General features: G+C 39.0%; 7 protein-coding genes across 10 annotated transcripts; 4 read left to right on the forward strand and 3 right to left on the reverse strand.

Annotated features, from left to right (window-relative positions):
- Positions 1-9488: 9488 nt before the first annotated feature.
- hrh1 (histamine receptor H1) lies at positions 9489-13339 on the forward strand. Its single transcript, XM_072383119.1, has 2 exons — positions 9489-9509; positions 11305-13339. Exon 2 carries the CDS (start codon positions 11538-11540, stop codon positions 13182-13184), a length of 1647 nt encoding a protein of 548 aa, XP_072239220.1. The 5' UTR covers positions 9489-9509; positions 11305-11537; the 3' UTR covers positions 13185-13339.
- Positions 13340-18484: 5145 nt separating this feature from the next.
- Positions 18485-92019, forward strand: atg7 (ATG7 autophagy related 7 homolog (S. cerevisiae)). The gene is made up of 19 exons (XM_072381897.1): positions 18485-18952; positions 21116-21327; positions 21431-21485; positions 24109-24226; positions 24357-24434; positions 24555-24671; positions 25351-25497; positions 25816-25904; positions 28799-28920; positions 29879-29969; positions 30092-30236; positions 30556-30714; positions 36983-37177; positions 38697-38942; positions 40422-40537; positions 43964-44039; positions 49071-49151; positions 55081-55203; positions 90028-92019. The coding sequence occupies exons 2-19, from the start codon at positions 21156-21158 to the stop codon at positions 90058-90060; spliced, it is 2163 nt and encodes a 720-aa protein (XP_072237998.1). The 5' UTR covers positions 18485-18952; positions 21116-21155; the 3' UTR covers positions 90061-92019.
- Positions 91340-126280, reverse strand: vgll4b (vestigial-like family member 4b). Of its 2 annotated transcripts, XM_072381899.1 has the most exons (6): positions 126074-126280; positions 123648-123721; positions 105082-105307; positions 97267-97522; positions 96675-96792; positions 91340-96180 (listed from the first exon to the last, which is right to left on the reverse strand). In XM_072381899.1, exons 2-6 carry the CDS (start codon positions 123709-123711, stop codon positions 95924-95926), a joined length of 921 nt encoding a protein of 306 aa, XP_072238000.1. In that variant the 5' UTR covers positions 123712-123721; positions 126074-126280; the 3' UTR covers positions 91340-95923. The 2 variants fall into 2 exon arrangements, with proteins under 2 accessions (XP_072238000.1, XP_072237999.1); XM_072381898.1 differs by lacking the exons at positions 123648-123721; positions 126074-126280 and adding an exon at positions 110448-110855.
- Positions 126281-127748: 1468 nt separating this feature from the next.
- Positions 127749-134437, reverse strand: tamm41 (TAM41 mitochondrial translocator assembly and maintenance homolog). The gene is made up of 8 exons (XM_072381900.1): positions 134071-134437; positions 133053-133235; positions 132700-132792; positions 132408-132558; positions 131528-131673; positions 129638-129803; positions 129195-129257; positions 127749-128595 (listed from the first exon to the last, which is right to left on the reverse strand). Exons 1-8 carry the CDS (start codon positions 134206-134208, stop codon positions 128504-128506), a joined length of 1032 nt encoding a protein of 343 aa, XP_072238001.1. The 5' UTR covers positions 134209-134437; the 3' UTR covers positions 127749-128503.
- Positions 134438-145299: 10862 nt separating this feature from the next.
- Positions 145300-222890, forward strand: syn2b (synapsin IIb). The gene is made up of 13 exons (XM_072381902.1): positions 145300-146271; positions 189205-189262; positions 191640-191731; positions 197380-197536; positions 197780-197869; positions 209712-209774; positions 210663-210805; positions 211625-211699; positions 212788-212890; positions 215647-215823; positions 216044-216110; positions 219841-220753; positions 221057-222890. The coding sequence occupies exons 1-13, from the start codon at positions 145832-145834 to the stop codon at positions 221208-221210; spliced, it is 2532 nt and encodes an 843-aa protein (XP_072238003.1). The 5' UTR covers positions 145300-145831; the 3' UTR covers positions 221211-222890.
- Positions 198489-208795, reverse strand: LOC140303223 (metalloproteinase inhibitor 4-like). Its single transcript, XM_072381901.1, has 5 exons — positions 208480-208795; positions 201592-201689; positions 201088-201202; positions 200709-200833; positions 198489-200433 (listed from the first exon to the last, which is right to left on the reverse strand). Exons 1-5 carry the CDS (start codon positions 208616-208618, stop codon positions 200236-200238), a joined length of 675 nt encoding a protein of 224 aa, XP_072238002.1. The 5' UTR covers positions 208619-208795; the 3' UTR covers positions 198489-200235.
- A 5498-nt stretch (positions 222891-228388) lies between the features above and the next one.
- pparg (peroxisome proliferator-activated receptor gamma) lies at positions 228389-262602 on the forward strand. 3 transcript variants are annotated; one of them, XM_072381904.1, is made up of 9 exons: positions 228389-228617; positions 245416-245709; positions 246020-246186; positions 249705-249843; positions 255110-255309; positions 257345-257462; positions 258961-259154; positions 259591-259834; positions 261239-262602. In XM_072381904.1, the coding sequence occupies exons 2-9, from the start codon at positions 245418-245420 to the stop codon at positions 261484-261486; spliced, it is 1602 nt and encodes a 533-aa protein (XP_072238005.1). In that variant the 5' UTR covers positions 228389-228617; positions 245416-245417; the 3' UTR covers positions 261487-262602. The 3 variants fall into 3 exon arrangements, with proteins under 3 accessions (XP_072238005.1, XP_072238004.1, XP_072238006.1); XM_072381903.1 differs by lacking the exon at positions 228389-228617 and adding an exon at positions 229074-229155; XM_072381905.1 differs by lacking the exon at positions 228389-228617 and adding an exon at positions 240236-240344.
- The last annotated feature ends 551 nt before the right edge of the window (positions 262603-263153 follow it).

The raw sequence follows: 263153 nt of genomic DNA on the forward strand, positions 1-263153 counted from the left end.
ATAAAGCATCCGCTTCTCATATGTGGGAAACTGATCCTTTCTTTGACAAAAATTACAATAAAGCGAACATTTTGAAAGTTTGGACAATAACTTTGACAAATAAATTAATTTGATGTTGCATTTAGGCTTTGAGTAATTTTTTGTGGGTATTTTTTGCTTCATCCTGGACAATTTTTATTCATTTAGGTTTTTCCTTGTCTATCCTTGTTTCAAACAGCAGAGGTCTCCACTGTATTTTCCTTCTGCGTCTTTCCTTCACCTTACCTGCTTTTTTTTTTCACAGGACGGTTTTATTTATGGAGACTTGCTTAGCCTTTGTTCTCTGTCACCTGCTTCTGTGTTTTTGTATTATGCCTGAGGTGCCACATTCAACTGCCTGGTTGTTTGCATTATGTGATTTAATATATACTAATTATTATTTTGCCTTGCTGTGTGTGAACATTTTGGCCTTGTTTTTTCATTTTTAAGATATATATTACATACTTATGAACTCAAACCACAACAGTAAGAAGCTGCTCAGCCCTTGATATTCAACCATAATTGTCACTTGGACCCTTTTCTACCAGGAGTTCTTTTGTATAATTGCCCAAAACTATTTTAACATTTACAGCAAGTGATTTTTCAGATCTTCTGTGAGGAGTTTGCTTGTTCCAATTGACCTTTTTGGGTTTTCTCCAAGTGACATGGTTTCCTCCCACACATTACAAAAGCATGTGTTAGGTGATTTTGGGATTGAATTGACAGTATTAGTGTGAGCATGTATAGTTGTGTTTCTCTGTTTTAACCTTGCGATGGACTTACACCATGCTCAGGATATACTCTACCTCTTGATGTGAAAAGTCCTCAAATTCTTGGTGACTTTTTAAAAAAAATGACATTGAAAACAGCCTTTCCAGCCAAGAGGAATAAAGCTCACAGAATACTCTTTTCGGCCATAAAAATATCCAGTCATGCTCCAGAGGGGCTGTGTGTGAGAATGTAAATGACAAATCATAAAGTGAGTAACAACAGGAAGAATTCTCCTGCAGCTATCCAAAATTCTCGTTCCAGATATCAAGAATATTTAAATTTGTTTAAGTAACACCTTTTCTTATTTTGATTTTTAAAAAAGTATCCATACAAGTGTGTAATTTAGTTTTTTCTATATAATTTATTATTATATTCAAAACTTTGGGCAAATTCACACATAAATCAATATAATAATCATTAGTGAAGGAACATATTCTTATTTGAGTGACACAATAACAGAACAACTCACTAATACTTTCAGTCAGCGCAGTTGTTCAGTGTGAAAAGATTCAGCTGTACAAAAATATATGAATTTTAGTTATTTTGTATTGATGTATTTAGATTGTTTTCTCCACAATGAAGGCACCTCTGATCTTTCTTCTTAGGGGTGGGATTCGCTGGAAAAAAGGGTTTCAATTGGAATAAATTCCTGTGATTCCGCAGCGATCTTGACCCCATCTTGTTCTGGTTTGTGTGACACTTCTTCTGTGGCATGTAAGTGGTCTGATGGTTGATCTGCGTGTTTAGAGGCTGGTTCCATTTCGATGTCAATGACAATAATTTCTTGAATCTTCTGTGGAAGTATTTCTGTTTCTTTGTCCTCTGCGGGTACAGAAATCTTTCCTCAGCGTGTTGAGGTTCCTGGATGATCAGGCTGGTCGTTTTTTGCCATGGGCTCCTCCGTCTTTTCGGAAGAAATGTTTTCTTTTGGTGGCTCAGAGACATCTTTTTGTTCTTGGACTAATTCCATTCCGATATAACTCAGCAGTTCTGGGACCATGTCTGGTTGTGGCACTCAAATCTGTTGAGCCAAGTCTGATGAAATAAATTCCTGTGTGTCTTCAGAATCCATTTTCATTTCATGTCCTCTACTGATTCAGAAATCTTCTCTGGTTCCTGGACAATAATAGGTGGATAAACTTCCTCAGTGTCTTGAGGTTCCTGGATGACTTCAGGCTGGTCGTTTGATGGAAATGAAGCCTTCATAAGATCTACCACCTTCTTTTCCAGTTCCTTTGTTGCCTCCTTCTGTGCTGTTAGTTTGGAGGCAAGTTCGCTATTGGCGGCAGTCTTTTCTTTAAGTTCTAGCTCTTTGATAACTGACTCATGTTCAGTTTCTGCTCCGGCTGCATTGGTTGACTCACACCAATGCTTGAGCTCCTGCTCACACTCGAGGCATATAGCGGAAAAGTTACACTCTAATCTATCTAGTGCATCAAGCACAAACTCCAAATTTGACGTCATCATTCTCTATTATAGAGAATGATGATATTATTCTGTAATGATATTACAGAATAATATGGTGAGCTCCATTACAATTCTTGACGTTAGACACTGCCCAGTTTTGAGTGACACATCTGAGTAAAAACCTTGGTTATTGTGATGGTTTGGGGTAGTATGCAACAGCACGTGTGCAGCTTAACAATAGGGAATGATTGTCCACCAACTGTCGTGAAAATTGACCAGACAGTTTTTGAGTAGTCCTACAAACAGAAAAAGCAGAGACCATCTTGCTGAAAGAGAAGCTGCAGTGGAGGTTAACGTTATTAAAACTGGAAGGTGAAAACAGAGAAGGAGACGAAGGGCAGAATATATGAGGAAGAGGGAAAGGGGATAAGGACAGGGTGAAAAGGAATTAATAAGAGGAAGGAATAAATAAAGGTCAACCACACTTCCTGCTGCAGATTACAGAGGTGCCTTTTCTGAATTTTGGCAGTCTGACATTTGCCTCTGAATTTTTTGAGTGACATCTTGCATTTGATGTGTTTTTGAGAGGTAACAAAGGTAAGTGTCAGTGAAGGAAATTAAATCCTGCACATGATTTGTGTCACACCATGGTTTCCATACCATACCATACCGTTTCACTTCTAAAGCATTTCAAAAACAACATAACAGCTGACCAAAATACAATACAAGTATGAGAGGGAAAAAAAAGATAAAACTGAAAACACAGCACAAATAGAGAGCAGGAATTGAAATGCAGATTGAGATCAAATAGATAGAAATTGTTTACTCTTATTCTTTTCATTGGTAGGTGTGGACAATAGTGGAGATTAACTCCCTGGTCTTGGGTTTATCAGTGCATTATGGAAAATCATACTGATTCTAGCCAACAAAGAGGCTCTAATGTTTGTTGAGACCTTAATGATGTCCAAAGATGACACGTTTACTACACTGTCAGACTTGCCTTAGTAGGTACAAACCTGACCAGCAGATGTCACTGTTGACCTATAAAACAGACCTGATTACATGGATTTTCAATCATGTTGTAAGACAAAAGGCTAAAGAGGAAAACAATGATGACATCCCTGAAGAATATTTAGGGTCAGATGTTGTAATTTTAACATAAGACAGAGTATGCTGTTTTAGATAATAATTAAAGAAAAAGCTTGGCTTAAATTATGAGTCTGATGTATACAATGAGCGATTTTCATTAAGGGCATCTGGCTCAATTTTACAAATGTAATCAAACCCTTCCTCAATACACAGGGGCTGTCCAGTTTATTTTTCCACATCAGCAATTACAGAACATTATGATTCCCAAAGCACAGACTGGGCAAAATCAAATTAGGAAGATCTCTGACGTCCTCATTCACCAACATACAAATCAGAACACACTTATTGTTCCATCCACAGAGTGTGCAGGAACACTACAAATAGATTAACATTAACACAAAACAAATCTGGTTACCCTCACAAAACTTTGGTACAAAAACATTGGCCCTGCTTTACATTAGAATCACAGTTTGTCAGTTTAAAATTTTCTTTAAATTTTTCTTCAAAGTGGTGAACGATTCAGTGGATTATGTAAAGCAAAACTATAAAAACCATAAAACCTTGATGGCTCATTTAAGACCTTGTTCTTCTCTTTATGGAAAGCTGCTTGTTTTTCCCCTGCATCCAAAAAATATGAACTAAGAATTCAAACTTACAAACTAAGTTTCTGTAAAAAATCATTTACAGACTTCTAAAATTATTATTTTTTTTTTTACCGATTTTCTCTTTTTGAGAATACATTTAAAAAGTCAATAGAGCACCTTTACTCCAGTATAAATTCTTACGAGTTGGGATTTCCCAAAGGGGTCAAAGAGTTTCATATCCTGAAACAATTTCTGGCTTATACAGACAGTTCTGTCACCACCTATTTATTCTTTCCTCTCAAACTTTTCAGTTTATTGTTTCTTTGTTGCCTAATCCTCTTCAGCATCCACACCAACAACATTCTGGTTTCTTCAAACTGTCCTTCCCCTTTTCGTCTCATCCTTTTGTTCTCCCTCTAACTCAGTTTTCCTTCCTCCATCTTGCTTTTCTTTCCCTCCTATAAAAGCTGACTTTGTTGACTGATTCAAAACAGATATTAACCATAACAGTTCATAATTAACAGGGGTAGATGCAGCACATTATAAACTATACCTAAAGACTAAAAGCTCTTTTGCATCTTAATCAGACAGTCACTTTCCATAATACAACAGCAACTGTGCATTTAGATTTAACTTATGAATGTAGCTGTCTGCACTAGATGTGTGACAGTTCACACTTCACGTCGTGTTTTATGCACAGTGACCCCAAACATTTATCCAAGCATGTATTAATGTTTCAAATCAGTAACTTTTATGGTGTTGGCATGCAGCCTTCGCTGCAGACATATAAAGAAAAGGTGTTGTACTGTCTGATTTTGTGTTGGACAGAGAGATGAAGTGTTTGCAAAGGTCACCAAACTCTAGACACCAGAAGGAGTAATTTGTCTAACCCTGACAGGTGTAGCAAACAGAGTTGGATTGATACAGTGTATCCATGCCCACACAGCCATGGACGACATGTCCAACTGGCCCAAAATAACAAAATCCACCACTGTTGGACAAGACAGGTACAACGACTTAAAATTACTCTTTTAAATTTACTTTTTTTTGTTTGTTTTGTTTGACGGACACATCTGTATCGCTGTAAATGTTCCCATGTTAGCTGCAACCCGTTAATGTCTTCACTAAAAAGGAATGCTAAATGTTTTTTTGTGTTTTTCTCATTTCTTGAGACAATACTAAAAAGGATCAATAGTCTTCACAAATGGTGAGATGTCATGATCTTCGTGGTTAAATCATAAAAATTAGAATATGCAATAGTATAACATAAACTAACTTTTAGCACTACACACCAAAACCAAGTGGTAGAGAATGCTTAGCCAGGTTTACTTCCACAACTTCTTTTAATGACATACAGTATGGTAACAGACTTATTAATAGATAATACATTTTCAACTTTTCAGTTGGCATGGTGAGCTATTGTTAGAAATAATTAAATATTACATCAGATACAGATACAACTTCATGAAAAAATGTAATGTTCCAGGAGTAAAACAATTAGATGGTTCAACGTGAGTCATTAGAACACGATAATGTCGTGCAGACAATCATCTCAAACATTTAAATATGACATCATATTATCACGTTACACAACATGAGCGTGATCTGTGATGGGCATTCATAACATAATTATCTGAGCTGAAATGAAAATTTAGTATTTTGTTGCTTCCAACTTCATTGAAAGGTTTTCTTCAGCCTGTGGAACAAGATCATAATCACAACCATGCACACTTGTAGCAAACTCATCTCCAATGATACCAATTTGTGTGTCTTTGCTGTCTGGCAGGAAACTATTATCCCTGCAGGCATCTAGGGATCATGCAAACTGCACAGAGAGTTGAAATAATAAATTATAGTAAATTAATGTAAATTCTACTTTACATTCTTTCTACCAGTTATGATGCATAGCTCAGCAAAACCACATTTGTTATCTTAATACTGTGTAATAGAAGTGCTCACGCTCATGGGCAATGACAGAATTATGATGAATAATTGCTCTCAGCTTCTATTGCCCTGCCTGCAGCATTTGCTTTGTAAATAATAGTTGTTAAATATTCATTAAAAGATCAAATGTTTTTGTTCCAGCGTGTTTTGCATTCCATTCTGATTCTGACCCTATTCTGATGAAAGCAACTATGTAAGTTCATGAATTGATTTATTACTTTAAAAGCAACATAATCATCTTTGCACAGTCTCTGTATGTTTCAACAAATCTTTCAGCCATTCATTTCAAGAACAGAGGCGCAATAATCTTTATTTCAGTCACAGCCAGGGAGTTGAGGCTTGTTTGTGGTCATATTTCACAAACTTTGGCCTTGAAAAAAGCACTGTACATTCCCCATTCACATTTCAAGAAGAAAAATGTATGGACTTCAGCCATTCTCTTTCTCTATTATTTTGGTCACACCACCATTTAGCCAGATATTTTATTTTCAAATGTTCCTGATAAACGTTACCCATGCTGCCATCGGTTCACACATGCATTCGACCTCTATTTGGCTGAATTACCGTTTCACAGCCCAGAGGAGTCTGAGATCAATCCCAGACTAATTCTCAGAATCAGTGTTTTGACAGGGTCATTGGGAGCTTCGTCACCCCCCTACTGCATGATGAACTAAATGTTATTAATCATGGTTGTATTTTTGTCAATACTATTGAGGTCTGTCAGTCAGCGCCTCCAGGAGTTTGGATTGTTCCAACTGAAACTACAATACTGAAAACTGACTACATTATTGGCAAATGTCTTAAGACTTGCTCCAGTAGGCCTTTAATTCTCTGGAAACTGTTTTGTCATTTGCTTAGTGCCATGTTGCATGTTGCTTGTAACAGGAATGGGTCAGCTTTTGTCAAATGAGTATTTATTTGAGGAGCAACGGGAGTGATGATTTGGCTTCTTTGCTTTCCAGCTAGCTGTTGGCAATTGGCATTGTAATTTATCTAAATTCAACTCAACACTGTGTGAAGAGTAATTAGGCAAGCTAACATTCTGACCTTATTTTGATATCAATACCAATTACCAGATAAACTTTAATGCTTGTCAGATTTTTTTTATTTTCAAGTGATATCCAGTGTTTGTGTTCTGGGGGAGAGTGTGGCCAGAGGCAATTAACACCTCGTACAAGAGTGTGAATAATTATCTTCAGCTCAATTAAAATGTGTCAAAAAAAGGAGATTTAACTTACTCCGAAAGGTCAGGATATGTCTCTCTGCATGCATCTCTCGAGAAGAAGCAAAAGTAATGAGACGTTACCACAAAGAAATCAAACAATATGCTGCAAAGGTTGTGAAAATGGCAGAATTCTGGTGCAAAAATTAAATATGAGGGTCAACAGAATCCTCTAGCATCATATTCCAACACCACAACTTACCTGGAATGTCCAGAAGAACAGAGTGTTAAGCATTTGGGAACACTCAAAAACAAACATCACTGCATAAGATTAACAAGTTGGAGTTGGGAAATCACGCCAGTGCTGCATCACAATGGAGCAAAGCACATCATAAATTAAGTTACGAATACCTGGGTCAGAAAGAGTTGTAATAAAACTTTAGGGACATATGAGCATAACCTTTTACATCATCTTTTATAAACAACATATTTTACAACCCTCAGTACTATTCAGTGAACATGTTAAAGAGACATTTCTGTCTCTGTGGATTCTTCCAAAGAACGTGCATGGAATTTATTCCTCAACTTGAATGCTGTACGGTACAGACTGATTAGACTAACAAGTCATTCCTTTATTCATTTTTAAAGCAACACAAAAGCAGTGGTGAAACGCACACTGGTGTGGGTGGACATGAGAACATAACTTCACAGGTATGGAAACGAGTGAAACAAATATGCAAAAGATTGCTCAAACTGGCGTAGAAATTATATTTTTCTAAATCATTTCTTTTAAAAGTGTTGTTAATCAGGGGCCATTTCTTCCCCAGAGCCATCAGCACCATAAAACACACTGACTTAAAATCTGCTAAATAAATCGATGTGCAATCACCATGCCCCTCCACCTCTATGTGCAATACACTTGGCTAGTGCAATTATGTTATTCTATTGTTGTTTTTCTTTTGTACATATGTGGCACCAAACCTAATTTCATTGTATGCAAGTCATTCAATGACAATAAAGGCTTTCTATTCTATTCTATACAGAGAGGCCAAAAAATTTAAAATGGCTCATGCTCTACAGGTCCTCACAAATTACTTCTTTGTTGCACAATGAGACGTTTGAAGTAACACAGCTCTTTTTTAGATAGAGTTACATTGCACAACACAGTACAAAGAAGCAAGAAGTGGAGCTGTGCAGTGTATAAGCTCATGTGTGGAGAATACATCTATGTGTATTATTTCACCTATGTCCAACATGCATTCACAAACTAAATCCAGTAAGTTTTTTGTACATTTTGAAAGTCCATTGATGTCTTTTTGATGATGTCTTTACAATGAAGATTTTATATTCATTACACTTGAAGAATTCTGTTCCTTGTCTATTGTACAGGGGTGGACAGAAAACTGTTTGTTAATAATCAGATCACAAAATTAATGCACAGTTCAAGAAATAAGACAGAATCTATGCTGTTCTACTTTGCTGGTGGGATGCTTGACTCCCTTTATGACTTCACAGTTTGGTTTAGAGAAAGGAGTTTGCACCACCAGTCACTGAGTCAAGTACTAGCAGACACTAGATGTCTTAAAACCTCATGGTAATCTTCAACTGCCTCTTCTCAATCCCATCTCAAGTTATATCGTACATCTTGCATATCTTATTTCATCCAAAGTCTCCCACATAACCTCAAATAAATGCCCCACATTGCTCCAGTGTATCAATCAATGATGATAGGATGTGAAGCCATGCAGGTCAACCACATAAGTTCATCTAAGCTTGCTCATTACTGGGTGTCTTGAACTCTACTTATTAAAAGCAGCAGGAGGCCAAACGACCTGCTTGGCACAAGTGTATAATTAGGTCATTTTCACCTCTGTGTTGCGACTAGAAGAATTTATGTTACCCTCTTCTCCTATTACTGCTGCCTGTAGTCTCCCAGGATCTAAATATCTCCCTTTGACACCTAATTCCTATAATGTGGCTTAATAGCCAAAATGTCTATCAACAGTTGATATCACAATGATTTGTGACCCATTTAACTTAATGTTGTTAAGCCATTACTATAAAGCATTTTTTCTCCCTAATCTTGTGCGCGCACGACTGGCCAAATAATTTACGCAGTCTTGGAGACGTGTGGCCAATTACGTTGTGCGTAAATTCCTTGGTTATAATTTGCCAAACTGTAACAGTATTTATTTATCCATTTACAATAGTACAGACTACGTGACACGGAGGAAGTTGCTCATAGTTTGCGAGTAAGTAGTGAATCATCCTCTGAAATCATGGCACTGCAAACCACAATTCACCACAAGCCGAAAACCCCGCGCCAGTAACAAGCTCGTTGTATGGCAGCAGCAGTCCAGTTTATCGTGTTAACTCCAAAGTTCAGTCCACAGAGCGAGAACGAAACCGGGAAAATGACGTGAGGGAGGAAGACCGGATGAAGACTATTTCTTTGCTACTCCAACCTCTATACCTCACTCTTTTTCTGATTTTCTCCCGGAATACAATCTGGAGCAGATCCACAGTCATCAGCGGTGAGTCTGAAACAGTTTTTTTTTTTTCCACCGGTACTCGCGAGCAACAGAAGCTCAAGTAATTTTAGACCTTTCCACTTTTCTTGACAGGTGCTAAAGTCATGTCATCGTCCTACTATTGTTTGAAAAGATTCATCATTATGGATGTGCCCGAATCTAAAAGTTTTTGTTGTTCTTCCCTTCTCTGCGCTCAGACTTGTAATATTTCACCTGATTACAACCTAATTTTGTTAGAAGCGCTCCATTATGTCGCAACAAAACAAAAGATAACACGATTATTATGTGTTGCCTCTATTTTGTAATGACATCACTCAGGCTGTGGTCATTACAGATAATTATATAGTTGCAATTATAGTGGATAAGTGCCTTGTCCTCTTGTGCAGTAAAAGCCTCCGTTCAGTGCACAACAGGTTGTGCTATCCACCCTCCTCACTCTGTTACGGCTGTGATATGGTGAGTAATATGGGTCCATAATATTTGTGTTGCGGAGGCAAAAAATCTTTGTTTGCTTTTTAAAGCTTTTTAAAGTGTGATGTTTTTTTTCTCGCGTTTCCTCCATTTGACTGGTAAAACATTCAGTTTTGTTTTAAAATATGCTATATATAAATATACACATATATATACATTTCATGAAGCTGCTGGAATTTTTCCCAACCTTACTTTCCACTTGAGAAAAGCTACTTGAATCCTGAGGCTGGTTTCATTAAACACCTGTGGACTGTCCACCACTCAGTATCCATTCATAAGTGCGGTGTCCATTCCCATTCCCTTGGTCTCTCTGTTGAATTCTACATTTTAACATGGTGGAGGTGGTGTCTGGATGGGGTGGGGGTCTGAGTGTAAGCTCTATTTCCTCAAGCTTACTCAATTTGATCTGAAACCTTGATAAAATGAGTCACTTCCTGAGGATGCACCACTAAAACCTCTCATCCTCCACCAATGGTAGTCTTTCTCAACAGACTAAATGATTATTGTTGTTCTTTTTTTGTTCTCCTCCTGAGTTAGTTAGTAATCACTCACATACACTCAAAAAGAAACAGACAGACAGACAGACAGATAGATAGATAGATAGATAGATAGATAGATAGATAGATAGATAGATAGATAGATAGATAGATAGATAGATAGATAGATAGATAGATAGATAGATAGATAGATAGATAGATAGATAGATAGATGGCACATAATGATCCTACAATAGTTAAAATGACATAGTTAAATTCAAATATCAATACAAGCTATGTACAAAAAACATCACCTGTCACAAAAGAATCAATCATTTTCTAGCAGCATAGTGATGTATCTTAATATTAGAGGTCTTGTGGCGCTTTTCGCATTCAAACATGGTGTTGTGTAGACTTTTATCAATCCTAGAACAGGATTGCCATCATACTTCTCCGGTCACATGTTAGTGACTCCTTTTCGCCAATGACACAGATTGACTACGGCTGTGTTGACTACGGCCGCCCTCCCCCTGTTTAGGTGCTAGAGAAAGCCAGCTGGACAGTGAAAGAGAGGGAAGAATCAAAATTGTAGGTTATTTGGACTTTTAGAGAGGCAAGAAAATACTGACCTGTATGTTGACTTGTATTTTAGGCTTATTCTCTTAATAGTGGCACTTGTGGTCTGATTGCATCTTCTCTTTTTTTGTTTTATCTCTCTGCAGTTTATTTTATTCAGAGTATTTGAAGGACAATTTTCAACTTTGACTCTGATTATTTTCCAAAACGGAAGTGTTGCCAAAAAAACAAATGCATTTGTAGAATACTCATTTGTCACATTTTGTGTTTTCCAGATGTGTGAATTTCAACTGAATGAACTGCAGACCAAGAAAACAATGATCAACGCTAAGGAAGGAGTACCTTATTTCTACATAATGGTCCATTCATCATCATACTCCAACCATCATACCCAAACTGAGTAACCACCTTAAGAAACAAGCTTATTGAAACCTACCGATCCATATACACACCAGCCAACAGCTGTCAAATGTGACTGGATTTAGAGGTTTCCATAAAACCTAAAATTATGGAAGCTGTTCTGTTATCTCCCACAGACCCCCTACACCTCAACACCAACAGCATTATCAACTACCATAATAAGAGCTGGAGTGGCGTCCCTGATGGTGACACTCTGAGGCACAATAACACCCTGACTCTCCATGACCACTTCCATAACGCCCTGCTGGGAGTTTTTCTGGGATTTCTATCTCTCCTCACCATCATAATGAACCTGCTTGTGCTCTACGCTGTGAAGAGCGAGAAGAGCCTCCACACTGTTGGGAACCTCTACATTGTTAGTCTGTCTGTGGCAGATCTGATTGTAGGGACCACAGTCATGCCTCTGAACCTGGTGTATCTGTTGGAGGACGAGTGGAAACTGGGACGGGCTGTGTGCCAGTTTTGGCTGATTATGGACTATGTGGCCAGCACAGCCTCAATTTTCAGCTTGTTTATCCTGTGTTTGGATCGGTACCGCTCAGTAAGACAGCCGCTTAAATACCTGAAATATCGAACACGGGGAAAAGCCAGCGTAATGATCTCCGGAGCCTGGCTACTGTCAATGATGTGGATCATCCCTATTCTCGGGTGGAGATCTTTCACACATGTAGACCTTAAACCTGAGGAGGAGAACAAGTGTGACACAGACTTCCGTTTTGTCACATGGTTTAAGGTCATCACTGCAGTTTTCAACTTCTACGTACCCTCGATTTTGATGTTGTGGTTTTACACACATATCTACTTGGCAGTAAGGCAGCATCTAAGAGACAGAGAGAGAATCATTCACCCAACAGATTCTTTTGGGGAAAATGAGAATGGAGGACATGCTCCAAATCCTGAGGAAAATGACTCTAAATCACCCAAAAAAGAATGTGAAGTTTCAGTGAAACGATCAAAAAAAGAACGACTTCTGGACCAGAACACCCTTGACCAGACGTACTCTCTTGAAGATTCTGATAAAACCAAAGCTGCTCCATTACGAACTCACAGAAAAATCAGTGTAAAATGCAGAAGGACATCACTCCTTGCCGTGACAACAAAACACCTCAGAATGGCACATAAGGCTAAAACGCGTTCCTTGAGTCCTGAGGAGAGGCAGTCAGGGTCTGAGATTCCCCTGAGCCAACCGCCAGTGCCTCGGGATGGGGCTTGCTCAGGTGGAAACAATGAGAGCAAACTTCAAGCCTCTCTAAATGAATGTCATGTCACAGTGCCAAACTCAGTGAGTAGAGTTTGTGATATCAGTCAGGTGTCGGATGTGCAGAGATATACATCAGTGCTCTACAACAGCTATGATCCCAGTCAAGCTCTGCCCTGGCCTGAGGAGGGAGCTGAAGATGCCAAAATAGACCCAGATAACACAGTGACTCTAAGGCAGGCATGGCACAGGTTTATTGACCAATCACGACACCGTATCCAAAGTTTGAGGATCCATAAGGAGCACAAGGCAGCCAAGCAGTTAGGTTTTATAATTGCTGCTTTCTTACTATGCTGGATACCATACTTTATAGCTTTCATGGTCATGGCATTTTGCAGAGAGTGTGTGCATCATGATCTTCACATGTTCACCATATGGCTAGGTTACATCAACTCCACTTTAAACCCTTTTATATACCCACTCTGCAATGGAAACTTCAAACGGGTGTTCAAAAATATTATTAAGATTCACTTTTGACTGATATGAAAGGCAGAGCAAAGAACTAGTTCTGAGTTGTCTACATGTTGTCAGTACTCACAGAGAGGAGGAGGGCAACAGAGAAAGGTCATGCACGAGTTTCAAAGAGTAGATGAAACCAAATACACATTTTGAATGTCAATAATTTCTTGTATGACTTGAAATCAAGTTGAGAACAAAGTCTAAATCTAATGTTATTTATTTTGTCTGTCATGCTAATAGCTATAGTTTGTGTCTTGAGCCAGAGGCATTTAAAATATAAAAGACTTTGATAACTCGATGTTGTGTTCTTGCTGTGTTTGTAAAGTAAAACATTTAATGGAAAAAATCCTGAATCTGCTGCCCCTTAAGCTTATGGTCTGTGATAAAGAGCTGCAAAAAAAATTACTGTCCAGCTCACTGTGCACATAAAGTCCTTAATGTTGGTTGACACCAACTTGTTTTTTTAAAGGATTTCTATTTTTGTAATCAGTGTGGCTCATATTCTTTTTAACTGGCAACCAACATTAAATACTCCATATTGACAGTTAGCTTGACATTCATCTCTCTTCTATTACTGCAATGACAAAAATGTGTTTTAGAGAAAAAAAAAAGTTGTTATTTGTTGCACTTCAAATGTAAAATTTGAGCATAAGACATCATGAAACTGGAAAACAAAATACAAGGACTGGTAGATGTTGTTGAGTAATTGTTATTTGTCACATGTTTTGTTTCATTATTAAAACAGGATATGGGACTCCCAGACACATTATCTGGATTTAGTTGGACAAATACAATTATTACAATTAATTGATTTCTGCTGTCATGCAAACCTATCAGTGGCAACTGACACTAATAGTCTGTGACTTAATTCTTTGTGCTATGCCAAGATATTTACTGCCATTATGTTAATGGCATAGTGGTGTGTGCATGCGCTAAGATATGAAAAAAAAAAGTAACAAACAACTACAAGGACATATTGTACACATTCACCGAATCCTGCTTGAGTCAGAAACACATTTTTCACCCTCTCTGCAGAAAAATGTACAAACTGAAAAAGGGTTTGCTTTGTCTGTCTTTGTGGGGAAGGTATTTTACATTTAAATTATTTTATGTAGCACTTGTTTACATTATTTTTCACCAAAGAGTAATATGTATTATTCCAAAATGCTGTGGGAAAACAGTTAAAGATATGAAGTATTTTGTAACAAACTACAGCTGCATCAGTTATGTTTAAAGACAAGGTATCACGCCACAGACTAATGCCTTCTGGTAACAAGCATTATGATGCTTTCGTTCAGTTTTCATATCTGATGATACAGTGTCTGAAACAAGACGGTTAAAAGCTAAATTTTCAGGATATTAACAAGCTCTAAATCAATCAGTACACTCAGAATATTTCCTGTGACTGCGTGAACAGGCTTTGAGTCACTACTCGGCTGAATCAAACAAGTCAGAGGGGGCTGAAACTGAGCTGGAAGTGGTGGTTATGTGAAGAGGCAACTGTGTAAGCACACACAGTCACACATTTTATAGAAGAAATACAAAGCTGTTTTAGAGGTTCTGTGACTGTTTGAAAAAAAGTTCAGTGGTGAAAAAACATGTTTCACATCTTTCACCGAAAGTCTCTTTATTGGGTATAATATCCACTGAATGTTTTCTTTTTAATATGTTTTTAATCATTATTATCTCATTTGGACCGGTTCACAATGAAGTCTGGCAGCTGTCTCGTTGGTTTCATTACCACAGGGCATTATTATCGGACGCAGGTCTCCAAAACTTAATGAACAGCTTTTTAATAATGTTCCTTATCGTGGGTGAATTATAGGCTAGTCGGCCCCTGGGCTCAGATTTGTAAAAAGCTTGTCACATCCTGCTTCACTGAAGCAACACACTTAGACTGAAAGAAACACAACACAACTAATTGATGTGGCTTTGTTGTACTTCAGTCATTTAAAAAAAAATGTTTTCAACTATTTGTGTTAATATCTATCCTTTTCAGCTGCTTAATGTATGGCCCTGTTCAGTAATCCTCTCATGTTCCTCATTATGACTACCAAAGCAGACGTTATGATTTCTTCTCTGAGGAACACAGCGGGCATACAGCGTTTGCTTTGATTATTTGATTATTTGATTATTTGAACTAACACTTCAAACTGCAGCTTTCTATTGAAAAAAACTCTTGATGAAGGCTGAAATATTTTACCTTTTCTACAAACTAAAATTTCAAATATAATTATAGAATTAAAGGTGTATTCGTTCTAGCCAACAGTGACATGATGTACATGAATTCCATCCTACATACATAACTGGATTAACCTCTGTGGAGTATCTATTTTAGGCAAGTTTGACCAAATACAGCTTCACAGGCAGCCCCATCATCTTTTGCTCAGACATCAGAAACATGCACCTAACTACTTTGTCTATGGGTTTCTTTGCACCAATTGGAGTAGTTTTTGTTATAGTTAATGCACGTGATTAATTTAATTTAACCACAGTATAAATCAATTACATGTCAGAATTAGACATGGGTCTTATTTCCAGTGATGAACAAACAAGTACGATTGTTATAGTACTCGTCATAATTGTTGTTTAGGGGCTGAAATTCTCAACCAAAACTGAGCATAATCAAATGATTAATCAATTAATTCATTAATGACATGTATCTAGAGTTCCTGGTTGTGTGGTTCCTGGGACAGATTCCCCATAGTGCCTGATAATCCAAATTTAGCTGCATTTACCCTTATGTTTGTTAATCTGTGTTAACAGACTCTTTTAATACAGAGCTAGATATAAATGATAAATTATAATTATTATTCTTGAACTCTTGTTTTTGGTCAGCAGAGTTTATACTCACAAGTCATTTGACTGTAATACCGGGAAAATGAATAATTCTGAGATTTCATGATATCTCAGAAAACACCATCAAAAGGAAAAAGCCTTGTGCTGCTTGTTCCCTTGGTAACAGTAAAAGTATTTCCAGCCTACTGACAGTTTACTACTTTTTCCTGGAATTGATTAAATCTAAGCCATACAAAATAATCCCTTTTAATCATAATTAGATGTTTAGGGTTTTCATTTCTCAGGAAAATAGGCCATTTTATTACCTATGATGGAAATTATAATGATACACTTTTGCTCCTTTTACTGGAGCAATGCAGTCACAGTCATAGGAGAAAAAAAAAATCAGATGTAAAAAGAATGCAGAGGATTCAGCACATACCATTTGAAACAGGTTAAAGAGCAGCAAAAGAGAAAGTAGACTCTTACTCTGAGCTGAGTTTAATTAATGTGCACTTTTAATAAACTTTCAGCTTTAATTAATTAATACACAATAAAGTGCTGCTAGATGCCATCATTGGCATTGAAAGGGCTTTCTCCAACCATACAAAAACATGTATGTTAGGTTAACTGGTTATTCTAAATTGACCATCGGGGTGAGCGTGAGTGGTTGTTTGTCTCTGTGTGGCGCTGTGAGAGACTGTCAACCTGTCCAGGGTTCCCTCAACCCTGAATTAGATTAAGTGGGAATAGAAAATAGATGGATAAATGCTATACATCTACGCTTTATTCATAACCACAAGTTTATTCATTTCTGAAAAACACTCTTTCTTGAATGTCGTTTCTGATACCCAGTCACATTACTTATCTGCACTCATTTATTAGCCACGAGATGTGCCTCGATTTATTTATCCATTTTTCTCAGATTATGTTGTTGCCTTTCACTGTTTGTATTCCTAACAAGCTGCAATAGTATCCAGTTCAAAATTAAGATCTATTTTAAAAACAGTTTCACAATTTCAACATCCAAAATATTATTTTTCCAAATAGATAAGGAGTTTGAACAATTAGCAAATCACTGCATTAAGTTTTTATTTCTGTTGAACAACGACTTTTGGAAACAGGACTCAACTAAATCGGGGTTACAGCTTTGATATTCAAGAAACACATCATTATTTACTATTAGTGGGTAGCTTTTCCTGATGAGAATGAGGGCTGGGAATTTATGAGCATTCTGCTTTTTCTCGAGTTGATGTTTGAATTTGTCTACACTGTAAAACCATTTTTATGTAATGTACTATAATGATGAAATAAATAAACTATTCATACATATTTTATTGCTGCGCAGTCCTTTTCACCATCTGTCGGAGTCACTCTGTTTTAGCTCCTGTTTCTTTGAGGCTGCTGGTCTGCTTTATGGGTGAAAAGGACAACAACAACATGACAGTGAAATGCAATTTGTATTTTTGTGATGGTGTCTGCCTGTCAGCTTATAAGAGACCTAATAGATTTAAAGACACACCTGCCTGCTTTAGATACATGGCTCCACAAAACTGGAGGTTGTGCCCAGTACAAAGGACAGTAATGTGAGTAGCACAGGTCCTAGCTTTTTAGTTCAGCAACATTGGAAATTAAAGAGTTTGTTCTTGGTTATGTGGCAAAGAAGATGTCAAATTTAAAGGCAGATTGCTTTATGTTGTACAAAAATGATATAACCGACATGCATTAGGAAATGAGAAAACAGCAGACAGAGCTGTAATACAGCAAGGTTCTTTTCACTAGATGTTTTAGAAGTAACACTAGTGTAGGAGACAATCCGCACTCAGTTCTGAACACGGAGCCAGCTCGCTGCTATTGCACTTGTTTGGGTTTCTGCAGGTTACTCTTTGAGTAAGCATCACTGAATATGTGTTTCTGATTAATTGACTCTAAAAGAGCAGCAGCAATGCAAAGCAACGGCTTTGTAGACCTTTCACTGGTGATTACAGCTAGGACTGGAACTAAGGCAAATTTATTAACATAATTACTTATATAAACAATCAAAGTTAAATATTGAATATAAGTTGTTCATTCTACACAACCGTTAGTTTTAGATTGGTGGTATTAGTGCTTTCAATAGCCATCTTTTTGCTGCAATTTGCTGCAAAAATAAAGTAATAGAGTTTTGTGTTATGAGACACAGCAGTGTAGGAGCTACTATTGAGCACTGCCCATGTGCATGCTATTAGTGTTTTTCCTTTAGAAACTGATTTTTCACATTGATATTTAATGGTTTCACATTGAATAATAGGAGTCAACACTTCTCCAATAGAATTCAAATGTAAATAAAAGGAAAAAAAGGCAAATTATATAGGTATCTTTTACTTTATTTATTCCTTTAATTTTTCTCCACGCTGTATGATACAGCCTTTATCCTGGCTTAAGCCTAATGACAGTTGTGAAGGGTGAAGAAGCCGGAGTAGAAAATTAAAGGATGGATTGACGCTCTATAACTGACAACTTTGCGTTTTTTCCTTCTTTCGTTACTTTGAGACGGTCCCTAACCCGGTCTTGTCCTCTGGCGACTATTTGGAGCTAATTTCCGACTCACCGATTACATTTCTTTATTAATTATTTATTAAAATAAGATTGTAGCATTTTTCTTGCATTTCCAGAGCCGTGTACCTTTAGCTGTTTCAGCGATGTTGAGTTTCGTGCGTGACTCAACCTGCTGATCAGATATTTCACGGTGACTTGCTGTAGCTACACATTACTGGACTCGTCTGTTTGTCCGAAATGAAAAGAAACGGTGCATACGGGTTTTTATCAGTTTTCTCTTGTTTTATTGTTTGCGTGTTCTTGTTTATGTTTTGGTTCTTTGTGTTTTACTCAATGATGCTTGCACCATAAAGCGTAGATGTTGCCACAGCATGTAAGCTAAAGGCAACGGCTAATTTCCCACACTGCACCGCTTTATACTCGAGTCCCGCAGTCACATGATCAACTTTACCAGGAAGTAGCAACTGATGGTAAGTGCACAGGGCTGGGTTTACTTTACCATAAAAATGCGTATCTGTCTGCTGTAAAGACAACCTAAATGAGCTAATTTGTCACATAGTTGTGGGTCATGTTGAGGTTTATTTTCTTGGAGTTTTCTTGACGTGTTTACAGGCGTTTAAACTGTCAAAGCTGTTCCTGCTTTCACTGTTAATTCATTGTAAGATGCAGTAGCCCTGAAAAGTAACTGTGATATTTAAACAAACTCCGAATTACTCTTGACATTCCTAAGGCTAGATCGCATTGTGACATCTGAAGCTTTATGCGTTTCATCTTTTATCAATAGACGAACTGGTGAAAATTTTGCCTGAGTAGTTGTCTGTTAAATTGTGGAACATCTAAGTTGATAATCCTGCATCTATTTGATCTGTAAAGTTGATCTGGTGTATCCACCTTAAAATCAATCAATCAATCAACATTTATTCATATAGCACTTTACAACAACCAGAGATTGACCAAAATGCTTCACAATTCCAGAACAACAAAAAGGTGAGCCACAGCTTCAGTGAAAAGCCAGTTTAAAATAAGTATGTTTTTTTAAATGTGGCTTTGAACTGAGGTAGGTCAGTGGTGGTACGTAAATCAGAGGGCAGAGTATTCCAAAATGTTGGACCTGCCGCTGCGAAAGATCGGTCACCCCACTGCTTAGTGCCAGATTGGTTTAGCCTCAGGGTTTCACTTATGTAGGGGGGGTGCAAGGCCATTAACTGCGTTGAAAACAAATAACAAAGTTTTAAACTGGATCCTAAATTTTACAGTGGAAGGTGTAAAGTACAGGTGTGATGTGGTCATGTTTACGGGTGTTAGTTAGGAGCCTGGCAGCAGCATTATGTATTATACATTATACATAATATATATAGTTATTCGCCCCCTACTTTTTAGCCTTACAGGATTTAATGGAGACATCCCAGCTATTAAAACCCGTAGAATGTTATAAATGAAATCCTAAATTGACTGTACTTATAAAGCACTTCTCTTGACTACTTGAAGTGCTTTTCCCTAAAAGCCACATCCACCCACTTACACAAAGATTCATACAGCCCTTCTTAATCTATACAGTTTTACAGGCCATGCTTTGCTTTTTCTCGATAAAACTTTGGTGGTTACCTGCTAAGTGCCAAGGCCATAAGTAATCTGACAGAAACTTCACTGTAAAGATGCACATTAAAGAAAAACAAAAATGTGTGAGTAAACTGTCATGTTAATTTCTTTAAAAAACACAATATGTTGTTGTTGTTATGACTTTGTGGACTTTCTAACAGAATGACTCTAATCATCCAGAGTTTTATAGACCAAGAACATACAGCACATTTTCTAACAGAAAATCTAAGTACACGTTATTTCTTGATTGCCTTTTTGAAACCCCAAGAAAGTTGGCAGAATTTCTAAAATTGGCCCGTCTCTTAGAAAGTGGCTCTAATTTAATGGTTCCCCTTTCGTGCAAGGTCCTGCAAGGTGCTAGCCTGCCATTGGGATCTGCTATGGATTCCGTATTTTACCCGAGGACACCATCTTTTTAAGTGATAAATAGCTCTTTCGATTGTCAATATTTGATAATCTCTCTCTCGGGTATAGATATATTCATGATATTTAACCTGAATCGCGTCATCAGACATATAAATGAATGAATATTTCCAAAACAAGACATTGGCATTCACAGCTGGGATTCCTTTGCTCCTGTACTGCTTGAGTAATTTGAAGCTGACAGACTAAATGAGATCGGTCTTAACAAATGCCACTCAGTGAGATGAATGGGACCATTAGAGGTCATTAACTCAGTAGCTACAAAGAAATTCTTATGTGACTGGCAGTAGCTCATTATAGTTAATTGATTTCAGGGTTTGTGTCCATATGAAGAGGTTTCTTTTTCCAAAACAATAAATCCCTCGCGGCTCTTGATGGGAATGCAAGTGTCTTCAGTGACAGCCCTGCCAAAAGTGGTGTGAATGAATGACTTGAGAGGCACAGTAGTAAAGTGCTTTGTCTGCTAAGGTCAAAAGACACTATTCAAGTGCAAGCAATTTGTGTGCTGGCTCCAGTTAACCCTGTTTGAATGTAACTTTGATACTTCATGTATGACTAAGCTATAGCAGAATAACAAGTGTTTTGCAACCTGCCGCTGCTTCATTTCACAGCTTGTAGAATTTGGCTCAGCAGCTGATCAGTGAAGTTGTGATGGCATCTGATATTAGCGAAGCGTCGTCGTCCTCCGCAGACATCAAGCTGCAGTTCGCTCCCTTCAGCAGTGCTCTGGAAGCAGGCTTCTGGCACCAGCTCACTCAGAAGAAACTTAACGACTACAGACTGGATGAGAGCCCCAAATGTATCAAAGGATTCTACTACAATGGTGAGCTGTTGTGTTAAGATGGCATAAATTCTGCACTGGACGGACAAATGTGTAATTTACTTAACAAATATTTTTTCACTGAAAAGTTTTTCCTTGATTACAGGTGACCCAGTCGGTTTGCCCACTCGCCTAACCCTGGAGTTCAGCGCATTTGATGTGTAAGTATGATGTATACGGGTTGCGATGTTGCTGATGAAACTGCACACTCACTCTCCCTGTCGAAGAATGTATTTATTCATTTTCTCTTGTGTCGAGACCATTAGAGCAGAAAGGCTCGTCCAATTTCGAATAATGAGATACAATTAAGCATTTAAAATTGCAATATAGCAATAAACCACAGAATGTCACAGTAGAGCAGCAGAATCTAGCAGCAGTCAAAACCAGAAGTGAAGGTCAATTTGGAGCCCTTCGAGCAACTTGCAAGTTTCTGTATCTCAAATGATGGCACTCTGCACGACTTCTACTTCTCTTGGTTTAGGCCAAGAATAAGAATGTTGTTTATTCAGTAGGGGAATATCTAGAAATTTTAGTCCAGATGACGCGCATGCTCAGCCCAGCTGCTGCAGCGCAGAACAGAGGAAATCACTGGGCGAGTGACTGCAGATAAATATACAATTATACCGCTATATTGTCACATAGCTAATAGCTGCTTGCTGCTGCATCCAAATTCAAGATGTATATCAGATCTTCAAATTAGATATCGATATTACAGTCAAATTAGACTAAAGTAATAATGATTCTTGCAAACCTTATTTCTAAAAATGTTGGGAAGCTTTATTTAACATGCAACAAATATTCAAATATGGAAATCTGTCATTTGTAAAATTTCTTTAACAGACAAGATTTAATAAGAAATTGTCAGTATGCACGTTTATATGAAATGAATTACTGTCAGTCCAACCAAAACCAGACTATTCAAATACATATAAAAATGTAAAGACACCCCCAAATAATGCACTTAGCTTTCAAGTCACTCCTTTATGGACGCTCAACTAGACTCAAATGGGACCAGACGCTGCTCCAAAGTTCCATCTTTTTGAAGGAACAGTAAAGCATTAGTATTTACTAAAACAGCCAAATTATCATTTAAGCTGCTCTCAACGTATTTTCTGATTCTTTTGTCAGAAAGAGGCTAACACATCAGAAAATTTGGACTGAAACGCAAGCCCATTGAGGCTGTGTGTCATTTCAAGATCACTTGAGGCATTTCCAGGTTGTTGCTGTGCTCTAATAAAATCTGGATTTTTTTTAAACACATCTGACAAAATCACCATTCAAGTAACTTAAAGACAACGTCTGTGCAATGAATTTTTCTCTATATGTACCATTAACTTGCATATAGAAAGTTCGAAGCAGGGGAATGTGTTGACCTTTCTGGCTCACTCCACAGCGACGTGACGCCAGACTTACTTTGGTCAAAAAACTCAATGACGCCAGAAACACGTTTAGAAAAAAATTACAACAAAATCAGCGACAGGACCTCAGTGAAACCCTTGCTCAACGTGATAACAAAGCTGCCCTATTTACAGCTCAGAAAAAAACACTAAAACAGAAAAACTATTGCACACTTCCTGCTCTTTACATAATGATTCGCATCGATTGGTCACACATCATCCATAGAACCCTGAGTCGACCTCCATTTCCCTCAATGGAGGACAAAGTGCCACATGTTCCAGCTCCGCTTCCCACACCTGCAGGTGCTTTTCACCCAATTCCACCTCTCTGTGTCTCACCTCCACCTGCTTACCAGCACCAGCTGGAGCGTCTCAGCAGTCATACCGAGTCCAGCATTTTATTCACCGCATTGGTAACGTTTAACACTGACACCCTTCTCCTTTAGTTTTTCCAAAAAGGATTTAGCTTCTGATGATTTTTTCGACATTCAAAGACATTTTCTCAGCACAAATTTGGATGAGCCCCACATACGTGTTTCGGGCTTGCCTTGTGGAAACTCTTGCATGCCATAGAAACACGTGACTCTTCAAAGTTTCCGAACCACTAGTACAGAGATTAGCTCCTAATAGTTTCTTTGTTTTTACTTTTGCTTGGTGTTCGCAGAGAGCTAGAAGAGGAATTTAGCCAAAAATGCCAAAAAGACAAACCTCTAACCAAACAGCTAAATAAGCATAAAGAGAGAAAAGAGATGAAACCAAAATTCGTCCCTCTCCTGCCAAACCAGGGCTGTCACTTCGAGAGACAAAACTCTTTACACCTCCCTCCAGAAGATTGAGTGGTAAACTGGCAATGGAGATTTGAAAAGCCTGCAGGTGCTGTTTTTTTTTTTATTGCCAACATTTAAGTAGTACAATGGGAGGTTTGAACAAATCAGTTTCCCGAAACAACCTACTCACACACACACACACACACACAGAAGAACACACAGTCACAAACTCAGCCAGTACGCCAACCCAATGACGAGAGGAGAAAACATACGTTAACATGCAATGATCATGTGACCACAGAGTCCCTTTATTGTTTTCTTTAGTTTATACTCAATTTCAACCGCTGTCTTCATATTAAGAGGTGTCCTGGTCATCTGAGGAGCTCAAAATGTGACGTCATACTTCAGCAGGAGCTGACGCTTTAAAAACCTCATGAAGAACTGTAATGGGTGTTATTTACCTTCAATTAAAGCTGTTTGTGTGCCATTTGAAAATGTTTTTGCCAAACAGCTGAAATATCTAAGACGTGTGACTGCCAGAGCATTTCCTTGCATTGTTTTCTTTTCACGTGCTCTCTCTACTTCGATTAATCCAATGCTTTGGTTGTTTTTACCATCAGGGATGGTCCGACCCCAGCTCGCTGCTGTCCAGCAGCTGGAATGCTGTATAACACCAACACACTTGAGGCCTTCAAGACCGCTGATAAGAAAGCTCTGCTGGAGAAAGAGGCCAAAGAGGTCGAGTTTATTCAGAGAGAAAAATATTTATTCACACACACTCGCCTGTGGGGAAAATGGTTGCCACATTGTGCTGTTGGAAATCAGTTGATTGAATAACTGCACCTTTTCACTGGCTTTGCATGTGTAGATATGGGATGCTATACAGTCTGGAGCTGCATTGAAGGACCCATCTATCCTCTCCAGGTTCATTCTACTGACCTTTGCAGTGCGTATAAATAGTATCAAATAGAAATTTAATTTCCATTTTTTGATGTCTTCATATGTGTTCATCTTTCTTTTCACGTTCTTTTATGCTTTTTAAATGTCTCTGACCATCTGTTTGCAGGATCTGAAGAAATACCATTTCTACTACTGGTTCTGCTTCCCTGCACTTTGTCTCCCTGAGGGGATCAAGATCGTCAAGCAGCCTTCTTTCTTAGAGCAAGTTTTCTCAGCAAGACAGGTTGGCTTTTAAATGTTATAACCCAACAAGTGGAATGAGTATTTTGGAGTGAACACTTTGAAGTTATCCAGTAGTGAGCGACTTCTTCCTCCTCTAAACTGGAAATTTGAGGCACAAGGTTAGACGTTTTCATGCCTGGAACAACTTCTTTGTGACAGTTTTGCTTCTTACAATCCCCATGGTTTCAAATGTATTGTTTAAATGCTTACATATGATCCATCTTGCACTATAAGTTAAGAAAGCACCAGCATTGGGTGAAATAGTTTCCTGGAAAACAGTTTAAAAACGTTCTTAGATGCTCTTAGATGTGCTCCAAAACATATTCAAATGCATCCAATTGAGCTATTGTTTCAGTTTTATAATTTTATCTGAGCTGATGTTGTCTGATCAGGTGACTGGAGCTGACCAATCATAGCAAACGAGGCTTAATGAGCAATAGTACAACCTCCCTAAATGTAGCTTTTACACCAGTATTAGCTACTTGCAAATGATTTTATATTATACTCAGTTGCCATCTCTTTGTAAATTGCTCAACATACACGTTTACTTAAAAATATTCTGTCAATTAATGTAGATATTTAATTAAGAATATTTCAAGTGTGTATTCACATCTTCATTAGTGGTCTGAGACAGTATAGAGCTTTCTGAGAATGCTGCTAACGCATCGCTTCCATCTCAGGTTGCGGCCCTGCAGGAGGCCTATGATGGCCTGTGTGTCCAAAGAGGAACCACGGCAGTTCCTTATTTCTTAATCAAGTACACAGATGACACCGTTCAGCTGGCTCCACTCGAGGACTGGGAGACATTTTTCACTGATACTAAGAAGGTAGTTACATCTAGGAAATTTTCTTTATATAGTACAAATGAATCATTTAAAGTATTTGTGTCATGTTTGCGTGTGTGAGCGGCTCTACAGTGACAGTGAAGGCAGTTAATTTGTGAACTGTGTAATGAGTTTCATATTACAACAGATAGTTACTGATTTAAATGTTTGCAAACATTTTTATATCATACTCAAGTTGGAATATTGCTGTGGTTTACTGGATTATCTGATCTATTTGATCAGAGTTTATTGTATTGCACATGCCAGCATGCTTGCGAACACATAGCATGGTAGTGTAAACACACCTTCTTTTTTTTGTAGGTTACCGTGGCCGTTTACGATCCGTGTACTCTGTCCCAACATCCGGGATGGCCACTAAGGAATCTGTTGGTCCTCTTGGCTAACAAGTGGTAAATCATCCCTCTATGTGTTCTATATGTGTGTGTGTGTGTGTGTGTGTGTGTTTGTGTGTGTTTGTCCATGCAGAGACCAGATGAGGAAGCTTGTATTTTAGTTTGCAACAGTGGAAACTTTGAATTTTAAAACCGTTTGAGACTGCAAACCTTTTATGTTATTATGTGAAAGGTTAATAGATACAAACTCAAGGTTATAAGAACAATTTGGCTGCTGGCTGCTCAGAGGAGTGTTGTAAGACTTTATGAAGACTGAAATTTTCTTGATTCACTAATGCACCTGCAAACCTGTCATTTTTCTATTTTTTTATACAATATGATGGGTGTTGCTTACAATTTCAAACAAAATGTCAGACTTTCCACATTATTTGGATCCAGGTAGGACATACAGTATGTGATGACATCATTGGCTTTTCAATTTATTCACCTATAAATTTCCAATATTATTGTTTATGCTCTTATCATCTGGATTGATGCACTCACTCCAAATGATTACTTGTTAGCGTTTTGTGAATTGCTCACTTTGGGTCAAGCCACACATAGCTGGTTTGTTAACCTGCGTCAGAGCCAGTGGTTTGTTTTGGTTGTGAATAAATCGCTTTTCCTAAAATATTTACAGAAGAAATATTTTAGCAGACTTGTGGGAATTTGTTGCAGGTTCTTTGGCATATTGCAAAACATTTAGTCCAAGAATTCTGGGTCGGGCACGTTTAAATATTTGCACATGGATCAAGAGCGCACAACGGGTAATAAATAGAGGTGTCACCTGAGGTAATTTAATTGTGGTGTTTGTTCGAAAGAGGAGAGAGGAGCAAAGAGGAGCTTTGTTGCTGTGACACATTTAACACGTTGAAAGTTCTGTTTTTTTTTAAGAAAAGAGAATAAATGTTTGTGCTCTGCGATAACACATGGGAAAAATTCTTCAAAAGTTTTCTGGAATACTGTATTTGAATTAAATTTAGCCTTTGATGGAGAACTCATTGGCAGTGCCTAAAATAGTTGTTTATACCCAACAGATTTAGAAAGCCCCTTTGTCACAGATAGGATGACAGTGTCTCAGATGGTGGAGTGGGTTGTTGCTTAAATGTATTTGGATAAGACACTGAACCACAAGCTGCTCCTGATGGCAGGCTAGGGCTTTAAAGGGAAGCCCATGAGTCATATATATATATATATATATATATATATATATATGTACATTTGTGTGTGTGTGCATACTTGTTTCATCTACATGGTGCCGATGAAAAATCTGGCTGTGCAATATTGTACGGGAACTTCCTGTAAAAGTAGGGCCGGCAGTTTTATTCTCACAGGTACAAAGTGACTTTTGAGGGTTGAAGCATCTTTAGAAAATCAGTATGAAAACAAAACATCTGTTCACGTGAAACTGTTGTCAGGCTGACAAAAGACACTTCATGAAGCTCCAAACATGTCAGTAGATGAGGTAGGGTACTGTTATAAGACCTAACAAGAATAAGACTGCATCTTTTTAAATACCACGATGTCTGTGATGAACAGACATGCTGCAAAAAGACAAAAAAAAACTGTTCTCCTTTAGCTGTAATTTAATTAGCTTTTTCTGCACCATGTAATGCACATAGTATTTATTACAGAGCCATGCGTACATTTTGACTCTTTGTTTTAACAGGATTTGTTAAAACAAACGCCGTCAACGAACGCTCTTTTTTTTATTAAATGATCATTTTATGTAACAACTTAGCAGTATTTCTTTGACGGCATTTCTTTTTTAAAACAGTTAGTTGTACATTTGTAGTATTTGTAGCATTTGTAACAACAAAAAAGCGTATTATATTCTGGATTTTAAAGTGACAGTCAAAGGTGTGTTGTGTTTCCCACAGCTGCTGTTAAAAGCTGTGTAGCAGGTGATTTAGTTGATCCAAACGATCCACACGTCACATGTGGCTGACCTGGAACGATCCCAGTTGTGCAACTCTGTTGCTGCAGAGACACAGCCGTCGGATGATTGACATTCTTTCTCCTGAGTTATTTTTTCCACTCGCTCAAGCAGCTCATTGTCTCTCACACGTCTGCAAAACACAGACATGTGAGAGACATTTAATTTCTGGGTGCATACAAAATGCCAGAAGGAAGGTAATATTGTACTTTTACCTACATGTTTTACATCGGTAGAAGTCAACATTGTGTAGATAATGCAAATATTCGTGAAGATAGAGCAAAGTGGTCTCTTGTTTTTTGACAAAAAGAACAATAGGCAAGATGATGATAATTGTTATGGCTAAATTTCAATTAGGAGGCAACAAATCAATCTTAATAACACTGACGTGAATACACATAACGTGATTCCTTATTTTTAAACTGTAGTCAGCTGAGAATCCAGGTGAAATTATTACTGAATTTTCTCTGCAGTAATTAAGGCTCAATTGGGTGAAAAAGAAGAGCCATATGCACTTGAGTGTTTCAGTTTTTGTCAGTCAGAACTTTGTTTTTCTGGGCAGCAGCTGTGTATTTCAAAAAGAGCTTTATTGATGCCTAAAGCAGAACCTTCCATAGAGGCTATATTGGCATTACTGTCCTGTGACAGCAGTGGCTCATTAGCTCCAAAAAACCTCAGTGCTCTACAGTCAGAAGCAGTTGATAGCTTGGACAAACATCTCCAGTTTTGTGCTTGACCATTTTTTTTTATTATTATTCTGTTTGATGAGATTTTTATTTTGTAATCTGAGGTATGAATTAGAGTTTCATTACGAGAAATGCGCATGCAAACATGTTGATAATAATGTTTCAAAGGTTCACTCAATTTTCCTCATGCACACTTCCCAGTCTTATTCTGTGCATTCTGCGTCATTGTCTCAGTTTACAGTGTTTACATCTCTTTGATGTGTGTGTGTGTGTGTGTGTGTTTGTGTCAGGGGCTCTCAGCTGGACACAGTGGAGGTCCTGTGTTTCAGGGACAGGACTCTGCAGGGAAGCCGCTCTATTCAGCACAGCATCATCTTCCAGGTCAAACTTCCTGAACTCCCCAACAACTCAGGTATTCTCTAGTTCTTCGTAGTAGTGTAGTTGTGCAGGAGACATCATGTGGCATGCGATGGTGTGCTGATACGCCTCAGCTTGTCCGCAGATTTGTACACTTGTGTGTGCTCACCTGTGTGAATATATCAACATAGTTGTTGTTGATATGAACCCATGGTTTTCTCTCACTTTCCACTGAGACTATCCTCCTCAAACCACACTAATCTTACGAAGCGCCTTCGTTATTCTTTTTATTTGCAGAATGAGGAATGAAAGCAATTTAAATGGTAATGGCGGGATAAGAAAGGGGACGGCTCTGTGATCTGTGAAGGTTCTTTAGGTCAAGTTCAGATGATGGGTATTTGTTTTCCTCAGTCTTCCCCGTGAGCACATTATTGCTTTTAAAGAACTAATTGAGGATGTACTGTTTACATTAATACATTTGGTATTGTTTTGAGAGGGATTAACATACACACCTTGGCCCAAGTTTTAAGATGCATGAGGCTCAGCTAAACCAGCAGTGAATCCTTATTATCCTTATTAGTATATCCTTATTATACGATACAAAACTTGATCAATTGATTTTAAAGTTATGATTTCATTCATTCTGAGATTGAAATGATTCATTCTACCATATGATTTAAATTTATTTGACACAACCTGCAATATAAAAGACTATATGTAATCTTGCATATTTGTGCTACAATTTTTATTTGTCGCATTATAAGGCAGGTCTGCTGAATGAAATGCGTGTCTATCTGTCTTTCTAATCCAAATCTATCTATTTTATATGCCTGTTTACAATCCTGCCAACTGTATTGTGTTTGAATGGAGGCAGAAATGTAAAATAAACTTGATGTTAGAGAGTTTTGTGAGTTTTTGCAAAAAGAGTGCAGCGACAGGACTCGATTTATGTATCTGTGGTTGGAAAATCTTATTTTATTATATTAATATTGTATGTATGATTATTTTTTCAGTGTGCCCAAAAAGTGTGGGTTGGGAGAAGAACCCAAAGGGGGGCATGGGACCCAGGATGGTCAACCTGAGTGAGTGCATGGACCCTAAAAGGTAAAGTACATTATGAATATGTCTTTAAGGATGAGGGAGTGACTTCGTTGTATAACTATTAAGATATATTTCTGCAGACTTTTAGACTCTGGGTCTTTGGTTACTAAATTTGCTCTCTGCAGGCTTGCAGAGTCATCGGTGGACCTGAACCTGAAGCTAATGAGATGGAGGCTGGTTCCTTCATTGGACCTGGACAAAGTGGTCAACACCAAGTGTCTGCTTCTGGGTGCTGGGACTCTGGGCTGCAATGTGGCCAGGACTCTAATGGTAAGATTGGAAAATGTATCGAAAGGTTGACAGACAGATGAAAAATCTACTGCTGTTTGGCTCATCTTGAATAAATTGAATTGCTGTTTTGTATCATCTTGTTGATGTTCTCTGTTACACGATCAGGATTCAGTTACCTGCATATTGATGCATTCATTACATTAAAGTTAAAGTGGAATGACAACAAGTATTCACTGTGAAACCTCCCACTCTTACAAAGTGCTCTTTGGGTCTGAGTTCATGTTGATAAATTGAGGTTTAGTCCCCCAAAATGGTTTAGTAGAAAAGGAATTGTATTTCTTTCTTTTTTCTTCTCCAGGGGTGGGGAGTGAGACGCATCACCTTTGTAGACAATGCAAAGATTTCATACTCCAATCCAGTTCGCCAGCCGCTCTATGAGTTTGAGGACTGCCTGGGAGGAGGGAAGTCCAAAGCTATGGCAGCCGTTGACCGTCTTGCCAAAATCTTTCCTGGTGTGGTGAGTCAACTGAACTCGAGAGTATATATTCATTTTCCCTTATTTTGAGGGTCATATAATTCAGTGCGTTCGCACAGCTCAGTTAGAGCTTAACCTGGCCATTTAATTGGATCCCCATCCTTGTCCATGAGGAGTTTGACATTATCAGTCAGTCACGTCATTGTGGGGGAATTTTAGTCCACAAAAGAGGACCTGGGTATTTATTAGGGGTGCAACGAATCAAAAAACTCGGATCGTTTCGCAGATCATCAAAAAAAAAAAAAGACAAGACAAATAAACATAAGTTTGGTATTTTTGTAAATACCAAAGTATTTTTTTAAAATACCGGTATATAAAATCATCTTGATGTGCACAAGGCACAATATCTTCTTTTTAACATAATTAATGAAAAACAACATAAAAAGGCATATTTCCTTCCTTTAACCGAATTTGGCCTCATGTCTGCACCTATAAACACACCCATAGTGTTTGTGATGGCTTTAACCCGGTCGGATTGTGCAACAAGGGGCTGCATAATTGCCGCGGTGATATGTGGTTATTGAGCAGCCTTCGTTTTCACTCCTGTCAGTGAAACACAGGGGTGATGTTGCTCGATGTGATTTGACTTTGTTGTGCCACAGCGCCTACACACCGTCACGGTTTTATCCACTAACCTCCACTAAGTCCACTAAGTTTTTAAAAAAAAATATTCTGTCACCCTCTGTGACACGTTGAGTGAGCTGGCAAAAGAAACAGAAAAATATGTGAATTCGACACCATCAATGAACACAAAGGATGAATCTTTTTTTAAAAACAATAAAGTGTAAGCCTTGTGGGGATTATTTATTGTTTCCAACTTTTTCTTCCTCTGTGTTCTGGATGTGAAGGTTAGGAGCATGTACAGGCCGTCTCGGCCTATTTGACTCTAGTTGGAAGAGAGAGATAATGTGTTATCTGCTTGTTAATACTCCTGGTTTATTTAATCTACTAATTAATGAGCGGGTTCTCTGAAAAGGACATTTTGCTAGCGGCAAAGGAAAAAACAGCCAATCATTCAAAACAGGGCTTAGATTTGGTACGATAGAGTTCAGCCATCATTGAACCACTTGTAATCGTGTAGATGCATATTTATAAAGCCAATCATGTGTGTAACACATGTGTGCTGATTGTATTTCATGAATATGAGTAGGGGATAGTATACTATGTTTATAAATGAGAGTTGATATCTCTCCCATCTATTGGCACGGATGTTTTCCAAAAAGTCTTATTTGTAAGAACTCTTAATTGTTTCTACCTCGTGATGAATGAAATTCAAAGTTGGTTACCATGGTAACTCTTTGGACAAATTACTTTAATAGTTTTCTTTAACAAAAAGTTAAAACTCTGGTTCTTCAGAAAGTGAGGGGGAACTAAATGAAGCGCTGAGATCTTGCAGAGCAGCAGCAAAATAGGACACTAAGATGCTTTCTGAATAAAGAACAACATATACAGTGCTGTAAAAACAGCTGAGCAGTAATATTTTGTAATATTTCTTGTAAAACTCCCCAAAATGTTAAACTGTAAACCATAAATGATCAGAAAGCCGAACCTTTTTTTTTTTTTTTTTAACAGATCTCAAATGCTCATTTCTGAGTGTACATCAAGAGCCGTGCATTATGAAGGCAGAGCACAGCTGGTGTAATAAAAATGTTTGGCTCCTCTCAGCTTCTTAAGTAGTGACAAACAGGTGGCATCTCAGAGCTCTGCTGTTTGCACCTTGCCTGTCTTCTCATCCAACACTCTTTGCAGTCTCACTCATTGTCTGAGGTTACTGAGGCTGTAATGAATTTTGAGCTGAGTATCTTCCAGGTTCCAAACCTCCTTTTGAGCTGCAATCAGGACTCTGCAATTGCTTGTTTTGGTAATCGGGTGCAGTTGGCTGGAATGACAGTGAGAGCTGCAAATCTTCAGTGTGGTCTGTAAAATGAACACTGTGAATGCACAAAGAGGCCTCATGTTGTCATCTTCATGTCCTCGTCTCTCACTCGGAAGTTCTCATTTTTCTTTTTCTCATATTCATCTGGGAATAAGATGGAAAGCTCAGAGGCCGGGTTCATGATTTATGGATGGACCTGTGCTGTTATTCCATGTTCACACACTCCAGCTGCATCCTCACTTTCTCCTTTTTATCTCATGTGTCTTTGTGTGTGTTGTTCTCTTCACCGGGGGCATCAGGTGCTGAAAGCATAGAACTTTCAAAAAAAGGCCAGAAGATTTGTCTGTGGACACGTACTGTCACATGACATTTGCAGGATAGCTGGTAGTGTTTGCACTTAAGTTTAGTCAGTATTCTGGCATCGCATGGTAATGATAACAAAGTTGGCACTGTGGGATCGCCACAACATGTTCTTTTTAATTATTTTTTACCACGGCCGGTTTAATTTTTTCTTGGCCACACTTTTGTATGATTATTATGGTAATTGGAATGTGATTAGCATCCCAGTAGTGTGAAGTTCATCCCCTGACTGCTTAGCAACACTTGCGTCAAAGTGAAATGTAAATGCAGGACTTTGTTAGCAGCTCCCACTCTTGAAATATGTGGAGTGAAGGCAGAAGATCCACTGATTCAGTAAAAGTGGCACTTCTTCTTGTTAGAATCTCACACTTCAACTTTGCCCTTTTCTCTCCTTCGTTTGAAATTACTGTTGACATTTCCATTTTCCTCACTGTCGCATATTTAGCCCTTGGAGATCGACAGTAATCCAAGGCTTGCACTGGACGAGAAGATGACGGTGCCATCGGAAGCCCTGCTTTACCCACTGTTTGTTAAAATGATGATTTAAGGCAACATTTGGACAGGAGAGCCAAATCCTCAGTGGCCTGTATTTTTCTTTTCATGTCAGTCAACAGCAAGAAAGAAATCAATTATTTGGTCCAACATTGCCATTTTCTTGCAGGAGGAATGACCTATTTCATGTGCAGATCAATTTCATGACCAGAAAGCTTTCTTGCAGCCTCGTTTATTTCTCTCCCAAAGAGCATAAAGTACAAACATTTGTGAAAATAACTCGGGTCACATCTCATATACTTATATACTGCTATAACGTATGGAGTTACATGTATTTTGTAATTAACATTTTAGAAACTTTTTGTCTGAATAAACAGTGCTGCAATAAATTAAATAATAATAATATTAATTACAAAAAAGTGATGACAAAAATGCGTAAAATTTTGACTCTTCAGGAAATGTGCACCTTGATGCCTGTTTTGAGCAGTGTCAAATTGTTTTTAGGTGCTTTCTTCTGTAAAACCAGAATGCCTCCCATTCACGTAGCTTTATTCGATTTGAAAGTATAGCAATTTTTCAGTTTGCTTTAAGAAACTTTAAGCAAAAGACAATGGTTAATTTAATTTAAGACAAAGGTTAAAAGGTCAATTGTGTATAAGCAAAATGTGAGACATTGCTCAACTTGAAGTTATAAGAACCAAAATGAGTGTACTCTGAGTTTTCATTCCGCTTTTATATTAGTTCTTATTTACCAGCAAGGGTAAGAGCCTGAAAAAACGTTATATTCTTCGTTTGTGATAATTTGTGCCTTCAAGTGTTAAATAAATGGATCTGCTGCTCGAAGGACACAATGAGGACCCGAAACATATTTGGTATTTTTTTCTAAACGGTACTCTCACATTTTTGGAGAGCTTTCAAAGTTCACTCTTACATCTGACCTGATATCGATCGTAAAAGCTGTCTGCCTTCTTTTGAATGCTGTGGAACAAGTTAAAACTGTCATAGCTTTAAACGATGTGCCTGTCCAGAAATGACGATCAGGTTTCTCAAGGAAATCAAACTCTGTTGTTACTACCTTCAAGTAGGAAATGTTATTTAAAAAAAAAAAAAAAAGAAAGAAGGAAATTACTACCAATAGTGTTATTGCACAGAAGGTAGCAAAGCTTGTGCTCCTGCCGTCGTCACAGGATATAAACAACGGTATCCTCCTCGGCTCAGGTGTAATATTGGCTATAAATGTATTTTAACAGGAGTCCTTTGACAAATAATTGCAACAGATGGATTCACTGAGAGCTGAGAGAGCAGCAGCGCAGCTAAGCCAAGGATGTGGGTTAGAAGTGTTTGCACCTGCAGTGATGTGAAAAAGAAAGTACACCCTCTGTCAGTACTATGGTTTTATGCATCAGGACATCATTTTAAAAGAATAAAAAAGTTTAAAAAACTCAATTCCTCATCAGGTCTGCAAGACGTGTAAATTCAAGCTCACATGATCAACAATACGTAACATGTTACATTATGTGATTTTTAAAAAAAATATTATTTAACAGAAACTTAAGCCACATTGCAAAAGGACTGCGTGCAAATCTAAGGACAACTCATGATGCAGTGGCTTGTTGGGCCACCTTTAACAGTAACAACTTTTCTGAACCAGCAACCATTTTCTGTTTGACATTATCAGTCAGTCACGTCATTGAGGGGGAATTTTAGTCCAGTCTTCTTTACAACATCGCTACAGTTCATTGAGGCTTTGCAGGCATATGTTCACACTCAAATCTGGAGTACTATGGGATGCAGAGGAGTTCATGGTCGACTCAATGACTGCAGGGTGTACAGGTCTGGGCTGTAAAACAAGCCCATATCGTCAGCCCTATCATTAAGTTTTCATCAAACATCTCCACTTTGGTCTTGACTGTCCAAAGGACTTTGTTCCAGAAGTCTTGTGGTTTATCCAGCTGTAACTTTGCAAACGTAAGCCTCTCCTATAAACCCTGGCAAACAAAGTCATACTTTCTCCAATCTTTAAATTTTTCTCGTTTGAATTGTTATTGTACCTTCACAAACTTACACATTTAACATACTAACTGAGGCCTGTCGAGTCTGAGATGCAGCTCTTGTTTTTTTGGGTTATTTCTCTGAACATTGCACGGTCTGACCTTGCACACTCGAATGTTATCCACTTGTGAAACATCTGTCTCACTGTAGAATGATGGGCTTTAAAGTGTTTTGGAAATGGCTTCCCAGACTGATGGGCAGCAACAGTTGCTTCTCTGAGATCGCTGCGGATATCTCTCCTCCTTGGCATTGTGTTAACACACCTGGATGCTCCAGACCAGCAAGCTGCCAAAACTTCAGCTTTTATAGAAGTGCTAAAACTTGCTGGTGATTAGTCAGTCAAATGCATTTGATTTGAGCTTAATTTTTGACACACTGCCTCTTCATGTTGTCTTAGTGTGTGTTAATCAAGTTATTAACTGTGTAATAAGTCACACGTTGTCGCTTATCTGAGCTTGGATTCAGCTAATTTTCATACATGTTAGGGACTAGATGATTTCTTTAGTTTTAATTTTTTTAATTATCTTTACATGTGTCAAACCTTATAATTAACCAAGGTGTGCTTTCACTTTTACATAACTGTATTTCCTGCACATGCTATCCGAAGCTGAGAGTCTTATTATAAGCCACCCGTTGAAGACTTTGACATGTCAGGTGAAGCAGGGACTTTATTAGGTGCTCAGGTTTACATAATTGGTCACATAGACGTCCTTATTCTTATCATTTCAGGAGGTCTGGAGGCTTTTTTACACATAACAAAAATGACTTGTGAAAGATGTCAGAGCCGAGCAGTACTTAATGTCCTTTGGATGAGGAGTTGTATTTTCAGTATTGTTACATTATTTCTTTTTTACATAGTTTAATATATATCAGAAAATCACAGTCCATTCAAGCTGTGTTCAGGGGAAAAAAACAAAACAAACGTCAGTAGTTTTGTATTACAAAGCCTGGGAGGATGATCTTTTATTTACATCCAGTAATGCTGTTATGAGCCAGACATCATTGGTATGTATGCCTCCCTCTGTGCACCGATACTGACGTCGTTAATTATGCAGAGAGAAAATAAATCCTTAATGAATCATGGCTAAGTTGGGATTTTCCTGAGTAACTGGGTCATAATTTCTGGACAAGGGAGAGCTGGTGGAGCTTTTCAAATGTTCAGCTGAGATTCAACCAGGTCCATTATATTTGAGAAAAGGCAGACATTTCCTGGGTGGATATCTTCAGAACTCAGCAGCTTACACCGAAATAACTTTCCTGGATAGATGGCACCACAGACCAGATAAAAAAACATGAATATTTAAATCCAATCAGGGCTATTAAATTTGGTCTTTATCACTGGAATAGATTATCTGAACACTCAGCTAATGGTAATTATAATGCATGTAAGCTCTTTTTTTTTTTTTTTTTTTTGCTGTATCCTTTTTCTTTGCCTCCATAACAAAGTCTTTCTCTCCTTTTCCCTTGCAGAATGCAGAGGGTTACAATATGAGCATCCCAATGCCCGGCCACCCAGTCAATTTCTCTCAGGCTACTCTTTCCCAGGCCCAGAAGGACGTGGAGCAGCTAGAGAAGCTCATTTCAGAGCACGATGTGGTGTTTTTACTGATGGATACGAGGGAGAGCCGCTGGCTGCCTACAGTGATAGCTGCCAGCAAGAGGAAGGTAGGAGGCAACGGTTCAGCATGTACAAAGAACAGATCAATCGCAAACCAGTGGGTTGGGACTGGAGTTGGAGGGCAGTTAAAAGTCCATTCATGATATTTTACATACAAACAATGACTGACATAATGACATGCAATGTGAAAGTGGACACCTGCCATGAAGTATGCCCAGCAAATAATCATAATGCTTTATGAGGCTTTTTATCCACTTTAAGCTCATTAGTTGGAATTGGGTTGGTGGTACACTGACGTCATTCTAGCCACAGTGAACAGCTGCATTCAGCTACGTGCTCTCATGAATTCACTGTCCAGCACCAGATGGGAACTGGACACATTCGACTACTGACATGTCAAACATCAAGCACACAAAGACTCAGATGTTTCGAAAGAGTTGAGAGAGCGAGAGAGAGCTAACGAGATAAAATCGAGTTGCCTTGATGACAACAGCAGATTGTTGTTTCATAATCACTGAGTTAATCATAAATGGGTACTAGCTGAAACATTTATGCTATTGAACTATTTAAAGATCTGACGTGATATGAGAATGTCTGTGGGGGAACCTCAAGTCTTTATGGGCAAGTAGGAAGGTTAGACATTCTCACAAGTCTGAATAGTCTAAATTCTATTGCTCCATTTGTAAAAAGGTAATCAAAGGCTGTTTGTTTGAAAAAAAGCCTCCTTACACCTGAAGGTTGTGGAAGGATTTCACAGTATAACCAGTGTCAACATGAAACCTTTTAATTCTCAGCTTCTGAAGAAACTATGAATATAGTGGAGAAATATAATAGAAAGTACTGAACTAAATGGTAGAATCACGAATATGACATGAAACATTATTTCAGAAATGAATTCTTTTGCTTCCATTATATATTATTACTGAGTTTCTTCGATTTAAAAAAAAAAAACCCCAAAAAGATCGATTTTGTTTCTTGGAAGTGATCAAAGGTAAAACCATGAAAATGTTGCTCTTGTCTGAAAGGAAGGTACATGCACACTGTTTGTGGAAGGGTCCAACAACACTAAATGTTGGTCAAGCCCAATGTTGACCATTTTTATGGCCTTGTTTGGTCTGTAATGCTGCAACATGGCCTCGAGTGAGAACACGCAGACCCTGTTTTAACTGGATATGTGTCTTAAAGTATATGTTACATAAGAAATATGTTTAGAAAAAATGTGTGCAGGCAGTTGAGGGCAGAATGGCTAAACCACAATAGCGACATCAAAGACCATACAGCACTGAAAGACTGAGGACAGTAAGGTTCAACTGAGGTTTAGCGTTCACAGAGCTGAGTTTTGTTTAAACAAACCGTATACATCCAGTTCTGTGACATTTGCTTGAAATAAATTACACAATTGTGCAGCTTTAACATAGTATCTAAACTTGTTTCAGGCTTCACAGTTAATAATGGTAAATGATACATTCTTAATGGGATTGTTTTATGGAAGAATTGAACACATTTCACTTTGATTTGCAAAATTAGATCTGCTTAAACCTCGAATTGTCACGTTTCACTCCTCAGCTAGTTGTGAATGCTGCCCTTGGCTTCGACACCTTTGTCGTGATGCGCCATGGCCTTAAGAAAGCTCCCCTCAGTCAGAGTGTTTCGGCGGGGACAGACTCCTCCCCTTCCTGTTCCTCCACATCCTCCTCATCCTCCACTCCGGCCGGATCTGCGCCCAGTGTCCCGGGGTCGTCTCTGTTCTCCAACATCCCAGGACACAAGCTGGGCTGCTACTTCTGCAATGATGTCGTGGCTCCAGGAGATGTGAGGAAAACACACAGACAGCGAGCATACTGTGCAGTTACTGCATGAAACAGGAGGCCTAAAATAAACATATACGATACTGGCAACATTTAACCATAAAAAAGTACTCACTCATTATTATCTTAACTGATTTTGCGGTGGATAAAAGGAGTACTTAATGATTTCATGACTCATGCAAACATAATTCTTAAATCTTTTGTGCGGCTGTTTTACCTCTGATAACCTCGCTGTGTGCTAACTGAACCTGATTATTTTGTTAAGAATCGAAAAGATGAGATTTTGGACCTAAACTGAACTCTGAATAAACATTTCACTCATCATCAGTTTCAACCACAGCAACATTGTGGAGCTTTTTCTGCTGCCCCGATACATCAAAAATCTATTAATGCAGGCATAAATTTGGCATTTAAGCCCACGTATTTTGAATAATGTTGCATTTTCTATTCATTGAATTCTTTGTTGCCATATGCTACAGAGCTTTTCTTTTAGATCTTATGTGTATTCGGGGTGTGAAAACACCACTTTTCCTACTGTCCACATTCTGCTTCTGCGCCTTCATATTCATTGTTTAACTCCCCCCCCACTGTTTCCTTTTCACATGAGTAATATTCGAGGTCTGTTAATCAGATTTGAAAGGCCAGAGCCATTTGTTGGATACCTGCTTCATTCTGCTCTGATTTCTATGAATGCCATTTGGCTCCCACCCACAGTTTCACTCTGCAGTAATATTCACATCAGTTTTGGGGACTCTTATTAAATTTTAGATGTAGATTTGTAGTTTAGTCTGGTGAGTGAATTCTTGGAACATTGTAAATAATGTGGCTTTTGTGCTGCATTCCTCAACGTGTTGTTGTGCACATGTCATTACTGTGCCATTGATCAGTTGTCATGAACAGGTGAAATGTGATCTGTGGAGCTCTCAGATTTACCTTTGCTTTTGTGGACTTTTTGATCATGCTCTTGGGTCCACAATTTGATATCCTGATAATACATTTTCTGCTGACACAAATGACCCATTCTTCCATCCATTTTCTATGGACCCTTCTCCTTTCAGATAGTTATGGGTGAGTTGTCAATTTTTCCTGCTAATAGTGGGAGAGACAACCTGGCAGCCAGTGACAGAGCCACATTAGTGGCCCTGTGTATGAAAATACTGTGGTGTTATTAAAAGCCTACTGAACAGGAAATGTTACATCAGTAGTAGCCTTTGTGAAGTCAGTAGTTTTGGATCCAGATTTTGTTCTTAGAAAATCTTCTTATTGAGATGATGCTCTTGTCTAAATTGACCCCATCTAAAACCCATTTAACTGATGGTCTATACTTCTGTATAAGGTTTAGTGGAAGTGGAGATTAGAACCTTTGGAACTCATCAGGTTTAGAAAGAGGTTTGTGTCATAATATGATTCTTAACAGTGATGCCATTACTGTTTTTATGTTGCCAGGTTTTTTTTTATTCCGATGTTGTTTTGTTGTAAATAGTCTACCAGGGATCGGACCCTGGATCAGCAGTGTACAGTCAGCAGACCCGGCCTTGCCATGATTGCTGGAGCACTGGCTGTTGAGATGATGGTGTCCATTCTGCAGCATAGTGAAGGGTAAGTGATGTCAAAGCTATTTATAAGGCATTCATGTAGCCACAAATGATCCACACTCTAGTATGAATGCTCTAAATAATTCTTCTTGAATTACCACCTTACAGCATCAGCAGATAGCACATACTACGTCTCTCAATAGAAAACAACAGAAACTCATCACTGGATGTTGAACCAGTTCAGTGTGAACTGAAGAAAAATGAAAAAAGCTGTGCAGAGGCACTCCTTCACAGTGACATTTCCAGCATTACACCTTCTGTTTTTAAAAGGCACTGCAAAGCCTCCTACTTTAATTGCTACCTCTCTGTCTTCAGTTTCTGCCTGCCAGTGTAGTCTGTATTTGTGCTGCATCCTCGTCAGGGCTCAAAGCTCATCCATTTTATCTGCCAGTGATCTCACATTTCCCATGATGATCGAGCTAACAAATAGTTTAAACTTCCTCCTTCTTTCTCTTTGTTTTGTCTCTAGACATCTTTTCTTAAACTAATCTGGACATGGGGTCTTATTCCTGGCAATGCTTGGGTTTTAGAAAGCTCAATCTGCCGCACCCACGTGCAAACAACTCTGTTGCCATGGTTACACATATTCATTACTGCCAGAATTATCAGCAGAAATCTCTCCAGCAGTACAGCAGCCAATGAAAAAGAGAATGTAAAAAATGAATTAGTGTTTTCATACATAAAAAAGCTTATTACAAAATGTCAAGAAGATGCAAAGAGATTCAACAAGTCCTGATCTGCTGCAGCTTTCTGCTATTATGGACCAATCTAGATATTCATATTGTTATTTATGCATTGAGTAACATGCAAGAAAATGTTCTGCCTTAAAATATGTCAGAAGAACGTCCTGTTTGACACAGGAATTTATTGGTTGAATGGATATAGCCAGAAATGATGGCCCTCACCTCAGAAATAAAATGTATAAAAGAGTAAGCTATACATAAAATCAATAAGAGCTTGAAACAATGATCAGTGTGATCACTCCCTGCTGAGCCATGGCCTTTTGTGACTAATAATCGTGATAGAACTGATCTGATCATGCATTTATTTCATGAAGTCTTTAATGGAAATGTAGACATTTAAGAAATAAATGTTCTAATAACGCAAATGCTTTATAAAGATCCAATGTCAAGATGTAAGGATACACAGAGCCAATAGCTTCTGTTTGACACGGAAATGCTAATTCTGAGCTTGACTAATTGGAAACAAAGTTTGATATTATACACATAATACATAAAAATACATGAAAGCAGCACTGACTGTTTGTGGTTAGTCTCCGCTTTCCTTATGCCATTGCTGAGAGGAATGCTCTGATATTCTGTGGTTGACACCTGCAGATGCTCCTGTCACTGAGTTGTCCCCCTGGATGTCCCCCGATGACCACTCCACTTTATTGTGAAGAATGACATGTCTATTCCACATGTTACTTTTGTCTCAGGATCACAGGTCTTAAGGGAAATGTATTTCTTAGCACGGTGCCGCATCTATCTCATATATAGCATGGTGCAAAAGGGTTACGTGTCACACTGTTTTTTCCTTTTTCTATCTTCAAGTCTAAAACTTGTAAAACATTGTTGCGAGTACTTGTAGATGTCAGACACTTCCCTGCTTTTGAGTGCAGCCCCTATCAACAGTGACTGTCTGAAATGGCATCATTAAACTTCCTTGATCCTCACTCCAGGCTTAGCAATAAGGGACATGTTGACTTTTAGATGGAGCAGCACTACAGCTAAGATTTACAGCACTGCAGGTATTTTCAGTTATTGGTTTGTTGCACGGCTCCCCCGGCACTGAGGTTCAGTTCACTCTAAAGTTCACTTTGCAATATGTACTTGCTCAATAGTTTCAAAACATTGATAGGTATGTTTTCAGGCTTATTTAAGTGTTTAGCATGTGCACAGGAGTGTCTCTTTAAAAAAAACTAAGTTGTGTGTATGTTTTGGTTAAAATCGTCCTGAAGAAGCAGCTTGCTGGGCCTGATCAGAGAGAGTATTTTCTCTTGGAGTATTTGAGATGCAATGACCTGTTGCACAACTGTTCTTTTTGTCTTGGATGAAAAAGCTTAGAGAGCAAAGAAGAGAACGTGTTTTCCATTGCTCCCTGTATTTCCGAGGTTGTTCAGTTCCTTTCTTTATACTCCTTCTCTGTCTTGTCTTGCAATGACCTTTTCATGACCCTCATTTCTTTTCACAACTAGTTTTATTCCTTTCTTTTTAACCCACTTCAACCTGTTTAAAGTATCCTTTTTATATTGATCTTATGTAATATTCTAATTTTCTGAGACACTGAACTTTGGGTTTTCATTATCTGTAAGCCATGATCCTCAAAATGACAAGAAATAAAGGATAGAAATATTCAAGCTATGTGTAATGAATGTAATGAATCTATATAATATAGGAGTTTCACTTTCTGAGATGAGTGACAAAAAATATTGAACTTTTTCGTGATATTCAAATTTTTTGAGCTGTACCTGTATTCAGAGCCTCCAGGTAAAAATTGTAACTGCTTATAAGTAGGTAGGAAGTCTACATGGCTTTAAAGCATCTTGTTATGTGCAAGTGGTCATGGTGCAAAGCATAATCATAAAGTACAGAAAGTCCTTAATATAAAGAAAAAGTAAAGGGCATAGTAGGAAGCCAAAAGGGCAAAAAATACACCCCTGCTATGGCATTCAAGGATGAATGCCATGACCATGGACATCCTGATGAATTGAAATAACTCTGATCCCAGCATGTCAAATCAGGCGGATACTGGGTAAGGCTGGTCTCCATGGACACCATTCGAAGAGGGCTCCACTAAGATGGGCACACAAAAGGTCGCTTTGCCTTTTCAAAAAGCTCACTTTGGTCATGACCCCTGTTGCTGAATGAGATGAAAATTGAGTTGTTTAGACACAGTAAAAAAAAAAAAAAAAAAAAAAAAAAAAAAAGTATTTTAAAGTGGCTGAGCCAGAGTCCACCTTCCAAGACTTTGAGTGATATGAACTATGCCATGAATTAAAAGCTTGGTTGTTGATCATTGAAAGTAAAGAAATTGTATTTTTTTACATTCCCTTTTTTTTTTGTCCTTTTCCTAATGTTTTATCTATTTTCATCACATGTTTGTCATTTCCAACCAAAAGAAGCCGACAAATCAAACTAGAAATCTCTATAAATCAACATTTGGCTTGGGCGTGAGTGATTTTAGGCTAAATTGCAATTTATGCGATTTATGTTTAAATTTAACGTTATGTGAGAGGACAGTTACGATACAATAGATATATTCAGCATATGTTTAGTTCAATATTGTTCTGAATAGCTCTTGAGCGCCATGAAATGTCCAATGTAGTATGTTTCTCAGAGATTCATCTTCTCTGTTTCAGTCCAATTGGATTACATGTGTAGTGTTTGTGAAAGTACATTCATTTGGCCTTCTTATTCTTCCTCTTCAGGGGGTATGCAGTTGCCAGCAGCAGTGACGACAGAATGAATGAACCTCCTACGTCACTGGGACTCGTGCCACACCAGGTTAGGCACACAAAAACTCCCTTACATGCATGAATATGTAACGTGCCGATAATGTTGTGTGCTGCATCCAATGCAGTATCTAAGGAAAGTATCAAGTGATGAAATATGGTTTAGGTTGAGTGTTTTATGGTTCCACTGGCAAAAAAATCCAAGGTTTGCATTTAAGAATTTACCAATAATAACAAATAGAATTCAGTATAACAGGACCTAAAAGAAAGAAAGATCATCACTGGTGGATGTAGGCGGTGCTTTGGGGGGGGGGCTGGTAAAAGAATTTCTGTAACAAAATAAAATCTTCATCCTAAGATTGCCTATGCCTCACTCACAGGGTAATGAGTGGCAACTAAGTAAATGTTGTAAGCCTTTCAAGTAGGTGTCTAGATCTTGGTGAAAGAGGCTTGAATATTACTTTTAACATTTCCAGCAAGCTGCATTTCAGCAAGAGTGCGAGAGAACAACAGTGTTTAAGTAAGAAAAGAGAACATTTGCCTGAGTTATCTCAGCATGTAAGGATTCGGTTTTACTTTGACCTGATGTGCACTGAATGCACTGAAAGACAGTGAAAACTTGCTGTTTTATATAATAAAATGCTAACTCAACTGAATTAGAACATCAGATTCTGTAGTTTGTTTGGCAACTTAGACTTACAACATGTTTAAAGCAGTACTCGTTAGTGTCCACCCTCATCATGATGTATCATTTTAACATCTTTTGTGTTTTTTGACTATAAACAAAGCTTTCTCTGGTCATCGAATCATCACTTAAAGTGTTTTAAATCTAACTTGACTCAAGGATCCTACTATTATGAATCATCATGTCTCATAACTACCTTAATTGGAAGATCTCAGTCTGACCAAGTGTAAGAATCTCATTAACTGAGAGGGAATATGCTGTAGATACGAGTCTCTTTGTAAATTAGCTACAGTAGCGAATCCCTTTTTCGTCTGCTCAAAGGTAGGCGTGGGTCATGGTGGCTTACATAGGTCAAGAAACACAGTGACTGAAGTCAGACCAGACGTAACTGAAGCGAATGGGGGAAATGCAGAACTCACAAAATAATGCAACATAGTGCTATTTATTAACCTAGTTACAGCAGCAAACAACACCATAGGATTGTGATTGTGCTTATTAGGTTAAACGCATGTGTGTAGCAATTTTTTGTGTGTAGATCTTTTTAGTTGTGAAAGTGGTGACTTATGTGTATCAGTTACTCCAGATTCCACTCCCCAAAACCTTGGATTAGGATGAGAGAAGTATCAGAAACTTGGTAACTCACTTAAAGATTGATTAACCGTGCACATTTCTAAAAGTCGGTGGCCTTTTATTAATTAATGTATCAGATGGTTTTGTTGAAATTTAGACAAAACGTAGAGGCGAGTCATGACATAAAGTCAGAGATGAGATTCAAGCCGAAGACACAGACAGAAAAAAAAAAAGGCATCATAATAAAAAATATTAAGAGGAAATGCTACTGAAGGTTATGATAGATGATATAAACTCAGTTTTAAAACAACAAAGTGTTGGGTCACCAAATCGAGGAAGATTAGATGATTTTAAGTCATCCAAATTGTGTTCTTGCCTAACTGAGTGCTGCATCTCACCACCTTCATTTACATCATCATCCGTATTCATCATGCCGAGAATATGAATCCCTGCCACTTGCTTGACACCCTGCTGCTCATGGTATTTCAGCCAAATAACCCACAGAAAAATGACATGCAAATGTGATAGCCTCTGTGTGTGTGTTGCTTATGCAGACAGAGGGTGAGATGGTAATTACCCAAGGGATAGAAATGCCAAGAAAATAATATGCCCGAAGGAGTGAACGTGTATGCCTCGAATGTTTGTGTTTTGAATGTCTTGAATGCCTCCCGCAGCCTGTGCCGTGGAGCACACTGCAGTTAGGGAGGCTGAGGATGCCGGCTGCCTTTTTGTGGTGACACAGTGACAGCTTGTGGGGATTTCAAGGAATGAAACTTTAGCTTGTGAAGCAACAGATTTATCTCTATCAACACTTTTCATGACCATGGCCTCATTTTCACGGGTATGATAGACGCCACGGTCAAAGTTGGACAATGCTATTTAGAGACATTTCATTTTCAGTCCTTCAGCCATTTCTGAAATCCATGGGAAATCTTCTCTGCATGTTTTCGAGTACACTCCATCACATAATCAATGTTAAGGGCTGCTTGGGGAACAGATTTTTGCAGAAAATAGGAAATGGCTTATAAAAAAAAACATATATGTCTTAATAATTCTGATGCACATCAAATTAAATCCATATTGCTAATGGATTGTAAGACTGAACAAATCCACTTCAATGGGAATAGAGCATTAGTCATAGAGCATTCAGCAGCTTCTCTCTGTTGACCTTCAGTTCAAATCTCATAAAACTTTTAAAAAGGGTAAAAACAGAGAAATACCTCAAGGACTTGAGGGGTGATGTATACCCAGACAAAATATGTGTACAGAATTCATCTGTAATGCATCTCTCTCTCTCTCTCTCCCTCCCTCTCTATCTATAACTATCTATATCTGTCTATAGATATAGATAGATAACTATATATATATATATATATATATATATATATATATATATATATATATATATATATAGATATCTATCTATATAAGAGAGTACTGTCTTTCAAAGTGGTGAAAATTCCCATTGTTGGTGGAAATAACACATCTGTTTTCACATGATATAAATTCGAATAGGTGGATGTTAAATTTGAGGCTCTAAGAAGGGAAGTTAGTCATTTTGTGATCTTCAATGGCAGAAGTCTGGAGAGCAGTGCTTTGAACAGCTGCTCACTTTACACGTAGAGTGGTGCTTAGAATGTTTGTGAAGCCTTTACACTTTCAGTCAACTTTTCTCTCATTTCTCTTCTGAGAAGTCGTAGAAGTAACTAAAAAGAAGCCATTTAAACCGATGACACACAAATCTTACACCAAGTCATTCATCTTTTCTTTTTGTTCAGGAAGATGATTTGAAAACTAAATTTTTTTTCTTGGTTTAGCAGTTGATTGACAGTTTGTTCTGTCACTGGTTTTGCACTCGGGTCAAAGTGGGCACTTTAATTTGAAGAACAGACACCTATTGGAGTTTGATCTCCACCAATCCTGAGTCGGACAAATTGTGTAGAAATGGAAGAAATTCGAGACTGTTATGACCCTCGCCAGGTGTGGCGGATCAGCAATAACAGCAGGAAGATGTGTAATCATCAAAAAGGATCACAGTGTAACTTCTAATAGAGCAGTCGCAGTGGCAATAAGAAGGCTGATGGTCCACATTCCCACGTCTTTGAACAAGGCACCGGACGACTCCACATTGCCCCCATTTCATTCATAAGTATGTGAGTGTGCATTAAAGAATAAAAAAGCACTTAATCAGCTAAAAAGCTATAAAATGCTGTATGAATATGTGAGAATATGGTTTGTACTTTAAAGCACTTAAAGATCTTAACAACACTAGAAAAGCACTGTATAAATGCAGTACTTTTACCTTTTACTATGATTGCTGAGAGGAGAACACTTTATACACAACAGGGCAGCAAAGAGAAAGCCACAGCTTTCCAAAAAGAACATTGCTGCTCATCTGTAGTTAGCTAAAAATCCTTTTAATGAGCCAGAACACTGTTGGAAAATTCGACTAGAATGGAAAAATTGGAAATGGCATTCCACTTTAAGAGCCAACCAGCATCCCAGAGTTGAACCTGTTCATTACAGAAAAATGGGCTGAAAGACTTTCAGTCGACTGCAGTCATTCGTTTACCACCATCTGAATCATTTATTTAATGAGCACGATGGAATCGCATATCTGGACTTATTTGCTTCATATAAGCTCTTTTGTAAAGACTGTGCAGTTTTCTGTGGAGCTACTAGGTTCTGCCCACTCACCCATTAGTCTGACTCACCCTTTTGTTACATCATTCACTGGACATGTGTACTCTGCCAGAGCTCATCTTGCATTAATGTTACATCTGCTCTGCCTGCTACTGCTGTTAAATTGACAATCCTGCCATCTATTTTTATTACTGTAATCACACATCCTTGAATTTCTAATTGAAATGGGCAGAGATGAAAAGGCATAAATGGCAAGAAGTAAATGAAAAACACATTTGCAATATTAAGAGAGTCATGCAGATGTCATACATAGTTTTTTTTCTTTTTTTTTTTTTTAACACTTTACCTGTTCTGGAACAAATTTTGAGTTGAGTATCTTAACCTAATAGCCTCAGGTTGCCAGACTTCTGCCAATTTATCTCCCCTAACAATTGAATAAGAAAATGTCCATTTGAAAATCTCATGCTGTTTGCTCCCAGCAGAATAAACCAAGAAAAAATAGCTTTTCATTTCCACCTTCTTCACTTGCTGTGCATCTGAAACAAATGTGTGATATATTCTCCAGTTTCACCACCAGATTTTATGGTCTGGTAGTCTTTTCGTGCTTTGGTCTAAGTCTGTCATCAGGAAACATCATTTACTGAAGCTTCTGATGAAGATGATGTAGGAGGTGAAGAGAAGAAATTAAGTGCAATGTGTCACTGAAGGGTTCATAATGTGTGTGTTTTAAACAGGACAGTGATTAAGATCATACGCCATAATAAGTGGTGAAGGCTTATAGTAGTTAGTAGTTAAGATGGGATCGAAATGTTGCCTCCTTGACACCAGAGGGAGCTCTCTGCTTTCCTTCTAAAATAAACAACACAGACTGTCAAACTGATGGCAAGTTTTCATTTCATTGCTGCCATTATATTCACGTATAGCAACAAGGAATAAAGCTGGCAGTGGAACTATTTCTCACAAAGTAGAGCCTGCCCTAATGTCTCTCATTAAACACAATAACTACCAAAAACTGGTTTATTCTTTTTTCTCCTGAGTCATCTTGTGTTTTAGTTAACATTTGCCACAATAGTTAGGCTCATTTCTCCTCACATCATTCAAAATGAACAGCGTTTCTAAATATTGTATAGTTTTTCCAATGATATGTCCCATTTGATTGATGAAATGTTGATTTCTCCTTCTCAGATTCGAGGCTTTCTCTCCAGGTTTGACAACGTCCTGCCTGCCAGCCTTGCCTTTGACAAATGTACCGCCTGCTCACCCGTCGTAAGTGGTCCCTCCATAATTGTAGTTATGCATTAATTCAAGTCCGGCTCAGTAGGAAGACAGCGTTCAAACAATGATTACCAGTTTGCTAGAAAGACTGACACAAGCAGACATAGATAGGGAGATTCTCATTTTCTTATCAAGTCAGACTTTGTTACTATGTGACAGCTATGTTTTGAAACACAAATCACAGCCATTGGAGAAAAAGGGGGATTCCCAGCTCTCCCATTTCCACGTTGTTAAGTCAGTATGGCCGTGTTGAAATGTTGTTCCTTGAGGAATACTGAAGAGACACACACAGGAAAGCTGGTTAAACCATATGGTAACAATCAGGCAGCAGTTGCTCACTGATGTCAGTAACTGTCGTATGAGTGGAATTAGCTCCCACCACTGGTGTGTGTGTGTGTGTGTGTGAGCGTGTGCGTAGATGGGTTGTGGAAGAGTCCACATATAAGTCAGCCAAGCGGGGAGGGCGATATCAGCCTTTGTGTTTATTACTGCTTTCTAATTGGTTAGTGTGGGTAGCGGCATCCAAAAATGCGACTGGTTGATGTACAGTAGTGCAACAGTGTTGGAGGAGGCATGAAAAACAGCAATTTAGAGATGAAGAAAGTTCACAAAAAAAAGTTGGAGGGGGTAGAGGAAGTGCAGCACTGCTGAAAAAAAAAAAAAAAAAAAGGGTGTTGTGATGAGCGGAGCGCTGGTTCGCCTCATTCTCCCCTGATCTCAATGCAGTCTTTGTGTCGATAAAGAGGTCATAAAGCCTCAGATCTATCACTTTCATGTGAAGACAGAGAGAAACTAAGAGGCAGAGGGGGGGAGGGAGTTGGCGAGCTTCGGCACTGAAAGTTTTCTCCACCTATGCTCTGGAAAAAGAAAAAAAAAAAGAAAAAGTTTGGCGTTCCACCCCATCTTAAGGTGTCATGTTTCTGCCTGTGTGACTGATGAGATTATTCGGTCTGCACAGAGGTGTTCATATGGGCTGACAGGGATTGGGTAAGGCCTGTGTAGTCGGGAATAATGGACAACATGAGTTAGGGAAGACAATTCTCTGCTGAGACAGGGATAAAGCTTGTGTTGTGCATGTGTTGTATCCCACCCACACATCTTTTCCCTCTCTGCTTTGCATTTGCTTATCTGCCTTTCACTCTTTTCTTTTCAGCCTGCTCCTATTTCACTTCTCCTGCTTCTCCTCTTCTCCCTTCCTGCTCTTCCTCCCCCATATCTCTCCTCTCTTTTGTGTGACCCTGCCTCCATATATCGGTGTGTTCACTTTAATGGCTTGTGTGTGTGTGTGTGTGTGTGTGTGTGTCTGTGTCTGTCTTTGTCTTCACTTTGGATGTGTGTGTGAGCAAGTGCATGTCTGTCTGTGTGTATTTCTGCCGCAGTCAGCTGTGTGCTGCCAGGTCACTATGGAAACAAAACAATTCAGCCCCTGTCTGGGCTGGAGCAGTTCCTGTAGAGTTGGGGCTTTTCACTTTATGTGTGGTGTGCATTTATGTGTGTGTATTTCCTAGCTCTCTTTGGGGATACAAGCCAATAAAACGACACGCCAAAGAGTAAATCACAGCTGACGTGGCGTTGTCTGAAACTGTGCTTCTTACTACAGCTACTTGTACACTCTACAAATTATACATCCAGCATGAATAAGAAACATTTTCGATACGCTTTTTTTCTGTTAAAAGAAATGCGCGGTAGTAGTTTAACTCCTGCTTAACTTAACTTGTGCAGCCATAAGTGGTGAATATGCTTTTAAATGAGTAGATATACGCTGTTGAGCTGAAAAGGCGTCTTAGTTGGTGGGCAAATATTTTACAATTGATTTACATATTAGTTCATGCTGAACTGTAGGTTCACGAGTTCGATGCCATTTCTCTTCGTTTTCTAACATTTTGTCGACGAAATAATTATTTTTTTCCTGCATCAAGTGTAACTTAATTAATTTTTTTTTTCAAGGAACTCTTTTTTTTTTTTTTTTTCCCCCAAAGACCAGATGATTCTGTGCTGTTTCCTCACTTTCATGGAAGCTTAGAATGACCCAACAGTATCGTCATGTATTTAACCTTCACAGCAGCGTGTATTTTTTACATAAGGCGCAGTCTAAGTGAATAAGAAATATTAACTACTAATTTCTGTGAGCCGAGCTTCCTCTGCACTTCACTGGCTCTCCATAAATCCTCAGAGGCTACGCTAACAAGTCAGTATGGAGTTAGTAAGGCTGACCTTATGACCCTTTCTGATGTACACGGGGGAAGTCAAAGCCACTAAGTCACAATAATACGGTTACTCATAGTTTAGTACATGTGTGAAGTATTTGGGGAATTTCTTCTTAAAAAGACTTTTGAATGAGTAATTTATTGTCAGGGTTATAGTAGATATGGTTTAGCTTATTGTCTCCAGGGTTTCACATTATGTATAGAGAGACAGATATACTTTATTAATTATTCGGTCGCAGCATCATAACGACAAAAGACAAAGGGAATGTAGAGGCAATTCACCAATAACAAAAGGGATAATATATATATTTGTCAAATATAAACACCCGCATATGTACATATCTACATAAATATAGGAATAAGAATTGGACATAAAATGTTTTTAATATAATAAAAGATGCGATCACGTATGAACAGTGGAATAAGGATGGTCTGTTAGAGAAAGTGCTCTGCTGTCCCTGGATTGTAACCCTTGTGGAGATGGATTGTCCATGAAGGGGATCAGTTTGTTCAGCGACTTTCTGTTCCTCACTGACTCAAACCTCTCCAGTTTATGGCCTTTGATGGCATCGGGCCTTGCGGGTGATTTAGTACTTGTAGTGCTCCACGACTTCAACCTCCTCACCCGATATGATGATGGGTTTTATTGCTGCTTTCTTTCTCCTGAAGTCGACCACCATATCCCTGGTTTTGAACACATTTAGAAGCAGATGATTTCTGCTGCTCCACTCCATAAAGCCTGCCACCAGGTCTCTGTACTCCTCTCTAACACATCCCACCATCGCGGTGTCGTCAGAGAACTTCTGGAGGTGGCATGAGTCAGAATTGTCCTGAAAGTTAAAGGTGTACAGAGTGAACAGAAATTAAGACAGAACAGTCCCCTGCAGTGTTCCTGTACCACTGACCACCGTGTTAGACAGAGAGCTCCCAGGCTGAACAATCTGAGGCCTGTCAGACAGACAGTTGGAGATCCAGCAGACAGTGGACCCCATGAAACCCATCCTGCTCAGCTTCTCACACAGCAGAAGTGGTTGGATGGTGTTGAAGGCACTGAAAAAATGAAAAAACATGATGCTCACCATGCCACCAGCACCATCCAGATGAGTGTGAGCACGCTGCAGCAGCCTAGCAGCAGTTACCTACGTCATAACTGACACTTTTACATAATCAACCTTCGCATTTTCGTTTTTCACAGTCTAAGTACCACCCAGAATTTGACTTACAAGCAAATACACACATGCACAGTTGAAGATGTGTGATATTTTTGGATGTTATCCAAGAACAAGTTCTAAATGAAAGCTTGGAGTTGCATCTGTGTGAAGGTTAACAACAACTGTATATGAACATCTGTGTATTTTACACATGGAAGTGGCACAATATGTTTTACTGATGTTGTTGTTTTTCTTAACTGGTGCAATCCACAGAGAGCATGAGACCACAACTGAAACTCATCAACACCTGGTCGGCACTTCAGGGTTATTTCCATTTTTAGCCTCTTCCTTTCTTTGTGTCTATGTAACGTTGCATTTTATCCTGTTATTGACCACATCTGGTCAACATGGATGCCACACCACATTTGGCATCCATGTTGGTGATAAGTATTAGTACTTTAAGAGATTCTTCCAAAAAACTGTGTTTACACAGATAAAAGAACTACACAAACATTTAGGGCCTAGCTGCATTCCTGTGGTAACAAACAGATTCAAGCTTATCAGTGATTGCACCTGCAGGCAATACAGAGAGAGCTTAGGCAGACATGCAACAAAGATCCCAACGCACTATGGTATGTGGCTTCTTATGATAAGCCATCCAGAAATGTCAGCAACTGTTGTATTGATGGATTTGGCCCCTATGATGTGTGGAGGGTAGTCTAAAGTTGCACCATCTTTTTGGCATCCTGTGGATTTCCACATGTTGGCAGCTTGCTCGCAGTCATCCTCCAAACATAGTTTGATAAGCCAGAAGAGTTTATTTTCAGCATTTTGACTTTATCCTTGAAATAGGAAACTGAAAGACAACCCACAACTTCTTCCTCATATTTCTTTTCTCATTGACCCCAATATAATTTCATGGAGCTAAACTGTTATTGAACCTTTTGTTGTGTCACTTTCTTCATCTTTGACATGATATGAGTGTCGAGTATGCTAAGTGCTCGTTTGCATACCAGTGTGTCCTTGGAGTGACTTTTTCACAATATCATCCCAGAGATCAGATTGCTTTCTGAGTCATGATCAGCTATATTTCAACAAAGTGGGTTTTGGTCGTTGTCGTCTCGTGTAACAGAACCTGTGGATGGAAGTGGAGAATCAAAGAAAGAAAAGAAAAGGAAGGGAAGAAAGAAAGAAAGAAAAGAGAGGCTGAAAAGATGAATGAGCGTTACATCAGTGTGTATTGTGTGTGGTTTGTCTGGCTTCTAGACTAGACGCCAGGTCAGTCTGCGTACACACACACACACACACACACACACGCAGACAGACGGTGATGCTGATGTCTGAAGTTGTGGTAACTCTACACCTGCAGAGGAGAGCCTGTGGGCGTCCATGAAAGGCTTGGCCAGTCTTAGGAAGGTAGTTAAGAGGGCAGAGGATGCAAGTGTTAGTCTGTTGGTGTGTGTGTGTGTGTGCGTGCGTGTGTGTGTGTTTTGGAGATATGGTGGGGGTATTTGAAGTCTCTGCTTGAGGGAGATCAAGGTAAACACTCCAGTGTTAGTGTGGAGGTGCTGAGTTGTGGTGTTACAGAGGTTGTGTCAAAGGGCCTGAGGGAAAAGGTTCATTTTACATTTAGATTGTTGTTATTATTTCACACTTTTTATGTGACAACATTTGTGTCCCGTGCCAATACCATTTGTGTATTCAATTAAGACAATGCACTATGTCAACCAAAAGTACATGATGTAAATATGCCAAATTGTTGCAAAATTGCTAATATACAGACCTAGTTTCTAGGGACTATGTATGTATATTAGAAAATAACATTTTCTAAAGTGTAATGATAGACTGCACAAACGGAGATTAAACAAGAGTGTCCTAAAGGAAATAAAATGATTGACAAAAGACAAGAAAAGGAAAAGACGATGGAATCTGTGAATACACATATTAAAAGCGAGCACAGCCATGAAGTTCCTTTGGTAAACTATCCCAGTATGCCTAATCTTTTACTAACAACACAGTCTGTCCAAATGTGGCCTGTCTGTATGGCACCTCTGGTGGTGACCGTAGGACCAGAGCCACTGTCAGTCCTCTGTTTAAAGATATCAGCTAAAACAGGTCCATACAAAAAGGTAATAAATCATCAAAATCGAATAAACTCTACTTATCTAAAATTTTACAATGATTCCCTTTTTTTTTTTAACTTTTATTGCTTTCTTAAGTGTTATTCCACGTTTAGATGACTCACTAGTAGTACAAGATTCAATTTTAGAAGAATTCCTTGAGTGTAAATGCATCTTTGCTGTACTCTGTCTCCAGATGCAGTTTATTAGTCCAATTCCTGTCCAAGTAAATGCTCCAGATTTCAAACAGACTCCAAAACGATGTCCGTCAGAAAAAGACAGATGTTATATTTTACTCAAAAGCACCAGTGAAAGATACATTTATCTAATTCCTCTGACTTTTTGTTGATGGCTGTTCGTTCCAAATCTTTATAAAAGTGATGGTCAGCAGGCTCTGAATTCAGTTTGTAACACATTTGCACTTCTTTTTTTTTTTGTCCAGGTCTTGGACCACTATGACAGGGAAGGTTTCAACTTTCTGTCCAAAGTTTTTAATTCCTCCCACTCGTTTCTGGAAGACCTGACGGGGCTGACTCTGCTGCACCAGGAGACACAGGCTGCAGAGGTAAATCACTCCCACCCATGTGAAAAAGCTTTGTGGCGTTTCATGGCAGTGTTCTCTAACAGCACCAGAACAGCCAATTTCCCACTCCACAATTACATACCAAGTGCAACAACAATGAACAAATTGTTGATTAAAATTAAGAGGTGTGTGATATATAACCACCCAGAATATTTACAATGCTGTTTGTGAATTTCAAAATGAACGTCCCGATATAGGGTTTATGGCATAAAATTTTAAAAAAGGGTTGTGAATTAGCCTTGTCATGTGTTAAATTCAGCTGAGGAGAAAAGTGACTCGTGTCATCGATCTCTACTTTTTGCAAATTCTGATTTCTTCATAGATCTGTCATGTTCTTTTTGATAAAAGGTTGCAGCATCATAGGCCCCTTTTAGACAGCTTGGTCAAGGTTGGAATGTTTATTTAGCCCCTCTGCTCAGTCCTACCTTGTATGTTTTCATAATGTTTTGTATGTTTGACCTACCAATGGTGCTTGTTAAAAGTTCTGAAGCAAGAGTTGGCCGCTCACCCACCTTTGTTTGTGTTGTAGATTGGTGTAAAGGTGCTACCGAAAGTTTGCGACGCTCGGTTGACCTGCCCTTATTTTCCTTCTATGTTGCGGATGATTTATGGCACAATAGACAAACACACTGATGCTACGTGTGACACTGCTGAAGCAGCATCTTATCCAAAAAGCACTTATTGGGGTTGCATTGCGCCAACATTGTGAGGGTTCTTCTTGATGGCAGTATGGCAGGAGCTCGGCGAAAAGGACCCTACATGGACCATGGATGTTCATAGAGAAGAGGTAGCAGAGGCTGAATGCAAAGCAGTTAATTTATCTTTCAAATCAGATGACACCTTTACTGTTGGTCATGGCCACTGTACAGTGACCTTGAAGTGTTTCGATTTGAAGAAGCAGGGACCCCACCTATACAAGTATTCTTTAAAGGGAATTTTTTCCTCCACTCTCCAATAAGGCTCATCCATATTGCTCTGTTACAAAAATATTCTGTCAACATGAAAATGCAAAAACATGCCTGAGCAACAAGTTCCTCAACTTTATCTTCAGTGACTGTGTATAAACAGGGTCTCTCAGATTGCTTCACGTGACTTACTATTTTGTTTGATAAATAGTGCAGTGTGCGTGCAACTTACTTCATAACATCGGCTCATTACATGGTCTCATTACAATTTTCTTCTCCACAAAATTGTGTGTGGGGGGGGGGGGGGGGGTGTAGCTCATTCAAAAACAATTACATTGTCATGCATATGACTTAAGACATTTTTCTGGCCATTTTTCTGCAACAACCAGTTTGCACTCAAAGTTTTGCAGTGGGCCCGGTGCTGGATTGTGTAAAAGGGACTTCCATGACACAGTCTTAGGCCTCAACTTATCAGTGTAGCAGGACAGTAACTGTGCATGTATGGGCAAAGGTGGCAAAGGTCCAAAGGTGGCAAAGTTTTAGCACCGTCTTGCCCACACCTGCCATTGCTTTGTAAACAAAGGAGATAAAAATCCCACAATCTGATATCGTAGGGCAAAAACTCTTTTATTTCCCTGCGTACACATCAACACTGTAAACATTTACAGTATATAGGTATATATCTATATATAGATATAGATATAAATACATACATTTTTTTGTACTTGTGGACAATGTCTGAGAGCTCAGACCCCCGGAAGATGCTCACATTAAAATTGTGCTTATTTGCATTGAAATGAACTAATTATGATGATTTGAGCATCTCATTAGGAAGCTTATTTAGAAAGAATGAAACGTTTGAATTGATGTTTGAGTTACAAAAGAACAAATGCTTTTGGGCTTTTCTAATTCAGGGGGGGGGGTATTTTTATCCTCTGGCCTTATGCTAATTATTCTGTTGTCATAGCAACACACAGTTGATGTCTGTGAAATGCCGAAAAGGATAAAGTTCCAGCAAACATCCAGAATACTTTTGTGGTGGAATATGGGTGGTTTTCCTCAAGTCTCCCCCATGACATGAGACGGAGGGAGTCGAGGGAGAGACAGAAAATGAGCGAGTGTAGGTGGTGGGGGTTGGGTCTGGTCCTGCTGCACTGTGGGAAAATCCCATACACTCTCTCCCCAGCTCCGACTACTTCTAACACATAAATAAAGGAGAGGACAAAATCATGAAAGCTGGACAGAAATGTGACAAACCCTGAGCAAATAAGAGCGTGGACAGCAGAGGAGAAAAGAGAAAAATGATTTGCAGGAAGGAAAATTAGAAGGGACTTTTCTCTTTGTCTTCTCTCTCTTGCTATCAATCTTCACCCTTTTCCCTGTCATTCTCTGTATCTCTTTGGTTTGATCCTTCCTTCTCTATCCACTCCGTCTTCCTGACAGAGTGCGTTGACGAGTCTGGCGTCAGTCCCTTTCTCTTCAATCAGAACATGGAGAGATTGTTTTGATTGCTCAGCCCACTAGCGCCAGAAGTCTCAGGGCCTGTTTCCTGTACACAGATTACTTATTCTGAAATCTACTGCATTTGGAGGTTGTCCTCTCAACTTTTTGTTTCTTTTTTTTCCCCCCTAATTCCAGGAAGGGACAGTAGACTTTTTTTCTTTTTTTTTCTTTCTCAGTAGAGAAAGCATATTATCTGTAATTCCATGTGGGAACCCACTAGAAAAAGACTTGTGGGTCATTTTTGGTCTTGTCCTGTATTTTAAAAAGTGCTGGTCTGAAACAATTATCATTTTCAATGTTAAAAATAGAGGTTTAGTGACTTTTTTCTTTCTTTTTTTATATGTATGTACTGTATTGGAATTGTGTTCACTATATAGTGTTCAGTGACATTTTTAATGAGCCAGTGTTTTGAAAAGGTTTTGCTTTACTTATGTTATGGAAATGGAGCCCTCAATAACAGCATTTGCATTTGTCCTGTACCCTTTCTATTGAAGATAGATCTAAATACATAATTCATGCATAGATAGAATGAAGATGGACCTAAAAAAGACTTTATTTGCATTGTAAGTTGTTATTTTACAATGTTCTTGCTTTTCCCTCAAGCATGGAGCTGGATTTGTTACAGTCGGAGTGTGTTTTTGCTCACTAAAATGAGTGTAACCAGTCTAAAGTATAATCTGCGTCATCAGCTATCACTACTATGTACTTAGGACCTATTTTGGGTGAGTTTGTAACCTGAGAACTACTTTTTATGCGGTCACCGCTGGGTTTTGTGGGAGTTCAAGTTCGGTAAAAGTTTAGACAGGCAGAAAGCTATGCATGTGTCTTACAGCGTGAGTGTAAGTCACACACAAATCCATGTGAATGGCTTCTTTGTGAGAGCAGCCCTGCTGAGATTTCAAGCTGCAACATGAGCACGGCAGGATGGAAAATGTACTATGAATCTGGCATCTGGCAAATTAGTTACATGTATTTCAAACATTTGTAGGCAGCACATTGCGTTTCGAGCCTCACGAGACCACATGTTTTAAGCAAGGGACTTCTAGCATGACTCATTTTTAATAGTCACGACCTGATTTGTAGTTGCACAGTTTATGACCTGTACAGGTCTACGCAAGACTTTAGGATTATCTGACACCTTGAAAGCAACCGTAGAAAAGTTTGTGAACCTTAAAAAAAACCTTGTTTTGAAGTACAGTAACCTTTTTTTTTTTTTTGCACAATCCAATTCACATTTTTCGAGAGCAATGGATTCCAAATTCACCAGCGTCACTTGAAGCTGCAGCTTGTTATTTGAAAGAAAAGTGACCGCACATTTCCACAATTCAAACGTCTTTGTTAAGTTTTCCGTCTTCCACTCTTGATCACTTTTTAATAAGATTGTGTTGCTATCGCCGAGCACATTTACGTGGCAGATAAATGGGACTCTGTGATGAATGGTGTGGTGCCAGTAGCTGCAGCTTTTCTGTTCCACCCTGTGGTTTTGGGTGAAAGTTATGAATTGGTGGTGTAAAATGATTGCAGCGGAGGTGGGTGTCAGTGCTGATCAGCACATTTTGCAAAATCATTGTATTGTTGATGGTGGGGTCATGTCGAATGTAGCTAAGTCATATCAGCTCTTGATGTTTGAGTTTGTGTATGATCTGTCTTTTGCTATATGCCCTCTATAACTCCGTATTTGACCCAAGCAAAAAAGGGGGGTTTTGTAGTTTTATCTATTAAACTGACTTCTTGTTCAGTCAAATGCTTTTTAGATCTTCAACTTTCAGCAGAACATGTTGGTTGATGGCTTTTAATATGGCTGCATATTGAATGTTGTTAGTTAACCATTTTTCAGTTTGTGGTGATATCATGGAAAATGTGTTTTAAATACTGAATTGTACATTGATTATACATTTCCATACATTATACATCTCAGGTAAACTCTACAATACAGTGATGGCTGCTTGATTTTTTTTATGACACTTTTATGACAAGAATCCAAACTGAAATACACACATATGGAGCAATGACTTTGTACTCGGTTTGTTTTACTCCCATAGGATTTAGCACAAAAGTAGAAAACGGGGCTTCTTGTGCGGCCTTAGTTATGCAAAAACTCTCTTGAGGGTGTAACCCGAGCTTGTGTAACATTGTGACATTATTTTTGTATTTTGAAATGACCTCGGTTCCCTCTTGATGATACGGGACCAGCCTGGTGTTTCTAGGCTTCCTGGGAGGACGGGGCCTCTGATTTGAGAAGCTTTTGTTTAAAGCTGATAACCTACATGTCCAGGGCTACCTAACATGTGTCAGGGTTTCATCGAGTGCACGATAGCGCCAGATACTTACAGTTAGGAGTATGATGATTTTGTTTTGGGTTGGCCCCTTTGCCAATGGCTATATTGTTTTAATTTCATTATATGATGAAGAAAGCTTGAGCTTTACTTGTCTTATAAGTAAGATCCCTGGTTTTGGTAAAACTCAACAAAGACCGTGAATAATCTGTAGAATGTAGACACCTGTATTTCTCTCACTGTGTGTTTTCTGGATAACCATCTCTACGCCATGAGATGCCACTAATCATAAGCTTGAGTCACACTAATGCCCTGAAGGACCAGAGGTCGCCCAACCGCCCACGCTTGTTCCTGAAAGGCTCCGCTCTACGTAAAAACAGTGCGCTGACGATGAAAATGATTTAGTTATGTTGGCCCATCACCAGGCAGCATGGAAGGCAAAGCAGCGTGAGCACTGACACACACACACACACACACACACACACAGTTACGCACACCCTCTCCTTTCACCAGTCACATGATTTTTTCTTTTTTCTTTCTTTCTCTCGCCCCCACATAAACACACGCACTCACATTTACTCTGTGAGCGTCAGAGGGCCCCATGTATGTCAGAGCTTTATCCAAACACAGCTACGGTTGCTACATGCTACAATTATTACCAGATGGACTTGGGGGAAATTATATTAAGCCTGCTTTTTCATTAGTGCACTGCACACCCTCCTGTGAGACAGAGGGATGGAGATGAGGGGAAAATGAAAAGGAAGAGTCAGAGACGTTCGTTTTAAATTTTAAATTGAATGCAATTTACTGTCCCCGAAATAATAGCTTATTTTCATTTCCATGAACTGTTTTAAAGCTCTCATGACACAAATTAATTATGCGTGTTGCTGCATTTGTAAAAAGGTCTGTTAAGAACAAAGTTGTCTTTTCTTTTATTCTTGCAGTCAATGTGTTCCAGGCAATTTAATTTCCACAAATAGTCCCAATAATGGTTTGTGCAGAGTAGAAATGGCTCGTATAACAAACTCAGTCTGAGAAGAGTGGTCGACCTGGAATAATCCGTTGGGTTTGACAATCAGATTGAAGAGGTCCTGTGAATCTTTACCAATCTCACAATTCTATTTGAAAGCTGACTCTTCTAATACTCACTGATCAACACCACATCTAGATTGAGCTCATTGCATCGCGTTCTCAAGTCACTGTTACTTCTTTATGAAGGAAAAACAAGAATACAAGCAGCCAGATGTTGAACATGTCCCACACAAATTTCCAAATCACATGTAATTGCTGTTCAATCCTTTCCTTGAGCTTTGTTCAGTGTTAAAGTGCAGCTATTCTCTACAACTGCATTTGTTCATAGATCCTTATCTACGAATGTTGCCACAGATGAGATGATTCTCTTCCCTCCCTGAGTTTTATGGGTTTTTCATTTTCACCAGGCAGGTTTTCACACACTTTGGGGATCTTATCTAGTTTGTGATTTCCTGTAAATTCATACAATCCAAAGTCTGCTGATCTTTGCCTTCCACCAGCATATCACCCATCACAGAGACGCTAACAAAGAAATTGAATTGTTAAATCCTGATTAAGTGCTTCATATGTGAACAAACACGTTATTTAGCATCAAGGTAAACTAGTTTAAAATGTGTTTGTTTGTTTAAAGATAGATATGGCTGTGTGATTACAACGGACAAAATGCAATTAGAGATTCTGTGCAAATATACTTCTTTCTGTGATTTAATCATTTTGTAGCTTGGCAACAACTTAGATGATGATGCCACACACAGTGTTGGTGGGTAACACAGGTGAATCCTCTCTGTAGACACCATGGAAAGAAACTTTTGGAGTGCAGAGACGTGCCTCCTCAGTGACATACACCTCCTCCTTTACTCTTACTTCTCTGTCTGCCCATGTTGTCTGAAAGGCTGGTGGAGAGGTGTCTAAGTAAACCCTGCAGCCATGTGTCAGTGAAACAAATGATATTGCCATCCTGATATTCCTGCTGTATCCTCTTCAGCGCTTCAAACTCTCCAATTAAATCTTCCAGTGATATCACATTTTAATGAGTTTAAACACCTTCTCCTTTCCCTCCATTTTTTACCTGCCCTGCAGTTGCCTCTTCTTCACTTCATCTAGACACGGGGTCTTTTTCCAGGCATTACTTTGGCTTTGGAGAGCTCAGACAGATGCTCCCACGTGTTAAAAAGACCCTAAAAGATGGAATTTCATACAGTTTCTTATTTCTTACATGCTTTTTTTTTTTTTTAAGTTAAACATTAAGGATGACTGTTGGAAGAATAAGCAGGACATGTATGATGTCATCCTTAGCACTGTGTGTGGGCCCAACACCTCGAGCCATGTAGAAACATGTCAAACCACAGTAGGAACCACAATGCCAAACCCATCGAGAGTGACAATAAAGTTTGTTGACGATATGTTTTTTATCACACACAAACTGGCAACCTTTATGTTGACTTTATTAGAAATAACTCTGTCATTTGAATGCAGTTAAACTTTAAATAGAGGCGAAGCTCTGAGGAAAATAACTCTGTTAGTTTAGTGCTTAACTTCTCTCTTTGAACCAAAATGATTATTTGCTGTTATTTTCTTTATTCCTTTGTGATAACTAACCTCATTCTTCATGTTTATCAAATCATAAGCTTTTAGATCAGTCACTTTAAGACTTCAGGTTTCTTCAGTGATTAAGAAGAATTAATCTAAGTGTGTAAATTGGATTTTCTGTTTGTGGGCAATTACAGCATTGATCAAATAGTCCACTGCAAGAACCTCACAGACTTAAACTTCAACCTAACATTATCATTTCCGTGGACTTTCTAGCATTCTTCTTGTGTGATTGTGTGTTTTCGTTAATTGCTGACAATAATGAGTCATGTGAATAAGCTCTACAGAGTATATCCCATTACTCATTATCTTGTAAACCACTTTTATTAGCAAAACTTGGAGTAATCGTTTTCTGTATGACGTTATCAGTCTCTCACACTGATGGGGAGGAATTTAGCCTTGCTCTTTTTTACAATGTTGCTTCAGATCATTGAAGCTCGCAGACATTTGTTTATGCACGGCTCTAATAAGGCTCTGCGGCAGCTGGTCAATCAGTTTCAATTCTGGATTTTGACCAGACCATTTCCACATACTGATTCTCATCTTCACTTTAGTCTCATCCGTCCAAAAGACATAATTTCAGAAGTTTTGTGTTTTTTATTCAGAGGTAACTTTGCAAACGCAAGCTGTGCTGCCACATTTTTCATAGAGTGAAGAGGCTTTCTGCTGGCAACCCTTCCAAACAGCTACAGTTCAGTTCAGTCTTTTTTCTACTACATGAACTTTAACATTTAACATGCTAAATGAAGCCTGTTGCAGCTCCTGGCAATTTCTCTCCGCTTTCCTTGGCTGGCCTTGGAGTGAATCTGCTGGGACATCCTCTCTTGGGAAGATTGGCAGCTTTATTAAATGTTTTCCACTTATGAATAATTTTTCTCACTGTATAAAGATGGACTTAATAACCCTTCCCAGATTAATGAGCAGCAACTGTTGTTCAACTAAGATCACTGCTAATGTCTTTTTTTTCCGTGGCACTGTGTAAACACACACCGGAATGTCTGCTTTTATGGAGGTGTGCTCTCACTTGCTGATGATCAATTAAACACGCACATTTGATTGGGTGCACTCGCGCTGCTGTGTGGCTTCTTAATTCATACGAAAGCAGTACTTAGTTCATCACACACCTCTTCTTCACTTTGTCTTAGTATTTGTTAAATGAATAATGACCCAGGGTAATATGTATTGTTGTTTATCTAAGGACCAGATGATTTTTAATTACATCCTGATCCATAAAACCTTTGAGTTGAAAGAGGCTGTACTTTCTTTTCCACATGTTTGCAAATGTGCATGTACTGGATGTCAGTGTCATCATATAGCATGTGTGTATTTATGTCCCATACATATGCCAGCTATGCCTGCTTGACATCTACTGCACTGCTAATTATAAAAAAAACACGCTTGGATGTATGTCAGCTATGTACAGGCATATCCACCTCCTTCCTTTCTTTACATAGTTCCTCTGTAGCTCTCTCACATATACAGGCTGACACTATACGTAGTATAAATCTTTCCAGTTCTTCACAAGTTAAATTCAGAGGCTTTGTTTCAGTCAGTGGCTTGACTTCATAATCTCATAATCTAAATTATGAGATTGAAAGTTAAGTTAAGTCTCCCATGTATACGCCTGCACACGATTCGTATGTGTTGCTGGTGTCGCAGATTTTTAACTAACACATCATGAATTTCTTTAGTTATTCAGTAAATCTGAGTTTGGCACTGCACAAGCTGTCTTATTTCATTTCTCTTTTGTAACTTCATTTTCTTTTTGTCCGTTTCAGCAAAGAGGACGTAGCTATTGGCCTGAGTTTTACGTTAAATTTGTCAACTCTTTGTACTCAGATTTGGTCCTGGAGGGTCTCTGCAACTGCAGAACTTTACAAACTGTTGCTGTGTTCACTGACATCAGTCAGAGGACCTTTTTAAACATAGTTAAAAAACTGCACAGATTTCCCATATCAGTTAAGACCTTGGCTAGCAGGTGTTTTATTATTTCATATTTCTTTCTGTTCTCTTGTCTTAGTGAGAAATAAAACACATATTGTGTCAGGGCGGATAGTCAGCCAGGGCTTTGGTTTGGCAGGTCACCTGTCTCTCCATAGCAGAGGTAATATGACTCTTAGAGTTAGCATAGCTCCTCACTGTTTCCCTTATTACAGATTGCTACTTTCAGCAAAATGCCAGTCAAACATATATATATATATATATAAAGTACACATTCAAATAGGATGAAATGTCCAGTCAATGATTAATTTGTCTCATTTTGTAAACACACAAATTAAATTTTTTTTAATTTCCCCTCTGCCCTGATAAAGGCTGTGTGGCTCTGGGTTTTTTTTTGTTTTTTTTTTAAAGCTTTTCCACATGATGTGTAGATGAAAAAGATAAGGGTGTGAAAAATAGCAGGTGATAAGATCTAAACCGCCTTGGCAAGGGCATAACTCCACTCTATTGCTATACTGCTTTGGTGGGCTGTGTTAATAATACCCTTGTCCACGGGGCTGGAGGTCTGCTGTAGGTGGGGGGGGGGGAGACGGGGTGTATGGCACCCAGGACAGCTGCCTTGTGCCCAAAGGAGCTCATACAGAGTTACTAATCATCAATCACGGGGGAGTTATTTTCACAAGTCATAAACAGGACCTGTAAAGCCAACTTTTCCCTCACTACATGGGAAAACTTACAGCGGTCTCGCTCCTATACATGGCTCCTCCTCTCCGGCGCCAGTCAGTCCAGAGTGATGCCTTCTTCCAGGCTGGCAGCTGGCTGCACGCACGGACAGACAGACAGATGACTCAGTTGCAACAGACTGAATAGTAGTGTACTCGTCCCGGTTTAGCTCCAAACCCTCTTCTTGTGCGGCGGCTTTTTAAGAACTATTTCTGGATCTGTGACAGTGTGGCTCTTTTTAGAATTGACTTTCACTTCCGAAACCACCCAGCCCACATTCACTTACAGTGCATGGGGATCAGTTTGCCTCATACCTAAAGAAGCTTATATACTGAAACATACAACTAAATATTCAAATGCACTTCTTTTCCATATCAGAGTTAAAATGAATGCTTATTTTTTCTTCTATGAGGCACTCAGTAATCTATCCTGCCAAATATGTAGCTAAAAGCACAATAAATGTTTTGAATTATTTAAAAATCCTCAGTGTATAGCATATGTCTATAGTGATATCATTATATATATCATTATTTCTTCAGTGTGCATTGCAACCTTTACCTGCTATCAATTAAGTAGGTTGCAGTTTCCCATTAAAAGGCAATAAGAGAGTGAAGCAAGGCCTCACAGCTTAACATTGGCAGGAGTTCTCTGTAATATAATCCAGTATATAGCATATTACTGTAATAATTATAATTTTGCTCCTTGGATTACGCAGTAAGCCCACAACATGACTAAGTGTTCTGGTAAATAAAAGCCAAGCTCCATAACAAACACACAGAGTATTTATCAAAGTCAAGAATGCTTCCTTGGTAGGATGGGTCCTCCCAATTAAAGTTCTTCCTTGTATTTAAAAAAACACATAATGGAACAATCCTAACAACTAGGAAAATGTCTTGGCAGCGATCCTAACATCAGTTACACCCTACAGGCAACAGTTGAAATATTGACATGGCTTGTAAATAGCCTGTAGCTGCTAGCTGCCTTGCAGTCATTTATGTTGGCAATTTATATTTAGCTGTTTTTTAATTCACATTACAGTGTTCAAAACACTGTATGGTGACAATAGATTTAGTTTAATTAAAATTCATTTCTCACCTCAGGATTATCCTCTCAATATGGAACATTGTGATCTGCAGTACATTAATGTACTGGAACATGGACACCGAAGCCATCTGAGCAGTTGCATGGACATCTCTGCATTTATATATCGCATTACAAACTATCAAAATACTTAGAATACAACAGTACTTTAAGCAAGTGGGAATAAATGCACCTTCAAAGCATCCAACAAAAGCAACATGCCATATGTCAAAAGGATACTTACAAATGAGAACAACAGTCGTGTGTAGAAACATGACAGCAGATAGAACTTTACTGGCAGCGCATGACACAGCTGAGGAGAGAATTGGTGAATGCACAGCTGTCTGCATCAAGGCCAAAACAAACGTTCAACTTACATTAAAGGTGCTCTCCTCTGACTTTATGTCGTGCAGAGTCATCTATTACATCCTTCAGATTCAACTGGCAGGCCTCACCCTTTTTTCCCCGCTTAATCATAGCTGTCTTCTGAAATCTCCATACCACTTTTAGCCAGTTTCATGCTGCCTGCTGAGGAAATGTTGCTGCATAGTTCTGCATGGCTGTAACTAAACATATCGTTAGTTTGTATTTAATGTAAAGTATTTATGCCTGAGATTGGTGCAGAAATGATAAGGTAAGGATGTGGTTTCTGCCAGTGCACACACCTGCAGGCCCAGTTCAACATGGCACGTTCACGCCATTCAATGCTGGAGAAAGAGCTGCGCTTAATGTTTCTTAATTAGAAACCGCTTCGCTCAGTTTAAAATTCACGGAAAATGTAAACGCCACTCATGAATACGCTCATTTTAACGCAGTAATGCTCAACGATGTCAGTGGGTAAGCGACCTAAAGCAGCCCCATGATAATTATGTGCCAAAAATCAAATATGACCCAGTAATAATGACAGCATAATGAATAGGCCCCTTTAATACTTACTAGATGCCACATTGGGTCAAAGTTAATAGTGCTGTGAAGAAGGATTTTACTAATCATGAAAGTTACAATGCTGTCATCTTTTCTGTATCAAGTTGTGTGAGTTCCAACGCTTTTGCAATGCAACTGTTTTTTTCAACCGGCCACGACAGGTTGGTTTGGTGCCAATATTGTGATTTAGGGATGTGAATTTTTTCTGCAGTGTTGTTAATTTACGGAAGATGCTACAGGTAAACAGGGTAGAATTAATATCAGTAAAATCAGCATCTCTATGAAACTACATCATTGAATTAATTGGATCAAGGCTGCTACATTTTGAATGAAAATAAGACAAATAATTGTATATTTAGATCTGCAAAAAAGGTCATATTTGTACACTAACTTGCACACATTTCCAGGAGTTTTTGTTAACATACTATAATCAAAGGTTTTTTACAAAGCAGCTTTTTTTTAACACCTTACAAAACCTTCTAAACATAGACAGGAATAGCACTGTGATGTTTGGTTTATGTCAGCGCCACCTTCATGTTTAACAGAGTCATTATCTGATTAATTGCAGTTTTTAAAGTTTAAAATAAACACTTGGATGAGTATGTTCCAACATATTTTCCACTCATCTGAAAGAAGACGAGAAAGCAAAAATGAACAGAAGCCTTGCCTTTTTATGCCTCTAAACCTGGTATCAGTTAATATCATTACACATCGGGTCCAATTTAATCTCTTAAAACAAACTGAAATGCTTACTTCCTGATTAGAGAGATAAAAGCGCTGAAAGTGAACTTTCTCATGTGGGTCAAGTTTGCCACCTGCATCCCACTATATACAGCCGGGGCACTGAGAATTCATTCTATTGAAACCTCAGGAAGTGAATGTTATCGGTAAGTGAAACACACATTGTGTGTGGCAATGCTCCATTGTTTGAAACTCTGCAGACTAACGTTCGCTTGATGTATTTAAGGCAGCGAGCTGGGCAGGTGTGTGTTATGTAAAAGATGAACTCGACTCAGCAACCCCAACATGAACACGACAGACCTGCTTTTAACTAGTTGGATCTTTCCAAGGCAAACTTCAGCTACTGTTACAACTTGAAATAACTTCCCTTCAGTAAAATCTATAATGGTATAATCAAAAATAGTTGTTTTCTTTACGTTTGTATGAGCCTTTTTCTGGATACGCATTGAAACTGAAGTGTTCTCATTATTCCAGTCTGAGTGCAGGACTGTTTGTTCCTTGTTTGGCCAACATAGAAAAACTCTCCAGCTGCATCAAAGACAGAGATAAGAGCTGGCTCTGTGTGTGTGTGTGTGTGTGTGCGCGTGTATTTGGACCTGCATGTACATGTCTCAATCCTGTATAGCCTGATTCTGGCAGGCTTTGCTGGTCACAAGTAATCTGCCCATGGGTTTTGGCTTGAAAGGAAAACACACTCTCTTCTATACACATACACATCGTACAGCTGGTCACAATACCAGCTCTTATCTTTTCCTCTGCAATGCTGTCCTGTCCACCACATGGAAGTCAGTGATATCATCTAGCCTTTGGTTCAGATTAGAGGCCAACTGATAGGGAGTTTTTAAAAGCTGATAAAGTAATATGAGCTGGAAATGGGGATGGGGGGGTAGTGAGGGGGAAAGCCTGTAGCCTTCCCACAAAGTCAAACTAAAATTTATTACGTTTTGTGGGTGCAAATTAACTTTCAAAGAAGAGTTTGTAAAATGGTATGAAAAAGCAATTAAATGAAGACAAAAAGTGATGCTGGTTGCTTGGCAATGGTAGCAAAGAAGTTGTGAGACTCTGTTTTTCCAGCATGTGAGAAATCCTGAAAGTAACTGCGCTTCATGCAGCAAAAAAAATAAGTCGAAAAACTTTCCTGCAGCAGTGCAGTGTGTGAGAACTAAACCCAGGTACAAGATTATGTGACAACGTGAGCAAATCGTTCACATGCTGCATCTATACATCTGAATACTTATATTTGTTTTTTTTACTGAAGCTGTGTTTGAGCAGCATAAACTTTTTAGTAACCTTTGAAAGGTCTGATGGAACACTGAGAAGATATTTAAGCCCCGTAAACAGCCGTGGTTTGGATATGGTACTTTTAAGCTTTGGGGTTTGTGAACAAAGCTTTGAAATGTGGACATTTGTGTTGGGTTGAACCCATGAGGAGGGGAAGAGCTGTAGTGGGTGAGGAAGCGAGAGGGTGAATAAAGAGAGAACAAAGCATTGAATCAGAGAAATAGAATATCATCTGTTCAGAAATGACAGATTGCCAGATTTTGTGTGAGTGCAGGTGAAACACTATCCCCCCCTTCCCACTCTCATCTTTACTGGAGACTGCAGAGGTAATACAGACAAGCACAGTCTAAAGGAATCACTGTAGTTCCAGGAAAAATGTTTTTGGGATAGAGAGTTTTTTTTTTCTTGGTTGTTTTCCCCATCAAAATAAACCGATTTATTCATCGAATCCCTCTCCGTGTTGGAGTTGGAGGTATTAGGTGAAGGAAAAGCTAAAAATGAGCTGTGTCTTAATGAGTGGGGCACGGCCATCTCACCTTGTGATCAAACTTCTCATGAGCATGAATTGTGAGCCAGTTAGAACGAGAGAGGCTCTTCTCATAAGAAGATTAATACGCACATAGAAGAGAGATATTTAACGCTCTTGTGAGGTTTAAAATGTAGCCATCCTCATTAGGAACATCTGTTTGAAAGCCATTATGCATCACCGTTCACAATATGGTCTTAATGCTGTCCAAAAGCTTATTATGGCTGTGTGATTTCCCTCTCCTGTGTCCTCTGATCAATCTGGAGACTTTTACTCTTTATTTTATTTTATTTTTCTAAACTGTTTGGCAGTGTTATCACTACTGCATTTTTAACAGATTCTCCTCCTGGAAAAAAAAAGAGGTTGTGTTCAGTGAATGATTTGCTAAGTGAAGGGATATTTGTAATGAAAGACTTTGAGTGTCTGGTGTGCTTACCATCAGATCAAAAGATTGCCTCCTCTGTGGTTTACTAGGCTCTTTGCCCTCTTTTCTCCTGTGATCTCTATGTTCATGTATGTTTGTGTGTGTGTGTGTGTGTGTCAAACTTTGCCGCTTCCTTATGGCGGGTTCTATTAAATTCTGTTTGCTCTCCCTCTCAGAGCTGGCATCTTTCAAAGCAACAGATGTAAAATGACAAACTTTTCTGATTTTGATCCATTTCAAGCTCTCGAAGTGTGTTGGTCGCACACATTCAAGTGTCTGAGACTGTCTGTGAATGTGTGTTTGTGTGTGCATGCCTCTGTGTTTCTGTGCATGTGCCCCTGGGGCCCTGCTAGTGTTTGATTGCTGCTCTGACCACACTTCAGTTGGCTTTGACTCATAGTTCTAATTAAACTATGGGCAGGTCTGAACTGGCAACACACACACATACACTGCCTCTGAAGTTGATCTGTTATTGCCATTTGGTTAGATGCTTGCTCCAAACGCTTCATTAGGTAGAGTTTATAGTGGTTGCACGCACACACTAATGCCTCACAGAAGGCAGCAGAATTAAATAGAGGCGTCAAACTTATCTGGACTTATTTTGTTCTTAATTCTTAGTTTGTTTCAGTACAATTTTACAACATTTTTCAGACTTTGGCAAAGGTTTAAAATTTAAGAGACTTGTAACCTTGTGAAACACTTGAGTGACTCACAAAAGTGTTGATAACCTCTGTCGTACAGGAAATGTGTCAGAGGAAAAAGGGCCCTGAGGGAGATTCGGGGGGGGTTGAGAGGAAAAGCGAAGGGAGATGGGAGGTGGGTGGTTGCTGTTATATAGCGTGATAGACACAACAGAAAAGCATGGACCATGACAACACTCAAATGAAGGATTCAGGACCGCGGATAAGTCGATTTTTATCACAAAAAGCAGGTGGTGTTCTGTGAAAATGAGGGAACAGTTTAGAGTAGAGGCAGATAAGCTCTGTCCCCAGAAGTCCCAGAAATCCTTGAGGTTCAAGATCAAGATGGCTAAATATTTAAGAAAAAAAGATTAGGACATGGAGGAACAGTTGTCCTGAAAGGAGGACAAGCTGTCTGTCGATGTCTTGGCAGAAACAACAGGACCCAGCTGCTTCTCCGTGGGCCACCACACCCAGTTGAGAGACTCTATTTGTTATTGTAGCTGGCCTTTACGACTGAGAGAAAAGTGAGGCTATGGCAAGTTTAACTGACTTAAAGTGAAAAAAGAGAGCTAGGAAGCAGGAGCTCGTGTCTGCCTTTATATAGGAAATAAGGAGGGAAAAATAGGGAGAAGGAAAGGAGAAGCTTCATCCCTTCCTGGTTTGCCATTTTTCTGTTATGAGGTTTGGTTCCAAGGTTTGTTATCTGGGCCAAATGTTGAGAATGCCTGAGCTTTGTTTGATTACCCCAAGACTCAGGAGTTTATGAAAACATAGCCAGGGGACATGACCTCAGCTGGGACCTGAACACTGACGCTGTTCCCACCAGAGCTCCTCTAAACCCTGTCTTTTCCCTTTCTAACCAGCATCAGGCCACTTTCACTCCCAGTCATGTTATCCCTCGTTCTGTCTGATGTTACTTTCCTTAACCTTGTGCCCTTCTCATGCTCCATCTCTCTTCTCCTCTGTCATTCACCCTTTCCTTTATGTCACTGTCTTATCTTAGCTCTGCCCCCAGATTTAATAGTTATCCATTTAATAGCCTTTTTAGTCTCTTAACTGATGTTTTTGTAGTCTTAGGCAGTTAAGTCGTGATACTAAAAGCTGGGTTTCAAACTTTCTCAGTTGAAAGATTATATGTAACTTTAGCCGCAAGTAAGCCATGCTGGTAGCACTTTCTCACAGTTAAATAACTACCTACAACCATGTGAAAAGGAAAGCACACTATCTTTCAAATCCAAGGTTTCGTATATTGAGACACAATGAAAAATCCATCTTGTCCTTACCAGGTCTTAAAAATGAGGTAAAAACAACCTCAGATGAGGAACAATTTGTGGCATATTACACAAAAATGTGTAATATTTTTTAACAAAAATGGAGATAAAACATAGAAGCATTGTGAAAAATAATAAGTACACCTTTAACTCCATAGGAATGAAAAAAGTAAGTGTGAGCACTTTGATAAAAGCAAATGTTTTGGCAGTTTGCTGAGCTGAAGGTGTTTTGACGACACAGTGCCAAGGTGCAAAGACATCAGCAATAATTTTACAGAAACATTAGTTCATGCCCATGAATCTCAGAAGGATTTTATTACCTTTTACAAACAATTTAGAGTTATTTTATACCGAGAAAAGTGACAAGAACTACATGTCAGATGGTACAAAACCTCAGGTAGGGTTTTAAATATTAGAGTTCATGAAAGTACAAATAGAAAAAGACTGAACAAGCGTGGCTTGTTTTGAAGGATTTCCACGAGAAAGCTCAACAAAGCAGAACAATGATCCCAAACACAGCAGCAAATCTAAAACAAAATGGCTGAAAAATAAAAGATTCGAGGTGTTGCAATGAAGCAGATAAAATCCAAACATCAACTTGATTGAAAAAAATGAGGTGGGATCTTAAGTCAGCTGTGCCTGAACAAAGATTGACGCAAAGGTGTAAATTATTCCAGAATGGCGCCACGCCCCAGAGGCCGTCAGCCTATAGCAGCTCTCGACCTGCTTTGTCTTTCTTTGCATCTTCTTGAGATTTTCTACTTAGCTTTGTTTCAGTGAAAATTCTGATTTCTGGAAAAATTCTTTTGTGTTGGTGTGGATGCTGTGCTGCAGGGAAGACTTCTGTTGGTAACTGGTAATATTCGTTTTTGTTATGTTGCATAACCGTGGCAACAGGAAAGTTGTTCACCTGCTGAAACCGCTAACTGAGCTTTCCGAAGCCCAACAAGAAACGAAGAAAGAAAAGAAAAGTCAAGATGAGTTGAAGAGGAGATGACTTGGATGCAGAGCAGGAACAAAATGGAGAAAAGGGCAAAAGAGGGATAAAACATTTCTTCCCCTCATTGGAAGTGTGAGCTCACAGGCAGATACATTTGGACAAGCTTGGACAAGCTAATGAAAAGAAAACAACTATCAGGAAAGAAATATCAGGAAAGCAATATTATTATTTTCATCGAGACATGGCGGCAGGACCAACTCTTACACTTCTCAGCTCAGCTTTAACACTATACGGGCAGATAGAGCCTGCAAACAGAGCTGTAACAGTGAAGGAGGAGGATTACAGTGCTTGTTATCAACAGATGGTGTAATCCTGGACATGTCACTGAGAAGGGAGCGTCCCTGCACCCCAGATGTTGAACTGCTGGCTGTGGATTCCTGTTGTTTACTGAGAGAGTTCATCTGTGCTACCTGCCACCGCTGCATGTGCACTCATCAACAAAAAAAAAACAACTTCAACCCACTGACAGTGACCTGTGAAGATATATATCACACCTTCCTGTGTGCCACACTTCACTTTTAGTAAGAGTATATCTTTAATAATGGTCAGTACCGCAGCAATAGAATTTCCCTTCAGGGATTAAGAAAGCACCATTGAATTGAATTGAATTAAAGAGGAGCTTAATCCATTGATGTAAGAGACTGATAACGTCATACAGAAATGATTATCTCAAGTCACTGCTGGTAGAATGATTCAACAAACTGTGAATCACGGGGTGTACTTAGTTTTTCACTCTGTCCCTGTAGATTGCTGATGAATAATGGCACTGTGTAAAAAAAAAAATGTTGTTCATCGTAGGTTTTATTTGTCTCATTTTAATTAAGTTTTATTCTTATGGGTTGATTTGTAAAATCTTATATCTTAAACAGGTTCTACTTGCTTTCTCACATGACTGGTTAGAATCTTGTTGGTCTGGATCAGACACAAACACATGAAATAGGCCCATTTTTTTTGCCGTTTTCCACCTCGCTGGTTTTGTGCTGTCGCTCATGTCCAAATGGAAAAAAGAAAAGGGTGTGAAGCCTTTTGGGAAGTACAGAGAAAGTGTGAGAAGTTTTGAAAACTGCCTGAAGCTGCGACCCTTGTTTGAAGGGATTTCACAGAAATGTACGCTTATCAGTGATCTGCGGAGCAGAAGAACGCATGAAATAAAAGAAAAAAAGGTTATATCCCCGGTTCTATTCCACGATGAGTCTAATTCTGACTAACCACAGTCATTTATGAAATTAACATGTTTCTTGCTGTGATAAATGTTTCCATAAATGTGACCGTAGACGGGAGAGGATCTGTCAGTCTTGTCAAATCCTGATGAATGTTGCTTGTTTGTACCGTAGACCTCCAACATTGACACAGCACTATTAAGAATACATTAGTGAGCCTCATTTTCACTGGATCACATCTTCGTTCATCATGATGACCACACATTGTTGTTTATTTTGAGGCAGTACTGCACACATCCCCTTCCTGCTGGATATGCTCGCTGCAGCACCAGAAGTGTGTTAATCAACTGCTGAAAATGCCCCTACATAAATACACAGTGTGCTCCAGTTTGACTGTAATTTGTTGAAAACTACAACCGCTGCCTGTTTAAAGACGTTTTTATTGGAAGTGTGTTCTTTTAACTTGTTGTTTAGGTTGAGGCCCACAGAGTGGAGCAGTCTCTGTGTCAGGCAGTGTGTGATTACGCATCTATATCATTGCTCTGTTGGGCTCTGAGAAAACATTTGAATGAAACTGGAATCCTCGCTGCTTTGGTGATGGTGATGTACTTGTTTTAATGAGTTAAAACACAGCAACACAAACGGCAGGCGCAGTGTAGTACCAGACTCCGATCACGATTCATGTCATTGTCACCGTCTTTAATGTCAAATGTTGGTGGAGTTTTTTTTTCTTTATTTATTTAACCCAGTGAACAGGACATGTGCAGGTTCAGTTGTAGGTTCTCCTCCTTTTCCTGTCTCCACCCATCCCCTTTCCTCTTCCTGTCTCAAGCCTCGGTGATTAAAACGTGCAGCGGTGCACATGCAATGACCCACTGTGTTCACTGTGCCCCCCCTGAGAGCTGTAGGCCTGGAACAATGAGGACAGCAGAGGGAACACAGAGGATCACTGCAGGAAATGGAATAGCACACATTTATTATTTGAAATTCAAGGGTGGAGGCAGAGGGAGCAGCTTAGATCAAAGTGAGCTAGATCTAAATGTACTTTACTACAAATAAATCTTTTGAAATCACAAGAAAATAAATGAAGAAACAGAAACATAAGTGTTTCACTGCTGGACGACAATCCTGCGACAAACGGAGGGACCGAGTTGTGACATAAGCCTTTGGAAGAGCATTCAAATAGATGGGAGCCGTTCCATCAAGGACTTTGTAGGCTAACATCAGTGACTTGAATTTGATGCGGGCGGCTAAGGGTAGCCAGTGGAGTTCAATGAACAGAGGGGTGACGTGTGCTCTTTTAGGCTGATCGAAGACCAGACGCGCCTCCGCATTCTGGACCATCTGCAGAGGTTTCACAGCACAGGCTGGGAGACCAGTTAGGAGAGCGTTGCAGTAGTCAAGGCGGGAGATGATTCAGTTTGGATGCAGATGCTGTGGTGTATGGTTGGTTTGGCTGGGAAGACTTTAAAGATCTAGAAATTCTAAAGGTCTGTTCCCAGTCTTACCAAACTCCATCTACATCTAAACTGGATTCACCTACAGCTTTGAATCTGGATCACACAGTCTCAATGTTGTATAAAAAAAAGCATCTGGAACTACTTTATCAAATTAGCATGTTTTACTGCCAAACAATATTATCCAAAGCCATGCTTATTGTGTGGACTTCTATATGCTGCCTAGAGACATTGTTTTATTAAACAGAGGGGATTAGGAGTTTTAGAGTCCTTCAGTTTTACGTTTTCATTGGCTTTGGATAGCCTGAGGTGGTAATGAGGAGAAAGGAGAGGCAGCATAAGTAGAACACTGACAACCCACTTACAAATGTTACTATGGGAATATTGATTTTGCGGTTGATTGTTGGATTTTAGATGAAACCATAGCTGAAGATGCCAATTACTTTAAATACTGTATAAAGTGTAGAGAAATGAGATGAACCAATGATGTTTGTTTTAAACACAGAAGACAAAAGAAATGAGTTGAGCAGCTTGTCCTAAAAAAAAGGTGAAGTTGTGAAACTATGTAAAGGATTTATTGAAATCTCAATAACTCTGAAATGTCCTTTTTGTTTTAAATTTTTATTCGTTTGACATGCTGTTTGACATGCGTTTGACATGCGTTTGACATGCTGTGTACTTTTCTGTACTGCGATATTGGTCGTTTTTAGTTCCAAGAGCAAATTTCTAACCTAATTTTCCAAAAACTTCAGACGACCCTGCGTTGTCTGTGAGGCTCAGATTGGCCTGCTGTCTCCATGTGAAAACTTAGTGTTCGATCAGAAAAACCCTGCATAAATGGCTGCAGCGACTCTTTTTTTGTGCTTCCTGTGGGCACTCGGGGCATGAGAAGCCTGAAAATGTGCCTGAAAATTTCTGATTTTGAATGGTCTGTTACAGCTCACAACTGTGATCATCGACAGGCATCGGTTTACAAAAAAATCCGATGCATGTAACTTTTTAACATCTTTTACTTAGTCCCAACAACTCTGACAGTGATTCTGACTGCTTGGGAAGAAAACTTTGGAGTGTTAGCTTTTTAAAGGAGACCATAATCAAACATTTACTTAATATACTCCTCGAGCAGCTCTTCATTTACTTTCATATGCTTTGCATTAACATATTGGGAACATTTTACATGGGAAAGGGGTTGAACTACTCATACTTTATGGCTTCAATTTTCCACTTATACACCCGAATCCAGCTGAAAACCTATAAAAGATTATACTGATGTGCTAGATGGTGCTCTCCAACATTACCGTGTAATGAAAGATTTCAGAGATTTGTGGAATGTTTTTGCATGACTGCGCATGAAGCAGTTTTAATGGCTTGTTATGGAACCACAAGTCAATTCCATTCTTCGTGTTGTTTCTTATTTATCATTCTTATTTATCATTTATTTGTTTCTTGGAGAAACTCCTTTGAGTTTTGGACCATAGAAAGTCTTTTATTTCATTGACTTTTTCTGTGACCTTTTCACCCCTCTCTAAACCAGCTCTGAACTGGTGTAACAACCACACTGCAGATTCCCGCCACATTGTGCAGGAATGTTTGAGGAATTCAGGAATGTAGTTGGGAATGCAGCGGGCTGCAGCAACAATTACACTGCAGCATTATACTGGACCTCATGAGGTCACTCTCTCTGCTTAAGGTAGCCATGCACATGCACTCATCATCTTATACATACTGCATGTGTTGCACGTGGGTTTGTGTGATCATTCAAGGGTTGTTACTGGAAGAGTAGACTCAGATGAAATGGGCTTTAACACTCTTAATCCCTGTTGATCTTTGTACTGGAACATGACACGTTGTCTTCTCAGACCTTCTCAGATTAACTCCTAATTCAGTCTCAATTCCAAAAAAGTTGGGACGTCTTCAGATTCACAATCAGCAGATATTTTTTCTTGAAATAGCATTTGATATGTTTCCCGTGTTCTTTTGTGAGCGATATTTTGGTTTGTAAGATTTGCTAATTGCATTCTGTTTTTGCTCACATTTTACAAAGCTTCCCAACACTTTTGGAATTGTGGTATTTAGGTATTTAATATTCCCAGAAATGGTTTCCTACAACAGTCAAAATGCCCGGACTTAATCATTTAAAGCCAGGAATAGATGTGTTGCTAGTCTGTTGTGACAGGAACAAAGACAGAAAATATTTCCTCTCTTATTTCAAGAGACCCACACTGTTATAGATTCTTCTATTGCCAGGCCGTGTCTCCATCCGTCATGTATGAATTTTCACAGACTTCCTTGTTTCAGTCTGTCTTTCCACCAGCCGTATGTTCGTGAGCTGCTCAAAGATTTTCACTTATGTTAAAGTCAATGGACTGTGAAGAGTTTTCCAAAAGCTTTGGTTTGTGCGTCTTGACGGAATTTATGGTGGATTTTGAGGTCTGCTCTGGATCATTTTTCTGTTACAGAAGATTTACTTTCTTGGCTGACTGCGGGATGTTTGCATCCAGCTTTTGCTGATATTTAGTGGAATCTTCTGTTTAATGTCTCCTGAACCACAGGCTGCCACACAACACCAAAGCAGAACATTTCCATTGTTAACAGTCAGTAAAGTGTTTGAGCAATCAAGATGCCTTTTTCTTCAAATATACATCTAGTAATTGTGAACCAAGAGCTCTGTTATACTTCTGGATAAACTCAATCGTCATTGTGTAGATTTTTCAGCTTCATTGCTATTAAATAGCACAGTACATCAGCACTTCTGTCTGCTAAGCCCGCTCTTCTGCTCCTTTGCAGTCAGTCAGTCTTCCCAGTCACACGGGGTTTTGCTTTGCCTTGCTGGTGGGTAGATATGCACTTTTACCTGAAGGTTTTTGTGGTACTTATAATAAAATTTTGCTCAAATATCTGATCCAATAAAATTATTAAGTGATTTTTTTTTTTTTTATCAGTTTTTGATTTCTAATCCAAAACATTTTTCAGTTATTATTCAGCAATCTAACTGAGAAACAGAAGGACAGATGGATTCAATCTCCACCCTGACCTGTGGGCACAGCAAACGCTCATTTCCATTGTAAAGACATTATCGCTTAATGGTGTTCTGACCAGAGAACACAGACGCTCCTTATCAAGTCTCTCTTAGCCTCTCTGTTTTGCGTGTTGTGGCAGCAGCAATTGCTGTATTGGATAGTAGTGCATGTGAGTTCCTGCTGTGCTCTCTAACGCATTCAAACTTTTAGACTTTTCACCTTTGAATAACTTCAGCCTTTTGCTGGAAAGCTTCCACCAAGAAGAGGGATATAGAAAGAGAGGGATTCGCAAACTGTTAATGGGTTTTAAGTGTCACTTTTGGCTTTTCTCAGTCTGTTATTGGCACAAATTCTGCTGCTCTCGTGTGACCCCCAGTGGTCTACAATTTCAACCTTTAAGATAGGCTCAACATTTAAAGCTGCAGGGTGTAGGAATATGGGTATCTCATGTCATAAGTGCAGAATGATGCTCATAATTAGGCTTTCGTTAGTATTCGTTAGTACTCCTTACAGTCGTTCCGGCATGCTTGAAAGCGGAAGGTGAGGCAATGGGAATTCAGTTGGTTGCAGTCTGCAGTTTCAGCTCTAGATGTCAGTAAATATCACACTCTGCTCCTTTCATGTCTGTTTGTTGCAGTGGATGTGCCTATTTCTTTAAACTTTTTAAGTCAACAATCTATGGAATCTGCCCCAACGTGCGTTAACCTTTATGCACAATAGTTCCTTTTTCTCAGAGTTCAGCAACAAGTTATGTGCTATGAGTATAAGTTACATGTTAATAATACCAAAGCCATCTGAAATGTGCAGTAATATTTCCAGACACCTGTTGTGATGACATCACAAAGCAGAGGACACAAAGAGCTTATGTAAATGGGTAAATCAGCTGAGCTTAGACATACAGGATTTTCCCATGTACTGGCACAGAAACAGACGACTGTAATTTGCTGTTATGCAGAGTCACGTTCAGCCACCCCAACCGACCTCATGTATTACTCCAGACGGCGTGCAGCACTTTCTACCCAGTGACAGGTGCTGCCTCAGCTGCACAAGATCTCTGACGTCCTTCTAACTTTTACTTTTACAAGTCCTGTTAGTGGGACAAGGAAAAAAAGTTTTCCTTTGTATACATTTATCATATATATACAATTAACTAAGAAAAAAACAGCATGCCAACATACTTACAAAGACAGTTAAAGTTAGCTTTGTTCATCATCTTATTTTAGTGTGCTAGCAACCTGATATCTACTCATTGGCAGCTAACAGGCAGTGCAGCTGGGACTATATGAATGTCAGTGGGCTTTCAGGTCATAGAATAAAGTGTTAGACAGATAAAGAAATCATTGGATCGCAAAAAAATCGATTTGTCGATGTTCAGGTGAGGACATACATCTTTTTGCAATATTCTATAGCAATCCGTCAAGTTGTTTTCAAGATGTTTCACAAACCAGGAAACTTATGTTCACATAATTCCAGCAGAAAAGTCGGAGACTAGTGAAAAAGGTTAGGAGGAGGGACATTGTCATCCCCAGAGCCACAACACCAGCGTGGCTCCTTTCTGAAAGTGTTTCATATGAAGATACAAGAATGAAAACATCAAAAGTGATTGTTTGGTGTAATAAAGAAAGTAGGATTGTCTATCAGTGTGAGAAACGTTTTTAACCCTTTTGCCGAAATGAAGCCATGCGGATGTGTTTTCTTTTTTTCCAGTTAAAAAGCTCCTTTTCCAGATATTCCAGATTAAAGTTGTCCCTCGGCTGCTCCTCAGGTGATTGTACACCTTATCGTGTCTTTTGAAGTTCAAAGGGCTGCTGTTTCACCCCCGAATGCTTGTCTGTCCCGGAAACTGAATCCTCAGAGAGGCTACACCCAAAGCTGCATTATTTATTTACACCCACCGGCCTCAACCTGCAGCTCATTTGTTTTTGTGAGAGTGTGAGGTTTATGTGTGGGCTTTCATTGTGTGGAGGGGACAACGCTACATCTTTTTAAGGTCGTTTTATAAGGTCAGTGCATGCACATATGAGCGCGCACACCTTCCACTGCTGTGATGTTTGGATGATTTAAAGTGTGTTTTCTTGGTTTCTCAGCATTTCCATGATGAGTGGTTCGTCAGGGCAGCCAGCAATTAAAGTATGTGAGTCGAGAAAGAAAGAAAGCTGCTTGTAATCTGAAATGGTTTCGCAACCACTAAACTCCTGTGAGCTGCAAAAAATTCCCACGCTTTTATAATAACTTCTTTATTGACTCTCAAAAGTGTTTATTCTTCTGTGATTGTAGACGACGCTTTGCTGGTCTTCCCTTCCTGGATGTGAAACCTGCTCTCGGGGGGGGGGGCTTTATCAGAGGGATGATATGAGAAGCCCCACTCCCACATACACACACACCCTCTTATTAACATAAACCATGAAATTCAACCCTGGCAAACAGATACAAGAAACAAGAAGCTCCACGGCATATGACCTTATGTGCTGTTTGAACTGCTCTTTATTGATGCCCCTCATGGTGGATTTCAAAGGGAGAGAATTCAAAGAGTTTAGGTGTCCGTGAAGACGATGTCTGTGCAATTTTCAAGGATGCGACAGTAAAGCCTTGGTGTGAGCTTGTTGGATAAGCTTGCTGCATCATCATTACTTCCACAATTTGCAGTGGTATTGTCTTTAAGAAAATATCCCAGCTAATGCTCTACCAAAGCTCCAGTTTGTGACATTAGCAATGAACAATGTCGGGATTCAGACAATTTTAGCCTGTACTCTTCCTTTCATAATGCAGAATAAATCCCCTGTAAGGTATGCACCTCATTACTGCAAATGAGACGGCAGAATTACACATCAGCCTCCCTTTTGAATAAGCAGTGAAGTCACTCTCACTTACAGGGCCTTTGTACTCGGTTGCAGACGCGCACAGACAATTTTGGCCCCCTTGCTGTGTTCTAGTAGATCTCCACCTACAGAAAGTGTTGTGCCACAGATTTTCAAAACGAATCAAGTCTGGGAACGAGTCTGCTCAGTCACAACAAAGTGTGAGAGATAGACGCTCACAGCCTCACATCACATCACCAAGACCTCACGCACTGATAAACGTGCAAGGTCAAGCATTCCTGTCACAAGTCACAGCAGCAAAGTTTCCACACTGTTGGACATTAGAGAAGACTTAAATCACATGCAAAAAAAAAGTATTTTAAGTTTGTTTAGGACTGATTGTTGAGTGGATGAATTGATGAATGACAATGGACGCAGTTTACCAGCAGCATGAGAGCAAATACAAATGAAATGACCCAACTTGAGATCTGGCTTTTGTTGTTCACTGTGTATAAATAAGCAGCAGAATTCACTCATCAGTGTCTTTTATTTGACTAAGATTAATATTTTTATTAGTTGTTTAGAACTTATCTGCAATCAAGCAAAGACAGGCATACAGAACAGGAAGTTCATCTGGATATCCGCTCTTTACGCCAGAAGTTTTCCCCAGATGCTAAACCCTGAGTTCCATTGGACACGTTTGTGTTGTATTACAGCTGCGACATATCCATTTTAAACCAGGCTCGGGATTTCAACAGACGAAGGCCATTTTCAGAAGCGTCCTTGAAGTGTCGTGGCAGTGGCCGTACTCTTTAAAAATACAGGATTGGTCTAATTTTGGCAGAAGCCACTATAAGCTCCACTGAGACGATGACTCAAACAGGAAAACAGCCACAGTGCGACTGAAATCCTGTCAGTTCTCATAAAATAAACGCCCATCCTCTTTATACTCCCCATCTTATGTAACATCACTACCACCATACAACTGGTGGTGCCAGGTCTTAAATCAATGGGTTATAAGAATGTGTGTGACCCAGTTATTAGATACCACGGAATTATAAGATGTTGCCCAGCTGAATGTCAGGCAGAAAAAAAAACACTCTGCATCTGAAACGTTCCTGGCGTGACAAGAAGACACGTAAAGGACATAACAAAACCACATGGTAGCTGAAATCCAGAGTTTAGCCATAAGATACACATTGACTCGGTTTGAACACCCGTCCACGAGAAGACTTTTTGTTGTATTCTTGTAGGTATTTCACTCTTTGTTGAATCGTCTTTAGAACAATAAAGAAATGGAAAGAGAGCCATCATACAAACAGAGAGCCCCATCCCCTGCCATCCGATAAACAGGAGGAATTCAAAACAAACGAACAAATGAAAGCAAGCTACACATATGGAAGAGAGTAATTCAGTCTGCGACAGCAAAAGCAAGGACGCCACAGTCTTTCAAGACTCCTGGCCGTTCCCTGAGTCCCGACATCTTCACTATGCTATCGTACCTTTCAGCTGATAAGCTGCTGTCAAATTTTACCCAACCGCCGTGGCTCCTTGCAAACATTTACGTCACAAGCACCCCTGTCTGACAGAATACATGTCCATGTCTGTCGTTTAGCTGCATCTCTTCTCCTGTGAGACGCTACTCTCTGAGTAATGATAGATATCTGCTGCGTTTCTTAGTTTTGCCAAAACTCACACAAACTCCCCACAATCGCAACGGCAAAACAGAAATTTGGATTGACTGGATTTCCTAACTTCTCTTCCTCAACCAGAAGTCGCTGTTGCATCCAGCAACCCTAAACCACATCACTCTGTGTGGTCCTCTAATTGCACATCAGATGGAGCCAGTCTCCATGATGAAAGCTCGACTTTACGCTTTGTGCTTTGGTGTCAGTCCTAATATGTAAAGCAGATGTGTGTTTAACAGCAAAGCCCATCAGTGGCTGTGTAGTCCTGCCTAGCTGAATGTCTTCAGAGGCAGGATTCCCACTGGGGCCACCCACACTTAGGATGTAGTCCTCTGTAAGAAGGCTAATTATTTTTTAAACGGCTTGCCGAAGGAGCAACAACACTGAGTCATCTGCCTGAAAGTGGTAGTGGCAGTTAAATCACAGCAATTGTAAAAGTTGCCTCTTGATTCCAAAAAAACAAATAAGTGGAGCTCTGGCATTAGTTTTCCAGAAGCACTGCTTTTACCAAAGCCTACAATGTGGTAGGCAACCCTGAAGCTTGGGTTGTGTTTTTGGGGGGGGGGGGGCGTAATCAGCAGCAGCAGAGAGTTGGCTGAGATTCCACCAGCCGAGGGCTCCAGCTAAAACCTGCACTATCTGATCAGATCCCAGCCTTGTTTCAACAACTAGCCTGGATTATACTTGTCATATCAACTGGAGCCCAGCTGATTATAAACACGTTCACACAGTGATTGCATGCAGCTTACTGCTGGACATCATGGAACATCCAGCCGTTGCTTTTAAACCAGCGACAGCTCAACGATGGGTTGTTGATTGTGTTTCTGCCAGTGCCTTTGAGGTGCTGTCATAGTGAGTGTGTGTTTGTGTTGAGTTCAAGCAGGGAGGACAGATACTTAAGTCTGGATCTGAAGCCAAATATGAGTTTCATTTGTCATATTTCCATCTGCTTTTTTTTTATCCCCAAATAGAAGTATTGCGTTAGCATGAGTTGATGGAAACAGTAAAATTCTGGTAACTTCCTTGATTTCACAAAAACTCTTTCAGATCGCTTATGTTTTTTTTCTCTGTAGTAGTTGATTACCTTAAGGGGGAATGAAATCAAAACTTTCCAGAAAACATTCGGTGACATTGAACATTTTCTACATCTTCTACTCTGTTATCAGTCTCACACAGTTCTGCCAACTACATCTCATCTGGAACCCCATAAAATCTCCAGGTCCATAAACCTTTCATCTTAAATGAGCGTTGCCTTTGTTGTAATGACACATCTCTTCACCTGTGCAAAGTGCATTCAGGCAGAAACTTTACAGTACAATGTTAGCAATGTTAGCAATCTTCAGCTAACATTGCTATCACCAGTGTGCTCAGCTCTCCAGTGGAATTGGTCCTCAACTGGTTTTCCGCACGGCACGACTTCATTTGTGTCTGACAGATGATATTTATCCCAATCCTGGTCCTTTCCTGGTTCTTTGATGCGAATGAGGCTTATAATTCTAATGGCAGTGGGTACAAGCATTAAAATCAGGTGCTGATCCATATGTCTTATTGTAAGATACAGCTGTTTTTGTCAAGCGCGTCATAAAAACTTTACATTACATTACATGCAAAAACTGAGGCTAAAGCTGCTCATGCCAGGCAAGAAGTCGCACGCTCAACAATTCATAAGCAATGCAGAAGAAATAAAGAGACAACATTGTTCTCATCTGCAGCTGGTTAATGAGACTAAAATGAGATTAATGCCTCAGCCTTGTGATATGTTCACATTTTGTAAGAGAAAATTTGGGCCTTTGCAGCTTATGGCAAAGCAGATGCACGTTCTCGACCGTCGACAGAACTTACATCCCAAGCTGTTTGAGGGTGGAGTTTAGAGAAAGTTAAGTTTCAAATCTAACCTTAAACAATCACGTGGCTCATTTTAACGTAGCACATTGTAGGGAAAAGCCGTGTTTTTGTATCACTTGTTGTTTCACAGCTGTTCATCCAGGTCTAAATTGTTTGTTAACTCTGAACGAAATAATCTCTCTAACTGGTCCGAACTGATTTTAGCTTTCCAGAAATCTGCTACGGCATTGCACCAATGGAGGTAAAAGGTTGAGAAACATCCCAACTATTCAGCACTGCTTGAAAGAGTGTAGTAAAGTTGTTGGCTTCAGTTTGCTCGAGCTATTCATGTTACATAATGGCCCCCCTCCCCTTTCAAATCTCCCCTTTCCTTCCCACCTCCACCTCCTTTTCCATTTTGCACAAAAGATTTCACACAGGCTCACGCACACACACGCAGACACACACTCTCGCCATCAGTGTGGCATGGCAGCCGTCCAGAGAGGGGCTCCAGTGTCGCCGGCTTTCAAAGAGCTCTTTGCTTGCTGTCCTTTTGATGGCTGCTCCCCAGCAGCAGTGGAGCAGAAATGCAGAGCCTCCAGCTTTGATATGAATTTGTCCCTGATTCTCCACACCGCCCTGCGACCTCACACTGAAAAAACACTCAAGATACAGCCTGTACACAGCAGACTGCGGGACAGGTTGATGTGCAGCGGGACAGGCGAGACACCTCTTTTTATTGGCTGCTGGAACTAATGACTTTTGTGCACGTTAGCACCCATACCGCAGCCTTCCTTTTGATTCAGGTCAAAGTAAAGTCAAAGCAGTGTCCTTTTTGAGTCAAGTTCAGATAGTCAGAGATGAAAATGAATTAAAACACAGTGCACTCCTGCTCTCAGTTACCAGATTAATCAACAGGTTTATCATATCGGGTTTAGAAATGAACCAAGTTCATAGATTAAATATTAAGATTTTATTCTTGATTAGATTTCAGGAGCTTCAGGAAAAAGACGTGAGCCCTGTTTTGTGGAGTTTGTACTAAACTGTAATATTCTTAAATGCGTCTGGGTGAGGTGAGGAAAATCGGTACTGATCTCACGGCTGCATGTGAAGTAGGAGCTGGAAACTTAGGGAAAAGGGGACATGGTTCTGATGGTTTCGTTAGATGCTTTAAAAAATAAAGAAAGTTCAGGCTCCTCTCACAGAGCAGAAGCCTCGGAAGGATCTGCAGGCAACCTGCAGTCTCAGTGGGCCGATATTCAGTCTTCATTTTTGAGTTGCTTCATACACTGAGAACGTAAACAGAAAAAAAATGTAAATGAGGTCAACTTTCTGGGTATTCTGCTGTATTAGGAAGCAACATAGAGAGCAGGAGAGACACTGTGCTGCTCCCTGCTTACTAACAAGCTCTGACGCTACACATTAAAACTGGTTTTGTACAAAAGTGTGACAGCACTATTCATAATTAACTTCCACAAAATATTACTCTGAATAGGGTTTTACAAAGACACAGACTACTACTTCATTATCTCTCCCTGGAAGAACCACTTTCCGTGCTGCAAAGTTACTGCAAAGGGGGGATTCTACCCAATCGCATTTTTTTAATTGGAACCACTTTGACTAAAGGCCACTTAGGTTCTGGTAAAAACCCTCGCTCGACCCACACAGAAACCTACGGTGAGGATGTCGCACAAAGGCTTTGATAGAAATGATTAAGCAGACTTAAGCTACTGCTGCCTGAAGAGACTAAAGACACAAGATATGAGCGGGCCAACGTGAACCTGTTAGAGATGCAATTCAGGGAGTTTTAGTGCTGTAACACATCGCTGCTGACCATCACTCTGACCCATCAACCTTCTGAATTATCATGTTCATTTGTTCAGAATTGAAATTGTTCATATTCAGAGGTTATACCCTCCGGTCTGATGTTGCTGGAAAACAAACACTGCTCTTTATGAGCACCTTTTTTTTTAAATTCCCATTCGAAGTGAATCTGAGTGATGCTTTTTGTAGCCGTTTCTGTGGCGGACCTCATCTTCAGTGGACCATTAAAAAAAAAAGTCCCTTTCAGTCTCACTGATATACAGGGAGATTTTTGCTTTAAATTGATTTGTTAGATTGGCGGTTTCACACGAAACCTTCAGTAAAAGTAAGTGAGAGCCATCGCTGCTTGTAAATATTGAGCTTTTTCTCTTCACACTCCTGGAAGCTCAGCCTTTAAGGAGATAGCCTAACGCTTTCTTTGTACTCCTGACCTTCTTCCGAAAAGTGACACGAAGGCACAGCATCATACCAAAATGTAAAGTCAGCGGTAATGTTGCCACTGAGCATGTTTACGTGACCCTGGAAAAAAACCAGTGACTGTGTTCATAAGATAAAAGTCGGACTTTTAACTGCAATACTGCGACTGGGGTTTTATTCATTCCTGCACGTATGTGTTGAAATGGACTCAAATGGGCCTAGGCACTCGCTTAAGGCATTTCCACTGTTGATTCACTCCAATTAAATGCAGCGTCGTCTGACAAAATCACCATTCAAGTAACTTAAAGACAACGTCTGTGCAGTGCTTTCAGCTTTCTAACGCGCACAATGATCTCCCAGAGAGAAAGTCATACAGACTCTATTCCCCTCGTTGCACGTTAATAAAATGAATGGATCTCACACCATGCTCTCATGGCTGCACGTGCCCCACTTAGATGTCACAATATTTATTATCACGAAGCAGAGGCTTTTCCTAAAACGTTTAGAATATGTCAGGTTTTATTGGCTTTGCTGAATGTTGCCTTTCAGCTCATTAAGCTGTGGAGCAGAGGAATGTATTTGTGTATGTGTCAGGATCGTGTGTGTGTGTGTGTGTGTGTGCACTCAGAGCCATGTGTGTTTGTTACATTCCAGAAACTGCTCGAGGTATGTGAATTACGTCTTAGAGAGGGAGAATGTGAAGAATTTGCCGCCATGAGACGGCCACTGTTGTTTACTGACACACTATTGCAAAGGAGGTTTGGTGTGTGTGTCTGTTGGAGTGTGTGTGTGTGTCACTTCCTGGTAAGAAACCTCTTAGTAGTGATTGTGAGTAATTGTTTTCAAAGCTCTCTAACATCTGGTGCACATTGAGCTGTATATTCTCTCAAGTGCATGTTGTTGCTCATCACTTCCTCAGATCCTGTTTCTGTCTTCAAAGTAAATGCAACATTTATGACTATTGTTAGAGGCAAATTAACTCCGTTCAGTCCTGTGGTTCAAACACTTCGACCCACGGCACCAGTCAACGTTTGGACAGGGCTACCCTTTCATCATGAATGAGTAGGTGTGTCCAACCTTTTGACCGCAGCCCTTACTGCTCTGTAATACTCTGGTTTAGATTTTGATCCACTGGGTTTGTTCTGCATAATTATTTCAATGCAGCGTAAGTATTTCTGCACAAATGTGCACAGCCCAGAAGACTGCAGAAGTTGTAGGTTCATTATTTATCGATTATTTGGATAAAGAGTGCAGTAAACGGAGAAATCCAATCAGCTCAATGCTTGGAAAAGTTCCTCTGAGGATCTCAGCCTATTCAAAGTCTTCTGTCTCCCAAACAGACGGAGTGTCTGCTAAAATGTGCTTTAAAGTGTAATCTTGAGCGGTCCTAAGGGCAATTTTTTAGTTACCTTAGAGGATCTGCCTACATGATCATATGACAGTCTTTTAAGTTCACATTCTGCCTAAGTCTCCCCCGCATATTGAGCTTAATTCATGATCACATGGGTTTGCTTTTTTCTCATAAATGTCTTTAAATACTCTTATTTTCTGAGGACCAGCAGCAGCTTCTCTGCTTTATTCATCAGAGCTCAAAGTATTAAGCCTGATAGTGTCATAGGGGTGTGAATATTTAGATGTAGCATGATTTGATTTAAACTGTTGGGCTTCCGTTTCGAGTCCATTCAGTACACATCAGTTTCAGAATCTGTTCAGTGCCACAGTCTTGTGTGCAAAGAAAACACAGATAACCTTGAAAACAGAGTTTATGTTTAAATATCCAGAGTTTTTATCCTTAAAAAAAAAAAGATAGTTTAGGCTTTTACCGTTTTATCACTGAAAAGCTGAAGAATAGTTTCTCTGCAATAAAAAAAAGAAAAAAATTGCACAATGATAAGATCAATTTTGGCTCAGTTGTCTGCATCATAAAACTGGAGGCCCTGGAACACCAGAGCAGCTCTCTGCTGTGTTTCTTCGCCGTGTGTCTTGTGTCTTGACAGAAAACGTAACGTCTAACAGCTGGCACGGGCGCACAATCTACGCCTGCACATATGTGGGATAATTCTCCAGTGCAGAAGTTGTGGTCATCTTTGTATGTTGCTTGCAGTTCGGGAAAATGGAGGATAGAGTGAAAAAAATCTAATTCTATGAGAAAAAAAAGTCAGTTAATGTATTTTAGTTTCTCTTATCCATCACGGTTCCAGTTGAGTTAGCTTTGTCGTTAATCAAATATTCAGGCTTCGTGCAGCACAACTCGGTTAACATTATGTTGCCTGAATAGCTTGCGTTGATGCATCACATCCGCGTGAATCCTGGAGGTGATGCATAAATGCTCTCTCACTTCACTGAGCAGCCAATCAGAGTAATCTCTCATTCTGACCGTGACTCAGTCTGACAGAGGAAGTCGGTGTTTGATACATTAAAAAACTAAAGAGACGGATGCTCAGCAACGCTCCAAAAGATCCTGAAAGTCTGAGATCTGCTTGTTTTGTTATGGCCTTAAAGGCCTCACTGTCAATGTTTAGACAAATGTTTGTCTGTTAAGAATATGCTTGGAGTTTGGTAAAATGCCCCTGATTTTTATTTTTTTAACTGACAGCAGATGATGTGAGCCAGGTCATTTATAGCATTGCTGAAATACTTTCATTTTGCAAGTGTACATTTATTGACTCACATCCAGCTCCTTGTTTAACAGGAACATCTTGTCTTTTTCCTCATCAGATTTGGGATATGAGCGATGACGAGAGCATATGAAGACCAGGAGCAGCCGGACGTAAAGGACTCCACTCTATACTCTACATTTTCCCTTCTTATACGAATTTCACATTTACAAACAATAAACTCTGTATTAAACACATTTATGGATGGACCATCAGCACTGAGCAGTAAGAAACAACATCAGGAACAGAGCTTCTTAACAGGTGATATTATGTTTATACAGCTCTTGTATTTAAGGAGGAATTACTCTTATCCTTATCACCTGTTCATGTGTAATCAGTCACTCTTTTATTTACGGAAGCTCCATCAGCGTTTGGATGACGAAAGCTTTTTGTGTGTAAAAAAAAAAAAACAAAACGCTTCACTAAACGATCGCAGTTTTAATGCCTCAATCAGCACATGTAATGGGTTTACTGGAGAATTGTTTGGCAAGATTCTGACATCTGCTTGCTCATTCAGTTTGGGAAAGAGCTGCAGGTAAACTGTTAAAGTACAAAAACACAGCTGACCACTCAGCAAATCCATCCATCTTCCGTTCTGTTTACTAGAGACTGTGATATATACACTGCACCTGATACTAAAACCAGCTTTAGAAGAATTCCTGCGAGGGAACCTGTGCACAGATGTTACTGTACAGTTTAATGACATACAGTCCACTGCAGACAACCTGAAACCTAATGAAGGAGAGCCAGCGGAGTAACTGTAGGTCTGGGTGGTTCATGTTGATGCATGTAGCTGTTGGTGTAGTTTTTCTTCTTCTTCTTTTTTTTTTTTCCTCTTTCTTACTTTGTAGTGTCCCGTGTCTCTGATGTTTTCCATGTAATGGCTTTCAAATTTCCTCAATGCCAGGGGTATTTACGAAAGAGAATCAAACGCAGCAGAAACAAAGAGGATAAGATTCGCTTCGGACTGAGTTTCAAAGCAAAGCCATAGTAACAGTAAAGATGCATATCATGCAAAAAAAAAAAAAAAACACGAATCCATCTTCTTTTTTTTTTTTCCTCTGGATTTTAAATTAAGCCACGGATTCTGTTATTCACGACTGGTGTTTTTGCTCTGCCACCTTTTCTCTGTAAGAACTTAACCAAAAACTGGAATAAAGTATCTCTTTGTCATTCGTTAACATCAAAGATCTTTTGAGAAGTTTGAAAGTGTAGTTTGTGTGTGCACTCCACACCCTTCCACATTCTCGCTGGATTTAGCAGCAACTCTAGAAAAACTGCACGTTGAAGCACTTCAAACTTTCACACAACCACTTTGAAACAGTTGAAGGGCCGAGGCCCAACACACACACACACACACACAGAGTCAAACAGTGGTTTAAAAGCACTTTATTGTTCATCAAGGCTACTTTACGTACAAAAAAGGTGGCCTGCCAAAACCTTTTTAGTAGGAGACACAGAGCCACAAATTGTTGTTTCTCGATAGAAACTTCCTTACAGTTCAGAGTACTACTACCACTAAGTACATGCTACTTCCACTTCAAAAAAGGAACTGGAAAATGTGGTGCAGTCAGAGTAAAGACCAACCCTCTTTGATTTATCTGCTCAATATTCAGTGTGATTACAGATGGAAACTGGCAGCAGATTCACGGTTAACATTTCCGAGCTCATTTACTTCTTAGATCAGTTCAACAAATGCCCAAAACTGGACTGATGGGTTTACATATTGCTCGGTTCTCATCTGCACAACGAGATTTCTTCTTACATACAGAGTGGACATTGTGCCTGCTCGCTAGCACACGACGAATGTTGGTTTTGTCATAAAAAAAAATGAAAAAAAATGTCTCAACTGAATTGGTTCCGTCTCTGCAAAACGCGCAAATTGCTCGAGAGGCCCTTAGAAGGATTAAAATTTGTTTAAATGTCTCTGGAGTCACATGATCGGCCACGAGTCAAATGATCTGAGAGCGATCGATGGAAGTAGCGATTGTCAGCGACACACACCTGTGGCTTGTTGTGGTTTCATACGTTTCCTGTGTTCCTGCACTTGAACCTTTACTCTAACAAGACAAACTCTACAGACAAAAAAGATCAACTTTTTTCACAAAAAAAAAAAGAAAAAAAAAGAAAATGCAATGATTACAATAGAAGGACAGGAAAACAAAAAAAAAAACAACAATTAAATAGCTACATATCATTAACAAATTAATTGTTCCTCAAAAAATACCTACGATTTTTTTCTCTGTACATTCGTTACGCACAGCGTAATGATGGTCTTATAGTTACCTATCATAAAAAAGTATTTTTATTAAGTGATTTTCCTACAGTGTGTAGGGAGTGTGTGCCGAAGCATAGAGAGCGCCTCCTACCTACAAGGTGGTAGTGAAATGATAATGAGAACGTAAATAATAATAGAAAACAAAATCCTCTGGACACCGAGCACCTTTCCCTCACGTTTCCTAGTGTGACGCTAACTACGCTGGATATCAATCAGGGCAGGGTAACTGTGCGGAGGGGGGGGGGTGGGCATTGCTGCGAGACCCTAAACGGACGCCTCACGACTCACAACTTGCGCTTACAAAAGCACAGCTCCTGAAGCTCTGCCCCCCCACCCCCCCAGCAGCCCAACCTGCCTGCGAAGACTCGCCATCCACACCACTCAAAGCTGGCCACCGTGAGCACATGAAGATGGTCGACTTCTCACTCTTTCATGAAGCTCGGAGTATCGGACTCCTCCGAAAACTTCTCCCCATCGGTCCTGGTTCTGTCACATCTGTTTTGAGAGCTAATGATGGAATGTGTGGACATTTTAGGGAAAAGAGAACGCAACTGCCTCAACGCAAACAAATCTAAACCTCATCACCTGTTGACTTAAGCTCGGTGACGTCCGACACAGAATGACACACTTCTACATTGTCAGCTATTACAAGCCCAGTTCTCTCAAGCATGAGTCTAAATGTCCCTGAAAATGTTATGGCACGACATCGTGGTTGTTTGTTTGTCAGAACAGTGTGACCAAACTACAGCTGGGAGGGAACTCCGGGACAAGCAGCCCTGGCTACTTATTGGCTCCGTCTATCGATAAGAGACACTGGGTGAATTTGAGGCCTGTGTTAAGTTCCCTACTGGAGGAATGTATGCCACCTTGAGTAAAATTCATATCCTTACAATGCCGCAGTGTAGCGGAACTGCAGAAGAAAAAAAATGCATCGTTCTTCACAAAATAAAAGCAATGAAATACAAAATAAAAAAAGGTCTGGACACCAAGTCAGGAAAAAAAACGTCAACGGATCCCGCCATGAATTCAGATCATTATCAGCCAGGTGTTTGGTTCAGCCTGCTAGCATCTCTCTGCTAAGTCATCCAATTGTTCTTTTTGTTGTGTAATTTCCTCCCAATAAGGGTGATATTTAAGATGCCATTGCCTGTCAACAACATGTTGGACAGTGATCATCACAAACTCTCCAACGACTGTCCACCAAGTGCTGTTGGTTGAACACTGGTACAGAGGTGGGACCTAAACAGGCCGCTCTGCTTCAGGCCCAGGACGCTTCTGATGGAAAAACCCCTCGAATGACGAATTTGTTGACTTGGTGTCTCAGCTCAGTCACGCCGAAAGGTTGTAGCATCCTGTACCACCGATGGATCAACATCTTACGTAAGCCTAAAATGAGCCGCGCACCCCAAAGCCGACTCGGCACCAGGACGATCATCGCTCTGCTGAGGCAACGTGGCGCCGAGCTCAGGTGGCTTTGAGAGATTAAACAGAGCCTGTCCGGAGGCTGTCCCACTATAGATGTTTGTTACCATACTGATATTAATGGAAAACAAAAACACAAAACTGTAATAACAACAACAACAACAATAATAATATGGAGTACAACTGACCCAGCAGTGAGTGTATATTGTCTATGTCTGTTACTGACAATAAAAGAAGTAACAACTAGCGTCTGAATGAAAAGGCTAATAGTAGTTAAGTTTGAAATGCTAAAAACACTAATAGATACCAGCTATTAAAAACAAAACAAAAACATGCATCTGTAAAAGCATAATTTACCCTTTAAAACCTTGTAGAAAATGTTCAAACCACAGTGTGTAGGAAAGGGAGGGAAGGATAGCAGGGTGTTGGCCAATTGTGATTAGAACACCCCTCACGATAACAAAAGGCGGGTTTTTTTTTTTTTAAAAGAGATATGCAAAATCTTCTCTACCCCAAGTTTTTTTTGTTTTAAACCACAAAGAGTGACGTGCGGCGTCATCTATCCCCTCGTCCCCGTCAGCAGATACACCTGTGAAACACATCAAAGCACATTGTTCAGCAAAGCCCAACCTTTAACACACTCCAGGTTGATCCTCTCCCGTTTTCAGCCCTAATCTATCCTCATTATGGCTGCGATGTCCTTTAACACCACAGTTGGCTGCTCGTGAGCTCAAAGGTAACAATTTCACGGGAAGTACTATTGCTCGTTTGATCCTCGCTGCTTAATAAAAAGAAAGAAGAAAAAAAAGTTGGATTCAACTTAAAAGTGGCGCTTGAATGGAGGGCTGGGCAGCAGAGGCATCATTTACTATAACAAAGTATTTCGACAAGTTAGGACACATTTAATCTAAAGAAGATTTTTCCCTTTATGAATTTTAAGTGCAGTGAACTTCCGTCTTTGCAAATTTTCTGCACTGCCACAGACTTTGATGTTTTAGACCACATTAACATGTTAAAGTACAGATTAAACATTAATTTACCTCACTAGTACCCCTGTTTTATATATATATATGTGTCTAAAGTGGTATCCATGGTGATGTTTTGATCCCACAGTTGATCTATTCACACCTCTGCCTTTGATACAGAGAGCCATCCAAGCAGACTGACCTTTAGGCTGAGTGCTGATGGTGGGGACAGATCTCAGATCAGAAACTGACCTATATAGACACTTTAGACACTATTACTCCCCATCCATCATATTCATTATATTAAATCTTCTAGCAGTTGGCCAAACGTGTAAAATGAAGCATGTGTCTACTGCCCAAACTCACCGGCGTGCATGTTCCATTTTTCAGAAATGCTTTCAATAAATAACAAGGGTAATATTGGGTACCTCAGCTGGGGTTAGGGTTATTCTCAGGTGGACTTTAAACAGGAGTTAATGGGAGGTCCAAACACAAAAGATAATGACTGACTGCATCCAAATCAGCTCCATCACCTTCAGTGTGTTCAACGGCAGATTATGAAGCCGACATGCTACCCTTTACTTTCTTCAGCAGTAGTGCAAATCAGACTGAGTCGATCTGAGGACACGCACACATGAACAAAACAACCAGGACACGTACACGGGGGAGAGAGTGGAGGGGGTTTACAAGATGGCTTTTTGTTGTTTTGTGTTTTGGAGGTGGGCATTGATAAACATCAGTGTCTGAGGTTTCTTTGGTAGCACGTTCAGGTGGTTTGTGATTGTTCTCGGTTATCTTTTCGTTCAAACACCACACATCTCATAATGCAGAATCAGTACACAAAACTACTGTTAAAGAAACAAACAAACAAAGAAAGTTAATAATTAAAACACCGTCTGTCCTCTCTCGGTCTATGTACATATAACTACAGACACTTGCTCAGCTCCAAGCTCAACTTGCAGGGATGAATGACTGGAAGGAGCAAGCTGATGCTCCAGTCGAGTTTCACGTGGATTCATCATCAGTCAGCACTGATTATTGTCTGGCATTCGCCTACCGGAGGACTGAGGGGGAAAGTGACCGTGTCTTTATTGCTTGATAGATCCTCTAGGAGTGCACAGTGAGAAAGCAGGCTTCGGGGTTTTGGCTGTTTTTAGCAGACCAGCAGGCAGGCATTCCCTCTGGGATGCTGGTGACAGACCAAAGTGGCAGAGGCATGGATGTTGGAGCCGGGATGATTGGCTGAGCAGAGAAACAGGGGTGGGGGTGTGGGGGGGGGGTGTCCTCCCCCTTCAGGAGACGACAGAAGGAGAGTGGTTGTGATTGACCATGTGACTGTCAGGAGAGGAGTTTGGGCTGCTGCCGGAGGATGAGGGACTCCCCTTGTTTTTGATCTGGTGCCAGGTTTCGCCTAGCGCCTTGGCAAAGTGGTCGTCCACTGAGCCTGTGATGGACACAGAGTTGGTGGCGGTGGGCTCGGGTTCCTTGTAGTTCTTTCCGAGGCTGCGACGGAAATGTTCTTCGATCACAGGATCGCAGGCTGTGTTGGCTAAATTGAGAGAGAAGAGCATTTTTAGTTGCTATATTGATAAAGAAAACAGAAACGCCCCGCCCCTTTTTTTCCCTCACTTTTTTCTCACTGTGGGTAATTTATAGCCTAACGTCAGTTTGAATACTGGTTATGTGCATTTAAGATCACTGGAAAGATCTACTTAACTTTTCATAGCATTTTTTTCACCCCCTAATATTAAATCACCATTTTAAATTTCACTGGTAACCTCAATGAGATCATTGAGATTTCACTGGGATCGTAAAAAAAAGCTAATAGAAATGTATCAACCCACAGAAAACATGACACATACAGAGAGAACAAATAAAACAGGCATGTGTTTGGCTAAGTCTGAAGTGACTTTTAAAGTAGAGATAACAGACAGGATTGTAAATCCAGAATGTCGAGGTTTCATAACAACCGCTGCGCTATAAACAGAAAGTGGAGAATATGAACGGCACGTCCTCTGCTGCAGAACTGCTTGTGTGACTCACTGTTGATTCTCCTGTAGTTGTTCGTAAGGTTGGAGCAGCCGTTGTGGGAGACTGGACAGCGAGACAGGTTGCAGTTTCGATTGTTAGCTGGGGCACAAGTGATCACTGAAGGGCGATTCTGAAACGAGATGGCAAAGATTGTGTTGAAACGCAGTTCAGCGGATAAAAGCAGACAGCTCCGAGAAGAGTGAACAATCAGAGATCAGGCACTATTCATGTAAAGATGTCAGAGTAAAGAGAGGTTCGCAGGAGACCTATCCAGTAACCACCAGGATTTGAAAACATTTATACTAACATGCCAAATGGAACATTTCTGGATAGTGGTATGATTGTCACCTTTCATGTGGGAGATCTGAGTTCAAATCCCCTGCATGAAAGGTACTATCTCCAGTAAGGGTCCTTAGGCAAGACCCCCTTACCCTATCTGCCCACCTGTAAGTCGCTTTGGTTAAAAGCGTCTGCTAAATGCATATAAAAAAACAAAAAAAAACCCACTTCTATCTACCATGAACTGAACAAAAAGTCACATCATGAAGGGAAGAGTTAAGATTTCACTCGAAAATTTGAGATAAATGTGTTATCTGGATGTTACCTGCTGGCGTTCCACTGCGCCGACTGTGTGTGGCAGTGTGGCCAAAGCCGCTGTGTTACTGCGTGCCGTCTCCACCATGCTGTTTTTGGTTAGAGCCAGAGGCTGGTCCATGCTGGCTAAGCTGGCCAGGTGATGGGTGTGGCTATACAGGTGGTTGCTGTGGACTCCCAAAGCACTGGGCACCATCACACGCTCGCTGGGGCTCCGGCTACAGTCCTTGGCGATGGGGGAGTTGCGATAGTCTCCGTTAGGTTTCCTGAGAAGCCGCAAAAACAAGAAGAAAAAAAAAAGTTTGAACCTCTGCACTTTATTCTTTTCACATTTCACAACGCATTAGTTATATAAGCACATGAGCTTTTACGAGAGGTCTGGTGCTTCAAACTCTTTCTGAAGACATGTCACTTCATCCAGTGTCAATAAAGACTCAGCATGATGTGGGACGCGTGCGTTCAAAAGAAAACACGATGGCGAGTGAAGAAGCAAGAACTGACAAGGAGAATAAAAGCTGAGCAGTGAAGAGACCAATTGATACATCAGTAGCTAAGAAATGGCTCAGAGAGACAGATGGAGAGAGAATAATTTCAGGGAGAAATGGACAGGAAAAAACTGGAAATTTTAAATGGGGCTTTGTATCACTGAAGGACCAGGAAATGCTATTAATACTGACACACACACACACACACACTGCTTCTCAGATTGCTGTAAGGTTTGATAAGGCCACTGAGTACAAACACTGGCTCTGTCTTTCTCTCACACACACACACACACACACACACACACACACACACACACACACACACACACACACTGTGCTAGCAAGGCGAGGGGAACACTCTCCTAAATTTATCCGACATGGATGGATTCCAAACTTATCTTTACACATGGGGACAAATGGACCCCAAGTTCAAAGCTTTAAAGCGGTTTCCTCAGTACAGAAAAATCAACTTTATCTCTGTAGTGAGCCTGCCGCCAGCTGCACTTACTGCTGTCAAATGAAAACTCTGAAAATCCTGCGGGGCTAAAACAGCATAAACGCAGGCTGAGAAGTTCCCTGTCAACATTCGATTAAATCTATTAAGCTACTGTTCATATTCCTCTTCTGAACATATGTAATATGAAATCCTGCCATTCTATTCAAACTATGAGGTCATATTCTTCTAATCACAGGCGAAGCAGAGATAATGATAAGGGATTAAAGTACCAACAGTTAAACACAACACAGATTTGGGCTCTTTTCCAGCTCTGATGATAATGACTGTGAGAAGTTTGATACACACAGTTTGTGCCTGATGCTGCGCAGACTTGCTTGCAGTTTAACAAGTAGTGATTAATTTAGTGAATGCGTCATATGTGGTCTGGGTTCTTTGTTTCTGTCCGTGTGCATGCGTGTCCACTTTGCTCTGCGCCCCTCTGGCAAACTGAGGCCCACTTTCAGGGAGCAACACGCACTGTACCTGCCTCCATTTCTTTTTCTAATCTCCAGCTCTGCAAACACCTGCACATAATCATCTGATCGTAGATTTAAAAAAAAAAAAACAACAACACACATACACAACTGAAATCCTGACTGGGGAAAAGATCTGTTAAAATCACATGTTAATACACTACACTTCTATAATGGTTAGAACAGAACAACCGCTTCACATCCTCACACAAGTGAAGCTTAACTGAGAACAGACTCGGTAGCGGGGAAAAGCAGCAGGTACCCTTTAAGGTTTGTTTGGATGCGAAAACAACAAGTTCAGACGAACAGTTGTAGATCCATGTGACCAGGCAACCTGACTGCTGGCTTATGCATCTGGAGTCCACAGAACCGTCCTCCCCAAATAACACAGAAAACACAAGAGAGGAAGAGGTGGGGAAAGGGGAGCTGCATGTGAATGGTCCGGGCCTTTAGTTTATGAAAGAGTGAGGTCGGTAGTTTCCTGCATTTGTGCCGAGAGCTTACAACAGCAGAGACCCCCCCCCCCAGTCTTTTTGTCCCCCCTTATTTTTCTCACTGCAGAAAACTTCCTGAGGGTTAACAGAGGGAAAGACTTGGCAGCACTTACATAAACCCTGGCCCACAGCTCAACAGGTTTACCCTTAGTGGCATCAATTCTGAGTTTCGTTTAAATAAAAATAAACGACTAATGGAGTCGATCACTTAGAAATCAGGTCATAATAATGTCGGAGTGAATAAGGTTTATTTCGACAACATATACATGTGTGTAAAAAACAACGCAGCAAACAAAAGTTTTGCTGTATAACTTTATATTACTTGAAATGATAACTAATCCCTAAGTGAAGAGGCAGCTAGCAGAGATCTCTCATCCCCTGCCACCAGCTGGGTCCTCAGTGAGGCTGTGTAAGTTCCAAACTTTCATCACTGCCAAAGAGCAGGCATGCCCACATCCTCATACAAGAGGGGCTGTCAAAAGGAGCCAGTGAATGGGGTCGAGAAATCCCTCCAAAGAATAGTGTAGCTGTCCAATCAACCGCCACCCCCACCTTCCCCTCATCTGATTACCCACCAAACCACATTTCATGTCGGGAATCAGGCTTTCAAAACCCACCTCGTCTCTTTGTCTTTGTCTCGCTTTGCTCACCACTCAATTATCGTTAGGGTCGCAGCTGGGGAGAGAGGGAGAGGACGTAAAGGGCGGCTGGTGAGGTCTACGCATGACGCATCGGCACGGGGGAGGTATCAAGGGTTTGAGCCAAAACGGAGAGGGCTAGCAGGTCTGGGACTAGAGAAGAGGAAACAGCCTTTGAAAATGGTTTTAAAACTAAAGACACTGCAGTGACCATGTGGCAGAAGAAGAAGAAGAAAAAAAAGATGCTACAGGGACAGATCACTCTTATGGCCCGACAAAGCAGAGCTAAGACTGACTGTCCCGTAAGTTGTGCCTCTTCCATAAACTCTCTGACTGAGTGTAAGAATGAACTCCTTGGCACAATAAAACCAAAGCAGATATCTGTTTGATTCCATTTTACAAGAGTCTGGGTTATGTGAAGCCTGGCATTAGTGGTAGTCACTGCGGTGGGGACTTACTGTAAGATCCCTTCATTTAAAACCCAGAGTCTAAACCCTCGATACATAAATGATATGGTGATATTTCTTGAACAATATTAAACTACTCACATCTGTCATTAAGTACAGCCTTTTCAGTAACCAGTATAAATGACACCCTGTCTTCAAGTTAACCTCAAGTTTCAGATTGTGATCATCTGAATGACTTAAAAGGGTAGGGGGGGTCACTGTTTTACTTCCGTTTTTGATCATGGAAAACTAATAAACATATTACTGTTAAAAATGTGCCGGTTACCCATATTTCACATTGCTGCAAAGGCATGGGAGCTATAAATATGCTACACTTTTTCTCACAATTGTGCTCTGAAGCCTTCAGAGAAATCCTCCCTGCAAATATCTGGTTCGGCGCAGGTTCATATCGTACTCCTTTCAGAAAATGAGTTCACAAAAGGAATAAGAAGGAAAAGAGAGAGATACACACAGGAAACATCTGGAAAGAATCAAGGCCTGGAAAGGAGCAGACCAAGAAGAAGAAGAAGAAGAAGAAGAAGAAAAAACAGGAGGAGGATGAAGGCTAGACCACAGGTTACAACCAGAACCAAACTCTGCAAGGTCTACAGAAAACCACAATATATATATATATATATATATATATATATACACACACACACACAGAGAGAGGACCACAGGGTTTATCCATGCTATGTATATAAAGTATACAAACATCTCAACACAGTTTACTCTGCTGAGTCCTGGCTTTAGAAGCTGGTCTGAGCAGCACAGGATGGTCACAACATTTACATCCTTTTGGACAAAATAATCAAAACCCACAGGAAATTCACCTGAACAGATGTCCTCTATAGTCTATGAATGTGATCGAAACAATCTGTCAAATTACTCATCGTCACAGAGACACGCAAAGCAAAGAAAAAAAAACTTGACGGGAGCCGTGTTGAATCTTTGTGAAACACTGACAGAATTCGGACAATTTTTTCCTCCAATTAACTGACTGCAGGGAAAGGAAAATGTTTTGTTATCAAAGCCGGGGTAGATCGGATATGGGAACAACCACAAGAAGGCCGAGAAAACAGTGTGATCGCACAGAATCACACATACAGAAAGAAAAAGTCTTGCTCCTTTCTTCACATGCTGGTTACATAAATGGTCCCATGTAAAACAAGAGCGGAACAATGACTTCCCCAGCCCTGGACACACATACGTACTCACTGACTCTCCCCTCGCTTATTTTCTCCCCATTTGGCCTCTGGAGAAACTTCCATGAGAACAACTTAGTGATGGAGTTCCCAGTGAAACACAGCTGCGGTTTCTGTATCCTACATAAAGCCTCTGTAAAGTATATATGGAGCAAACTTCTACACTAATGCAACAGTGTAACACAAAAGTAAACCAGGCTGCACACTGCTGTAAGTCTGCACCGTCTGCAGTTTTTTTCAGTGTAATCTTTAGTCATTTAGTCAGTTCTTGGGAGTAATCAGTCTGACTATGCTGTGATGTCTTCTTTTTTTGCTGAATTTAAAGAGTAGCTTCATAGTACTTTGCCAGAAACGTAAATCAATTCAACAACTGCCAAGTTTACCTTTACCTGAAATCAACTAAAGCAGTACCTTCCGTGTTCAATGTAACGTGTTTGCTGCTGAAACACTTTTCAGAATCCAAACAACATCTCTGGCTCGTACGTTTGAAGAGGAATGAAACAGCTGAGGAGTTTTTATACTGGCGGGTAGAGTGGCGGGCAGGCAGGCAAACAGGCTGCAGCAAGCTTCCAGCCCGCAGGCTCCAGTGGACAGGATAAGGCTTCTTTGTTCAAGACTCCTCCTACTCCTCAGAGAAAATGAGAAAGTAGTCCCTGCTGCCTGACCTCACTCCACAAAAAACACACAGAAGCACACATACAAATGATCACAGATGGGAAAGCACACATGCATGTACGGACAGCAGACACGACACATGTGCATACCTGCAGAAACAGATGCAGACTCAACACAGACAGAGATCAAATCCACATTACCAGCCAGCCACTAGGACTGGCATCATTTTTATCCACTTTTTCTTCTCTGGAATGAGTTGTAGAAAAAAAAAATGAAGAAATGTGCTTTTAACACTGCTGAAAAACATGATATCTACAGCCACAACACAAAGTCTCTTAGTTTACCAAACATTTTAACACCTTTTAATCGTGCAACATTAAAAGCTCGAGTAAAAGAGAATTTTCTTCTCTCCTTCACCAAGACAAGCGACTCCCTTCAATTTTGGCTTGTCGAGGTTGGACAACAAAGGAAACCTGAACATCCACCTTTGTGGCCCCGCCCTGAATTTGAGGTATCAGGTGTCAACGCTCACAGAAAATAGCTTACACACACACACAAAACACACAAAAATGCAATATAATCTGCACAAAGGAAACTCCCATTTGAGGAAAAACTGCTAAAAAGTTTTTAGACTCGAGAAGAATGAACACAAAAGCTTCTGTAGGTGCAGCTAAAGTTAACATCGGGCTGAGCCGTCGGCGCAAACAAAAAACAAGCTGCACACACGCAGCCAGCGAAATCCAGCTGCTCGTGCGGACAGATTGACATCTCTGGATATCTAATCTGTGGGTTTCAGTGTGGGTTTTTTTTTCTCATTTGTTTTTATTTCCAGCCTTGCCATTTGCAGAGAAATGAGCAAATGTAAATTTGTAAATGGGGTATGTCTGTGTGTAAATGGGAGGGGGGGGGGGGGGGGGGGGGGCTCATTCACATCACATCAGTCACATCACTCAACCTACAGAAGTTGAATGAAACAGAAATGCATTTGAATAATAAAAAAATTAATTAAATTAAAAAAAAGCAGACCCACATTGTTTCAATGGGGGTTGTTTTTACAAGGATATTTTTAGCTTAACTTAAGATTGCCCATCATTCTCCACTTGACGGCATATCACTGCTGTCAAGGCTCGCAGGACAGTTAAAACTGGGAAACATTTCAGAGGCGGACTCTTACAGCAGGTTTCAACAAGTCGCTCAGAAGTTACCTTCACCGGGGAAAGAATGCCCTCGGAGAAAGCTCAAATTAAATGACTAAGGAAAAAAGAAAAAGAGACATCAAGGGTGACTCTGAGGGAACTAGGTCTCCAGGATAAAACTATGTCTTTGTGAACTAGAAATCCCTAAATTTGCCTCCAAGTTGCACCAAGTCAACTGGTAATTTTCTTTGGTTGGGTGGAGAATAACCCACAGCGCCAAGAGTCAAAAGACTTCAAGGTTAGAGTTGAAATGAAGATTAAATAAGGGGATTATAGGAAATGATCATGCCACAGTGAGCAGCTTGAAAAGCCTGAGACATCCCGGCCATTTGCATCGGTTTTATTTTTAGCAAACCTTTTTCTGATTAAACCAAATGGTAGAAGGAGCTGCAGGACAAAATGAAAGCCGATGCAACAATACGTTCTTTTGTACTTTGGCACACCGACTTGAAAAAATTAAATGAAATTCAACTCGTGATGCACAAGTGGGAGCATTTGGTCATGAATGCATGCAGAGGTCGACCACAAAGTCCATCTATAATTACTCACACAGTGAAAACGGGTTCAGACAACAGAATAATACACCAAGGGGAAGCTGGTTTCACTGTGGAGTGTCGTGTTAATGCTCCCACTGCTGACACATCCATAACAGAAAACAAAATGACTCTGCACAAATGTCAAGACGCACAAGCTAATCCTTTGTTATGTGAGCCCGGATGGTCACAAGATGAAGGAACGACCCCCTTCCCTTTACGCCACTGGAACACCTCAATTCAAAAGTCCCACGTTTCTTCCTCTAACCCAAAGCACGGCTGCTGTATCACACAAGCGAGTAAACACCTACAGCTCATTTTAGCATCTTGAACAGCAAATTAACATCATTTTCTGAGAGGTGAATCATACGGTACAAGTTATCCGACTTTAAATCCAGTGCTGCTCATATAAATACAAGCTGACTACAGCTGCAAGTTTTTTCTGCTAAATCAAAAATCTAAAGATGGAAGAAGTGTTTGACAACTATTAGCTTGGGCAACTTTATTTCAACATGCACAAATGTGCTTTGTGTCAGTGTGCATGAATGATTCACACACACACACACACACACATTCAGCACATTTGTACATGTTTAGCTCAATAAAAACTTAGCAATCAGACACTTCTTAATTAAACTTTCATTTGCTGTGTCCCATTACTTGAAATTTGTTCTTCTGGATGTACCGGTTAAAAGTGGAGTGCTTAAGAAGCTTCACAGCTCTACCTAACACCTCCATGCCTATCTGCAATAAATAGCAATGGCTGGCATCCCGTGACTGGCTGACTCCGCTGCTCCTTCGCCACCAACCAGCGCTCCAGATTCTCTGGAATCTCCTGGAAGCGGGAATGTGGGAAGGCTTTGAGTCATTTTTCTGTTGTGGAGTTCCTGTTTCCAAGCCTCCAGAGATCTGCAGCTATATGAGGTGTGTAATGCTGTAGAGACAGCCAAACCTGGCACAGCACCCCGCGGTTCAAACCGGGACTTCTGAGAAAAATCTCCCTGTGCAGCTCGCACATAGCCAACAGAAACATTTGCTTGCACAGGCGAAAAAAAAAAAAAGAAAAAGAGACTGAGAGTTTTGTAAATACGGACAGTATAAGTAGCTTTTAGGTAGTGAGACCGTTATAGAGTGTGTGAGAAAGAGAAAAAGAGATTCAGTGATAAAAACTTTTGTGGCAGCTTGTCACAAGTATATTACGGAACGAAAGACTAAAAATTAACTGTATTTCAGGGTCTACTCACAGCTGTGTGGCAAACAGTCGACTCATCTTTGCCACATGCTCGTTGTCGTCCATGTCGCTGTCACCCTGGTCCCCGCTCAGCTTCCTCTTGGTGGGGCTGATTGGAGGGGGTCCCGTCCTGTGGCTGGAGATGGAAGAAGACGAGGAGGAAGATGACGAAGAAGAGGAGGAAGATGACGATAGAGACAGGGACTGGAGTCTGGGGTCTCCTCTCAAAGCTGCTTCACCTGAAAAGGGAAGACAGCAGAGAAATGGACAGTGGTTAGATACTGAATCTCTATTCCAGAGCATGAGACGTTAAAAAGTTAAAAAAAAAAAAGTGTGAGTCAGAGATCAGGTGAGTTCTACCTTGACTGTAATTTTGGCAACTTCATGCGGAGTTGCTGACAACTCACAAAGTAACAGCTCCAACCGTACCATGAAGTAAATGTAAATTATTGTAATTGATCACAATTACAGTACTTTCAAGTAGTAGGTACCAGTTATATTGCCTCTTTAAAACAAGGTGACCGCAAAAAACTACTTCATGACAGTGTTTTTTTTTGTCCAGGCTGTGTTTCAGCTCAAACTTTGGATTTTGTTGACTTATGCAGTTTGCTGAGTGAGGCATAAACCTCTGGCATTAGCAGGAGTATCTGGTCAGGAATGTTTTGAGAGAAATAGCTGTGGATGGATTCCGCATTCGTGTATGTGTAGTGTGAACCATTTCTCTCTCTGCAGTCTTATCCTGGTACAGAGGGCCTACAGAGTTGTCAGTGAGTGGGAGTACAAGCAAAAGAGAATCAGGAAAACTACCGCTGGCTCGGTCTCCAAACGGGGACTTTCCACTGCTTCCACGGCCTCGTGTCTGTATCCGTCTGACTTTTCCCAAATGAAACTTAAAGCCTGAACTAAATTTCCCTCGCAATCTAGTTTTCTCCACAGATCCTCATATACTACAATACAAATTAGCTACTAACACTTTATTATCCCCCCTAAAATTGTGCTTTAAAGCATATATACACTGAAAAAAAACAGTGTAATAAAATGTCTTATCCCTCCACAACTCAATGATTTATATTTAGTTTGTGCATGGCCTCAGAAATACAGCAGCAGCTCCTCCTCCTCTCTCTCTCTCTGGCATGTTCCAGCTTGCCCTGCTGTGACCATGGCAACAAGGGTGACATCATTGTTTTTGGCAGGGCAGAGGGATGGCAATAAAGAAGGAAGACTGTGACACCACACTGTCCGACCGGGATTCAGGACACACAAAAGCTTATCAGAGAGGAAACCTGTAAGTGTTTCCCCTGCAGGCCAGAAGGACGTTTGACCGAAACAGCGAAGCACTGACCACTCCAAACTGAACCTGAGAACCACCGATGCTCATTCACCAATGAAGTGCACTGATCTAAAAGCAACGCAGCAACACTGTGATGCATTCTACACGCATAAAGGTTATCAAGTTCACTTTTTGTTGACGGCAGAAAGAAAAAGATGATGCAACCTGACACGTTTCAAATTAAATACGCCTGTAAGGCAGATTCAAGAATAACCGCTGAGCTGATTTCTTCATTAGATTTACGAAATAAACTGACAGCTGGGTGAATGATGGTGCTTCTTTGGTGGTAAAGATATGACGGACGTTAACATGTGCCCAGTAGCAGGCAAAACAAAACGCCGGAAGAGAGGCAAAGGGACACGATGACACGAGCTACAAAGGAGCAAAACAATTGTGCAATTTTCTTCAATTTACTTTCAAATCAAAGGACTGATGGGGACAAGGAAAGAGAAGGTAGTCAAACATATCTGTTAGGAAAAAAAAAGGCTCTACTACACAATAAAGTAGCAGCACCTTATACTCTACACATGAGACATAATGACTTCTACAGTTTCTCCATATATTTGTTCAGAAAAGAAAGAATCCTCTCATATAAGATGTTTTTCTTTCAATAAACTGCAGACAATCAGTGGAAAGAGGGCAGTATGAAATTAAAACTCCACTCCCCCCCAAACCCTGCTCTCTCGGTTCATTTGGCCAACATGATCAAAGCTTATTTCTCTTGATAGAACTTCAAACAGCTCTAAATCAGGATGAGATTGGATTACAAACTGGGGTGAAACCCTCTCTCTTTCCATTTCCGTCTCTTTTCCCACCCCCCCTCACTCTCTCTCTCTCCCGTTCGGATACTTAAAAAAAAAAAAAGATGAGTCTTCTTTCTTTGTAAAACAGCAAAGTGGTTATTTTTGGCTGATTTTCTCGGTAACTCCAACTGTCCTCTGGGTTGCCTTTATCATCTCATCTTTTTTCTTTCTTAAACTTTGGAACATTCAAAAGGACAAAGATAGAAGTTCTTCCACAGAAGTTCATGTGTGCATGAGTTGAACTTTTAAACTCCAAATTGGACTGGTTTGATCTCAGACAGTGTGAAAAAAAAGCAAGACAGACAGGCAAAAAAGGAGAGAAGTTGACAGAGGTACATGGCTTTGAGGTGGGTTTCAAACCGGTTTGTTTTTTCCTGCTCAGCAGCAAAAAGAGAAGGTCAGCATTCCCCTGCACCCATCGCTGCCAGGCTTACAACCGATGGCAGCTTTACAGAGAGAAACAAATGTGATCAGGTAAACAATGAAAGAAAGAAGGACAAAGTGATGAAAGATTAGTAGGGAATCGTGGAGTTCGTTTTCTGCCATTCAGGCTGATCGGCGAAAATTTCCCACTACTGACCAAATATCCTCCCCTGAAAAGAAATACAACCAATGCAACATTCAGAAATTATGTTAAGTTAAATGGGATGGAAGCCTCAAGTTGGCAAAGGAAACTGAGCATAATTTGAACAGAATGTGTTACGTATAGATAGACCAACCCCAAGAGAGCTCATAAGAAAAGATACAAGATTCCCTGCCCACTGCTTTACCTCAGCAGGACGACATGCTGTCAGTCCAACCCTCCTTTTGGTTTTTACTACCTCACAGTGTGATATAAAACTGCCTGCAAGGGACTCAAATCTGTCATCAAGGATCAGGGTCGGAAAAATGGATCACTCGCCATCAAATTGAAAGTCTGACTCATCCATCCATCAAAGAGCTGCTGTACTTTTTCTACTAAGAATTTAGATGAGTTAAGGGATACAAATAATAGGATAGAAACGTTGAGAAACTTAAGGCCTTTCCTTAACCTGACAGAAACCTGGAACAATGCCAAGCATGCAATATATAATAAAATACAAACATGAGGCTAATTTTATTTGTTAACATGATATGAACTAGATGAACTTCAAGATTTATACTAAACTATAAAAGAAAAAATATATAATCAAATGGGGAATGCAAAATAGTGTAAAGTATCGAAACTCCTTAATCATTACATGAGTGCGTTTATTTCACAGCATACGGCTGTGCACTGCTTTCATTTATAACATGATGCATTTAAACAGCAAACGTTTTTCAATATTTCAAGGAACCAAGCCTCTCTCAGAGGGAACACGTGTGAGAGCCCAGAGTCACGCTTGCACTTGCCTTCCAGTGTCAACAGTGACAACATCGCGATGGCTTCAGAACCGACCTGAGGACAGTGTACCAGTATGAGTATGAGCACGCATCTGTGTTTGCCAGGAAATGTATGTGAGTTGGTGCGCTCAAGCCTATAATAACAAGTCAGGACACCCACTGTATCGCAAAGCTCTTCCAAATCCTTTCTTGGCTCAACATGTTTGAACTCGAGGGGCTTTTCTTTCCTTCTTTTTGCTGCTAAGCTCTTTCGCCCTGTTCTTTTATCTTTGTTTACTTATCATAAGGTACACTATGGAGTCACATTTTAGTTCAGTCAGGCTAAACGCAAGACTCACAATAGAAAATGACAAAAATAAATGGAAAGACCTGTGCTTCCAGAGACAGATACGAACAATTTGATTCAATTTCATCTCGTCAAAAGTGACACCCACTAGATCCTCGAGTATAAAAATATCACTCCTCGCAGAGACAGACAGGAAGAAACCTGAGGAAGATGGAGCTTCATGGTGACACACACAACCCCCAATTCGACTGACATCAACCTCAGGTAAATGGCAGATCATATGTCGAATTGCAAAAATCTCACCTGCAGTTTGCTTTGGGAACAGGGAAAACACAAGAAAAAAAAACATTTCTTCTATTCTTCTTCTTTCTGTATTCATTATTTGCCTCTGCAAAATAGTTTCCTGTCAGACAGCTTTAATAGTGATAAAAGTTGATAAAAGCTAAATGAAAGAGCTGCAAACTGTAACACAATAGCAATAAAGATAATACATAGCAAACAGCAAAAGCCTGAGCAGTCTGAATCTGTACAACTGCCGCTGTAACTGCCATTGCCAACTGTATTCAGATGATCTAATTGACAATTAGAACAAGAGTAGTTCTCGGAAACCACCTTGGCCTACTTGTGTGGTCACAGTTCCTCTGTTGCAATAGGTACCATTAGTTGATGCTCATGCCAAATCTGAAAAATTGAACAATGCTTCAAGGAAGTGCTTTTTCATAGCTGGATGTGATCTTGCATACTGCAGTAGAGGCCAGGGACGAGGCAGGGGAAGAGCTTGCAAAACATAGCCCCAAGACAGGATAGATGTGACAACGCCTGACATGTGAACACTACCAGCAGAGCAGAGGAAGGGAGCTAGAGTCAGAAACTTTGCAAAAAATCATGGAAGACTCCTGCTTTGATTTCTGCTAATGTCACTTCATTTGTAGATTCCACCACCAACAGAAAAAGCAAAAAAGAAAACACTTTCAGCAGCTTGTAGAAGAAGTAGAACATGTCAACAAACACAAGAACAGCCAAAAAGTACATCTCAAATTGAATCAGTGAGAAAATGGAACCGCAAAGACAAACAACTCAGACGAGATTTACAGTCACAGAGCGCCAGAACAGCCGTGAAACTACTAGTAATACACTGAGCTATACAGTCAGTAGACATCTTAAATTCATTTACAGCTTACGCACTCTTATTTCAGCCTTCGGTCTCTGAACTTTCCCCAAAAGCAGCAGCCAATAACACAAAGTAGATAAGGCAGATGAATAAAAGATTATTGTGGCTTTCAGAAAAACGGGCTAACAGACGTAAGATAACTCTACCGCTAACACCGTTGCTACGTGACACACGTCGGCCGAGAGCAAAAAAAAAAACTATTTATGTCGACACTCATACGTCGTGTTTAAATTCGAACAGCGGGTATATACATAAGAAAAGGCAACTTTATGTGACTGTGCTTGTGAAAAGTAAAAGCCATTTAGCGAAAGAATGTTAACTTGAGCGAAAACTTCGACCAACTCCGTCGTCAACGGAATTAGCGGCGTAACTCTGGAAGTTTCAAAAACAACCGTAATAACGCCCACAAACAGCCAGCGTCGTTTACCTTCGTAGCAGAGAATGCCGATGTTGTTGTTCATTTTGTCCAGGTACTGGTAGTTCAACAGGTCCATCTTCGTAAGTAGCATTTATCGAGCTTTCATTTAAAAAACAAAAAGACCAGCTTTTTTTTTCTCCTCTCAAGCGACGGTCAAAAAGCCAAAGGCCCAGCCTCCAACTTTGGTTTTCTAGAAACCCCGTAAAAAGAGTAACCACCGCGGAAAAGTGGTCTCGCAGTTGTTTGAAGAGTTCGCGACACTTTTTTCAAATATGAGTAAATGCAGAGAGGAGATAAGAGAGCAACAACAAAAAAGAAAAAACAAAAGAGTAGCAACAGTTCTCCTCACAGCCAGCTGTAAGTCGACTGCACTGACACGCAGGCTATGCTTGGTATGACTCCAACAATGCTGCACCAGTGGTTTCCACTGTTTCTGAGAGGAGCGCACTGGGCATGCTCGCTAAATCCCTGGAGCGCCTCAAATAACAAGGATGTTTAACGCACAAGATCAGCCTCTACAAAACGCTTTCAGAGAGCAGGGGAAGAGGACAGGCCCCTAAAAGTTGTAGCACCACAATATTAATTCTTTAGAGGTGATACAATGCGGTCACGACGCTTCTCGCATCCTCGTACTGCAGTGTTTTGCCAGAGGATGTGAAACATGCCAAATATTGTAGAGGTACAACCGACACGCACAAATGCCCCCCCCCCAGCAATGGTAAAGTGATAACAGAGGAAACGAATACAATTTGAGATCGCTGTAACTTTAGCACAGTTTGTCTGAGTGCCTAAAGGTTTATCGTGACAACATTAAAGAGAAAACATAAAAGCTATAAAGGGAGAATGGGAAGTCATTATAAACTTATCTGTGGGGGAATAATGCGGTAACATCAGATAGACATGACAGAAGGGGATATAAACTGTAGATAGAGGGGGGGGGGTGCTTTAATTTGATATAATTATATAATTTGAGCGACTTAAATTGTACTCTTTTGCCTCCCTTAAAGGTACACAAAAATGGCGAAGCAATGGGAAAATTTAAATAGAATATATTCAGTTGGTTATATGTTGTGAGCACTGCGTGAAATGCTTGGAAATTGGCAGCGACTGTTGCGTAAATGGAGGGAAGAAAACTTCACTGTGTTGGTTTTAAAATGAGCCATCGGTGACCGAGTGGCTTCCCATTACTTTCAGATTGGCGCTCTCCTGCCTCCTGGCGCCTAAAATGGGATTTACCGGTGTTTCTGTCGTTAAGAAAGGGGGCAAATATAAATAAAAACCTGTTCATGAATTATTGAAATAATGTGACAATGAGTGTCAAAACATATACATAGTGTGGAAGAGTGGAGAGCAACCTCATTTTGGGTAATTGGACTGAGTGTGGAGCTGGTTTATATGTTTTACACACAGATGTGCATTTTTGACAGATACACACAAATATGGGAAATAAGAGCCCAAGCAAAACCACACTTGTTGCATGTGAGACGTCACTGCTAATTTACAAGATGTTGTCACAATGTGAAAAGAAAATGTACAGAATTTTCTGATTATAATGAAATATGAAGATCTCGCCTACCTAGTGTTTTGCCTTTGCTGTGATTTCCTGCCATGTTAAGACGGCTATAAGAAAAAATAAATGAATAAATGAAAGCAACACGTTGGGTGAAAACAAAGAGAGAATACAGTGAACAGAAACAGAGGAGTCACTGAAACAGAATAAATTGACCTCAGTCTCAATCTCACTTAAAAATGGGTCTCCCAAACTCTTCAAACACCGGTGAAATCTGGGTTAAATAAGCTAATTGTGAAAAAGAAGACCAAAACACTTCACTTCGTGTCTCACAACACTCTCTCTTACATCCATATCAACATAATCATGCACAAATTCCACCCTGTTTCACAAACACTCCTTTCACACACAGACACACACACACCTCCCATTGCACATGCACACAAAGGCCTCTTCCCTCCTCCCTATTGGGCTCCCCCTCCAATGCAGGCAAGTTCAGGTCGTTGTTTAACTGGATGACCGTTGCTTCTATTTTCACACACAAAAAGAACAGAGTTCAGTCAGAGTCCATTCACTTTGACTGCTACTACGACAGCTGGTGCTGCAGGTTAGCAGGGCACCTGAAAAAAAGTGTGGGGCCTGGAGCTGAACTTTTGTTGTCTGCCACCCAGATTGTACTCTATTGTGCACTCACGTGTGACTACAAACTGGAAGTTAGAGATTGTTCAGTGTCACAACTTTCCAGTAAATACTGCGCTACTCTAAATCAAGGGGAGAGATAGGCAGCACGGACTCGCTGCATCTCTGCAAACTGACTCTCAGACAGTCATAGATAAGTGCCTCCTTGTGTCCCACAAAGGCCACAGTTGGTGCATTTTGGTGCACACCAGCTGACCAGAGATCTCAGATCATTCTTGCTGTCTTGGTGCTTCTGATCGACCGTGCCGTCCTCAGTTTTGAAAATGAATCTAATACATGCAATTAAATTGTTCTTTAGAGATTGGAAACTTAAATTTGTTACAACTGAAAATGAAGATCAACCGATTCTCTCAACATGAACTATGTCAATAATCGAAAACGGTAAAACTGTGTCCATGACGACGTGCTACTGAGGAAGCTGAATGAAGCTTCGACTCACAGTGAAAAACCTCATCACAAAAACATAACATTGAGTGTTTTGTCTGCCCATTTGCACAAACTGAGCCTTGAATTTATGTCCCACACTCTGTCTTACCATTGTAAAGTCTTTCAAGTTTCAAATCTAATGAATCAGACGAGACAGAAAGGATGACTACAGCTTTCTGCTCGGTTAAACATGCCGTATCATACCCTATGCCATTTTAACATCGATCCTCAATTTAAATGACACTTCTACAATACATTTGTGACAATAGAAGCAATCGGGGAATGTGATCATTACATGAAATGCTGCCACCGCAGGGTTCATTTTCCTGCCACTGCTGGATTCACTTTAACATGCACATCTGTCCTGCAGTTATTTCAAAAGCATGACAGAGAATTTGCTTCGAAAGCAAACAAACTCTGTAACACAGCGTCTTTGTTCTTGGCCTGCCATGTTGTAAGATGAATAAGTGTACCGAGGAGATTAATAGTTACACAAGCAGCTGGTAAAATTCCGCCTCTTTCTTCACAAGAATGAGGTGTTACACACAGCTTGACCTACTGTGGAAACAAGCATTTCTCCTCCCTGTTTCCACAGGTTGCTGTCCTGAGTCTGAGTCAGAGGCGTTCAGAGCTCACTGTGATTTTAAAGGCTTGTAAGCCGAATCAGGCCTCTTCTAAATGATTTGCCACAGGCAAAGATGATCATCCCTGCGCTCACCGGTAAACCAATTTTTTAAAATTTAGTTTTGTGTGTACACAACCATTCCTTCTGGCTTCTATGTCTTATACTTCCTGCCTGCCAATTTATTTACATAATCTATCAGGATGCGGTGCTGCCTCATCATCCAGTGCCTCTGAACAGGTCTGGGCCTCTCAAGGGAATGGGTGTGTCTGGATCACAACACTGCAAAGGCCAGGTGGTGATTCATCCCAATGCTTTACTAATATGCTCCAGTGCTGTGACACAAGCAAATGGACAGAAAGAGAACAGGATGCCGAGCAAAGGAAAAGATTTTCCACCTAAAAACCAGGTAAAATATGGCCCAGATGGCCGATGGAGGAACAAGTCTCCCGCTGGCAGAGATCAAAGGTCATGTCCTTAATTGCTTTACAACACCTCTGTTGAAATACCACCACGCCAGCTTTTGTTTACATGGTGACATAATGGATCGAAGATGTTTATCCTCTCTGAAATTTGTTGCCTCAGCTTTTGGCATCAGGCTGGCTACTTAACTCCATCGTCTCCGTAAACCCTGAAGCTGTAAACGCTCTGATCACTTTGTACTATCTACAAACACCTGACAAACCTGTATGTCAGCCTGCAGTGGTGTACAATACGCTGGCGAACCACAGATTAAGCACCTATAATATCATTGCTTGTTAGAAGACAGCAGGAAACAAACACCAGCGCAGTTTTCTGCTAGAGTTTGAACAAACAGATCCTTGACACACACTCAAAGATGAGGAAGTGTCGCGTTGCTACACCGAAACAATGACAACAGGTGACTGTGTGGAAGCAAAGCGATTCTGCCACTTCCCACCTTTGTGTTCTCCATGTGTGTTTGTCATTTACAAATAAGGCTGTTTATTACCAAACTGGCTTGTGAAGGGAGTGTTTAACTTCAACCATGATGTCACTGGACTTTTAGAAAACAAGGCGCAGATTGTTTTCCTGTTGAGACACAAGAGCGATAAATTCAGTTTGAAACTCTCACTACTGAATATGACACATTCAGGGCCTGATGGCAGACAAAAGAAGCAGGCTCAATACAACCTAAAGAACTCTGATTGTTCCTCTGCAGCTCTCTCTTTTCTGTGCTTTGCTCCATCACCAAACATTAGAAATACTGCTGCTTCTTAACCTGTAAAAACACCCCCTGTTCAGCAGGAGATGATCAGGATATAATCGCATACATGGTTACGAAGACTTTTTATTTTTTTTTAAATGTAGTCATTTTGCATCCTTTAGTGTAAATAAAATAAATATTTGGAGAGTACAGCTAAATGTCATTATGCTGATCCTTCACAAAACAGACAAATCTACGTCTCAGGCTACATTAATATAGAAAAAAAAAAGCTGGTTTTAAATTAACCTGGAATCGTGGTTAATTTAGCTCATATTAATGAGCTGATTTTAACACTGGTCTGAACCATAAATAGAGTCAAATTGCAAGACATTTCCCTTCAGTTCTTAGTGTTCTTCCAGTCCATTTATTTATCTTTGTTGTTCCTGTCTGTACTTGCCTTTTACATCATCAGTTATTGACTAAAACAACAAGGCACTGTATGGCTGAAAGACCATTGTACAAGGTGAGGAAAATTACTTTATTATTCCATATTTTTCTCTTTTGACTATATTTTACTTTATTTAATTTAAATAATAATAATCTAATTAACTTTGCTTGTTTTGTTGTTGTCTTTTGTTGTGAGTTTGGTCCACATTTATAAGCCGCTTTTTAACTATTACTGATTAACTCAATGCTGGATGTTGCTGACTCAAGCAGAGTCAGTTGCAACTGCCAGGAGCTGCTCTTCCGCCACAATGAGTGTTAGGCCACGTAAGACATGGAGATTCCGTATAGGTCGGAAAACGGTACTTGTCTGACTGCATTGTGCCAAGTGTAAAGTTTGGTGGAGGGGGGATTATGGTGTGGGTTGTTGTTTTCCAGGAGTTTGGCTTGGCCCCTTAGTTCCAGTGAAAGGAACTCTGAATGCTTCAGCATACCAAGAGATTTTGGACAATTGCATGCTCCCAACTTTGTGGAAACAGTTTGGGGATGGCCCCTTCCTGTTCCAACATGATTGCGCACCAGTGCACAAAGTAAAGACATGGATGAGCGAGTTTGGTGTGGAAGAACTTGACTGGCCTGCACAGAGTCCTAACCTCAACCCGATAGAAAACCTTTGGGATGAATTAGAGTGGAAACTCCGAGCCAGGCCTTCTCGTCCAACATCAGTATCTGAACTCACAAATGCGCTTCGGGAAGAATGGTAAAAAATTCCCATAAACACACTCCTAAACCTTGTGTAAAGCTTGCCCAGAGGAGCTGAAGCCGTCAACAACTGTCAACAACCATGGTGCTATCTCAGTTGTGACACACGATCTGTACACAATCAGGATAAGCCTGCTACGTCCAGTGCAAAGTGTTCTCTCACACCTGAGACATCCAAGTCATCCGTGACCTATTCCTGCTTAACAGCCATCTGCCCTGCTTTACTTTTACCATCTGAACAAACTATCTCACATCTTGTATGCAGATCTTTCTCAACACACTAAGTGGATGGCAATTCAACATGTTGAGATTATTCTGATTTTTTTCAGATTCAACATGTTGAATTTCAACATGTTGAATCTGAAAAAAATCAGAATAATAATTCCTGAAGAGAGAAAAATACAGGAGACCCAGATGTTGCACAATGTTCCACATGTTCCCAAGGACCAATTGTCGGCTCGGTGTATAAGGGCTTGAACACAAGTCATATATAATCTACAAATCTTCCTTAAACAGCAGGTTGACACTCATATAGAAAAAGAGAAAATCCTAAAAAACATGTCCAACTTTGTTATAAAGATGTTATGGTTGGTCGGTTTTGTTTCTAATTAAAGAATGATCCGGCATTTCAAATGCATCAGGCCAAACAGATCCTATTTCTGGTAATGGAAAATTATCCCTCCTCCCATCAGACAGGCAGACCTATGATGGCATTCTTGCCATGCTAACAATTAGCTTGTAGCAAACTGACCCCAGCCGGCTTATCATTTATTGAAGAAGTCAGTTCTTACAAGAGACAGGAAGCTCTGTGGCATGGATATTGCATAAATATGGATGCAAAACTATTTAGATCATCATAAATGTTTATTTCAATGTGTCCAGTTGAGCCCAAAAGATATATGCATGCAATAAAAGTCCAAAGCTGCTGCTTGCAAACTGTCATTTTTTGAAAACTTGCAGGTGTCAAATCAGCCGACTTCATTAAAAAAGAAAAATCTCCATGTCTCATCTTAATTTGTTTCCTGCTCTATAAAGGTTAACTTTTTCCTCGTGAGAAGCATTGTAATCCCACTTCATTTCATTCTTGGTAACTCTGGTGAGTGCTATCAAAAGGAGAGGAATGTAAAGCATGTGTGGTCGGCACAGCTCTGAGAAAAGGTTACCTCGCTAAGACAGCAGAACTGCTACAGGAGCAGCAAGTGTGACATTTAAAGAAAGCCAAGGTAGGACATTGATTCTTGGAAAAAAAAGTGCACATTGCTGTTGACTCTATCTTTTTTTTTTTCCTTTCTTTTTTTGTTTGTTTCTTGGCCCAGCTCACATTTGTTTGTCACGTGGAAATTGGGAGTGCTGGGTAGAAAGGAATGACATGTAATCAGGATTAACTAATCAGATTATAAACGCTTACAAATAAGGGGGAAAAAAACATCTTATGTATGTAAATCACTAAGATTGCATCTTGACTGAGTTACCTTACACAACTATTTTAGAAATAGGACTGTTGGAACTCCATATATGTGTAACCTATCGTAGTTAACAATTCACAGTGATCAACAATGTGTTTAGAAGTTTAAATGTGAGATGAAAAATGAATACAAAGTAGAATTCCTCTCAAGGGACAGTTATATTTAACCTTTTAACTGCCATGATATGACACTTGACCTTTGACCTTTTGACCAGGGTGGCCTCATGCCCCTCACGTTTTATAGCCGTCTGCCGAACCGTGACTCTCAACAAAGCACTGACAATGACATAATGCTTGTGTGCCGGCGTGTGTGTGCAACGGTCAACAGATAAGTAAGTAAAACTACGGAATGAAGTGTTTGTAGGGGCACGGAGAGATGAATGCAGGTCAAACGAATGACAACAAACAGATAGACTGATGGTAGGGGTCTGATCACTGGAGAAGGACACAAAAGCGAAAGCTACAAGTTCAGTTAAGGATGGTAAAATGTCGTGAAAAGGTCTCCCTGGCAGAGCTGTTGGAAAAGAATTAGACGGGAATACCCCCAAAATAAAGGTAACCTGCCTGAGGATAGTTTTTTTTTTTTATAATTTACTTACTTGTTTCTGTTGAATTATTTAGATTTTGTTACAGTTTAGAAAACCTTCCAAATTTCTGCACAGACTTTGTAATTCTAATCAGGTGGTAAAAGTTACAGCTTTTTTTAATGCTTTAATTCTTAAGGGGCAAATAAGAAGGATTTGCAGTTTTATAGGGGTTATGTGACCCTCTCATGGCTGGAGATGTGACTTCCTAGGATCCTTTAGTCATTGTGAGTTTGCAATCCAATCAGAAACTCCATTAAACATTAGACTAGTCTGATCAGATGGATTTCAAATACTGGAAAAAGCCTGCTAGCTGATCCCTAACTTTCAGTGGCTTTCTCTTACAAAGCCGCAAACAAACCGTGTAGGAAAGATGAGTTACACAGGAGAAGAAATGCTGCTCATCACCTGTATGACTGTATGTACATGACTCAGCTGTTAGACACTTGTTTCATGTGACACCGGCTGCATTGAATCTGGATCGGCTGGAGGGCACACCTTGCTGAGGAAGCTAATGCACCCCACCCAAAACCCCCACTCATCCCATCCAAAGCCTCACAGTCAAATTACCTCCCACCTCGTATATTCTTAACCTCTGGATAAGCTTAGACAAAGCGCAGCGATGCGAAGTCTCCGATTCCACTTTCAACGTTGATGTGTACACAGATGAGCGTCTACAAGCTCGAGCTCGTCTTTGCAGCTAGCTTACGCTCTAAGAGTTCAGAAATGAGTCAAGTTTCATTAACTAAATGTTGGTGTGGACTCACAACACAAGGACTAGAGTTTTCATAGTGTTTATTGTCAAAGCCACACAATCGCCATATGGAGAATAAATCACACAATCCAGTACAGAGTTATATGAGGATGTTACACTGGGAGACGTTTCCATTATTTTGTCTACCCATCTGTTACTATGTCACATAGTGAAAGAAATGCACTGAACAGTATGTGGGTCTGTTTTAATGGACTACTTCCCTTGGACCAAACCCTCATAAAGACTTAGGAAAAGACTGTCAGTGTTTGAACAAACCATGGAAACTACAACAATGAAAAGGGGATTCTGTAAGTCTCTGTCTGAGTGTGTGCGGGCATATTCTATAAACAAAAAAGCAGGATTTCAGAACAGCAAACTAGAACACAGGGCATCGCACAGATCTCAGCCAACCACCTTATCTTGGCACCAATTCTTCTTTTGTTGTGGTTCCTGTCAAAAACAAAAGGTCCATATTCCATCTCCTCCACAGGGCCCTAAAACTACCGACTCTCTGTGGAACAAATGGTCTGTAACTGTAACAACTAGGACTCAAAATAATGAGTTTGCTAATAGACATTGTCAGTAAGTTCACAATAAAGCTGATTAAATTCAAAGGAAAAATGTGGAGAGTACATGATGGAAGGCACAACGCAACAAACAATGTGTTGATCTGTCCTTGGAGCCGGAACCCAACCCAGTTTGATTTCAAACACAGGTTTGTTTCCAGGAAGGGTGGAGCATGCTGCAAGATCTTCCAAGTAGCCACCAAAATTGCTATGGACGAGTCGCAACAAGTATTAAGCATTTCCCCACATTCACCATTAAATATAAGGCAAAGTTTACTTCACTCTTTTTTTAGTAAGTGTGCAATTACCGTATATCCATGGTCAGGAGTTAAGACCTGTGATTAGTGCTGCATCCAGACAGCTTGTCCTCGAACGGGAAGGTGGCTCACTGACAAAGAGGGAGTGCTCCTACAAAGCTTTTTAGCGTCTCATATTAACAGCTGTTGCTTATATGGGCAATTTGTCACTGATGTATGTTTAACTCTTTGCTGACTGTTGTGTGTGTCCTGTGTCAGATAAAATAGCTCAAGTTGTCAACCCTAAACCCGGTGAAACAGACGGATTTTTGTTTTTCTCATTTGTTTTTGCTTTTTTCAGTTTGTTTGGTCGAAACAATATGTAAGAAAGAAAGAAAGAAAGAAAGAAAGTGCAGGAAAGTTTGGACGTCGCTATTTATTATGTTTGTAATGGCTGAATTTGTCAGACTCCTATGGAAAGCATATCAAATCCCAAAGTAATTCTATGCTGTGCCTATCCATTAATGGTATATATATGAGTATATGAATAAAGTTTGACCCCCAAAACAGGATCTCCATGATCTGGCAGTTTGAGGGTCATTCAATGCTTTGTTGTTTAACCAGCCAGTGGAAAAGTAAACCTTGTCAAAATTACAATAGATTACCTTTAGCAGATATTCTTTCCAAAGTAAGTTACAACTGAGGAACAATCTGGGGGGCAATATTGGGGTCAGTATCTTTCCCAAGCAGACTTTAACATAGGCTGGGGATCAAACTAGGGATCTTCTGACAAAATGACGACCACTCCTTCTCCTTAGCTAGAGGGGATCACAAGACAAGAGAACTACTATAAATATATGGTGACACTAAGCAGAACAGCTTGGGCCTTGGGAGATGAGGAAACCTCCAAAAATACAATGACCAGAAACAAGCAGCCAAAGCAGTCAAAAATGGTGAGGAGTTTTTTTAAAGCTACGAGGAGCATGTATTGAATATGTTAATATTTAAATAACTTGTCAACTTGTGTAGTGAATTGCAAATTAGATAAACAAATATTTACTTCACAATGGAACATTCCCAAGTGCCAGATGTCATGCAAAGAAAGCTGCATGTGAACGCCAGCATCTTCTCAGGGCCAAAGCTCATATAAAATGGACTGAGACAAAGTGGAAAACGTTTCCGTACTCAAACAAATTAGAATTTGAAAATGTTCTCCAGACTAAAGAGGAGAGGGAACGTCCAAATTGCTATCGAGGCTCATTTCAAAAGCCTGCATCTCCGATGGTATGGAGGTGCATTAGTGCCTATGGAACTGGCAAGTTGCACATCTGGAAAAGCACCATCAATGCAAAGATTAATACTTCAGTAGTGTGGCTACTTTAAACCTCCAAAGAGAAGTCCACAAGCTAATGAGGACAAAACAGCTGCAGAGTAATAGGTCGTGGCTTAATTAAAAATTTTGAGGGGCTGACATTTCTCTTCATGAGTCTCTGGAACACATCACTGGAACATGTTGACACCAGATAAACTCGACTGGAGAGGGAAAAAAAGCCATCTTAGGGAAAAACACACAACAGAAACAGAATCAAGGCAGCATCAGCATGAAAATATTATCGCAAGTATGACATATTATAGAGGAAGAATTGTGATTTGGGCCTGCTTTGCTGCATCGACAGCCGGCCATCATCCCCATACATTTATGAAGGTATCCAACAAGATAACACCAGTGTGGCTGTCCAGCTGAGACCCAGCAGAAGTTAAACACTCAACTATCTACTAAAGAATGCCTACCAATGACGAGGACTGAAGCGGTCCGGTCAGAGGTGTGGACCTTAACCCAGCAGAGATGCTCTATGATCACAGGAGAGCCATTTGTGTTACATGTTCCAATAATATGAAGGAATAAAGCAAATCTGTGAGGTTAGAGCGGCAGAAACGTCTCCTCTGTATTTAGAAGGTCTGATCCAAGTGAAACGCTTGCTGCACGTTTCTGACACTATGAATGGTTCATGGGTTTATTTATTTAAGACACCAGCTTCAGTATATTGTGTGTGAGGCTGAAAATCTGAGAAGACTGAGCTTTTCTGGCCTCTGCAAAAAAAAACTCAGTGGTAAACGGCTATGATATTTCAAACAATAAATAAAAAACAAGCACATTTATCTAACGTCCTCAACAAAGAATGAACAAAATTTAATAAAAACTGATAGGCGTTGACAGTTGCATCTTATTAGAGCTCCAATACTCTATCTGGACCTGGGTCAACAGTTCTATTTCTGAATAATACTGTAGTATACTTTAAATCTTAGAGCCAAGCTGTATGACCTTAGACAAATGCATTACTCATGAACAGTCTTTTTTTTTTTTCCTCAAGACAGCGTTTGTGTAATGACCTGAAAATTTTCCAACAGAGTTAGATTATCTGCAGGGGTGTGGATTTTGTTCAGAAAAAAAAAACGGAACAAAGCATTTAATTTGGAGCTCTGACTGTTACTCTGGCCCTGGCAGGCTCCTGTGAGCCCTGTGTTTAAGCGACTGCTGTGCAGGCAGGCCAAAGCCTCTCCCTGCTCTGAGTTGTTACAAAAGTTTATCAGAAATACAAACAATTTGTTGGTTTAACTGACTGCTGACCGGGTTTGTTGACTTAGTCGTAGCTAGTCTGGCAGAGCAGCTGGGTTGGTTGACGAGCTTAGGTTCCTCGTTGGCATGTTCGGGGAATTTTTTTCTGCACTATTATGGAAACAGGTCGAGTGCATTGTCTTGGGACAAAGAGGCCATGCACAGCCCATGACAAAAAGTGACATCAGTGCAAAGGAAAAACAACAAAAACACTGCAGGGGAGAGGGGGAGCTGAGGAGGAGGGGCGGAGAAGTCCCAGGACATTTTACTCAGAAGTGCAAGGAAGCTGATATTCAGCTCATTTAAGCCAAAGCATTGTGGGAAGTTTCTGCTGGCAGGGGAGACGTTACAGCTGAAGCTCTTTCAAAATATTCCTACTCTCACAATACACAAGGGATCTCTTTACAGTCTGTTTTCTTGGTTACGTGTATTCTGAATTAATCAAGTATTATGCAACTTCTTGACAAAATGAGGATCTTAATGCATCATATAGAGGCTAAACTCCTCAGTGTGCAATGGACAGAACAGTCAACTTCAAATCAAAATGCTTGTTTTGTCTTAATTAACCCCATTTTAGAATTTAAACTAAAATGCTCCCTGTTGCTTCAGGAGCTTTAAATTCTTTTCATGATTAAATTTCTAAAAAAAAATAGAAATGACCCCCCCCCCCCCGCTCTGAGCTTTTTCTCTCCACAACAGTGTATTCAAGTTCCACTCCACCAAAGAACAATTATAACACATAAAAACAAACCACTGAATACACAAAGCTGCAGTGCAGTCTACCAAAAATAATGAACAACCTATTTTCTGAACAACAAACATCAGCTATCAGTGGCATCCACTGAATGTTAAGTGTCCTGGTATGTTTCACTCTGACGGCTGCTGGCTGCGCAGAAGCCCTCAGAAAAGGATTGACCATTTCTCCTTAATCTCAGAAAGGCTTTTTTTCACCAAAGCCAAAAGTCCTCAAACAACGACTTTAAGACGGGAAAAGACGGAAGAAGTCGGTCCGGAGAGGAATGAGAACAAGCAGGCAGACTGAGAAAATCGTTGACATGCAGCAAAAGGAAGATTGGCAGAGATCATCAGATAGTAATTCAAACACAAGACAAACACCCCACCCTGACTCCAAAGAACGCAGGTTAACACAAGTGTGCAGTAGCGCTAATGGCAGTTGGTCTCATTTGCCTGTATATCTGCGAGCTTGCACAGCACAAAGCCGCCTATTGTCTTACAGCAGAGAAAAAGACTGGGGGGTTAAGGCTGGATGAAATGCTGCACTCCATCTATATGTAGCACAAGTCTAATCATACCAATCTCTTTACAAAGCACAACAGGAAGAAAGCAGGGCAAACTCACTCTCTTCCTCGTTGGCATGAACAAATGATGCAGCTCTTGACAGAACATCCAGCGGGGTCTCCATGCTTGGATGCCTACAGGACAGAGCAGAGGGCAAAATGTCAAACTCATTGATTCCATGTTGCATTTTACACAAAAACCAAGTTAATGTTTAAGGGAGGCCGAGTCATTTAAAGGTCCAAAACTGCTTCAGTGTCTCAGGCTGTTCTCCAAGTCAGTCACGAATACTGCTTTGAGAGATCTAAAACATTTACTACTCCTATAAAAATACTGCCTTCGTTCTCTGATTCAGATGTAAAAATATCAGATACTCTCTGCGAGACCAAATCCCTTAAAGACTAAGTTTCAACAGTCGTTTCTTACACATGGGGAGTGCTACTTTGCTGGAGATTCAGATAGACATTTACTAGTGCTGAACTGCTTGCAATACAATCATGTATGTATTTGTTTACATCAGTAGGTAATTCTTTAGATATCATTCCATATATGTGCAGATATATGGAATAGACATATAGATAGACATATGGATATAGATATATATTTTGTAATATAGATATTTCGATATCACACAAGCCTGGTATGAAAAATAAACATTTAAACAATTTTATTATATAACAACTTTAAATCCCATATAATTATCAGCAGAGCCATGATGAAATATTGACTTTACTTCCTGCTACATAAAAATAAATGGCACGTTTTTTGGTAGTGTTGTTTTTTTTGCTTACTGATAAAACCAGAGCAAGTGTCTGATTCATGTCTGATTCTGCTGGCAAGCTTTCACAGTGAAAGTATGGCAATGTGTTAATCCGACGACAGAGAGAGAGTTGATGTTCTCTGCATACGTGGAGTAAATGTGTGCACGAGTTAACATCAGGCTAAATAAATAGGGAAATATTAGCATGTCAGATATTGGTAAATTACTATAAGTTAAAGATGTTATAGCTATTTCATTATGTACACTGCAAGTGAAAGGTTTGATGTGTGCAAATGCTGTTCAAACTTCTGTATATGTGGTTAAGATAGTCGTTGATATTATACTTATGATAAAATATTACATTAGTGTAAAAACCTGTTTTGTAACCTTCATAGTCTTCTAAACATCATACGATAACCTGTATCCGGATGAATTTCACCTTGAAGGGTCTCTGAAATAATCCAGTGGTTTAAGGTTTTGCTGCTTCAGCATCAACTCCAGATGGATATCAAAGACAAATGGAAAAATGCAATGATTATCATCATCAAAATCCCATGGTCTGGTTTATGCAAGGAGAACATGACAGGGATAAACTAAATTGAAGTCCTGCAGACAAAAAGTGAAGAAGCCAGAGAAGAAAGTGATTTATTTTCAAAGAATGAACAAATCTGCCAATATTAAAGATTGTGTAATAGGATTATATCCCCGATTGCTTTTTCCTGTTAAGACTTGAGTGCTTTTGCAAGAGTGCAGGACTTCTGTTGTGATTCATCTCCTCCCCTGCAGTGAGAAAGTTAGTAGTCAACAATTTGCAGTATTATCTATGACCTTTCTGTGTATTTTGACACCATTCCCCTAAAATTTGCTTTAGGATTTTTGGGATTTTTCTCCTACAATGTTGAGCCTTCAGACTGGCTGTGCTATGAAAGGTATTTGAAGACTTTTAAAAAAAAAAAGAGAGAGAAAGAAAAAGGCTTCAGCGCGCTTATCTTCCCTCTGCATTCCTAGGACGCTGTTTTTCCCTGTTTCTCCCAAGAAAAGAGCGTTTTAAGCATTATAACTGACTTCAGAGTAAACGGTAAACACTTGAGTGTTTTTTTTTATAAAGACTATAGACCGCCTGTCACCATACAGCAGAGGTGCGGGTAAAGAAACGCAACTCTTTCTGCTGTTTGAAAAGACTGGGAGCGATTACAGGCCTTTTAGTGGCAAGTGCGTCCAAATTTCTTCTCTTGGGCAAACGTATTTATATCAGGCTGACTCAGTGCGTCCCTACCAGCCGTTCCTTACGATGTACCCTGTGCCGAAAGGATTACAGCAATGACCCTGCACTAAAATGAAACTGGCAGCAAGGAGGAAATGCACTTGGTTTTGTGATAAGGTCTCTCTCCTTCACTCATTTCCTACGCAGTTTAAGTAGGCCCACAACAGAGATATATCTGAAACATTTGGCCGCGTTATTAGGTTTTCCTGACGTGAGAAAGTCTGGGAGTCCCCCAGGATTTGCCGCATTTCGTGAATGAAGTTTCAACTAACGCGTCCGTGTGAGAAGGCGGATACTTTTTCAGCTCTACTACCAAACACTTGTCCACGCAGTCTTCATTTCCACGCCGACTTTCTCAGAAAGTGGACTGAATTGGTGCCACAAGTCTCAAGAGGAGCGCACTCTCATCCCATAAACACGACGCAAATGTCAATCAGACACAACCTCGTGTTTAACAGCACATACCTCCTTCAAGCGCCACTTTGGATCCTTCCAATGCGATTATATCCGCGTTCAAATAAATCCCAACAAATGTACAATCCCACAGAGGCAGAAAACAAATGCCGCGGCGAAACCGTCCTGGACGAGGAAAGACAATAGTAGCAGAGCTGTCGGGAAAAGTTGGTTGTAAACGAGGAGGAGGAGGAGGAGGAGGAAGAAGAGGGAGGGAGCGAGGGAGCAGGAATGCCTGGAATGATGGAATTCAGTTCCTAGCAGGTGGTGAAAGTGAAGCGCGCTCATTGGTGGAGGACCAGAGCCATGATATCAGCATACATTATGATAATAAAGCATTGCATCACATGCTCTGAAGGTTAGGCTGCTGTCACTGCGCGCATTACTCAGTGACTCTGAGGTGGTGAAACAATCAGCAGAAACAGTGGGGAAAGTGCCTCTCAGCAAGGCAGCTCACGCTGGAGTTCACTCACACGTACAAGGAAGCAACTGACACATTGGATGAGTTTACATGACAGCATGACTGTGTAAGCAGCATGTTACTGTTGTACATAAAAAGTGTTGTCACGACTATCACTGGTCCAGTCTCGATCAATATGTTTAAAGCTTTATTCTTTTTTTCATAGAGTCCTTCTCTTAAAGTGAAAAAAACCCGCTTCATAACAGACACTCCTCTCCCTCTGCAAAGCTGAGCCTTCTTCAAGGCATAATTTGCAGCTGGACTGCGGCCTATTAGACTCTTTTATTTCATCTGATGAAATAAAGTGAAACAGAGTTTAGCATTAAACAAAGACACTAAATTATTTTCCTCCACCAAGAGCAGACTCGGGACCATGTGTGGAACTGCAAACTGTCAAAGAAAATCCTTGTGTGTTACACGCTGGCTGCAACACTGGCAGATCAGCAATAGCAGGGAAAAAACAAAGGCTTGGAAGACATAAGTGAATCTGCTTTAAGATGACTCGCGATTGCATAACCGAGATATGACTCATGATGAGGTGACAAAACATGGTGACAGTATCAGACAACTGGCAACCATGTGACCGTACTACAGTGTAATGAACTTTAAGGATTTTTGTTTTGGTTTTAAAAGTGACAACGTACCATGCCTCCTTTGTCATTTCAGAATCTTTTACCAAGCAACTACACTAAATGTAGTAATATACCAAATGAGAGAGTAGGAACTCAAACTTGGCCCTTGATAAGGTGTGTGTTGTAAAGGCCCAGAAAAGAAAACAAAGAATAAGGAGACGATCGCTGGACTTTATAATCCTCGCACCTTCGTGTTGTTATTGACCGGTGCCTACATAAACCCACTGTCCAAACACTGCAGCCAAAGGTCACAGAGGGCGTCTCTGCGTAGAAATACACTAACACACACTTTTACTGGGCCACACAACATGATCCAGAGGGGGTACTCTGGTATGACTATGTTGTTTCTATCTTAAATTATACATTTCAAGTGGGATATGTTTTCACACGTCACAGTAAAAACTTACAATGATGTTTAACAAGTGTTTAACTGCAGATCACACACCCCAGCGAGACCAAGGCGCAATTATTTCACACCTGTGCTCTGTCATAGTGTCCCAAAAAGGGATAGCGAATTGAAAATGAACACACATATACACAGGGAGCACATGCAACCTCCAAAACCATACAAAAAAAGAGAATCGTAGCTGTTAGGTTAAAAAGTTTATTAAACTAAGTTCATGGAGAATACAGCAAGTAGCTGTAAGGAGCCAGAAAATGCCTCCTCCCATCAAACAACTCCAGTGGATGAAGAAAAACATGAAGAAAAAAAAGAGGTACAAATTCAACGAGTGAGAAATGTACAACGAGAAATGAAAATGTGCAGACTCGTGTAACAGATTTCATGGGGTCCACAATCCCTTTTGGTGTCCAACAGATTAAATAATGGATCCTGACAGTTTAAAAAGGCTGTTAGAGGGTCAAGAGTTGGTTTTAAATAGTTTTAAATAGTAGTCTGAGGTTAGGGGATTCGGCTTCACCAGTGAAGAGTAGGGTAAAGAAACACATCATGTCAACCACCATCTTCATCAAGGTAGGAGCGTGTACATGGAAAATACACAGATGTGTCTATGACACATCACCAAAGTCATTTCTGCATTAATCTTGAGGTAAACAAGCGTGCCATTTTGATTCCACAGGCTTTTAATGTGGCCCTCTGGCCAGAGTCTCACAAATCACTCCAGGCCCCAACCATAAAGGGCTAATCTACAGTACCACTAAATACCAGCCACAATTCAGTCTGACTGGAAATGTCATCTTTTATGCCGCAACTATTATAAATTCAATGACAAAGGGCAGTTCAGAGACAGTTCTGAACTGTTCACATGGAGTCCCATGAGATGATGCAACCAGAGGGATGCAGGGATGGATTGTTAGGCTGACAATGATAGGGACAGAATCAGGACAGAATCAGGACATCTGTGAGACAGATGGCTTCCTCCTCCAGCCCTTCCACATCTTCATCAGTTTTTTGGAGCTGTAGGACACCGTCTTCCACAGGCCTAAGGGGACCGGGGAACAAGAGCATGTCAACATTAAGACAGTTTCTATGTTCACAATGGAGAGCTTAAAACAGCATTTTAGAGATGCCAACTTTGTCCAAAGACTGGCTCTAATCAAAAGGAAAAATGTATATAAACGTGACATAAACTGACTTTTGGAATATTAAAGCCCGCTCGTATCTGCTTCAGAATGTTTCTTTTTATTATTAAAAAAAAAAACGGTGGGTTATTTGTGGGTGGATTTTATCATCCTTTATTTGAAGCCCACTTTGGCCTTGATGTAAGGTTCTGAACATCAGTACTGATCCAGAGGAAGGCCATAAGCTTGTGTGCAACACTTTATTAAAAGTCTCATCATTAATTCCCAGTGATCAGCACCTTTTCTACAATTTTTGGTGTGCTATACCTTTCTACTGTATTAATGAACTGAGCTGCCGGCTGTAGCTCGTGTTAGTCTACAAACATTAGAGGCTTCACTCTTTCCATCTAACTTCAAAGCAAATAAGTGCATCTCCAAAATGATTCCTATTCCTATGACTGATCTTAAGGTGTACGACCAAATCAACACAAACTCATTCACATAGTGTAGGAATTCTTACCCGCTGTAGCAATGCCTTTTATACTCTGTGTTATACTGGAGGACTTCACAATAGATGAGATACCTGCAAAAGAGCAATAACACACTCAAGACCAATTGTTCAGAAGTACGACTGTATGACTGCTGACAGCCTGTCTTTTAAGGGCGTCTTGTGTTGAGAAAACAAAAAAACATCTTGAACCTCTTGCTTTGTATTTGCTTCATCCATTGCCATCAACCCAAGTCTGAGCTTCTTGTTTGTAGATATACAAAACGTCAAATTGTTCATCCATTTCTTTGTTTTTATTCACAGAAAACAGAAGTTGCTGAACCTTTGAGCCTTTCTTCACCCCATCATCCATCTCTTCCATTTACTAATGGTGTTTGCAGAGATGTTAATAAGTACAGGTCTGGGTATGAAATCTCTTTGGTTGAAAAGGGGTATTTGTCTATTCTCAGATTTACCTTGTTGCACAACTGCCCCACAGTCGGGGTCCTGGGCCACCTGCAGCAGGATCTCCTCCACGTCCCGGTTTTTTCCTGGAGGATCAACCAGCTTTGTGATCCTTTGCTGAAGAGTTCGGGGTAACGCCATCAGCTGGATAAACTGGCCTTCAGGGCTTTTGTCAACCTGCATGAACACAAAGAAGTAATGGAAACAATAAATAACAAAGATCCAACCAGTCGGCTGAGTACCAGCACAACATTTACATGGACAGCTGTCATCTGGTCAGACACAAGTGTAGAGTAATCAACAGACTGAGAGGTAATTATAGTGCTAACATGTGTGCAGGCTTGGAACCAACCCTCTCTGATCATAACTCACTACATTTCTATTTTTTTTCTCAAAGATTTCCTGTGGAATATTGCAAACATTATTTCTCCTCCTCCTTCTGGACCACAATTAATGAGAACAGATCCATTTTCAAGTAAAATAAAGTATGTCTCTGATGTCCTGACAATCGATGGAATTTAAGTCATTTTGGGTTCGTCCTAGTGATTCTAGATTTCTGGGTTTGTGTTTTAACGGGTTACTTTACGAAACTGCAGTATCGATAGTATCTCAGGCACTGATTTTGTATCTAACTGTATCAGTTACAGTTCAAAATTGCATTTATCAGTGCTCTTAGGTGAGCAGACTCAAAAACATCTGCAGCTTTTTTGTTCCGCACAAAAGCTTTCCAGTGTAGCGAGGAATAAAGCTACGAAGAACTCAAATTACAGGAACGAGTGTAGGACTATCAGCAACCATGTCTTATGGGTCTTAGAATTTAATTGCATAACAACCAGGTACAGAGATCTGTTATTAGTGAAAAATTGATATAGGGGGCTAACCCTATGTTCGCATTCTGTCTCCTAAGTTACACAAAGTGAGCACTTAAGCTGATATCACACAAGAACACCAGAGAATTTCGAGATAATGTGCAGAGCAACAGGTCCAAAATGTTGTCTGCAGTTGCCCCTCCGCAGCAGTAGATTCTCCCCCGAAGAAGCCTTCTAGCAATTGGAAAAACACATAGTAAACAGAATGTGAGGAAAAAAGTGGAAATGGATGCGTTTTCTTCACAGTCTACTGAAAATGTCAGATCTGTAGCATTTCTTTTCTATATTTAAAATCAGTGATGAGGTCAGCACGACAGAGTGTGAAACAGCAGTTCTTACAAACACATTTGTTAATCCTTCCAAAGAAACTGCTGTATTCCCGCATGATATCATTTGATCATTTTATAAGTATTAGTTGCCAGTAGGGATCCAGCTGTGGAATTCCACACGGATTCTGAAGGAAATGTTGTCAGCAGCAAGTTAGGAAAAAGCTTTAAACTGATTAAAGTGTTGCCTCATCTCAGAGACATTCTCAGCCTCTAATGTCTATTTTTATCAATTTGGATTTACCTGTTGTTATGTTATTTCTAAATCTGCTTCGCTACCTTTGCTTACGAGGTCACAAAGTTAAGGATCTAGTAAATATATTTACTGGATTTGGTATACTTGTAGTTTCCTTATGCAAAGCTCACGGTGCACAACTTCTTCAGGCAACATTCACAGCAAAGCGGCGACACACGCAAACAAAAGACAGTTTCTTGCCCTTAACTGCAATCTGATTACCAAACATGTTATTCCAGGGAGGTGATGAGTATTTCCTTCGTATAACAGAAGTGGTGTTAACAGTTAGAGGTTACACCATGAAACTTACAAAGAATACATGCCCAGATGGATCAATACGCATTTTACACATGGAAAACTGCAGTAAACATTATGTGTCCAAACTACAGGAAACACATAAGTTGAACTATGTTAGTCAAATGTCAACTAAACATGTAGGTGTGCATTTTGTGTCTGTTTAACATGTCATACCTCGAGTTTTCCTTGTTGAGGTTTGTAAACCACCTGCGGGCAGTCCCGTAGGATGTTGCTGTAGAGAATCCTGAAGTATTGAATGTTGTCTCTGACGATATTGGCCACCTTGGACTTATCTTCTCCAATCACCATTCGAAAATCCCCTTCAGAAGCAGAGGCAAAATGTTTTTATTCAAGAGACACAAAGTTCAAAAGAAGCAAAGAAAAGTCAGCGATGTCCAGATTTTTGTCAAATGTAACATATCTACTGTAGCATCTGTTATCCCGACATAGTTTTAGTGATTTTTTTATAAGCCAAACAGTAACATTCTACGATACAAGATACCGTCTTTGTCTTAAATCACAGGTAGTATTAAAAGTCTCCCTGGTAAGCTCACCGTGGCTTTACCTTCTTCCACAGAACTCTCCTCTTGTCTGCACATTCTTAACATGAAAACAATTACTGGGTAAACATATATCAGGAAAAAAAAATAGGTCACTACTCTGGTTGATCTAATGGTTAAAAATAACAGCTCAGTATGTTGGGAGCTTTCTGTATTTGCATCTCATGCAATTCCAGAGAATTTATTCTGAAAGTCAACACATTCTGCTGCTTCTAACTTTCTCTGTGGGAGATCTTACTTGTAAGTATAGCTACAATTTTAGTGATATTAATATACACTTATATGCTACTGTTACACTTATGTTTTAAGATTTAAAAAAGTTAGAGTATCCGGGCCCATGAAGAGTGATTTTATGTCCAACCCATTATCTGGATGTTTCAGTCCAAGAAGCTCAGTTTTGTATAGTTTGTATAAGCTTGTATTTGCCTGCATTTTAAAAATACGATGTTGGTTGGATTAAAACGGTATTTCCCTTTTTTCTTGTGCCTGCTCACCAGCATAAGAAAGACCAGCGATCTGCAGAAAGAGGTCTTCTTCCGTGAAGCTCTCTGGCAGCATGAGGAAGGAGGCTGTCACAGCACTCTTCAGATTGGCCACCAGAGCAGCACGGAGCTTTCCATTCTCACTCTGCACCAGCATTTTCACCTGCACGGGAAAACATACGGCACATATCAACACGCATCGGCAAAGCCAGAGAAGTCTTGACTGATCAGGTATATATTTCAGCAGTAAAGCTGGGAAAACAAAAAAGTTAGTTCAACAAGTAAGTAGGATCAGGATACTAACTGGCTTGTGAAGGCGTCCAGCGGCATACAAGGTCTTCCAGTGCATCAGGTCTTCGATCAAAGAGTCTGTACTAATGATGCCATATTTGATTATCTGTGAGGAAGAAGAGGATGTGGTTAATAGTTTTAAACTGTGAAAAGCACTTATAACAAGGACAGATTCCAAACATCACATAATCCTTTTTTTGGAGCCAAAAATGCGCAACAGAGTATGATTCGTGTATATGCTGCCATTAGCTAAACAACTGGAGCCAGTTCAACCGGGCACTATCATCTTAAACAATCAACAAAAGAAAGAAGAGAGAGAAAAACACTTTCAGACGCATTCAGTGATACAGTAATGTAGTGATTTACCCTTCCATCCACAGGCACCAGTGTGTTGTAATATATTGAGGCCCCATGGTCATTTTGTATGGAGCTGATCATCGTGGGGCCCAGCAGCTTGAGGATGGAGTAGTGTTTGCGATTCTGTAGCAGATTCATAGTGTGCCATGTCACTGGGTCATCCACCGCGAACACAAAGTCCAGCATGTTTTTCTGCATGTGTTGGAGGTCAATAAAACAAGAAACATCACATTTACTCATACAACGACCTGGGACACAGTTACAAATGCTTGCATGCAGTGCATGCAATCTTGCCGTTTCATTGGAATAATAGTATCATGACATGATTTCATTGTGCAATACTACTTTAGACTGGTTTAAGTATAAGAATTCACGTTGCACATGTAAATAATATGTGTTCTTTGGGCAATATCATCAGGAAGCATGGCATGAATTTATGTAGATATGCTTATGACACCCAGCTCCAGTCATTTGTGAAACCTGAGTACACAACTGAGGTAATTGTTTTTGGCGACACACTATCAAAACATTTAGCTACTTTGGATGGTATTACCTTCTGTGAGAAACCTTGAAAGTAATCAGCATTTTACTGCTATTACAGATCGTCTATATACTTTTACTTAGTTTAATTTCTTCATGAGTCACCTTTTGTTCTGTATAGCACTCTAGGTTGAACTCCAAATACTTGAAAAGCTTTTTATAAATAAAGCTGAGTAGAGAACAGCTGATTGCACCTAAACGCTTTGGTTATTTTTTGTAGGACTTTGGAATAAATGAGTAGAGGAGAGATCTGTTAAACTATTGTGATTCAGTGCTCGTTTACGTGAGATTTTAAAAAAAGGTCAATAATTACATAATAAAATCTGTTTCAGATTATTTCAATAACATCGCCCACTCTTTCATTTGCCAATGCTTCTGGTAAAATGCATGTGAAACACTATGTGAAGCACTGAACACAAACATAAACAAACAAACAAAAAAAGTATAAAACAAGAGTAACAGTACTTGTGTCCTGAGCAACTCTTACCTCCATTTGACCTTGGCTGGTTCCATGCTGTTTAAAAACGCCCGATCCGTAGGCAAAAGCTAAACTGATGTCCTGTGGAAACTGTGTCAGTATCCTTCTGTAGAGCACGCCGGTGTTGTGCAAAGCCAGAAGAGTCATTTTTGAACTAGCTACTTCACCTATCCAGCAACAACACGAGACACTTTAACGTTACAATAACCGACTAAACACCTTGTGAAATAAACAAAAAACCTGTGGTGTAAACTGGGAGATTCATTTCACACAGAGTGGTTTTGAAACACCATACACGACTATGACAACTCTGCATGACTGAAATTCTCCATCAGGTCAGTTTGGACGGGTGAGCTGTGTGCTCTACCGTCGACGAAAAAATGCGTCACAGACTCAGTGGGATTATGGGAAATGGAGTTGGAGATAGCAGATAGCCATTCGGACCTCTTAACCCACCGTTAAACGGCCTGTATAATTATATTTTGGTTATTTTATTTGTAATGCGGAATATTTCAACACACGGATGTAGGTCACATTAAAAATAGTTAAATAAAATATGAATAGCTAAATCTTCAGCCAGCAGAGGGCGGTTTTCTATCAATTTTAGCTAGTAGGGAATGATGTCATGCAGTATGTGAATATGTGTTTGCGTTTCCTGTGGCGGCCGTAGTCTGGCGCACTATAAAGCGTGGAATTTGTTTTGAAAGGTGGGTTGTGGTGTGGTGGGGTGGGGGGATACGTTGAGACAAACAGTTCTTTCACTTTATCTAGTCAATACAGATGAAAATATTGAATTTTAGTAAGATTTTTCCTCCACATCATACATGCACTTGACCAAACCATAGAAACACCTACAACAGTGCAATAAAACAGCAGAGTATTAACCAAGGTAACCATAGATACTACAGAATAGAAAATAGTTTCATGAAAAAAAGAAAGAAAGCATGGATATACGACTTATTGCAGATCTGATAGTAGGCGGCATACAGTGGGTCACATATTTCATTCCTTCCGTAAATAATGGTGCATTTCCTTATTCTATTATGACAAATGTGTTTCCATAAACCAGTCAATTGCTCATCTGTGCTGTCATAAAAGCGCCTCTGGGAAATAACAGAAAAGAACATAATTAGTAAAAATTAGTATTTAAAATTCAAGTCAGTTTGTTTTTGGTTTAAAGGGAAGATTATTTTCAACACACACTTTTATGTATTTTACTTTTTTTAGGATATTTGTTTTCTTTTGGACGCTTTTCAACACTTACCTATTGACACGATGCCCAATTTGCAGATTTAAATGTAAAAATTGATGAAACCTATAATCCCAATAAAATAATTGTCTCTACATGGGTAATAATCGGGGGAGGTATGTAACTGTTTGTTTTGGTTACTGTTTTCTTATTTATTTGTGAGTTACTGGGTGTGTGACTTAATGCTGACTTGATGTGATGCATAATGATTTTGAAGCAACATGCGATAGTTTAAAATCTTGTCAGACTTTTGCTGGCAGCAGCGAAAGTCATCATGTCGTCTATGTTCCAATATACACCACCCACTACAGTTGTCATTTCCAGCAGTAAGCTGTAAGACTTGTCTAGATGGAGAGTTATTGGTCTATTGCCAAGAAATGAAAAATACAGCATGAGGATGATGACTGCTACAACCAGTTACTTGACTTGATTTGATAACAGTGCTGGAGAGTAATGGAAAAAACTGTTTTGAAGTAGAGAAAAACCTTTTGGAGGAGAGGTCACATTCAATATAAAAAGTCTCAGGAGCCTTGAAAAAAAAGAGGTGCAAATTATTCTTGTGTGTGAGATTCATGTAAAATACAGCTCCCCACTAGCAATAAAAGAAAAGTCTGATGATGTCATCTCTACCACTGCTTTATCTGCTGGTTTCAGAGGCCCACTTCTCACATCTAATTAAATGAATTAATATTGAATGTAGATTCATGACCATTAGCAATATGTCTACAGCTCATTATGGAATGTCAAGAGTGAGACTAATATTATGTTCTCTGTAATTGCCAGGAGTCATCTTTTCAGCCAGATGAATATTGATAAGGTCCCTGAACCTTGGCTAACATGCTTTATCTCTTTGTGAAGCATCTTTTTACTTCAGGAACAAGAACAAGGCACCTCAACAACCAGAAAGAGTTTTCTTCCACAGGTTTTTCATCCTGTAACACACCATGTGAATGCTATATTATCTCTTGTGATCATGGTCCGAGAAATGTATACATTTCCTCACTACCCGCAGCCATAGGTTCATAGGTTTTCATCCTCAGATAGAACTTAAGAAAAGAAGTTCACAAGAATTAATCTGAGCTCAGGTGCTGAACCAAGAACGATATTATTTTTTTTTCCATAGTAGTTAGTTTTCACTGTTTTCGAGAGAAGAAAAACTGCTTTAGTCATTTCAGGAACTGGGTAAAATACAGCATTTTGACATTCATGTAAGCGACAAAGCCCCCCTTAAGGCTGTTGGTACAAAGGAGAAAGTTGGGTAAGTCGATTCAAGAGCAACCAAGTTTTTTAATCTCCCTTTTGGCAATCAGCATTATTTTCACATGGTGCCAAAGAACCTTCCTGAATCATAATAAAGTAGGTATTATAATCCAGACAATGCTCTCTCGACCTTCACTACATCTGATCACTAACAAAATGGTCTTTTGAATTGCAAGTTCATCCTCAAAACCCTGCCAGATGGTTCTCTTGACAAACCAAAGTTGTCTGCTGTTACTGTTACTGAACTGCATTCTTACTTGGAGTAAGTTGAGTCCCACATATCATTTTCTAGTAAAACACACGGCTGATGCAGAGATCTAAACTCCTCACCAAAGGCAAACCACACCAAGTAGATTGCAATAGAGACGTCTGGACGATTCTACCTGTGGTGACGTTAGACACAGTTACAATGTGTAAGATTATTTTTTTTAAATGTTGCTTTCAGGTCCATTTGCCCTTCTGTTGTTGCTTGTTGAGCTTGACTTTGCCATTATAAGCCTTTCAGCATATTTCTTTTTCAGAATGCTGAAGAATGATCTGTACAGTCAAGATAATTTGTTTTGGATTTATGCTATAATAAAGCAGGGATATTTGTCAGCTCCTATGTTGATAAAAGTATTAAGAAATATCCCTTCAGGTGCATTTAGAACATACAATTAAAGTGAAATTATTTTGTGATTATTCATTAGTATATCATTATATCATGAGTCAATCTTAATCAACTGGCAGCCCTAATTTGAAAACATGTCAATAATCTCCAGGGGGGGGTTTGTAAAGACACTCCAGTGAAAATCACACCTTCATATTTCATTACAGTGTTTGTGTGGGTTTGTATGAAAGAGACATTAGTGACTGGACTGAAAGCAAAATCATTTTAAAAAAGCCTTTATAACATGAGTAGCCAGTTACACTGAGTCCATTTTCCTTGTGTTTGCACAATGATCTTCTTATCTTTAAGTCATCTGGATGATATGTGTCCTCCTTGACTTCTTTCAGTATCATTGGCATTGACATTTTCAGATTCACCCTATATTTACTATCTTGAGAGACTGCTTTTAGACATTTTAGATGACCGCAGTTTGAATCTTATGGCTAAACAAAGACCCAGTCCACGGTTCAGCTTGCTATTAAAGGTTGCTGTTGAATAAATCTTAACATCTGTCAATCTGAAATCCAGCAATCTAAATCACATTGATCAGTCTTCACTCTTATCTGAAGAGGTTTCGAGCTCATCCGATAAACCAATTCACCAGCTAGCGTAGCATGAAATACAAGCACAGGTACTAACATGTACACACAATGATGATCCGGGAGAATACTTTCAGCTTTTGCACGCCTGTTGCCATGGTGATGGCCATTGCTGCCCATGCCTGGTGATGGAACATCAAAAGAAAATGCACAATCAACCACACAAATACATTTCTGTAACTGAACAGTTGGTTCAAACCTCTCAAAGAAGACAAGAAAACAGAGCCTGCTTCTATTATCCTACAACATAGAGGAGTTAGAGTTTCACCCAGCACAGAGAGAGTCAGCGTTATTCACACTCTGAGTCAGTGTATGAAAGCCAAACATACAAACACATTTCAGGAAATTCACAAGTTCTGAACATTCAGTGGTACTGCTGTTGATGTTCTGCACTGAAACAAATCGTTTCAGTTGGTTTGTAATCGCCACAATGATAATGTAAAAATGAATTATCCATTGGGAACTATTAATTAATTAAATCCAGTTCCTCCAGCTGAAAGGTGTTTTTAACAATAACTGAGTGCTTTATCTTTTGTTTAGGCAGTAAAATGTAGCATGTAAATAAACCCAGATTTAATTATACATACAGTGGATAGTAGGTAAATATAAACTACATTAAACTACACTAAACTACATTATTTAACTGCTTTGTTTGAATTACATTTCATACCAACGGTATGTATTTCAAACAGCAGTGACATCAGCCAAAGCACACTTCCTGGCTCCACACACAATCACTCACATGTTCAAATATTTTCTTGTAGCATTTTTAGCTTTTATTTCAGCACACATACACCATGGCATCATTTTCATTAGCTTATGATGTCACAACATTTATTTCAATCCAGAGTTGTAATCATTTTTCACCAGGATCTTGTACTGATGATGGAGTCGGTCCAATGCATGAAATCTTCCGCAGCACATCCAGACTTTCAGTGAGTTCAAAGTCTGGACCTTGTGGCGGCCAATCAGATGTGACAAAATGAAGCAAGCTCGGATCACTTGCTTAGTTAAATCTTAAAACTTTCTTTTATGTGCATCAGTCACTCGTGATAATGATAGGACTTTTTGTTTCGTTAACAGTTTTTTGGCAAAATATTTAAATATTAAGTCTTTAATGAATGAGAGAGATTCAATCCATTTCTCTTTTTTTGGCAATTTTATTTTTTTTGAGTAGTTTTAAAAAGTCGTTTCAGTGCTTTCACATGCGGTAACAATGAGAAACAGTATTGTAATGCTATGATAAACAACTAGTATTGAGAAAATGAGTTGGTCTCTTTTTCAGATAACTTTGTAAAACATGTTCTTTTTCTTATATAGTATCTTGCAATCATTTGGTATAGGACAAATCTTCTCTTAGAGAAGAGCATCACTGCTGCTAACCTGTTAGCCAAGGAAATCAATAATTACATACCTTGCTTGCCTTATTACCGATGTCATTATTGCTTTGCAGCCAGTTAACTCACCATGGCATGAAAAACTGACATGTCACAGTATAAATTTGCAGTCGTGATGCATGTCAGCTCGCTGAGACCTAGACTTCTCATACTCAAATCGGTGTCTCTGCACCCAGGTCCAAATCTCAAAAAGTAAAGGCTCTTTCATCACCCAGGGCTCTTGACTGAAATGATAGATGTGAGTACATGAAATGCTTTCTCTGTAACAATGGATTTTTGTTAGTGAACTGCACACTCTTTCCCTGCTGATTGTGCTGGACTGAAAAGCTTTGCTATGACTGCTGCTGTCACTTACTACCGCTATTACTCTTGGTTCCCCGAGGGTGAAGTTATTGTCGCTACCCATTTCCTGTTTTTCTACTGTGGTGCACATGGAGTATCATTCTTAGAAATGACAACCTAGAAATCAGATGAATATACTGTGTACTCTAATAATAATCAGTTTAATTCAATTGCATTTCTGAAAGGTGTATCGAATTATTTCTAGGCTTTATTGTTCTGCTCAGTGTGGCTGTAGGCATGGCAAGTTTGTATCTTGAATTTTCTCTTGTGCCTAAAATACACATGACATGGAAGCCTTTTGTGAAAAATACTAGCATTAGTAGTATTACAAAGTAGCTTTAGCTGTGTATGTGTGTGTGAGTGCGCTTGTATGGTTTACTGTGCACAAGCCTGGTTAAATGGTGTTTTGGGGGGAGTTGCTGCAGAGATTCTGCGTGGGTGTTTAAATCTTATGGCTCCATTTATCCATGCAGCACCATTAAAGTTAATTCAAAAAGATTGCTCAGCTGAAACTGCACTATTCCCTAAAGTAGATTGAAAGTCTGTAATTGACATTTAACCTGTGTTTTTTTTTATCTTGTTTTCGGTCACAGATGAGTCAGAGTGTCATCTCTCTTTTTTAATGCGAGAAAATGTGAGGAGGCGACTGCTGGGAAGATCTATCGTTGTGAGGTGTAAAAACAGAACTAGACTGTAACTTTCAAAAAGCATAAGCCTACTATAGCCACAGCTTCTGCGGTGCTGCCCCGTGTTTTAATTAACACGTCAGTGCATTAGATGACTCCCTGCAAGGCAAACTTAAATTTAATCAGTTTATTCTATATAACTTGCTTTCCCATTACATGTAGTAACAAATCAATTGAATAATACTGGGATATAGGTGAGAATCATTTGGATAACTCATTAAAACATTGGAATTTTAGCAGATTATACTGATGCTCTCCTGAGCCTGCAGAACAAAATGCATCATGTCATGAATACCTAACAATGATGCCAGATGTGCAAAGAGCCAAAGAGTTCTGATTTTTCCCAGATGATCTATATTGCTCTGGTGAAGCCACAGGATGTTTCACTCTTGTGTGTCCACCCACAGAAATCTACAGCAAATCCACAGCAGCAACATTTGACATGGGATGCTCACACCACACGCTCAACAAACTGAGCATGAAGCCAGTTAAAATCCAACCCCTGATGAAGTGTACCTTTGTTGTATCCTTTGTAGTCTACAGATGAAGGCAGTGTTTCATTCCACTCTCTCTAGCTCTCACTGTGAGTGTGTATGTGCATGTGTTTGCGCGTGTGCACATTCCCTGGGTGCTCACAGTGAAGCCATTCGAGACAAAGGTCTGCATGCAGGAGTGTGGAATATATGTTTTTTTAGCATCTGAGTCTTGTGTGCATGTGTGGGCATGTGAATGAATGTGTGTATTTAATCCTGTGCTTGTAGTACATGTGTGTGGACACATGAGTGATGCACCAGGCATTTTTCCTTTTGTTATATATATTTACTGTCTTTCCTCAACAACAGCAGCATGGAATAGATCAGGTTGTTCTCTTTGAGCTATAACTACTTTATAACCTTATCATCAGCTGATGAGGGGGAGCCGAGGAGGGTCGGATGGTCAGAATCATTTGATAGAGTGCTGCTTTATCCACTGATGACAGTTAGGGGTAATCTGACAGCTGACAAGTTAGGGCATGTAGCATATGTCAAGGTAATGAAACTCCTCTATTCCACTGCATGCTCTCGCATCTACACACTACTAAGCTGTATTGAAATAGAATAAAAGAATCACCTATAAATAAAAAAACAAGACAGAAATCAAAGCAAATGACTTATGCTGTGACTGCAAGAGCACGTCTTTGTGGTTTAAAATGATGCAAAATGAAACTTCGGGCTTTTATCTGATACACAAGTCACCTGTTCTTGTATTATTTAATGACCTTTTATTATGTTTAATGACATTATGAAACACAGATGATAGAATAGTCGAGCTCTTGACAAATTTATATTGACATTACTGCTAAACATTATTCTTGAATTAAAATGTGTCATTTATGTGTATCATGAAACAAGCCAGGTGCACATTGCATGTTTGTACCTCACCCTGAGTCTCTTTTGGTGAACTAAAGACAGCCTCCCTCATCGGCCTAACTCATCATGACTTACTACAAATGTGAATCCTGCAGATTATGTAAACAGCTGTCAACATCTGGTACTTTTTTTTCACTTAGAGGACATGCTGTTACATTACACAGAATGTGGCTTTTCATTATTTTGCTAAAATAAGCAAGACCATCCCTGAAAGATGTTGTCTGAATGGCAGAAAATGTTGCTCCAAAAACCTGTATGGTTCAGCGTTTGTGGTGCCCTAACAGATGTGCGTATCAGCTGTATTCATCCATTCACCCCTACGCTGTCACTGTTGCTAGTTTTTTTTAATATTGTGCAAATAACAAGCTGGATGGTCCCTTTCATCTTTAAACAGGACAGTTTTTCCTCTTAAAGGAGTTCAAGCCCAGAATAGTGGTGTTTCTAGATTTTGTTTAGGCTTTATGTTTGTTTTTGTCTTTGATGGTAAAGTCTTTATCTTGCATTTGTGGATTCACTTCTATTCAGTGCATGTGTACATTCAGAGATTTATTCTGATTATCTGAATCTCTAATGATTTTTTTGAAATTTCAAAGAGAAAAATGATTCTTTAATAACTGAAATCCGTTATGTGCCATGTTCATTTACATGTATCTTGATACATGTAGACCAGTATTAGCTCGGGATGTGGCTGCAGTTCACATTGCATCTTTATGACTCACTCAGCTCTCTTTTGGTTGACTAAACACAGCCCCCCTCAATAGGCCTGACTCATCGTGACTTGCTACAAATCTGAATCCTGCATGTTATGTAAAAGACTTGATCACATCTGTTCATTAATTATTTTACAACATTGAATTAGACTTTACTAATTGTATCACATAAACGTCATCATGTGATATTTCATGACACAAAAGAGGGACAACCTTTGATCTGTCTTCAGCGCATTTTCAGCTGTCCTGCACACAAAATCCAGCCGCACCTTAGACACCGTTGACTTTAATACATCTAAAAGCCACAGCTTTGTGGTTTCATGTCCAGTTGAGCGTTAGGGGTGAATACAAGGTGAAATGGCTGATGGATTGTGGTGCAATAATATGCAGTAATCTGAACAGGGTTTGCTACTCACCTGCAAATTGCTGCAATTTCTCATAAGAGTCATAATTCTTCAGAGCATCTCGGAAGAAAATAAATCTGATATTCCCTCAAAGGTCAAGGGATACATTTCTGTCAATCAGTGTTTAACATATACAACAGCTGTGAGATTCCAGAAAGAGTGAGATTGTTGTTGAATGGCTGAATTAGTTGAACGACTGTATTTTGTTTTTTCAGACTGAAGAAAAGATGTGGGTGCTGTACTATAGGTCTATATTTTTCCTCTACTGCAGCCTTCTAATGCTGCTGTGTTCTCCTTAATGTGACTCAGACATGTGGGGGATCTTCTTTCTGCTTGAATAATCTTCTTTTGCCCTCCTTGTCCTGTCATCTCCAGGCGGTTTTTGTGAAGTAAGGCTTAGAGCAGCAAACAGTGTAGATGCAGACAGTTTCTGCTGATGGCATTTGGGAATCAAGCTCCTCTCACACCCTCAAACTGTGACTGTGTAATGAAGCCAGACAAAGGCAGGGGAGGTTAGTTTGTAAGAATGATAGTGAAAGAGACAAAGAAACACATGTGAGGACGATTCAATGCGTTGATTCCTAAACTAAAATAGTAAGAAAGAATTTGTGAATGAGATGTGCATTTGTGTATCGTCTAAAATCCAATCAAGGAAAGGCAAGGATTTTCTGTACATACATACAGTCGTTAAAGGGATCTTCCTTTTATCATCCTTTGATGATTGTTGCATTTCATGCTTTCTCTGTGTGCTTCAAGATAACATAAAAGGGCATCTGAAATCTGACTCAAACAAATTTAAGCCTCATATTCACTGAAAGTAGTTTCAAGGCAACAAATTTTGAAACTGGGAGTTTTTTCTTTTTAATGTATGCTAAGTTTGAATATGATGTAGGATGTTTGAAAAATTTGGGATGGCCACCAGGCAGAATCATCCATTTTAGGAAAGATTTAGGAACTGAGAACCCAGCTGGTTTTTTTTAAAAAACAGAGAAGCGTGTCTATTCTTGCTCCTTCATTTTATTTGTTAATTTGTTTATTTTCATTTAGAGTATTCCAGAGGTTTTCAATAGATGGCAGATCTGTGTTGTAATACATGCAGAATGTGGTTTGCCATCATATTGCTGACATTTGATTGACAGTAAAAGTTGTTTTAAGTCTTTAATGGTTTTATGTAACCTGTCTCACCAGAAAATGTGTTATGCATACATTTGTCCACATGTCGAAGAAAACAGAGTAGAAAACAGAGAAAGAAAGAAAACAGTAGTTTTGATAGTTTCATAGTTTTCATAGTAGTATAATCCACAGTTCTAAATTGTAAGATGGTAACATGTAGAAGGCTGGTTTTTTATCTTTTAGGTGTCAGCAAGTGTCAGTTCTAAGCCTAAAAATTTAGTTTTATTGCCCAACTCTAACCATTTATTAGTGAGTGTGCAGTAGAAAAGTAAGGAATTGTGGGTAGGAGAGAAAAACAAAATTACATTGACTGTTGAACAATTGTACAAGACAAGTCTTAAACCACCCATATTTTGCACAAAAGTGCCACCAAAGGCTCATGTTTTCGGGAATCCCATTGTCCCTTCCTGCTCTCTTTATACACACTTGCGGTTAACACTTGCCAGATATGGAAGGTGGACATCATCACACTGTAACAAGTAAGCTGACATAAGATAACCTTTAATGTGAAACTGCAGCATTTTGTGCTGTGAACATAAGTAGCTGTTGCGCGCTCTGTTATGAAATCTGGTTGTATGTACTACATACAAACAGTATGAAATTATTGAAGCTATCTTCCATGGTGGTCACTCTTTCCCAGATTTAATTCAGAATCCTTGCGATGCTTTTTTTTTATACACAAATATTATGTTCAATAGTTACTAACCTAATTAGTTGCAAGATATTGCATCGTGTGTTTATCCTTTTTTTTATTTTCATAGTGTCCTATTTGAGTCAAGTCAAATGTATTTATCACAAATTCGCCTCAAACAGCTTTACATTGTGTAGAGAACATGGTACCATCTATCCTTACACCCTAGATTCTGAAAGGAAAGGTAAATGGACTCACAGAGGTGGGAGAAACATGGGCAAGGACACAGGGATACTCTTTCACGATGGTGGTGTAAATACAACTGGGTTTATTATTTTAGTTCTATTTTAGAATTTGTCTGATAGAAAATGAATCAGCATTGTCTCACATTGTTAGCCTAATAGCATAATTGCCTAAGTCTAAGACATTCAAATATGACTAAGGCAATTATGCTATTAGGCTAACAATGATGATGATGGTGGGAAGAGAGGTCAAAGTGTAAGATGGGTGGAAGGCAGGAGAAGAAGGTAGGGCTTGCAGAGCAGAATGGATAGTGTTTCCATCTGTGAACTCCACCTTAAGCACGCTTGCAGGAAACCCCCTCCATGGGTTGCACACGGCACACAGCAATACATTGTTGCAGCACGACACTTGAAACGTCGTCTGTGATGTAGGAGGATGATGACAGGAGAGGGGAGGAGGAGAGGGGGAGGGGGAGGCAGCCCGTGAGCACGCTGTGTGAGAGGAAAAGGGCAGAGGGAGCGAATGAAAGGGTGAGATAAGCAGAGACGGCAGCATCTCCTGAGTGCATTCAGCTTGCAGCAGCTTAGGAGGCAGGAAGGCAGAGTAAAGGGGGATAGTATTAGTTCCTCACTGAAGGGGGCGACACCACACCTCTCTCTCTCACAGATACGCTCTCACACGTCACACACGTATTTGTAAGGAGGCGTGAGGCTCGGGAGGAGGAACACCACATCCACGCATGCTGTTCTGCTGGCTTGGCTGCACTTTTGGGAGCTGCCTCTTGAAGACTGGACCAGAGCTGTTTTCATCGCTTCATCCATCCTTTCCTCCCTTCTTGCTTTCCATCCCTCCTACACAGAAGCAACTCTCTGTCACGCATCCCTTCATCATTTTGGAGTGATTTGCTTGCTCTGTCATTCGTCTAACCTCTGATCCAGTCTACATCTCCTTTCACTCCATTCAGCCTGGAAATCAAGAGACACCAACCGATTGAAATACCCACCTTTCAACCGCAATCATGAACTTCCTCCGTCGGCGTCTCTCGGACAGCAGCTTCATGTCCAACCTTCCCAATGGCTACATGACAGACCTCCAGAGGTCTGACCCACCTGCTCCTCCACCCCCTACTGCCTCCTCTCCTTCCCAGCAGGGCGCAGCTCCTGCCATGGCGCCGGCCCCTGCCCTGTCCCCGACCAAAGGTCCTGCACCGCCCCAGGCGCCCGCCAGCTCCACCGCATCTCAGGAGCGACGTCTGTCCCAGCAAGCTCAGCAGCCTCAACAGGCCCAGTCCTCCTCCGGTGGTTCCTCTGGTTTCTTCAGCTCCTTCAGCTCCATCACCAACGCGGTCAAACAAACGGCTGCATCCGCCGCCGGTTTTGTGGAGCAGTCAGCTCCCTCGCCTTCCCTCTCCAAGAGGTTCAAGATTCTGTTGGTAATTGATGAGCCCCAGCATGAGTGGTAAGTGTTAGGATGCTTTTATGATGGGTTGTCCAAATGTCTTATGGGAAGTTGGCGGTTGTGTTACTGTTGAGTGAAAAGGGCAAAGTGTGTATGATTTTTGGAGGGATCCTAAGGTTTGGCAAACAAAATGTTTGCTTAGTAGTCAGGAGGAACATAATTTACTGGCAAAAAAGCTTAAGTGTGGCTGCACTGGGCTGATTCTGACTGGCACTTTATTGAGAGCAGACGTGATTGACGGTCGAAGCCATTAATTAAATCAAAACAAACAAATGGTTCACATCCAGTAAAGCAGCCACACAAACATAAAAGGAATTCCTTCCCAATAATTTAGCAGTTTTTGTTTGTCTTCTACGTCTTTGCATTATAATGTTATCTGTTTTCACCGAAGCTGCTCCTAAAATAGAACAAGCTCTGTTAATCCACACAGACAAGATGGATTTTCTCTGGGGTTTGCATTCACACGTCCCCCCACTCAGCACTGTCACCTGTCTCAGTCCCTGTGATTTCATTTGTGTGTGTGTGTCTTTAAGGCAGTGTTCACACAGATGTTATTTTTTCTGAGTGAGAGTGTTAGAAAGCTACGTGCAAGTGTTCGTATCTCTCGACAGCACCAGTTGCCTCCTTAGTCCTGGTGCTATCAACTTGTACATCCAAGCATCACTGTTAGACAAAAAGCATGTAGCTCTAAATAAAACATAACGTTTTGTGCGTGAGAGGTGAGCATTTGTTTCTTTAATGATGTTCTTCTCTCACTTGCTGCATTTTGTCCCTGCAAATTAAATTTTCAGGCCTCAAATGATTTTTGTGTGGATATTGATGGATTGAACAATCGTCCTGTGCTGTCATTACCTGGATGTGATTTTATCTTGTCAGTCTGTTATTGGATATGTGATGAAAAAGTGGCTGCCACATTTTTGACCTTTTTCAATTTGATGGATGCTCCATAGTGTTGTAATAGGGCAATTATTGCTTACTACCCCACATAAAACAGAAGGTGTTTACGTGTGTCATATGATCACAAGCTTTAGAACAAGGAGATAACTGGATCTTGATTTACACTGTTTTATGAACCCATAACCCAATACCGACAATGAGAAGTCCTAAATTGTGACAACTGAACAGACTCCGCTTGCTGATAAGGAATGTGTTTAATGGTCAAAAGCTCCCACAATAGCTTTGTAATGGAGTTAAGTGTTTGGGTATGTTATCCATACCAAAGATATCTCAGCTCAGATAAAACATACCTCACATTAGCTGCAAAGGTGAATCAGAAAATCGATTTACATCCCTAGTTTAATATCATAAATCTATACTGCTGTTTTCATCTTTTGCCTTTTTACTGAAGGTAATATTGAGATTTGTGATGCACTGTTGCAAGGTACATTAGCTATGATGAGATAAACTAGTGGCATGTACCGCTCATAAGTAAAGGTTGAGTGAAGAACATTGAGCTTGGGTTGGTTTTATTATTTATATTCAACATTTTCACCTTGGGATTGTCTTAATAAAGGTGCATGTCTGATTGCATGCATGAGGTTAGAACTTCCACTGCACTGAATGTTGTTTGCCTAATAGCATAATTGCCTAAGTCATATTTGAATGTCTTAAACTTTGGCAATAATGCTATTTCGCTAACGATGTATTTTGATTGGATGGCTGCATCTCTGATGTGTAAAACCAAAATAAATAAATAGAGACAAAAATGGAATGAAAATAAAAAATCAGTAGATACATTTTTGGAAAGTTGAGAGAGAGAGAGGTGTGGTTGATGTCATGTGAATGTAAGACACTGCAGTCTTAATTCAGAAAAGAGACATTTGAATGCATGGCTTAACTTTATATAATCTTACTTCAATAATATCTGTAGTGACTTTACAAAACCAGCATATTCAACTTCTTAGAAGAAGAATAGAAAAATACTTTATTCATCCCCCAGTTGGGGAAATTCAAAGATCATATTTTTCATTTCCATATGTTAATGAAAATTCATGGCTTTGCATTTAGCATATCTTTTAATGTAGGAAGCATATTTATTCTTACATGTGATGCTTTTTACACACCTATTTTAGACACCCACTGCGGTCTGTTACACATTTTTACTGTCATTTGATAATCATTTAAAATTGGCTGAAGCAACCACTGAAGATGTGATCTGGCACACGTGATGTTCTCTGGTTTTACAAAGACAGGGTAAGAGAAGTGCATCATAAAGGTTCTTCGCTTGTGCAAATAAAAAAATTATGAATTGATAGTCTGTTTCGAAGCACTTTTTTGTTATCACTGCACATCTTTGCTCTGGTTCACACGAAGGGAGTTTATGGACCCTGTAATACAGAATTGTTTTCAGTACCTGACAGTGATGCCATGTAAGGATATAATTAAACATTTAAACAATGACGTACATCAAATTTGTAACTTCAGTTGCAACGTTTTACATGTTGTTTGTAAGAGCTTGGTATAGATATTCATCTCGACATCCTTTTGGGGATGATTGCAGGCACAGGGCTCCTTTAGGCATCTTGGCGAGAGATGCATTTGGATAAATATTATTGATTTTCTACTCAGGTAGGAGCGGCCTTGTTGCTTTCAGCAATCTAACTGGGTAAACAAAGTCGCACTGACAATATTGCATCAGTCAAGCTCAGTCTCAGACTGTCAATCAGTCAGATGTGAGAGGCCACACCTTGTGTGTTGCTTTCTGAAGTAGTCATGATATGAAGGAAACAGTTACAACATCTCAGTGTTTGTCTGATAGACACTATTAATCAATAAGTGTATTCAATCTTTTGTTGTCTAAGAGACACGGTCATTACTTTCAGTAAGATATATGCTCACACAGTACATCAGTAAATACATACCAAAAGTATATGTGTCAAAGTATATCCTTGAACTGGGGATTGTGTAATACGTTTACAAGCTACACATACACACACACTCCCATCCTTCTCACTTGAGACCAAGCTTTTTAACATATATCATAAGTCCTGGAGTATATTTGAAATTTCTGTTCCCATCACCAGACCAGTATGAGATATAAGAAAATTCCAGCAAAAGAATGAAAAGATTGTTTTCCTAAGACTAAAAAGTTTTTTTGTTGGAATCACTGAACACTGATGCATTTTAACAACGAAAATTCTCAGCTGCTGCTCCACCCAATGTGATGTAACAATTAAACACAATAATGCAACATCCACAGTAATCTTAGTAGTACAAGACTGCCTCTCCATTGAATGCACCACACTGAGCAGTTCTGGACATGGAGACAGATATAGTGGATCATAATGGTGGAAAGGAGTATGAGGACCAAATGATAAATTGTTTCAGTCAACTACAAGATATATGGGAAAATCAACTGAGGGTTCGGTCAAATGACGCTGGATGAATGTTTGGGAAGATGGTAACCTATGACAACAAAACAACTCTTCAGCCAAGCTGAAAGTTGGCAAGTTTTGGTAAATGATCACATAAGACACAAATAACCCTTTTTACCCAGGGTAATAGGTTTGGTTTTGTAAGGTTTTTCTTCTTCTTTATCAGCAGTGTTGATTACAGTGTTACAGAATACCAGATTGGTTGTGCCCTAAGAACCAAGCACTAACAAAGCCTATTTTACACCCACACTCATACCTTATAAACGATTTTTAATGAGCAGATTGATTGAAAGATTTAAAAGGATAGACATACAGTTAGTACTGGTCATTTCCACCTGTCAGTAATAATTATCTGAGATGAAACATCTTTGGATATATTCATGATTGTTACTTCTTGAGTGGAAGATAGTAATGTGAATCAATGATGCCTTGCATTATTCTGTCTTTTCATAATTTTTTTGTGACATGTTTTCATTTCCCCTAAATCAATCTTTGCTTGTTTTTCTTAATGAAGCTACATTTAAAATTTTGAAAAAGTTCAGTTAGCTTTAAATATGCATTTGATATGAATTGCAAACTGAGGAGAACTAGACATGCAAATGTGAATTGAATACAACAAACTACACAAAAATGGATGTTGCATAAAAGCAACTAAAGTCATCACGACTCTTTTTACATTTGACGGCTCATCCTCTGCTATCAACTTTGCCTCTGCAATGAGTTTTTCTGACTGTGTCGCAAAAAAAGGCGACAATGTAGGATGAAAGAATGGGAGTGTGTGTTTATGTGGCCTTATGTAGTCCTTATGTAACTGACCTGATCACATTCAGATGGGTGAGGGGAAAGACAGCATCCTTCAGGGCCTTTCAAGGTGGTCAGAGAGAGCTAGAAGATCTGAAAAACTATATTGTATCGCTTCTACTGGATGTCTGTGAAGAGCTTTCCACTTTGTGGAGTTCTCTCTGTCCTCTTTTATCACGACAGGCATTCGGTGTGTGGCTTCGGAGAAAGTGCTTCAGGTTCACAATGTGATGAAGTTATGAGAAGAGACATGGTGACTCAGCAGTTTCAGCCCAAAGGCCACATCTGCTCTCTTTCCGTTGCTCTCCATATCTGTCTGCATCTGTCCAGCATCATCATTTTGCACTCAATTTATTTCTCCGTTTACGCACTGAATATGTACAAAATGTCATTGACTGTGTTCACCAACCATATTAGATAAGAGCCCATTCAAAGAGATTATTTTGGACTGTTGACTTTTTGAAATGATTCAATGTTGGAGGGTTTTGTTGGTCCTCTTATTATCCTCTGATTGCCCTGAAGTTAAAGCTTTTACTTTAAGTGCTTGGTTTTTTAAAAGATTTTAATTATCAAAGATTGTCAATTTGCAAAAACAGATGGTCGCTAAAGTCAAGAAGTTGCCCTCTGGAAACCACAAAAGTTAGCACCAAATTTGGAATCAAGTCAGTCCAGTTATCTGTAAAAAGCTAGCATCCTATTTTTCTACAAACCATGGATGCAATCACATAACAGGGCTTTGTCAGGTTCCCTTGACCTCACACTGTAACAAAGTACAGGGTTGTTAAAGGATGTATTTGTGCCATATCATGGCCTTTTCATAACTCTAACTCAAGAAGTTTTAATTTACAAAAGGCTCTAATGATGTAAGTTGCTCCACATTGAACAGACTTGAACCAATGTCTCCAAGACTGAGACTTTGTCAGGTTCCCATGACCTTACACTGTAACAAAGTACAGGGTTGTTAAAGGATGTTTTTGTGCCATATCATGGCCTTTTCATAACTCTCACTCAAGAAGTTTTCATTTACAGAAGGCTCTAATGATGTAAGGTGCTCCACATTGAACGGACTTGAACCAATGTCTCCAAGACTGAAACCCCCCGCAGTCCACCCACTCTCCCTGTGTGGGTTTTGTTTAATTACTATCTCAGAACACCAGTTTCATATCGCCCTGCTGGTGTATCATGCCACCATTGCAAAAGCTGGGATTATACATGGATCGCAGAGACATAAAATGTTACCTTTTACCTGGACTGAGCAATCGTACGCTGTGTCTATCTGTATCAAAAGAGGAGAAGTCAGAGGATCGCCAGTAGCTGTTGAGACCTTTCAGTCTGGGCCAAACTGGAGGATCAAAAGAAAAACACTCGCACTGTCACAATCTGTTTGTGATGGTTTAGCTTTCTGTACAACAGAAATCATACTTTTTATTTTGTTTTCACTTTCTGAGTGGTATGATTGCACTAAGCTGATATGAGAATAAAATTGGTTTGCATGCATGTCTGAGGTCCTTTCATTGCTAGTGGAGACAAGTACAAAGCGAGAGCAGGTGGGTAGGAAGCCGTGTGTACTGTATCTCTGTCAGCATTACATACACACACACTCACCAGTACCTGAATCTTCTGTTTCTGCTTTCTGTCATGTAGTTATACTGTAGAGAAAAAGGTGTGTTTTTTTCCACCAAAACAGTATTTTATTCAGCTGACTATGACCTGACTGCTGACCAGAGTAAGTAGGTGAAGGTTCTTTGTCAAACACATAATTTCCTTTGCAGTCTAAATGTGTCTTTTCAAAAGACGACCACACACAGAGCTCTTGTGTTTTCTGTTGGCCGTGGTTTGACTTTGCGGCAGTCATCAAGAATTATTCGTGCGATCATGATTTCAAGCAGCAGGTTGTATTTTCAAACACTCTAGCTAAGAACTAACCTTATTACAGCCACAGGTAATGACATGCTTACTTTACAGGGTGCACTTGGAATCGACCTCCTGATGTCTTATACCAGATTTGTGACATTTTGTGCCCTACAGATATGATAAATCTGGTTGAAACTGTAACCCTGGAAATTCCAAAATAGGAAGTAGTAGTCAATTTCAAAATGGGGTCATTGTTGTAATTAACTTATTTTCAAACGGCAGCATTTATCATTTGGTACAAAGCCTAATCAAAGTTTATCTTTATGATCTTTACATATCCTGACCAATGTCCACTGTGCTGTGTCAGAGCTACAAAGTGATCTGGCTCTGGAGAAGAATGAAACATTTCTCTGGCTCTTGCTTTTTTTAAACTCATTAGCAGTTGTCTTGGGTAGTACAGATTATTCTGTGAAATGTGGCAATGGTGCACCTGCAGCATTTTATATGTTTACACATGTAAGTCACATTGACCTATTGAGGTGTGGCTATGAACAGAGGGTCTCTACTTGTTCCCATGAGACTAGGCTATTTGTGAATTCAGATTTGTGGCAATGTCTAGTGACTAAGAATGGCTTTGCGAAGAGCTCTTATCCCAAAGGTCTGTGGAGGATGAATATCAAAGACTATCCATTAACTAGAGGTCAAGAATGAGGAGACAGCAGTTATCCTTTGAGCTAATCTTCCTTGCTTGCTGCCTGTGTTATCATTATTCATTTTTATTTCAACTGGCTGCTATGCTAAAGGAGGCAAATAGCTAGAGGCTTCATTCAAAATATATTTAATTTAAACAAAAGGCCACATAAGGCAAAGTAGATGCCAAAAAGCCAATCTGATCTCTTGTTCCAAACAAGCCACAAAGAAATGTGACGTCGTTAAAGATTTTATTTATTTTGCATATACTAAATTAAAACTTACTTTGATCGAATCAGTATATCCCTGGATTTGACTTTGAGTTGGTAATACCCATAGGAATTATTTTTGCTTTGATGAATGGTTTTGTCATGCACTCTTGTTTAAGAGTATTAGATAACAGCTCAGCCAGCTATGAGCTAGTTAGCTATGGTTAGCTACCATCCTCTTACTCAGTTGGTTTGCTCCATTCATTAGCTTACATGGTGTTGTCTGGTGTTGTCTGTGGGCACTGACAACAAATTTAGGACATTTAGTGTTGATCTAATAACTTACAGAGGAAGGTCAAAGAAGCAGTAAATATGTTTGGTAGCTTCGCTTTAGACTAGTCACTTCATTTCCCAATGCATACATCATAATGTGTTATCAATATTTTATAGTGTCAATCGAATTTTTTAATATTGCTTGAAGTAGTATATTTCTGCAGGGACATTTTTCCATGAATTTGAGACAGATGGAAATCTTTAGCTTAAAGAGCCTTAACAACCGTAGGCATAATTTAACTGATTTATTCTTTTTAGTATTATATTACTTTTAAGTAATGGAAAAAATAGTTGTAAATGTGAAATTTTAGAAAACACTTGAGTGTTTACAGTGTACACTGTCAAACAAAAGTGCTGATGTAGTGGCATGCGTGTCAGGGCTAAGTCTTTCTGGACTCACATGGCTGTTCAGTAAAGAAATTGCTACAATAATAAACTAATATTGACAATGAACAACACAGGTTGTACCCATATTTACATTAAATTAAATCAATAGCATGCTTACCTTATCAGCTTAAGTTCCATATTTATTTCAGGGAACTCAGTCTATAAATTGGTTTTACGTCAACATCTTGGTCTTTTTGGAGTCAAGTGACTCCAAGTCAAGTGAGATCTGTGACGTATGATAGCAATTTAAAAATTGGAATCATGAGTACAAGTAAAATAGAAATAGAATAGAATAGAAAAATACTTTATTCTAAGTACACCAATCAGAAGAAGTGACATCAAAATAACATCTGTAAAAAAAACATACCACATTGCCATCCAGTTTATAATTTTATCGCACATCCACACTGGCTGAACATCAAATGCAGTGATGCCTGTATTGACGGTTGGAAATATAAATTACACATTTAAAAACAGTTTGCTTCTAATTCTAGTCCTAAAATGTTTAATTTGTGGCTACCTTGTATGGAGGGAATAAAACACAATACAGAGTCAAATTGAGTGCTGAACTTTCCAATCTACTTTGTGCAGATTAATAACATAGTAGACATCCTCTATCCAGCTTATTTTAATTCAACTTTTGCACTGTTTGGCCTTCAGTTTGACTGAAGCATGAGTGCATTATAAACAGGCTTCTTCAATCCTGCTGTATCAAATAAGTCCCTTAATGAGCGTAAAGAAGTACTGAGCAAACAGCAGTTTTCAAGAAGGAATAATAAAAAAAAATGGAAGACGTAGGCAGTTCCTATCACTTTCTAATTGCAGAATACTCAAGTAATAAACGTTTGGCAGCTCTGGACCATTAGACAACATTTCTGCTCTATTAGCCAGCATAAACCAGGGCTGATTGTGGCATCTCAATGAGTTTTCCTGTAGCTATATGACATATGATGGAGTTACCTTTACTATTAACTCTCCGCTGTAAAACACAGAAATAGGCATTTGGGAACTGTTGCCATACTTGTACAACACAATAATGATATTGGAATTAAAATGATTGTGTTGTACTCCTCTGCAACATTCCACAGATAAACTGGTTACCCTGCTTGAAGCACAGACACCTTAGAGGGCCATTCTGTAAACCAGACTGATCAGAATCACAGCCTCAAGTGTAATAGGCCACTGTTGCTATGGCAACAGGTCATACTCTTCTCTGATTTTGAAAATTTGTGGCTGAAGGGTGGAATTTATCCAGTTTATAAGAGAAATACTTTGCATTTATTTATTTATTTATTCTGTAAAGTTGCACAGACACCAAAATTGAAGCTCCCTCAGTTGACATCTCCTCTGTGTTTGTCTCTCACTATAACTTTTGTTCACATTTCAACATTTGAGTATGAAAAGCAATGCACGATTTTAACTAATGCAGGAAAGAGCCACGAAAAAAAAATGGAAATGAGTCATGGGTTTGTTAAAGGACACATGTGGAGCTGCAGTTGTAGATGAGTTTCATTCATTATTAAAGAGATTAATTTCTACAGATGCCCAGCACTCAGGTCACATGAATGAAAAGAATATGTTGCTGTTTGAAACTTTCTCATATTTATTTGGGCAAGTATAAATGGTATAAAACAGGGAAATTAAGGGTTTTCTTGTCTTTGTTGTTCTAGAAAATTGCAAAAAAAAAAAAAAGAAATCTGACATCTCAAATCTGACAAATATTTACAAACCAGTTACGTGTTCAGAGGTCAGGAGAATCTGGTTTTACATTCAAGAATAAAACTGTTGCGCTCTGTATTTTCTTTTTACCTGCATGTTGCTTTCAAAGCCTCTGTGACATCCAGGTTAGAGTAATGGGGGGCTCTAAGGGTTCCCTATTTGCAGTTGTGAGTATGAAAGTTTTTTTTTTTGTCTGTAACTATCAGTTGGTCCAGATTACACCTCACCTTCTGCCCTCTGTCAACTGGGAAAGGTCTTGATAGTTTCCTTTTGCAACATTGTAAGCAGGAGCAGCTAATGGATTTATAGATGATTTAAGAGGCAAAATATTACAACAATATTTCAAAAGCATAATCTTTGCCCTTACATCCCATCAGTGGCACACATGACAGATTTTTTTGCTGGCTGATTGGATATTTGTTGCTGAAATGCAACTCGATTGATGCATTTAACTTGAGCTCTGATATTCAAATGCACACAGGCTTCAGTGAACCAGGTCATTCAGCTATCTAATCCAAACCATAGAGACTGCAGATATATTTCTAAACATTTCCTCCATTTTAAGATGCAATCCTCTCTTTTTAGCTCCATGATGGGATTACCGTAGGAAGCCTAAGAGGTAGCAGGGAGTTGCTGCTGTGGCATCGCACCCTGCTGGTGATTCAAAAATACAGGGAACAGGATTGTCACAGTGACATCCACTAGATGGAAAAAAAAAGATGAAAACAACTATTTTTAGAACATGTTCTACTTTAACAAGCTCCCACCATTACCTACATTGTTGGAATAAATTCTATACATTTCTACAACACCAGAAAAAGTTCACTTTTGGATGCTATGGATCAGTACATGTCAGCAAGTTATTCTCAATAACAACTGATGTGATGTCAATGTAAATTTGTCAGTGGAGCATATGGAGCACATGTTGGATTGCTCTATCAAAATTTCCTCAGAAAGTATTGAAGTTTTTACATTACACATTTCATTCAAGTGCTGAATGTTGTCAAAGCAGCTCATTTATAAAAATATATATTTACAAGTATGCATTCATCATGCTGTGGGTTCTCCACAACCGTGAGTTTTAAGCTGTCAGAATGTATAGACACAGTCTAATGCTTTTAGTTATACATTGTGCATGGTATAAAACATTGATTCGGTTGCCGGTTGTGTTAGTTTTCCTGCTAAAGCTGAATATCAAATAGTTTGTTGAGCTTTAGGCATTAATCCAGAAGTGTTTTGTCAAAGTATTTTGCCAGAATTATCCAGCACTGAAGCTTAACGGAGCTGTCTGCTGCAGTGGTACAGCAATTACCCAGATAAGTTACTTAACATTTTTGTCGTGCATGTGCAATATATGTCATATTTAGTTACATTCTGCTTTTTTTTTAAGAGCAAAGTATTTCAGTTTGTAGTAATTTCACTGCATTGGTCTGTCATTACTGACTCAGGCATGTTTCTTCTTTTTAGGGTTTTACAATAAGAGTGTATATGTGTGTGTTCAGGGATAACAACAAAAACAAGTCTGATGTAACATAAATTTTTCAGTTTAAGGGTTAGGATTGGGTAAAGTTTTAGGAAATGAGAGTAAGTCAGTGTAACATCCTACAAAGCGAAGGGAACGTGATGTGTGAAATAACCATATTGGCACGTAATGTGATAAAATCACTTGCAGAGGAAAGAGAGCTGTTATGTAAACTGAAATATTGTACTAATTTCTGACTAGTACTTGTACTTCAAATTATGTCAGAGCAATTAAATTCTGTACAATTTTGATAATGTTGGACTACTTGCTTTGGTGTTCAGTGTAAAACTAATGACACTGTCTTCCTTGTCGTGAGTACAGAGATCAAACTCGAGGGGACAACTAGAGTTATTTGCCCAACAAATGAGCAAATGAGAAAGACTCATGGTATGTAATTATTCCTGCTTTTGTCAGATTGAAATCATTTAATGGGGATTAAGACCATGACTAGTGCAGACTTAGAACCGTTTTTGTTATTGCTGTGGAATAAGGTTGTTTTGAGGCTGCAGCGCTCGTCTTTAAAATTATGCAGTTTTCATTGTGATGCATGCGATACACAAGAAACAGAGGCACATACTGTACATGCACATTGTCTTGTGCTAATTCTTTTATTTTCTTTACTTAATCAAATTCACAGTAAGACACAGATGATTTTCCTTACAGCCATCCAGAGGCTGTAGTGTGGCTGTATAATGTGATTAATGACCATTTCTGACTAATTCGCAGGTTGAATGAAAGTAGCATTGATGTCATAAGAAGGACATACCGTTGCTATTCTTCATCTCAACATTAATCTTTGAGATACACTTCCAAATCGTCGAGTTTTGATGCAACTGAGGGGGCAGGATTTGACCTCATTACTATTTGGCCCCTTGACGAGACTAAATTGAGGTCACAAAGGACTGCTTCTTTGCTTAAACAGATGGACTACAGCAAAAAAAAAAAAAAAAGGAAAAAGTGATTGAGCTTTCCAAAAATGGAAACACAAAGATATGAATGGTGCCTTTTTACTGTCATAGTTACCATGGAAACACTCTAATTAGATTGATTTGGATTGAAGAGAAGAAATATGTTGTGCTGAATTGTTGAAATGTTGAAGGTCATTTCTATATAGCTGCCACCTATTAAAAGTCTGTAATTGCATTTCATTCTCCCGTCAGCCCCACAGAAATAAATGCTTTACTGAGGATTGGCAGAGAAATCCTTTCATTTATTTAATTTTCAAATGTATTTACCACAGTTACCACATCTGAGTGTCAAGGTCTTTGATTTTCCGCTCATAGAGGAAGAATCAGTGGACCTTGTACAAAAACATATAGATTCTAAATTGCTCCTAGTTTATTTTTCTTTATTAGACATAAAGTCAAGCGTTCAAAGTCAAGGAAAAATGGTTTCGAATGTGGTAGGCAAATGTTTAGTGTTCATGGGGAGATATGGAACCCGTCATCAGGCAAGGTACTGCATATTAGTCACACTGCAGCCCAGTCTCGCAAGAAAATATGTTATAGGTTTAATGTTTGTCCACATATCCACACTAAATTGTCAATCCATCCATCTATTAGCTATACCTGCTTAATCCAATTGATGGTTGCAGGGAGACTGGGGCCTATCCCAGCTGCCATTGGGTGAGAGGCAGGGTGGCACAGAAATTGTGAGATGGTAATATTTTCCACTGATTTTTGTTTTGTTTAGGGCAGTGCTTGCATGACATGATTCTGATTCAAACCATATCTTTCCGATCTCTATAATATAACCATTACCATGTAATCTTTTATGCCAAAGCCCTAACCAATCATGACTCAAGGAAACTTAAAAGTGAAAGTTGGATATGGCTCGAACTCTGTGTGACAGTCCACAGTGTAACCCCACCATCCACCCCCTCTTACTTCCCTATAAGTCAGTGCATTTGAATATCATATAGTAGTGCAATATTTTGTGATAACTTCATATGATTAAAAACAAAGGCATGTTGTGATTTTAAATGACAGAACTAGGCACACAGTATTTTTTTTCACCCAGAACGAGTTGTAGTTTTAAAGCTTTTGGGTATTTTATTGAAAAACCACTTGTAAAAATCCAATATATTCTATATTAATACTAGAGTGAGACTCACTTCCAGGTGATAGAGTGGGATGTATTGAAAAGCAATCTTCAAAAAGACCACTATGTAGCTGTTGGAGTGAGAGACTCTCTTGTTCCAACTGAAAAAGCTTTTTCAAAATTTGAAAATCTATAAAACCCTTTTGGTAAATTTTGAAGCCATGATGATCATGATAGGAATCTTCCGGGCTTCTTTTTTTTCCTTAGTCATACAGTTAATGTTGTTTAGGTTTGGTATCAGTTAAACTCACAGTAATTCAGATCAAGACATTGTAAATTCAGGTCTAATTAGTGTTTAACCCATTCAGTCATATGAAACAGTTGTCTCTCGAATTTGTTTTAGTACCAAAAGAACATTTTCAGTACAAACACCTTACATAAAGTCTGATGAATAACATGAACATGTTACTTCAGATCACATCTGTTCATAATCTGGATCTCATATAAAATCCAGTGGGTCTAGAAGCTTGCTGTATTCCATTAAGTGTACTCTAATTGTAATGAAACAACACATAATTTGATCAGCTCAGGAGTAGTGCAGTGCAATAAGCTGGCTGGGAGAGGCTTTTTCCCTTGAGCCATCCCTGTATGCACTCAAAGCATTTGATACTGTATACTTATGACATTTAAGTCCGCTTTGTGATAAGACACAAGTCTGAATGCTTCCCACAATATTTCTGATGTATCCCCTCTTGCAGAATTTAGATCTAAGTTATATCTACCAGGTCTATGCCTTTTGTTTTCAAACAGTGAGAAGAGCAGGTTCAGCCTGCCTTTGTTTGTCTTCCATTATGGTCGGGTCGATGTGAAGCTCTGTTAGTTTTGGAGTCAGCAGGGAATAAGGGATATCTGACAGATAGTGAGAGCAAGGAGCTAAAGGGGGAAATGGAGAGAAAAGATTGCACAGCAGAGGAAATGGCAGAGAAAGCTGGTTTGAACAGTACAGACTCAATAAGAAAAAAAAAAGGGGGGGGGCGACAAGCTTCACAGTTTTTGTGTTGCAGTCATAACCATTAGATACTTCTGGTGTCTAACAGGACTTTCTATCTCACAAGGTTCTGGGCTTTTTTCCCCTGGTGACTTTCACTGTCTCTGTTAAATCCATATAATGAGAGGCTCCAATCCATCAGAGGATCACATAGGCCTAAAGCCAGTCTGAGTCGCTGGCTGCTCAGTTCACCACTGATTCTTGATGTTGCCCACACATTAGTTGGCTAAATAAGTGGGAAACAGAGGAAGAGGTGTATTATGTCTGGTATATTCATATTCATCTACTCTCTAGTAATACATTGTCTGCTGTGCATCTTAACAAAGTAGCTGCATCCAATGTTTGCCACATTTAGCAAAGATAATTATTTTGCAGTGTTTGTATCCCACAGTAAATGGATCCAGGGTGGCATGAGGGAACAAAGTTGTTGAAAACATTCTTATTTTTTCAATGATGGCTCAATATGTCTGACGGGAAAAGTATTTTCAAGTAATGTTCACCTCTTTAAACTTTGTTGTATAATACATAGAACAAAATTACATTTTTTGCTAGATTCAAAAGAGACATTGTGGACAATAGAGATGATCGATTTTTAGTATGTACAATTCTCTATTCTCTACAGTTTTAGTTTACCAGCTGTTTAGTGTGCCATCCTCTATAAAATCATTATTTTCTTAAAATTCTTAATTATGCAGCTAACAATATCTGAATGTTTTATTTTGGCTAAGCCTGCAAAATGAATCACTTCATCAAAATCAAAGCTCAGTAAATCCCAAATGATTACAGAATGACAGCAGATTTACGTGTTCTGTCATTTCATCCAACGGCCGCTGACAGCATTGAATTATAAGCTTCTCTTGTGTTTGAAAGGTGAGCTTCTATAGGGGCCAGTGCACCATAATATTAATCACATAAAGTGTTTTGTGAAAGATGAAGTGGCTTAGATAATAAGATGATTGTGACCTTGGTTGTGCAGTGTTTTGTCATCATTTTCTGTGGCTGACTGTACATCCTGCTGACAGAGAAGAGGTTAAAAACCCTACAACAAAAAGGAAACTGCAGATCCTGCACATGCTGTCTACTGATAAACAGAATCTGCTTCCCGCACCCATCCACCCGTTTGTTCAGCCAGATTTAGTGTCTGTGGTTGAAACTTGTTTCTCTCTCAACACTTGTCACAGCATAACTGGAAATCTTTACAGTGGGGTCAGTAGAATGCACAGAGGACTGACTCAGATTCTTTGCCAGCTTCAGAGCCACCCAGGTCTTAGATGGCTGAGCTGATCATATGCAGTGGTGCACTTTGACGAGAAACGCAGTGCAATGAACACATAAATGCACACACATATGTATTTAAACAATTCTGACATGCTTAGCTAAGGTGTAGTTCATAATAATGTGAATGTATAATGTCTGAATAATCTGTACCGACCTTTTGAGACATGCTGCTGCCATCATAGTCAAGATGAGCTAAATGTTTTCCATAAATATGGGTTTATGAGATTTGCAAATCACTGAATTCTCTTTTTATTTACATTTTACACCATGTCCCAGCGTTTTTGAAATGGTATTTGTTGTATAGCCTGAACCTAGCCTAAGTCTGACAAAAATGTTGAACATATGGGATGACTTTTGAATTACCAATCAGAGCCAAGTTGTGAGAGAAGTGTTAGAATAAATGTAAGAATCAACTATTACTGTGATCACAAAGCAGATTTTAGTAGAGTTAACTGGCCTGTCAAATCAGTAAAAGTGTTCTTTGTGTAAGGAAAAGCCATCAGTGGTAAATGGTAAATGGATTTATGTAGCACTTCTGTCACTCATTCACACACCATGACCAAAAGCCACAACTGTGAAAAACTTAAGTGTTCTGAGTAAAACTCAGCACTGTCATTAATCTGGTAAATAGTCGTATACATTTAACACACAAATAGTACCATATAAAACAGTACTGTTAATTAACACACCAGGACCTAACAAGACCAAGTCTATATCAAAACTGCCAAAACTATGTTAAGATGCAATTATAAAATTTCCTTAAGGTGGTTCAAAGAGCGACTTGCAATTTACTTTATCTACTAAAAGGTATTATTTTCGTTCCATATCATTGCTGAAATATATGCGTCAGTGTGCAAGCAGTTAACTTTGAATGTACACTAAATGTTAGTTCTGTACAAGAGCAAACAAACACACATGATCATCCTTTCTCATTCACTCTCTCTGCCCCTGTATCTCCACAAATCACCCATAGTGGTTTGCTCTGATGACATGACACTCTGTAGTAGGTGTAGGTGTCAAGCTGTCAATGTGGAAAAGCTACACAATGCAAAAGCCAAGCAGGAGATCACTCACCATATTAATAAACAGCATACTCATTCACATAAACGCACATATTTACTATGTTTATATTAAAACCCTGAGGCACAAGTTAGGATACACATTAGTATTGTAGCTATAACTCAAACCCATTCATAGAGAAAGACTTTCCAGTCATGTTTTCTCATTTTTTTTCAATTAGGATAATGTCCTGTGGCATCAACATCAAATATGTCTTGTGTTGTTTTCTAAATTCCATCACATAGGATTAGGTTGCACAGTAATGTCACGAATAACAAGTACAATATAGCTCACAGTTATATCCTGTGTGCACACTCGAGGTCTTATAAATCAGGGTTTAATAATTGAGCCGCCGTGTGAAGCGGCTAGGAGCAGATGGCACTCAAACTAAACTATCCTCTAAAGGAGCAATTACATCTACACCGAAGAGATTAGGAAAAAAATAAAAAGAGACGAGTCAAAGATTTCTCCTTAAATGGAAAACTGATAGTGAGGGCTATTTTCTGTTTTCCATAGATACGTGTGTGTTTCCATATGTATGTACAGTGTAGGTGTGAGCTTGTGTGGGCGGGACTGCAGCGACTGACTGTGTGTGCTGTCATGCTGAGAGCTGCCTTCTGCAGATCCACCATTCACGTGCTTGTATTCCACACACCTCAGGGGGAAGTCACATGGCTCACCCAAGCAAGCATTTTTCTTTGGTAGCTTAAAGAATTATGGGAGGAATACACCAACAAGTATATAAATGTGTGTTTGTGTGTGTGTGCATGCGTGAGTGCATGTGTGTTGCATGCGCAGAATACGCTGTCTTTTGAGTCGTGACCAGAAAATATCCTCCCCCCTGAGCTCATCTCAAACACCCACATTTAGGTTTTGCTGCTGCCAGTGGGGAGCTGCAGAATATACTGTGTTGAGCATGCATTAGTTTGTCTTTGAGTGTAATGTGACGGGACTAAAGGGCAGAGAAGAGGCTCCAGTGAATTAGCAGCTAACTCTCTCTAACACCACAGGAATCCTTAAAACTTCAGTCTCCATCTGGCAGAACCCTCAGCTCTTACCGCAGTGGTGAGGAGGGTTTATTGGCCCCATCATCTGCTTCCAGCTTCTTCCTCACAGGTGGTGAAGATGCTGTGGAGGTTCGGTTTAACCCCCTCTGGGGTGCAACAGCAGCAGTTTGTCATGCTCAAGACGTGAATAAAACGTTCCTCAGGGGCAGATCAACGTGCAGCCAGAAAGCAGATTCATATTTTACTTCAGTAAATTTCAAAAGAAGGGCATGCATACTTATGATAGCATCTCCTTCATCTGCTTTCATACTTTACAACTCCTGTGACTTTGAAGTATCACCCACTGCTGGTCTATGGAAATCTTTAGGCAGTCTAGAGTTGGAAATAAACTTTAGGCTATTATTTCTCATAAACTGCACAGCTTCATATGTATTGTGTTCTTATGGAAATCTTTATTTTGGATAGGTACCTCTAGGATAGGTAGATTTGGAACAAAATGACTGTAGGTCTAACCATACGGTTGTGTGCATGTGATAGAGTGAATGGGGTTCATTTTTTTTGTGTTGATTTTTTTATATAAATGGCAAATGTGTGCACCTTTCACTTCAAGGAAAAGATGTACACACATAATATGACACTTAAACCTGAATGCATTAGCAAATAGCAAACAATATGTTGGCAAATGCTTTGTTGCCAGGATTTATGCTATGAAACTCTGCCTGTTTGATTTTTTTGTGATTTTGAGACTGTAATTGGTAGTTTGCAGCTTCATGTTGGGGTTATCAACCAGTGTGTTGACTTCTTGTCTTCCAGCATCTGAAAAATATAGACATACTACAAAGGTTAAAAATATGATATTTTTCAGATGAAGTCCTTAATCATATTAATCATTAAGGTCTTACAGTCGAATGGCAAAACATGAAATGGTCAAGTATATTCAATATGTTGATTTGTTTTAGCAAATGTTTTGGACTACTGCACAGGCAAATACCTCCATAGAGTAACATAGTATCAGAACATTTATTCACCTCCCATTCTGGAGGTCAAAGAAGCACACAATCACAAGACACCAAACTGGCAACTACGAGCGTGTGTTCTGATCTTTAGTGTTTAAGTAACTATGTGGAATTGTCATCTTCACTTTGTGTTTCACACATTACAAACTGCTTGGTAAAGAGTAGTTATTAGAAACAAGGTTTGGAAAACATGGCTTGCATTTAGTGTGATTAGTTTAAGGCTTCTTCAGCTCCACTGCAATAAAGAAAGATACACGAGATCCTTCCTGCCAGCAGCAATAACTGTTTACATTGAAAGCTATTGTCATGATTAAAAAAAAAAAAGGATTACTGAAACCGAACACAATGGATTGAATTTAACACAACATTGGTGAGAAATACCTCAATGTGCTAAAAGAAAGTTATATTATTCATCAGTGGAATCTATCTCCCTCTGCAAAGATGTACATATTGCAATTTTCTTACATACGTATGACTGATTGTCCTGAAATTGTTTTTTTAATCATTGTAATTGGCACTACTGGCACATGTATAGAGAATCTTTAAAACTGATATAGTGGAAATTAGTCAATTAGTCTATCACATTTATTGGTGACAAGGGTTAACGATTAAAAATGTGTTGGATTTTTTGAGTTATCAGCAAAAACAGTTTTTATTCGTTTCTAAAATACAAGTAAACGAATACAATATGCATGTTAAATCTGCACCTTCGTTGTTTTTGTGGACAAAATACACACAAAATAAGTCCCTTGTGTGAATCAATTGCACCATCAGAGTCTTGAGTCTTATTTCTCTTTTTCCTGTTTTAGAGTGATTCCAGTGTTAAAAGTTCAAGGTTTTTTCTTTGCCAAAACTGTATTGTTAATTTCTTATTTGTATCTGTAAAAAAAAACGTGATCATTTTGCTTTAGCACAAAATAGATTAAATTATCTGCTGTGGTATTATCTGATGATTTTTCATTAAAAAAAACCAATCAACCCGGAGGAAAAAAGATGCCATATCGAGAAAAACACTATTCATTTGTTGAAGCCCCTGGCATCGAAGTAGGAGTGAACAATTGTGGTTATTTAGCATACATGTGTTGTCTCATGGCATCAAATATGCAAGAAGACTAATTACATTTCAGCTTTGAATAGAGAAAAGAGACACATCTAAGCAGAGCATAGGCTGAGGGGATCATAACTGTGCTGAGGCCAGGATTTAAGAAAAAGTAGGAAATTGAGGAGGGTATGATAGTGCTTCACCTTCTGCCTGTGATGTTTTGAGGTGTCACTACAAAGAGAATAGAGGATGATTGGAAGTGAATGGAGGACAAACTAACTGCAGGGGCATGCTTTTATTTCCCAAAGTGAAACACAGGATTGGAGTGGAAGATTGAGGCATTTTAAGAGGGGAAAAATAAAGCTGAGAAATGGCACAGTGGGATGTAGCCACTGCGCAGATAGATACAAATAGGCTACAAGGAGACAGATGAAGAGTGAAGGTATCAAAGTCTGACAAAAAAAGATCAGACGGACTTAAGGAATATAAATGAATGACGATAAAGTCTATGTGCATGTGAGTGCTGGAGGTTTACTTGGCTCTGAATGGTAACCGGAAATACGTGTGACACGTGCCTCCATCATTTTAGGGAACACCATAGCACATGACTTCCCCCGGGCCGCCGCATTTATTCATGTCATGGCTGACTGATCTGAAGACACACAAACTGACACACAGTGTGAGACATCAACAGAAGGATGAGAGGATGAAAGATCAGGGGGGGAGAGAAAGATAGGGTCAACTGGACATACAGATACAGATGCACAAATGGAGCAGGAAAACCAGAGAGGTAAGAGTTTCCACGAATCCAGGGAGAAAAATAATGTGCACGTGAAATCTTGCAGCTGTGTGTGGCTTTTTCCCTTGAGTCAGTTATTATTTGTGCACAAGTGGTTCTGAATGTCCAAATGAATAAAAACTCATATTCATTCATGTGGACTTAGAGTATGTAGTAGGGCAAATGTAGGGAAAACAGCAGCTCTGTAACGTAAGGCTGCAGTAGCACGACTGCGACTCGGAGGGACTGATAGTGCCTTCTGTAAGTGCACGATTTATTTTGTTTCCCAGGGAAAAGGCTCACATATGAAGGATAAAATAATAGAGATAAATGGATTAGTAGAATAATGAAAAATATTTTGCTTTATTTTCACAGCCTTTCAGTTTATGCGGTATGCAGGATATTTTTCCTACACTATTACAATAATTGATAACTCAGTTTTACAAAATTCTAGCAGTGATAATATAACGTTTGTTACAACAAGTACCACTATTTAAAAAAAGTCACAGCTTTTCAGTCTACAGGACCATTCTAACAGCTAGATTTGATAATTTTTTCTTACACTACATTTCTGTCTTCACAGCACTAGCTGCCGATTACTTTTTGAATTCATTTCAAGGTATTATTCATCACACACTATGGCTTGTATGTGCAGGTACTGGAGATTATCATTTATCATCTCACTAAGTATTGTCCTGCAAGGCTTTTGGGATCAATCAGGGCTTGCTAGTTTGATTTTGGACTATTCCCAGGTTCATGCTGAAAATGAGTGATATGGTTATAAAAAGATGATCAAGTTTTTTTTATTTTATGGTTTTAGGGCTTTTCGGATTAGAGAGAACCTAATATGATTTGGGAGGTTCTCCCTGTTCTTCAGTGTTTATATTGTTTTTTTGTGCATGAAAACATTACAAAGGGAGTTACTACCTTTCACGCTGCTCAAGACGTGCCAACAAGCAACTTGTTCATTTTTTTCTTCTTTCATCTACATAACAGATTAAGCCACTTTTGGCCTCTTTTACACCAGAAAAACAACAACGAATGAGTAGCTGACACATAATTAGTACAATAAGCTGCACAGGAAAGGGCTTTAAAGAGGCAGGAGCTGAAACGTGTTTTGGACAGGTGACAAGACGTGCTCCAACAATGTACAGTATGAGAAAAACAATGTTGTTTTTTTTTGCTTAACCTTTTAGTAGACAACCAAATTGTGAAAAAACATTGATAAAAATACTGGAGCTATACCTTAAATTTGTATTTTGTTTTCTGATCTCCTCTATACCTGCAAACATTACTGGTGAGTATGAGTCACATGCATTCTGTCTGACCCCATGTGTCAAATCCCAGTGCCCCAAAACTGTCTTTGATCACATGCTGCAAGGTCAGAATTGAAGGCTGAAAGCTTCCTACACTGTGATTTTATAAAAGCATATTTTCAGAGGATAGGACATAAGAGAAACACAAACAACACCTAATTGACATTCAGTACACTCAATTTGATACTTTGTCACCTTAAACCCTTTCTATCTCTACACACACATTTGCACCCACACAACAACAAGACAGGGTGCCTCACAAGATGCAATTAATGAGCTGCACTGAATCACAAGGAAGCCGGCTAGTCGACCACAACTGACAAGCCATTATGCAGCATTAAAACAACAACAGAAAAGTCCATTAAATGACTGAGAATTTGCACATGTACTTCTACATAAAGAGGTGAACTTATCTGGTTAAGCCACCTTTACACTCAACGTACCAAGAAGTTTTATTCTCTGAAACTAATTACAGGGTTTAATCAAATTAGCTCCATTCAGACTGTGGTTGCTTGTTTTTCCACTGCAGTCTGCAGTCTAAAAACTTGTGAAAATTAGGTACTTTAAACAGCTGACATAAAGAAGAGATTTCTATTTTTACGTTTGCTTTTTATGTTTGTTTTCAAACTACTGTCCAACGAAATACCACACTATAGGCAAATTGAAGGCAGTAATACAGAGGACTATACAATTGTGATAATGCCAAATAGTGCAAAGGACAGGGGACATTGCAACAGCAATAAGCCTTTAGATGATTCATGTCATGCTGTTGTTGATTATGATTTACTGCTTTGCAAATGGGATCATTGAGCCAACACTGGCAATCAGATGCTCATCTCTGTAGCTATGAAGATTAAACAGAAATTATTGAATTAAAGTAAGCAAACTGACAGCTACTGAAGCTCTTGCTAAGAATCAGTCCAAGCACAGAACCCTGTGGAACTCCGTGACTTACTCTGGTGTGTGAGTAAGATTCCTCGTTTACATAAACAAACTAAAAATCAAACAGATAAATGTGACTTAAATCAACCTAATGTGGTTACTTTAATACTAATAACAAGTTCAAGCATCATATAGTTGAGCTACAACAATATTTTCAAGAATTGTACATATGAAAAGGAGACCGGAGTATAGATACTACTCCATCACTAAGCTATAGTAAGCAGCTGGTTAGCTTCGCTTAAAGACAGGAAACAAGATTTAAACAACCAGCCTAAATCTGTCCAAACGTAACAAAACCCATCCTCCAAACCTTGTAAGGCTCCCTCCACACTGTTTAGTCTGTATCTCATTTGACTACAGTACATTGAGCTCATAGAGTTAAGTGTGAATGTTCCTTTCCTGAGTCCACTTGAGTTTGGTACATATTAGGTGTGAAACCTACCTCTGCCAAAATCAAGAAGTGTACTGCGGATGACATTATCATGTGAACATTAGAGGACTATCTGTCCATTTTTTAAACAGGCATTATAGAAAATCATGTCTGAGTCAAGTGTCCTTGTCAAAATAAATAGTTGTTGGTAAATTAGTCATAGGAACGCTCATAGGAACACTATCAGGTAGATCTGGGACACATTTTTAGCTTGTCTTCAGTCTTGTGTGTATGTTGAAGCAGCAGGTTTGTAACAAGCATAATGGAACCTAAAGCTTGCTAATCTCTCCACATTATGTTATTAATGTTTTGGGCTTTTTCTTTTCTTTTCTTTGTTTCTTTTCTTTTTTGTTTAAAAAGGCAAATTACTGGTTGCCTGTCAAGACAGCTTTATTTTTTCTGATTTGGCACCTCTAGGTTTTGAGTAATTAAATCATCTTCGTATCCAGTAATGTGACACAATTTTCAAGTGAAATACAACATGACAGGAAGTAAGTCACAAAACAGGTGAATCAAGTGTATTTTGCATTTAGTCATTTAGCAGAAGTTCTTTTTCCTTGTGACTTTGTGACTCAAGCTTCAGTGTAGTAAGAAAACCTGGGATACAATAAGTATAAATTGCTGAATCTATTTCAAGACTAGAGCAGACACAGAAGGGTAAAAACTAAGTGTGAATCAGACGTGTTAAAGGTGTTAGGAAAAGCATTGTTCTTGTAGGTGAATAATCTTTGAGAAATCCTGTAAGGTAGAGACAGACACCCCTGCTGTGATACCATTTGGTAGCTCATTCTACCATCGTAGAGGCATAAATGAGAACTATCTGAGTTGAGACACCCTGAAACTAAACTAAATATCAGACAGGCACACCGTGATCGAGGAGGATCGTCAGTCTGTATGATTGAGTTTAAACAGCTCGGTGCAGAACTTGAAGCCACTCTGTGGGCAATCGTTGGTGAATTGAATTTGATTCAGGCAGCCATGAGCAGCCAGAGGACTTCAGTGGAAATTTGAGGCCTCTGCTCTTTTATGCTGATGAAAAATGGGCACATGTGCTTTTAAAAATCTAATTTTAAACCAAATTTATAAAAAATTGCTCAGAACTGGTTACATCTTTGTGCATATACAGCAAAGTACAAAACAGTGAGTTATGTGGTTGTGGATAATGGATGACTCCACCCACTCTGTCCTCACTGTTAGACAAGCTGACAGTCTCCGGATCAGTTAGGATTTGATTCTTCAGTCTTCTCACCCACAAACACTGCCAGGTACATTTAGTTGAGCCGAAAGGGATTAATTAATAAACCGTTAAGCTTTCTATCTGTGTGGTGTAGAGTGTTGTAAATACAAATGTGGTGGCATTTGTAAATCATTCTCTACACTTTGTCACTGATGCAGATAAGCTTGTAACTACATTTTTCACACAACAAATTCTAGTTTGAGTTTCATAGATGAATCATTTTTACATGTTTTTTGAGTCCTTATTATACTTGGGGTATTATGAATACAAGTATTTTATAGAACCTACAATCTAATGTGTCTGCATGTTCGGGTTTGTGTGTACAAGTGTGTTTATTTGTGTGGGGCCGCAAATTTTCAAGTGTCTCAGAGTGATAAACGCTAACTAAGTTTAGGTTTAATCTCTATCAACCCCAATAAAAGCTACTGTCACCTCTCACCGCTTCAACAGACTAAAGTGAAGGACCTTTTCAGAAATAACTCTTTCGCAGCTCTTTTCATCCATCTCTGGCTCTCTGTCGTCACTTTTTGACTGCTTCCTGTCATCTTTTTCTTCACCTCACAATCCCTATTCGAAGGTGACAGCAAAAAGAAACGGTTGAAGGATTACAGAATCATCTGGATCTACTCTGGTTTTAGCCTCTAAACTTACTTTCACTCAGTTTGTATTATTTGCTTAAAAAAGTTCAGCAAAATTGGAGGTGTTACTGTCCTAAACAAGCAGGAAAAACTATATATGCTACACTGCTATGCTGTTATATTGTGAAGATGAGGTCATTGAAAGTAGTAGGTGAAACTAAAAGAAAAATCAATGAAGTCATAGATCAGCTCTGAAAAAAATTCAAGGTCTGCACTCTACTTTGTTTAATTTTGGAAGGATTGTTGAACACTTCTGACGACTTCTGAGAAATACAAAAAATTAATGAATGAGCAACTGATTTTAGGGAGGCACATTTACAAATTGATGTGGAAATCTTTGATGTAATTTTTTTCATATCTTAATCATAATCTTCCCATCATGGTGATGAGATATCTGTAGCATCGAGGAGGAATCCATCAGCACATGCTTTCCCGGCACGTAGAGGACAGACTGCTTAGCTATGCAAATTGCTTCCAGGAGACATCTGCTAAATTAACTTAACACAGACACTACCTGAGCTTTGAGCAGTGATCCACATGATGGATAAGAGGACCCCCACATAGTTTGTAATGTAAATCTCAGGAGGAAACTAAAAAAGGAAGTTTTTGCAAATAGCTAACACATGTTACTTCTTATAGGTGTAGTGGATGAGTTTAACACATGCACAAAAGTGAGGTAAACAGTTCAATGTGACAGGATTTGTGGAAAAAAGAGGTGTGGGCAGGGTGAAGAAGGTGCAGAGGAAAGTCAGGAGTGATTTCCAATTGAAAGGTATCAGCAAGAGCGGGTCAGACATACTGTCAAAAGACAAGAGGAATCAAAGGCCGGTGAGTTTGAGACGAGGCTGAACGCTTCAGAGACAAAAGTAATAGAAGTGAGACTAAGCTGGTTTGAAGGGGAACGGCTGGTTATATTGGAAGCACGAAGAGCAGCAGAGAAGGGCCAAAGAAGACAATTATTGATAAAGACAGAGGACATGACAACTCATTCTTGTAACAATTTGGTCAAAATTACACACAAGGTTTCTCCAGTGTTGGTGCACACACCAGCTAGAGCTGTATTTGATGTTGGGGACAAAGTTTGCCTTATTAGTAAGCAAAACCTTTCACTTTAGGTGGTCATGGGGATGGGACTGGCATAAGATGTGGGACTTTTGTTTTGATGACCTGGGGTCGACTCCCTTAACTGATTATTTTTCTTGTTTTTTTCTGCTATGGAAATGATCCCATAAGCCAGTTGCAAGATATGGAATCATTAGTTTTACTTAGAATTATTGCCATGGTAACCAAATAATGAAGGAAGCTTGTTGCACAGAGGAGAAGTGTGCCTTCTAACATGGTTAACGTTGTCATAGGCAGTATTTCAACCCAAACCATTAGGATTTCCTAAACTTCCAAGTGCTTAAACTTAAAGCAACTCAAAACAAATTATTCAATAACAATATGGGTCCCACATGGGAACTGAACCCTCAACTTGGATAGAATTGATAGAAACACATTTACTGAGTGAAAGTCCTGTGATTTATTGTTCAACCACCAAATGGAGACTTTTCTTTTTTCATGAAAGCACAGTAGCAACAGCTCTTTAAAGTCTTCGAGCACTTGCTGTTAACTGCAAAGCAATTTGTATATATCAACCCTAGAAATGCCAATTAAATGGTGATTCCACCATTTTTTCCTCTTCTTTAACTGGTAAAGTGCCAAAAGGATAATACATTTATAAAATCATGAATTTGAAAATGTTCAGCTGCTGATGAACTAGCTTTGTGCCTTTTTTGTGATTCAGTATAAAACACCCCAAAGAGCATCTTCCAAGAGTAGCGATTTCATCATTTTCACCAGCGGTTGTATTAAACAAAGTTATGCAGAGTCATTCAAAAAGCCTCCTAGTTTTTTTTTTTAGTTTTTAATGTTTTGCAACTACAAGCCTTTCATGAAAGACATTTTGAAACTCCATTCCAAGAAAAGTGCACCTTCTGGAGTATTAGAAGAGGTTTACAATTACTTTTAAACGGGCTTCAGAATGATGAAAAACAATACTGAGAAACAGTTTAGGAAATGATTAGGCTGGTTAAACCTCTGGCTCACTGCCAATACCCAGGAACAGTCTAGGATTGGAGGTGTTCTTTCCAGAGGTGCAATAAATTACCAAAGCTGTCATTATTCTTCTAGTATGAGTCACTGTATTGGTGCCAGAGGAATGTATTAATACATTTTCTCAGGAAATTGACTGAGCTTTGATTTACTGATACAAATGAACAAGCAGTGACACTTTTCAGACTTTTGAGTTGTTTGATCATATTGTTATGTTGCTCAAATCAAATCAAGAAAGACCAAGCAATCATAGTGGACACAACAAACAAATGAACACGCCAAAATTAAATGAACTGATTTTTTTTTTTTGTTCTGCGAAAATTCATATCTCTATAAAAACACTTGCTGGTCTTGGAAGTAAATCTGGAGTGCTGTATGTCTGAATTGTGGGACTTTACATTTCCTAGATAAAACAGTCTTCTCTGGAGCAAAGACTCTCCAGCCAGATAATTAGGAAACTGTTGGCTACCTCTAAAGGCGGAACAAATGTCATCAGGCATTGATGCCTCTTCCAGTTCCAGCTGCCAATGATGTATCTCACCCTAAAGAATACATCTTTCTCCAGCCACTTTCCTATTGCACCATATTGCACCGTGATTGGTTGCTCTTATGTCTATGTTCAGGAGAAGTGCATATATGTACATGTTTCAAATGAAGAGAGCAATTGATTGCTAGTTCTGCTGTCCAGCAGGTCAGTCTGATTCTTGTGGGAGAGACAATATTTAAAATCCTTTCTGTTTGCAAGTAGTTACACCCTCAGCAGGTCAAAAAGAAAATTAACGGTGGTTTCAAGCCATATGCTGGACGAACGTGTGTTTGTATTAATCAGTGTTTTATAATTGTGTTTGTCTCATGCTTCCTGAGGGAAATATCTGCTGCTCAATAATACTTCAATATTCAGAGGCTTGTTGCTAATTGTGTGTCGATCCGTACCAGACGGTGGAGCAGTAAGGGAGTTTATCAGAATTATGTCACACTCTGACAGAGCTGATGTGAGCAGACTGAACATGAACAATAACATTTTAGGCCATAAAACAAACAAGAATAGCTGAAACATATTACAAACTTTTTTAAAAGCTGAAGGGAGCTGTAAAATTCACATGGCCAATATGTAATACATATATTAGCTGAATATACTGTATCTGTAGCGTTTCACAGTCTGAGTGGGAAACTGAAAAGTTCTTCAGTGCAGTGGGTTTTATTTACACACAAATACCTGTTCAGCTGGTTCGGGTTCTGTCAACCATCAATTACCGTGAAGTCACTTGTCCTTTACTCTGCAGTACATCTCCATTGTATCACCTTGTGATTCATCTGGCCGAGATAGCCCTTACGGTTTTTGTTTGAGACTCCTCTTATTTTAGGCTAAGTGCCAAAGGTGGATCAGCATTTTCTGTCTGCTCTACATCTCTCTAAATTTAAGCTCCGTGCTCCAGGCATTGTCACGACAAATAAGCAGAGTGGGCGGTGAACAAACACATTGCACGCACACACACACAAAACCAAACATCACACCATGCAAGTTCTCAACAAAGCAGAACAATATAGTGAAGTGATGATGGCACTGCAAACAGGGACATTGTGGCACTGCACTAGTGTGTGGGGGATGTTTGTTGGTGCAAACTGTATTCATTTGTAAGTGTTAATATATATGCGAGGGGTAGAAGATGGTGGGAATGGATGGAAGGATAGAACAGGATTAAGGAAATTTTGACATGTTCACAAAGGAGGTTTTCTAAGTAACTCAAAACACCTGGTTCAGGTCCTTTTGACAGGGCCCTCTGGTGGCTTATTAGAAAATGTGGTCAGATAGTTAGAGAACAGGCTTCACGGTGGTGTTGTGATTAGCACTGTAGCCTCACAGCAAAAAGGTTTCACAAAGAGAAGAGAATCCTAGCTGGGGCTTTTCTCCCTTGCATGCATGAGTTCTCTGGATGCTTCTTCCCACCATCCAAAAACATGCATGCTAGGTTAATTAGGGACTCTAAATTGACTCTAGGAGTGAGTGTGCATGGTTATTTGTCTCATTTGTATCTGTGATGGACTGGCGAACCATCCAGGTTGTACCCCGCCTTTCACCCAATGGCATCTAGGCTTCAGTCTAGATATCTGGACACTTTCAGTTTTTGTTTATTTTTATATTCATTTTTAGGTTGCTCCCATTAAAACCTAAGCTACAAAAGCAGTAATTTAGACTGAATAAAAATGTTTGGTAGTTACAAAAAAATGCCCTGATTATTCACTGTAATCCACAAACAAACATATTTTCACACTGTATTTGATCGTCTCTTCATGCAGTAAGAAGCATCACGGTACTCTTCCTGAAATGTCTAAGTGTTCCCCGAGAGAGTCATGTTAAACTTATCATTATGATGAGAAATCGTATTTAATATTTTACTTAAACTGACACTAACATTCTGTTTTTTTAAGTTACAAGGAAATTACCCACACAATGCCAGCAGCTGATGTGAAGCTGAACATGCTACCAAGAGACAAACTTAAGTGCTCCTTTACTGACACCATTTCGTGGCTGACTTCTTTAAAATCTCACTGAAGCTTGAAAAAGTCTTGTGACTAGGCTGTGCCTGTTTCTACATGGATGCTTGTGCATTCAAAAGAGAATTTGCAGGTGCAATCAAGAGAAACAAGACAGAAAAGAACAGACACTATCTAGACAGACTTCTCGACAAAGTCTCATTCCTGCCCGAGCCACTGCAGGATTGTCTGTAACGATTTATGTGGTGTCCATTTTGCTGTGGACAGACTCTCTGTCTCAACACACAGGGGGTAGTAATCACCTTAAACTGACCTGCTGTGAGATGAATCAGTGTCTGGTTGTCGACTCAGGCCTGGTCATCTTACTGAAAAGATCTGAGGCAACACAACAGTTTTGTACGTAGAGATGTGTGCACCACACATTTCAGCCCTTGTACAAGTCATGCATCTCCCAGATACATTGGGAATATATTGTTTCTCCCAGCACAGTTCCTGGGAATAAAATGATGACAGGTACGACGCTTGTTAGATTTCCAGGTATTACAAGCCCCTGGTCATCCTTCACAAGGAGACCCGAGCGACTGAGTGAGTCATAGGGAATAATTAGATTGAAAGGCCAGTCCTAAAACTCTGAATGTGTCCTCTGTCAATGAATATTATACTTAATAGGAGTGGAAAGCTCATCCTTTAAAAGTAACTCTTTTTTAACTTAAGAGAAGAGTACTAGTTCTATCACAGCGTAGAGGGCTTGTATCTTACTTCTTACAAGGATAAATCTCAGACTCACTGTTCTCTTGATCATTTCATCTTTGTCCTTTTTTTGTCCTAGTTAGGAAATTGGGTTCTGACTCAGGCTACCATGACCTTGGTATTATTTTTTTAGATTTCAAAAGCAGCAGGTCTGGGCAATTCAGATCCATGTTTTTTTGTTTTGTTTTGTTTTGTTTAAGTTGGTAGCTGATTTAATTGCTTCACCACTAACATATATTTTTATTCTCTCTTTAGCCTCGTATGAAATCCATTCCGTATGGAAATCTGTTTTTGTTCTACCTTTGCTCAGAGGCTTCAGGCCAATTTCCACATGAGCTGTACTGGTTAAGATGTTTTAATCTCTTGTGTCTCTTATCAGTAAACAATTCACTGATATAAAAAAAAGGAACAAAAACTACAGCAGCCTAAAAGTAGTCCATTTGTATTTTATTGAATTGCTAGACAACAACTTATCTAAAGCCTCCAATACTGTGGAGAATGTTCTGTTTTACTGAAGGAAAGACTGCTCAGTGTGGGGCTTTACCTGTCAGGCAGCAGGCAGAAGGTATAACCTCAGGTCTTCTTGATGTGACTGTGTTCCTCAGGGGTCAGTTTTGATGCCTCCTCTCTTAATTTTCTAAATAAATAGTCTTGATCAAAATGTTCTTTAACGCCATGATTCACATTTGTGCTGACGATCCCATGATATATTGCCCTGTGCTTACACTTGATAACGCAACTGATTAGCTGCAGCTTGTATTCAATATAGTTCAACACAATTTGGGGATTTTAAAGCATGCCTTGAAAACCAACAAAACTTATGTTCTCAAATGGTGGAATCTAGGTCACAAAATCTTCCATCTGTTACTGCTTTCCAGGACTGTTACTGAGTCTGTATCTCATTATAAGTATCTTGGAATTGCAATAGATGATTCTGTGCTAGATTATGGTGATGTTGTTTACAGTCACACTTCCTCATCATGCTTACATGTACTAGATACATCTCCTACTCTCTAGTGCTTGCTCATGTTGCTTGGTCAGTATTGTCTATAAATAGACTTGATTATTGGTATGTTATAATTTACAAGACAGTGTTAGTGTGCTTCCTCCTTATCTACATTCCTACATTTCTCAAAAAAGTTGTTGACTTCATACCGAGAATCATTTTTAGCGATGCTGACATGGGAAACTGGGCTTTTAAATATGCTGCTCCCTTTGCTTTTAATCAGCTTCATAATCACTTGAAATTGGAGAAGCTGATCTTGTTGAATAAATTCGAAGCAATTTTATGTGACTTAGAGGCAGATACTTTAAAATGTGCATGTTTAAGTGGACTGTTTTTACTTTGGCATATTCTGACTAAAGATATATATCATGTGATTTAATTACTTATTTGTGCATTCTCATTTTATATTTAAGTCATGTTTGATCTATATGTATTTGTCAAATGTCTCTATGTGTGGATGTATTTAAAAAAGGCGATCTTTGATCTCAATTAAATTTTTTTCATTGTTAAATTGAGGTTATAATGTTAATGAAAAGGACTATAGATACATGAATTAGATTCGAGTAAAAAGGAACATATGTGACATCTCCTATGAAAACTGTCATGTAGAAACTGAGCTCCGAAAAGCAGCCAGTGACATTATAGTTTAATCATTGCTATGGATTTGAAAACCCTATCAACCTTCCTTGAATGTGCTAACTTGTTATAAATATGTGCTATCAATCACATTTGCATGTTTTTTTTATCAACTTCACTGCTGATATTGTCAGTCTATTTCTTGATATGTCAGTTCACAGTAAATTAATTAGTAATAGCAGTTCATGATTCATTTTAGCCATTTTAGCTTGACTGAAGGGATGTGCACCATTTTATCCATCGCTTTGGTCCAGATTGAAACATCTCTGTAGCCACTGTGCTGCTTGCCTGAACAATTTATGCGGGATTCCATGGTAACCAGAGATGAGTTCTGCTGACATTAATTCTTTTTTTCTACACAACCGAACCAAATTCACTTTTGGTTTTTATTGACAAATCACAGTAACTACTGGATGACTTTTTTGGTTTTACAATGCATTCTTTATCTATCATAATACAAACTTAGATTTGTTTACTTTTATTTACTAAACTATTGACATATCTATCAGTACCAGCTGTATTTCGCATGCTAAACTAAACTAAACAGGATTATTACACAGTAAAAAACAGGATGTCCTCCATACAAATGGCCAAGCACTTTCAAAATATACCATCAAATTAGTGTTTCTGGGCTTTCAGTTGATGATATAAAAGATATCTGGCCAGGACTTCCTATGAGAGTGACTTGATTTTAGAAAGCTAATCAAGACCTAAATCATTTCCTGCTTTTATGAACCGTTTACCTGTCAACGTTAACTCATGACAATGGATATAGATAGCTTGCATGCCATCCATATGTATGATAGGCTTTTAATGTATCTTCTTACGACATTAAATGATACATCAAAAGGGTCTCATCTTGTTTTAACATGAAATAACACCAAAAATCAGGAATGTATGCAGTTACATACACGTACACAACATAGCTATATTGTTTATTGACAGCAGGCTGTAGGGTCCCCTCCTTCACAGTACATGCATACAATAAAATGCAAAAAGCACAAGATGCTTAGTAATTGCATGTGGCATAACCTGGCAAGTTAATCATATAGTATTAAGTGAAAACAGGTTGTAACACAAACCTCATGGGCTAATAATATGATAATAAGTACTACAGATGATAAATAGAAGTCATAAAGTGAAAACACTTCTATTCCTGTTTGAAAAGTTGCGTTTTTCCATCTATTATGTTTCGGTCTACTGGTAAAATAAAACAAAGAATTTTTATCAATGCTATCTTGGACTTTAAAGGGTATTTTTTTCATCTTGAATCTTTCTAACAACATAATTAAACACTTAATCTAGAATAACATTTATTTAGCAATAATGGGAATAACAGCAGGTGACAGCCTTAATCTGTCATCTATAATCTTAATCTCCTGTGTGATTTACTCACAAAATTAATCACAAAGTCACTCAGGTACTGTACTGGTGTACAGCAGAGGACATGAACACGGTCTTAATCAGACTGTAGGCTATTATCTCTTTGCTTACAAAGCCAACAATTTGCAGTAATGAGGAGGCTGGTTTCCTTCTGCCTGAAGAAGCAATTGTGCCTCATATTTGCTTGTAATTGTTTTGCTTTGTCACCCAGACAATTAGTGAACTGGATATAAAATACCACTGCATTCAGTTTGAAAGGAACCAATAGTGGCTAATTGACTGTGCAGGTCATGATTTTAACTTCTTATCAAATGTTAACCTGGTCAAAATGGACATTGAAGGACCAGGTTATTGATGTCCAAGACCCAGAAATACTCAGTAAATATGTGTTAGTACACATCTGAAAGTCACCCCCAAGAATTGCACTCATTGACAATAAAAATGATTCCAGCTTTATGATTTAATCATGAAAACTTGAATTATATTATCTATACAAAAGCTCCTTGATGTCTAAAAAGAATGAAAGACTGAATGTGTAAAAGTTGAAGAAGCTTCAGGGAAGGGAACGAGAGAAACTGCAAGGAAAAAAGCTGCTGGATGAAGTAAAAACAAGCTGTCAAATTAATTGGGATGAGATTAAAAAAAAGATTATTGTCACTTTGACTTCTCAAGGACAAAATGTACATCACACTTAAATACTGAGACAGCCGTGAAACTAATGTACTCTCAACACATTTCACTCAGTGTCTGCAAGTGCCTGGCTTCAGTGAAACTTAAAGAAATCAATTAACTCTGATTTTTTAAATGTTCCCGGAATTAGTCTTTGTGAGATATCCTGTCAGTGGATAGTCTAAAACACACACGAAACAACACACACCACACAAAACAGGTAGCATGTGGCTCTAAATGAGAGAACAGGCTGACTTGCAGGTCATCATTCATCACAGTAATGCAATAAAGCCACACAGATGAAACACAGATACCGAGTGCACTCTGAACGCTGTGCACACAGACATTAATCCATTTCCAGTTTTCAGCTGTTATGTGACACAGGAAAACTGCAGTGAAGCTAGAAAATATGACACATGTGTTTTTTATCCTGTAATGTAGTTCAACAATAGTTCAACTCTGACTTAAAATATTTCTACAAATCTTTTTATCCTCTGATGCTGTTCTTCAGTTGATAATGTACTCAATGTAGGGGCTGTAATAATCCCAATGTATGAAAATTCAAAAGTAATCATATGAAATCAGTCATGTTTAATTATCATGTTGTTTGTGTATTTGGCCAACAGACACTGTAGCCACTTCCAGCTTTTACTGGTTTTGAATTCACAAGCATCAGCCTGGTCTGCAGTTTCTTCTCGTGCTCTGAGGTCGACAGGTCAGATGTTGTTGGTTGCCCCGCGTACTCAGTTCAAAACCCGTGGGGATTGGGCGTTTCAGGCAGTGGCACCAAGACTGTGGAACTCTCTCCCGCTTTCCTTACGCTGTACTGACTCCATTGACTTTTAAAAAGCTGCTGAAGACATTTTTATACAGAAAACCTTTTGATTAATTAAATTGGTGTTTCACAGTGTATTGTGTTTTATTTGACTTTATTCTGTTTCATCTGTGAAGCACTTTGTGATTTTTATCTGTGAAAAGTTCTTTAAAAATAAAATGTACTTACTAACTTGCTTACAAGTGGACTGCAGCACAATCAGATCGGGACTTAGCTTGCTGCAGATATGCCCCCTCTTTGCCATGAAAAGCTTCTCGGTTGCTTTGGGAGTATGTTTAGGGTCACACTGAATGACCTTTTGTATGAATTTTATATTTCAAATATAATGTGGTAGAGAACAAAGGTTGAATAAGAAAAATGCTTTACTGTTTGGACTGTTTTATTTCTTAGACATCAAGGCAGAAAAGGAAAAAAAGAGAATATCACATTGTGTTAGATCATCTCAGAATTTTGTCCCACTTCCTGCCAGCTCAGTCATTCCAATTGTTTATCGATTCTCCGATTAATGCCTTAATATTTATAATAAGCCATTATTACATCAGTTTTGGGTTTCCTGGTTGCCTTAAAAACAATCCCTTTTTTATAGTGCTTCTTCATCTCCACCATGGCACTGACTTTGTCTTTTAATTAGATTTTTAATTTGTCTTTAATTATTCAGGAAGACCACTCTTTTGGAATATTGCCATTTACTTCCTGGAAAAAGGCCTCAGAGCATTAGGTTGAAAATCCATTAATGAACAACATATTGATCTTTGTAACGGCTGAGCTAACATTTTTAGAGAATATTTTACTCATAGTGAGACTGATCTGTTTTCTCTTATCTTCGATATTACATATTAACCACTGAAGAGTTTATTACCGTATATTCTAGAAGGGCTCCGTTCTAGTGGTGGCGTGCTGGAGCAGCTCCGGACATATTGTATCTGCCTTTTTATGAGATTTTGTAAAGAATTTGTTTTCCTTGAAAGCACAGACTTTGTAATTATTTACCTATGCTGTGCCACTGAAATGATTTATGCTGGTAATTCTGGCACTTTTGTGTATTTTTTTATATCTGTTATGATGAGATCCAACACCGTGAGACTGTGGACTGTTAGCGAAAACAGTAAAGACATTCTGCAACTTCTTACCTTCTTTGTTGAAGATCATTGCGTGTCTGAGCTTAGCTGAACTCACTGCACAGACATTGTCTTTGAGTTACTTGAATGGGGATTTTGTCAGATGATGCTGTGGTTATAAAATCAGTATTTTATTAAACTTTTATTAAAATGTTATGTTTTATTAGAGCAGCGGGACAGTCTGCATGCTTTTAAAAATATATTAAATGGATCTTTGGACTATGTGCAGAGCACAAAGGCTTCAGACAGCAAAGTTAGCAAACAAAAGTAGAATAGATTTTAACATGCATAACCACACATGGGCAGCTCACACATTAATAAGCAAAAGTTAGAAATGTCCTTGGCCTTTTTTCCTTTTGAATGAAATAAAACAACATTACTCCCAAGGATATTCTTCTTAGTGATACTCTATAAAATAAGTAAAGCTACTATCAGTAGTTATAGTTATAGTTAAGCTGCCACTTGTATAATGCCCTGTTTTATTTATCTCTGATACTCAGTTACTGAGTTATCAGACATGTCATAATTATTGGTGTATGTAAAGGTGGTGCAGCCACTGGGAAAACAGAATCCCTGCAGGCCATGGACAGGGTGGGTAATAGCAGTAGGTGGTGTTACAGCCCCCTGTGTTGCAACTGAATAATTCAGGTGACATCTTCACCTCAGGCAGTAATATATGTGCCAGTACCTCTGATTTGAAGCTTTGCATGCTCCTCATGTTCAGTCACCGTGGTTAGAAATGCTCTGAAATCCTCACTGACATGTACGTGCAGATGTCAGACAGATGTCTGAGAACTGACTGCTTGAAGAGAAAGGTAAAAGACTGAGCATTACACATTTATTCATGTTTTTATCGAAACATTAAGCCGCTGTGTCTCTAATGAGTCTATGGGAAAATGTCCGTAATCCGTCACTGTCACAAATTGCATTTTTGATCATGTTTTAGGTTTCTGTCGAGTCTTTAGTTTTTGCCATGATTTCCTCGATAAATTTCGATAAATTGTTTGAGATGAGGAAATCACCAGCGCATGCTTCTACTTAAATACCCTACTTTCATGATATAATATCACAGTAGAGAGAACTTTTTACATTTTCCATAGATTTCACCCGAAAGTCAAATACCCCTAACTTTTTGTGAGTAGTGTATATGTGTACACATGGTATTCCAAGCCCTTTTTAAAACAAATAGAACTGTGTTTCTTTTAGTTCAAAGCAGCATCTATCCTTTTGCATGTAAATGCACTACAGAAAGGTGAAGCATTCTGTGGCAGCTGCCTGATAACTGTATTGCCTGGGCATGCCTTCACAGCAGTTGGGATGAAAGAAAAAGAAGACAGGGTGGTTCAAAGGAGATTGAATTACAGTAGAGAAGCAAGGGTTTATTAAAAATTTGAAAAGAAAATTCCCTTTCGTTTATGGCCCTAAATCTTTTGCAGTATCATTAAATATCTACACAAAAAAGGAATTGAACTTGGATCAATTTGCATAATTGAATGTAGTTAAACTGCCAGCAAGCGACTACTAAATGTTGTGAAAAAAAACAAGTTTAATGACATATACAACTTTAATGTACCATCTTTAATCATGCCACCGATTTCTTCCAGAAGTAGTTAAACATGTCAATATGAGCTCCAAAGCAACATAACGGGCCTTACATGTTCATTCTTTAGTATCTCTAAACCCACTGAAATTCAGTCAACCATCATGCACGGTTCATTTAAATGCATAGATTCCTCCTTCGTAATGTCTCGTTACTTGATTGTGATAACAGCATAGGGGAGAGGCAAACAGATGGGAGAAAATAATTATACTCGTAGAGGGCAAACTGTAGCTAGGTGATAGAAGAGAGAAAAGGAGAAAGGGGAGCTGAATAGTAAGGAAGTGTGCTGAGAAAAATCCTCTGCACCGTGATGTGTGTCATGCTTTAATTGGCAGCAGAAACAGTCATAATATGTTTTATTCAGGTGTCTCTTCTTGTCAGCTAAAACTCATTATGTGATACAGGATTCCAAGGCTTGTTAAACAATGAAAGAGTAGAATATTTCTTGATAAAAATGTAGTTAGCAGTCAAACCAGAATGTATTTTTGGAGAGTGATTGACTTTCCAGGCTTCTGGGACCGAGGAAACGCTGGAACCAAATAAATAATTGCTCAAACATTATTTTACTAATATATTTGGTTCTTGATATTTGTGCAGAAATCCCCTTTCCAATTATTCCATTATGATTTCGCTCAAATGTACTTGCTGCAATAAAGATGCCAGTCATTTCTCATCTTTGTATTTCCCTCTCATCTCTCTTTGTCTTCTTCTTTCTTTATGTCTCTGTCAGTCATTACCATGCATCAATATGACAGGCTTGATTTCTACAAGCTGTCTCAGACTCATGGACTCTTTAGATCAATAATGAAATTGAGATCCCATCAAATGACCCTAGAGGAAATTGAGCCTGCTGAGTTGAGTGTAATTTACACTCTTTAGCCCTTTACAAAGCCAAAGATGGTTTGGTCGTGCTCCTTTCAGTGTCATTCTGATAGCTCATGAATCCTCATCACAGCTCTTTTTTTTTTTCATCCATGTCACTGAGATAGTACTATAAAGTATTGATAATAGGCTAAATACTTAAGTTGTAAAGAATGGCTTTTGAAATCGTGGAAAGAACTCAAATTTGTAAAATGTAAGTCTCGCACGAACACAAAAAGGTTGCCTCTCTCTTAACCTATAAGTTAATCGTTTCCAGCTTTGTGAAAGAAGATTTTGTTTCTTATACGTATGGAGAGCACATTTCACCATTTCTACATACAGACCTTGATTTGTCTCATTACTCAAATTGGCATGTGTGATGAATCAAGCAGCTGACAGACAAGCAGGAACAGATTAAATTGAAAAATGTGTTTTTAGTTATGGTGATTTTGTTAGATGATGCTGTGGTTATAAAAATTAGCATTTTTTAGAATAGAGGGACAGTCTGCGTTCCTTTAAAAATACATGAAATGGATCTTTGGAGCATGTGCAGAGCACAAAGACCTATTATAGGCTTGTTGAGTGTATACAAGCGGGAGTGATTTGATCCCCAACCCTTATGTATCGGTCTTAGTCCACTTTTGGATCTCTACAATTTCAGTCTGGGAAATATATTTACATGCATTTTAAAAATCACCATAAAATACCATAATTTTTTTTTTGTGGTGTCATGTAAACATAATGATTTACTGTGGCACTTACCTTCAACAGGAATTTCCTAACCAACTAGTGAGACATTTTACTATTTCATGAAAAATATTAGCTCATCTTGAATTTTATGACAGGACTTAACTTGGAGCTTTGATATATGAAAACACGATGGGTCCGCTGTGATTTACTGTAATAACTGCTGAACACCATGCGTTGCTCCTTTTTGGTTTATTGAATTCCAGATTTATATATCTATACTCGAGTAACATTTGTCATCAACTCCACCCAGCTCTTTTACCAAATGTCTGCTTGGGCTGATAACCTCATGAATTAAAGAGCATGTACTTATTCAAATTCGCCTTCATCTCTGTCTCTCAGGCTTGCAAGGAATTCTGTTCAATTCATTTTTGTTTACACTGTGTCAGTCTACAACTTAACTACAAAAGTTAACTTTGAACACTTTACAAAGAGTGAAACACAAAAAGTAAAAAAGAGCTTTATTAGGATGATAGGTGGTTGAATCACCCATTCTTGGCCTTAGCAAATAAACAGATCATATAGAAATGTACATAGTTTCCACATCAGCAATTTCTTTGCATAGTTTTAAGATATTTTTGGTAATGGGGGTACTGACAGTGAGAATTAAAATATGATATACTATAGCAAAGAAGAATTTGTTAAACTGAAAAAGTTGTAACTTAGAGTCACTTAATGACTCATAGGCATTTTTTTGGGTATGGTTTGAGAGCATACTTTAAGTCTGTAAACTGTACAATAACAAAACAGTATGTGGGCATTTGTCTCTGTGGCGCATTCTGCTCATCAAACTCTACTTAACACCGAGATGTGTTTGTTTTAAGACACTCTACACAATTTGAAAACAGAAACTGAAGGCATTATCTGTCAGAGGTGAATTGATGGATCTCAGTTTTATTTCTTCAGTAAAGTAAGCAGCCTGTGAAGCTGTAATATCTACAACTCTGCACTGAGGAAAACAGAATGTTCGACTGGTTACAGAGAGGCAATTTTTCCAGTAAATAGTTTGGCCCGATTGCACTTGTAAACATTTATTGGCATTTGGGTGAGCTTTGTTAGAACAGTATGCAGTCTTTGTTGTAAGGTTTGGATGCTGCAGTGATAAAGCAGGACCCTAAATGCCAGTATATTAATGATGTGTGCTCACAGCTGCGACAGAACACACCTCTGGTTTTCAGGTGGGTTGGGCTGATTTTTTCAGACTTTTTCAGATTGATGTAAAGATTGTTGCAAAACTTGAGTTCCTGGTACTTTTAGGGGGAACAAACTCTTTTGCTTGCGAGATGGTGAACAAGAAGAAGCATTTAGCTGCTAAGGTATTAATATATTTTTAGAACACACACACACAAAAAATCTACATGGACAGTTTGGAAGAATATTTAATTTTTTAAGCTGCCACACACTGTGACATGACACCAAGGCTGTCCCATGTCTGGTGGATGTGTAAACAGGCAACTGGATGGTTACGTGTTCACTCGTTATGACTTAGGTTGGAGAAAATTCCACTCTCTACAATTTAGCAAAGATGTGATCAAACATTTCTGCACGTCTTCAAAATTAAGCCAGCAGTGAGTTACATCAAATATAACAACTGTTACATTCAACATTTTGCCAAATGAGTTGACACAATGCAAATCAAGGCTGTCTGCACCATGTACATTTCTCTTTTAATTCTGACATTCACATTTTTTCTCGCGTTGTGGGGCAGTTAATTCAATGGCACTTGAGTCCAAAGCATTTTCTCCAATAATAAAGTATATAATTTCATGTTGTATTTTATCATATCATTTGACATGGTGTTGTATTGTTTTGCATCTCATTGACTTGTTTTTCATGCTAGCAAACAAGCAACAGTCTAGTCTATTAACAGTCTAACCCATGTATAAACACTAAGTAGTAATTACTACATTATTTAATAAGTTTTCAGTTGTGATTTTCATCTCAAGTACACACCTGGGAAGTTTTGTTACTGTATCATGGCTGGCTACAATGCGGATATGTTACAGTACGTCTGAAAGACAAAGAAATGCCTCCCAAAATACTCCAAATTACCTTTGTGATAGTTCCTTCTCCAGTATGAGTCACTAAGACCATATTATGCTGTAAAGGCACACATGGGAATCTCAGGATAGAAGCAATATTTGCTACACTATCACAGCCTGTTGTATCTTTTAATAATATGCAGCTATGACCTATAAAATCCTGCTCTTTGGCATTCACTTATCGCTCTATTAGGATTCATTTTTGCACATGGAGTGTGATGCTGTATGATAGACACATAATGCTGCTTGATGGAATTAAATTAAGAGGCTGCATCATCTGCTTTCCAGTGGAACACTATAATTGTCCATTATTGTGTTGGCCTGACATGGCATGTCAGTGCTTTTTGAGAACCACAGATAATAAACACATACTGAATGTGGAGCCTTGTTTGCTCTGACCATTCAACATAAGTGCAGCTGGAGATGCTTGATTTTCAATGGATATTTTTGAGAAACTATAATGCAACGTAACACAGCAGGAGGTGATGGGATTTTTCTGTCATGAAGATAATGCTTGATGGTACCTTTGGCAGTGGATGCATTGGTGTCAGCAGAACAGCAGTTTGTCCGAATAACATCCACACACTTTTTTCACAGTTATAGAGGCTGATAAAGTTATTTACTGTATTTCCTGTAATATTTCTGGTGTTGTTATCGATTGCTGGAAGTGACAGCACGATAGCCTGTGAGAGTTTTGCTCACAGATGGTCTAATCCTAATGAACCAGGCTAATGAGCCAGATGCTTCTTTGCTGCATGACACAAGATCTTATGAGGGTCTATAGAAATAATCCTTGATGCAATTGACAGCACATATAGACATGAGTGCAGATGTAATCTGAGTCAATGGGAAATTGTTGTACATATTATGGCTCACTGTTTGATTTTAATTGATTATTCAAGAGGCCTTTTTGAACTGTAGAAAATAACAATGTTAAATGGGAAGTCATTGTAGGTGAACAGAATCACTTTGTTCTTAAGTAAAGCCTTTCAGATGTATTCTTTTGTTTTTAAGAGTCCTGAGAGGACATCAAAGTGTACAGCAAGAGGATGAACAAAATCACAAAGAAGAGAAAGACAGAACTCCTTGTTGGTTAGCTAAAGGAATTTCTCAACTGAAAAACATAAATTCTACTTGTTGTTTCTTAGTTAGCTTTATTTAGCTTCAGTGATGATTTGATGATTTATGCAGGGTAAACCATCTGTGATCTATTTGAAGTGCTGAGTATAATTAGATGTCCTGGCGTTTTTCTGTCCTTTTAAAGCTGGCATCCTGTGTGCCACTCTACTTGTTTCATTATCATTAATATTACCCCTTTCTGTAAGTTGACACTGACAATCACTTTGTGCACTTTTTGTATATTATTAAACTGTAAATTGGATATTTAAATTGTTCTTTTATACACATATAGTTATATTTGTATATTTTGTTCTAAACAGATGTTGTTTGTATGATATATGTTGGAGCATTGTAACAAACATAATTTCCCCCTGGGATTATTAAAGTATTTCTGATTCTGATCTCTGTCAATTTACTTCTGCCTGCCATCTTTCCATCTGTCTGCCTTGCTTTGTTTACTTGTTATCTATTTCTTCATCAGTGTTGAGGGAGTGGCAGCCTAGATATTAGGAAGTCAACAACAAGCACTCACATAGAATACATTTATCATGGTGATCGCACATTTGCAGTGGACTCAGAGTTTAATGCTGCCACCCATTGTGATAACACTAATTGCAGTTTTGGTATGGGTCCAGTGATCCTCTGTATCTTTTAAGCTGTCCAAGAAGTCCAATTAGAGTAACCATTCCCCTACAGCAAAGAAAGTTTTGCTATTTAAAGTGTACAAGGCATCCATTTTCTGTCATTTGCGTCAAAGTTGGCATATAGTCCAGTAGAGGGCAGCATAGACAACTGAGATGTTAAGATGATAAAAATGACAATCTAAAGTTCTTCCTTTTGTTTATTTTCTCCTCCAGGGCAAAAGTGTTTCGAGGAAAGAAGGTCCTTGGAGATTATGACATCAAAGTGGAGCAGGTATCATGATGATTTTTAAAGATATGATGCAAAAGAATAATTCATAAAAGGTTAAAAGGGATCATAAAAGAGAGGATAGAGATGAAAGTGAACTGACAGACTGCTCAAAATTACACAATATTTCTATTTCAATTTACCCATCACACTTATCATCAAACACCTGAAAAACTAGAAACCCAGCCTGATGCCACATTTACATGTTTTTACCTTTCAAGCCTGATGCGACATATGCATGTCAATAATATTTTAAGACACATGAACAATTACATGTTTTTTAGATGCTGATCATTCTAAAGTCACAGTTTATCATAAACCCCTCAGATGTCTTCAAAATTAAGAAAAATTTTATGGACAGTTTGAAAAATCTTGAATGTAAAATGTTGAATGGTTTAACATTTACAGGCTAGTCCTTTTGTATAGTAACAAATACCTTAAAAATTGGAAATATCTACAGTTAGAATTGTGGGAAACCAGGTTCACCTGCATTTTGCATTACTTCACTGCAAATATAATGTTGCTGATATTAGCATGCCTGCTGTTCCTAATGCTTTGGAAAGTTTGTATATATTTTTTTAAACCAGTTACATTACAACATGACATTTGTTACAAATGTTACGTGATGCCATTTTGTCTTCTTCATATTACAAATAAATCCAGAATGAGGCATTTAGCAGCTTTGGTGTTTGGTTTAACAAGTAATTTTGCATCATATTTTGAACCAAATCTCATACCTTTCTGAAACCAAACCATGTACTTTTGATTCCTCAGCCTAACCAATTAGTCATGGGAGAGGCACTTAAAGCAACACTAGAGAAGTTTCTGAACTGTAAATGTGCTTCTTACTCATTTGGAAGGATGCTTATCTTTGTTATACACATCACCTGGCCTGAAACTGACCTGGAGCTGAGATACAGTAGTCCACAACTTTGGTTTCCAGCACGGCACCATGCCATTTAGCTTTAAACTTTGGACGTTGTCTTTATGGCCTCTTCAACATGACAACAAATTCATGCTGTACATTTGCAGCACTCAGATGGAGATTTGTGTTTACTACGATGGTGTTACATCCCACAACTGTAAGGGCAAGACAAAGCGCCAAATGAATAGCCAAATTTTCTGGTTTTTTTTTGCTACTTTAAGAATCTAAAAAGTGTTTTATTGGATATTCTTTGAATGTATTCTCCAAACTGCATTGACATTTTTATTTATTTCCAGAACATAAATAACTATGATATACATAAGAAACACCCTAAAAATGACCCTTTTTGCTATTGTTGGTCAGGTAATGATATATACTATATCTTACTTGTGGTCTAATCATATGAAATACTTAAATATTGAATACGTTATCATGTAAACGTTGAGCTAATTATATTTTTTATAAGTTTTGTAGCCAGAACGTTGACAGATTAAATAAGTTACTAATTTGGTTAATACTACCAGCTAATAATACTAAATGCTAAATAATATTACCTCAATACTATCAATCATTTGAGCGTCATCATGTATTATAGTGGATAAGCTTGCTTTTTTGCTTCTCCCTCAAACCACCTGAGAGCTTCCTCCACAGTCAACACTTCTTTGGTCTTGTGAATGAGTAATCATGTATAAATGTATGACCACACTTAAAAAAAAACACCTGAGCCTCTGCTTACCACTCCTACTTACATTTCAAATGACATATTGGTTTCATATTGGTTTAACCAGAAAACCAATTCATAATGCATGGTTACTGCATTTGCAATGACTATTCTCAGGGGTTTCATTCAAAACAGTTTCACACCTAATAGATGTTAAATCACAACCTCAAGCCTCACCACAGAGATGACATGTGTACCAGATGAGACAAAAGTCGGCAGCTATGAGTCACAGAAAATCCTCGCTGTGCCTTCAACCACACAAAGAAGCAGTAACCTGCATTATTTACTAGAGTGAATGCATGGTTTATGTGTGCAAATAAATTACAGCTACAAACAGGTCGTAAAGTTTTTTTACATATCTCTTTTTGCTGCTTCTGCAAGGGATGTTTGTCAGATGAAAAAGTGATGCTATGTTATTTGTTACTTTAATCTCAGTATGAAACATTAGAATAAATGATAAAAAAAAAAAATTATGTGCCTGACATCACAGTTAATATTGAGTAGAGGTTGCATATTATGCTAGATTTCTTGGTGATAAAATGAAACAAGGAGAATAAACTAATTTGATTTTGTGCTTCTTGTACATGAGTTTTTACAGCTGTTTGTTTTGAGCAGTAGAGATCATTTCACAAAAATAATAATGCACGATTATGTTGCATATATCATCATATTTAGCACCATGATGTAGAGTAACCATTTAAACTGTCCTGTGCGGTGTTGTCTTTTCTTCTGTCTAGGCTGAGTTCTCAGAGCTCAACCTCGTTTCACACTCAAATGGAACCTGTAATGTGGACATGCAGGTCATCAGGGGCGGCACCAAGGTGGTCAGGTCAGCCTCACAAATACACACATGTGGACATTTCATTTCCCTCTGTGTTTAGTTTAACTTTACGTGAATCCCAGACCCTCACAGACTGAAACCCGTTTTTAAGCTCTAAATGTCGGGTTTTACTTTGATCGAAAGATTACCAAATCACAGTGAAAAACTGTGCAAAATCATAAACTATGAAAAACTATTAGATACAAAAAAAATCAGTTACTTATTTAAAGTAAAACAAAACAAGAAAATAGACAGGGGGGGACACAACATACATCTTTGTTGCACAACCACTGGGAGAGGCTAAGTTCATTTTACTTTCGTTATCAAAGGAAATAGTAAGAGGACATGGTGTGGAAATAAATGTTGTTGGCATATGCTATTTACGTTCAATAGCTGTTATCTACATTCCCAGAATGCAACTAAGATGACTAAGTAGACCATACTTTAATCCCAAAAATACCCCAGGAAAAACTTGAAAGTTCATTTTGATGTGTAGCAAGAACAATTGTCCTTATAGAGGACAACCAAAAAGTGCTAACCAAACCTAAACCTCAAGTGTTGATTCACCATGTTCCTGCATCAGTCAGTAAAGATATTTCTGTTCTGTCAGACAGAATAACATCAGAATGTATTTGGAAAAAATCAACTGACTTGTTTACCAAAAGCTCTGATGAGTGGAGAAAGGACAGAGGTGTATGACCGCAAGCATTACCCACAGCTCGGCACAGTGAATCTGCATTCAGACAAGTGAACCTACAGTTAACCAGACAATCAGACAGACAACACTCACACACCACAAACCACACTGACATAGACAGCAGTGTCCTTGCTAGAGACTGGCAGTAGTTAAGCGAGACTGTAACTCCCACGGCTCAGCAACAAACAAGACCAACAGGAAATTAAGGTGGCAACCTCTGTCTGGCCATAATTTTGCTTTATGAGGGGTTGGTCCACACATGCTCACACTCACAAATACAGGGAACAGGGGCAGTTGAGAAGGAATAATTGACATTAGTGTTCACCACAGCTTTACTCTTTTACATCTGAGATCATCGCAGACCTTCAGAGTTTCATCGTGACCTCATCATCCTCCCCTAAACGATGGCTCGCTGTGGAGACAGTCGTTCCATTTAAACATTAGCATCAGCATGTCATGTCTTACTTCAGTGCAGAGTTTTCAGACGTTCCTAACTATCTACATTTGTCTCAGTAATTACACTGTGTCCATCGATTTCAAGTCACATCAGTGTTTTGCCAACTACTCTGAGACTGCATGTTGCTTAGTAACCTCTATCCTGTCTCTGAGCATGTCACTACACAATCTGCCACTTTGCTTTTCCTGCCTTTGTCCCGTTTAGTTTAATTTCATTTCAAAAGAATATTTCTGGGAATCAAAAAAGATAGATAAATGACAATAAATCATTATTCAAGACGGGCATTTACTGTGTCAAACACAAATCTCTGAGCTTTAATTGGTCATTTAGCAAAGTAAGAACAGTCATTGTAGGGACTGTAGAGTTGTATGGCTGCACTTGGACTTTCCCCAGCTTTATCTCAACAGCACTCTTCTAACATTTACTAATGTCGTGGTGCATGTATGCATGGTTACCTTCCATTTGTTGAGCCAGTTAAAAGAGGAAAGAACAATCAACATGGTTACATGCATAGCTGAGCTACAACTATGGCATTTACCTGGACCATCGTCCTTGTCCCAGTTTACATACAGGGGTGGGGAATCGAGTTATTGATTTAAGAGTCTCCAACACCACAATACTAGTGACTGTGTGAGAAAACCTTCAACATATTCAACTGCATCTAATTTTCTCTTTCAGAGATCATCATACAAATATAGCTGAACCCACTGGACAGAGGTTGTCTCTAAGCTTTTAGAATGGTGATTTGTGAGATGATGCGCTTATAACATCAGATCAGGACTTTAGTGAGACTGTCTGGCGATGCCTTAAGGGACAGTGAGTTAACATGGAGTCCTAATGGGGTGATTTTCAGTCACAAATTCTGACCAGTTTATCTGTCTGCCAGAAAGAAAATCTTATTAATCTGAGCAGCTTTACTGGAAAGTCTGCTGTATTCATTTTCAATTAGACTTTCCCTGTTTTTACAGGAAGATGCAACAAGGGGAACTTTGGAGCCTGCGCTAAACGCCCACAGGCCCATTTGAGTATGGTTGAGCGCAAACCCGAACCAACAATTATCTGGGTGTGTTGGTCTGGTTTTGAGAACTCAATCTTATGCGATTTCAATTGGACTAACATGTTTACATGCATTTTAAAAGTCAGTTTAGCATCGTGTAAATGTGCTCACTTTCTCTGAAGGGACAATCAACTCAAATAGAATGAGATCATATAATTGCATTTCATATAATTGAGTTCTTCTAATTTACTCCAGAAATTAGGCTAGATTTACTGAAACTTTCCACCAGTGTCAACTAGTCTAAAACCCTGAGAATACACAACATGACTAAATGGTGTCTGTTGGTTATCTCACAGGTTCAGCAATGTAAAGGGCGCGTCTGTTTGAAACTTCTTTCACATCCAACTTAAGATGCGTTTACTCTGATGAGTATTAAAAATCACCAGGATGTTATCTGTAGAAGTGAAAAACTTAATGATGATTTAATATGTTAGTCTGTGAAGGAGTGTGGCTTTTTGATGTGCTTTGAATTGGACAGCCATTTTGGGCTTGCTGTTCTTGCAAATCTCTTTAGGGGTTAAAAGTCCAGCTAGTCAGACCTTTCAGGGTTGAAGATGGACTGAAAATTAGATCACTGACCTGCTGCCATTTTCTGGAAGACACTTTCTTCAAGCAGTGGTTGAGAAAGTCTGGAGCATTCAAGAAGACCATCATCTTTATGCTGGGCAATGCAGAATTTCACGCAGCCAAGTGCTTCAGGGCTTGGATAACGAGCACCAGCTTCAGAGATGACTGTGTGACAACCTGTTCTCCTTCCTCTCCGGAGTAAACCTCTTTTCAGAGCTTGCAGGCGGTTCTCAAACATGAGAGTTATAGTGAGGCACGACAATGCACCTCTGGAGGCTTTTTGCTGCAACAATTTTTAATTAACGGGGATTTTGACTTACTCTTTGTTATGTTAACTTAATTAAACAGGAATAGACAAACAAGCTAGAAAAGTTTTTCTTGTAGTTTGGTTGCCTAATGATTGGGAAAACTCACTTTTCCTTTTCTGAAAATTCAGGTTTGAGTTTGACTAGATTGACTTCGAGCATGGTACGGTATATTTAACAATTAAATGAATCCACAGGCTAATAATAGTGCATGCAGAACAAGTTTAATAATGATGCAAAAAGTCTAAAGATGTCACAAAAATATATATTTTTACCCCAGACACTTAGGTGAAAGCCTTGTACTCTATTTACATTTTACTTACACTTAACAGGGACTTTCTGGTCTTTTATCATCCACAAGAGAAAAAGAAACTTCACAGCAATGTCATGCGGAGATCTGGCAATCGAAAAGATCAGCCCCTTCAAAAATATAAGTATTTTTTAATGCGTGGATGTGTTGAATATAGATTAATTCACCAGATCACTAATTCACCCTCTTTTTGATGATTCTTTGAAAAAGTGAATTCAATGGGGTAATTATGATTGGAATAACTGACATTTTTTTATGTATTTTAAGTTAGTATGTTTTTGTGGATTCCAGTATATACAGTCATTTTTTTAAGAAAGTGCAGTGAAAAATCCGAAGCTAAAGCCTGTCAGGTCAACAGCTGCATTATCAGCAACCCAGAATCAGGATTTTACTAAGTGTCAACTTGACTTCCACTGCCTGTAATGAAGAGATTACAGTCACATTAATAGCTGTGTCTTTTTTTCTGTTTCTTGGAGTATCTGATTAGTATTCTTCGCACGTGAGAAGCTTGTCGTGGTCGCACTGCGCCAGAGTTTTTGCTCTCCGTCTATTTTCTCTCACGCCCCTCTACTTCTCTTTTTCTCTCAGTCTCGTTTCTCCTCCTCTCTCCCTCTCTGCTTTTCCTCATATTTCACATGAGGAGACAAAAGGAAAAACAACAGGAGTCGTGCCCTATCACCATCAACCTTCCACTGAGTTGAGTTGCAGTGAATATCGGTTTTGACCTTAACCTGCTGGTCAAAATTGCTTTTCCGACTTCAGTGCGGTGATTTTATTTGTTTTCCGTCGAAAGCCTGCTCATTTCAAAGCAATCGTTGTAATCGTGCAATGGTTCAACACCATGCCTTGGTCGCTGCTAACTCTGAACTTTGGCTGCAGTCAGCCATCTCAGTGACACATGTCACCAGTGGCCTGGTTTCACATTCCAGTGATGAGGTTAGAAACAGGATAAAACATGTGGGAGGCTTATACTGCTCTCTGCCATCACACATGTACCTCCAGCTAGCCAGAATTAACTTTCAGTCTGATATGAGTAGTAACAAGGCTAGAATCATAGATGTAAAAACAGATAGGGTTACCTGTAGTCATCAACAGTGGCTAATAACTCTCACTCACGTCATTTGACATAATTACTATTCAGGCAACTTAAAGACAATGTCTGTGAAGTGAACATGGCTATACTTACATGTCTCACAGATAATGATAGAAGAGGCGGAATGATTTTAATGTTTTCTCACACAGTCCACAACATAGTGGAGATGGATATACTTCAATTAATAGCTTGATACTCCTCCCCTGCATGGATACTGGGACAAGGACAGTGGTCCAATTAAATGGCCAGTTCAAGCTGTAACCATAGCTCTACTCAGCAGTGCATGAAACCACACTTAGTGTGATCTAAAATCATCATCAAGACTTACTATTGATACTTTACTATTGATCACTCTTAACTCACACTTAGGATACTAACATCTTTCATTCGCAAAATGCACACTGAATATGAATCACCCCCAGTAACCTACTTATTGCCTGCCTTAAACATGACAGGTCATTGGTAACATTGCTCAAAGATTCTTTTTATATTCAATTTAGACATATCTGATGTCATCAAAAGTAACACTCATCCAGAAGCAAAACTCATCTCCCCTCTAAAGAAGAGGTTTTTTTGTAGTTTATGACTTCTCAGTGACATATTGTTTTGACATTTTAATTATACATGTGAACAAAAACAACCCAAATTGCCCACTGCAGTCTTCATTTATTATGAAATATCTGCTGGCAATCAAAGACAGATGACGTCCTATTATTAAACAATCCAAAACAGTGGGCTCATTAAGAATCCTTCACGGATGACAATCCGCCCTCAGAGGAGAAAGGAACACTTAACTGTGTTTTTGTCACAGAGCAGTTTTAGTTTTTAATATATGTGGACAGCCTTAGTTTATAACACTTAATCCTCACTGTCACAGCATCCTGAATGACAAATACAAGATTAAACCCTTAACCTTTTAACTTCTGACTCTGTGGGGTTTTTCTTCGTTTCATGACAACAGTTTGTTTTTTCTCTGAAATCACAAATGAGATGCATCCACCCTGGAAATAAACAAACAAATGACTAAATAGATCAATAGAAAAATAAATATTCAGATTCTTATTCATGATTTTTTTGTGGTTCAGATGAGACTAGCTTTGTATAGTAAGGAATTGCTTATGTTATTGCAATAAAACATTTCAGAAATAAACATTTACTCCTGTTCCAACAGATCATTCAGGCCTGACTTTGTCTTGGTGCGTCAGCACGCCTTCAGCATGGCCCAAAATGAGGATTTCAGGAACTTGATCATCGGACTTCAGTACGCAGGCGTCCCCTCAGTCAACTCTCTCGACTCCATTTACAACCTCTGTGACAAACCCTGGGCTGTAAGCGATCTCTATGCAACAAAAATGCAGACAGACTGCACACAGTGTTTTATCCACAGGAGATTATAGAGATATGGAGTCATTCAGCACAGTAACTGTCAGTTTCATGAGCAGTTATGACATTGATTATTACTTTATGAGCACCATGCATATATACATGTGAAATGTGTTGTAAAACACATTCAGTTTGCTGTATTTTCAACCACGCTGCTTTTCTGCATCCATTCTTCTTCTTTCCTCCAGTTTTCCCAGCTGATCAATAATCAGAAGCAGTTGGGTTCAGACAAGTTCCCCCTCATCGATCAGACTTTCTACCCCAACTACAGAGACATGGTAAAATTCTTTCATGTTTACTAAAGACTGTGTTGTCAGTCAGCCTGCAGCAAACTCCCACTTCTAAAATATCAATGACTCACAAAATGCCACTGTTTGCTAAAAACAAAAGAAAACGCTAATTGTCCATTAGGTTTCAATCAAATTTATATCTCATTTGGAACTATTTTCCAAAGTGCAATGTTGCCATATTTGTATAAAAGCCATTCATCTTTGATTTGAAACGAGTATTTTTCAAGAAACACGAGACCTTTCTCAGAGATATTTATATTAAATTCAGTTTCTGATGCATGGCAAAGTTTTACATCTCAAAAGGTAAGTGTGATTATTTTCTACATTTAGGTAAAGTTTAAAACTATATTCGAATTAAAAATGTATATATGTGAGAATATATATATATAAAAAATATGAGACATTCTATAGTAGAATCTTATATGTATTTATTATATACTGTGACCTTCATCTGCATTATTTATTCATGTGTATAAACTGCTTTGGTAAATTAGTTCTGTAACATCTTCATTACGTCATTCAATTTCTTAGAGCAAATATCATTTCTAAGCTTCCACACAGGGGTCCTTTTGTGTTAGATTTGGTGTCTGTTGGGAGAAAACAAAGAGACAACGACACGCTGTTCCACTGAGACATTTTATATACAATCTTTTTTGGTACATGGAGATAGAAAACTCTATTTAGACAGAAGCAGAGACATAAATACAAACTCAAACAATTCTTTCTGTATAAAACAAACATTTAGCACTTCACTAAAGGCATGCAATTATTCTTTCATTCGTGAGATTGCATGTAACTAATATATTTGAAACATAAAGCATGTTTCTAATGTCTCATGCAAAATACTGTGTTGAATGGAAATATTCAAATATTGACCATTTGATGTTAACATATTGACTTGTACAAGCATCGCAATTCAGAATCCATTTTAATTTGTATGACTTTAGTGAAGGAGTCCAGTAACGAGACGGGTCAATTCACACTTGAGTCGTATGATAAATGAATATTTATATTGAACCATGCTTTATTCATTCATTAAATATCTGAAATGTGGAAGAGAATCATCCCCTTCCTGTTTTAGGGAGTTAAAAAAGTGAATTGAACCATGTTACCTAATCGCCTCTAAGGAGAGGAGGCTTGGCTTCTACAGGTGGCAGTGCTGTTGTTAAAGCGCCGGATTAGATTTTTGGCACAGGAAAGAGCTCAACCAAGGAGACTAAACACACAACAACCACAAGATAAGAATCTCTATGCTATAAGAAAAGATCTGGTTAGCCTTTAAAATGTTAATTCCAGCTGAAATACAATATTTACAGTCTCAGAGATGTGAGATTAACTGTGCCGATATAGATGTGAAAGAACTGTGGTCATATTTAATTTCTGTTTCACATTAAGTCAAAACATGATTAACTGGAGAATGTGCGGCATTGTTTTTCTCTACATACGCAGCAGAGTTCAAAGATTTTAGGCGCTGTGGATGTTTAGATTGCTGTCCAGCACACAGGAATCTCATTATGTGCTGCAAATACGCAGCATGAACACAAACATGGTGAGACTCACAACAACTACGAGTCCTGCAAGAGATCATTTCTCATCTGGGATTACATAAAGAAACAGATGCTGAGATACGGAGTAAATTAGCTTTTGCTCGGTTTTGACTGAATTTAATCGATAAATTAAAAATAATTTCTCTTTTTTATTCCTAAATGCATTCCAGCCTTAGCTTTAATGCCTAAAACGTGTATTTTATTTGTATTGAACAGTTATGTGTTAATATGTAAAGGTTGCCGCAGCCTAAGTCTACAACGTAAACTTTGAAATTCAAGGTTGGGGCATGAGTTGGCAGCTTTATATTTTATTGTTGGACAGCATCTGTGCAGCTGCCTCATACATTTTTCAGTAAATCCCCAACTTAAATTCCTATTTATCCTATTATACCTTATTCATAAACAGTTTTGAGGTCCTTCATGTTTGTGAAAGGAATGCATTTATCATCAGACAAAAACACTCCCTCTGGAATGAGCAATTTGCTATGGATGTTCTGCACCTATTCTCACTCTGTAATAGCAAGACAAGTGGAATGTGTGAGGATACGAAAATGAGTCAGAGGAATGCTGAGAGCCCCTGCAGTTTATACAAATCTTCCTATCTTTGCTGTAGCAACAACCTGAACTCTGCTAACAGAAGCTCAGTGTCAGTTTTTGCTGACACTAAAGAAAAAAAAGGCCAATATTTTAATTATTTCAGTTGCTACTTTGCGTACCATATCTGTACTACATTTACCAAAGCAAGGTCTTTTTTTCTTGAGGCATTTCAAGAGTCATAGGGAGTCAAATCTGAGCCAAAATTACAGGTCATGGGTCAGTCATGTCCAAGAAGTCTTTCTCAGGTGGAGGCCCTCCCCGGTACCAGCTACAGCTGGTGTCCGAGCGGCGAATACAGGCGTACTGCCGAGCCTGCTCTCCATTTAGACTGTTATCCAGCAGCCAGTCTGTCCACAAGCACTCATTTTCTCCTGTAGGGCCACACGGGACCGTGTAACAGGTGTTGATCTGATAAGAGAAGATTGAGAGGTTTGGCTTATTTTCAACCTACACTTGGTGCTCAAGCTGGTCTTCCCTGTGTTAAAAACAAGAGTTGGAATGAAGGTTGGAGATAAATTGAGAGACTGTCACTGTAAAGAAGTGTTTAGAAATTCAAAATCTTTGTTCCAAAACAGAAATATAGTTTGAGGTGGAGTTGGAGGAGCAGCTGAGACACTTCTGAGACAGAAAGACGAGTGTGAGAAAAATGAATATGCATGAAGAGAGTGAAAAGGTGTAATTACTCTGCATTCACAGCCCATCTGGTATCTGTAGTTGAGGTTCTTCTTTTGTGATAACGATAAGTTGTCCCAAGACTCTACCAGGTCACACTGGCCAATAGAAATCCTGCCATCACTCCACATACTTCCTGATAAGAGACATCACAGCACCGGCCATTTAATCTGGCTTTCAGCCAAACAAACAGCTGACAACCCTCACAGTGTTGGGACAATAAAAAAAACCTTTGATACCAAGCGCTAGTTCCAAGCTATTCCCAAAAAAGAAATGCTAGAAAGCCTTGCTACATAATTTCAGCTGCATATATCCTCATAACACCGATGTACCATGTGCAGCTTTTTCTGTTAAAAGTGGACTAGATAAAGAAGCTGTTGCGTACTGTACCTGAGAGCAGATACCCTGCTTTATTGTTGGAGTCCAGCTTGACTCCACACAGTGAGGAGAAGACTGGAGTGTACACATACTGGATATCCTTGGCCCTGTCAAAACCTTTGAACATCTGGACACAGAGACATGCAGGGAGAGGAGAGTAGGACATTTCTAGTTCCATGTTTGACTTTTAATCCTGTTTAGTATTCAATAGTAAAACCACAGTGTCTGGATTGTACACATTTGCCCTTTGAAATTGACATTTTTGTCCCTTTTTAACTTTTTGACCATGGTTGATCACAAGAGTAGGACAAGGAAACAAGGCCACAAAAAGATGTTTGTAGAAAGAAATCATTTGCCTTTCAGACATGTAAGAGCTCTGAACTACTTGTTTTTGTGGTCACATATATTTTGTTCACTTGTCCTGATTCATTAACCCTGCAGCCTATACTTACCACCATACGCAATAAAATGTATTTGTGTGTACCAATAGTGTACGCTTCTGTCCACCGAACTCACCTTAATCATTTTGATTTCATATTGGATCATCTTCATGTAAGGTGAGGAGCTGTTGCTAGGCGACACAATCTTCTCTCCAGAGATCTTTGCCCTTATCACTGTTTTGAAGAAAAACACAGACAGAAGGAAGGGTTGAGATGAATTGAATTGGGGAATGAATGCAAGAAGATAAAGGTAAAGAGTACTTTCATGCCAAAGACAATGGAAAACATCCAGAATTATATTTATTTTTTTCTTTGATGCATGGATGGGTGGCTTTACAAATTCATAGCTAGATTTTTCCTTCTCCATTTTCCATAGCTTTGTCTGTCACTCCTCTTCGTCCCCACACAGACAGTGTAGCAGTCTCTCAGTAGTGATACAGGATGTGTTCCTCTTCTCCTCTGGGAGGAAATTCAAAACCCACTTAGAATAACAAGTAGCTCTCTGCTTACTCATTCCCAACTATCTCCTTATTAACAGCATGCATACAGTGTATACACTATACACACATAGCACATTTTTACTCTACTCAATCCACACCGTGCCAAATTAAACTTTAATATTATTGATTTTATTGCTACAGATCCATTATTCCTGTCAGCCAAACTGATGGAAGTAGTACTTTTAGACATCTGTATCACACATTGTTAGATGAAATAAATTTTTTAGACATTTTCTGCACACTGATAACACTGCTGTAGCTGGAACTTTATCAAATGTTCCTGTTTACAATGATAGCTCTCAGGTTTATCTCCATAGAAAAAGTCATCCCAGATACTTGTATTAACCAAATAGCAATAACACCACAGATAAGACGATGCATATGGTGCTTATCAGAAGACTATTTAAAACTGTAAGTCAGACAAAGCCACAAGTAACTCAATAGTAAGCTCATCCCACCAAAAGCATCTGTCCAATCATAGCTTAGTGGCCAACACTTGGTACGATAGTGCATTAGCAGCATTTTAAAATGTATGTTAACTGTAAATATAACCAATGAGTATATTCTCTGCAGCAGACAATGCGTACAAATAGTACACGATTTCTTGCACATTTTAAGAGTCACCTACATGCATTTTAAGATTTTTCACGAGTCGTCCTACATCGTTAAAATGACACTAAAGAGTGACAGGTTACAGTAAAAGTCGAGTGCAGGAGCTCATCCTTTCACAGTGTATGGTAAGCACAGAAAAAAAAAACATAAAATGGGATGTACTGATATTGTATACTGCATTATTTATTACAGATTGAATAGATTATTTTGTTTTATTGGATTTTTTGGCTTTAACATCCCAGTAACTGAGGACTTTATTGTCACTTGACAGTAGTAATCAAACATATTTTATGTCTTGGCTTCTAAATGCTTTTAAATTTGTAACAATAAGATAAAGATATACAGAAGCTAAAAATAAAGATAGGACACCATTTCTGCAGCAAAATCCACTGTTGATTATTCTATTTTTATTCTCTTAACTTTAGTTGTACTCTTTAAAGACAAAGTTTGCAAGTGTTTAGTATTTATTTAAGCTACCATTTGTTTAAATAGGTAGCTAGCTTCTGCTAATAATATATGCTCGACATTGCTGTTTCTTCCAACAACACCAACTAAAATCAACAACCACTGATAAACATTGTTTTGTCTTCCATTGTTTGAAATGAAGCACCAATGGCGAGAGTTTGAAAATATGCTTTCATTATCACTGCCAACGTGTGTTTTTTATTAAGCAACAACATAAATGAAATGGGGTCAAATATATTTAGGTAAGGTGTTTGTAATTCCCATCAACACTGATCCATAACTGTTCCCCATCTTTCTCTGTATAAAAGGGAGAAGTTGCACCAGAGTGAAATGGATAAAGAGAGGGGTGGAAGCTGAGAGTCTGATGTGGATTGAGTAAAACCATAAAAGACCGACAAAAAAAAACTCTACAAAAGAGTGGGAGAGACCAAGTGAAGCTCACACACAGCTTAGCAAACCACGCCCTCGTTTTTCCTTTCCGCTCATCACATAACTACGCCACGGTTTTGTGTGCTTGTAAGAGGAGGAGGAGCTCAGCCTGCTCTGTGAAATCGGCTCAGGAGAATCTGAGGTCTTTTTGTGTTTGTTGAACTGGGGTAGATGATAGAAGAGCTAACAAACATTTGTGAACTTTTGTGAGCTGTTAAGAGTTGTGTCTTTGCGTTTTGCATTAGCCAAAGCGAGACAGTTGGTCCAGGAGTGTTCACTTTCATTAAATTATCAAGGGCCTTAACTGTTTATTCCCATTCTGTATCCAAGACTTTGGATCTCAAATAGGTTGTAGCATATATACAGTATATGTATATGTATACGTATATATAACACTGCATTGGTTACAGTATCAGACCGCACAAAGACACACCTGCCTTTCATTTTTCCTACATACACTGTCTTTTATCCATTTATTTGTTTAATTTTATATAATGTGAGCTCTCTTTCAGGGATAAGTCAGTAGGTACATTTGGATCAATCTTTGCACTGAATTTATACCTTTTTTTCAAACTAGCGTTGTAGTAGTTTCACTGTTCCGTAGTTGTTGTTTTTGTTTCGTTTGCTTGTTGTTGTTTTTGTAATAACTATCAATGCTTCCAATTTCAGTCACAGTTTGTTCAGGTTAAGACCACAACAACAACAAACAAAACAACAGATCAACACTTTGTAAGTTTTATGCATCAGAACTACTTAGTCATATTTAGGGAAAGGATTACAGTTTGAGCAGTTTGATGCTACCTAAAAAACAACAATAGGACTTGATATTTTGTGAACGAAGTGCATGTAGAAAATCACCCTGAAAACTAGGAGTTGAAGCTTGTTGCTTATGGTAGTTCCAACGCATTATTTCTACACATCACATACTTCAAACACATCCTGTCTTTATATGAAGGGATTATTCATTGTGACCGTGTTGCATCAGCAATGATTACACCACTAAATAAGCTCACTACACAGAAATACGAACTGCACCGATGATGCTAATCATACTTTAACATCAGCTTCATTGTTCATAGTACTTCTTTGATCTGAACTTATTTTAGCTAGAGGAAACACATCTCTGAGTAGATGAAATGTGTTCCACATATTAGCCAACCCTCTCTAATCTTTCTCTCTGAATGATAATGGCTCTGTGCAGCATATTAATGGTAAGTAATCCATCAAGGCCTAACAGTGCTCTGTGTAAGGATCAGTTGGCAGGCTGAATGCTGTTATGAGTCAGGATTGAAGCTGCAATAGCTAATAAGCCAGAATTGATCCAGACACTTTTCAATGGCTTTAATAATTTATTAAGCAACCGTCTCCCCTCTTAGATCTTCCTCCAGACATTAAATGACCTTATTGTCAATGGTACACACTAATATCAATAACTCAACTGAAAAACCGTCCAAGTTCGCTTTCTAAAAGGAATGTCTTGGCCCAGATTCAGCGTTGTTGTAACCACCTCCCCTTTTATCTAGATATGTTTGAACTGTGCAGGCTAGGTTACCCACTTCAGTTGCTGCAGCTGTGTTATGCACATAAGGACAGGCACACCTGCAGCGAGAGTGCCTGTTTATCTGCCGCAAAGCTACATAACCAAAGAGAAATATTGCAAACTTGTACCATGAGAACTGATGTAGTAAGTAACTTCCCCCTCCCAGATGAATTGGCACCCTTGTCATGCTCACAAAGCTGGACTGTCAGTGGGCTTTCATACTGATATTGTTAGTATGCAGACCATCAGACTGAGCCTATAGACATGGAAATGAAGTGGGGAGTGAGAGGGAAAGAAAGAGAGAGATGGAGTAGGCTGTGCTGGCATGGACTGGCCTCCGTCCAGCAAACACACACTCACACACTTACACACAATGCCAAATACACAAGCACGGCCAGGGTATCGTCCAAGATTTGCGCGCAGATGGGATATTACTCAGATGTACAGCTTTATTCACAGAGCTCATCGACTCTGACAGCACTGTCAGGTCAACTTAAGGCCACCACCAGCCTGTACTTTGCAAACAAGCTGGACGGTGTAACCACAGACGCCAGCAAATGAAAGGTTTTCCTCTGAATACCACAAATAAATGAGGACTTTGCTGTTCATGGTCTCAGAAAAGTTGTGTCGTACCGGAAAAGGGACCATTGACTGTCCTTTCAGACATTAATTTGCTAATTTAACTCCAAAACCAATTCAACCTTTCAAACTGACTAACTCTGTTCAGTCAGTAGTCGTCAATTTTGCTGCCATATTTTACTGTTACTTGTCTGCTCACAAACCATAGTTAGGTCCACAAATTTGATGAATATTTTAAACATTTTCATGATTTGTTGTAAGAAGATCTTGATATAAGTCTTAGGTGAAACAATATTTTTACTGTATATGCTCTGACTCCCTTTTTTGATGTTGAACTTACTGAAAAATATATTTGGACAAGAAAGTGTAGTATGTGCATTAGACAAACCCCCAGGAGCAACACTGGGTTGTGCAGCGATTTTGACATACTGTGATCCTACACTTGCCGTTGAAGAGAAAATAAACAGTTTATCTGATTTGATTCAAAAGAATTGAGTGTTTAGCACTGTAAAATAACTTTTGGCATCACATAATTATGATGAAGTGGTGTGGCATAACAACCTGCAAAAATAATCCGTTTTAAGCAGCAGGCTGGAGCACCAACACCTAGAGTGGTTTTCTGCTAACAATAACAGATAAATGGATATCTCAGAAGGGTTCACTGCTTTACTTTACCGTCTGGCAGGTCTTTTTGAATGTCAAACTGAAGCTTCTTCACAGATGTTCTCTTCAAATGAACGTAAACAAAGAAAAACAATAACTTTACCTCAGAGAACACAAAATGATCTAGCCAACCACATAATTAAACCGTTTGTTTGTGCAATTGTGGGCATTTTAACATGTTTTTTCAAGCCCAAATAAACTCTTTGACACAACACTTTTGAAGGTAAAACTGACCAGTAATTACCATCTTGTGTGAAAACAATTTAAAACAGCATTTATTTCGTCTCACATAAATTCCTTTCCATTCCGTTTGTACTTACATATCTGAATAAATAGAAGATAAAATGTGTGGAAATGTCAAGCGTGATGTGTAGGATAAGATGTAAAATTGTTAATAAATCATCTAAGTGTTCAAATTCTGACCAAATAGCTACTTTTTTTTCTCAAAAGCCATATGATTTTGTTGTTATACCTCAGTCATGTGTGCAGGAAGTCAGCCAGCCTGGTCGGTGAGAGTTTCCACCTACATATAGTACACGCTCAATAGAGAATTATGCTGTTTTGTCATAATCAACAGGAAACAGCAAAGTTTACCATGCATTCTGCCTGCATTGTTAAACTTTTTTTGCTGTGTGCACCACTGAGACACTTTAATTTGAAGTAGATGTCATCTTTGTAATCTGAGATCTATTTTTCCTCAGTCAATCTATGGTGTGATAATTTAATATTGTCACTACATACTAAAAGTCATCTTCCCCAAATTGAGACAGAGCTCCGAACATTAACATTACAGTCTGTTTTTTTTTTTTTTTTTATTGACGTACATACAGTTTGACTTTGACAGTAACAACTTCAGCATGAACACATGCACATGTACAGGATAACCACTGTCCAAAAGAAGTTTAATTTTGGTCTATTGCTTCACACAAATCTAAATTCAGTGTGTTTGCTAATGCGTTTCATTACTTTGCGACGTGGTTATTTCAGATACTGTTAGTTTTGGTTTTTGATGTTGGACACATAATTTACGTGAGAATAACAAGAAACTTGAATCATGTCAACAAAGTAATTTGGGGATGTTTCCTTACCAATGTGCTCTTACACACTCAGTTTAAAAGGACCAATGGCTCTAAAATTCAATTCGACCCAGCACCATTCCACTGAAGACTTGACAGTCCAGATAACTAATGTTGTTTGGATTTGTTCTGGTTCACTACATTTTCCTTTCCTTCAGTGATAGGCTTATGTGAGAACCTTCAAATTTTCCACAGAAGAAAACATGATAATCACACTTCATCTCAGTCATAAATGGCGTACTTTGTGTGTAAAATGCTGTCCTGAAAACATGCTCCAAATACTCTCATTGCTTTCCAGTAACTCATATTCAATTTGGCTTTAAACCTGGAGGTTATAAAAAGGGGTCTAAGCTTCCATTTAAAGTTTTGTTTAAAAAAAAAAGTAAATTTTAAGCACTATGAAAGCCTGGAGGGAGATAGAGACCAAACAGAAATCAAGACTGAGAAAAAGAAGCTTCTTCTTTCCTTTTTCTTTCCCTCTCGCTCCCCTGCTGAAGTGTGACCTTTGACTGAAGCACATACTCCAGCTTTCCACACTCTACAGCCAAGTACTCAAAGTCAAAGCAGAGTGTTGGTTTTGGCCTGTGCTTAGACAAGAAAGAACTGGATGGTGGGAGGGACACTGGACAGAGAGACAGGCAGACAGTCTGACAGAAGGCGAGATAGAAAATAGGACGTGTTGATTTACTTATGACTGTTTTTGTAGGGTTTGTTTTTATGTCAGTTAGAGGAGGAAGATGCATAAATGTTATGACAAACATGCAGGACTTGTTAATGTTATTTCTGAAATTGAGTCCACTGTTAGGATAATATTCTACACCTCCCTATATAGAGATGAAGAAGAGGAGCAATTATAAAAATCTTTTTCTGTTTGAATGGTGCAGTTCTGTCAAAAGCTTCCAGTAGAAATGAGTTTACCATGGGGATTTATCTTATTCTCATTCCACAAATCCACAAATTCCACAAAATTCCACAAAAATTAGGTTGATCGATAAGCAAAACATCTACTGTTATTCAAGGTAGCAGATTTCAAATGACCAGTGCTTATAACATTATCGTAAGTGAAAATCAACTAAATTCGTCACCGGTTGGAAACTCACCGATCTCAGCACTGCAGAAGAGCTGCTGTGGGTGTGCTGGGTGGCAGCTACATCCCTCCACAACTCCCTCCATGCCCGCACCAAGCAAAAGGAGCATCCAGAGCCCCAGATACACGCTCTGCTCCTGGGACACGGCCATGATGGCTCTGGCTACCTCTGACTGCTCCGCCACTTGATGAATGCTCGGCAGCCTCTTCTGATCCTGTTAAGTTTCCCGGGAAGCAAATCAGGCCAGCAGTCAGCAAAGGGGGTGTGTGGTGAATAAGACAGCGGGGTCGAATTGGTAGGATGAGCTCTGCTGAGCTGAGAGGCAGCTGTGGATAGAAATGTTTTCATAAGTTTAAAGTACACCTCTGATTTCAAGCTGCAGCAAATAACTTGAGTTGAAGGCTGCTGCTGCTTCTGCTGCTGCTCTCTTTTCTTTTTCTCTTTCTTTCTCTCTACCCCCTCTCTGTGGACAACACACAGAGAGACTTACAATAGTTGGATCGCCTCACTCTCTGGTCTTGAATGCTGAGAGGGTCACACACAGGGAGTCTCTTATGTGCTCAACAATTTAGGGACAGCCTCCTGAAATGCAGAAAAAAAACACCATCCTTTGCCTCTTCTTCTGTCCACTTTTGAAGCCATCTGTCACCTCCCCTCGCATAGACCGCTATAAATATAATTCACTTTCACAGAATCAAATCAGTTTTGTTGTGTAAGTCCAAGTTTAGGTTAGATTTTGTACTAACACAGTTCTCAAAAGATAAAGATAATACATTTAGTGATTGCCCTGGCTTTTCTTCTAGTATCTCCATGGCCTGGGTTGCTATAAAATGTATTAAGACACTCAGGTCACTCAGACTAAGGTTTAATAACATCCCAGACTAGTGACAATTCCCGTTTGAATGCTTAAAAACATGTTAACCCAACATGGTAAACGTTACACCTGATAAATATTAATATTATCATTGATGTCATGTACTATTTTTTACTTCTTTTTACTTACTTTTACTTTCTTCTGTATCCTTTTCCTCACTCGAATCCCTTGTTTGAAAGTTTGAAAGTGAAAGTTGAAATTTAAAGCTTTACCTACATTAGAATGCAGACATTTGCTGACAACCACTTTTGAAAAAAAGAGCCTCCCATTTCTCTCTGCAGGGATTTTCCACTCCGTTATGAATAACTGCTGTTGTCATTTTTGTGTTGCGCATCATTACTCACCCTTCGCTTATCCTCTGTCTTTGCAGATTACAACACCAAGCTTCCCTGTAGTGGTGAAGATTGGACACGCTCACTCGGGAATGGGAAAGGTACTGTGATGTTGACTCCTTGACAGTACAGTATTTACAGTATGGTATGTTCAGGTAATTTATTCAATCATTATTAAAATGAACTAACTAAACATCTGAAAACATCTGTTCAAGGTTAGCTTCTTTGTCCTTATTTACATAATGACCTCTTGTGTATTCCCTCTCAGTCTCCTCTCATTGTCCCGTTATCGATTAAAAATGGGTGTTTTGGTGAAATTACTGCAAAGTATGTCTAAAAGCCTTATCGACCCACCACACATCACCATAACCCTTCTGAGTTGAAAATTGACCCAGCGTGTATAGAACCAAAACGATCTAGAACTGTTCAATTCATGACTGAATTGTTAAGACTAAGAGAAAATTTTATTTTAATTTTCCTGACTCTGAGTTTTGAAATGAGTTATTTTAAAATATTGTTATACTGTGTTATATTGATACCGTGTTAATCCCATTCAGGGTGAGTTTTCAGTTACCTCGCTTTGCACCTGCTTTCTTCTTGCAATTCAATTTTTTGAGTAAACTTCATCTCCAACATAATGTTAGCACAAACCTCCTGCTGTTTCTCATAAAATCTGGCACATTTACATGCCAAATTAGCATATTAGTCAGGTCAAAACTCGACTTTTGAAATGCATGTAAAAATGTCCGTCTGATCAAATAGTACCAAATCAAAGTTCTCAAATCTGGACTGACGCACTCAGATAATGCAGATTGGGGTAAAATTTCTCGCATGACTCAACTAAATTTATGACTCAACTGAACTGGTTCAGGCTCTCTTATGCATGCTTATAAACCTAGAATACAGGTAATAATTACATTTAAATTGAAAAGATAAAACTGCTTCTATGCTTTGAAATATACCATGTTTCTGCATGTGTAATTCTGCAGGTCAAAGTGGACAATGTGAGTGACTTCCAGGACATTGCAAGTGTGGTGGCCATCACTCAGACCTACTGCACCACAGAGCCATTTGTAGACGCCAAGTACGACATCAGGGTCCAGAAAATTGGCACTGACTACAAGGCTTACATGTAAGAGTGCGTCCTTGTTTATTAAGTGATCTCAGGAAGACCTTTTTTATATTGTGCGTGTCTGTCTTTATGTAATATCATACAGAAAAAAGTATAATATTGATAAGATAACATATTCGCTCTGCTCGCCATTGTAATCTCTAGGCCGGCAAAACATCAAGCCAACACTGGCAACCAAATAAATTGTTGACTGCATTGGTTGTTAGCATATTGAAGCCAACTGGATTAACTGATTAGTTGAAGTTAACCTCTTTTCTTTTCTTTTTAGTCGTAGCTACCGCCACTTACTGTTGATTTGGCTGTTTCTGCAATCTGTGAGTGCTATCATAAACTAGAACTCAATTGCAACTTGGTCTCTCTAGTCGGAGACATATTTGATCACGATAGGCAAAAAAAAAGCCCCAAAACCAGATTCTTTCACTTTGTTTGTGTTTCTTGTACATTGCAAAAGCCAAAATACATAAAAAGACCACACGAGTCGTTCATTTTTATATTGGTCTCTGACAGGTAGTTAAAAATTTTGAACCATATTGAATTATTGGCTCTCTAAATTTCATCCAGTACAGCCACTAAAAAAATATCTATGTTGTAAAGTTCAAAAGAGATTCAGTAATTGGCCATAGCATTTAAGCTATAACTTCACTATATGTCAATAGGCTATTTAGCCTGATGACTCGCAGCTGTGCTCATTACTGTGCAGAACCTTCCTCCTACAAGCTTGTCTCCCACAGTTTGTTATTAACTAACTTTACTGAAGATTTTCAAAGTGAAGGGTTGTGTCTATAACAATTTAACACACAATTTCCTGCTCTTGTCTAGGCGAACATCCATCTCTGGTAATTGGAAAAGCAACACCGGATCTGCCATGTTGGAACAAGTAGCCATGACTGACAAGTGAGCACTGTCTCTGTATTAGTGATGCATCAGCTGCTCTGGTGCCGCACATGTCACTCCTGTCGTGTTACATCACTGTCAGTCATAATGCACTCTTATAGCAGATTCATTCAGCTGAAACCTGGTCGCCATGAGAAATATTTTTAGTGGAATGATTATGCACTGTGGTTATGTTGTTCATAAATTATTGTTATTTTACTTTGGCTGGCGTGAGGTTGAACTGACCTAGTGGGACTTTGGTTCATGAATGAGTACTTTTCCCTTAAGAAACTGCCAGACTAATAGATAAAAAACTTGGTTAAAGATCCTTTTTTTACTGTATGTATTTTGGGCCTGTCACTTCAGAAAAATGATACTGTTGTGCAATTACTTTGCCAGTATATATACTGCACGAGGCACTAATAAAGATGTTCTAAATAGGCAAACATGTATAGGAAACAATACCAAAGTAGTTAATTTGCTTTTATTCATAGTGACTGATTTTTCTCAATTTTCTAATAATTAGCTATCCAAAAACATACACAAGTCACAACTAGCCTAAAAAGAACATAGAAGTTTTATCACTTTCCTTCAAAGTCAGTCTCATCTATACTAATGAAAACATAGCAAGCCGTAATTCAGCAAGGCCTCTGCACTCTGACATATACAGACATAACACAGACTTTAAGATAGGAACTGAAACTGTCTGTTAAATCTGACCCTGTGGAGAAGAGTAGATTACCTGTGCTTGTACAGTGACATTATTCTTAGGGAGAGCATTAATCTGTTTTGGCTGTAGTTCAATTGTGTGCAGTGTCTCAGACGGAAAACACAGCCTGGAGCCAGACACGATCTGGTTCACCTGCAGGATGAATGCCCTTAAAAACAACAGTTGCATCCACGTATTGTGCCTGTGTAATACACAAGTCAATATTATTGATAAAGTAGTGTGCAAAAGCAAATGCTTTCTTAGCTAAGCATTTGGAAGAAAATGTTCTACATTCTCAGTTCTGTTCCATGCAGCAAAGCAAAAACAAAGGTACCACACAGACAACAGGTTATTTGTGTTTTTTTCTTTCCTCTCCACCATATTATTCTCTTTGCGACAGGTACAAACTGTGGGTTGATACCTGCTCAGAGATCTTTGGAGGTCTGGATATCTGTGCTGTCAAAGCCATCTGTGGCAAGGACGGCAACGACTACATCACAGAGGTGAGAATAAAAGCATGAAGCCGTAAGAAACTCAAAAATGTTTCAAATGGATCAAACTGCTGATCAAACTGCTGATTACTCATTGTTTACCCATCTTTGTTGTGTATCTCTTTACTTTTTTCTCCACACATTTTTCAACATGTTGACACCGTAGGAGTTGCGTTGGAGTGCTTCGGTTATCAAACTTAGTATATCTGGCCTAATTTAAACTCCTTGGGCCTTACATTGTCTAGCTTGTCTAACCCGACTTGAATTCACAAGATGAGTTTGATTGAGAACTGTCTGGCAACATTAAAAGGGTAGGTGCGGATATTCTGTATTACCCATGTATTTCAGAACTTTTTTTATAAGCCTGTTCATGTGTTAGTCCTCAGCTCTGCTTTACTCTCTCTATGGATTTATTTTTCACACAGTCTGTTCAGTGTCTTTCAGCACATTCATCTTATGTTTCATAGTCTTTAGTCATGATTACAGAGGTAGAAATGAGCTCTGCTCTAATAATCCCTTTCCTAAAAATGAAACAGTTTGTGGTAAAGTCTCCATATGGAAAATGTTTCAACTGCCAAACCCCAGCCACTGAAAAATGAAGAGCAAATAGAGCATTTCAAGGAAATTTGTGTATTGAATGTGTGTAATCACTCTTCTTAACATTGTAACATAGGGAAAATATCCAATTGAGGCACATGGTAAGGACTGTGGGAGTCTGATGGCACAATTAGACAAGACTCTGAAGATTCAGGGACAAAGAGGGAGACCTAAAAGGACAAAGAAGGAAGGCATGAAGCAGTGTATGTGAAGTGATGACTGGATGACTGCTAGGGTGGTTGGCAGTATAAGACTTGTCACCAGGGTGGTGGAAGATGAGGTCTAGAAACCATGAGAAATATGTTTACAGCCAGAGTCAGAGGATTCCAAATTATGAGCATCCTGCATATTACGTTTGCCGGAACTCAGAGGCGCTTTTCAACAAGGCACAATGGAACATGACTGTTAATGTTCATGTTCATAGGACGGCTTTCATAGGACAGAGAGCTACCTAGCAGGGGCAAAAGACTCAAAGGTCAAGTTAGTAAATTTCCACTAGCTCATGATGAAGCTTGACAAGCCACAGTTTGTACAAGTCTTCCTAAAGTGGAGCAGAGAGACTTGCTTCTCCCTGGTTCCATTTTGGCAGCAAGCACAGAGCCACTTAATGACATAGGTCAACTCAAGAGATCCTATCCGTGGAAAATGCTGAGTCAAATTTTCATCAAAATTTTAGTAGCTGGCAATAAATAGCTGGACCAAAATCTAGAATGCAGTACTGCGAGTATGGTTAAAGAAATCTTGCTCTTTAAAAGTCAGTAAACAAGTGTGTTATTCGTTGTGGGCTGGAACTAGCAAACAATCTGGTGGTGAAAGATAACAGGTTGGTCAACAGGAATGAGTTTAAATCACGTTAAACGTGTAAGCATGAATGGAAGGATGAGACGACATGGATTAAGTCGTCTAACAAATAAGAGCGGTACTAGGTACTGGGGTTTGTTATAGTAAATAGTTTGGACAGTTATCTGTGTTGTGGAGAAAAGAGTAGTCGGACTCACCTTTGTAGCCTATTATGGGTAATTTATTGATCAGAATGACATAGAGACATGGCAGCATACACGGAAATTGCCAATGACTTAGTCTTGGTTTGTGAGATCTTCTTATACCTTTTGATATCATTCTATGTGTATGTGGCCTAAACCCAATCTCTGTCCGGGACCTGCTGTCTGAGAATGCTCCTACATCTTCGTCATTGTCAAGACAGAGTTCATTCTGGTCCTAAACAATGTGTGGTTCGAGCAGTGTCAAGGCCCTGCTCTCCCCACAGCTGCAAAGACGTTGCATTTTTAGCAAAGGGGGGAAAGGGAGGGAGATTATACAATAACACCTACAGAGTCACTGTGGTGTCTGGCCTTTTTCCTAACACTGAAGTTAAACTTTTAAGCAGCCCAGCTGGTGGAAGGTAAATTAGACACTAAATGGGAAAGATATAAAATTGTACCTTTATGAGTCACCTCCACTGAATAATATTTCATTATGATGATGTTAGACTGCTTAGAGACTATCCTTTGGATGTGTTTTCTTCCTCTCAAAACTGCTGTTGGGGTAAATATGGGAACAGCACGAAAATAGCCCTCCTCCTGAAGCTCTCCCTTCTCTTCTCTAGCTGTCCTAAACTCTTCCCACAAAACAATAATGAGCTTCATATAGGTCACCAGCAGCCGGACTTGAACTCCAGCCTCCTGGATACACTGTTAATCCCATCCGTCTTTCATGTCCTACTTTCTTCAGGAATTATGTTGCATTTTATATTTTCAGGAGCCTGAAAACAGAATTAAAATCAATTGCAGATTTTCAGTTTGCTCTCAGAACACTTGAATTACAAAAGCTGATTATTATGAAATCGTTTCCCAATCACCTGCAAAACATATCTTGTTGATGTATTTACCTGTATTCAGCAAAGAGATAATTCTAGTCCTGACATTTCAGTAGCGCCAAATCAGCCCCCTTCAATGATAAACTGCTGTATGTTTAACCAACTCATATACATGTTAATGTGAAACCTTGTTGATCTGTGAAAATTTTAACAAAAGATTTTATGACAATAATATCTGAATCTGAAAGAATGTTTTGTTTTATCATTATATTGATTAACAGTCTTTACTTATATGTCCTAACTTTGTAATTTAACATTAAAAGCACGTGTTTTCTTTTACATTGCTTGTGTCCAGGTTGTGGGCTCATCTATGCAGCTGATTGGTGATCACCAGGCAGAGGACCGCCAGCTCATTTCAGAGGTGGTGCTGGCTAAGATGAACCAAGCGCTGGCTGTCAGGTCATCTAGTGCCTCCCGCTCACCTGTCCGCTCCCCTCAAGGCCCAAAGCCAACAACTGTGCAGCCCCAACAGGTGACACCTGAATGACACTTGCTGTAACACTCATAGCATTCATATTTACACAGGGCCACATCAAATATAATGCTATTGAATTATGTGCTTTAATTCTTCCTCAGGACAAATAATGACACATTTAATGTCTAAAAGGAAAACAGTTCCTCCCAGCTCACTATTAACTCATACTTGCCTCTTTTCTTTTTTCCTTTCCCTGCCTCCTCACTGTGTCTACCAGAGTACTGCCATTAAAGAAGGACTGGCTGATCCAAACAGGACCTCAGGCCAACGCCCTCAACCTCAAGGTTGTCTGAACACTGTCGACTATAAAAGTGCTGCAGTTGTAGGGCCGAGGCAGGTCTAGGATACAATGCCCTAATAAATCATTTGACGAGTTGCTCTTATATCTGAAAAGAATTCTCTGAAAATCAGGCACCCATTTGCAGAGAAACGTAATACCTTCCCTATAAACCCGAGTACTGCCATAAAAGGAAAAACTCACTGGGAAAAGTTTTACTGCTAGGTAAAATAATGTGAGACAATTCTTATTTTTGTAACTGTTTGTACAACTGGGACAGTGGCATGCATTATGACCGAATTAGAAACATACAGAGATACTCCACATCCTCAGTTTCCCTTTGGGGTGATACAACCTTTATGCTTGCTCAGTCTTTTAGGGCAGGGAATTTAATAGATAGTGAAAGGTGATGAATGAGGATTTTGGAAAGTATTCTCATTTTCAAACGGTAACCTTGATTGATGCTTCATTGTTAAAAACAGAGCTGAAGCCATAGTAACTCCACAGTGCAACATGCACATACCCAGAAATGTAACTACACATGATTCAGTCTTTGCTCCTCTTGGGATGCTGTGTTTCTAAGCCATATTGCTTTGATAATGCCAAAATCGTGTTTCGGTTAAACAGCAGTGTTATAGGCTGAATTTTATCTGACATGCTCATAAATCCGATATTGTCTGCTGTTTTTTACATTTTCATTGCTCTGCCCCTTTGTATAGTCTCAATCTGAACTGTTGTACAAAGGTTGTATAAACCTTCACCTCCTGTTGTCTCCTCTCATGTCAGTGTATCGGTAATTTCAACAGAAGAAACTGTTGATTAGAAATCTATCAATACTCGACGCTTATATAACTGAAGATGCATCCTTTTGACTTCAGTTGGCATTGTTTGAAGTACATCCAGAAACTCAAAACAACTCCATTTCCAGCTTCAGACCAACACAGACAGAGAGTATAAATGCTTGTAGCAGTGTTGGCCATTTTTCTTGACAACAGCGGGTACTCTTTGTGATTCGGAAACGGACACAATGATCAATCAGTCAAAGGTTAAAAACATAACTGTCTGGGCAGCTGGTTACCTGAGCTCGCCACAAAGTCCAGATATGGTGAAAAGCTAGCCTGGCTCCATGGAAAGTTACAAAATCAAACAACAGATACCATTGAAATTTAAGAAAAAGACACAACAGCTTTACATACCACATTGTTTTTCAGCCAAGCTCAGTTCACATAAATCAAGCAAACAAAGACTGTCTGCTGATAAGAGAGAATTAAAAGGTGCTAGTAGGCAGATGTTGCTACCTTTGGACAGAGGCATGGCAGCTGTTTTCACCTGTTCTCTGACTTTCTTCCAAGCTCAGCTAATAACCTGCTGCCTGTTTACTTTAAAGATACTGCATGACAATTCTAATAATCTTCTCATGTTCAATGACTTTGAAAGAAAATTAATAAGAGTATTTCCCAAAATGTCCTCATTAGTAGAACCAGTTTGCTTTTGTTTGCCTACTTGTTTCTCCTCCCTGAAGGTAGCAGTGTCCGTCATTATTGCCCCAAAATATTAAACTGACATTGTGGTTTCATTGGCTTCAGTTGTGTGCTGACAGCAGCTGTATTTTGTGTCCAAGAGCAGAAAGGGACCTCTGCTGTCTGTTTAAACTATGGCCTTGTCTCTCTTTAACTTACGGCAATCACTTGAATTAATAATCAAATATTCTGTTCAGTGCACCAAGCAAGCGAGCACCTTTCATAAAATTGCGACTGTGCCGTCAGTGCTTAAGCTTGTTTGTGGTGACGTTTGTGCTCAGGGCTGATGTTTTAAAGCTAAGTGTGCCTACTAAAAGCAGTGGCATAATGTGGTTAATTAGTAAAGCCATAATTGTTGCAGTTGTTGAGTTCATCAGTAAATGTGCCTTTGCATGTTTGTTTATAAGGGTTTCTTAGTTTGCATGGACGTGGCAAATGCATGCACTTTGTGTGGTGTTAAACTTGATTTAAAAATGGCAGCTTTTTATGTATTATGGCAATTCTGTTTGTTTGGTGTATTAAGATGTGCAAATGGGATTTCAGTTTGATTTATTTGAATCTCGCATTAATAACACTGCCTTTCAGTGACAGTCATTCAACACTGTGACAAATTATGCAGAAGTGGGAAACAAAAAACGCATTTATGGATAAATACTTTAAATTTTTGTAAACATTATTCAAAGGAATGTAAAATATTTTGTGCAGGTTGGGATCCTGGGGCTACTTTTGTGGTTAAAGCTTGAATTTCATTTCATCATCTTTAAGTCCTACACATTGTTCTGTAGTTTCTAGTAAACGTATTTATTTTCTTCTGTCAAACTGCAAAGGCCTTTATGAAATATTTGAATGTTTTGTGGAGAAACGGTGCTGTCTTTTTTTTTTGTAAAACAATTGTTATATTTCTGAGACTGAACTAAATGGCTTTTGTGATGCACAATACTTGTTTTTCTTGGCTATTATGAAACCTGGGCAAGTCTTTAATTAAAGTTTTAGTGAAGATAAGCATCTTTTTCTTTCCCTGCCTTATCATTCTTTATTTGCTTGGATCCAGACCTCATATGTCTACAGATATTATGACGCTTTTGTACTCTTAAATCTCTTTAGTAGATAGATTAATAGGATTTTGTTTAGCTCAAAGACTGAACCAGGTTGTGTACTTGCATGGCTTACATTTCCTATCAAATAAAGCGCTCACTCAAGTGTAAAACAAGACTGGGAGATAAGTAAATCACTAACCAAACTAATTATCTCTAATTCAAGGTTTGTATCCAATCAAATCCTTATAGTGTCATCCTTTACAAATTATGCTTGTACAAATGTTATTTCCTTTGGTTTTATGCACCGTGAGTCCCAAGCACCCTTTGGGATGCTTAATGACAATCCCTGACTAAACGTAAGACTCATAGTCATTTAGCTGCCTCATAGCAACTACTCTATGGAAACATCTGGGATGAATTTTCATGAAGCTTTTGTAATGATCAAATTAGCTGAGAAAGATAAATAATAATAGTATGTAATTGTATGAATAAATATTTCAGAAGCCATCTCCAAAGAGGCTTTTAGATGTAATTATATGCCAAACCATAATTCCTGTATCCAGGAAAGTGAATCATCAGTCCCTGGAAACTCATCCCTGTCCAGTCGCCTCTCTCTCTTCGCATGTGTTATCTCTTAATTCTTTGTGCTGCTTGTCAGGTTGCTTTGCTGCTTGTGTTTGAGTCACTGAGTCTATATTTTATCACTTCCTCTGTGTAGTTTGTTTGCTTTCTTTCGTTCTCATCTCTAACTCTTTTTGATCACACAAGTTCCTGAACACAAAAGCAACTAACACTTGGCATGATAGGTGTGTCACTATTCCTTCCTATAAAATTGCTTATCTGCCACCCTCTGCTGGTCATCATAGTCCAGACATTCAGAGCCTGCTTATTTTTCCAATCTTCTCTTGGTGATGAGTTGCAAAGGATTTCTATGAATGTGAAAGGTCTTTATGTGAATGGGCATGTGTATACTGAAGCTTATTATCCATGTCATGTTCTGCTTTGGTCTTTGCCAAACGTTAAGGATGCCTTGTTTTCTATCCGCTGTGCTTAAACAATAAGTGCTAGGTTTCTAAATATTGGTGCCTATCCATTAGCTGTTTGTTCTGTTTTGCATTTGTGCGTAAATTAAATATGGAGCTGTGGTTTAATATAACTGCCCTCTATCTCAATATTATAGGTGCACCAATGAAAAAAATGCAGAGTGTGGACACATCAGCAGAATCAGCTAAAAGAGCGTCTGAATCAGCACCAAAGCCCAATCAGGCCCAGAAAGCTAGTCCAGGTCCAACTCAGAAACCAGCCCAGGCTCAGAAACCAAGCCCAGTCCAGAGGGCCACCTCAGTCGCAAAGCCTCCAGTACAGAGGCCTCCCCCAATGACAAGAGCCCCATCTGTCACAAAGTCTGCACCAGATTCTGCTTCCAGCTCAGCCCAAGCCAAAGCTTCACCATCATCCCCTGCTAAAGCTGCAGCAGCGACACCTCCAGCATCTCTCCCAGCTAAAGCAGCAGCAGCTCCAGCATCTCCTCCAGCTAAAGCAGCAGCAGCAGCAGCAGCAGCTCCAGGTTCTCCCCCGAATAAAGCAGCAACCACAGCTCCAGGTACCCCTCCTGCCTCTGCTCCACTTCCGGCCTCTCCCTCAGCCTCTGCTGCCACCACAGAGCAGCCCAAACCCCAACCCCAGGGCTCCCCATCAGCAGTACCTGGTAAACCAAAAGATCTGCCCCCAAAACCCACACCACCTGCAAAGCCCATCCCTCCTGCACGCAGGAATTCCAAACCCCAGCTTCAGCCAAAGCCACAAACCCCACCTCCTCCAAAAGCTTCACCCAAACCCCAGCCCCAGCCCGCTACTCAGGCTTCAGATACGGCCTCAGCTCCTGCCCCATCACAGGTTCAGGCCCCAGCCAAAACCAGCCAGTCACCACCAAACGTCCAGTCTCCAGCTAAAGCTCAGCCTCAGCCTCAGGCAAAGCCAACCTCTCCTTCCCAAAACCCTGAGCCTACTCCATTTGAAGCAGCTGCAGATCCCACTGAGGCCCAGGCTTCTGTGGAGGAGCAGCCTCAGCAAAAGACCCATCCTCTGCTGAAGTAAGAGTTACATTATCGTGCATTGTGTTTTAGGAGCCTAAATCAATTGTTATTCTGCAGTAGGATCATAATTTATGATCAGCATTTCGAAGACCTAATACATGAAGTAATAATAGAATTTCTGCTTTGAAAAAGATCTTTTTATTTAAACACTTCTCGTGTGACTTTGTGGCCCTTTCCTCCTCATTTACACCCTTCATTTAATTGATGTGTACGTACCCTTTTCCCTCCTTCCCTCCTGTATTCTATCATTCCTTCTCCTTGTTCTCTTCCCTTTCTGTACCTTTCTATTCCCCTCCCCAGTAAGTCCCAGTCCTTGACCAATGCCTTCAATGCCTTCAGCGACTCCTCTTTCTTCCGCGGGGTCTCAGGCTCTGGGGGCGACAGCCAAGAGGAAGCTAAGGCCGAGACCATTCGTAACCTTCGAAAGTCCTTCGCCAGCCTTTTTTCTGACTAGACATAACTGAACCATAGTCAGTCCCTTGTTGATGCTGGCCCCCCCATTTACCAGTGGCCAGATGTCTTGATTGACATTAAATGTGAATCCGTCTGAGATTAAAGTTTGTGTGTTTACTATACTGTATTCTCTGTGTTCTGGTCCCTCTTCAGCTTCCCTGCGTAAGTAACAGTGAGGCCTGCTGGGTAGGATATTCAGTTAATAACTAATTGATTTGAAGGAGTTACGTCATTGATATATATTAAAATAAGACATTGTAGAATAGAAGAGAATAAAAAGATCTTTATTTTTCCCAGAGCAAACTTAATAACCATATCACAAAAGTATATGGAAACTATATTATTCAAGAGTAAAGATAACATGTACATACAATATATATATACATACATAGTACATAAACATATCAACTATAAAGGGAGATAAGCCAATTAAAGAAAAAATATAACAGCACTTTTTAAATTAGCTTTTGTCAGTGACATAACTCTTTCATTTAGTGGCTGGATTTATACAAACTTTAACTATTCAGATATTTGACATTAGCTGATTTCCCCAACAGTGAATCAATGTTGTCAGTGAGTGAGTGTAAGAAATAAGTCTTTAAAGGGTTTGTTCTTGTGCATTTCCAGTTGTATTGTCTATGGTCCTTGGCTGCTGACTACTGGGCTCGTTCTTGCTGTCCCATTCCGTCTTAAGAGCCTTGAAGATAATTGTTTTGTGAGGGAGTTGCAGATATGTATATGTTCATCTGTGTTCACTAGTTGTGCATGGCTCCTCCAAGTGGCTCAGTGTGACTTTTGGAACAGATGGGTGCTTTATCAGTGTTTGAGTTTTACCCTTTGTTGCCTCTTTCCTCTCTCTAGATGTTGTAGCCTTATTGTGAACATGTTTTCAGGTCACAGCTACGTTCATTAGCTGTGTGGACCTGGGTCGATCAAAACCTGGAATGTATTCATTTACTTTACTTTGAATTAGTTAACTGGTAAGTGCAAGATTGGTTTTTAAGTATTTTGGAGCAGGTTGTTTACTGACTATAACGAGTCTTAGACAGTGAATGAATTCATTTCAAACAGTAATGTAGTCTGTAGCTGTGACAGGTGATTTCTTGTTTCACATCTGTGTAGATCTATCAACAGTATTGTACTTTGTTGATTATTCTCATGAAAAGACATTGAGACAGTAGTGCAATAACACCTCGACGTGACTGTTGAGTGCTGTCACCCTAATGTAAATATAAATATTATCATACATACAGGATCTGTGTATCTGTTAAAACCCTATTGTTTCATTCCTGTCAATGGTGACTTTCAAGGTTGCCCTTAACCCGCAAAACCTGGAATGCATCCTCTACTTTCACTGGTCGATGAACTGCTGCGGTTCAAATTCATACCTGTACAGTGTGTGTTTAAAAAAAGAAATAGTCAGCTTATCCATCTCCAGTAACCTGTTGAAAGTAAATTTGAGCTTATTGTATTTGTATAAGTGCCATCCCAGAAGTTTATTTTTTGAAATATATTGATTTTATTTATTTTTGAGGCTCCATATTCATAGTAGAGTATATACTGTTTGTTTTGTAACGTGTTTTTATTTGTAATGCAATAGCGCTTTGCATGACCTGGTGACTGACAATGTCTTTTATTTTTTCCTGTACATATAAAAGTGAATAAAGATGTACTTCCATCATTCCACAGAGTCACTGAGATTCAGGGTGATGACTTCATATTTTGTCTGAGAAATGTCATTTTTTTTAAGTGCAACTCGGTTTCTAAACCATCAGCCTGCAGTTTTTTATTGTCCTCGATTGCTTTGGAGCATCATTCAAAGGCCATAACACTTTCACAGAAATAATGGCATTTACCAGTCAGAGAGAGTCTAAGACTACAAGGGTCTAAAACTTATAATACAGGGTTCAAGAATTTTGGGAACTTTATTGCTCTCCCAGCTGTCTTGGCAGGTTTTTTTGTTTTGTTTTTTTAATCGAGAAGTATCTCTTTCAAAAGTCCCTGAAAATACATTGCTTAATAGCTGGAGTTCCTCATCAATCTTTATAGACAACAAACTGCTTCTACAGCAGCTGGCACAGATACTAAAATTGCATTGGGAAAAAAAACCTCACAGGAATTATAAAGTACTGCAGTTTTGCAATGAAAAGAATATAAATAACTATGAAACAGCTGAGGAAAGATTTTGATTAGAGGTCAAGACCGGATCTCTTCCCACTCGCTTGGGACAACCCCAATCCCCCATCCTGGCCCTCCCCTCCTCTGTTTTGAGGTGTCCCCTTCTTTTGGGGATCAAGGAGCAGTGGTCATCTAGCCCTTCAAACGGGGATCCCCAAAAGAAAGGGGGCACCTTATCATTGTAGTAGTATCATGCAGAAATAGACTCATAGAGGTACAGTATTCCTGACATGGATTGTGTCACCAGAAAGTTGAATCCTTTCATGAATTTATGTGATGCTTATCACAGAAAATGCTTACAGAATTACCCCAGAGCCTGCTGGTCAGTAATTGTTCATTGTTTGATGGATTTAAAAGATAAAAGTATGTGTAAGTGTGATAATGTCTTCAGTATTTCATTGTATCACTAAAACTATAAAATAATCCAAATAAGGGATAAATTCAGACCATTATTAGAAAGTTTGGGCCCTTCTGACAACAATTTGATATTGTATTTCAGATTTTTTTCAATAGACAGTCGAGAATAAGGTAAAAAAAAAAATAAACTGTGCTCCCATTGAGGTCATCAAATCATTTTTGTGACAATAACCAAGTGTGAGCCAGATTGGAAAATTCTCTTTTTTATTTGTCTGCCTGCAGAACGTTCACAGGTCAATGACACTTCAGTTTCTTCAGCAGGCAAGACAAGTGATGAATAACCTGGGAATAGAGTCTGAAATACTGAACACGAGTACAATTTGTCAATATCACAGCTTGTCACAGCATATCACAGTACTGGACGACAACAAATAACTGCAATAAAAACAACCGTTCAAACAGTAATCAGCTGCTGCCTGCAGTTATCGAGCTCAGTACTACCTTTAACTGGTCGGACAGAGGATCATAAAAGCCTGATATTGGAAAAATCATCCTATGGAACAGTGGTTTAAAAAAGCCCCTTTCAAGAGTGTGTCAATTTTTGTAAAACAATTCTCCTTCGTCTTTTGCTTTTTTGATGCAGTGATAGTACCTTAAAAAGACCAGCAGATGGCAGTATATACCGTGTACAATGAATTCTAGGCATTGTTTATTTCTCTCCTGCACAGAGAGAGAAGTGTTTCTTCTTGAGTATCTAAATAAGATGAATTGCACTCTTAAAAATATCTTAAATGAACTATTATGACACAATCACTGGATATAATTATAATGACCCGATGGAAAAGGTTATAAGGTGTTGGTGGCATTAACAGTAATGAAGACTTGTTTTTTGTTGCAGTGAAACACTGCCAGTCATCCTCAGAATTTCAAACACATGGACACATCCATCATTTTTAGTCAAAATAATTTTTTTCTCCTAATGTCCATGTCATGACTGTTTCTTCTAACTTTTATCTAATCATGTATTTGCTTGTTCTAATCCTTATCAACATCCTGCCTTTGACACAACTAACAAAGGTGTATCTTTAAAGTCACACTTTTGCCAAAGTGTGACTTTAAAGTTACACCTCTGTTACACCTCTGTTAGTTACACTTCGAAGTGGAGGAGGAACCATTTTCACATGTGCTCCCTTCACCGATATGGTTTTAATACAAACCACACAATTTAAAGATGAAAAAGCACTTTCTTCAATAGAATAAAGAGGAAAACAGCAAGTCTTGATAAAACTAAAATATGTAGAAAGGATCTCAGCTTAAAGGGAAATTTGGGATAAGCTATTGGCAGAAATACAACACAATGTTCATAACTATGTTTCCATTAGTGTGGAATGAGCATTTCATATACAAAGATGCCATGGGTTTCTATCCTCGTCCCCCATGTTGCACGGCCATGTTACTACAGTAGCTCTAAAGGCACAAACAAAACAGAGGTTCTATGGGCCTCTCTTGTTTTCTGCTGCCACAGTAGTTTAGCGGGTATTAGTTGGTAGCAATTAACAACTTAAGCCATTAGATGCGACTACATCTTACACACTGGACCTTTAATCATCAAGAACAGTATGTTAATTAGTAACAAAAGATTTGATAACATCCTCTTTAAAAAAATATCACATAGAATAATTTCTCCAACAAGGTGTCTCTCCACACGTAAAGTACTGTAAAAGACAAACATATGGCTCACTGAGACAGTCTTTTGCAGCATGTGTGCTATGAAGACAGAGGAAACACGTGCTGCCCTTGGTTTTTGGTCCACTGGACGCCATTGGAGATCTGTGGGAACCATCACACTGCTCATAGGGACATGGATGTGGGCGGTTAAAGCCCCGCAATTTTGGCAAACTGTTTGACTTGGTGCTCATCCCAACCTGCTGGAGATGACCAGACTGAGAACCAAGAGGATGGAAGTGAAACAGACGACTAAATGTTAAAATGCAAAGGTGTTGAACATGTGTATTAGAGTGTGCACAGACACAACTTCTTCCTGTTAGATGAGCACGTGTTACAATGTGCTACAATGTTGATTTCAAGGTTTTTTTTTTCTATCACTGCATGCCAAATCTTCAGTGTGTCTAAACAGCTTGCTCAACTCCCAGGCCTGAAAAATTACCTTCCTTTCCACTTTATAATAATTACAGTGTCATGGCAGTGTAGGAGAGGCCTGTGAATATACACAAGCACTTTGATGATGAACATTGTCAGATACCAGAGCTCTAGTCTGCTGGGACTCAACTGTATAAACAATCAGAAGTTATTGCCTCTTTTTGTTTGTGACAGCAAAACTCTCAAGAGTGCTTTTCTTTTTGTTTGTTTTTTTAATTCATCTCTTATTCTTTTTTTTTACTCAGCTCAAAGAAATTCTACATGGGACGGATGCTGTGGAAGCGTGTGGGAAAGAGAAGGAGAGTGAATGAGTGCGCAAGTGCAGGTCTACAGATAAGCAAAGTTTAAAGCCATCCTAATTCAGTAGAACGTTCAGTAGAAGTGATAATAAGTTATGATGAATTAAATTAGGGTAAAATCAATCTGACTGCATAGTGAAAGTAGCATAGTTAACCCCAATTTACATTTTTCCGCTTTTAAAGCTATTCTCAGACTTTACTTGGTGGCAACATTCTGAGCACTGTGCAGTGGGGTTTCATATCTTTTGTGCTGTTAAGCTTTCAAACAGATTGAAAAGCTGCCCACAGGAGCTTAACTTTACTTTGATCTGTGAGAAGCAGGACTGTACAGTATAATTTTGCACATTCATTTTGGTTTTGACATTGAATTCTGCTACACAATCAAGGTCATCTATTTTTCCTTTTGATTGGGTTGTATTTGGTATGTATATTTTTCAATCAGCATGTTCATAAAATAGACTCCTGTGCATAAAAATGTGCTCCTGTGCAAGGTAAATCTCTCAATGTACTGTGGCAGACTGATCAGAGTAGTACACTACATAACATTTAATACGATTTATTGGTTTATTCCTCCTTAATATAAATTCCTACAAAGCAATGAATGCAAAAATGATAGTTATGAAGTCCTTTCACCTCATACCCAGCCATAACCATGCAGTTTCACTGCATCATTGGAGTAGACAGACAGGTCAGAGTCTGGTCAAATACAGAATACAGGAAAACATGGTTTTAGCAGCATGCTCTGCTGCCTGTTGCATTTCTGTGTGCCACTGCACCACAGGAAGTTTAAAACCAAGTCTAACCTGAGTTTTAACGGCTTTTTAGTTGTATGTTTTGTTAGTGTCTAACTCAAGTGATTCCACATTTTTATCTGATCATCCCTACACTGAACAATTTCACGAGCAGGTAATAAAACATCTGAAATGAGTGGGTTGAGTGTTAAAAATGTTGTCTCGTGATCCTACGAAAAGCTGCTTCTATCTTTTGTGACCAAGACTGGTGCTTGTGTTGGGGTTGGTCAAAGGCCCTCAAATCTACAACGAGCCCTACTGAGATTAGGCAGGTTGCAAAATTACTACTTTTTGTGAATCTGTTTCAGTAGTTGATCGTCCAAATGAAAATTCATATTCACCGCAATGATGAAGAATCTCTATCTGGGTCAATCGGCATGCTGCTATCTGCTAAACAACCCTCACAGGTGACTTACAGTAATCATAGAATCTGTGAAATTATCTCATGACTTATACTGACATATAATAGATAGTATCTTGTGAGACCACAGCCTGTGATGCAAAGAATGCGACTGCAATGATCTCATGAGTCATCATTAACAACCCAACTGACTATGAAGGGGACGACTCATCTTAAGAGTAAGCTAAAGAGACAACTTGACGTGACTCTCTTAGATAAACTCACTTGCCTCTCACAAACGGTTAAATGAGTGGAAACAAGCTATACTAAATACTAAAATACACGTTCCAATGCACAGCTAGTACAGTTTTGTGGTGCTTAGACTTGTTTATTTCAGTTTACTCCATCGGATATTAAAAGGACATATTGTACTTTCTTTTTTCTTTGCTAAATATATGTTGCAAACTGAGAACACAAGGTATATTCAAGACTTTAAGGAAGAAACTTTAAGCTGGAAATAAAATTCATGGCCACAGATAAAGTAGTGGTATAAAATATATTTCCTGTAGCCCCAAATCAAAACTACACTTACATAGTGATCATATTTCTGTATCACTCCAAAAATATATCAGAGTAATATGTTAATTTTTTCATGGCCATTTAACTGATTCATTTCTGTTCTTGTTTTGTTTGCTTTCTTTTTCAGCGTAGTACTGCAACTTTCACATAGGACTGTACTAGTTTCAATCATCTAGCTTAGCATAAAAAAAAAATACCCTGTTAGTATAGCTTAACTACTCTCTCGGTGTCTCAAACTGTGAAATGATTCAATGTAAATTAGTTAGTCCATTGGCCCAAAACATCAAACTAAGGGTTTAAAAATACATAACCAAACAAATAAGAACCTTAAAACATTACCTGACTCTTTCATGCCGGACAACCTACTGAGTATATTTCCTTAAATAGTCTAATGGAAAGAAATCGGGGCTTTAGAGGGTAATTTGATGCCACTGCATGTGTCCTCAAGATCCCGAGCCGTTGTGTTGAGCGGAGGGAGGAGAGAGAGTAAAGCGCGCACCGACCACAGCAGCAGCAAGAGCAGAAAACTCCGCAGCGCACGGACCTGACCACCTTGACGCGGGGCTCTTCTGAGCACGGTGCCTTCACAGCGGACACCGGAACCAATAAGTAACGTTATATAGGCTACACAACCGAGAAGGACGATCCAGCTTCAGAAACAGCTACTGGACTCTGTTTCCTCTGCAGTCCAACACATTGATCAGGTCAGTCACCTTCCGCTCTGCTCAGTTTGCTGCGCTGTGAGTGTTGTGGCTGCTGTTTGGGTGTTAAAACGCTGAAATCACCATAAAAAGTTACCTGACTTCAGTAAAAAAAAAAAAAAAAAGAGTTCGAGAGAATGCATATTCAATCAAGGTCAGCATCTGCTATCAAATATTTTCGCTTATTTTTAAAAAGAAATGTATATGCATCCATCCTGATTGCGTACAAACAGGGTTGAATTACGGAAATTCACAGTGTGAGATTAATAATTATACTCTGCTCTGCAATTTTCCAATAATCTTAAGACTGGTGAGTTGGACAGATGTAAGGGCTGTTGAGGTGGGCACTCTTCGCAGTGTGACAGGCTCCCGGTGGCGTGCAGATTGGGGGTGGTGATGATTGGGGGGGGTGCGGTCACAGGACTGACAACTGGCAGACAGTCAGGAGTTGGTCCACATTGTGTCTGTTGGCCACAGTGTGAGTGGGAGTTTGACATGCAAACACCAGGCAGAGATTTTAGCTATCAAAGTGGTTACCCAGGTAAGTGCAAGAGATATAGTTATTTGTTACTTCAGGGTTTTGCACCTCTGAGGTTTTGTTTTGTTTTTGTTTCTTTTTCTATGAGAAAATCAGCACTTGAGTGAGTATAAGTGACCTGTCATGTGTCCTACATCTCCTCATCTCTTTATCTCTCGTGTCATATGAATAATTTGTAGATATTACTCAGCATTGTTGTAATTCAATACTGTTGACTTGAAACTTGCTGTGACTCAGCTATAATGTGGACACAGGCTAAGGGACAAACAATGATTTCTCCACGAGGTTTGTTGCTCTGTGAAAGATTATACCAAGTGTTGAATGTCCTCATGGTAATGTATTCGGACAATCTAACCAAACTGATCAGTTTGTTGTTAAAAAGATGATGTGACGTCGATGTCAGATAACTCACTGAGAGGTAACAGATCAATATAGTCAGGCAATTTTTTTACACACACACACACACATATATATATAAGACTCCACACAGATATTTTATCTACCAGTTTAATAGATAAGATGCTACTAAGTGTGACACCCCTAGAGAATGGTATTCTCTATGTTTGCTCTAATATTTATCAATGTGTTGGAGGTGGAGGTGAAGACATCGTTGCATTATTACACCACAGTAAATCAATATGCAAAGTTCACTGTGATAGATTATCAGTTTCAAGAAAATGTTAAATCTCTTAAGTTTTTTTAAAATGTGTATTGATCACCCTAAAGCTTCGGGCCGCCTGGATGATAGGAAATCGGAGAATAAATGCAAGATATGGAAAGTACATGATTTGTTGTAATAGCTCCTTATGCTGTTGTGTCTCCTCCTAATAGTCATGATAGGGTGTCAAGAACGCTGTTAAAGAAGCAATTATCACCATCCAATCATCTGTTACAGGCTTTTACACATAAACACCTACAGGTGAAGTGACGGCGATATCACTTATCAAACGGTTGCTTTAAATTATTAGACATGTATCAGAAATGTATGTCCGGATTATCACAAAAGTTCATCAAAGGTTAAAAAGTTATCAGTTTGGCAACATAACTCTTTCAATGTCATGATTAATGCGAGGTTGAGAAATAGGAGAAGTTATCAAGTTTAGTTTCTATGATTACTGCTGCAGATTAATGTCATAGCATCACATTTTGATTAAGTCATTAGATGTACTTTAACATTTGTTTGGTAATAATTTGGTTTTGCAACTATGTATGTCAGCCTTTTCAGGTTTGAGTTTGTTTTGCACCAAATCTAGAAAGTTATCTTATCAAGTTATATAATTCCTAAATTGAGGTGAGTGTATTGATATGTGTGTGTGTGTGTGTGTGTGTATGTGAGCAAGAGAGAGAGAGAGAGAGAGAGAGAGAATGACTGCAAGAGATTTGGACTTTGCTCTCTTGTCATAAATGAAAGGAGTGCCTCAAGATATCATGCTATGTTTTTGTTGTCCATCCCATGCGCTGAAAGTCATGTTTTACTATTTGTTGATAACATTCTTCCGCACACGCTTTACTTAGTTGGTGTTACGACAAAGTCCACCTTTTTTAGAGATGTCCCTCCACATGTACTTGTCTTGATTTTTGAACGTCTGTGTTGACTCAGAGTTCCTGAAGCAATAGTTTTCGCTGCAGTGGCTTTAGTAACATGTAAAACCTGTGTAAGAGCAAAATGTAATCGCCGCATTAAAAGGAAGGAAGACAGGCTGCACCCCTGTTTCTGCATGAACATCCAGAAGAAAGTAACTTACATTGTATCAGCCCACAGATAATTATCCACTTTTATCCCTACACCACTATAATTCAGTTTTTCTTAATGTTATTTTAAGATATTTATAAAAAAGGCTATCTTTGATTCTTTTTTGCAAGACAACCCTAATGTTTGAAGCAGTTCAGCAGAGCAGGTCATCTATTTGTTTTTTAAATTGGGTGTAATTATTAACTTCAAGGCCATTCATTTCATCATTTACTATCTACATACAACTGCACTTTTGCTTTATTTACTTTAGTGACTTTATTTACATCAAGCACAATTTTAAAGACATGTCAGCTGTTTGCAAGTAAAAAAAAACTCTGTGAAACCACAATATCCTCCTCTCTGTACTGTCCTCCTGGATCTACATACTAAATGTCTTCTTTTTTAATGAGTGTTATCTATCTATCTATCTATCTATCTATCTATCTATCTATCTATCTATCTATCTATCTATCTATCTATCTATCTATCTATCTATCTATCTATCTATCTATCTATCTATCTATCTATCTAATTTTAACTTGGAAAGTCTATGAACTGTAGATGAGACTAAAATGAGCAGTGAGAATCTAAACTTGTCTTAATGTTTAGTAAGTTTAGTGTTTAGTAATATCCTAACATTTATGAGTAGATGTGTTTAAAATACTTTGTATTATAAGTTCAGTTGGCTGCATATAGTGCATAGTTAGAGTTTTTTGTCGTTTGTTTTTTGCTGTTATATAGTTAAGTCTACTGTACCTTTGAACATTGCTGCTTTAATCACAACACCTGCCATCTGAGAAATGACTCACACTCATACACACTCATACCACCATCAAAGCAAGTTCTGCATTGAGTACGTCTCTGTCTGGATGGCAAAGAAACTACATTTCAGTACAAGTTGTAAACATGACATTTCCTAGGCTGTGCCCAAGCTTTGCTTATATTTGAAGACACACTTGTCTAACAATAGCTGTGCACTTGTCTAACTATGTCTAACTTCCGCAGAGCAGTGATCATTTATTGTAACACTGAGCAAAGTTACAACAATAGTGTGATATCATTCTGTTATTTTGAGAGAGGAAAACGCATAATATTGCTGATTGGCATTGCACTTAATCATTGTCACCAACTGATTTTTAACTCTACCTCCAGTAGCATGCTTGAGATTTGACAACATGAAAAATGATGCCTCTTGATTAGGGTTCTACCTGTAGGTCATTTTCTGTTATCTACTAATCATTATTTTGAATTCTCATGAATACATTTGTTGTTTGGCATTTTAGCTCAGAATATGAAATCAATCAATGGATAATCAAACTTTTCTTTGGTTGCTTTTGTCTTGATCAACTAACCAACTGAAATGTTGCTGCTCTTTATGTTTGTGTTTCATTTGGCAATGTTTTCATAGTTTGAGCCTCATCATGTCATTTCTCAAGTTTCTCAAGATTAGTATGTACTGGAATCAGGCATCCAACTTTAGACCAGATCTTTCCATCCTGTCAAACAAATCAATAATCAATTTGATGAAGCAGCTCACACGTACCTAACATGGTGCTTCTGAGGCTTTGTAAGGATCTATCCTCAATCATAAAGTTCATTCTTGCCGATGCACTTTAACACAGAAATTAGTCAACACACAGGAATATCTTTCAACCTTTGTTCTAATTTCCCTTTTAGAAATATGTGGGAGCAAACAGCAAGTCCTCAGTTCAAAATCCTAGTCTCTGGGGGGAACTTAAGAATGACTCAGACTTTATGTGTGCTGGGTTTCTAGTTGGTTCACAGAAAATGGTACCGCTTGAGACGTCACTAGTTCAGGCATGCTGGGAGTGGTGCATGACGCCAGTAATCCACCTCCTCAGTTTGAAATTGGCTAATAATTTTGAAATGTCAAATGACCCTCAAAGTAAAATGGGAACTAAGACTGTCTAATGACTTCATTCTTTCTGGAAAGCTTTAGGTTTTTTACAGTTTCTGTTACACATGTTCTGGTAAATAGCTATTTGTTGGTTATTTGGAATGTTTTACAGAGTAATGGGTTTACATTTGTCCATTAAGTCCTGCTGCTGCACTTGTAAATTTGGATAGTAAAAAGAAGGCTAAATCCTGATTTTTGAAATAGCATTTCAGATACTCAGAGAGTTAAGCTTGTCTATCATAAATCGTTAATATTACCAGGTGCAAAGAAAACCATTACTGGCAGACATTTATCAGCTGTCGCTTGTGAGCTAATTAAACTAACGGAGATGGGACTTATTTTATTCCAATAAACTCTTAAAGGATACCGAAGCCCTTTTCACGTTAACACAGGTAATTTGCAAAACAAAATTTCTCAACTGTGTTTGCACCTCTCTTCCATTCGGAAACAGTGTTTTTGGTCAGAAAAACTGAGATTCTAAAAAACAAAGTAAAGATTTCTAAAAACTCTGCTGTCAGTGTATCCCTGTGGACACAACAAAGAGAGGTTTTGGGCATCTCAGTCTTCATCCCGCATGCTCATTGTTGCTCAGTGTGATGCGCATGCGCTGAAAGCCTTAATACCGATCTGTTTGGGCTATTCGTTTTGTCATTGCACAAACTACTGTTCTGGCTCTGAAGGAATTTCTGCATTCTTGTCTGGACAGATATTTCTTCATACGGAAAAATATCAGTTTAAAAAAATAACTGGAGAAGCGGAGTCAAGTCTTGGCAAAAAAGAGACCTCTATTGTTGAGGGAACTTCTGTGTAGAAAAAAATGGAACTGAAGTAATATGGTTTTTGTACTGCAGTTTGGCTCTAGTTGGGAGATCCATGTCTATTGTTGTTCTGATCTGGTGGGGTGTGTGTGTGTGTGTGTGTTGGGGGGGGGGATTAGAGAAAAATTATGCTGTCGGAGGAAGAAGAAAAGTAGAAAAATGCTGGAGTTGCAATAAAGAACAGATCAGAAGTGAGTGCCTTAGCCTTAGCCAGCAATTACAACCAGCTTCCACAAAGTGGTCATAATTAAATGATGATTATATTACTCCGGCCTGGGCAGTGTGCCCCAAACTGCAATTACAGCTAATCACAATTTAGTGGTTGTACACAATATGTTTATCAGAATTTTCTGTGAATATATTAAATAATAATAACCATTATAATATTGTATTTTAAATGATATCATATGCTAAAGGATTTGCAGTTGGCCTGCTGACATTAAGGGTCAGTGCCCATGACATCTGTTTGCTTATGTCCGGCTCTCTATGCACTAATGTACTATATTTTAATACGACTGAATTCCTAAAAATGTATGTTTTTTCATTTCTTCATTTATGTTTTGCAGATTCTGTTATCAGACACCACGATGCAGCTAACATAGTGGCTGAAAGGCTGCCTGTTACGACTACACATGAACTAATGTCCACTGATTTTACAAACGCAATGTCTTCTGACAAAATTACTGTAAACAACATATGTGCTTTGGTGTTTGTTGTATTAACATGTAAAATGATCGCCTGAATGAATTTTTTTCACATTGAGCAACTCATTGTCGTGCATTCAGCTAAATCTGGTGCGGCCTATACAGGTACAAAATGGGTTTTCTTTTTAAAATTAGAGGGTGCAGCTTATATTCAGGTGTGCTCTATAGTCCGGAATTTACGGTACTTTGGCAAGGATTTACAACATTTTGTTTAATGTAGCATTAAGCTATATTGATAGACGTGGTGCTGTCTTATTATACAATTTTTTTAATCGACTTGCTGTGCCTGAGAGGCATTTAGCGAACAGTCACCAGTTGAGGCAAGTGACCGTTTTTACATCTCCCATAAATCACACAAACAATTCAAGATCCGTTTCTTCTGTGCACGTTTCACAGTGCACAGATTTACAGTAAATTCTGTGAATGAGAGACGTCATTTGTTGCTTTGTTATTGTCCAGCAGCTGACGGCAGCACACTCCCGTCTTTTCCTCTTTGCTTCGAAGAACAGGGCATGACCCTTCCTACAGTGTTCCTCTCCCCTTTCCTACTACATTGCCATGCTCTCACTCCTATGACCCTTCACTGCTGTAATTTCTCACGTGACTTCAACAATTGCGATCATAAACACACATAGTGATAGCCTGGTGTAAGGGCCTATCATAAATCACAACTGAGTGCACAAAATCAGTTATTTTTGACACATTTATTTTATGTTCATTCTCTTTCTTTTGCTCCATTGTTTCTAGTGCTTGTTCCCTGTTTTTCAGTGCAACACCTTTTATACTCATAGGTGTGTGTACATGTAAGACAGTCTGGGTGCAACACAGATTGATAGAGTTTGACTTTGTTCTCTCATTACAAATGGAAGGTGTGCCTCAAAGGTTACATAGTACATACATGTATTTGCATGAGAATCTGTGAGTTTGTGTGTGAGTGTGTTAGGCCTTGGCAGCATGCAACTCTCCTTCCTATCCAGTAAGGAAGCTCTTTAGGCACAAGGGATTCATCAAGTATTAACTCATAACTATTTTAAGGGAATTAGGGGAAAGTTTGTGTCCTCAGATTTTTATGAAAACTCAGATTCCCAGAAAGCAGCATATGAAGCAGACACAAGTGCACAGGACTTCTATGCTACAACAGTGGCTGCTCTGTCTGTCTCTCCTGCCACATGTTTTTATGTATATTCAACTACTTGTGAATGTGTATTTATCTTTATCTGACTCTCTGATTTGAAATAGCTTTGTTTTTGGTCCCAGTGTTCTTAATTGTCCTTGCATGTGCATATATATGTATCTTAAAAATGTGTCTTTGTTTGGATAAAAGAGTTCAATGTGTTTGTTTACCATCACGTTGCGTTCAGTGGTATTCAGCCACTCTGCCCTCCAATTGTTAAAGTCCCAGCTATGCCACTATTCTGGAAACATCTTTGTATAGTTGGGAGTGAGATTCCGACAAGCCCTCTCTCAGAATGACATGAGATAATTGACGAGTGGAATATTGACATTCAGTTGACTGTATTTTAAAACTGTGGATGTAGTAATGTGAAGGAGCAAAAACTGCAACTTGTGTTGGCTGTTTGTTCTAATGTGTTAAAAGCGATTCACTTTACATTTGATTCCAAATTGATGAAGCTACAAACAAATATATTGGTTTTCTGCTAATAAATTACTTTGAACGTTGGACACTGTTGGGGGGTGACATTCTGATTTTTAGTCATATATCTCTTTATTTGGAAAATGATGGGTGACTTGTCGTCATAGAGGAGTACAGTCAGAGAGCCAAAAAGGTGTTATAAATAAAGTAATAAAGTTCCTTGTACCTTACTTTATTATCTACTTCACTGGGTTAAGTGCAGGTGGGTTAAAGGTTTATTTCAACATTTTAAATAATGCGCTTTCTTGTTTCAAAAGACTGATACCACGTTTACATTTTTGCACTAACTCTCAAGTCTTAGCTGTAACTATTCACACTTTTTACATTGATGCATCTGAAATAAACTAATGAGAAACATCATTACATCATTTTTTTTACCATGTCCATATTTAAAGGCACATTTCCTAAAATATTGAAGCCTTTGTTTCCTATGTATTGACAGCTTTGACCGGGTGGTTCACAATCCATGGCCAGGCAACCACATCTGCTCCCAACAGTTCACATTTCTGCTGGCTCAGCAGACAACATGATATAGCACTTGAGCCACAATGGTTACTCCACTAGAAGCGAGGAGCAAGAACCATTGTATATTTTTGAGGGCAGACACAGACTAAGATTGGTATGTTAAGAATGGACACCATGACAAACTCTTACAACAATTCTACACGAAGGATCAGCAGCAATATCAGGCCCCCGTCTTAGTTTCCTCACGATGCCAACGCATGGGCAAGCAAAATAGCACATGAACACACCACAAACCTGACTTCCAGCTGCTGGCCAAGATGTTCAGTTTATACCTATGTGAAAATACGTAGTTTGCCAGTGCAGAAAAGGGTAGTAGTGCATACGTTATACATTGTAGGAAACCGGAAGACCATGTAGATAAAGAAAAAAAGAAAAACCCATAAACATAGTGGTGTGTGACTCTTTTGATTTTTTTTAGTAATTTTCATCATATTTGGTCTCTCTTGAGTCATGATTATCAGCTTGTCTTCTGTTCCTTCACTAGACATGGCCACGTTGTTCTGAAAATGTTGACTAACTCATTAATGACCACATGGCAAATGAGAAATGTGTGTGTGATATATTAAGTTAGCCATTTGCTTTCTGTCGTCACTGCTGGCTCTCTCTGCCTTCTGCTTTTATTCATGCTCTTACTCGCTACACTGGTTACACCAACGATGATTTCTCACACAGAAGGAGGTGATGCAGATTCCACATGTTGAATCTTCTGAGAAAGGATGTTGATGGACTTGTCACCGATGTGCACACACTCAAAAAGTGAAGAGGTTCACAGACACTCAAGATGTGCCCGACGGCCGATTGTCAGTTTGGCGTACAAAGCCCTTTATGGTGCTTGCAGACGTTTAGGTGCAAAATAGTCCAGTCTCTCATGGTTCTAGGGTTTTGATTTATTTGGGTTAGCACATAATTAAACTGATTTTCTGGCATACCTGCAACATGTACCACACTTACTCATGCAGCTTAATGTCACAGTGATTTACTTTTACCAGGCTGTTGCTTTCACTTTGAGGATTTTTGCATTTAAGTCAGTATTTCTTAACTTTTCCCTTTGATGTAGAAGGGGGTATTTTGAGTTTGTTAAGCTAAGAGTGGCCTACAGGAATGAATGGCCAGATCGCCTGATTAATTCTCGATTAATAAACCTGTAGCTCCAGATGGTCTATTTCACAGAACCATCTCACAAGGCCTATACAGAAACTATTTGGAAAATTTTCAGGCACTTTCAAAGATTATCTAGCAGGTGATTTGATGAAGACTATAACTATAACTAGTTAGTAAGTTCTATAACTGTCATGTATGAACTTCAACCAACCACTCGTTCCTGAAACATTTTGCTTTCACCACAAATGAATCCAAGACAGGTTTTCTCATTACTCGACTGATTCTGGCCGCCTCTCAAGGTAAACTATTAGTAGCTGTCTGTCCCAACGTTTGAGTCCATATGTTGAAGGCCCACAAACTTGAAAGTGCAGTTTTCTGTTTGTTCACTTTGACGGACTGAAAACCAGTTTTGGCACTAAGCAAGGATACTGCCAGTGGTTTTATTGAAGTCTCACTCATGTTGTGGGTTTGACTGCTTTATCTTACAACGTACATAAAAATACATAGCTTAATGTGCAAAGACGAAAAAAAAAAATCTTATTCTGTGGATAGATGGAAAAACAACTCTATGATATGATCGGATGAGTAATGTTTGACAGTTTAACCACACACCTGCCACTTTTAAAGTGCAGTTTCAACTTGTACCTGAGTTTTATGCCTTCGCACCTACAGTGCTATATCTTTTTCAAATTGAGGAACACTGTGGTGGATATGTCATGGCGTGGGCATCAATCTCATGTGAGTTGTTAGCTCAGCATTATCATAGCTCTGTTTTGTACGTACAAGTGAAAATGTATCTTTTCCGTCTTTAGTATGCCTGTCAGTTCAGGGTCAACCAGTCAGCTTATTTAGAAAGCATCTAACTTCTTTTTTTTTTTTTCAAACACCTGACGATCCTCAGACTTAGGAAACATTCAGCTCTGTATTCTCTTCTGTTGCTTTGGTTGAACTGGTTATTGTCCTAGTGCACGCTTGATATGGGAGTGAAATGATGAAAGCTTTTCTTAAACTAATGTGAAACCACTTGACATAGCTATCAAAGCTTGAACCTTTGTATTAAAAAGCAACGTCATTTCGAGTGGATGTTTGATGGTTACAGACAAGCTGGGAATCTCTTTGGTCTCTGAAGTGCCTTTTGGAGCATCTCATTTCCGCGATAAATCCCTTTTGTAATTGAGAAGCCTTTTTTTTTACCAAAAATGTTTCTTTATTGGGATGAATTGTGCTTTCCCTCTTTTTTTCTTTTGTTTTTTTGTGTTGTAAATCCCCATGTTGTCACGTAACTTGTATACAAATGCAGATGGAGCAGAAAATTCAAACAACCACAATCAATGGGGAGAAACCACTTCTCTCTTGCTCGGCCTGGGATGTCTTTTAGTTAGAATTTGAATACATATGGTGAGAGACAAAAGCTGCACAGATTGCTCTTTTATGTCGAAATGTTGGATCGTCCACCGTCTTACAGCTTCAACGAGGATGTCTTGATTTGTTTATTTGAATATATTTTGAAACAATACAATACTGGCTGGTTAACATCACCAAATATATCAGTGTCAGAAGGCGGTTTTCTTTTTCAGTTTATATGTAGTGAAACTTATTTCAGATAAAATACTTTAGAAAACAGTAGAATGTAGAAAAAACATTTAATAAGGCCAAAAAAACTATTATGATTTGGAATAAGCTGTCTATTGCTATTATGTTGTACTGAATATTGATAATATTGTACTCCTGTGTACGTCACCAATTGAATTTGAATTAGAGGAGATGAGCTTGAAATTTCAGCTACACTAAAGCAGAACAATGCTGAACACGATGTCTTCCTCCAGTTTAGGATATTTGACAGCTTTAATGTGTTGAGAAACTGATATTCACACGTAACCTGTGTTATTTTGTAAAATAAATCTGAAGACTTGTCAGTGTTGTGTTAGTTTTTTGCATTAGAGGAGAAGTGAGTACGTCACCTCTGTCACATCAACACAAAGTGACTGAGAGGAGGTAGAGAAGTGCAACCAAAGAGGCATGATGAGGTTGCCTGTCAGAGTGAAGCAACAGGAAATCATCTGCATCTGATGTCTACCACCTCACACATATGCACACACACACTTACACACACATGCAGCTATGCTTCTGTATGTTTACAAGAAAACACACTGAAAGTGTGCTCCAAACCACACATACACTAATACATTTATACTGTAGAGTTGGCATATCTAGCCATTGGAATGAAAGACACGTACACTCACACACACACACACGCGCACACACACACACACACACACACACACACACACAGACCACATGATGGTTCGCTGTCTGAACTTCTGCTGAGGCCAGACTATTTTAGATAGAGAAAATGTGTGTGTGTGTAGTTCCCTTTCTATTGGTCATCACTTCCTGAGGAAAAACATGACCATGCACACACAAACCACGTTCTCCTGTCCTGACACTGTCACTAAGAAGCTCACCAGTGAACTGACTGTGAACACTCTCCGATCTAAGACAAGAGACACGGGGTGAGTGGACAGTTCTGGACCCTGAGTATTTGTGTGTGTGTGTTGTTGTCTGTCATCCACTTTTTTTTCTTTTTGTACCATATCATTTTCTTTCATATATTTGGCTTCTTTGAGATGATTTATCTCCTCATAGGCTAGATTTGGTGTTTTTGCAAGATGATGTGATATTCGATAGCACCAGTGAGCTCAGAAACTTGAAGTTCAAAGAGTTCTTATCTCCAAAAGAGGTGAATAAGAAGAAAAATTTAACTACATGATATGAGGTGGCGGAGTTACGACAGTTTACTGTTTGTCTCGCTGTATTTTTTTTTTCCTCGTAATGTAGTGGCTTTAGTTTAAAAGGTGAGGAAGCAGTTTGCTATCTGTAGACTCTACATGACCCGCATATATTGATTTAAAAATGCTCTTAAAAGAATCACTACAAATCACTACAAATTTCTTTGCAGTTTGTAGAAAGCCCATTTTTATCAGGCCTCGGTGAGACAAAACAGAACACTTACACAGTATCTACCAACACAGTGTGCCCATGACATGTCCCTTTGACCTCATGTAGACCTGTTGTTCAACAGCAATATCAGAAAAAAATTGAAAACGAAAAATCAGTAAGATCAGATTGAAATCAGAGGGAGGTTGTCTGGGTGCATTTTTACTCAGAGCCGTGCCAAGCAGACAAAGATTGTGGTTTTTAACGTCCCACAGTGCCAAGCTTTGAAGATTTTCATGAGTAAATGTAATACTAACCAAACAAGTTGGTTTTAGACAAGGGGATCTTGTCAGGAGGGCAGTCCAGACCTCATCGTGACACTTTGGGTGCCCTTGGTTTTCCACCCATCCTCCTTTTGATCATTCAGATGCAAAAGGGGAAGGCCCTCTCAGGTAACAGCCTCTAGTGGCTTCACACCATCAGAATTTTTTGAAAGCGTCTTAACTTTTTTTTTTACATGTATACCTTGCAGCCTTTGATGTGTAACACTGAGCATTTCACTTCACAAGTTAGACTGCTTAGTCAAACATGCCACAGTATTTTTTACATTGCTTGTTGTTTCCAGAGTCCCACAGTTTCCTATTGCAGGACGAACCAGGCAAAAATCAAGCACACTAATCTTTTCAAAGAAATAGTGGGGACTATGAGGCAGACGTGCAGGCGGGCATATCTTTGTTTTAGTCACTGACGCTGAACCACAAGCTGTTTTACTTGAAGAGGTCAGGAAGTCACAGAACTCACTCGATGCAGTCTATCTCTCTTTCTCTCCCTGTCACACATAAACACATTCAACACATTCACAGAACTGTACATGTAAATGACTTGGTGAGGTGAAAAAATGAGAAAAACACCCCCTCCATTGGAGAGGAAATACTCTAGCCACTGGTAGAATGAGCAAAATCATGCAAATATGTAATTCTGACAGATGGCACATATTTATATTTACCTGTTTCAAATTTGCTTCAGTAATAATGATGCAAAAATTAGATTAATAAAACAGCTGCTATTGAAAAACATTTTCCCTTTCCCTTTTATATATTGCATCCCCACTGCTGACCTTTGAAGGAGAAATACATTTTATTTCCAACAAAATACATTAAAATGTCCAAATTTATTTCCACTGGTGCTTTTGAGTGACAGATTTTCTGCCTGATAATAGTGGACCAGTCCTCAGTCCTTATTCCAACTGAGTGGTTTGATTATTAAAGCCTTGAATGCAGCAGGGCAGGTTCTCCTTTTTGTCTCCCACATTACTTCATGTACCAGACTGTCTCCTATGTTGACATCTATGTTGTCCTGAACTCTTCTTTAGTTTTTCTTTAGTAGTGTGCTTTTCTTTGTCTGACTGTTAAATGACTCTTGCTGCATAGGGATTACAGAGGCTTCTAAACCCTCTGAAGAAATTATGATAATATGGGATGTTTTCTTACAGCAGAGTTTTTCTTGTTTCTTGTAAGCCTCACAAAGTCATTAAAGGCTCATTCATTTTATTTGGTGACACTTTAGTTAAAGGTTACTGCAAGTGTCTGTAAGGTAATCTGATCCCCTTCATTTTCTTCAATCTATTTTGGACAAAGTCATAGCTTTAGTGAAGAAATTTAAACATAAAAACATTACATTGGTTTTGCAACTTAGTCCCTTAAGGAAAGATTTCGCATCTCCCACTTTGACCTCTTGGTTTTTTTTCTTTCTCTTACGTTTTTGCATTCATGTTGTGTGAACAGCGACACGGCCTCTCTTAAAGTTAACAGTTTAGTTACTCATTTTTATGTTTTAATCCAGCTTCAACATCAGCACAAAATGTAATTGATTCCTCTCCCACTTTAATTTAATTGTGTGCTGATTTAGATTGAAAGGCTGCACAGGGATGTGGTGGTCAGCACCGTCGCCTCACAGTGAGAGGGTTCCAGGTTCAATCCCCACCTTTCTGTGTGGAGTTTGTATGTTCTCCCCTTGTATGCATGGGTTCTCTCTGGGTACTCCAGCTTCCTCCCACCATCCAAAAACATGCATGTTAGGTTAATTGTTGACTCTAAAATTGTCCTTAGGAGTATGTATGAGTGTGCATGGTTGTTTGTCTCGTTTGTCTGTATGTGGCCCTGTGATGGACTGGCGACCTGTCCAGGGTGTACCCCGCCTCTCGCCCGATGACTGCTGGGATAGGCTCCACCCTCCACCCCCCCCCTCTCCCCCGCAACCCAACCAATGGATTAAGTGGGTATAGAAAATGGATGGATTTAGATTGAAACATTTTGCAAGAAAAGTGCATTTTTTTCCCGCATGCACATACTAGCAATCAGTGTGTCTAGCTCATACAAGAAGAGCAGTTGTGTGACCTGCCTACCAGTTTGCTGTTGGACCTTTGTTATTATGTCATGGCTGAGGCAATAGATAATAGAAAGTACTCCGACAAACTGCTGTCTTTCCTGGAAGTCAAGTTCTGACACGTGGAAATCTGAGAACTGACTGGAGACACACATACACACCTTGAAAATGCAAGACACACTACATATCCCTTGCTAATCATTTGTCACCTTTTATAATGTCTGACAACTTGTTTTCCCACAGAATGCTCACAGATACAAACTTGTTGAATTGGAATAGATTTTGCACGACATTGTTTCCATTAACAATCTCATGCGAGAAGTTTCAGTCCAAACTTGTTTTCACCTTTAGTTGTGACATGATTTAAGCACCGTGGTTTAACTGCCAGGCTGCAGTCATCTTGCTTTTTTCTTTCCAAACTTTGCTGAACACAAGGCATGAATTTCCTAAGATAAGGGTTTTTTTCTTAGAGTCTCCAGGGTGCAGTTTGAGTTCTTTAAGTGGGCCAGGGACTCGCTCTCGGTCACCCCTCTTGCTTTATCTCTCTTGCCTTTCACCTCTGGAGCTCTTTCTCTCTCCCACTAGATTTCTTTCTCCATACGATGACTTGATGCCAAGCAGAACACAAGTCGCTCTGATGCTCCATCTATTTTAGCATTGGATCAGCTGGCAACTGGCCAGCAAATGGAAAAATAACCAGGTTTCTCTGGTTATTAATAGTCAACTTTCAAGGCAGTGGAAGCTACAGCATGTGGACATACACACACATTGATCTGACTAAATGTGGAACAATACCACAGTCCATGTGAATTTTAAGTGGACCCCGATGATTTTTCGCTGTCACATTCCAAACAAGTAAAAAGGAAACAATATGTAGTTGGGAGAGGAGGATGTTTGTTCCACAGGGATGTTTTGCCAAGAAATTTGGAGCCATTTCAAGCCATTTTTATACCAGGTGCTGTTCTGCCATCCGAGCATTGCTATTTTAGTTTTGTCCTGTTGCATAATTCTTTGCATTCTTTGCCACATTTTTTTCCAAGTCAGGCACAGTAGCTTAATTAGCAAAGGTTTATTTTGAGATTCTACGTTGCTTATAAAGGTTACTTGGCCGGTCAGGTGGTTCGGCTCGGAGACCTTTGACTTCATTGATTATTTATAAACTGTTGCAACTCTCTGTCTTTTCCTTTTCTCTTTAGTTCAAATCAAGGTCACGTCTAAACAAGTTGTCTGAATTCTAGCATAAATGTGTTAGAAATGAAAAAAGAAACAAAAAGGATTATGAAAATTAAAATGTTTTAAATAACTGATTTCTCTGTGAAAACGACATTGTTAGACAAGAACTATTATGACAGCACTGAATTTTACCTAATTACAATGAACATGGAGGCCACAAACACACTAATTGAGAGGCAGATAAACTCCTAAAACAATATCCCAATATCCTGAATTTTTGTGTTACATCACAGCCTTGTACAAATTCCCCCCAGTGTGTATAGCCCTCTGTCTGGTTTGCTTTCATGTGGACAGAAGTAACTGCTGATAACCAGACTTTGATCATCTCATCTGACTTGTCTCATCCAATGTCTGACCATCTGTGTTAAGTATTGGAATGATTGAAGCTCCTCCATTTATCTGTACCAATGACAGATGACGATCCACAGCAAACTGTAAGGGATGAGTCTTATTTCAGACTTTTTGTCCATTTTTTTATTAAAATACTTTACACATGAAAGTTGTACTTTATTTTTCAGAAAATTTGCATATTTGGATGTGCACCAATTCGCCCACCCCCTCCCCCACTCCTAAATCCCTAGAGGTTGAGAAAGGTTTCTGACAATTCAGTGTTCAATTTCCAATTTCCAGACTAGTTCTTAAACATTTCAGCACTCAGAAAGTGCAGTCTGTTCCACTGAGAGGCTAATGCTAGATCCTTGGCCTGCATTCAGTGTCCTTTGGTTGGGCAATCATACCATTAGCCACCCAAACAGCATCAGAGAAAGACAGTGTTTTGAGCAGAGGAGACGTTCCTCAGTGCCAGAGTTCGTTTTGTACTCCCTGTGACACAATCTGCCTCCCTGTTTGCTAGATAACAGAGAGACTGCAGGAATGAGCAGGAGGACAGCAGCTACTCCTTGTGGTGTTTGTATGAGAGTGTGTGTGCACGCCCTAATGTTTGGAACTTTTCTGAGTAGACATATTTAATGATTAACCTTCTGTGGAATGCTGCATGTGAGCTTGAAATATATAACTATTGTCATATTTCTTTTTCCCTTCCTCTATGTCTTGACCTTCTTTCATCTTATCCCCCTTTCTCTGTCTGTCTGTCTGTCCAATTTTTTCACTTCCTCCCCTCCCCAGCAGTTGTTGTACTACTGTTTTCTTTTATCAAGGCCACATGAAGTCGGGACATGATATAATATCATTTGCCTGCTATGCAATATCATTTTGCATCAGCTAACACTTCTTTCCTTCTTATTTCTGTACTGCAGACATGGTGGACACACAGCAGCTCCTAGCTTGGCCTGTTAGTTTCAGTCTGAGCACAGTTGACCTACCAGAGCTGGACGATAGCCCGCACTGCCTCGACATGAAACATTTGTCCACGTCAGACTACGCCTCCATTTCCTCCTCCTCCATCCCTTCCTCCCTGTCTCCCCCTCTTGTATCCTCAATCTCATCCGCTGGTATGGCCTATGACCTTAGTCCACCGCAGAGTGAAGAACACCTGACCAACATGGACTACACAAACATGCACAGCTACAGGACAGAGCTGGACACTCACAGTAAGTACACTCCGTTGATGAGAGATAAAGCATTTTAACTTGTCTTTTGTTTTTTTGCTGTCGCAGAATCATATCTACTTTAAGTCCTCAAATGAGAAATATAATAATAATTGAAAATATTTCAGTTGTGCCAAATATAGTCACGTATTGATTGATATATTGCTTTGAAAACATCAGTGTGGAACTTGGAGCTGGTAGAGATAAGCACATTCTACGAAACCAAGTTTAACCAAGAGTGTTAACCCTTGAAACGGAAGTCTGAGCGTTCTGTTTGTCTGCTCTGCCTCTCTCGTATTGTTTCTTCAATCAGATTCCATCAAGCTGGAGCCGGAGTCCCCTCCACAGTACTCTGACAGTCCTGTGTTCTCTAAACTCCCTGATGATGGATCAGCAGCAACATTAAATATCGAGTGTCGTGTGTGTGGAGACAAGGCCTCAGGGTTTCACTATGGTGTTCATGCCTGTGAAGGCTGTAAGGTAGGCCTGAAAAATGTTCTTTTCCTTGGTTCAAAACTCCAAAATATTACTATAACAAAAAAAAGAAAAGTTACAGAAAAGAAACTCTGATTGAAAAACAACTTAACTGATTCAGCCAGAGCAGATGATTCTTGCTTTGCAGTTTGTGAAACGTTAAACGTCTTTAATTGGGCAGTTTTGTCTCTAGTTTTTATGAGGTTTGGTGGCCACTGTACAAGTGTTCTGCCACTCTGTTTAAAGAAGAAGCTTATTCTGTTGCCAAACGCAATAAAAGTTTCTAAATAAGAACCCATAGCAGTGGAGAATTCTCTCAAAAAGTTATGCTCAAAATGAAAAAAAAAGAAGAAAAAAAACATTGACAGTCATACCAACTCAGAGCTGTGTCAGGAAATGTGATGGGTGTTACAGCTTTTGCTGCGTTCCGTTTAGTTTCTCTGCCACCCTTTCTTTTGATGTCACCTTTCAGTGAAACATGTTGGTGGAATAAATAATCATATTATGCTTGGAGAGATGTGAGTAGTTTTTTTTTTAAAATCTTTTTCATGTCTGTCACTCTAACCACAAGCCCTATACATTTTCCACTTGCGAGGGCTCAGCTTAGGCATGTGCCTCTGCAGAAATAGAGCCAGCCCCTTAAACTATCTGTTTGTCTGTCTGGACTGTCTGTCTAGAGTTTTAAATAACTAATGGAGTGTGGGGAAATTTCAGACATGATTCCATTTTCTTTGAAATATTGAGGCATTATAGAAAGATGAAGTCTAATTTGTGACATAGTATTCCAAACACAAATTAGATGGATTTTCAGTTTCAGCATACTGTGTATGCATCTTTTCGTTGGTTACCATTCTTTACAATACAGTTTTATTTTAATGAATGAATGTATTTTGCATTATTTGTCTTTATTTCTCAAATGTCTATTTATATTGCAGGTAAGAGCAGATAAAATGATGATCTCTACTAAATGTTATGATTTATTGTAAGACAAAATAACCTGTAATTTTGAAAAGAAAAACATGTAGCTTAACTCTATATCATTCAGACTGTTTTGATTTAATACAGCTCACTAGACAGTTTTTTTTTCTTTATTTGAATTTAATACCCCTCCTTTTCACACCAAGAACAGATTACAACCTTGTTTAAGGTCAACGACCTTCTTTTTTTCTTCCTGTGAGCCGAAGGAATTTGAATTTTTTTTCACTTGCTGCAGACTTATTTCCCAACCTCTAGCATCCGTTCTATTCATTCACACTTAGAAAGCTTTGTGTCCCTCTCAGGTCCTAAAGTCACCTACCAAACTGTCTTTGGCATTACAGTTTCAGCAATTTAAGATTATATTTTTGATTAGCCCTAATAGTTTAAGTAAATTAGCATTCCTATTGAAGAACACAAACCTATTATAATCTTGTGGCTTACTTATCTGCACCAGTGACAGAGGTTAAGGTGAATCTTACAACATAGAGAATGCCACGGGTCTTATTTTACCTATTTTTCATTCATAGAATTGGTCAGTAAATAATAATAAATCCTAATACAAGTTATATACTATGTTGTATTGGATTGTTGTTAACTCTATAGTGTGGATTGAAGGCATGATTCTGCAGTTCAACCTGGCTTAAAGCTCTTCTTGTATTCTCTCTTCTGCTCAGCTCCTCTGGTTTTTATCAAGATCAGTATAAAGATGGTCTCCTGGGTAGCTGTTCAGAGTTAAGTGCTGACTTTGGACTAAGGGCACATTATGTGATTAAACCACCCTTCATGGCCCTACAGTTGCTCTTGGAGAATATCCTTTAGTTGGGTACAAAAGTAGCTGATTTCTAAGGTCTATAACAGGGTTTTTTTTAAACTGATGAATTTGTACGAGGTAACCTCTGACTTTACTGATGCAGGCACTATTTTTAAGACCAGTATCAGATCTCTTGTGTTTGACTGGGACTCAAACAGTACACAGCCCCAAAATATATGCAACATCTTTTATATGCAGTGGAGTGGTTGGATTTTTATCTAAAGAGATTTTCAAATGATTTTTTCAAATTTAATCTGGTAATTTAATTCAATATTTGCTGTATTTTAGTTCACTTTATATTTCAGTCATCACAAGACTTAAGTGGACCCAACTATCCCTCCAACCTTATCTCCTGTTTTTTCTCTTTTACTCTCTTTCTCCTTGGTATTTGTGTACATTTTGGCCTTGATATGTTTATATTTAGTGTTGTTTTATCATTCTTTCTTAATAGGGAGAATTTGTATGTCAAGGACCACAGAACTCTAGAATTTGATCTTTATGATCTCTGTTATCTCTGCACCACATAAAAAAGCACTAAAAAAAGGCAGGGATCTCACAAATCACTGAATGGCAAACGAAGACATTGTTGGTTTTAGTTTTTTATATTTTGTATCCAAAGTAAGTTAATGCATTTCTTTAAATTGCTGAGCAGTTGGTTAAGATTATACCTTCCAGTTGACTTCTTTGTATGGTACCTATCATAACACTGCATTGTAGTCATTCTGACTTGGACTGCATTACACACATCCACCAACGACAGCCTTGACAATGGCCACTGAGTCGAAACAGCCCCTTTTATCACTGTCAGAATTGTTGCGCTACAAGGCGTTCATGTTTTTCTGTCCCCTCAGTCATAGTGTACCTTCAGGGGTTGAATGAAGGTAAGGTACAGTGGTTATTGTTCTCTTAAAGTCTCAGGGGAGACTCACCAGAAGAGGGGGGTCAGCCAAGCAGGCAATCCCTTAATTGTTTCAAAACAGAAAACATTCTTTATTGAGGTGGAGTCTTGACCCCCTTTAACTTCCTCCTACTATAAATAACCTCCAAATAAAAATGGAACATCTGTGGATCTTAACTGTGTGGATTCCAAACATGATCGTTCTCATTAAGTTCAGATGGGAGTGTGTATCCTTGCATAAAATCTTCCTGTAGTAAATCCTGCAGCCCGTTCATTGGTTTCTATAATCAGCTTGGACAAACAATGCTGTGATCAAAAAAATGCGTGACTGGGTGTATGTATTGGGAGTTTGACCATGGTTTCAAACTTAATAGCTGAGATAAGTGCTGTTAGTATGGCTTCTTTGGTCCTAAGGTTGAGTACTTGAAAGCACAAATCTACTCTGAAACACTATCTACTTTTGAACACTCGTTTAACACTCGTAGAGAGTGTGTTTGACCTTCTCACAGTACAAGACTTACATGATTCTTATCATTTTAGGGAAGAAAAATGAGCATAAGTAAGTTTGAAGTTATTTTCTTTAATACCTCGTCTCTATCCTAAGGTGTGTCACCTATTGTCTTGAAGTGACCCAGACAGTGTCCTTTGTCAACACAAATAGTTTCTCAGTCCTTTTTTAATATTTTCTCAAAAGGGAAATTTTCTTACACTTGGGTCATATATGTCTCGAATACATACAAACTGAATTAGAGGGTGAAACCACAATGAAAAAAGCAAAAAATAGAAAGGTTTGCTGTGAATCTCTGTAGTAACTACCTCTTTTTTTTCCTCTTCTAGGGTTTCTTCAGACGCACAATCAGGTTAAAGCTGGTCTATGATCACTGTGATCTTCACTGTCGCATTCACAAGAAGTCCCGCAACAAATGCCAATACTGTCGTTTCCAGAAGTGCCTCAATGTTGGCATGTCACACAATGGTAAGATGGCGATGCTGCTATACACACACTGAATGACAATCTATGTACAATGCATGTATTTATTTTTCTTCATATAATTAATCTCACATAAGAAGTTGAAACAATTGCAGTTTGTCTCGAAAAACTATCTATAGAGATGGATGTTTTTCATTTTCGCACCTATTCTTCAAACGCCACTGAAACCCTCCATTTATGCTCTCTGACAATAAGTAGATGTGGGTAAAAAAGAAAGATTCTACTTTGAAGTTGTGGTCCAGGAAATGTCTCTTCACAGAACAGCTCCTCTGCTTCTGATGCCCTCTGAGAACAGCAAACACTGCTGACCACACTACTGCAAATATAGTCTTAGAGGTGTGGTGGAAGTGTATGTAGCATTCTACACTACTGCCTTATATGTTGCCAGTTGTTTCTTCTGTGGTCTTTAGTCTTTATCGCAGCCTTCAGCCACGTTTCAGTTCCCACCACTGGTTTAGAGTAGAAGCCAGCTTTAAGCATCATTCAAAGATGAATTCATGGTTAGAGGCAAACTTAACCCCTACCACCACCACCACCACCACCAATAACTGTCAGTATTTATCTGGGTTGAGCTTTATTCTACAAGAGATAGTGACAGAACTTTAGCGATAAACTTTAAGATTTGTGACTTCATCAGAATGAACAACGGATTTGTATCAATTTTATATCAATACATGTTATACATGTGTATCTGGCGTCTTTCACTAAATGTCGTTTTGAAATGTTCTTAATACTCAAAATAGTTTCATTCAGTGCCAACAAAAATATGAATCAACCATCCAATTCTGGTTATACCAATCTTGTTGCCATTAGAATATGAGGACAGTAATGGATCACATTTTTATTCATCTGATTGTTTTATACTTTTTGTTTGTTCGTCAGATATTTTTTTATATACAGTAAAAACATCATTAACATATATTATCTTAAAATGCACTTGCTTTATTGTGATTGCACTCTCTTTTATGTATTGTTTTGAAATGATTAATTTCAACTTAAGCTTTGTTTTTAGAAATGGAAATCAAAACTCATTTAAAACCTGAAAGAAGCCATTGAGCACCCACACAAGGGTTTTTATTTATATAGATATCAATATGTACGTTTGAGTGCTGCTAAAATGCGAACTTCTGCTCACACCTCCCACACATCACCTGGCTGTCAGCCCTTCAGTTCTGCTGCTAATTATTATGCACTTTATGGTTAGCTTTTTCCACTTGTAGCAGTGGTGCTTAAAGTGAACATTTTTGGAACATCAGCACAGAATTTAATCAAATTTAATCAAATTTAATTCAACGGTCTTCTGAATTTTGCAGAAGGTTGGTAGTAAACCAATAATTTAAAGAAATACCAAAGACCCGTTTTACTTTAAATAAAAACCCTTACAGAGTGACATAAGACATAAAGGGTAAAAAATGTAATTTTTCTTTGGTTCTAGAAGCAGAAATCTGTGCAAACCATCACTTCCAACTCTTGTAAGTTAAACAGTTTACATGTTAGATTTGAAAAACAATGGTCATAGTCTGGGGTCTTTCGATTTTTGTCTTTAATCTTGCTGATGATTATGCTGTGTCTGAGTAATTTTCCGTTAAAAGTACAAAACATTTGCAGATACACACACACAAACGCCCTGTTTGTTTGAGCTTTTTTCTCCATATGTACTTCTGAACTTCAAGTGAGGGAAATCGTTCACTGAAATAAAAGATAAAGGTTATCACATGACAACATTATGCAAAAAATAGTCTATTTCATAATAAGACCTTGTCCCTCGCCCACCACTGTTCAGTCAGAGAGAGGTTTTGTTTTGAGAGCCATTGTTGCTTATTGAAGCCTGACTGACTCCACCTCCTCAGGTGTGTTTGAGTATGGAGCTCGTGACTGTACAAGTGCACGGAGCTTTGGCTTGATTGTCATCTCCTTGACTCTCCTGTTAGTTTTGTTGCACCTGTTCGGTTGGAACAGCCCTTTTACTCTTTGACCTTAGGTGATTTTAAGAAATTCTAAGCAACTCCACAACCTGTAAAGCAACAAACACAGTTGTCTTCGACACATGAAAATGCTTCCTAATTTTCACTGAAAAAGTGCCTGATGTCATAGGTCTAATGTGACGCATAGATCATTCACATGAATCAGCTAATTTAATTTCAAAGTCATATACAGTTTATAGTACCTATTTTGGTTCATCTGATTAATTGTATCTGCCTGATGTCCTGATGTTCAAGTATGTGAAAGATGCAGGAAATAGTCATAGAGATTAGTGTAAATGGGAGGGCACTTGCGTGATGTTGTCATGCCTGGTTTTGCCTGCTGAGGCAGGAATTTGACAGAATGGAAAGAAAACTGACAAACACATTATTGTCTTTATTACGCTCTGTCGCTGTCCTTGCATTGACACCATTGTGTTTAGCTCAGGTGAGGAGGAGCCATCCACCTCTGCTGTTTGAATTCTACCATGCCGTTGCGTCAATAATCCAAATCTCCAAAGTGAACAGCGAATCCAGACCAGTCTCTGAAATCCAACTGGCTGGATTTTGCAGAACCTTCTGATTTCACCCTTCATCGATGAATAAAAACTTAAATCTAAATTACAGTCATTCAAGTTAATCCACATCCTGTACTGGCAGGTATAAGTTTGCTTTTATAGACATAACAAAAAAAAAAAAAAGTTTCTGTATGTGCTGCTATATCATCAGCTGTAGCAGAGCTGGAGTATTTCTATAATAAGATAAGAACAAAAAATGAAGCTTCAAAACTTTTCTCAGCAAAGAAGTTTTTGTTTTTTTGTGTTTTTCTCATTTGGCTTCGACAGGAGTTTGGAGTTTGATCAAAGTTTCTTGCAGTCCTTTATCATTAAGTTTCTAACAACAGCTTCTCGTGGTCCTGCAGTTAACTAAGTTAACTTTCCCTCCTAGATGGATTGAAAGCTCTGAGTTCAAACTCTCTTCTGGATCTGCCCTGTACGGCAGTACTGGCTTCACAATTAGAGGTGATGAATCAAATATCGTTTCAGAATCATCATTTCATATATCCTGTTTGTTGTTATCAGACTTCAGTCTGAATACTGATAGTTTGAGATTCAGCAACCAAATCACTGCACATCTACATTTACTGTTTGCATTTACTATTATTGGATTGTTTTTCCTTTCCCACTGCTTATCTCGCTGTCTGTCTCCCTGTCTCCATACTCTCTCGTATCTTTCTGGTGTTACTTCAGGAGGTTACAGCCGGTGCTTTGAAAATGTGCCCTGTGTGGGTTTTTATTTTATTAATGATTGACATCTCAGACCACATTGAGCTCAACTCAGTTCGCCAATGTGCTGAGTCACTGCTGCGGGCCCACTGCCCAGCAAAGTGGCAGGGCAGCTTTAATTGGCATTAACTTGCATAAGGTGTGCGTTTGTCACATAGTCAGTATTACACAATCACATACACGCAGGCGTAAAAGAGTACTGGTTTCACTCGAGACGGGGGATAATTAATGGCTTCCACCTACACAAGAATTTTTGTATGTCACACCTTGGCATGAAAATTATCTTTATTGTCTTTTTCATTTGATCTAGAATGATAGGATCTAAAGTGCAATTTAAACTTTGATAGGTGAAATCAAACAACATTATTTGAAAATATTTGGGAGTTTTTTGGTACATATTTGTTATCCATAGTAATATAATAACTTTGCAGAGTTTTAAGTGGTAGGAATTATAACACATTTCAGTAACTGAAGGTAAATAGAGAAGATGAACAAGTGTATGTGTTTAAAATTGCACTAATATAGTTATGAATACATAATCTGGCAAGCTCACTCAGATCCTTAATCAGTAAGTCTGGCTATTCATATACAGAAGAAAAATGTCATATATTTTCTGAACAAACATCATTATAGCCTCCTTTGTTGGGATTGTGTAGTTGTGAATGCTCAGTGTAACAAAACCTGCAGAAACTGGAAAAAGGAGAGTGGATAAGCATTGCTTTTGCAACGAGCTGTGAAAACATCATTTGCAACACATGATCTAAGTGAACAAAATGTTGTCAGGCGCCATAAAACACACCTCATAAAAACACATCAGGACCATTTGTCATGTGCCGTTGACAGTGGATTTACCCACTCGCTTAATAGCATTAACAATCAGGCTCATTTGAAGAAGTTGTCTAAATATTTGCTGCATGTCTCCGCTTATCTACAACAGAGAGCAGCCTCTTGGTGCTCAGAAATATCGGATTTCTCAGAGCAATTCTGGGAAGTTGTATCTAAAAATTGCGTGTGAATATATGTCCTGACATCCAGCCTGTGATGGTTTATTTTTTACTAACAAATAAAGGAGCATATCCCTCACCTGAACTGAAGTTACCCATATTTAAGAGGTATTTGGTAACGCTGTTAGCTTTAGATAGTAGGTCATTTTGTGGACTTCAGCTGCTCTTTCTGTTTCATTGATCACTGTCTAAATATTAAAGATCTGATAAAGGAATTAAACAACAGTCATAGGCAACTAAACAGCCCAATAGGAGTTGAGATATTTGTAGAGCAGAAACCTGCCTGTTAGAGGTATATTACTATTTGTATAACGTTTTCTAAGGTTTTGTCTTTTGTTCTTCCTGAGTTTATGTCACGAAACACAAACATCTCAGAGATGCTTCATGAAATAAGGTTTTTAGATTTAACTTGAATGAAGGGAATATCAGTGTTGGTCTTGTTTTCTGATAATGTTTTGAATAACAGCTCACTGCAAACGTTTTGCATCTGGATAACCTCACATGAGGACTGAGATGTGGCCAGTGACATCTTGTCATGTCATGATGCAATCTAACATGTATTTAAGTAAGTCTCAAACCATAAGGGAAAATAGTGTTTTGAAAGTTTCAGAATGTTTTACAATCACTGACTCAAAGAGAGACTAACATCTTAACACCCATTTTTGTTTAAGTCAGGTTGCAGAGCACATGTTAACAGTAAGGGATGGCAGTTTTTCATTTCTAGAACTTTACCAGTTTCATAGGAGTTTTTGTGACTTAAATGTCAAACAGTTATCAACGTACACTGAAAATTGGCATCCAATGTATTTCATTGTGAACCACCACAACCATCAGAGTTGTTTATTCTGTTTTGTTCACCTTGAAAATATTAACACAAGTTTGGAAGCTACGTTGACACCAGGCTTGATGTTCTGTTCTGTGTATTTGTTCTGCACATGTGGATATGTCAGAAATGTGCTTTCCGTGGTGCTCCAATGTGCGTTTCTGTTTCCTTTCCCAGCCATCCGTTTTGGACGAATGCCTCAGGCGGAGAAGGAGAAACTGCTGGCCGAATTCTCATCTGACATGGAGCACATGCACCCTGAGGCAGCAGATCTGAGGGCTCTGGCTCGGCATCTGTATGAAGCCTATCAGAAACACTTCCCCCTCACCAAGGCCAAGGCCAGGGCCATCCTCTCTGGGAAGTCAGGAGACAACGGGGTAAGAAGCACAGCCCTAGTTCCACTTTACTGATACTTTTTTCGAGGCGATATTAAATGAGCAGCACATTTAGGCTAAAGCAAAGCTAATCAGTCAGGTGTTCAAAAATAAAAATGGTACTTGAGGAAAAACTAAAAAAAAACTTTCACGCTTGACCTACCCTTGAACTTGATGTTCACTTCGCAGTTAAGACCGTAAATATCTGAGTCAGCTATCTTTGGGTTTAATCTACATTGACTGTACATTCTCATTGTACTTTATTCTGGGCTGCTGGACCAGTTCCGCTTCCCTTTCAGCTTTTCTATGCAAGGGATTATGAAAATGTGCTTATATTTTTATGACTCCCACTCTGGGAAATAGCTTTCTATCCTCTTGACTCACGATACGACTCTCTAGAAATCTCTACATTTTCACTTATACAAGCCATATATAAAAGGCAGAAGTAGAAGTGTGTAAAAGCTTTAAATTGTAAAAGGTTCTGACTCTTAGTGTGTGTGCGAGTGTGTAAGCATTTTTTATCAGTGTCTTCTTCACATCACCACACTTTTCAGGCTATTATTTTCACTGTTTTCAAACTATTATTGCAGCTGACACGACAAGGGGATCAACTGATTTCCTTCTGTCTCGGCTGCAGGAAAATGTCTCAGATTACACTGGTCGAGCCGTGAAGGCAGGGGATCTCTTCTCTGCCATTCAAAATTACATTTTGAAAAGTAAACATCCAGAACGTAGGAAATGCGGTTGCAGAAACATCGTCATAAAGAGAGATAACATATATTTAGGTGTTTTTGTTCTTAATGTTTAGACATGTTGAATCTCAGCATCTGGGATGTTTTTTTTAATGGTCCATAGTTTCTCTCTTGGTTAAGTCTGATGAGCTCAAGGTTGCTCTGCATCTCTTTCGACCGCTTGTTATGACTTTTCACCACATCGATAGCGGCCAAATGACACTGAATCATCTCTTTGTTTGAGCACTCCTGGGTTATTTACTAAACCACAGCCAACCTGCTAAGACAAATTGGGAGTCAATGATTTTAGCTTTAGTAGAATATTTAAATTTTTTTAACATGCAGGGCCTTGATATGAGTAAATGTATAATCCGTTTTCAACTCTACAAATTAAAATAAAGTTTGGGTTTTTTTTTGTTGTTGCTGTTTTATTGCCCTTGACAGTGCAGAGTATGATTGTGACATATTTGCACAATAGATATTATACTCTTAAACAACTAATTTGTTTTCAAATAACCCATTTTTAGAGCCCAAATTCTTTTCTAAAAGCCTGACAATGCGATTATGGCCAAATAGCGAAACACTGTCTCGTGGCATTTTTGTAACTGATACTCTTTCAAACAAGAATATACTTCAGTTTAAGTAACCATGCATTGTTTTATTGCTTATGAATCAAACCTTTCATTCATAAGAGAATGGATGTTCCAGTTTTTCTTTTAAAGTTAATAAAGATGCGCTTTCTCTGAGCTACACACAAGTGATGTATGTAGACAAAAGTGTTTAAAGATATTTCCTGCACAGGCAGCACACACACAAAGGAGTCCACACAGTTTCACTGGCCTTGCTCCACTTCATGTACTCATACAGGAAATAATTGTTTTATGTCATATCTTCAGCAGAGTTCCCTGCTGTAATTCCCTGTTGGACATTCCATTCTTCATTTTCAAGAAGGAAGACTTAGGTGTATAATGGTAGCATTCATTTTTCAGGCTAGTGCGTGTCTTTGTCACTGTTAACTAACTCAGTTAAGCTTAGTTTACATAGAAGTGGTGTTTTAGTCTGCCTCAGCGTGCAGAAAAGATGTTTTTCTTCTCCCTTTTGTACATATGTGATGGGTGATGTCAGCTCTGGCAAGCGTGATGAATGAGCCATGACCAAAGAGCACAGACAGTATAAGTGATAATATGGGTAGTCCATGTGTCCTCAGAAGACCTTGAGAAGCTAAAGTTGTTTTTCTTCTCTTTTTCTCTCCTCTCATCACTTTCTGCATGCACTTTTGCACTCACAAAAATCTTTTCCATCTGCAGCCTTTTGTCATCCACGATATGAAGTCTTTAATGGAGGGAGAGCAGTTTATTAACTGCAGGCAGGTACCCGTCTTGGACCACCAGCAGCAGACCTTCACTCTTACAACCGGACATGGAGGTTAGTAGTGCCAAACTACTGCATTGAATGATACTTTTTGTTGTCTCTTGTCATTTTTCTACTTGTCAAAGGATAATTTACTAAAAAGCTGTATTGTTTCACATTTGTAGTTTGTAAGTTAATCCCTGAAATGAACGGAAATGGTGTGTGGTGGAAATGAGGTGATTTTAGAGACCACAAGCCGTTTTGCATCAGTGTGCATCAAGTGCATCAGAAATGATAAACAAAAAGACATTATTTCTAATGCACATTTTGATTTTCCGGCAACAAGTATTATAAAATTTCAACAATTTAATGTGATCAGAATGACAAATTCAATGGTCAAGTAAAATTGCATTTTCTTATTTTAAATTAAGCAGCTTTATGTCATGCGTGTTTATAGCATCCCACTGTAAAGGTTTTTGTTAAATGCATGGCGTCTCTTTGCACTGCAGAGACCTATCAACGTGGAAACAATAAAAACTAGAATACACCTTTCCTTACACACTAACTGGTATCTATTAAGGAATAACATGCTGATAATGAGCATACTTCACACATTCTTGAGATCATTTGTACACATTTTCTCTTTGAGTACATCAATTTGACATGGTGAAATGTAACTGGAAAAACAATAGAACCATAATTTAACGTAAATTAAAACAAACTTGTAGGCAGCCACTTAGTTTGACAGTAATTTTTTTTTTCCAGGATTTGGTATCTCAACTGTATTTTTGATAGTATACCCTAATTTAATTGTGGATGTTATAACATACATCTGTGTGTTTTCTGTATTGAGACTTGGCAAATGCACATATACATTTTAGTGTTTTCTTGCCACTTGGGGAACAGTTTCAGAAACATGTGGAACAATCTGAGCTGTGGGCTGCTCTTGCTTGTGTTAGTGCTGTTGTTGGTCTTTTAGCTTTGTCGTGCCATGGAAAAAAGAAATTATAGCAGACAAAGTGAAATAAATCCTGGAATAATGAGGATTGTCCACTTATGCTGTTTTCTCTGCCCTTGATAAGTGCTTCTTTGCTGTTCGTCATTATTTGTGCTTTGTCCTCTTTGTTATCAAGTTTGTTGTTGTCAGCCCCTCCAAGCTCAAGCTAACTTTCAACCAGTTGGCATTTGGCTATTATGTAGCATCATTCCTAAGCCTATGTGCTGTTAAATATTTTAAGAACTGCAGGTTGTGTAGCGTTGAAAATATTTTCAAAAAAGAGCTCACAGAGTTCATTATTTCTGTTACTTTGTTCCAATTAGCATTTGTTCTGTTTACGATTCCACAAACACACAAGTTTTTGTCTCTACTTCCATAAGAGTAACTCAGTTTCATATTTTGTAAAATGACGTTACTTCCTTGCTGTTGCTTTCATTATCATGTCTATTTACCTGTGATAAAGATTATGTTTTTAGATAATTAGGGGACTGTCTACATGCATGTCTACATGCATAAACAAGGTGGATACATCATAGACCCCAGTTTTTTTTAACACTACACCTCTCCCAATTTCAGGAATCACAGGAGCATACTCAGGGTCAAACTGTGGAGTTTTGGGAATGACAAGCATTTGCGGACAGGAATCAGCAGATGCCGTGGAGCTGCGTTTCTTCCACAGCTGTCAGTCACGCACGGCAGAAGCAGTGAGAGAAGTGACGGAGTTCGCCAAGAGTATCCCAGGATTCATCGACCTGGATCTCAATGATCAAGTAAGACGCATCAGCAGTTAATTCTCACATTCTTGGAGTTTGTACATATTAACAGCTTCTCCTGTCTGTTTGAATGATTTGATTCAGTCTGAAGAAAGAAAATGCCAAACAAATCACATGTTCTATCTTCACAGATGTTCATAGCTGCATGTTTTTAGACCTCTGTGATGACAAACTAGATATATTTAGATTAAAAAGTAAATAAGAAATTTAGGTAAGTCAACTTGAATTTCAGGAATTTATGGTGGACATCTTATGGTGGAGAAAAAAATTGATTACCTGAGATATTATTCAGAAAAAATATGGTAATGAAAATAGTTTTTATGTATTGATATAAATAGATGACATCATACTATAGGACTCTATTAGTGATCCTATCACTTCTGATCATCAATAGTTTATTCAAAACTTTAGTAAACCCTGTACCATTTTTCAGGTAACGTTGCTGAAGTATGGAGTGATCGAAGTCTTGATCATCATGATGTCACCTCTAATGAACAAAGACGGCACCCTGATCTCCTATGGACAGATTTTTATGACACGGGAGTTTCTCAAGAGTCTCAGGAAACCCTTCTGTCAAATGTTGGAGCCAAAGTTTGAGTTTTCTGTCAAGTTTAACACGCTGGAGCTGGATGACAGCGACATGGCACTGTTTCTGGCTGTTATTATCCTAAGTGGGGGTGAGCATTTTTTTATTTGTCTTTTTTTATGTTTTGTTTTGTGGGGTTTTTTTTCAAATTTTTGCCTTATCTAGGTCCGCTGAGGCTTGCGTTAAGACTTGAAGCAGGGATAGACTCGTAGACTTTTTTGGTGTCCTAGAATATAACAACAACAGTGTGATCACAACCCCGCCAAATAAAACCACTACTGCCATGTCATTTTAAGACTTAAGTTTCTGTACGGAGCTCAACTAACCGCTTCCTGTCCTCTTTACAGCTTCATACTGAAAGAGTAAATTCAAGACTGGCATTAATCTTCTCAATTCAATATGACACATTTGCCAGGCTCTGTTAAGACTTTTTAAAAATTCTTTACCAGCTGGAAGCACAGGATCATAGGTCCATGATAACTTCAATTTTAATGTTTGTAACAATTAGATTTTAAGCTTATTACTTTATTATCATTTTGCGTTTAGATCCAGCAAAATAAACTTTTTGGCACAATGTGCCTCAGTGAGAATATACAGATAAATGAGGTGATTGCTGTAAGAAATCTGAGTTATAAACCCTCTGTGTCATACGTGCTATCAATGGACAGCCTTGAACCATTTATCAGTTTTGTAAGAAGGCTTAGGAATGACATTGGGAAGAAAGTAGAGCAGAGCTAAAGGTCAACGTATCTGGTTCACATGGGAAGAATAAACAGCATCTGCATTGTATGTAGCGAGAATCAAAAACAGCAAGTAGAGAGTTTGTGACAAACATTTTTGCTCAGTGCAACAGGGAAAAAAAGGCAAGCAAGGTGAGGTTTCACAGACAACCACATGACCGAATGAAAATCCCTCAAGTCTTGTTCCTGCACGTTTCTACACTCTTTAGTAAAAGGAAAAGTACTGGTGGGAGGAGGTGTAAAAGTTTTTGTTCTTCCTTCACTCTATTAACGTCAACATAAACTTCAAACTTGTAATGCCAGTGCATTAGATCCAAATGACTGCTTCTGTTATCATGCAATGCCTTCTGTCTGAACAGATCCTGATGAGTTAGTCTAGTATTAGTGATTAGCATCTAGCTGCCTGATAAAAACCTGACTTTGAACATTATGAGGATAAAAATTCAACATTTAAGTAAATTATTTACTCAAATGACTGTGATTATAGCTTGAATGTAGATAAGTGGGTTCTTGTAAAATGCAACATTACAGCTCAGCCATTTAGATATATAATATTATGTGATTTTCTGTCAGCAGAAATTGGTATTCAATGTTGTATCATTTACACCTCTCATTCCCATGTCAATTCTGAAAATATAAATCACCTTCCTAGGTATCACATTGATTGCTCTCATTTTTCACCTCTGAATGGATCCCTGATATGTCAGGGTGAGATGTGTCACTGATTTTTTCTCTTGTCTCTATAACCCATCCAGACCGGCCTGGCCTGCTGAACGTGAAGCCCATCGAGCAGCTGCAGGAGACAGTGCTTCATTCACTTGAGCTGCAGCTGAAGCTGAACCACCCCGACTCCCTGCAGCTGTTTGCCAAGCTGCTTCAGAAGATGACAGACCTTCGTCAGATTGTCACCGATCATGTCCACCTCATCCAGCTGCTGAAGAAAACTGAGGTGGACATGTGCTTTCACCCCCTGCTGCAGGAGATCATGAAGGACTTGTATTAAAATTCAGCTTGAGCAGAGGACAAGTACGGAGAGAAAAAAAGAAAGACAGTCAAGTCATTAATTGAGATTTAGCACTTACAGTACAGTAGTGCTGCTTGTATGTTGAAAAAAGGCACATAGCCAGACAGACGGACTGACTGAAACTGAGAGGGAGTTGGGGATGAACAGGAAAAGAGAAATCAAGGAAAGAAATGCATAATCTGAGTGTTAAATCTTGTCTAGACAGCCTGGATGAGAATAACTTGTGGCACACAGTCATTTAGCCACTGCTGAGCCTGGACATTTTGTTATGAGTTGTCTGCCAAGTTAAATATGAAACTACCACCTATTGCGCCGTTGAAGAAGATTGTGAATGACTAACTGAAAGACAGGGGACTTCTTTATTGTCAGACCCTTTCAACACAGCAAGCCTTACGTGCCTTAAAGGGAAATGTATTTTACATGATCTCATGCAGTATAATATGAGTTGTTCACGTGAAGCTTATCAACACATTAAGTTACAACCATCATAGGCAGCAGCAGTGTGTGCATGCATCAATACCTCTGCAAATGCGCACAAGTGCATCAGTGCTCACACAGGCAAAACCATGTACAAACAGTCATTTTCTGTTTTGGCATCATGGTGAAGGTGCTATCTCATTTTAATCAGCAACATCCAAAAACAGAAATCAGATTAGTGCCTGTAGAATTTTTCGGTCCTACACACCTTTGAGAAACTGTGAGAAAGCGTGGAGCAAACCCAGGCACATTACAATGAAGATGTTAGCTCTTTTTTGGCCAATAAAACCATTTTTGTCTATATTGTGCCTGTAGGATCTGATGCTGAGCTTTTTATAGAATGAATGTTGTTTTCCAACCTTTTTATATATTATGCATATGAAATGTATGATATATAGCCGCTTGTTTTGTTTTATGTTTGCATGAAATTGTCAGATAGAACTTGCTTTTGAGCCTTAGTTTTATTTCAAATTCTGTAAATCTGTTGAGTTATAATTTTTACTGTGAAATTGTTTTGTATCTCTGGGAGCTGTGCAGACAAGGAGACTGGATTGATACCACTGAGGGGGGGAAAAGAAGACTAAATTAGCTGTAAATAAAATATTTTCTAACTTTTTACTTGAAGTCTGTTTCTTGTTTGAAGGCATTCAAGTGTGTTTGCACATGTAGCATTAAAAACCATTTAAATATAATGTCTCCCTTGAAGACATTCCAGTCACTCAGACTCTTGGAAATCTAGTTTTACAGTCATGACATCAGCTATCCTCTGTGTCTCAAACACTCACACACACCCTGCTGGAGCGATTGCAACATCCGAACTCTGCTGAACTGCACCGGAAGACCAAAGTCTGTGGATACAAATTTGAGCAGCAGGCAGGGAAATGGTTTTACTTTTCAGAAGTTAATGTGTATTTTGGATGTGCAGCTTTTATTTCTCTTTGGAGAGGGCATCAACTATTTTCAAAGTTTTGACAGTTTAGTTTTAGCTCTAAGTCTCAGATAGAATTGCATGCAAAAACAAGATCAGTGTTCAAACTCTGGACATTAAACGTTAACCCCACAGAGACATCAGGTCACCTCCACACATGGCACAGGTTCATTTACACAAGGTTTTCCCACCGTCCTTAGGTCATGTTGTCATTGTAAACTCACAGCACACGCTTCCTTGA

The sequence above is a fragment of the Leuresthes tenuis genome, unplaced genomic scaffold, assembly GCF_036924035.1.
Source record: "Leuresthes tenuis unplaced genomic scaffold, fLeuTen1.0.hap1 SCAF_3, whole genome shotgun sequence".
In the NCBI taxonomy this organism is placed as follows: Eukaryota; Metazoa; Chordata; class Actinopteri; order Atheriniformes; family Atherinopsidae; genus Leuresthes; species Leuresthes tenuis.

Excerpts from the sequence above, each read along its gene's own strand:
- hrh1 (XM_072383119.1), top strand. The coding sequence starts at position 11,538 with ATGGAAGCTGTTCTGTTATCTCCCACAGACCCCCTACACCTCAACACC.
- atg7 (XM_072381897.1), top strand. The coding sequence starts at position 21,156 with ATGGCATCTGATATTAGCGAAGCGTCGTCGTCCTCCGCAGACATCAAG. Across the intron at positions 44,040-49,070 it reads TGGGACTCGTGCCACACCAG|ATTCGAGGCTTTCTCTCCAG; the intron begins GTTAGGCACACA and ends TCTCCTTCTCAG. Across the intron at positions 55,204-90,027 it reads AGGAGACACAGGCTGCAGAG|ATTTGGGATATGAGCGATGA; the intron begins GTAAATCACTCC and ends TTTCCTCATCAG.
- vgll4b (XM_072381898.1), bottom strand. The coding sequence starts at position 110,529 with ATGCTACTTACGAAGATGGACCTGTTGAACTACCAGTACCTGGACAAA. Across the intron at positions 97,523-105,081 it reads CGACTGTTTGCCACACAGCT|GAAACCTAACGGAGACTATC; the intron begins GTGAGTAGACCC and ends GCGGCTTCTCAG. Across the intron at positions 96,793-97,266 it reads GCGCAGTGGAACGCCAGCAG|AATCGCCCTTCAGTGATCAC; the intron begins GTAACATCCAGA and ends ATCTCGTTTCAG.
- tamm41 (XM_072381900.1), bottom strand. The coding sequence starts at position 134,208 with ATGACTCTTCTGGCTTTGCACAACACCGGCGTGCTCTACAGAAGGATA. Across the intron at positions 132,793-133,052 it reads TGGTGCCTGTGGATGGAAGG|ATAATCAAATATGGCATCAT; the intron begins GTAAATCACTAC and ends TCTTCCTCACAG. Across the intron at positions 129,258-129,637 it reads TGGGGCAGTTGTGCAACAAG|GTATCTCATCTATTGTGAAG; the intron begins GTAAATCTGAGA and ends GCTCTTTTGCAG.
- syn2b (XM_072381902.1), top strand. The coding sequence starts at position 145,832 with ATGAACTTCCTCCGTCGGCGTCTCTCGGACAGCAGCTTCATGTCCAAC. Across the intron at positions 211,700-212,787 it reads CAAGTAGCCATGACTGACAA|GTACAAACTGTGGGTTGATA; the intron begins GTGAGCACTGTC and ends TCTTTGCGACAG. Across the intron at positions 212,891-215,646 it reads GCAACGACTACATCACAGAG|GTTGTGGGCTCATCTATGCA; the intron begins GTGAGAATAAAA and ends GCTTGTGTCCAG.
- LOC140303223 (XM_072381901.1), bottom strand. The coding sequence starts at position 208,618 with ATGGCCGTGTCCCAGGAGCAGAGCGTGTATCTGGGGCTCTGGATGCTC. Across the intron at positions 201,690-208,479 it reads CTTCTGCAGTGCTGAGATCG|TGATAAGGGCAAAGATCTCT; the intron begins GTGAGTTTCCAA and ends TCTTCAAAACAG. Across the intron at positions 200,434-200,708 it reads AGATGGGCTGTGAATGCAGA|ATCAACACCTGTTACACGGT; the intron begins GTAATTACACCT and ends TTCTCTTATCAG.
- pparg (XM_072381903.1), top strand. The coding sequence starts at position 229,110 with ATGCAAACACCAGGCAGAGATTTTAGCTATCAAAGTGGTTACCCAG. Across the intron at positions 257,463-258,960 it reads TCTTACAACCGGACATGGAG|GAATCACAGGAGCATACTCA; the intron begins GTTAGTAGTGCC and ends TCCCAATTTCAG. Across the intron at positions 259,835-261,238 it reads TGTTATTATCCTAAGTGGGG|ACCGGCCTGGCCTGCTGAAC; the intron begins GTGAGCATTTTT and ends TAACCCATCCAG.